Source organism: Eubalaena glacialis, chromosome 14 (assembly GCF_028564815.1).
Source record: "Eubalaena glacialis isolate mEubGla1 chromosome 14, mEubGla1.1.hap2.+ XY, whole genome shotgun sequence".
NCBI lineage: Eukaryota > Metazoa > Chordata > Mammalia > Artiodactyla > Balaenidae > Eubalaena > Eubalaena glacialis.
This window is the reverse complement of record NC_083729.1, coordinates 65,087,401-65,375,758: the sequence shown is the minus strand read 5'-3', so window position 1 is coordinate 65,375,758 and position 288,358 is coordinate 65,087,401. Positions and strand designations below refer to the sequence as shown.

Genomic DNA, 288,358 nt, shown 5'->3' with positions numbered 1-288,358 from the left:
ATAAGTGACCTGGAAGACAGAATGGTGGAATTCACTGCCACAGAACAGAATAAAGAAAAAACAGTGAAAAGAAATGAAGGCAGCCTAAGAGACCTCTGAGACACCATTAAACACAACAATAATCACATTATAGGGGTCCCAGAAGGAGAAGAGAGAGAGAAAGGACCCGAGAAAATATTTGAAGAGATTATAGTTGAAAATTTCCCTAACATGGGAAAGGAAATAGCCACCCAAGTCCGGGAAGTGCAGAGAGTCCCAGGCAGGATAAACCCAAGGAGAAACACGTCAAGACACATAGTAATCAAATTGACAAAAATTAAAGACAAAGAAAAATTATTGTAAGCAACAAGGGAAAAATGACAAATAACATACAAGGGAACTCCCATAAGGTTAACAGCTGATTTCTCAGCAGAAACTCTACAAGCCAGAAGGGAGTGGCATGATATACTTAAAGTGATGAAAGGGAAGAACCTACAACCAAGATTACTCTACCCAGCAAGGATCTCATGCAGATCCGATGGAGAAATCAAAAGTTTTACAGACAAGCAAAAGCTAAGAGAATTCAGCACCACCAAACCGGCTCTACAACAAGTGCTAAAGGAACTTCTCTAAGTGGAAAACACTAAAGAAGAAAAGGACCTCCAAAAACAAACCCATAACAATTAAGAAAATGGTAATAGGAACATACACATCGATAATTACCTTAAATGTGAATGGATTAAATGTTCCAACCAAAAGACACAGGTTCGCTGAATGGATACAAACACAAGACCCATATATATGCTGTCTACAAGAGACCCACTTCAGACCTAAGGAAACATACAGATAGAAAGTGAGGGGATGGAAAAAGATATTCCATGCAAATGGAAATCAAAAGAAAGCTGGAGTAACAATACTCATATTGGATGAAATAGACTTTAAAATAAAGAATGTTACAAGAGACAAGGAAGGACACTACATAATGATCAAGGGATCAATCCAAGAAGAAGGTATAACAATTATAAATATATATGCACCCAACATAGGAGCACCTCAATACATAAGGCAACTGCTAACAGCTGTAAAAGAGGAAATCGACAATAACACAATAACAGTGGGGGACTTTAACACCTCACTTCCACCAATGGAGAGATCATCCAGACAGAAACTCAATAAGGAAACACAAGCTTTAAATGATGCAATAGACCAGATAGATTTAATTGATATTTATAGGACATTCCATCCAAAAGCAGCAGATTACACTTTCTTCTCAACTGTGCACAGAACATTATCCAGGATAGATCACATCTGGGGTCACAAATCAAGCCTCAGTAAATTTAAGAAAATTGTAATCATATCAAGCATCTTTTCTGATCACAACACTATGACGTTAGAAATCAATTAAAGGGAAAAAAACGTAAAAAACACAAACACATGGAGGCTAAACAATACGTTACTAAATAACCAAGAGATCACTGAAGAAATCAAAGAGGAAATCAAAAAATACCTAGAGACAAATGACAATGAAAACACGACAACCCAAAACCTATGGGATGCAGCAAAAGCAGTTTTAAGTGGGAAGTTTATAGCAATACAAGCCTACCTCAAGAAACAAGAAAAATCTCAAATAAACAATCTAACCTTACACCTAAATAAACTAGAGAAAGAAGAACAAACAAAACCCAAAGTTAGTAGAAGGAAGGAAATCATAAACATCAGAGCAGAAATGAATGAAATAGAAACAAAGAAAACAATAGCAAAGATCAATAAAACTGAAAGCTGGTTCTTTGAGAAGATAACCAAAATTGATAAACTTTTAGCCAGACTCATCAAGAAAAAGAGTGAGAGGACTCAAATCAATAAAATTAGAAATGAAAAAGGAGAAGTTACAATGGACACCGCAGAAATACATCATGAGAGACTACAACAAACAACTCTATGCCAATAAAATGGACAACCTGGAAGAAATGGACAAATTCTTAGAAAGCTATAACCTTCCAAGACTGAACCAGGAAGAAACAGAAAATATGAGCAGACCAATCCCAAGTAATGAAATTGAAACTGTGATTAAAAATCTTCCAACAAACAAAAGTCCAGGATCAGATGGCTTCACAGGCGAATTCTATCAAACATTTAGAGAACAGCTAACACCCATCCTTCTCAAACTCTTCCAAAGAATTGCAGAGGAAGGAACACTCCCAAACTCATTCTATGAGGCCACCATCACCCTGACACCAAAACCAGACAAAGATACTACAAAATAGAAAATTACAGACCAATATCACTGATGAATATAGATTCAAAAATCCTCAACAAAATACTAGCAAACAGAATCCAATAACACATTAAAAGGATCATACACAGTGATCAAGTGTGATTTATCCCAGGGATGCAAGGATTCTTCAGTATATGCAAATCAATCAATGTCATAAACCATATTAACAAACTGAAGAATAAAAACCATATGATCATCTCAATAGATGCAGAAAAAGCTTTTGACAAAATTCAACACCCATTTATGATAAAAACTCTCCAGAAAGTGAGCATAGAGGGAACCTACCTCAACATAATAAAGGCCATATATGACAAACCCACAGCAAACATCATTCTCAATGGTGAAAAACTGAAACCATTTCCTCTAAGATCAGGGACAATACAAGGATGTCCACTCTTGCCACTATTATTCAACATAGTTTTGGAAGTCCTAACCATGGCAATCAGAGAAGAAAAAGAAATAAAAGGAATACAAATCAGAAAAGAAAACGTAAAACTGTCACTGTTGGAAGATAACATGATACTATACATAGAGAATCCTAAAGATGCTACCAGAAAACTACTAGAGCTAATCAATGAATTGGGTAAAGTTGCAGGATACAAAATTAATGCACAGAAATCTCTTGCATTCCTATACACTAATGATGAAAAATCTGAAAGAGAAATTTAGGAAACACTCTCATTTACCATTGCAACAAAAAGAATAAAATACCTAGGAATAAACCTACCTAAGGAGGTAAAAGACCTGTACTCAGCAAACTATAAGACACTGATGAAAGAAATCAAAGATGACATAAACAGATGGAGAGATATACCATGTTCTTGAATTGGAAGAATCAACATTGAGAAAATGACTATACTACCCAAAGCAATCTACAGATTCAATGCAATCCCTATCAAATTACCAGTGGCATTTTTTACAGAACTAGAACAAAATATCTTAAAATTTGTATGGAGACACAAAAGACCCCGAATAGCCAAAGCAGTCTTGAGGGGAAAAAATGGAGCTGGAGGAATCAGGCTCCCTGACTTCAGACTATACTACAAAGCTACAGTAATCAAGAAAGAAATATAGATCAATGGAACAGGATTGAAAGCCCAGAGATAAACCCACGCATCTATGGTCAACTAATCTATGACAAAGGAGGCAAGGATATACAATGGAGAAAAGACAGTCTCTTCAATAAGTGGTGTTGGGAAAACTGGACAGCTACATGTAAAAGAATGAAATTAGAACACTCCCTAACACCATACACAAAAATAAACTCAAAATGGATTAGAGACCTAAACGTAAGACCAGACACTATAAAACTCTTAGAGGAAAACATAGGAAGAACACTCTTTGACATAAATCACAGCAAGATCTTTTTTGACCCACCTCCTAGAGTAATGGGAAAAAACCAAAATAAACAAATGTAACCTAATGAAATTTAAAAGCTTTTGCAAAACAAAGGAAACTACAAACAAGACGAGAAGACAACCTTCAGAATGGGAGAAAATATTTGCAAATGAATCAACGGAAAAGGATTAATCTCCAAAATATATAAATAGCTCATGCAGCTCAATATTTAAAAAGCAAACAACCCAATCAAAAAATGGGCAGAAGACCTAAATAGACATTTCTCCAAAGAAGACATACAGTTGGCCAAGAAGCACATGAAAAGCTGCTGAACATCACTAATTATTAGAGAAATGCAAAACAAAACTCCAATGAAGTATCATCTCACACCAGTTAGAATGGGCATCATCAGAAAATCTACAAACAATAAATGCTGGAGAGGGTGTGGAGAAAAGGGAACCCTCTTGCACTGCTGGTGGGAATGTAAATTGATAGAGCCACTCTGGAGAACAGTATGGAGGTTCCTTTAAAAACTAAAAACAGAATTACCGTATGACCCAGCAACCCCACTACTGGGCATATACCCAAAGAAAACCATAACTCCAAAGACACATGCACCCCAGTGTTCATTGCAGCACTATTTACAATAGCCAGGTCATGGAAGCAACCTAAATGCCCATCGACAGAGGAATGGATAAAGTTGAGGTGGTACGTATATACAATGGAATATTACTCAGCCATAAAAAGGAACGAAATTGGGTAATTTGTAGAGACGTGGATGGACCTAGAGACTGTCATACAGAGTGAAGTAAGTGAGAAAGAGAAAAACAAATATTGTATATTAACGCATGTATGTGGAACCTAGAAAAATAGTACAGATGAACCGGTTTGCAGGGCAGAAATAGAGACACAGATGTAGAGAACAAACACATGGACACCAAGGGGGGAAAATGGCAGGGGGATGGTGGTGGTGGGATGAATTGGGAGATTGGGATTGACATATATACACTAATATGTATAAAATAGATAACTAATAAGAGCCTGCTGTATAAAAAAGGAAATAAAATTAAATTTAAAAATTAAAAAAAAGATTACCTTGGGGTCAACTCCCTTGCTGAACTGGATTTGATAAATTTGTTTCAAGCAAGTAGAAATAAATGTATACTCTGTAAAGTGTAAATCAGGTACAAGGTGACTTCCTGCAGAAGTTACCTCAGTTGCCCTGGTGAGCCAGCATCCTGGCCTGATGGCTGAACCCTTAGCCCACAGGTGATTTCAGCCAATCAGAACATGGAAGTACCCACTGAGTGATGTGTGTTCTCACTTCACAGGATGTAGCTTGTCATCCTCCTTTTCAACTCTACAAATCCTACCCTTTCTTCACACTCCAAATCCAGTCTCATCTCCTTCTAAAAGAAAGCCTTCCCAGACTACTCTATTTGTGTAGACTGGGCTTACTACCTAGTACAGCCTCTATGGTTGCTTTTATGCCTGTGTTTCCAAGTCCCTTCAACCCAATTCCTTCCTCGCTGTGCCTCATCAGACTCCCTTTTGACCCATTGCTTGCCTGAACCTTGCCCCAATAGGGTGCCATTCTAGTTTTCCAGGCAACCTGATGCCCTGCTATAGCCTCTCTGGCTGGAAGAGCTCTCCCAAGGCCTGTTCCTCCCCACTGGATAGCTCTGGGGTCAGTATCACACCCCCTCCCAACCTGTTCTTCCAAAAATGCCTATTCCTATGTCTACCCGAAGATACTGAAACCAGTGAGAGGGTGAGAAAATGAAAAGAGCGAAAACAACAGATTCTTGGGAGGCAGGCAAAGAAATGACCAGAGGAAACTCCAGCCAAGAGCTGGCTGAAATGGACACTGGTGTCTTTTTACTTGGAATTGAAAATAAACCACTGAAGACATGTGGTTACATGAGTGGTCACCACTTGTCCATACCTGTTTTTCTGTTCAGATTGTATTTTTGGATTTGAGAAGAAGAGCTTTCCTGAGGGAAGAGGTCAACCTGAGAAGGGGGACAGTTCGGAGAAGCAAGTAGGGGAAGAACCACCATTAGCAATAAAGAGAAAAGCAAGAGGACAGTGAGGTCTCAGAACTGTTTATGAAAGGGAATCAAAAGCAGTAGAGGGGGTTGGCGGCATGAACACAGCCCGAAGGGGTTAGCATACCACAGCTAGCCAGGAGGGAGTCCGGGAAAAGGTCTGGAGCTGCCGAACAGGCAAGAGACTTTTTCCTGCCTCCTTGTTTCCTGGTGCGCGAGGAGAGGGGATTCAGAGCACCGCCTAAACGAGCTCCAGAGACGGGCGCGAGCCACGGCTATTAGCGCGGACCCCAGAGACGGGCATGAAACGCTAAGGCTGCTGCTGCCACCACCAAGAAGCCTGTGTGCGAGCACAGGTCACTATCCACACCGCCCCTCCCGGGAGCCCGTGCAGCCCGCCACTGCCAGGGTCCCGTGATCCAGGGACAACTTCCCTGGGAGAACGCACGGCGCTCCTCGGGCTGCTACAACGTCACGCAGGCCTCTGCCACCACAGGCTCGCCCCGCATCCGTACCCTTCCCTCCCCCCAGCCTGAGTGAGCCAGAGCCACCGAATCAGCTGCTCCTTTAACCCCATCTTGTCTGAGCGAAGGACAGACGCCCTCAGGAGACCTACACCCAGAGGCGGGTCCAAATCCAAAGCTGAAACCCGGGAGCTGTGCGAACAAAGAAGAGAAAGGGAAATTTCTCCCAGCAGCCTCAGAAGCAGCGGATTAAAGCTCCACAAACAACTTGATGTACCTGCACCTGTGGAATACCTGAACAGACAACGAATCATCCCAAATTGAGGAGGTGGACTTTGGGAGCAAGATATATTATTTTTTTCCCCTATTCTTCTTTTTGTGAGTGTGTATGTGTATGCATCTGTGTGAGATTTTCACTGTATAGCTTTGCTTTCACCATTTGTCCTAGTGTTCTGTCCGTCCGTTTTTGTTGTTTTTTGTTTGTTTGTTTGTTTGTTTTACTTAAAAAATTTTTTCTTTTTTTCTTAATAATTATTTTTTATTTTAATAACTTTATTTTATCTTACTTTATTTTATTTTATCCACTTTCTTTTTTTTCTTTCTATTTTTTCTCCCTTTTATTCTGAGCCATGTGGATGAAAGGCTCTTGGTGCTCCAGCCAGGCATCAGGGCTGTGCCTCTGAGGTGGGAGAGCCAACTTCAGGACACTGGTCCACAAGAGACCTCCCAGCTCCACATAAAACCAAACAGCGAAAATCTCCCAGAGATCTCCATCTCAACACCAAGACCCAGCTTCACTCAACGACCAGCAAACTATAGTGCTGGACACCCTATGCCAAACAACTAGCAAGACAGGAACACAGCCCCATCCATTAGCAGAGAGGCTGCCTAAAATCATAGTAAGGCCACAGACACCCCAAAACACACCACCAGATGTGGACCTGCCCAGCAGAAAAACAAGATCCAGCCTCATCCACCAGAACACAGGCACTAGTCTCCTCCACCAGGAAACCTACACAACCCACTGAACCAACCTTAGCCACATGGGACAAACAACAAAAACAACAGGAACTACGAACCTGCAGCCTGTGAAAAGGAGACCCCAAACACAGTAAGATAAGCAAAATGAGAAGACAGAAAAACACACAGCAGATGAAGGAGCAAGATCAAAACACACCAGACCTAACAAATGAAGAGGAAATAGGCAGTCTACCCGAAAAAGAATTCAGAATAATGATAGTAAAGATGATCCAAAATCTTGGAAATAGAATAGAAAAAAATGCAAGAAACATTTAACAAGGACCTAGAAGAACTAAAGAGGAACCAAGCAACGATGAAAAACACAATAAATGAAATTAAAAATACTCTAGAAGGGATCAACAGCACAATAACTGAGGCAGAAGAACGGGTAAGTGACCTGGAAGATAAAATAGTGGAAATAACGACTGCAGAGCAGAATAAAGAAAAAAGAATGAAAAGAACTGAGGACAGTCTCAGAGACCTCTGGGACAACATTAAACGCACCAACATTCGAATTATAGGGGTCCCAAAAGAAGAAGAGAAAAAGAAAGGGACTGAGAAAATATTTGAAGAGATTCTAGTTGAAAACTTCCCTAATATAGGAAAGGAAATAGTTAATTAAGTCCTGGAAGCACAGAGAGTCCCATACAGGATAAATCCAAGGAGAAACAAGCCAAGACACATATTAATCAAATTATCAAAAATTAAATATAAAGAAAACATATTAAAAGCAGGAAGGGAGGGCTTCCCTGGTGGTGCAGTGGTTGAGAATCTGCCTGCTAATGCAGGGGACATGGGTTGAAGCCCTGCTCTGGGAAGATCCCACATGCCACGGAGCAACTAGGCCCGTGAGCCACAACTACTGAGCCTGCGCGTCTGGAGCCTGTGCTCCGCAACAGGAGAGGCCACTATAGTGAGAGGCCCGCGCACTGCGATGAAGAGTGGCCCCCACTTGCCACAACTAGAGAAAGCCCTCACACAGAAACGAAGACCCAACACACAGCCAAAAATTAATTAATTAATTAATTAATTTAAAAAAAAAAAACCACACTCAAAGGTTTTATAAAAAAAAGCAGCAAGGGAAAAACAACAAACAACACACAAGGGGATCCCCATAAGGTTAACAGCTGATCTTTCAGCAGAAACTCTGCATGCCAGAAGGGAGTGGCACGATATACTTAAAGTGATGAAGGAGAAAAACCTACAACCAAGATTACTCTACCCAGCAAGGATCTCATTCAGATTTGATGGAGAAATTAAAACCTTTACAGACAAGCAAAAGCTGAGAGAGTTCAGCACCACCAAACCAGCTTTACAACAAATGCTAAAGGAACTTCTCTAGGCAAGAAACACCAGAGAAGGAAAACACCTACAATAACAAACCCAAAACATTTAAGAAAATGGGAATAGGAACATACATATCAATAATTACCTTAAATGTAAATGGATTAAATGCTCCCACGAAAAGACACAGACTGGCTGAATGGATACAAAAACAGGACCCATATATATGCTGTCTACAAGAGACCCACTTCAGACCTACGGACACATACAGACTGAAAGTGAGGGGATGGAAAAAGATATTCCATGCAAATGGAAATCAAAAGAAAGCTGGAGTAGCAATTCTCATATCAGACAAAATAGACTTTAAAATAAAGACTATTACAAGAGACAAAGGAGGACACTATATAATGATCAAGGGATCGATCCAAGAAGAAGATATAACAATTGTAAATATTTATGCACCCAACATAGGAGCATCTCAATACATAAGGCAAATACTAACAGCCATAAAAGGGGAAATAGACAGTAACACAATCATAGTAGGGGCCTTTAACACCCCACTTTCACCGATGAACAGACCATCCAAAATGAAAATAAATAAGGAAACACAAGCTTTAAATGATACATTAAACAAGAGGGACTTAATTGATATTTATAGGACATTCCACCCAAAAACAACAGAATACACATTTTTCTCAAGTGCTCATGGAACCTTCTCCAGGATAGATCATATCTTGGGTCACAAATCAAGCCGTGGTAAATTTAAGAAAATTGAAGTCGTATCAAGTATCTTTTCCGACCACAATGCTATGAGACTAGATATCAATTACAGGAAAAGATCTGTAAAACATACAAACACATGGAGGCTACACAATACACTACTTAATAACGAAGTGATCACTGAAGAAATCAAAGGGGAAATCAAAAAATACCTAGAAACAAATGACAATGGAGACACGACGACCCAAAACCTATGGGATGCAGCAAAAGCAGTTCTAAGAGGGAAGTTTATAGCAATACAAGCCTACATCAAGAAACAGGAAACATCTCGAACAAACAACCTAACCTTGCACCTAAAGCAATTAGAGAAAGAAGAACAAAAAAACCCCAAAATTAGCAGAAGGAAAGAAATCATAAAGATCAGATCAGAAAATAAATGAAAAAGAAATGAAGGAAACAATAGCAAAGATCAACAAAACTAAAAGCTGGTTCTTTGAGAAGATAAACAAAATTGATAGACCATTAGCCAGAATCATCAAGAAAAACAGGGAGAAGACTCAAATCAATAGAATTAGAAATGAAAAAGGAGAAGTCACAACTGACACTGCAGAAATACAAACGATCATGAGAGATTACTACAAGCAACTCTATGCCAATAAAATGGACAACCTGGAAGAAATGGAAAAATTCTTAGAAATGCACAACCTGCCTGAGACTGAACCAGGAAGAAATAGAAAATAAGAACAGACCAATCACAAGCACTGAAATTGAAACTGTGATTAAAAATCTTCCAACACACAAAAGCCCAGGACCAGATGGCTTCACAGGCGAATTCTATCAAACATTTAGAGAAGAGCTAACACCTATCCTTCTCAAACTCTCCCAAAATATTGCAGAGGGAGGAACACTCCCCAACTCATTCTATGAGGCCACCATCACCCTGATACCAAAACCAGACAAAGATGTCACAAAGAAAGAAAACTACAGGCCAATATCACTGATGAACATAGATGCAAAAATCCTCAACAAAATACTAGCAAACAGAATCCAACAGCACATTAAAAGGATCATACAGCATGATCAAGTGGGGTTTATTCCAGGAATGCAAGGATTCTTCAATATATGCAAATGAATCAACGTGATATACCATATTAACAAATTGAAGGAGAAAAACCATATGATCATCTCAATAGATGCAGAGAAAGCTTTCGACAAAATTCAACACCGATTTATGATAAAAACCCTGCAGAAAGTAGGCATAGAGGGAACTTTCCTCAACATAATAAGGGCAATATATGACAAACCCACAGCCAACATCGTCCTCAATGGTGAAAAACTGAAACCATTTCCACTAAGATCAGAAACAAGGCAAGGTTGCCCACTCTCACCACTATTATTCAACATAGTTTTGGAAACTTTAGCCACAGCAATCAGAGAAGAAAAAGAAATAAAAGGAATCCAAATCAGAGAAGAAGAAATAAAGCTGTCACTGTTTGCAGATGACATGATACTATACATAGAGAATCCTAAAGATGCTACCAGAAAACTACTAGAGCTAATCAATGAATTTGGTAAAGTAGCAGGATACAAAATTAATGCACAGAAATCTCTTGCATTCCTATACACTAATGATGAAAAATCTGAAAGTGAAATTAAGAAAACATTCCCGTTTACCATTGCAACAAAAAGAATAAAATATCTAGGAATAAACCTACCTAAGGAAACAAAAGACCCGTATGCAGAAAATTACAAGACACTGATGAAGGAAATTAAAGATGATACAAATAGATGGAGAGATATACCATGTTCTTGGATTGGAAGAGTCAACGTTGTGAAAATGACTCTACTACCCAAAGCAATCTACAGATTCAATGCAATCTCTATCAAACTACCACTGGCATTTTTCACAGAAGTAGAACAAAAAATTTCACAATTTGTATGGAAACACAGAAGACCTCAAATCGCCAAAGCAATCTTGAGAACGAAAAATGGAGCTGGAGGAATCAGGCTCCTGGACTTCAGACTATACTACAAAGCTACAGTAATCAAGAGAGTATGGTACAGGCACAAAAACAGAAACATCGATCAATGGAACAGGATAGAAAGCCCAGAGATAAACCCACACACATATGGTCACCTTATCTTTGATAAAGGAGGCAAGCATATACAGTGGAGAAAAGACAGCCTCTTCAATAAATGGTGCTGGGAAAACTGAACAGGTACATGTAAAAGTATGAAATTAGAACACTCCCTGACACCATACCCAAAAATACACTCAAAATGGATTAAAGACCTAAATGTGAGGCCAGACACTATCAAACTGTTAGAGGAAAACATAGGCAGAACACTGTATGACATAAATCACAGCAAGATCCTTTTTGACCCAGCTCCTAGAGAAATGGAGATAAAAACAAAAGTAAACAAATGGGACCTAATGAAACTTAAAAGCTTTTGCACAGCAAAGGAAACCATAAACAAGACCAAAAGACAACCCTCAGAATGGGAGAAAATATTTGCAAATGAAGCAACTTACAAAGGATTAATCTCCAAGATTTACAAGCAGCTCATGCAGCTCAATAACAAAAAAACAAACAACCCAATCCAAAAATGGGCAGAAGACCTAAATAGACATTTCTCCAAAGAAGATATACAGATTGCCAACAAACACATGAAAGAATGCTCAACATCATTAATCATTAGAGAAATGCAAATCAAAACTACAATGAGATATCATCTCACACCGGTCAGAATGGCCATCATCAAAAAATCTGGAAACAATAAATGCTGGAGAGGGTGTGGAGAAAAGGGAACACTCTTGCACTGTTGGTGGGAATGTAAATTGATACAGCCACTATGGAGAACAGTATGGACGTTCCTTAAAAAACTAAAAATAAGGGCTTCCCTGGTGGCGCAGTGGTTGAGAATCTGCCTGCTAATGCAGGGGACACGGGTTCGAGCCCTGGTCTGGGAAGATCCCAAATGCCGCGGAGCAACTAGGCCCGTGAGCCACAACTACTGAGCCTGCACGTCTGGAGCCTGTGCTCTGCAACAGGAGAGGCCACGATAGTGAGAGGCCCGCACACACCACAATGAAGAGTGGCCCCCGCTTGCCGCAACTAGATGAAGCCCTCGCACAGAAACGGAGATCCAACACAGCCAAATAAATGAATAAATAATAATTTTTAAAAAAAAGAAATGAAAGAAAAGGGAACTTCCCTAGGGCTTTCTTTAAAAAAAAACAAGAACAAAAACAAAAAACTAAAAATAGAACTACCATACGACCCAGCAATCCCACTACTGGGCATATACCCTGAGAAAACCATAATTCAAAAAGTCATGTACCAAAATGTTCATTGCAGCTCTATTTACAATAGCCAGGACATGGAAGCAACCTAAGTGTCCATCATCGGATGAATGGATAAAGAAGATGTGGCACATATATACAATGGAATATTACTCAGCCATAAAAATAAACGAAATGGAGGTATTTGTAGTGAGGTGGATGGAGTTAGAGTCTGTCATACAGAGTGAAGTAAGTCAGAAAGAGAAAAACAAATACAGTATGCTAACCCATATATATGGAATCTAAGGAAAAAAAAAAAGGTCATGAAGAACCTAGTGGCAAGACGGGAATAAAGACACAGACCTACTAGAGAATGGACTTGAGGATATGGGGAGGGAGAAGGGTAAGATGTGACAAAGTGAGAGAGTGGCATGGACATATATACACTACCAAACGTAAAATAGATAGCTAGTGGGAAGCAACCGCATAGCACAGGGAGATCAGCTCTGTGCTTTGTGACCACCTAGAGGGGTGGGAGGGAGGGAGATGCAAGAGGGAAGAGATATGGGAACATATGTATATGTATAACTGATTCACTTTGTTATAAAGCAGAAACTAACACACCATTGTAAAGCTATTATACTCCAATAAAGATGTTAAAAAAAAAAAAAAAAAAAGCAGCAGAGGGTGAGAGAGACTGGATTATTTTTGTTGCTTGATAACTATCAATAGGCAGTATTGTATAATGTGGCCTGACCCAAATATTTAAAAAATGAAACAGTATTGTAATTTAAGGTATATGGCTGAAGCAACAAGAAGAACACACAAGATAGAAAACTTCACACTTGGATTAAAGTAGTCAGATGATTTAATTGCTGCAAGAAATGATCAAGATTTGATTCATATATCTCATATATAATAAACATTAAATAATATCATAGGCATGCTGAGATTATATAGACCAGATATCCACCGAGATCAGATTAGATAACATCCTACATTATGGCTAAATGCTGCCCATCTATTAATCAGCACACATTTATGCATTAGGTGACTTCCTGATGTCTACTAAAGGCCTACAATGAGCCAGATGCTAGGGATGCAATGATGAGTAAAAAGACACAGACCCTGACTTCATGGTAATTATAGCCTAGGATTAGTTATCGTCTACTGGAGGCAGTAACATTCATATTCCCAGGGAACACTTGGATATAGGGGAGCCTCTTAGTTGCAAATTGACTAAGGACCCCTCTGACATTTAGCTGGCAGGGTCCAGGGATACAAAAACGTCATACAGTTTCTAACTCTAGGTCAACAGCATCCCCATCAGGAAATACTAGTAGTGTAAGATATGACACTATTTTTAGAGGCAGATTTTTTTTTTCCTGATAACAAGACAAAGTACATGGTGGTGTGATGAATTGGGAGGTTGGGATTGACATGTATACACTGATGTGTATAAAATGGATGACTAATAAGAACCTGTTGTATAACAAAATAAATAAAATAAAATTCAAAAATTCAAACAAAGTACACAATGTTTATTTTCAAAGCATAAAATTTTCAAATTCCTTTACAGCATTCCTATTTAAATCTCACTAGATACTTATCTTCTAAATGACATACTTCAGAAAACACAAGAAAGAGGTTAAGAGCAGACACTCCTAGGTTTGAATGCCAACTCTTATCACCTATTGGTTTGGACCATGAGAAAGTTAAACATCTCTGAGCTTCCTAACATGAGGTAAATAATAGCTAGCTCATTGAGGTGTTGTTGGATTTTTGGGAGGACTAAATGCAGTGATGTCTATAAATTGCCTTGTACAGTGTCTGGAAATCTGGATGTTAAAAAGAGGTGGTCAGTGTAGACAATGTGGCCCAAGCAGTTTGGGTGTGGAAAAAGATGATGTGATGAATGTAGGGTGAATTGGGGACAGAAAATTGCTTCTGGAAGAATAAGGACACCTGAAGTAATAAAGGGCACAGAGGAATGAGAAGTGGAGAAGAAGGCCCAGAAGATGAGGGCGGAGGACAAGTGGAAAATGATTCAGGCAAGAAGACACACCTGGAAATTGTTATTCCTAGTCCATTACACACCCAAGGTGTGATTCATTTCCCACATGGATTCCCCTGAGCAAACAGATCCCTCGTGATATCTCACCCTACTTCTACCTTCATCTCTTTAGTGAATCCAGTGCCACTCCAGAAGAGACATACAAAGCTATTCTCCTGGTGGTCCTGCCTCAGATGATTCACCCACAGAGAGGCCCACTGGAGGGAGAGGGCAGAGTCTCAGGAGGGTCTAACCGAGCCCTTTGCCTAGCCTCTCTTGGAAGGTCATTTCAGGGCCCCATCACTGTATCGTGAGGCCAAGAGCAGGAACAAGAGGAGGGAATTAAGCAAATGGAGAGTTTGCTTCTATTCTCTATAATTTTGCTTGTTTGTTTGCTTGACATGTTAACTATCTTGAAAAGATTTCTGCAGTGTTCCTTCAGACCACTTCTGTTGGGCAGAATTCTGTCTCTTGGCCAAAGTGTTCCCCCCCACCCCCACTGGCCACGAGCAATGTTCTGTTCTGGAGGCATTCCTGTGCCAATTGCGTAATATAGGGCAGTGCTTTGGGTATGTGGTGGGGGAGGAGACAGAACCATGGGAGGGACTCTCTGCTCCTTGACATTTACCCCCATGCAGGCCACTGAAGGCTTTAAATACTTGTTGGCGCTTTTTTGTTGTAGGAAGTCCCAGATTTACAATTTAAGTGTTGGGTCCACCCACACTTTAATGAAAGGCAACAGCCCAGCTGCTGTCCCTACCCCATTTGCCTCCTTCCCCAAACAAAAACATTCAGAAACTGGCTAAGAGCTGTCCATTCTGAGTCTCACCCATGCTTTCCTTTCATTCTTACTGTTCTATCCAGGCACTTCGCTGGAGTCAGCAGCTCTTCAAGTAGGTGAGTTACAGCTGCCAGTCATAGCCAGTGGGGTCTACCTCTGTCCAGTGCTTTTGGATGTCACCAGGCAGGTTTTCTTGGCTTGGTTTTGGCATCTGCCCCTGGCTAAATGTTGAGCTCCCTAATTGGTCCCCTTGATTAGTGTATATGGTGTGATTGAACTGTGATGTCACTTTGTTTGTTTAGGAGGGAAAAAAGCAAAGTCATGCAACTATTTCTTTCTTTTCCTTATTCGCATTCTAGAGTTGATAATCAGGCAGCATTATTTATAGAAGGATTTTGGTCTTCCATATTAATAAGGTCTTCCCTCAACCCTGTTTTTCTAGGTGAAAATCTCATCCTTCCATTTGAACTATGGATTCATTAATCAGAGAGGCAGTAGACACTTATGTAAGAAAAAGAACTGTGATAGGTTAATGATGTCTATCTTGAAATCAGACGGGGGAAGTGGCAAAATGTACACCACGTGTTTGCCATACTTGTTCTACAGCCAACTAGATTATGGAATTGCCTTTCTTATTATTCCTAGGGTTACAGTTCAGCCCATTGTCTCTGTCCTTGGAAACTATTTTACCCTTGAAAGAAATCTATATTTACATTGGAAATTATATCCCATATTTTCATGCCACTCAACTTCTTGTAGTCAGTCAATAAGCATTTATTGAGCCCTAACTATGTGCCAAATACTATTATTCTAGGACTCTGATGAAAAAACAGTGAACAAAAAAGACAGGATCCTTCCCTTCATGGAGCTTATTTCCTAGATTAGGAAGGCAAATAATAAAAACACAAATACATACATAAGAACATTCAGGTAATAAGCACTTTAAAGAAACTGAACATACCAATGTGATAAAGAGTGACTGGAAGAGGATTTTGTTTTTGTTTTTGTTTTTGTTTTTGTTTTTAACATGAAATATACACTATGGCATGCTTGTATGACATTGGGAGAATTGCTGTATAGAAAGAGAAACTGACGGTGAAGGAGAGAGAATGAATAATTATAAGAACTATGTGGATGTTCCTTTCCCTTCTATATACACTTTGTTCACCAGAGCAGATCAATTTTTCTCTCTCCAATTGATCACTTTATAGCCTGTGATCATCAGCTTCTCTGTGCTTTCAGGGTTGTTTTCCATCATATATGCCATTACCATCAGCTTCCCAAAAAAGTCATACATGAGAGCCTGAAGATGCCCATGTATCAAGTATCTTCATATAGATTTACGTATTTTTTTTACTATCTGGACTCACTTGTGTGTGTGTTTTTTTTAACATCTTTATTGGAGTATAATTGCTTTACAATGGTGTGTTAGTTTCTGCTTTATAACAAAGTGAATCAGTTATACATATACATATGTTTCCATATCTCTTCCCTCTTGCATCTCCCTCCCTCCTACGCTCCCTATCCCACCCTTCTAGATGGTCACAAAGCACAGAGCTGATCTCCCTGTGCTATGCGGCTGCTTCCCAGTAGCTATCTATTTTACATTTGATAGTGTATATATGGCCATGCCACTCTCTCACTTTGTCACATCTTACCCCTCCCCCTCCCCATATCCTCAAGTCCATTCTCTAGTAGGTCTGTGTCTTTATTCCCGTCTTGCCACTAGGTTCTTCATGACCTTTTTTTTTTTTTCCTTAGATTCCATATATATGGGTTAGCATACTGTATTTGTTTTTCTCTTTCTGACTTACTTCACTCTGTATGACAGACTCTAACTCCATCCACCTCACTACAAATACCTCCATTTCGTTTCTTTTTACGGCTGAGTAATATTCCATTGTATATATGTGCCACATCTTCTTTATCCATTCATCCGATGATGGACACTTAGGTTGCTTCCATGTCCTGGCTATTGTAAATAGAGCTGCAATGAACATTTTGGTACATGACTCTTTTTGAATTATGGTTTTCTCAGGGTATATGCCCAGTAGTGGGATTGCTGGGTCGTATGGTAGTTCTATTTTTAGTTTTTTAAGGAACCTCCATACTGTTCTCCATAGTGGCAGTATCAATTTATAATCCCACCAACAGTGCAAGAGTGTTCCCTTTTCTCCACATGCTCTCCAGCATTTATTGTTTCTAGATTTTTTGATGATGGACATTCTGACCGGTGTGAGATGATATCTCATTGTAGTTTTGATCTGCATTTCTCTAATGATTAATGATGTTGAGCATTCTTTCATGTGTTTGTTGGCAATCTGTATATCTTCTTTGGAGAAATGTCTATTTAGGTCTTCTGCCCAATTTTGGATTGGGTTGTTTGTTTTTTTGTTATTGAGCTGCATGAGCTGCTTGTAAATCTTGGAGATTAATCCTTTGTCAGTTGCTTCATTTGCAAATATTTTCTCCCATTCTGAGGGTTGTCTTTTGGTCTTGTTTATGGATTCCTTTGCTGTGTAAAAGCTTTTAAGTTTCATTAGGTCCCTTTTGTTTACTTTTGTTTTTATCTCCATTTCTCTAGGAGCTGCGTCAAAAAGGATCTTGCTGTGATTTATGTCATACAGTGTTCTGCCTATATTTCCTCTAAGAGTTTGATAGTGTCTGGCCTTACATTTAGGTCTTTAATCCATTTTGAGTTTATTTTTGTGTATGGTGTTAGGGAGTGTTCTAATTTCATACTTTTACATGTACCCGTCCAGTTTTCCCAGCACCATTTATTGAAGAGGCTGTCTTTTCTCCACTGTATATGCTTGCCTCCTTTATCAAAGATAAGGTGACCATAGGTGGGTGGGTTTATCTCTGGGCTTTCTATCCTGTTCCATTGATCTATTTTTCTGTTTTTGTGCCAGTACCAAACTGTCTTGATTACTGTAGCTTTGTAATATAGTCTGAAGTAAGGGAGCCTGATTCCTCCAGCTCCATTTTTCATTCTCAAGATTGCTTTGGCTATACGGGGTCTTTTGTGTTTCCATACAAATTGTGAAATTTTTTGTTCTAGTTCTGTGAAAAATGCCAGTGGTAGTTTGATAAGGATTGCATTGAATCTGTAGATTGCTTTGGGTAGTAGAGTCATTTTCACAATGTTGATTCTTCCAATCCAAGAACATGGTATATCTCTCCATCTATTTGTATCATCTTTAATTTCCTTCATCAGTGTCTTATAATTTTCCACATACGGGTCTTTTTCTCCTTCGGTAGATTTATTCCTAGGTATTTTATTCTTTTTGTTGCAATGGTAAATGGGAGTGTTTTCTTAATTTCACTTTCAGATTTTTCATCATCAGTGTATAGGAATGCAAGCGATTTCTGTGCATTAATTTTGTATCCTGCTACCTTACCAAATTCATTGATTACCTCTAGTAGTTTTCTGGTAGCATCTTTAGGATTCTCTATTTATAGTATCATGTCATCTGCAAACAGTGACAGCTTTACTTCTTCTTTTCCAATTTGGATTCCTTTTATTTCTTTTTCTTCTCTGATTGCTGTGGCTAACACTTCCAAAACTATGTTGAATAATAGTGGTGAGAGTGGGCAACCTTGTCTTGTTCCTGATATTAGTGGAAATGGTTTCAGTTTTTCACCATTGAGGACAATGTTGGCTGTGGGTTTGTCATGTATGGCCTTTATTATGTTGAGGAAAGTTCCCTCTATGCCTACTTTCTGCAGGACTTTTATCATAATGGGCTTTGAATTTTGTCGAAAGCTTTCTCTGCATCTATTGAGATGATCATATGGTTTTTCTCCTTCAATTTGTTAATATGATGTATCACGTTGATTGATTTGCATATATTGAAGAATCCTTGCATTCCTGGAATAAACCCCACTTGATCGTGCTGTATGATCCTTTTAATGTGCTGTTGGATTCTGTTTGCTAGTATTTTGTTGAGGATTTTTGCATCTATGTTCATCAGTGATATTGGCCTGTAGTTTTCTTTCTTTGTGACATCTTTGTCTGGTTTTGGTATCAGGGTGATGGTGGCCTCATAGAATGAGTTGGGGAGTGTTCCTCCCTCTGCAATATTTTGGAAGAGTTTGAGAAGGATAGGTGTTAGCTCTTCTCTACATGTTTGATAGAATTTGCCTGTGAAGCCATCTGGTCCTGGGCTTTTGTTTGTTGGAAGATTTTTAATCACAGTTTCAATTTCAGTGCTTGTGATTGGTCTGTTCTTATTTTCTATTTCTTCCTGGTTCAGTCTCGGCAGGTTGTGCATTTCTAAGAATCTGTCCATTTCTTCCAGGTTGTCCATTTTATTGGTATAGAGTTGCTTGTAGTAATCTCTCATGATCGTTTGTATTTCTGCAGTGTCAGTTGTTACTTCTCCTTTTTCATTTCTAATTCTATTGATTTGAGTCTTCTCCCTTTTTCTCTTGATGAGTCTGGCTAATGGTTTATCAATTCTGTTTATCTTCTCAAAGAACCAGCTTTTAGTTTTGTTGATCTTTGCTATCGTTTCCTTCATTTCTTTTTCATTTCCTTCTGATCTGATCTTTATGATTTCTTTCTTTCTGCTAGCTTTGGGGGTTTTTTGTTCTTCTTTCTCTAATTGCTTTAGGTGCAAGGTTAGGTTGTTTGTTCGAGATGTTTCCTGTTTCTTGATGTAGGCTTGTATTGCTATAAACTTCCCTCTTAGAACTGCTTTTGCTGCATCCCATAGGTTTTGGGTCATCGTGTCTCCATTGTCATTTGTTTCTAGGTATTTCTTGATTTCCCCTTTGATTTCTTCAGTGATCGCTTCATTATTAAGTAGTATATTGTGTAGCCTCCATGTGTTTGTATTTTTTACATATCTTTTCCTGTAATTGATATCTAGTCTCATAGCATCGTGGTCAGAAAAGATACTTGATACAGCTTCAATTTTCTTAAATTTACCAAGGCTTGATTTGTGACCCAAGATATGATCTATCCTGGAGAAGGTTCCATGAGCACTTGAGAAAAATGTGTGTTCTGTTGTTTTTGGGTGGAATGTCCTATAAATATCAATTAAGTCCATCTTGTTTAATGTATCATTTAAAGCTTGTGTTTCCTTATTTATTTTCATTTTGGATGATCTGTCCATTGGTGAAAGTGGGGTGTTAAAGTCCCCTACTATGATTGTGTTGCTGTCGATTTCCCCTTTTATGGCTGTTAGTATTTGCCTTATGTATTGAGGTGCTCCTATATTGGGTGCATAAATATTTACCATTGTTACACCTTTTTCTTGGATCGATCCCTTGATCATTATATAGTGTCCTCCTTTGTCTCTTGTAATAGTCTTTATTTTAAAGTCTATTTTGTCTGATATGAGAATTGCTACTCCAGCTTTCTTTTGATTTCCATTTGCATGGAATATCTTTTTCCATCCCCTCACTTTCAGTCTGTATGTGTCTCTAGGTCTGAAGTGGATCTCTTGTAGACAGCATATATATGGGTCCTGTTTTTGTATCCATTCAGCCAGTCTGTGTCTTTTGGTGGGAACATTTAATCCATTTACATTTAAGGTAATTATCGATATGTATGTTCCTATTCCCATTTTCTTAAATGTTTTGGGTTTGTTATTGTAGGTGTTTTCCTTCTCTTGTGTTTCTTGCCTAGAGAAGTTCCTTTAGCATTTGTTGTAAAGCTGGTTTGGTGGTGCTGAACTCTCTCAGCTTTTGCTTGTCTGTAAAGGTTTTAATTTCTCCATCAAATCTGAATGAGATCCTTGCTGGGTAGAGTAATCTTGGTTGTAGGTTTTTCTCCTTCATCACTTTAAGTATATCGTGCCACTTCCTTCTGGCTTGCAGAGTTTCTGCTGAAAGATCAGCTGTTAACCTTAAGGGGATTCCCTTGTGTGTTATTTGTTGTTTTTCCCTTGCTGCTTTTAATATGTTTTCTTTATATTTAATTTTTGATAGTTTGATTAATATGTGTCTTGGCGTGTTTCTCCTTGTATTTATCCTGTATGGGACTCTCTGCCCTTCCTGAACTTGATTGAATATTTCCTTTCCCATATTAAGGAAGTTTTCAACTAGAATCTCTTCAAATATTTTCTCAGTCCCTTTCTTTTTCTCTTCTTCTTCTGGGACCCCTATAATTCGAATGTTGTTGTGTTTAATGTTGTCCCAGAGGTCTCTGAGACTGTCCTCAGTTTTTTTCATTCTTTTTTCTTTATTCTGCTCTGCAGTCGTTATTTCCACTATTTTATCTTCCAGGTCACTTACCCATTCTTCTGCCTCAGTTATTGTGCTGTTGATCCCTTCTAGAGTATTTTTAATTTCATTTATTGTGTTTTTCATCGTTGCTTGTTTCCTCTTTAGTTCTTCTAGGTCCTTGTTAAATGTTTCTTGCATTTTTTCTCTTCTATTTCCAAGATTTTGGATCATCTTTACTATCATTATTCTGAATTCTTTTTCGGGTAGACTGCCTATTTCCTCTTCATTTGTTAGGTCTGGTGTGTTTTGACCCTGCTCCTTCATCTGCTGTGTGTTTTTCTGTCTTCTCATTTTGCTTATCTTACTGTGTTTGGGGTCTCCTTTTCACAGGCTGCAGGTTTGTAGTTCCCGTTGTTTTTGGTATCTGTTCCCAGTGGCTAAGGTTGGTTCAGTGGGCTGTGTAGGCTTCTCTGGTGGAGGGGACTAGTGCCTGTGTTCTGGTGGATGAGATTGGATCTTGTCTTTCTGCTGGGCAGGTCCACGTCTGGTGGTGTGTCTTGGGGTGTCTGTGGCCTTACTATGATTTTAGGCAGCCTCTCTGCTAATAGATGGGGCTGTGTTCCTGTCTTGCTAGTTGTTTGGCATAGGGTGTCCAGCACTATAGTTTGCTTGTCGTTGAGTGAAGCTGGGTCTTGATGTTGAGATGGAGATCTCTGAGAGATTTTCGCCATTTGGTATTACGTGTAGCTGGGAGGTCTCTTGTGGAACAGTGTCCTGAAGTTGGCTCTCCCACCTCAGAGGCACAGCCCTGATGCCTGGCTGGAGCACCACGAGCCTTTCATCCGCATGGCTCAGAATAAAAGGGAGAAAACATAGAAAGAAAGAAAGAAAGAGGAGAATATAAAATAAAATAAAATAATGCTATTATAATAAAAAATAAGAAAATATATTATTAAGAAAAATTTATTAAGAAAAAAATTTTTTTTAATTTTTAAAAATAAATTTATTAATTTTTTATAATAAAAAATAAGAAAAATATTATTAAGAAAAAAATTTATTAAGAAAAAATTTTTTTAAATAAAAAATAAGAAAAAAATTTTTAAGTTAAAAAAAAAAAACGGACAGACTGAACCCTAGGACAAATGGTGAAAGCAAAGCTATACAGACAAAATCTCACCCAGAAGCATACAGATATACACTCACAAAAAAAGGAAAATGGGAAAAATTAATATATCCTGCTCCCAAAGTCTACCTCCTGAATTTGGGATGATTCGTTGTCTATTCAGGAATTCAACAGATGCAGGTACATCAAGTTGTTTGTGGAGCTCTAATCCGCTGCTTCTGAGGCTGCTGGGAGAAATTTCCCTTTCTCTTCTTTGTTCGCACAGCTCCCGGGGTTCAGCTTTGAATTTGGACCCGCCTCTGCGTGTAGGTCGCCTGAGGGCGTCTGTTATTCGCTCAGACTGGACAGGGTTAAAGGAGCAGCTGATTCAGGGGCTCTGGCTCACTCAGGCAGGGGGGAGGGAGGGGTACAGATGCGGGGCGAGCCTGCGGCGGCAGAGGCCTGCGTGACGTTGTAGCAGCCTGAGGAGCGCCGTGCGTTCTCCTGGGGAAGTTGTCCCTGGATCACGGGACCCTGGCAGTGGCGGGTTGCACAGGCTCCCGGGAGGGGCGGTGTGGATAGTGACCTGTGCTCGCACACAGGCTTCTTGGTGGTGGCAGCAGCAGCCTTAGCGTCTCACGCCCGTCTCTGGGGTCCGCGCTGATAGCCGCGGCTTGCGCCCGTCTCTGGAGCTCGTTTAGGCGGCGCTCTGAATCCCCTCTCCTTGCGCACCGCGAAACAAAGAGGCAAGAAAATGTCTCTTGCCTGTTCGGCAGCTGCAGACTTTTTCCTGGACTCCCTCCCGGCTAGCTGTGGTGCGCTAACCCCTTCAGGCTGTGTTCACGCAGCCAACCCCAGTCCTCTCCCTGCGATCCGACCAAAGCCAGAGCCTCAGCTCCCAGCTCCCGCCCGCCCCAGCGGGTGAGCAGACAAGCCTCTCGGGCTGGTGAGTGCTGCTCGGCGCCGAGCCTTTGTGCGGGAATCTCTCCGTTTTTCCCTCCGCACCCCTGTGGCTGCGCTCTCCTCCGTGGCTCCGAAGCTTCCCCCCTCTGCCACCCACAGTCTCTGCCCGCGAAGGGGCTTCCTAGTGTGTGGAAACCTTTCCTCCTTCACGGCTCCCTCCCACTGGTGCAGGTCCCATCCCTATTCTTTTGTCTCTGTTATTTCTTTTTTCTTTTGCCCTACCCAGGTACGGGGGGAGTTTCTTGCCTTTTGGGAGGTCTGACGTCTTCTGCCAGCGTTTAGTGGGTGTTCTGTAGGAGCAGTTCCACGTGTAGATGTATTTCTAATGTATCTGTGGGAAGGAAGGTGATCTCCGCGTCTTACTCTTCCGCCATCTTGCCCAGAGCCATCCACTTTTGTGTTCTTAAAGTCAATTCAGCTGTCTAGTACGCTGTCACCAAGGATTGGTTTCCCTCTGTCATATTTCTTCAAGAGGATCAATTTCTTGATCCTTTCCCTCAAGTAATCCTACCTTTTTTCTTTTAACATCTTTATTGGAGTATAATTGCTTTACAAGGATGTGTTAGTTTCTGCTTTATAACAAAGTGAATCAGTTATACATATACATATATCCCCATATCTCTTCCCTCTTGCATCTCCCTGCCTCCCACCCTCCCTATCCCACCCCTCTACAAAATGAAAAGAGAACCTACTGAATGGGAGAAGATATTTGCAAATGATATGTCTGATAAGGGTAATATCCAAAATATATGAAAAACTCATGTAGCTCAATATCAAAAAAAAAACAACCCTATTAAAAAACAGGCAGAAGACCTGAAGACACTTTTCCCAAGAAGACATACAGATGACCACCAGACACATGAAAAGATGCTCAACATCACTAATCATCAGAGAAAGGCAAATCAAAACCACAGTGAGATATCACCTCACTCCTGTCAGATGGCTATCATCAAAAAGACAACAAATATGATTTCCCTGGCAGTCCAGTGGTTAAGACTCCGTGCTTCCAATGCAGGGAGTGCGGGTTCAATCCCTGGTCAGGGAACTAAGATCCCACATGCTGCATGGCATGGCCAAAAAATAAAATTAAAAAAAAAAAAGACAACAAATAAGTGTTGGTGAGGATATGGAGAAGAGGAAAATTTAGGTACACAATTGTTGGAAATGCAAATTGGTACAGCCACTATGGAAACAGTATGGAGGGTCCCCAATAAACTAAAAACAGAACTACCATATTAACCAGCAATTCTATCCTGGGTATATATCCAAAGACAACAAAAACACTAATTCAAAAAGACATATGCACCCCAATGTTCATAGTAACATTATTTACAATAGCCGAGATATGGATGCACCCTAAGTGTCCATCAACAGATGAATGAATAAAGAAGATGTGGTAGATATATACAATGGAATATTACTCAGCCATAAAAAAGAATGAAATTTTTTCATTTGTACAACATGGATGGACTTGGAAGTTATTATGCTTACTGAAGTAAGACAGAGAAAGACAAATACTATAATGTATTCATTTATTTTTGCAATCTGAAAAATAAAGCAAAGAATGAATATAACAAAACAGAAACAGACTCAGGGGTACAGAGAACAAACTAGTGGTTACCAGTGGGGAGAGCATGGGTGAGGAGCAAAATGGAGGAGGATTAAGAGGTACAAACTACTAGGTATAATATAGATAAGTTACAAGGGTGCACTGTACAACACAGGGAATATAAGCAATGTTTTAAAATAACTTTAAATGGAGTATAATCTATGAGAATATCAAATTACTATGTTGCACACCCAAAACTAATATTGCAAGTCAACTATACTTCAATTTAACAAAACACATACACACACATTATAGGCTGTCTTTGTTCTACTAATCTGCTGGACTATTTCTACAACAGTATCATACTTTTTTTAAAAAACTGTAGTTTTAAAATAAGTTTAAAATGCTAATAGTGAAAGTTCTTTCATTATCACTTTGAAAATCATATTATCTTTAAATCTATTCTTTTGAATGAAATATGGAATTATTTTGTCAAATTCCTATATCTGTTATGAGCATTCATATATAAGTCTTTATGTGGGCATATGTTTTCATTTATTCTGGTAAATACCTAGGAGTGGATGGAATTGCTGTGTCATATGGTAAGTGTATATTTAACTGCATCAGAAACCACCTGTTTGACATAGAGAGCAAACTAGTGGTTACCAGTGGGGAGAGAGAAGGCGGAGGGGTAATATAAGAGGTACAAACTATTATGTATAAAATAAGCTACAAGGATGTATTGTACAGCACAGAGAATATAGCCAATATTTAAAATAACTATAAATGGAGTATAATCTTTAAAAATTGTGAATCACCATATTTTACACCTGAAACTTGTATAATATTGTACATCAACTATACTTCAATTTAAAAAAAGAAAATAGGGACTTCCCTGGTGGTCCAGTGGGTAAGACTCTGCACTCCCAATGCAGGAGGCTTAGGTTCGATCCCTGGTCAGGGAACTAGATTCTACATACCGCAACTAAGAGCCCACATGCTGCAGCTAAAAGATCCCACATACCACAACTAAAGATTAGCATGCTGCAACAAAGATCCGGCATGCGGCAACAAAGATCCCGAGTGCCGCAACTAAGACCTGGTGCAGCCAAATAAATAAGTAAATATTTTTTTAAAATCCCATCTGATTAAAGTTCATTCTGTAACCCTGATTTTAAAAAAAAGAAAGAAATCACCTGTTTTTCTTCTATTATATTTTAAATATTTTTTCTTTACCTTGTTTTGATTTTCTTTTTCAGGGAAACCAATTATGCCTATGTTGGATCTCCTTTGACTGTTTTCTACATCTACTATTTTCTCTTTACTTCTTTTTAACCTTTATTTCCATTTCACTGTATTAAATCTCCTCATTCCTATCTCATGCTCTGCCACTGTCATCTCCTCTTCATTGTTTTCCAGGTCTTCTCTAGTTGCTTTCCTCTAATCTCAGGATTTCTAACTAAGCTTGGTTTGCAATGTAGCCCTGTTCCTAGTAACTTTTTCTCCAGCTACTGCACTTTAGTGTATAACTGAGTACTTATTTTGGAAAACTTTTGTCATTATTTACCAAAGTTGAAGATATACCTACCCTATGATCCTATGAACCCAGGATCTTTATATGTATTGTTACATATCCTATATAGATTCAAAGCGATATAAGCCCTTTTTCAGTCATATGTGTTGCATATTCTCCTTCTCTGGATTTCTTTTTTACTTTCTTAATGTCATTTTTGATGAACAGAAGTTTTTTATTTTAATGTATTCGTATATATGAATCTTCTTCTTTATGATTAGTGTTTTTTTTAATGTTCTTCTTAAGAAGTCTTTCCTTATCCTAAGATCATGAAGATATTCTTTTATACTGTCTTTTTATTGTTTTGCCTTTCTTTAAAATGATAGTTTACCTGAATTTTATTTTTGTGTATGTGAGGCAGAAATTAATTTTCACCTTTTTCCTAATGGGTATTCCAATATCCCAGAACATTCACTGAAAAAACTTTCCTTTTCCTACTGCTCTACAGTGCCACCTTTGACATAATCAAGGGTCCATATATCTAATCCATTGATACATTTGTTCATCCTTGAGTCAATACCACAAAGTCTTAATTACTGTAGTTTTTAATCTTGATACTGCTAGCTAGAGTAGTTTCTCCCATATTATTCTTGTTTACATATACATATATGTAAGTTTATATGTTAAATTAATCAATTTTATATTAATTATGTATATGTTTATTGTATTTATTTACATTAAAATATAAATTTACATAAATATAATGTTATATTATAAATATCTGTATTTATATTATACATATTATCTATTATTTTAATATATTTATATATAAATTTCCCTCTAGGCACAGCTTTATCTGCATTGCACAACATTGGATGTTCATATAGTATTTTTATTATTATTCAGCTCAAAATATTTTAAAATATTATTAGGTGCATACATATTTAACATTGTTACATCTTCCTAGTGAATTGAACCTTTATATCTTTTCCTAGATTGAGTTTATGTTATTTTTGCCATGTGCCTAGAAGCACTAGCAACCTGGGATCACCTTAACCCAATTTCAGAGACTGAATACTTAAAGCTGAGTTGCAATCCTGCTGAAGGCCTATTTATGCCTAGTTCAACCTTACTCATAGGGTGCAGACACCCCTTCGAGGTCTCAGGGAGGAGAGTTCATCAGGCTTCCCTTTTGGTGGGTCCTGGACTTCAGGCCTTGTGCTGTAGTCCCACAAGACTGTGAAAGATGTCACTCAGCCTCCTAGCCACCCCCTCCATGACAGGCAAGCACTCCAGAAAACTGCTTATTGTTGGAAAATATTAAAATTGTTACTTTTGCATAGTAGCTTAAAAACTGATCATGGTGCTGAACTTGGTTATTATTTCTGGAAAATTTTTTCTGTGGCTTCTGTTAACATTTTCCAGATAGAAAATGACATCATTGGCAAACTGTCATGCTTTTGTCTTTCTTGGTGTTTAGTACTACAGAGGTGATGTGTATAGCCAATCTAATTTTTAAGCATGGCTCCTTGGCCTGGATGCTTTACATATTTTGCCTGTGTGTGCCTAAATGTGAGTCTCTTTTCATTGATTTGGTATGGAAGGAGCACATCATTTTAATCAACATAGAAAGCTCTGGCAGTCAGAAGATATTCTTTTATTTCATAGTGAAGTATTCTGTCCATTTGTTCTGTTCTCTTCTTCAGAGTCAATTTTTTATGTCATGTCTCAATTTTCTGTTCTCTATACCCATCATATTCTCCCACATGATTTTTTTTCTCTTTTCCTCTGCATTCTGGAAGAATTTCTCATGCTTGTTCTCCACAGATTCCTGCTTTCATCTTCTGTGTTATCAGTTCTGTTCTTTATTGGCTCAACATACATTTTTATATTTTGTTGTCTCTCTCTTTGCATGTTTCTGTCCTGTTTTATAAAGACCACATCTTCTTTTACTCTACTGAGCATACAAAAGATCTTCCTGAAATTTTCTTTTGAAGCCTGCAGTACATTATTTCTGAAGATGTATTTGACCTCTGACTCTCCAGCCAGCTATTTCCTTTCCCTGGTTTCTGTAATTTACTTACAGGTTCTATATTAAATTATTTTTCTCTTTAATCATAATCTTCATCATTATAATATACGTCACATTTATTGAGTGCTTACTATGTACTGTCCTAAACATTTCTCATATATTGACTCATGCAATCCTCACAACAACAATGAAGAAGCATTATTAACCTCATTTTATAGATGTGGATGCTGAGACACCAAGGTTAGGTAACTTGCCCAAGGTCACAGAACTAGAAATGATGGAGTCAGGATTTGAACACAGACCATCTGGCTCCAAAGTATTGATGCTATCCTGTCTCTCAGTCATATTTAAATCATTTTTTAAAGGGAAATGCTATTTAAACTTGATATTTAACAACAGATAATGTGTGTAGATTTCCCCTGGATGCATTTCTATTTGTGTGAAGGTCGAACTCCATTCTCAGTTCCGTGGCTGAGGGACAGGTTGGAGTATTAACATCCAGCCCAGTTCTGATTTCCAGTGGATGCTCATTCATTTAAACCCTACACATGATACTCTAACCACTGTGAGTCTTGAAAAGCTACAGTTCTGATTGGTTCCAACAGAGCTCTTTCTCTCAATGCCAATTCTAATAGCTCTTTACTTGTAGGGATTATATCCCTCCAGAATGTAGGCACTGCAGCCAGCCCTCCACCCCAGTGTGTCCACACACACACACACACACACACACCATCCCACTACTTGCTGCCTAGTTAACTTCTGGGGAATTGCTGTCTTTAAATATATGCAGAAAGTTAACAAGGAGAGAGGATGAGAATCAACCTTTATTACCTCACAGGACCCCACAGTGGAGAGTCAGCTGGGTCTCTGAGTCAAGAAGTAAAGAGTGTGGAGGTCTGAAGAGTTTTATGTTCTTCAGGTATGCTCTGTTTCATGATCCAAATGACATGAAGGTTTGTCTTAACCTTCATTTGTCTATGTTAAAGATTCCTTTGAAATTTTGGGTTTCTGCTCAGCCCATTAGATTTCATTTCTGGGGTGGGTATAAGCTTTCTCCAATATTACTCCCTGCCATGGCTTCATAGATACTGTATTGAAAAGGTGAGAGATGCTGTACTAGGGCTGTTAATCCAAAACTCCCCTCAGCGATTGTTTTTAATGCTTACCAAACAGATCAGATCAGTTGTCAAAAGAATTCATAAAAGTATTAAAAAGCCATATTAATTTCTGCACCTGATTACACATTCATCAGTGGCCTTCATGTATCTATAGACACTTTTCACCTCACTTAGCATTTTCCAAATTCTCAACATATAAAAATAACCAATCAAGACCATCTAAAAGTACAACCTTCTTGTGTTGGATATAACTAAGCAACAACTACTGCTTGTCTACCCAACCAGTACTACTCTCCTCTTCTTGCTGAGTAACACAACCCTACTTTTATTTAGAGTGACTACATTTTTGAGCCCCTTTAAAACCATATGATGGGACTTCCCTGGTGATCCTGGTGGTAAAGAATCCACCTTCCAATGCAGGGAACGTGGGTTTGATCCCTGGTTGCAGAACTAAGATCCCACATGCCATGGGGCAACTAAGCCTGTCCGCCACAACTACTGAGCTCGTGCGCCTCAATGAGAGAGCCCATGTGCCCGCAAACTACAGAGCCCATGTGCTCTGGAGCCCACCTGCCACAACTACAGAGCTCACATGCCTTGGAGCCCACACGTCACAACTAGAGAGAAGCCCGTGCCCTGCAATGAAGATGCAACGCAGCCAAAAAAAAAAGAAAATAAAGAAAATAAATAAATATTTTTTAAAAACCTTATGACCACATTATTTTACCTAAGGAAATGGGAGTAGAAGCTGTTGTGGGGGCAGTTCACAGGAAAAAACTGCCTAAAGGGGGAGAGGCAACTGGAGATTACTCCTCTCTTTTTGTTCTTCCACACTTCTTCCTGTTTCCTACCTGGAACACTTATGTGATAGCTGGATCTTCAGCAGCTCCATTTGACCATGAATAACCTAGAGATGGAAGCCATGCACTATGGATGGTAGAGCAGATGGATAGAGTGACTGGTATGGGTTCTTCATACTAATTTTGGACTTCATAACTCCAGACTTCTTTCACCAAATAATAATAATAACAATAAAGCTCATATTATCATATCACAATTACTTACAGTCTTTTACTAGCAGTCCAATGCAATTTCTGAGACCTTTCTCTAAATAGTAAAAGTAATAAAAAACTAATGCTTGTTAAGTGGCTACTATGTGCTGGGCACTCTTCTAAGTGATATTAATTCCTTTATTCCTCATAGCAACATTATTATCTCACTGCAGGGGTAAGGAAATCCAGATTGGAATGCTTAAGTAAGTTGCCCAAGTTCACACAGCTAGCAAGTAGTAGACCTAAAATCTTATTCCGAGCAAAGCTCCAGAATCTGCACTCTTATCCATATACCGACTGTCTCTAACATTCCACCCCAAACATCAAAAATTACCCAGAAAGTATACTGGGCCCTGCAATTGGGCAACTGCCGGCCCAACAGCCTGGGTAGTGTCCAGGCTCCTATGTGTCTTTCATGATAGTCTCTGACTTTTCTAAGCATCAAATCACAAATGTCGACAAATATCCAAACTGACAGGCTGCTGCACAGGCTGAGCTGAACTCCTGGGTGGGATGAACAGGCACTATTGCATCCAGGTGCTGGGCCTCCCACCACCTTCAGGCATCCCAGCTGTAGTTCCTCGTTCACATCCCATTCAGGAATCTTGCAGTATAAGTCATCTTTTGGCAAAATCTCAATTTTTTCCCAAGTAAAACAGAAGCAGAACAGTAGTAAAAATTACATATTAGCAATCCTTTACTGTTTCTATCATAACACGGTTAGGTACATGTGTTCAGATCATTTGTGTATATCAAACATTCCAGAGCAACATTCCCAGTTTTTCTGTCTGTAGCTGTATTACGTTTACAGTTCATGACAGAGTAATAATCTAATTCATTTATAAGAATTTGCCAGATTCTCTGGGACATTTATGTATACATACATATAAGGTGTTTTATAGCCCTTTCTTAGTCAACTTCATGTTAAAACATTATTAAGCTTACAGAAAAGTGTTGCTTTTCCCTTCTTTATTTTTTTTTTTAATTAATTATTTATTTTTGGCTGTGTTGGGTCTTCGTTACTGTGTGCAGGCTTTATCTAGCTGCGGTGAGCGGGGGCTACTCTTCGTTGCAGTGCGCAGGCTTCTGTTGTCGTGGCTTCTCTTGTTGCGGAGCACGGGCTCTAGGAGTGCAGGCTTCAGTATTTGGGCCACGCGGGCTCAGTAGTTGTGGCTTGCAGGTTCTAGAGCTCAGGCTCAGTAGTTGTGGCACATGGGCTTAGTTCCTCCGTGGCATGTGGGATCTTCCCAGGCCAGGGCTCGAACCCATGTCCCTTGCATTGGCAGGCAGAATGCTTAACCACTGCACCACTAGGGAAGCCCTTCCCTTCTTTTTTCTTTCTCACCCACAATCTGTTAAACAGTCAGATTGAGAGCATCTGACTGAAAAGGTAGAGTTGGAGATACACCAATTTCAACAAATGGGGGAATATACTGAAAATTTTACCAGACCTCAAACACACATTAGCCAAAATTGCAATAGGACCCTGTTTGAACACACACATTGCTGTGCTCAGGGTTTTAGAAGCCTGGAGAGATGGGACCAAGTGAAGGGAACAAAAGGCCACTCTTAGGCAATTTGGGTAATTCCCTTGCTGCAAAGCACGATTTGATAGTGAATAGGAAGACTCCTCTAACTGCGAATTTTTCCCCCCACTGACCTATTGCTAATGAAGGAGATCCTACCAGTGTAGAGCTTTTTCGATTTTTACAGTTAGGGGATGCAGATGCTGCTGGGAATGATAACAGTATACAACAGCGATTTTCTTCCTTAGGTAGAGTGAGCTACTTTATCAATGTCTTTCCAACCCAGCAGCTACCTGAGAGGAAATAAATCAGGACACCAAAAAAGATGTCCACGCATGCACGCCCGTGTGTGTGTATGTATGTGTGTGCGCACGCGTGGGTGTGCAAGGGACACATGGAAGGGTAAGGGCATGGAAAGGAGGGTCTCAGGAAGAGGTGAGATGCTCAGAGTAAGGAGGTTCGCGGAAGGGTGGGGGTCTAGTGAGGGAGCGGAGGAGAGGAGAATTGGACATACCGTCTTCAGTACCAAGCACTTCCCTGGATAGAAGATCTGACCACTGGGGAGAAAGGGGCGGCAGCATGTGGGCCCTGGGTTCCAGAGGGTGGGGGAGGGGGTTGGATCAGGGGAGTAAGAGGAAAAAGACAGCATAATCTATAGTCTCTTATTTCATGCAAACACCGACCTGGGTGAGCACCTGTGGATGCTATTCCCAGTCAGCCCTGAGGCATGCTCACCCCTCTTCTTGCCAAGGTCAGTCTCCAAAAACTGGTTGCCCAATCACATGGCCATGAGTCAGGGCCCTGCCAGGCTGAGCAGGACATGGGTATGGGCGGGAGCGGGGAGACTTGCACAACCTTGAACCACTGAGGTCACCAGAGAAAGCCCAGCTGCGAGAGAAGACCCAGAGTGACCCCTCTAAAGCCTTGGAGAGGGGGGACACTGGGCAACAGGATTTCTGGCTTCTCATCTGGGTTGGACCTCTTATGTGCCCTGTCACTTCCCAGACCAGAGCATTAACAGGGATAATGGGTCTTGTTTCTGTCTGCCCCTGTGGGTAAGGGGAAGGCCTAGGAGGTGTTAGAGCCAACACCCCTGACATCCCCAAGCTTGACTTTCTGTTCCAGTGACTGGCACTGGGCCCTCCTGAGTTGGAGACTGGGGCCATCACATCTCAGGGGGGTTTCCCCAAGTCTCTGGCAGGGTGGAATGGGGCACCCTTCTGAAGACCACTGTTCTTGGGTTCCTCGGCCAGCTTGGGTCTGAGGGGAGGAAGATGAGGATTGTTGGGTCTCCAATTCAGTCCTGCTGAATGTTGGGGGCTTAAGAGCCAGCCCAAGCTTGTGACAAGTTTGGGGTACAAACACCTCAGTCCCCCATAACCATCTGATGAGCGAAGGCAGGGAGCCAAGCTAATAGGAATAAAAACATATACTACTGGAGATGGTACAGAAAGCAGAAAGTTGGAAACAGAGGAAGCTACCCCTTCTCATATCTAGAGCTTGTCACATCTGAGCTAAAGTCCACGAAGAAACTGCAGTGCAGTGATTCCAAGAGGACATGGCTTTAAGAGGGTATGGGGGGGGGGCATTTGTGATTCTCAGTAGGAGTAGGGGAGAATTTTTACATTCCCTCCAACCACCACCACACCCACCTGCAGAAATTCTGAAACATCTTCCAGGTAAGAATGGCTACAGTATTGGCAGCCAAAAAGGTTCAGTAACTATTTACTGAGCACCTCCTGTGTGTTGATGCCATGTGTGGATTCCTCAGGGCACTGGGCAGACACAGGTAAAGAACCACTGCTCCACTGGATCATCACTCTGGACTTGTCTGAGCGTGACACTTTATTTACTCATAGGACAGCCCAGGAGGGAAGGTCTGAACCAGCGCAACTTCACCATTGGGGTGGGATGGGTGCTGCGGGAAGTGACCCTCTGACCCAACCTGATCTCACATGCTCAGCCAGGCAGGCGAGGTTGGGTGTCACTGTCTTGAGTAGTCTTCAGCTCTGGTGGAAGCAGACTGTGAATCATGTGGGACAAAGCAGGGGTTAGCCTCACAGGTGGGCGGATGCAGGCAATATCAACAGAGCCACATTTGGAAGTCTGGTCAGACAGGTTATACACAGTCAGGAATCTGTAGCTGAGCTTCAGATTTAGGAGAGTTCTCCAGTCTTGGGGCTGGGTAACTGGAAGGTATAGGCAGGGAGGCAGGAGTCCTAGGAGGTTACCAGAAAAGGAACCCAGGAACAGAGGACAAAGGTGAGGCAAATGGGGTTATGACCTTGATCTTGGGAGCTGGCCCTGGATCTCCTTGTCTTGGATCAGATGGGGGAGGGCAGGAGATGGGGAGTCATAAGAGAATATGCATGGGGTGAGCCTGTCAGGGAGGGAACCCATGGGCCCAGAGGAGGAGGAGAATTGGAAGCTGGAGATAGGGGTTGAGCTCCTGGGCAGCAAAGGAATCTGTCATCTGTCTTTTTAGGGTACACAACCAGGGTCCCCTCTAGACCACATGGGATCCTCATATGAACTGAAAATGATGCCTCTCTGGGAAGACCAGTTGGGTAGACCCACCAGAGGCATTCAGATGGCACCTTTGCATGAAGAGAAAGACACAGCTCCCTCTTGCAGGTGCAGCCCACAACAGGACTCACAACTTGTGAACAAAACATGAGTTGGATTTCAGTGCCCACTTACTCCCTTGGTCGGCATCTGTGTGCAGTCCACCAGCTGCATGCCTTGTACGTGGATGCCTTGGGAACTGCTTAGGGAGAGGGTAGCGAACCCTCCAGTTCTCCCTGGCACTGGTCGAGCTTGGACCTCCCAACAGAGCAGTGTCTGTGGGTGGGCTTACCTCCATGGTGGGAGGAGGGAATGTTGAAATTAACTAGTCTGTGCCTTTGAAAACTGGCTCCACACCTCAGCTACAACCCTGCCGGGTCTCCTCTAATTGATTCCTTGTACACACCATGTTGGAATGTCAAGAATCAGGGCTAATGACACTCCCTCCCCATCTAGAGGCCACAGAGTCATAGCTGGAGAGAGACTGACAAGCTGGTAGCCTCAGTCACAGGCTGATGGCTTGACTCCTGACCTGCAAGTTATAGTAATTACTAGTAACAACTAACATTTATAGAGCATGTTGCAATTTACCAAGTGCTTTCTCACACATGATCTCATTTTCTCCCTGTGAGACCGGGATGACTGGCAGGCCTCTCACGAATGAGAAGACAGACATGGAAAAGTCTGAGGTGGCTGGGGCGGGTGGGGAACAGGATGGGTGGGAGGATGCTCTCTGGGGTCTGACTGCCAGGGTTCCCATCCCAGCTCTGCTATTTTCTGGACACAGAGCAAGTTGCTTCACCTTTCTGTGCCTCAGTTTCTCCATGCGTGAGAGGGGGATATTAGTAGCTACCTCATGCAGGAGGTGGTTGTGGCAGTTAAAATACTTAGAGCAGTGCCTGGCATGGAACAAGTGATCCCAGCATAGAGGGCCTGCATTCATAGTCAGCTCTGGAAAATAAGATCCACCAATATGTACAAAATCTCACATCTTTCGGCAGCTCATTTGTGGTACAACTAATATTGGGTCGGATTGCTGTCACATTTGGGAAATTTAATTGCCCATAAGTTTGTTGATCATGACTTAGCTCCCATACAGATGGACACAGTAGGCTGAATACTTGGGTAAGGTGCCCACAGATGCAGGTGACAGGGAAGAGGGAAGCACATGGAGCAGCCCCTGGGCTGGACTGGACAGTGTGGTCCCCTTTTGCATCGGGCAAAAGGTGGCCAAGTAGGAATACAGGGTTAATGCCCCTTCCCATCTTTCAACAGAAGCCCAGAACACTGACTTTTAATGTGAAATATCCCAATTTTCAATTTTAGCAACTATTTTGAATTTCTTTAAAACACTGTGTGGGCCAGACCAGACCCAGCTTCAGGCCACCCACTTGTGCTGGCTCTCCAGGCTGTTCTCTCTGACTGCGACCCCCTGGAGCCTTCTGTGCCTGCTGACCACACATTTCTCTCCAGGCCTGCCCTTGCCTGTCCCCTTGATGGACACCGCCTACGTGTTTTGCTCCTTGAGGACTGTAGGTGGGTAAAATGTCTGCCGTGAAAGCAATAGGGGTTCTGCCTCAAGTTGCCATAAAAATTCATTACTCCATTATCATGTAATATGAAAAAAACTGTGCTATGTAAAATAAGCTGAAATGCACTTCCAAATTCAAAAGAGCAATGGAAAATATTAATGAAGCTCCACACACATGTAAGATACTGTGTGCTTACAGTAATTTTTTAATAATCCTCATCTCAGGGGAGAGGTTCAACACCACATGAAAACCCCTCATTAAAGAAAGGAACCACAAAGTCATCTCCACCAACCTCTCATATAAGATGGAGAAACTGGGAGAAACCTGCCTAAGATCCCAGAGCTGGCTCCCAGCCTCTCAGCACCAACATGCCGCTCCCTGTGTGCTTACTAAGCCTACTCTTCCAAATGTAATGCTCAATTCCTGCTTTCCAGGGCCTGTGATCCCCCTCCTCAGGGTACATCCACATACAGGTCACCCCAAGAATGTTTACTGGGAGCCTTCTGCATGTGCAGGGTAGCCCTTGTAGGGTGCCTTATGTGGTTATCCAAGGACCTTCATGTGTTCCTCTACTTTTCTGAAAGGGGCATAAAGCATGCAAGAAACAACTTGGGCTCAAGGTGAGGTAGATCGCATATGACCACTTATGAGCCAAGTGACTGTGTGAAGCATTTGGCCTCGCTGAACCTCCTATTTCCTCTCTCTGGATATGCATGGATACCACTTTCACTTAGTATTGGTATAATTATTATGAGATTCCCCCAGGGGAACCACAAGGTCCCTGAATACAAGAGAGAGTTACACACAGAGAGACACACCGAGCACACACAAGCACAAATGTGCATGCACTGCCGAGTGCCCACAGTCAGAGGGCTGCTGAGGAGGTGGCCCTTGAGAACCCACCCCTGGCCGCCAAGCCAGACGTTAGGTCACCCAGGATTTCCTGGCACCAAGGGCCAGCAAATGCCTCGCGTGGCTGGGTCTGGTGGCCCCTGTACCTGGCTGACCACTGGCACTGGGATGCCTTCTCCTTGACTTCTGAATCCATTCGGCAATCCCAGGGCACACTGAGACCCGACTGTTTTAGCAGTGAATTACAGAGACAGTGTTCTCAGCAAGACTAAGGCAACAGGATTAGAACTGAACAGCGCCCATACTCACACTTGTGCAGATAAAGTCACTTGGGCTAGTAGTGTCTAAATTTGAAGAGACTGACATTCAGGGTAGAAAAGATTTTCCAGAGAAGAACAGCCAGGTACTGATGAAGAGCAACGTTTGAGAGACTATATGGGCAAGGATAGAATAGCCTGTGGCCCAGGCAAGAGGAATCAGGGGCTTATTCTAAATTCTATCATTGGGATCCTAATTAGCTTAAGAAAATAGCTTAGTCTTCTTGGCTATTGTCTTCTCCACCTATAAAAGGGGTAAAATACCTAGTTGTCAACATCTAGTAAATGCACACATGCCAAGCGCTGCTTTAAGTACTTTTCATGTGTGTCTCATTTAATCCTCACAATAAAGTAGGTTCCATTATCATTCCCATTGTCCAGATGCAGAAACTGAAGCTTATGGAAGTTTATTTGCTACCAAAAAGGAGTGATAAATTATCACAGGAGTAGCAGGGAGAGGCTTCACAGAAGAGGTGATGTTGGAATTGTCTTAAATAATGAGTAGATGTTTGTTGAGTGGGCAACGTGAGGAAGAGGAGAGCACAGTATATTCTATTTTTTATGGAATAAAGTTTTATTCCATAAAAAAAGAATCTTTACAGAGATTTATTAATTTGTTAAAATGTTTTCCCCAAAATCTTTCACTTTGTAATACGTGATTAAGAAAACATAAAATCTCTTTTTAAATAATTCACCATTTGAAGTAAATGGAAATAAAGCAGAGAGTTGAAATTTACTTCACAGTGTAGTTTCCAGGAAGTTATTTGTCAAGTTTCATTCTACTATGTTGTATTTGTTTTGTGATTTTAAACAGCAGATGGTCCAGGGAGAATTTGAGCCCTGGTAAGGAAAGATACGCACATACTCTGTGTTATGGTCCATACATAGAAATGCTTATCCTCAGAGACAGCTTTATTTTTTGTATGCATATGTTCAGCTTTATTAGATACTTACAAACAATTTACCAAAATAATTGAACCAATTTACACTTCTATCAGCAGTTTAGGAGAATTCACTTTGCTCCATATTCTCACTAGGCTTGATTTAGAACTTTCCATCTTCTTCTTTTTAGCCATTTTCGTGGGTGTGCAGAGGTACATTGTGGCTATAATTTACATTTCCTTGATGATTAATGAAGTTTAGTATGGTTGGTTTAGGGTTGCTTTTTGTTTTCTGTTTGTTGAGCACAGTATATTCTAAGCAGAGGAATCAGCTTGGACCAAGGCCCAGAGATAGTAAATAAGCTGGAAAAGCAAACTGGGGTCCAAGTATGAAAGGCTAAGCTAAGGAGTTGGGCAGTAATGGGTCATCAAGGACTTTTTGATGGGACAGTAACATGATCAGATTTGTTGGGTGGACTAATTATCTTATAGTGCCTTTTGATTAAAGTTTTGCATTCTTCTTTTATTATGGCTACAATTTACCCTTCCCCACCACTTCCATCTCATTCCCTTTTTTGTTACTCTAGTGGAGTGTATATTTCTGTAACCTGTTTAAATCCTTTTTGGAAGAAGACAGGCACTCAGTACCTGCCTACTTACAAATATATGTGTAGGTACACATATAGGTGGTGTCCATGCCAGGGAAGAGAGGGTGGCAAGAGAGACTGAGAAGGAGGTGATTGTTTCTGAGGCATAGATGGAGCAGTAAAGAGACTGGTCTCAGAAGACAAGAGGAGAGAGAGTTGGAAGAAGGAGCAGCTGGCTGGCATGTTGCCAAGAGTTTAAATTGGATGAGGCTAAAAAAAGGTCTTGGGATTGAGCAATGAGAAGGTCACAGGGGACCATGAGGGCAGTTCACTGTACTGTAGAGTCAGACACAAATGGGAGATGAAGAAGTGAAGGCAGCAAGGACAGACTCATGCATTCGAGAAATTTGCAAAAGGAAAGGCAGAGAACAGTGATGGTTAAGTGAGGGAGGAGATTCCTATTTGTTTTTTTGTTTGTTTTCTTGTAGTTTGTAGGGAGTGGGTGAAGAAGGTGAGCTTCAGACAGGTGAAGGGACACAGGGAGAAACAAACCCAGAGGTAAAATGAATCTTTGACCATAAAGATGTCCGGCAATGGAGATGGGGAGAAAGCTAAAATCCAAGCTACAGCCTTCCCTTGAAATGACAGCTGAGGTTGAAGTGTGCAATCTGATTGGAAGAATCTAAGAAGAAATACTGTTGATGTCATTGCCCCAGCTGCACCATTCTGGCCCCTACTCCTCTTCATCCACACACACATACTTACTCACTTTTTGTCCCCAGGGACAGTCACTTCTTGGGGCCTCCTGAGGCTCCTGGTGGGATTGGAGCTACCTTGGGCGGTCTGGGAGGGAAGGTGGACCACACAGGTGAAAGGGAGGGAGGGAGGCGAGGAGAGCAGCAGAGCAGCAAGCCAGGGCTAGGCGACGCAGGCTCAAGGCTCAGGGATTTCACTTTCTAGTTCCAGCTTTGCTTTGAGGGCTGGGTTCCATCCAATTGATGGTCAATTCCTGTTCTGCCTGTTCCACAGTAATTCTTTCATTTCCATTGCAAAGATGAACTCAAAGAAGCTTGTATCCAAAAGAAGGATAAAAAAAATTAGTGTTGAATCTGATGGGAGAGATCTGGGGCTGCCAGCATACATGTAAGGCCACCTGTTCCCGGGTACTTATATAATCATAGTGCAACACTGAGTCACAGCCACCAGCAGAGCTGAAACACGTGTCAGTCTGTACAACCCCTCAGCCTGAAGCATAGTAAGGTGTATTTCTTTTTTGTTTTAAGACTTTTACAAATTTCATGTAATGTCTGAAATATTTATATTAACATATTTCCATACAAATAACCCAAAAAAAGTTTAGTATTAGTTGTTTTTTGTGTGTGTTTGTTTGTTTGTTTATATTGCAGGTTCTTATTAGTCATCAATTTTATACACATCAGTGTATACATGTCAATCCCAATCGCCCAATTCAGCACACCACCATCCCCAACCCATGGCGGTTTTCCCCCCTTGGTGTCCATACGTTTGTTCTCTACATCTGTGTCTCAACTTCTGCCCTGCAAACTGGTTCATCTGTACCATATTTCTAGGTTCCACATACATGCGTTAATATACGATATTTGTTTTTCTCTTTCTGACTTACTTCACTCTGTATGACAGTCTCTAGATCCATCCACGTCTCAACAAATGACACAATTTCGTTCCTTTTTATGGCTGAGTAATATTCCATGGTATATATGTACTACATCTTCTTTATCCATTTGTCTGTTGATGGGCATTTAGGTTGCTTCCATGACCTGCCTATTGTAAATAGTGCTGCAATGAACATTGGGGTGCATGTGTCTTTTTGAATTATGGTTTTCTCTGGGTATATGCTCAGTAGTGGGATTGCTGGATCATATGGTAATTCTATTTTTAGTTTTATAAGGAACCTCCATACTGTTCTCCAGAGTGGCTGTATCAATTTACATTCCTACCAACAGTGCAAGAGGGTACCCTTTTCTCCACACCCTCTCCAGCATTTGTTGTTTGTAGATTTTCTGATGATGCCCATTCTAACTGGTGTGAGGTGATACCTCATGGTAGTTTTGATTTGCATTTCTCTAATAATTAGTGATGTTGAGCAGCTTTTCATGTGCTTCTTGGCCATCTGTATGTCTTCTTTGGAGAAATGTCTATTTAGGTCTTCTGCCCATTTTTGGATTGGGTTGTTTGTTTCTTCAATATTGGGCTGCATGAGCTGTTTATATATTTTGGAGATTAATCCTTTGTCCATTGATTCGTTTGCAAATAGTTTCTCCCATTCTGAGGGTTGTCTTTTCGTCTTGTTTATGGTTTCCTTTGCTGTGCAAAAGCTTTGAAGTTTCATTAGGTCCCAATTGTTTATTTTTGTTTTTATTTCCATTACTCTAGGACGTGGATCAAAAAAGATCTTGTGGTGATTTATGTCAAAGAGTGTTCTTCCTATGTTTTCCTCTAAGAGTTTTATAGTGTCCGGTCTTCCATTTAGGTCTCAAATCCATTTTGAGTTTATTTTTGTGTATGGTGTTAGGGAGGGTTCTAATTTCATTCTTTTACATGTAGCTGTCCAGTTTTCCCAGGAACACTTATTAAAGAGACTGTCTTTTCTCCATTGTATATCCTTGCCTCCTTTGTCATAGATTAGTTGACCATAGGTGCGTGGGTTTATCTCTGGGCTTTCTATCCTGTTCCATTGATCTATGTTTCTGTTTTTGTGCCAGTAACATACTGTCTTGATTACTGTAGCTTTGTAGTATAGCCTGAAGTCAGGGAGTCTGATTCCTCTAGCTCCGTTTTTTTCCCTCAAGACTGCTTTGGCTATTCGGGGTCTTTTTTGTCTCCATACAAATTTTAAGATGTTTTGTTCTAGTTCTGTACAACATGCCATTGGTAATTTGATAGGGATTGCATTGAATCTGTAGATTGCTTTGGTTAGTAGAGTCATTTTCACAATGTTGATTCTTCCAATCCAAGAACATGGCATATCTCTCCAACTGTTTATGTCATCTTTGATTTCTTTCATCAGTGTCTTATAGTTTTCTGCATACAGGTCTTTTGTCTCCCTAGGTAGGTTTATTCCTAGATATTTTATTCTTTTTGTTGCAATGGTAAATGGGAGTGTTTCCATAATTTCTCTTTCAGATTTTTCATCATTAGTGTATAGGAATGCAAGAGATTTCTGTGCATTAATTTTGTATCCTGCAACTTTACCAAATTCATTGATTAGCTCTAGTAGTTTTCTGGTGGCATTTTGAGGACTCTCTATATATACTATCATGTCATCTGCAAACAGTGACAGCTTTACTTCTTCTTTTCCAATTTGTACTCCTTTTATTTCTTTTTCTTCTCGGATTGCCATGGCTAGGACTTCCAAAACTAAGTTGAATAATAGTGGTGAGAGTGGACATCCTTGTCTCGTTCCTGATCTTAGAGGAAACACTTTCAGTTTTTCACCATTGAGAATGATGTTTGCTGTGGGTTTGTCGTTTATGGCCTTTATTATGTTGAGGTATGTTCCCTCTATGCCCACTTTCTGGAGAGTTTTTATCATAAATGGGTGTTGACTTTTGTCAAAAGCTTTTTCTGCATCTATTGAGATGATCATGTGGTTTTTAGTCTTCAATTTGTTAATATGGTGTATCACATTGATTGATTTGCTTTTTTTGAAGAATCCTTGCATCCCTGGGGAAAACCCCACTTGATCGTGGTGTATGACCCTTTTAATGTGTTGTTGAATTCTGTTTGCTAGTATTTTGTTGAGGATTTTTGCATCTATATTCATCAGTGATATTGGTCTGTAATTTTCTTTTTTTGTAGTATCTTTGTCTGGTTTTGGTATCAGGGTGATGGTGGCCTCATAGAATGAGTTTGGGAGTGTTCCTCCCTCTGCAATATTTTAGAAGAGTTTGAGAAGGATGGGTGTTACCTCTTCTCTAAACGTTTGATAGAATTCACCTGTGAAGCCAACTGGTCCTGGACTTTTGTTTGTTGGAAGATTTTTAATCACAGTTTCAATTTCATTACTTGGAATTGGTCTGCTCATATTTTCTGTTTCTTCCTGGTTCAGTCTTGGAAGGTTATAGCTTTCTAAGAATTTGTCCATTTCTTCCAGATTTTCTATTTTATTGGCATAGAGTTGTTTGTAGTAGTCTTTTAGGATGCTTTGTATTTCTGCAGTGTCTGTTGTAACTTCTCCTTTTTCATTTCTAAATTTATTAATTTGAGTCCTCTCACTCTTTTTCTTGATGAGTCTGGCTAATGGCTTATCAATTTTGTTTATCTTCTCAAAGAACCAGCTTTTAGTTTTATTGATCTTTGCTATTGTTTTCTTTGTTTCTATTTCATTTATTTCTGCTCTGATCTTTATGATTTCTTTCCTTCTGCTAACTTTGGGTTTTGTTTGTTCTTCTTTCTCTAGTTCCATTAGGTGTAAGGTTAGATTGTTTATTTGAGATTTTTCTTGTTTCTTTAGGTAGGCTTGTATTGCTATAAGCTTCCCTCTTAGAACTGCTTTTGCTGCATCCCATAGGTTTTGGGTTGTCGTGTTTTCATTGTCATTTGTTTCTAGGTATTTTTTGATTTCCTCCTGATTTCTTCAGTGATCTCTTGGTTATTTAGTAACGTATTGTTTAGCCTCCATGTGTTTGTGTTTTTTACCTTTTTTCCCCTGTAATTCATTTCTAATCTCATAGCGTTGTGGTCAGAAAAGATGCTTGACATGATTTCAATTTTCTTAAATTTACTGAGGCTTGATTTGTGACCCAAGATGTGATCTATCCTGGAGAATGTTCCGTGCGCACTTGAGAAGAACGTGTAATCTGCTGTTTTTGGATGGAATGTCCTATAAATATCAATTAAATCTATCTGGTCTATTGTGTCATTTAAAGCTTCTGTTTCCTTATTTATTTTCATTTTGGATGATCTGTCCATTGGTGTGAGGTGTTAAAGTCCCCCACTATTATTGTGTTACTGTCAATTTCCTCTTTTATAGCTGTTAGCAGTTGCCTTATGTAATGAGGTCCTCCTATGTTGGGTGCATATATATTTATAATTGTTATATCTTCTTCTTGGATTGATCCCTTGATCATTATGTAGTGTCCTTCCTTGTCTCTTGTAACATTCTTTATTTTAAAGTCTATTTTATCTGATATGAGTATAGCTACTCCAGCTTTCTTTTGATTTCCATTTGCATGGAATATCTTTTTCCATCCCCTCACTTTCAGTCTGTATGTGTCCCTAGGTCTAAAGTGGGTCTCTTGTAGACAGCATATATATGGGTCTTGTTTTTGTATCCATTCAGCAAGCCTGTGTCTTTTGGCTGGAGCATTTAATCCATTCACGTTTAAGGTAATTATCGATATGTATGTTCCTATGACCATTTTCTTAATTGTTTTGGGTTTGTTTTTGTAGGTCCTTTTCTTCTCTTGTGTTTCCCACTTAGAGAAGTTCCTTTAACATTTGTTGTAGAGCTGGTTTGGTGGTGCTGAATTCTCTTAGCTTTTGCTTGTCTGTAAAGCTTTTGATTTCTCCATCAAATCTAAATGAGATCCTTGCCGGGTAGAGTAATCTTGGTTGTAGGTTCTTCCCTTTCATCACTTTAAGTATATCATGCCACTCCCTTCTGGCTTGTAGAGTTTCTGCTGAGAAATCAGCTGTTAACCTTATGGGAGTTCGCTTGTATGCTATTTGTCGTTTTTCCCTTGCTGCTTTCAATAATTTTTCTTTGTCTTTAATTTTTGCCAGTTTGATTACTATGTGTCTCGGTGTGCTTCTCCTTGGGTTTATCCTGTATGGGACTCTCTGCACTTCCTGGACTTGGGTGGCTATTTCCTTTCCCATGTTAGGGAAGTTTTCAGCTATTATCTCTTCAAATATTTTCTCAGGTCCTTTCTCTCTCTCTTCTCCTTCTGGGACCCCTATAATGCGAATGTTGTTGCGTTTAATGTTGTCCCAGAGGTCTCTTAGGCTGTCTTCATTTCTTTTCATTCTTTTTTCTTTAGTCTGTTCCACAGCAGTGAATTCCACCATTCTGTCTTCCAGGTCACTTATCCGTTCTTCTGCCTCAGTTATTCTACTATTGATTCCTTCTAGTGTAGTTTTCATTTCAGTTATTGTATTGGTCATCTCTGTTTGTTTGTTCTTTAATTCTTCTAGGTCTTTGTTAATCATTTCTTGCATCTTCTCAATCTTTGCCTCCATTCTTATTCCAAGGTCTTGGATCATCTTCACTATCATTATTCTGAATTCTTTTTCTGGAAGGTTGCCTATCTCCACTTCCTTTAGTTGTTTTTCTGGGGTTTTTTCTTGTTCCTTCATCTGGTATATAGCCCTCTGCCTTTTCATCTTGTCTATCTTTCTGTAAATGTGGTTTCTGTTCCATAGGCTGCAGGACTGTAGTTTTTCTTGCTTCTGCTGTCTGCCCTCTGGTGGTTGAGGTTATCTAAGAGGCTTGATGGGAGGCTCTGGAGGTGGGTAGAGCTGACTGTTGCTGTGGCGGTCAGAGCTCCATAAAACTTTAATCCACTTGACTGTTGATGGGTGGGGCTGGGTTTCCTTCCTGTTGGTTGTTTTGCCTGAGGCAACCCAACACTGGAGCCTACCCGGGCTCTTTGGTGGGGCTAATGGCAGACTCTGGGAGGGCTCACGCCAAGGAGTACTTCCCAGAACCTCCGCTGCCAGTGTCCTTGTCCCCACGGTGAAACAGAGCCAGCCCCCGCCTCTGCAGGAGACCCCCAACACCAGCAGTTATGTCTGGTTCAGTCTCCCCCAGGGTCACTGCTCCTTCCCCTGGCTCCCGATGCACACACTATTTTGTGTGCGCCCTCCAAGAGTGGGGTCTCTGTTTCCCCCAGTCCTGTCGAAGTCCTGCAATCAATTCCCACTAGGCTTCAAAGTCTGATTCTCTATGAATTCCTCCTCCCGTTGCCGGACCCCCAGGTGGGGCTCAGAACGTTCACTCCAGTGGGTGGACTTCTGTGGTATAAGTGCTCGCCAGTCTGTGAGTCACCCACCCAGCAGTTACGGGATTTGATTTTACTCTGATTGCACCCCTCCTACCGTCTCACTGTGGCTTCTCCTCTGTCCTTGGACGTGGGGTATCCTCCTTGGTGAAGTCCAGTGTCTTCCTGTCGATGATTGTCCAGCAGCCAGTTGTAATTCTCTGTCTTTTTCTTGAATTTAAGAATTGTCTTCTTTTTCTATGTCTCAATTTTATCCCCAAAATTCTCACATAGAACTATATAAACCTTTTCTCAATACAAACACATCAAGAGTCTATCAGGTCAATTCTTTCCTTGGCTACATCCTTCCTTGTCCTCCTACTTTGTGTTTTCATCTGTTTAGTTTCTTTATTTCTATAGTTAAGTCTTCCCATATTCTGTAAGAGCCTTTTAATACAATTGTCCACATAGTCAAATGCATCAGATGATCCATCAGTACTTTAAATTTCTTTCCTCCCAGAGCCCTATACCCTCTTGCTTCAGACTGGCTGTTTCTTCTTGAGGTCTGTCGCTTAGTTGTTGTGCTGAAACTTCCCTTCCCCGTCATCCTGGATGTCTTCTCATTTATATTGAATCTTCTATTGCCTGAACCCTAGGCTTCTTCTTTCTTGGTTTAATTGTTTTTGAGGCTCACATTCTACAGTATCTTCCTGAGAAAATATGCATGGGAGAGAAGCATTGTGCATGTCTGAATTGGCCTACCCTCAGTCTCAAGAGATAGTTTGTCTGGGTAAGAAAATATAAGTTGAAAACTATTTTCCTCAGAATACTGAAGGTAATGTGCCATTGTCTTCTAATTTCCAAGTTGCAATTGAAAAAAGTCCTATGTTATTCTGCCACCCAGTCCTTTATATGTAACCTATTTTTCCTTTTTATACTCCTCTCCAGAGGAGTTTTGTTTGTTTGTTTGTTTGGGTCTCTGGTGATCATGACCATTTACTCATATGTGAAAGTGAGAAACCAAAAGGCCGACTGACAGTGCAGTGTGCATGTGTGGAGTGTGTTGAAAATTAGCCATTTTTTTGATAAATCCATTCTGTCAGTATTTCCTCTTAGACTGGTCAGTTTCTGCAGATAGAAATGATTGAAGGAGGAGGAGCTTCAAGATGGTGGAAGAGTAAGACGCGGAGATCACCTTCCTCCCCACAAATACATCAGAAATACATCTACATGTGGAACAACTCCTACAGAGCACCTACTGAACGCTGGCAGAAGACCTCAGACTTCCCAAAAGGCAAGAAACTCCCCACGTACCTGGGTAGGGCAAAAGAAAAAAGAAAAAACAGTGACAAAAGATTAGGGATGGGACTTGCACCTCTGGGAGGGAGCTGTGAAGGAGGAAAGGTTTTCATACATTAGGAAGCCCCTTCGTGGGTGGAGACTGCGGGTGGCGGAGGGGGAAACTTCAGAGCCACGGAGGAGAGCACAGCAACAGGGGTGTGGAGGGCAAAGCAGAGAGATTCCCGCACAGAGGATCAGTGCCAACCAGCACTCACCAGCCCAAGAGGCTTGTCTACTCACCCGCTGGGGCGGGTTGGGGCTGGGAGCTGAGGCTTAGGCTTCGGAGGTCGGATACCAGGGAGAGGACTGGGGTCGGCTGTGTGAACACAGCCTGAAGGGGGTTAGTGCGCCACAGCTAGCCAGGAGGGAGTCCGGGAAAAAGTCTGGAACTGCCTAAGAGTCAAGAGACCATTGTTTCGGGGTGCGCGAGGAGAGGGGATTCAGAATACCTCCTAAAGGAGCTCCAGAGATGGGCGCAAGCTGCCGCTATCAGCTTGGACCCCAGAGACGGGCATGAGACGCTAAGGCTGCTGCTGCCACCACCAAGAAGCCTGTGTGCAAGCACAGGTCACTATCCACACCTCCCCTCCCGGGAGCCTGTGCAGCCCGCCACTGCCAGGTTCCCGTGATCCAGGGACAACTTCTCCGGGAGAACACACGGCGCGCCTCAGGCTGGTGCAACGTCACACCAGCCTCTGCCGCCGCAGGCTCGGCCCGCATCTGTACCCCTCCCTCCCCCCATCCTGAGTGAGCCAGAGCCCCCGAAGCAGCTGCTCCTTTAATCCCGTCCTGTCTGAGTGAAGAACAGACACCCTCAGGCGACCTACACACAGAGGCGGGTCCAAATCCAAAGCTGAACCCTAGGAGCTGTGCGAACAAAGAAGAGAAAGGGAAATTTCTCCCAGCAGCCTCAGGAGCAGTGGATTAAATCTCCACAATCAACTTGATGTACGCTGCATCTGTGGAATACCTGAATAGACAACGAATCATCCCAAATTGAGGAGGTGGACTTTGGGAGCACCCATATATTTTTTTTTCCCTTTTTCTCTTTTTGTGAGTGTGTATGTATATGCTTCTGTGTGTGATTTTGTCTGTATAGCTTTGCTTTTACCGTTTGTCCTAGGGTTCTGTCTGTCCATTTTTTGTTTGTTTGTTTGTTTTGTTTTTTATTACTTAAAATTTTTTTCTTAATAATTATTTTTTATTATTTATATTAATGACTATTTTATTTTACTTTACTTTATTTTATTTTATCTTCTTCTCCCTTTTATTCTGAGCCGTGTGGAAGACAGGCTATTGGTGCTCCAGCCAGGCATCAGGGCTATGCCACTGAGGTGGGAGAGCCAAGTACAGGACACTGGTCCACAAGAGACCTTCCAGTTCCACGTAATATCAAATGGCAAAAATCTCCCAGAGATCTCCATCTCAATGTCAAGACCCACCTCCACTCAACGACCAGCAAGCTGCAGTGCAGGACACCCTATGTCAAACAACTAGCAAGACAGGAACACAGCCCCATCCATTAGCAGACAGGCTGCCTAAAATCATAATAAGGCCACAGACACCCCAAAACACACCACCAGACATAGACCTGCCCACCAGAAAGACAAGATCCAGCCTCATCCACCAGAAAACAGGCACTAGTCCCCTCCAACAGGAAACCTACACAACCCACTGAACCAATCTTAGCCACTGGGAGAGACACCAAAAACAATGGAAACTACAAACCTGCAGCCTGTGAAAAGGAGACCCCAAACACAGTAAGTTAAGCAAAATGAGAAGACAGAGAAACACACAGCACATGAAGGAGCAAGGCAAAAACCCACCAGACCTAACAAATGAAGAGGAAATAGGCAGTCTACCTGAAAAAGAATTCAGAATAATGATAGTAAAGATGATCCAAAAATCTTGGAAATAGAATGGAGAAAATACAAGAAACATTTAACAAGGACCTAGAAGAACTAAAGAGCAAACAACCAATGATGAACAACATAATAAATGAAATTTAAAATTCTCTAGAAAGGATCAGTAGCAGAATAACTGAGGCAGAAGAACAGATATGTGACCTGGAAGATAAAAGAGTGGAAATAAGTACTGCAGAGCAGAATAAAGAAAAAAGAATGAAAAGAATTGAGGACAGTCTGAGACCTCTGGGACAAGATTGAATGCACCAACATTCGAATTATAGGGGTCCCAGAAGAAGAGAAAAAGAAATGGACTGAGAAAATATTTGAAGAGATTATAGTTGAAAACTTCCCTAATATGGGAAAGGAAATAGTTAATCAAGTCCAGGAACACAGAGAGTCCCATACAGGATAAATCCAAAGAGAAACACGCCAAGACACATATTAATCAAACTATCAAAAATTAAATAGAACAAATATTAAAAGTAGCAAGGGAAAAACAACAAATAACATATAAGAGAATCCCCATAAGGTTAAAAGCTGATCTTTCAGCAGAAACTCTGCAAACCAGAAGGGAGTGGCAGGACATATTTAAAGTGATGAAGGAGAAAAACCTACAACCAAGATTACTCTACCCAGCAAGGATCTCATTCAGATCTGATGGAGAAATTAAAAGCTTTACAGACAAGCAAAAGCTAAGAGAGTTCAGCACCATCAATCCAGCTTTACAACAAAGGCTAAAGGAACTTCTCTAGGCAGGAAACACAAGAGAAGGAAAAGACCTACAATATAAACCCAAAACAATTAAGAAAATGGGAATAGGAACATACATATCGATAATTACCTTAAATGTAACTGGATTAAATGCTCCAACCAAAAGACGTAGATTGGCTGAATGAATACCAAATCAAGACCCATAAATATGCTATCTACAGGAGACCTACTTCAGACCTAGAGACACATACAGACTGTAAGTGAGGGGATGGAAAATGATATTCCATGCAAATGGAAATCAAAAGAAAGCTGGAGTAGCAATTCTCATATCAGACAAAATAGACTTTAAAACAAAGACAAAGAAGAGACACTACAAGAGACACTATTACAAGAGACAAAGAAGGACACTACATAATGATCACGGGATCAATCGAAGAAGAAGATATAACAATTGTAAATATTTATCCATCCAACATAGCAGCACCTCAATACATAAGGCAAATACTAACAGCCATAAAAGGGGAAATTGACAGTAACACAATCATAGTAGGGGACTTTAACACCCCACTTTCACCAATGGACAGATCATCCAAAATGAAAATAAATAAGGAAACACAAGCTTTAAATGATACATTAAACAAGATGGACTTAATTGATATTTATAGGACATTCCATCCAAAAACAACAGAATACACATTCTACTCAAGTGCTCATGGAACATTCTCCAGGATAGATCATATCTTGGGTCACAAATCAAGCCTTGGTAAATTTAAGAAAATTGAAATCGTATCAAGTATTTTTTCTGACCACAAAGCTATGAGACTAGATATCAATTACAGGAAAAAATCTGTAAGAAATACAAACACATGGAGACTAAACAACACACTACTTAATAACCAAGTGATCACCGAAGAAATCAAAGAGGAAATCAAAAACTACCTAGAAACAAATGACAATGAAAACACAACAACCCAAAACCTATGGGATGCAGCAAAAGCAGTTCTATGAGGGAGGCTTATACCAATACAATCCTACCTTAAGAAACAAGAAACATCTCAAATAAACAACCTAACCTTACACCTAAAGCAATTAGAGAAAGAAGAACAAAAAAACCCCAAAGTTAGCAGAAAGAAAGAAATCATAAAGATGAGATCAGAAATAAATGAAAAAGAAATGAAGGAAACGATAGCAAAGATCAATGAAACTAAAAGCTGGTTCTTTGAGAACATAAACAAAATTGATAAACCATTAGTCAGACCTATCAATAAAAAAAGGGAGAAGACTCAAATCAATAGAATTAGAAATGAAAAAGTAGAAGTAACAACTGACACTGCAGAAATACAAAGGATCATGAGAGATTACTACAAGCAACTCTATGCCAATAAAATGGACAACCTGGAAGAAATGGACAAATTCTTAGAAATGCACAACCTGCCAAGACTGAACCAGGAAGAAATAGAAAATATAAACAGACCAATCACAAGCACTGAAATTGAAACTGTGATAAAAAATCTTTCAACAAACAAAAGCCCAGGACCAGATGGCTTCACAGGCGAATTCTATCAAACATTTAGAGAAGAGCTAACACCTATCCTTCTCATACTCTTCCAAAATATAGTAGAGGGAGGAACACTCCCAAACTCATTCTACGAGGCCACCATCACGCTGATATCAAAACCAGACAAAGATGTCGCAAAGAAAGAAAACTACAGGCCAATATCACTGATGAATATAGATGCAAAAATCCTCAACAAAATACTAGCAAACAGAATCCAACAGCACATTAAAAGGATCATACAGGGAATAGGGCAAGATGGCAGAAGAGTAAGACGTGGAGATCACCTTCCTTCCCACAGATACATTAGAAATACATCTACACGTGGAACTGCTCCTACAGAACACCCACTGAACGCTGGCAGAAGACGTCAGACCTCCCAAAAGGCAAGAAACTCCCCACGTACTTGGGTAGGGCAAAAGAAAAAAGAAATAACAGAGACAAAAGAATAGGGATGGGACCTGCAGAAGTGGGAGGGAGTCGTGAAGGAGGAAAGGTTTCCACCCACTAGGAAGCCCCTTCGCGGGTGGAGACTGCGGGTGGCAGAGGGGGGAAGCTTCGGAGCCACGGAGGAGAGCACAGACACAGGAGTGCGAAGGGCAAAGCGGAGAGATTCCAGCACAGGGGCTCGGCGCCGAGCAGCACTCACCAGCCCGAGAGGCTTGTCTGCTCACCCGCCGGGGCGGGTGGGGGCTAGGAGCTGAGGCTCGGGCTTCAGTCGGATCGCAGGGAGAGCACTGGGGTTGGCGGCATGAACACAGCCTGAAGGGGTTAGCACACCACAGCTAGCCGGGAGGGAGTCCGGGAAAAAGTCTGCAGCTGCCGAAGAGGCAAGAGACTTTTTCTTCCCTCTTTGTTTCCTGGTGCGCGAGGAGAGGGGATTCAGAGCGCCGCCTAAACGAACTCCAGAGACGGGCGCGAGCCGCGGCTATCAGCGCGGACCCCAGAGACGGGCATGAAACGTTAAGGCTGCTGCTGCCGCCACCAAAAAGCCTGTGTGCGAGCTCAGGTCACTCTCCACACCGCCCCTCCCGGGAGCCTGTGCAACCCGCCACGGCCAGGCTCCCGTGATCCGGGGACAACTTCCCCGGGAGAACGCACCGCGCGCCTCGGGCTGGTGCAAAGTCACGCCGGCCTCTGCCACCGCAGGCTCGCCACGCATCCGTACCCTTCCCTCCCCCACCCCCCGCCCGAGTGAGCCAGAGCCCCCGAAGCAGCTGCTCCTTTAACCTCGTCCTGTGTGAGCGAAGAACAGACGCCCTCAGGCGACCTACACGAATAGGCAGGTCCAAATCCAAAGCTGAACCCCGGGAGCTGTGCGAACAAAGAAGAGAAAGGGAACTCTCTCCCAGCAGCCTCAGAAGCAGCAGATTAAAACTCCACAAACAACTGGATGTGCCTGCATCTGTTGAATACCTGAATAGACAACGAATCATCCCAAATTCAGGAGGTGGACTTTGGGAGCAGGATATATTAATGTTTCCCCTTTTCCTTATTTTGTGAGTGTATATCTGTATGCTTCTGGGTGAGATTTTGTCTGTATAGCTTTGCTTTATAATACCTTTATTTTATTTCATTTTATTTTATCCTCTTTCTTTCTTTCTTTCTATTTTTTCTCCCTTTTACTCTGAGCCGTGTGGATGAAAGGCTCTTGATGCTCCAGGCAGGCATCAGGGCTGTGCCTCTGAGGTGGGAGAGCCAACTTCAGGACACTGGTCCACAAGAGACCTCCCAGCTCCACATAATACCAAACAGCGAAAATCTCTCAGAGATCTCCATCTCAACATCAAGACCCAGCTTCACTCAATGACCAGCAAGCTACAGTGCTGGACACCCTAAGCCAAACAACTAGCAAGACAGGAACACAGCCCCATCCATTAGCAGACAGGCTGTCTAAAATCATAATAAGGACACAGACACGCCAAGACACACCACCAGACGTGGACCTGCCCAGCAGAAAGACAATATCCAGCCTCATCCACCAGAACACAGGCACTAGTTCCCTCCACCAGGAAGCCTACACAGCCCACTGAACCAACCTTAGCCACTGGGGACAGATACCAAAAACAACGGGAACTACGAACCTGCAGCCTGTGAAAAGGAGACCCCAAACACAGTAAGATAAGCAAAATGAGAAGACAGAAGAACACACAGCAGATGAAGGAGCAGGGTCAAAACACACCAGACCTAACAAATGAAGAGGAAATAGGCAGTCTACCTGAAAAAGAATTCAGAATAATGATAGTAAGAATGATCCAAAATCTTGGAAATAGAATAGACAAAATGCAAGAAACATTTAACAAGGACCTAGAAGAACTAAAGAGGAACCAAGCAATGATGAAAAACACAATAAATGAAATTTAAAATATTCTAGATGGGATCAATAGCAGAATAACTGAGGCAGAAGAACGGATAAGTGACCTGGAAGATAAAATGGTGGAAATAACGACTGCAGAGCAGAATAAAGAAAAAAGAATGAAAAGAACTGAGGACAGTCTCAGAGACCTCTGGGACAACATTAAACACAACAACATTCGAATTATAAGGGTCCCAGAAGAAGAAGAGAAAAAGAAAGGGACTGAGAAAATATTTGAAGAGATTCTAGTTGAAAACTTCCCTAATATGGGAAAGGAAATAGTTAATCAAGTCCTGGAAGCACAGAGAGTCCCATACAGGATAAATCCAAGGAGAAACATGCCAAGACACATATTAATCAAACTATCAAAAATTAAATATAAAGAAAACATATTAAAAGCAGCAAGGGAAAAACAACAAATAACACACAAGGGAATCCCCATAAGGTTAACAGCTGATCTTTCAGCAGAAACTCTGCAAGCCAGAAGGGAGTGGCACGATATACCTAAAGTGATGAAGGAGAAAAACCTACAACCAAGATTACTCTACCCAGCAAGGATCTCATTCAGATTTGATGGAGAAATTAAAACCTTTACAGACAAGCAAAAGCTGAGAGAGTTCAGCACCACCAAACCAGCTTTACAACAAATGCTAAAGGAACTTCTCTAGGCAAGAAACACAAGAGAAGGAAAACACCTACAATAACAAACCCAAAACATTTAAGAAAATGGGAATAGGAACATACATATTGATAATTACCTTAAATGTAAATGGATTAAATGTTCCCACCAAAAGACACAGACTGGCTGAATGGTTACAAAAACAGGACCCATATATATGCTGTCTACAAGAGACCCACTTCAGACCTAGAGACACATACAGACTGAAAGTGAGGGGATGGAAAAAGATATTCCATGCAAATGGAAATCAAAAGAAAGCTGGAGTAGCAATTCTCATATCAGACAAAATAGACTTTAAAATAAAGACTATTACAAGAGACAAAGAAGGACACTATATAATGATCAAGGGATCAATCCAAGAGGAAGGTATAACAATTGTAAATATTTATGCACCCAACATAGGAGCACCTCAATACATAAGGCAAATACTAACAGCCATAAAAGGGGAAATCGACAGCAACACAATCATAGTAGGGGACTTTAACACCCCACTTTCACCAATGGACAGATCATCCAAAATGAAAATAAATAAGGAAACACAAGCTTTAAATGATACATTAAACAAGATGGACTTAATTGATATTTATAGGACATTCCACCCAAAAACAACAGAATACACATTTTTCTCAAGTGCTCATGGAACCTTCTCCAGGATAGATCATATCTTGGGTCACAAATCAAGCCTTGGTAAATTTAAGAAAATTGAAATAGTATCAAGTGTCTTTTCCGACCACAACGCTATGAGACTAGATATCAATTACAGGAAAAGATCTGTAAAAAATACAGACACATGGAGGCTACACAATACACTACTTAATAACGAAGTGATCACTGAAGAAATCAAAGGGGAAATCAAAAAATACCTAGAAACAAATGACAATGGAGACATGATGACCCAAAACCTATGGGATGCAGCAAAAGCAGTTCTAAGAGGGAAGTTTATAGCAATAAAAGCCTACCTCAAGAAACAGGAAACATCTCGAACAAACAACCTAACCTTGCACCTAAAGCAAATAGAGAAAGAAGAACAAAAAAACCCCAAAATTAGCAGAAGGAAAGAAATCATAAAGATCAGATCAGAAAATAAATGAAAAAGAAATGAAGGAAACAATAGCAAAGATCAACAAAACTAAAAGCTGGTTCTTTGAGAAGATAAACAAAATTGATAGACCATTAGCCAGAATCATCAAGAAAAACAGGGAGAAGACTCAAATCAATAGAATTAGAAATGAAAAAGGAGAAGTAACAACTGACACTGCAGAAATACAAACGATCATGAGAGATTACTACAAGCAACTCTATGCCAATAAAATGGACAATCTGGAAGAAATGGACAGATTCTTAGAAATGCACAACCTGCCAAGACTGAACCAGGAAGAAATAGAAAATATGAATAGACCAATCACAAGCACTGAAATTGAGACTGTGATTAAAAATCTTCCAACAAACAAAAGCCCAGGACCAGATGGCTTCACAGGCGAATTCTATCAAACATTTAGAGAAGAGCTAACACCTATCCTTCTCAAACTCTTCCAAAATATTGCAGAGGGAGGAACACTCCCCAACTCATTCTACGAGGCCACCATCATGCTGATACCAAAACCAGACAAAGATGTCACAAAGAAAGAAAACTACAGGCCAATATCACTGATGAACATAGATGCAAAAATTCTCAACAAAATACTAGCAAACAGAATCCAACAGCACATTAAAAGGATCATACAGCATGATCAAGTGGGGTTTACAAGTAGCTCATGCAGCTCAATAACAAAAAAACAAACAACCCAATCCAAACTTGGGCAGAAGACCTAAATAGACATTTCTCCAAAGAAGATATACAGATTGCCAACAGACACATGAAAGAATGCTCAACATCATTAATCATTAGAGAAATGCAGATCAAAACTACAATGAGGTATCATCTCACACTGGTCAGAATGGTCATCATCAAAAAATCTACAAACAATAAATGCTGGAGAGGGTGTGGAGAAAAGGGAACACTCTTGCACTGTTGGTGGGAATGTAAATTGATACAGCCACTATGGAGAACAGTATGGAGGTTCCTTAAAAAACTAAAAATAGAACTACCATACGACCCAGCAATCCCACTACTGGGCATTATACCCTGAGAAAACCATAATTCAAAAAGAGTCATGTACCAAAATATTCGTTGCAGCTCTATTTACAATAGCCAGGACATGGAAGCAACCTAAATGTCCATCACTGGATGAATGGATAAAGAAGATGTGGCCCATATATACACTGGAATATTACTCAGCCATAAAAAGAAATGAAATGGAGGTATTTGTAGTGAGGTGGATGGAGTTAGAGTCTGTCATACAGAGTGAAGTAAGTCAGAAAGAGAAAAACAAATACAGTATGCTAACATATATATATGGAATCTAAGGGAAAATAAAGGTCATGAAGAACCTAGTGGCAAGACGGGAATAAAGACACAGACTACTAGAGAATGGACTTGAGGATATGGGGAGTGGGAGGGGTAAGATGTGACAGGGTGAGAGAGTGGCATAGACATATATACACTACCAAATGTAAAATAGATAGCTAGTGGGAAGCAACCGCATAACACAGGGAGATCAGCTCAGTGCTTTGTGACCACTTAGAGACGGATGGGATAGGGAGGGTGGGAGGGAGGGAGATGCAAGAGGGAAGAGATATGGGAACATATGTATATGTATAACTGATTCACTTTGTTATAAAGCAGAAACTAACACACCATTGTAAAGCTATTATACTCCAATAAAGATGTTTAAAAAAAAAAAAAGGATCATACAGTATGATCAAGTGGGGTTCATCCCAGGAATGCAAGGGTTCTTCAATATACACAAATCAATCAACTTGATACACCATATTATCAAATTGAAGGAGAAAAACCATATGATCATCTCAATAGATGCAGAGAAAGCTTTTGACAAAATTCAACAGCCATTTATGATAAAAACCCTCCAGAAAGTAGGCATAGAGGGAACTTTCCTCAACATAATAAAGGCTATATATGACAAGTCCACAGCCGACTTCGTCCTCAATGGTGAAAAACTGAAACCATTTCCACTAAGATCAGAATCAAGGCAAGGTTGCCCACTCTCACCACTATTATTCAACATAGTTTTGGAAGTTTTCGCCACAACAATCAGAGAAGAAATAAAAGGAATCCAAATAGGAACAGAAGAAGTAAAGCTGTCACTGTTTGCAGATAACATGATACTATACATAGAGAATCCTAAAGATGCTACCGGAAAACTACTAGAGCTAATCAATGAATTTGGTAAAGTTGCAGGATACAAAATTAATGCACAGAAATCTCTTGCATTCCTATACACTAATGATGAAAAATCTGAAAGTGAAATTAAGAAAACACTCCCATTTATCATTGCAACAAAAAGAATAAAATGTCTAGGAATAAACCTACCTAAGGAGACAAAAGACCTGTATGCAGAAAATTATAAGACACTGATGAAAGAAATTAAAGATGATACAAATAGATGGAGAGATATACCATGTTCTTGGATTGGAAGAATCAACATTGTGAAAATGACTCTACTACCCAAAGCAATCTACAGATTCAATGCAATCCCTATCAAACTACCACTGCATTTTTCACAGAACTAGAACAAAAAGTTTCACAATTTGTATGGAAACAGAAAAGATCCCAAATAGCCAAAGCAATCTTGAGAAAGAAAAACAGAGCTGGAGGAATCAGGCTCCCTGACTTCAGACGATACTACAAAGCTACAGTAATCAAGACAGTATGGGGCTTCCCTGGTGGTGCAGTGGTTGAGAATCTCCCGCCAATGCAGGGGACATGGGTTCGAGCCCTGGTCTGGGCAGATCCCACATGCCGCGGAGCAACTAGGCCCGTGAGCCACAACTACTGAGCCTGCGCGTCCGGAGCTTGTGCTCCGCAACGAGAGGCTGCGACAGTGAGAGGCCCGCACACCACGATGAAGAGTGGCCCCCTCTCGCCGCAACTAGAGAAAGCCCACGCACAGAAACGAAGACCCAACACAGCCAATAAATAAATAAATAAGTAAATAAAATAAATAACATAAAATAAATAAAATTTTTTAAAAAAGAGACAGTATGGTACTGGCACAAAAACAGAAATATAGATCAATGGAACAGGATAGAAAGCCCACAGATAAACCCACACACATATGGTCACCTTATCTTTGATAAAGGAGGCAGGAATATACAGTGGAGAAAAGACAGCCTCTTCAGTAAGTGGTGCTGGGAAAACTGGAAAGCTACATGTCAAAGAATGAAATTAGAACACTCCCTAACACCGTACACAAAAATAAACTCAAAATGGATTAAAGACCTAAATGTAAGGCCAGACACCATCAAACTCTTAGAGGAAAACATAGGCAGAACACTCTATGACATAAATCACAGCAAGATCCTTTCTGACCCACCTGCTAGAGAAATGGAAATAAAAACAAAAATAAACAAATGGGACCTAATGAAACTTAAAAGCTTTTGCACAGCAAAGGAAACCATGAACAAGACCAAAAGACAACCCTCAGAATGGGAGAAAATATTTGCAAATGAAGCAACTGACAAAGGATTAATCTCCAAAACATAAAAGCAACTCATGCAGCTCAATATCAAAAAAAGAAACAACCCAATCCAGAAATGGGCAGAAGACCTAAACAGACATTTCTCCAAAGAAGATATACAGATTGCCAACAAACACATGAAAGAATGCTCAACATCATTAATCATTAGAGAAATGCAAGTCAAAACTACAATGAGATATCATCTCACACTGGTCAGAATGGCCATCATCAAAAAATCTACAAACAATAAATGTTAGAGAGGGTGTGGAGAAAAGGGAACCCTCTTGCACTGTTGGTGGGAATGTAAATTGATACAGCCACTCTGGAGAACAGTATGGAGGTTCCTTAAAAAACTAAAAATAGAACTACCATACGACCCAGCAATCCCACTACTGGGCATATACCCTGAGAAAACCATAATTCAGAAAGAGTCATGTACCAAAATGTTCACTGCAGTTCTATTTACAATAGCCAGGACATGGAATCAACCTAAGTGTCCATCAACAGATGAATGGATAAAGAAGATGTGGCACATATATACAATGGAATATTACTCAGCCATAAAAAGGAATGAAACTGAGTTATTTGTAGTGAGGTGGATGGACCTAGAGACTGTCATACAGAGTGAAGTAAGTCAGAAAGAGAAAAACAAATACCATATGCTAACACATATATATGGAATCTAAAAGAAAAAAGAAAAAAAAATGGTCAGAAGAACCTAGGGGCAAGACGTGAATCAAGATGCAGACCTACTAGAGAATGGACTTGAGGATACGGGGAGGGGGAAGGATAAGCTGGAACAAAGTGAGAGAGTGGCATGGACATATATACACTACCAAACGTAAAATAGATAGCTAGTGGGAAGCAGCCGCATAGCACAGGGAGATCAGCTCAGTGCTTTGTGACCACCTAGAGCGGTGGGATAGGGAGGGTGGGAGGGAGGGATATGCAACAGGGAAGAGATATGGGGACATATGTATATGTATAACTGATTCATTTTGTTATAAAGCAGAAACTAACACACCATTGTAAAGCTATTATACTCCAATAAAGATGTTAAAAAAAAAAAAGAAATGATTCAGTTTTTTGTTTTAGGTATTTCTGTTGATGGGGGATCCTGCTGAGTATGCAGATTCTCACTCAGTGGGACTCTTCTCAGTATGGTATTCTGCTCTGCCCTCTGCCATGCCCTAAGTTCTCGACTCCAGAACTTCTTTGCCTCAGTCTCTGCAGAGAATATATTTGCTCCAGTTCCCTATCAGAGTCAATAATTGCCTGGTTGTGTGTAGTACGGAAAAGGATATGAAGTCTAAGGGTTTTATTCAGTCCTCTTGTTTGGAGTCACTCCCTGAAACATTTCTTGTTTCTACCACTGTGTCCCTGAGCATATCATAGTAGGGGTCTCCATTTCTTCCTCTGAACTCTGAGGACCTTTAAGACATGTGTTCTCTAGGGCCCTCTCAGCCCTGGCTTTCTGTGATCTATGAACCTTCACATGCTAGAGCTCTCTGCCTAGTGAGTAACACAGACAAGAAGATATAGGAGGTCAAGGAAGGGGAGGTAACAGTAAGAGTCATAGGGAGATGTTAAAGAAAAGGTGGGACTTGGGAAGGACTAGAGCAGGTTGGAGAAGTAGGCTGGGAGGGAGAACCTCCTCAGGTGGTACAGCATGAAGATATATTAGGGCAGGATTGTGAGCACTTTTGGAGCCCGGTAAATAGACAGAGGATTCTAGAGGATTGTGAAGTTGGAGAGTAAACTTCAGTCAGATTGTGAAGAATTTGAATCTCTCCTCTAAATCAGTTAATCTGATGATTAAAATTATCTGGAGATCTTTTAAAAATGCCATATCTTATAAATCAGAATGTTAGAGAGTCGAGCCCAAGAGCTTATATTTCTTTAAACTTGCCACATGACTCTGCCAAACTGGAAAGTTTTGGAACCACTTTCTTAGGCAATGGACCATGGATGGTCTCTAATCAGGAATCATGATAAAAGTGAGAATTCTAGAAAGATGAATTTGACAACCATATGCAAGGTGGGCTGGAGTTGAGGGACAGGAGACAAGGAATCATGGGAAACAATTTCAGTACCCCAGGCAGTGGGTCATGAGGGCCTACAGGAGGGAGGTGGCTAGGGAGAGAGAAAAAAGGGAGTGTTCCAATCCATCTATTATGGTTTGAATTGTGCCCCCCACCCAATTCACAAGTTGATGTCCTAACCCCTGGTACCTCAGAATGTGACCTCATTTGGAATAGCGTCATTGCAGATGTAATTAGTTAAGTTAGGACAAGGTTATTAGGATGGGCCCTAATCTGATGTGACTGGTGTCTTTATAAAAAGGGGAAATTTGGTCACTGGCACAGACACACATATAGGGAAGACGGCGTGAAGAGAAATAGGGAAAAGATGGCCATCGACAGACCACGGAGAGAGGCCTAGAACAGATTCTTCCCGCACAGCCCTCGGAAGGAACCAATCCTGTCAACACCTTGATCTTGGGCTTTTAGCCTCCAAAACTGTGAGACAATAAATTTCTGTTTAAGTCACCCAACTTGTTGTACTTGGTTATGGCAACTCTAGCAAAGTAAAATACACCACCTTTTTGGAACCATGTTCCTGAATTCAAGTTACTTCTTCACTTTTTCATGAGGAATGATTCCCCAAAGCCACCTCCTGAGAGGACTAGAAGCAGTGGTCGCATGTGTAGAATGCTCTTCTACCTGAGGAGTGAGAAGGGGTGGCTTTTCTGGGTCATTGGTCAGTTTTCCCAGAACCGACCTGAAAAGTCAAAGAACCAACCTTAGTGACTGAAAATTGCTGGGCAGAAATGCCCATTCTCCCCACCTGAGGAAGTAATCAGTGCCAAGAATCTCAGACAGTGGGTAAAGCCACAGAGGAGATGGGAGACTCATCTTTGTGGAGCCATTAACACTCACTGGTGGCTCATCCAGAAAGAACAGAGATGCAAAGGTGGAACAACATACAAAAAAAGATAAACCCTGGCTCTGTAATTTTATGACTTGGCCTTTCCTGAAATAACTATCCCCCTTGGCTAGATGAAGAATTTCCAAGTACTCTATATAGGAAGGTCAGTGGCATGATGACCAGGGACAGGCAAGTCTAACACAGAGATCTTGGCCTCCAGCCATTCAGTGCTGCTCTTGATAACATCGTTGGCCCCCACGGCCCTTTTACCTGCCAATGCTCCCAACACCAACCCATACCCTGCTGCTCACTCTAGAGCTGCCAAGTTTTGCTAGAGAAAGTATCACAACTATTCCACAGGATCTGCTAAGTATTACCACTCCCCAACCACATCTGCGTCCTCCCTACTTTCACAGTTATCCACCTGAAATTGACTTCCTGTTGCTTCTTTCTCAGCCCTTGCAAAGAATTTTCTAGGTTCCACAAGTCTCCAGTTTATCCCCATGTCTCTCACTTTCATCTGAGAATGTCATTTTCATTCTCCTGTGAAGTAAAAATCTTCAGGTATATGCTATCTCAATTCTGTTTCTCTCCTAGAATTTCTCTCTGTCCACAACCATCTTCTCCTAGATTTCTCCTATTTCAGAGGAAGAGATGATTTTATTTCCTTGTCCAGGCAAACCCTTCTCTGCTCTAGATCCTATCCCTCATTTGAACATCAATTATCTGATTTATTAAAAAATACTTTTATTACAGAAAAGTTAGACAAATACAAATGATCTTATTTACTTTTTGTGTCTTCAAACCCTTCAGGCTTTCTTGCCTGCAAGCTCAGGTCTCCTCAAGCCTGAAAAACAAAATTTTAAAATTTTGTTTCATAATCTTGCTACTCCCTTGAGCTACTTCCTAATTTCTTTACATTTTTTAATGGCCAGATGTTGCCAATGAGCTCTTTCCTTTCTTCCATTTATTTAACTCCCTATAATCTAGCTTCAATTTCTATTACTCTACTGAAAACGCCTCTTTCGATGTTTTAACTTTGTTATTTTGAAAGAAATTCAGGCTTAAGAAAAAGTTGCAAAAATTGTGAAAAATGTTTCCATACACGCTTTACCCATCTTCTCCAAATGTTAACTTTTTTTTTAATTTTATTTATTTATTTATTTATTTATTTATGGCTGTGTTGGGTCTTCGTTTCTGTGCGAGGGCTTTCTCTAGTTGCGGCAAGTGGGGGCCACTCTTCATCGCGGTGCACGGGCCTCTCACTGTCGCGACCTCTCTTGTTGCGGAGCACAGGCTCCAGACGTGCAGGCTCAGTAGTTGTGGCTCACGGGCCTAGTTGCTCCGCGGCATGTGGGATCCTCCCCCCCAGGGCTCGAACCCGTGTCCCCTGCATTGGCAGGCAGATTCTCAACCACTGCGCCACCAGGGAAGCCCCAAATGTTAACATTTTATATAAACATAGTACCCTTATCAAAACCAAGAAATTAGTGTTGATGTAATTAACAAACAACAGACTTTAATTAAAATTTCACCATTGTTTCACCAACATCTAATTCCATCCTTTTAAGAAAGCTTTTTACTAAAGCCACCTTAAAGAACATTTTTTTAACTTCCTAAGTTTCTGAATATAAAAGTAAGGAGTGATGAGTAGAAAACTTGGAAAAATGTGGAAAGATATAAAGAAGAAAATAAACCCACCCAGATAAAACTATTAATTTACATGATATACAAGGGACAGAAGGACACAGTAAATTATACCACCATGGGGAGATCATCAGCAAAATCCATACTGTAGATGTCTTCAAGAAAAAAAAATTCAAGGAACAATAGAAGAAGTGAAGGAGGAACCTGTAGTTTAAAAAAGATTTATGAGCTAGAGTAAGCAATTGCAATGTGTGAACTATGGATCCCAATGTAAATAAACTTAAAAAAATTATTATAAGACAATTGAGAAACTGTGAACTCTGAATATTTGGTAATCTAAGGAATTATTGGTGGTTTCTAAGTATGATAATGTTTTTGTTTATGTTTGAAGAACATGTATTTTAGAGATACCTGTTGAAATATTTATAGATGATATGACTGCTTCAAAGTAATGGAGTGGGAGGAGCATGTGGGGGTACAGGTGAAACAGATTGGCCATGTACTAATAATTGTTGAAGCTGAGTGATGGGTGAATCAGGTTCATTAAAGTATTTTCTCTACTTTTGTGAATGTTTGGAAATTTTCCATCATTAAATGCTTTTTTTAGAAAAGAAGATTAATCTATACAACATCCAAAAAGTCATTAAAAATGAATTTCGGGACTTCCCCGGAGGTCCAGTGGTTAAGACTCTGCCTTCCAATGCAGGAGGCACAGGTTCAATCACTGGTCAGGGAACTAAGATCTCACATGCCGTGGGGTGCAGCCAAAAACTTAAAAAAAAAAATTAAAGCAATTATACTCCAATAAAGATGTTAATAAAAAATAAATTAAAATATCAGCAACTGGCAAAAAAAATGAATTTCAATTTTTGCTTCAGTTTTTCAAATAAACTACACAAGGAATCACATTGTTTGAGACATGGCAAACATCAGCACAAAAATCTGAAGACCTCTATGTCTCCTCCAAGTCTCACTAACTCAAGCCATGTCTCTCTTCGCTGACTCACTCTCAAGCTCTTTGCCCTACCTGGGCTCATCTGCCTTCTTCACCACCCTTTCACTCTTGCCTCTTCCTGCCCTCTTCCTGATCTTCACTGATCCTTCATGCAAGTAGCTCCAAGCCCTTTCCAATATCAAGCAATCCAGTCTTTTGAACTCCTTCCAATTCTCAGCTCTGCCTACAACCCTGCTTAGCTCAACAAGAGCAGAAGAGCCTGGCAGAAAACATAGGAAAACACTCCAGTATATGTTAATATTCTATTCATGTAAAAAAGGTATAAAGACTAAATGAATTTAGGATCATGTTATATATAGTTTGTGGCCTTTCTCTCAATCTTATTTTATTTATTTATTTATTGTTTAACATTATATTATAAGCACTTTGCCAAATCCTTTAATATTCTTAGAAAACCTGGGTTTTTTCATGTCCACAGAATATTCCACCATATGCATGTGCCATAATGTATTTATCTCATTCTCTAGTGTTAGAGCCAGTGACCCATTTAGTTGCCAAAGCACTCTCTTTGGCAGAGGACTCTCTCTTTGATTTTCCACAGTACATGACACTATTGACCATCCTTCTGCCTTGAAAATTTCCTCCATTGGCTTTTGTAATGTCCCCCCAGTCTCCCTTCTCACTGATGCCCTACTTCTGTGACTTGTTTTCCTCCAGTTTCTCCCAAAGGTTCTATCTAGGTACCCTCTTGTCCCCCTCTCTTCCTCTCCTTCCTCTCTCTCCATGAGTGGGCTCTTTCTTGGCTTTACTGTGAAGGATTCCCAAATCTATACCCTCAGCCCTAACCTCATTCCAGTGTTCCAGACCAGCATCTCCCCTGTCTATTGTGCATGACCACCAAAATATAGTCCAGTATAGTCTCACCAACTCCATTGGCCAACCTAAGGAAGCCATCTTTAACTAGCTCTTCTTGCCTCCTTGTGCTTGCCCATGTTGCTGCCACCTCCTCAGGATTCAGCTTGATGCCTTGGAGTCACTGTCCACTCTTTCCTTCACTCTCCACTTCACCAAGTGACCAAGCCCTACAGAGGTCTACTTCTGAAATGTCTCCCACAACAATTACTTATGTCCCATTCTCACTGCTCCACTCAATGTTTGAATTTTCATCCCCCAATTGCATTCACCCCCCTACTTGGTCTTTCTTCTTCTGTTTCTGTTCTCTCCAATCTCTCTCACCTCCAACCACCATATTAATCTTCCTAAAGGTTGGCTTTAATTGGATGGCTTACCTGTTCAATAATCACCAGCAGCTCCACATTACTTACCAAATTGAGTTTTGACATTTAAGGCCCAATTTAACATGACCTGCCAAATAACATCCCCAATCTTATTTCTCACTTCCTCCCACATACATCTTGGAGGGGGAATAGTATGGCTCCAGAGTCAGAGCCCAACCTAGTAGTGCTTTGGCCTTGGGTAAATTATCTGAGCCTCTGCTTTCCCACCCATAAAATGAGAGTATTAGCAGTACCTACCTCATGTGTTGTTGGGAGGATAGGATGAGATAAAATACATAAAGCATAAAACCAGGCATAAATAAATGTCAGATATTGTTACTATTATGACATCACTACAATCAAACTGAATCTCTTGGTTTCCCCATGCAAGTTTTAGGATTTATTTCCCATCCCCCTACTTTTGCTCATAATGTTCCTTCTGCCTGCAGCTTTTACCCACCATCTTCACCTTCTGAAATCCTATACTCAAAGGCCCTGCTCAGATGCTCTTTCTCTGAACTTTTCCTCAACCACCAGCCACAAAAGCTCTCTCCTTGCCCCTCTCGACTTTGCTTCCAACACTTCTAAGGCATTTACACTGCCTTCTGGTGAGCTCTGTGAATGCTTCATCTTCCTACAAATCAAGACAGGACCATGTCTTCCTAATATTTAATACCCTCTACACAGCCCAGCACAGAGTCTGGCACAGAGCTGAAACTCAGGAAATTTTAATCAAAAGATTAAGTGGATGATAGTTCCTGTTTCTCAACATTAAAGTCTCATCTTGATACCTGTCTATTAAACAAATATTTATTAAGCATCCTATTAATCTTATTAATGCATCTTATTAAGACTAGGATTAATGAATATGGTTCTTGCCCTCTCAAAACTTACAACCTACTTCAGAAGATAATGCTTTCAGAAGGAAAACTGAGAACGAGTCGGGCAATATTCAACAATGTGCTTAATCAACTATAATCAAATTTCATAACGCATAATCCAGACAGACAGTTTCCTGGGTGGTGAAGCTAGGGAGGAGTTTTTGGAGGAGTTAGAAGGTGAGGAGGCGAGGGACAAAGAAATCTTCACTAGAAGGTTGAACTCACTAAAAGGCAGACGAATTTAGGTAGGGAAAGTAGAAGGAGGAGTAATTTTACAGCAGAATAATTATTATACCTGCTTTCATGGGGGGAAGGGGGAGATAAGCTAATTAGAATGTGCTACCTACTAAGTTAATGATTCTTTGCACTGGACTATATCAGTAGATGACAATGGATGCCAGCTACACTGTTCACAGAATTATCACATAATTATCATAACTATAAACACCAGAGATTAACATTTACCTGTTAGAAGTCCATGTGAGTAATGGGTATCTCCCAAACCTGTAGTTGAATAAAAGCAACTGCAATTTCTGGAGAGTCAGCTTTGATTAAGGAAGTTTCTTAGTTTTATGCCTTTTCTATTTTGAAGCTCTAAGTTGCTATTCAGATGAATAAGGTCACCCATACTTCATCGAAGAGAAGGTTTGCCAGGAAGTCAGACTTCCCTCTTGGCCACATACATATGGCCATAAGGAAGGCTTGAGCCGATTTTGAGTTAGGAGAGGCAACGTGAGGAATCCTAGAAAGAAAACTACTGCCCTAAAAGATCTCCCCCAAAAGCCTGTCCACACGCCTGAAATGACACCATTATATATCATGCAGTTGTATCCAGTTCCTTCCTTACAAATATAAGTATTCCTGAGGAAGGCCACATTTAATCTCCAGTCTTTTGGGTTTGAATGTGATTAGCATTCATTTGAGGGGAGGAGAGAAGGCATAGAAAGAGACGGAGGATGAGTCCCTGCCAGGAAAAGTGGGGGACAAAATAACTGGTCTGGTCTAAAGGGAAAAGCCTCCTGTCCCGAGACTGCTGAGCGAGGACCAATCCCTCCGCTTCTGCGGGCTCCTGCAGTAAGCGGGAAGGCAGCGCGGTGGAGCCCGCAGCCGCCCAGCCCTCGGACGTGCGGAGCTGCAGGCCTCGCCCGTGCCCTGGGGGGAGAGCACGTGGGAGGGCGGCTGACCCGCCCCATCCGCGGTGGCAGAGGATGCATTTCTGTCAGGTCTTGGGAAATGCGAGTGGCCGTCCCTGGCGCTGCAGTTTGGCCGCGAAGGGACTAATATCCATGCAGGATATTGCTCAGGGGACCGCCCCACACTGGGTCCACAAGGCCTGCTCATGGGGAGCTTCAAGTTCAGCTAGACTGGAGGGGTTTGAATGAATGACATGTTTTATCCGAAGTCGGAGTTCATGGGTCTCATTTCTGTATCTAACCCGGTTCTCATCTTCTATTCCCAATTTTCTCTCTCATGGACTCAACAGCCCCGAGAGCGTCCTCACCAGACAGCGATCGGTGCTCGTGCTGTCACCTTCAGGTGAAAGGAGAAACTGAGCGCACTGTAGTTGGGTGACCCGTGACTGGAAGGAGGATTTCAGGACAGGATAGAGTATATTCCAGATTACTGGAACTTCTGGAATTACTGACGTTTAAATATGTTAATTCCAAAGAGCACAACAATTGACAAAAGACTTGATCTAGCCTCCACAGGTCCTCTGGAGGTTTCCCCTTGGTTTGTCTTTCCATTTTGTGGATTTGGAAGGGGATTGATGATATATATTTGCACAAATGCAGTTTAGTGCTATAAAACAAATGTTCACCACCAAAGCATGTAATTGATCCACACTGGTCAGAGCTGGTGTGTTACCAGTGCCACCTCCATGATGTCACTGTGATTTCCATCACGGTTGGTTCTGCCCTCTGCCTAAATTGCTCAGGGTGGCCGCTGTGACATACCAGTGGTCATCATCTGGGTCGCTCACAGCCCAGTGGGTTACTTCATTACCCTGTATTCTGTGCCACAGTGACTCTTTCTTCAGGCATTCCAATACCATGATTTTGAAAGTGAATGATTATTTTAAAAATAATTTTAGAACAATTCCATTAGAGTGATGGTAAAGAGTATAGACCCTGAGGTTGAGCTGCCTGGTTTAAATCATGACTCAAACTTTTTAACTTTGTGGCCTTGAGAAAGTCACTTATTCTCTCTATGCCTTACTTTCCTCGTCTACTAAATGGAAGTGATAATACAGTTCTCATGGGACTGTTGTGCATTTTAGGTGAGATAATGCACATGAGTGCATGCAGTGTAAAAAAGAGCATGTGCTCTGAGCTCAAAGCACCCATGTGTGTATTCAGGCTTTGATACTTGCTAATTTGGAGGATATGGGATGAGTTGCTTCACTCCTCTCTGCCTTGGGTTTATCATCTATAAAATGGATATAAGAGCATTATCTCACAGGTTATTTATGAGAATTAAATGAAATAGGTCTACTATGCTTAGACACAGTAAGTACTCAAATATTAGTCTTTTAAACCTGAACTAGATTTTGCTATATTCAGCATTTTGTTGCTTGGAAGATTCTGGTTTTTAAACTCCCAGATAAACAATTTCCTGTTTGTTCATCATTTTACAGTTATCTTGAGTACAGTTGTATGTAATCCTTCCATTGCCTTGGGAGGTAGATGTCCTCATCCCCATTTTATAGATGAATAAACTGAGGCTCAGGGTGGTTTAGTGACTTACCCTATGTCATACAGCAAGTAGACCAGAATGCACACTCACCTCTTCTCTCCCCAAGACCAGGGCTCTTCTTACAATATCGCTGTTGCCTTTATAATTCTTCTAAATGTGATGAGTACACATTTTACAACCTTTTGTCAAAAATCTATGCAGCGCCTGCAATTTTTCAAGTTTTAGCAACTTCCTAAAACCAGACCTCCAAATTTCAAGGAAATTGAGAGAAATACACTTAGAGCCTTTTCTTCTTCATAACAAAACTTTTCTTCATGACTTATTAATAATTGAGCCCAAGCCCCTCACACTCCCCTTTTGAAATGCTCCCCCACAGAACTGAAATTACTTCTTTCTTCCTCTTTCTTCCCTGCAGATGGAGAGTTCTGTGAAGCTCAAGACTGAACATGTCAGTTCTCTAAAAGTTCTTTCAATTTCCTTTCTGTAGAAAAGAAATTCAGAGAAGAAACACTTTTCACTGAAAGGAGTCAGGAAACAAGATGACATTTCTTTAAACTCTTGATAGCAGGTCCATCCCAATCTATAGGGAAAGAGATTAAGGATAGATTTGATAATTTGGGGCCAAATATCTCATTGAAGATCTTTCTTTCCTGATTAGTAATAGTAATAATAACAACTAACATTTATCAAATGTCAACCATGAGCAGACACTAAACTAAGCATGTTACACACATGACCTCCATTCAAGTTCTGCAGTAACCCTACATACGGGTACTTTAGTCATCCTCGTTTTACTGATAAAGAAGCAATCTGAGAAAGAACTTGGGTCTGCCAGCATCACACAACTAGTAAGTAAAGTAGCAGAATTGGGACTTGAACCCAGGTCTGTCTAACACTGAGAGAGGAGGCTCTCCCCTCTGCCTGGCCTGCCCCCCAAGAGTGGCAGGGCAGCTGCTGCTGGCCTTGCACAGGGAGGGTGCCTGATGCAGAGCAACAGATGGGGTGAGTGAGTGCACACTTCCTACCCTAACCATCTTGATTCCTTCTCTTTGCTTTATTTTCCACCCCAAGCCGCCAGGGTTTATACAAGGATCATCTTCTTTGGCTCCTTCCCTGACTGTGCCTGGCATTCCTGGCCCTGTCTCAGGCCCCAGATAGCTCTCTCCCCTGGTTCCTGGCAGCAGGGGAAGGGGGAATATCCAGTGTCAGAGATCAGCAAAACCCTTCATGTGACAAACGGCCACTCGCCTTCCCAATGAACTGCACCCACGCCTCCAGCGAGCGGTTTCGATGACGTCAGCTAGCTGAGACCTTGTCTCTCCCTCTGCAAGTCCCAAGTGCCCAGTTCCCAGGGAGCAGCTGCTCCTCGCCTGCTGGCCAAACATTTCTACTCAGTTCATGCAGTCCTGAACCTCCCCCATTCTCTTCCCATGTCCCTGTTTGTCCCTACCCATCAGAACCTCCCAGGGCTAGATATTTTTATGACTGAGGGGCACAGCCAATTTGTTTCTGGGATTTGATTTCCGAATATTCAACAGCTCCAGTAATTTCAACAATAACTGCACATGTAGCCCCAGACAATTTGTGGCTTCTGTTCCCAAGATTTTTTTTTAACTTTTCAAAGGTTGTTTAGAGGTCCAAGCTCATTTTCCTGTCATATCTGGTTCTAGTCATTAGGTCTTGTGGCAGACTCTAGAAACCAACTATCACATACTGAACCTCTGTAGTGGAAGACAATGGAAAACCAAACACCTCTACGCCACTTGAGGAAGGAGAGAAAGTAGGTGAAGATTCTGAAAGGCCATTCTGAGCAACTTCAGTCGCCATAGAACAAGAGCTTCCCAACTCCCAGATGCAGAGGGACACGGAGAGACCTTGTTAAAAGGCAGATTCCAGGGTCCCTCCCCCAGAGATTCTGATTCCTCAGGTCTGATATGGGGCCCAGAACTTTCAGGGTCAACAGGAGCTCTTCCAATGCAGGAGGTCCATGGATAACACTCAGAGAAAGGCTGACTGAGGGACAAAGAACACCTGAGAGAGGGAGCTTTCATCCTGCAGGGAGGAGGACTCACGGAGCAAGGAGAGAGAGAAGGATTTCCTGAGGAAAGTGTTCAGAAGGGAGGACAAGCAGGAAGGAGGAGAGGGGGGGAGTGTGCTACAGATGAGAATGAGGTCAGATACCCCCAGAGGCCACATCCTGAAGGGACCTAAAATTTAGGTTCTTTATACAGCTCATAAATCCCACATTTCTAGAGAGCAAGCTCTCTTAAACATGCACAATATTGGAAATGCACTTTTAATTCTTCTTAGAATTATTTTTATTCTGTTGAACCAAGATCTATCTATTTCCGTTCTAATTTTCCATTTGGTTGTTTTTAATATCTTTTTTTTTTTTTTTTTTTCCTTTGGTCATGCCATGCGGCATGCGGGATCTTAGTTCCCCAACCAGGGATCAAACCTGTGCCCCCTGCAGTGGAAGCATGGAGTCCTAACCACTGGACTGCCAGGGAATTCCCAGGTTCTTTTTTATATCTTCTGTTTCTTTGCTGAGACATTCTATTTTTCATTTGTTTTACGCATGTTTATAACTACTTATTGAAGAATTTTTATAACAACTTCTTCAAAATCTCGATGTTGGCATCTGCTGATTGTCATTTCTCATTCAAGTTGAGATTTTCCTAGTCTCTTGACATGGTGAGTGATTTCCTATTATATCCTGGATATTTGGGGACTTATAAGACTCTAGATCTTATTTAAATGTTCTGTTTAGCAGGCTACTTCTGACACTAGGCCATCAGGGAAAGAGAGTTGCTGCCTCATTATGGACAGGTGGGAAGGAAGTCCACGTTCCCCACTTGGTCTTCACTGACACTCCAGTGTGGGAGGGGCATCTTGTTACTGTTGGGGGTGGGGGCGATGAGAATTAAATCTCCCTACATGGCCTTCACAGACATCATGGCGGGGGTCATTATGGGGGACACCACCCCTGCCGGGAAGTGATGGGATTCCTCACTGCAGCTAGATGAGGGTAGAAGTTTAGGTTCTTCCTACTTGGCCTTTGTTGACAGGCATGGGGCCACAGTTTTTTATATGTCATAGTTTTCTGTTTCTTTGCATACTTGGTAATTTTTGATTGGATACTAGACATTATAAGCTTCACCTTGTTGGTTGTTAGATATTTTTGTATTCCTATAAATATTCTTGAGCTTAGTTCCAGGATACATTTATTTGGAAATAGTTTCATCCTTTTGGGTTGTGATATTTTAGGGGAGTCCTGCAAAGTGCTCAGTCTAAGACAACTTGCTCCCCACGACTGAAGCAAGGCCGTTCCGTGTCCACTACCTAGTGCTCTGTGTACACCACTCAGTTCTCTATGAATCATTCCCAATCTGGCTGGGAATGGGCACCGTTCCCCGCCCTGCATGAGCACTAAATGATGTTACTTGTAATTCTCTCAGGTATTTTCTTCACACACATATGCTGATCACTACTCAGCTGAATTCTTGAGAAGAACCCTCTGCAGATCTCCAGAGTTCTCTCTTTGCAGCTCTCTCCTCTCCAGTACTCTGTTCTGCAAACTCTAGTCGCTTTGGTCTCTGTTTCTTCAACTCAAAGAGTTTGCCAGGCTCCACTTGGGTCCCCCTCCCTGTGCTGTAGCCTGGAAACTCCTTCAAGGCAGTGAGCTGGAACAATTGTAGGCCTCACCTCATTTGTTTCTCACATTCTCCCTGTCCTTCATTGCCTGATGTCCATGTCCTGAAAACCATTGTTTCACGTATTTTTTACTTTTCTTTTGTTTGTTTTTTTACTTTTGTTGTTGTTGTTGTTTCAGGCAGGGGGGTAAATCTGGACCTGTTATTCCCTCTTGGCCAGATGAGAAGTCTCCTAGAGAAATTTTCAACTTTTTATTTCAAAAAAATTCAGACTTTCATAAAAGTTGTGAGAATAGTACAATGAGTGCTTACGTACACTTTTACCTAGATCCATCAATTGCTAATATTTTGCCTCATTTATTTTATTTCTCTCTGGATAGATAGCTATATACATGCATGTATACATCATTATTTTTTTTTTCCTGAACTCTTTGAGAGTAGGTTGCAGATATCATGCCCCTTAACCCCTAATATTTCAGCATCTATCGTCTAAGAACAAGGACATTCGCTTATATACCACTACAATTTTTTAAATAGGAAAGTTTAACACTGATAACAAACTATTATAAAATATATAGTCTGCATTTAAGTTTGCCCAGTCCTTTGTAACAACTTTTTTCCAATCCAGAATTCAATCCAGGATCATGAATTGCATTTATTTTTCAAAGACATATTTAAAAATATAACCCAAATGAATGCCCAGTTGACCCAATGCCTGGTAGTAGAAAAGGTGAGATGCCAGACTTGCCCTGCTAGGCCTGGCCTAGGATTCTGCCCCCAAAGTCCAGCCCCTTTCCCCAGTCTCTACCTCTGCCTTCTGCTCCTCTCCTTTTCTTCCTATCTAGTGCTTCCAGTCCTGGGGGTTTCCAGGTGGTAGAAAAGAGGGAGTGATACACCAGGGACCATGACTGGCCACTGCCTCTAGGAACTTCTACCTGGTCCCTGCAGACAAGATGTCTTCCCTCCTCATCTGGCTCTTTGATGAGTGTGAAGTGGAAACCCTCAAAGTACTCAATGGGCATAAAGGCTAATCAAAGGGAAATGAAGAGATTTCAAACAAATAGACAAACCCAGGAGTGAAAATCAATGCGACAAAAACTGCCCTGCTAGAAAATAAATGAGGTACAAAGGGATCAACCATGAAATATGAGTCAGCAAACCTCATCCAGACAACCTTAGACCAGTACTGCTTGTGCCAGAAGCCTCCCCTTGTCTACTCCAGACTCTCCATCTGCTCCTACCTGACCCTCGTTGCCATTGCACCCATATGCTTTGGCCTTGTGGAAAGGCCTTCGCCCCAGTTGTTGATTACTGAAATCTGACATCAAGTCCACACCAGATCTTCCTCCCTGATTATAGCAGTCAGAAGGACTCCTCTCTCTGCATCTTCACGGCCCTCTGTTGTGTCACTCTTGTGCCACTGATCTGGGTCTGCCTAGAACTTGGGTTCTAAGCCCCTTCCAGACTTCAAGCTTCTATGGTGTCATGGAAAAATTTTAAATGTATGTATATAACAATATGTACTTTGGAGTCAGACTTGTTTCAAATCCCAACAAATGTATGATCTTGGGCTAGTTTCTAACTTTCTGTGAACCTCAGTTATAAGCTAAGACCATCATATCTCATGAAATTATGGTGAAAAGTAAATGAAATAAATTATGCAAAGGCCTTAGTTCAGTGTCTGGCACATTTAACATTTTCATCAAATGTGAGTTTTCTTCCTTTTACTCACTTTTGAATCCCCAAAGCCTAAAGTGTGTTGCCAGTAATTTTTATGCAAATTATAATGGCTTATAATTATATGACACTCATTCACACTCATTCAGAAAATATAGAAAACATAGGTCAATCAGAAAATATAAGGAAGCAAAAAGAAAATAGAAAATTTTCTGTAATTTTCAAACCCAAAGATACTAGTATATTAATTGGTATATGTCTTTTGAAGCTTTAAAAAGATATAAGTAGTCATCATAACACACTGTACACGTTGCTTTCTAATCTGCTTTTTAATATGATAACATGTGACAAACATCTTTCATTGTCCATAAATAGATTTATACAACATTATCCATAATGACTACAGAGTGATCTCGTACAAGGATGTCTCAACTTAGCTAATCCCCTACTCTTGAACATTTAGGTCATTTGCATTTTTTTCACTATATCTAAGCACTTGCTGTAATGAACAAGCTTGTAAATCTTTGCTCTCATTCTCAATTAAATTCCTTGGAGTGGAATTGCTAAGATCAAGAGTATGTGAAAATATTAATACTTTCAATACGCATTGCCAAATTACTCTCCAGAAAGATTATATCAATTTATATTCCTCACCTACTCAAGGTATATAGTCATTCTTTCCTTGTCCTTGACAAAGAGAAAATGGCACCTAATTGATATTTTAATTTTCGTTAAAAAATATGTCATTGTGATTGAAGGTTGAACTGAATGAATGTACTTCTCCTTTCATCCTGACCCTCAAACTAAATTCACCCACACATTTGCAAGCTTTGCTCATCTAGGCTGAGTGGTTATGAAGAGAAAATGATCATAATTTGAATGAAGCTAATTGAAGAACCAAAGGATAAAAGAACAAGGAAATCCAGGGACTTTCTTGGTGGTCCAGTGGGTAAGACTCCATGCTCCCAATGCAGGCGGCCTGGGTTTGATCCCTGGTCTGAGAACTAGATCCCACATGCATGCCGCAACTAAAAGTCCGCATGCCACAACTAAAGATCCCATGTGCTGTGGCTGAGGATCCCACGTGCCACAACTGAGACCTGGAGCAGCCAAAATAAATGGATAAATAAATATTTTTTTTTAAAAAAAAGAAGAACAAGGACATCTGCAGTGTTGGGAGGAACTGAAGAGAAGAGAATCCTGACCTTCAGGAATGAAGGTAAGGCTTGTGGGCTGGGTTTGAAGGAGAGAGGATGGGATGGGACAAACCTGGCGACCACTGTAAAGGCAGTTGGGACTCTGCTACTTGGGAGCATTGTTGGCGATGTCTGGTTAAGTGTGAATCCAGCCCACATTAGTAGACAAGTTATACTTTTTATTCACTTATGTCAGCTCATTATATAATATTTGTCCCTTAATAATCATTTTCCCTCATTCTCAATTGGCTAAGTAATAATAATAAAATAACTAACATTTGTTGAGCATTTTCTACATGCCAGGTGCTATACTCTACTTTCATTATCTAATTTGACCCTTACAATGATCCCATGAAGTTTGTGCTATCATGATACCCATTTTACAGATGAGGAAACTGAGGTTCAGAGAGATGGAGAGACTTGCTCAAGGCTACAGAGCTAGTAATAGAGGGGGCCAGGATGAGAACCCAGGCATGTCTTTCTTTAAAGCTTAAGTTTTTAACCACGACATTTTACAAGGGCCCCCCAGCAAATGAGTTGTACTAGATATTGGTTCAAGGTGAAGGTCAAACGGCCATGAAAAAATAAAGGTTAAGACTACAATGGCAGAGAGACCTTCAAGATGGCAGAGGAGTAAGACGTGGAGATCACCTTCCTCCCCACAAATACATCTGAAATACAACTACATGTGGAACAACTCCTACAGAACACCTACTGAATGCTGGCAGAAGACCTCAGACTTCCCAAAAGGCAAGAAACTCCCCACATACCTGGGTAGGGCAAAAGAAAAGAGAAAAAACAGAGACAAAAGAATAGGGACGGGACCTGCACCTCTGGGAGAGAGCTGTGAAGGAGGAAAAGTTTCCACACACTAGGAAGCCCCTTCACTGGCAGAGACGGGGGGTGGCGGGGGGGAAGCTTCAGAGCCACGGAAGAGAGCACAGCAACAGGGGTGCAGAGGGCAAAGCGGAGAGATTCCCGCACAGAGGATCGGTGCCAACCAGCACTCACTAGGCTGAGAGGCTTGTCTGCTCACCCACCAGGACAGGTGGGGGCTGGGAGCTGAGGCTCAGGCTTCGGAGGTCAGATCCCAGGGAGAGGACTGGGGTTGACTCCATGAACACAGCCTGAAGGGGGCTAGTGTGCCACAGCTAGCCAGGATGGAGTCCGGGAAAAAGTCTGGAACTGCCTAAGAGGCAAGAGACCATTGTTTCAGGGTGCGTGAGGAGAGGGGATTCAGAGCACCGACTAAATGAGCTCCAGAGATGGCTGCAAGCCACGGCTATCAGCGCGGACACCAGAGACAGGCATGAAATGCTAAGGCTGCTGCTGCAGCCACCAAGAAGCCTGTGTGCAAGCACGGGTCACTATCCACACCTCCTCTCCTGGGAGCCTGTGCAGCCCACCACTGCCAGGGTCCTGCGATCCAGGGACAACTTCCCTGGGAGAACACACAGCTCGCCTCAGACTGTTGCATTGTCACACTGGCCTCTGCCTCTGTAGGCTCCCCCACATTCCATAGCCTGCCACCCCCTCGGCCTGAGTGAGCCGCAGCCCCCTAATCAGCTTCTCCTTTAACCCCGTCCTGTCTTGGAGGGGAACAGATGGCCTCAGGCAACCTACACACAGAGGCGGGGCCAAATCCAAAGCTGAACCCCAGGAGCTGTGCAAACAAAGAAGAGAAAGGGAAATTTCTCCCAGCAGCCTCAGGAGCAGCGGATTAAATCTCCACAATCAACTTGATGTACCCTACATCTCTGGAATACCTGAATAGACAACAAATCATCCCAAAATTCAGGCGGTGGACTTTGGGATCAACTGTAGACTTGGGGTTTGCTTTCTGCATCTAATTTGTTTCTGGTTTTATGTTTATCTTAGTTTAGTATTTAGAGTTTATTATCACTGGTAGATTTGTTTATTGATTTGGTTGCTCTCTTCCTTTTTCTTAATATATATATATTTTTTTTCCTTTTTCTCTTTTTTGTGAATGTGTATGTGTATGCTTCTCTGTGCAATTTTGTCTGTATAGCTTTGCTTTTACCATTTGCCCTAGGGTTCTGTCTATCCATTTTCTTTTTGGGCTTTTTTTTTTTTTTGGATTTTTTTTTAGTACAGTTTTTAGTGCTTGTTATCATTGGTGGATTTCTTTTTGGCTTGGTTCCTCTCTTCTTTCTTTCTTTTTTTTTATTACTTTTTAATTATTTTATTTTATTTTTAGTAATTTTTTCTTGTTTATTTTAGTAATTTTTTTTTCTTTCCTTCTTTTGTCTCCCTTTCATTCTGAGCTGTGTGGCTGACAGGGTCTTCATGCTCTGGCCAGCTGTCAGGCCTGTGCCTCTGAGGTGAAAGAGCCAAGTTCAAGACACTGGTCCATCAGAGACCTTCTAGCACCATGCAGTATCAAACAGCAAAAGCTCTCCCAGAGATCTCCATCCCAACGTTAAGACCCAGTTCCACTCAAAGACCAGCAAGCTACAGTGCTGGACACCCTATGCCAAACAACTAACAAGACAGGAACACAACCCCACCCATTAGCAGAGGGGCTGCTAAAATCATAATAAGGTCACAGACACCCCAAAACACACCACCAGACATGGTCCCGCCCACCAAAAAGACAAGATCCAGCCTCATCCACAAGAACACAGGCACCAGTCCCCTCCACCACGAAGCCTACACAACCCACTGAACCAACCTTACCCACTGGGGGCAGACACCAAAAACAACAGGATCTATGAACCACCAGCCTGCAAAAAGGAGACCCTAAACACAGTTAGCTAAGCAAAATGAGAAGACAGAGAAACACAGAGCAGATGAAGGAGCAAGCCAAAAACCCACCAGACCCAACAAATGAAGAGGAAATAGGCAGTGTACCTGAAAAAGAATTCAGAGTAATGATAGTAAAGATGATCCAAAATCTTGGAAATGGAAAGGAGAAAATACAAGAAACGTTTAACAAGGACCTAGAAGAACTAAAGAGCAAACAACCAATGATGAACAACACAATAAATGAAATTTAAAATTCTCTAGAAGGAATCAATAGCAGAATAACTGAGGCAGAAGAACGGATAAGTGACATGGAAGATAAAATAGTGGAAATAACTACTGCAAGAGCAGAATAAAGAAAAAAGAATGAAAAGAACTGAGGACAGTCTCAGAGACCTCTGGGACAACATTAAATGCACCAACATTCGAATTATAGGGGTCCCAGAAGAAGAAGAGAAAAAGAAAGGGACTGAGAAAATATTTGAAGAGATTATAGTTGAAAACTTCCCCAATATGGGAAAAGAAATAGTCAATCACATCCAGGAAGTGCAAAGAGTCCCACACAGGATAAATCCAAGGAGAAACACGCCAAGACACATATTAATCAAACTATCAAAAATTAAATACAAAGAAAAAATATTAAAAGTAGCAAGGGAAAAACAACAAATAACATATAAGAGAATCCCCATAAGGTTAACAGCTGATCTTTCAGCAGAAACTCTGCAAGCCAGAAAGGAGTGGCAGGACATATTTAAAGTGATGAAGGAGAAAAACCTACAACCAAGATTACTCTACCCAGCAAGGATCTCATTCAGATTTGATGGAGAAATTAAAAGTTTTACAGACAAGCAAAAGCTAAGAGAATTCAGCACCACCAAACCAGCTTTACAACAAATGCTAAAGGAACTTCTCTAGGCAGGAAACACGAGATGGAAAAGGCCTACAATAATAAACCCAAAACAATTAACAAAATGGTAATAGGAACATACATATCGATAATTACCTTAAATGTAAATGGATTATATGCTCCAACCAAAAGACATAGATTGGCTGAATGGATACAAAAACAAGACCTGTATATATGCTGTCTACAAGAGACCCACTTCAGACCTAGGGACACGTACAGACTGAAAGTGAGGGGATGGAAAAAGATATTCCATGCAAATGGAAATCAAAAGAAAGCTCAGCAGCAATTCTCATAGCAGACAAAATCGACTTTAAAACAAAGACTATTGCAAGAGACAAAGAAGGACACTACATAATGATCAAGGGATCAATCCAAGAAGAAGATATAACAATTGTAAATATTTATGCACCCAGCATAGGAGCACTCCAATACATAAGGCAAATGCTAACAGCCAGAAAAGGGGAAATCGACAGTAACACAATCATAGTAGGGGACTTTAACACCCCCACTTTCACCAATGGACAGATCATCCAAAATGAAAATAAATAAGGAAACACAAGCTTTAAATGACACATTAAAGAAGATGGACTTAATTGATATTTATAGGACATTCCTTCCAAAAACAAAAGAATATGCTTTCTTCTCAAGTGCTCATGGAACATTCTCCAGGATAGATCATATCGTGGGCCACAAATCAAGCCTTGGTAAATTTAAGAAAATTAAAATCGTATCAAGTATATTTCTGACAAAAACGCTATGAGACCAGATATCAATTACAGGGAAAAGTCTGTAAAAAATACAGACACATGGAGGCTAAACAATACACTACTAAATAACCAAGAGCTCACTGAAGAAATCAAAGAGGAAATCAAAAAATACCTAGAAACAAATGAGAATGAAAACACGATGACCCAAAACCTATGGGATGCAGCAAAAGCAGTTCTAAGAGGGAAGTTTATAGCAATACAATCCTACCTCAAGAAACAAGAAACATCTCAAGTAAACAACCTAATCTTACACCTAAAGCAATCAGAGAAAGAAGAACAACAACAAAAAAAAAAAACATAAAGTTAGCAAAGGAAAGAAATCATAAAGATCAGATCAGAAATAAACAAAAATGAACTGAAGGAAACAATAGCAAAGATCAAAACAACTAAAAGCTGGTTCTTTAAGAAGATAAACAAAATTGATAAACCATTAGCCAGACTCATCAAGAAAAAAAGAGGGAAGACTCAAACCAATAGAATTAGAAATGAAAAAGGAGAACTAAAAACTGACACTGCAGAAATACAAAGGATCATGAGAGATTACTACAAGCAACTCTCTGCCAATAAAATGGACAACCTGGAAGAAATGGACAAATTCTTAGAAAAGAACAACCTTCCGAGACTGAAACAGGAAGAAATAGAAAATATAAACAGACCAATCACAAGCACTGAAATTGAGACTGTGATTAAAACTCTTCCAACAAACAAAAGCCCAGGACCAGATGGCTTCACAGGCAAATTCTATCAAACATTTAGAGAAGAGCTAACACCTATCCTTCTCAAACTCTTCCAAAATATAGCAGAGGAAGGAACACTCCCCAACTCATTCTATGAGGCCACCATCACCCTGATACCAAAACCAGACAAAGATGTCACAAGGAAAGAAAACTACAGGCCAATATCACTGATGAACATAGATGCAAAAATCCTCAACAAAATACTAGCAAACAGAATCCAACAGCACATTAAAAGTATCATACACCATGATCAAGTGGGGTTTATCCCAGGGATGCAAGGATTCTTCAATATACGCAAAACAATCAATGTCATAAACCATATTAACAAATTGAAGGATAAAAACCATATGATCACCTCAATAGATGCAGAAAAAGCTTTCAACAAAATTCAACACCCACTTATGATAAAAACCCTCCAGAAAGTAGGCATAGAGGGAACTTACCTCAACAAAATAAAGGCCATATATGACAAACCCACAGCCAACATCATTCTCAATAGTGAAAAACTGAAACCATTTCCTCTAAGATCAGGAACAAGACAAGGTTGTCCACTCTCACCACTATTATTCAACATAGTTTTGCAAGTTTTAGCCGCAGCAATCAGAGAAGAAAAAGAAATAAAAGGAATACAAATCAGAAAGGAAGAAGTAAAACAGTCACTGTTTGCAGATGACATGATACTATACATAGAGAATCCTAAAGATACTACCAGAAAACTACTAGAGGTAATCAATGAATTTGGTAAAGTAGCAGGATACAAAATTAATGCACAGAAGTCTCTTGCATTCCTATACATTAATGATGAAAAATCTGACAGAGGAATTAAGGAAACACTCCCATTTACCATTGCAACAAAAAGAATAAAATACCTAGGAATAAACCTACCTAAAGAGACAAAAGACCTGTATGCAGAAAACTATAAGACACTGATGAAAGACATTAAAGATGATACAAACAGATGGAGAGATATACCATGTTCTTGGATTGGAAGAATCAACATTGTGAAAATGACTATACTACCCAAAGCAATCTACAGATTCAGTGCAATCCCTATCAAACTACCAATGGCATTTTTCGCAGAACTAGAACAAAATATTTCACAATTTGTATGGAAACAGAAAAGACCCTGAATAGCCAAAGCAATCTTGAGAAAGAAAAACGGAGGTAGAAGAATCAGGCTCCTGGACTTCAGACTATACTACAAAGCTACAGTAATCAAGACAGCATGGTACTGGCACAAAAACAGAAATATAGATCAATGGAACAGGATAGAAAGCTCAGAGATAAACCCACCCACCTATGGTCACCTTATTTTTGATAAAGGAGGCAAAAAGATACAATGGAGAAAACACAGCCTCTTCAGTAAGTGGTGCTGGGAAAACTGGACAGCTACATGTCAAAGAATGAAATTAGAACACTCCCTAACACCATACACAAAAATAAACTCAAAATGGATTAAAAACCTAAATGTAAGGCCAGACACTATAAAACTCTTAGAGGAAACCATAGGCAGAATACTCTATGACATAAATCACAGCAAGATCCTTTTTGATCTACCTCCAAAGAAATGGAGATAAAAACAAAAATAAACAAATGGGACCTAATGACCCTTAAAAGCTTTTGTACAGCAAAGGAAAACATAAACAAATGAAAAGACAACCCTCAGAATGGGAGAAAATATTTGCAAATGAAGCAACTGACAAAGGATTAATCTCCAAAATTTATAAGCAGCTCAATATCAAAAAAGCAAACAACCCAATCCAAAAATGGGAAGAAGACCTAAACAGACATTTCTCCAAAGAAGATATACAGATTGCCAACAAACACATGAAAGGATGCTCAACATCACCAATCATTAGAGAAATGCAAATCAAAACTTCAATGAGGTATCACCTCACACCAGTCAGAATGGCCATCATCAAAAAATCTACAAACAATAAATGCTGGAGAGGGTGTGGAGAAAAGGGAACCCTTTTGCACTGTTGGTGGGAATGTAAATTGATACAGCCACTCTGGAGAACAGTATGGAGGTTCCTTAAAAAACTAAAAATAGAACTACCATATGACCCAGCAATCCCACTACTGGGCATATACCCTGAGAAAACCATAATTCAAAAAGAGTCATGTACCACAATGTTCATTGCAGGTCTATTTACAATAGCTAGGACATGGAAGCAACCTAAGTGTCCATCAACAGATGAATGGATAAAGATGTGGCACATATATACAATGGAATATTACTCAGCTATATAAAGAAATGAAATTGCGTTATTTGTAGTGAGGTGGATGGACCTAGAGACTGTCATACAGAGTGAAGTCAGAAAGAGAAAAACAAATACCATATGCTAACACATATATATGGAATCTAAAAAAAAAAAAAAAAAAAAAAAAAAAGGTTCTGAAGAACCTAGGGGCAGGACAGGAATAAAGACACAGATGTAGAGAATGAACTTGGGGACACGGGGAGGGGGAAAGGTAAGCTGGGACAAAGTGAGAGAGTGGCATGGACATATATACACTACCAAATGTAAAATAGATAGCTAGTGGGAAGCAGCCACATAGCACAGGGAGATCAGCTCAGTGCTTTGTGACCACCTAGAGGGGTGGGATAGGGAGGGTGGGAGGGAGATGCAAAAGGGAGGGAGACGCATATATGGGGATATATGTATATGTATAGCTGATTCACTTTGTTATACAGCAGAAACTAACACACAATTGTAAAGCAATTATACTCCAATAAAGTTGTTAAAATAAAATAAAATGAGCCTTTTATCCCCTTAAAAAAAAAAAAAAGACTCCAATGGCAATTCTACACGGAGAATGGGGAGAAGGAGGTCAAGAATTCTCCTTCCCTCCATCCTCAGTCCACTCTGATGGCTCATCTAAGACCCCAATTATCCAAGTGTCTGATTTGTTTTTTCCCCTGTCTACTTCATTAGAGCAACTCAGTGTCTGCCTCACCAAGCAGGGGTGAATTTAATGTACTTGACTCCTTGGAGATTTGACACTCTCCTTAGGCCTTAGAGAACCAGTCTCTGTCCTGACTCACACATCCTGTCCTCTTTCTCCCTTCGCAATCCAATCTAAAGTGGGTACCAGGAACTCACACTTCTCAAGCCTCATTTTGCACCTGCCTACCACCCCCAAGGCTTGTGTCTGTACTTGTTGGGGCCTCTAACACAAACCCATAAGTGGGACCTGGACACATCTGTAGAGAACAGGTGCAAGCTCAAAGACTTAGAAAAGAGATGCAGAAGAACCCTTTTGCTGGCAGCTCCTGATGTTAACCCAGGGCAGCCTGTGGCCCCCTTGGCTTCTCATGCTACAAAGGTTTGGAACCACTTCAAGACAGAGGAGTTTGGTTCCTACTGAGTCCAAAGCCTGGCCTTAACATAAATGTTATGTTCTCCCTCCAGCCGATTCTGACCAGCCACATGGGGATCCACTGAAGCCACTGTGATGGTTTTCTGTTCCTGTTAGTGTCTTCTCATCACAGCATCTTCCTGGAAAAGGCCAAGATTAGCATTTCATTTCAACGCATTGCACACAAGCTGCTTCCTAGCAACTAATGGGAGGGTTGAGAGGGTGAAAGGAAAACTTGTTTCACTATTTCCCAGCTAAATTCCACTTCTTTCATGAGACTTTTCCAGACCACTCCTGCCAACAAGTCCTTGGGCTGCATCCCTCCCCTGCTCTCCAGCTCTCTAGGCTTCTAGAACATTGCTTGTCTCCATTAGCCATTTATATAATGCCTTGTTTGTTTCATCACCAATTGACATGTGAATGCTGCCTGGTTTTCTTAACCAGATTGGGAGGGCTGGAACTATATTTTAAGATATTTTTATACCTTCCACCAGCTCAGAACATGGTGCTATGTGCCTTCCCTGATCACCCTATTTAAAACTTCAAATGAATCACGCCTCCCTTCCAACCTGGAATATAACTTATTTATTTTGTTTAATATCTGACCCCAATTCGAAGGTAAACTCCAGAAAGACAGGGATTTTTGTCTGTTTTGTTCACTGATATTTTCCCCCAGCATTTAGAACAGTGCCCCATAGTAAACATTCAATAAATGTGTGTTGGATTAATAGATGAATTAAGGGATAAATAATGCAAAAAACTATGAAGTGAAATACCAATATTTATGGGAAGATGATCTTTTTTCCATTTCAGCTCTTCAGTGAGTATTTTATGTGTTGCTCTTTATGAATTTCAGGGGGAGGCTCTCTTATATATTTCATTTATTTCTAGCTCAGGAAATCCTAAGAATAACCACCAGTACTTAACTGAGTTTTCACTATGCACCAGTAACTATATATATTCTAATTTAATCAACACTTCTCTCCCTTAGGTTGATATTGTTAAAATTAATCACTTTACTGATGAGAATCTGAATCTTCTAGAAGGCAAATAGCTTGCCTGGTCTCACAGCTAGTAAGTGGTGAAGCCAGGACTTGAACCCAGCCCATTGTGGTTGATCACTGTTCTGCTTTCCTGCCTTAACAGAATTCAAACTTCCAGGATGACCCTTGAGCTTCCTTCCCTAAGATGTTCAGGTCCTGGCCAGCCCAGCCCAGTCTTCTCATCCAGGATGAGAGACCAAATTTGGGGGATGCTCAGGAAGGGTTGAAAGCCAGCTACCACCCAAGAGAACTAAAGTAGGGTAAGTTTTTGATAGGAAACACAACTGAAGAAAAAAAAAAAAACAGTTCATGATCACCAAGATTTCTTCATTAGATGTTGATGAGAAATTTTAGCTGCTCCATAAACATTAACTGAGGTGGAGATGACTATAGATAAAGTGGGTTTCAGGCAGAGGAAGGAGTTAAGTTTTGGTCATCTTGAACTTGAGATACCTTTTCAATACTCAAGAGCAGATGTTGCATAAACAGTTACATACACAAGTTTGAAGTTCAAGCATTAGAGATATGAATTAGGGAGCCAACTATATCATGGACCTTTGTCTAAAGCAAATGCCTCAGGGCTGCCAAACTTGCTTCTTAACTGTCAGAGCCCCAGTCCTGAAGATTCTTTGCTCCCTGCTGCTGCATTACAAAGTTCAAGTTTGCCATATTTCACTTCTCATTAGAGTCCCACTGGGATTCAATGAGTGTGTGTGTGTGTTCAATTGCAATTGTTCAAGGACTGAAATGGTTAACCCTTAGAGATTGCCTCTGAGACTCCCTTTTCCCTGGGCTTCCATGGCTGACCAAGGCACTTGTAAATGGACCCATGTGGTTAAAATCATAATCCAGGCCTGGGATCCAACTTGTCTCTTTTCAGTGACTTTGCATACCTCTGATATGAAGCACAGGTGCCATAGTGTGATTTGAGGACCTTCTAATTTCCTTTCTTCTCATATTCTGGTCATAACCTGTACCACCCCCACTAACTACTCAGTCAAAATGCATCCCACCCCTTCCCCCGCCATGAAGATGGAGATTACAGAGAATGAGGGGCGAGGGAGCTCAAGAAGCATGGCCAGAGCTCAGAGCTGTTGGCTTGAGGTATCTGAAAAGTACTGACAGAGGGAGGAATAAAAAGATTTTTTAGCAACATTGAGAACGCAGCTGAAGTTGGAAATCATAAATTTGTTCTGGAACCAGTCAGCCTGGTTGTGGAATTTTCTGTAGCTGAACTCCAGCAGAGAAAACAAATAGTAGGATGCCTTCAGGGTTGGGAAATGACCTGACAGGTGAATAGGGAAAGCAAGCGGTGGGTTGTTGATGAGAATGTAGCTGAAACAATTGCCACTGGGTCCCAGGCTAGAGAAAGGAGGAAGGTAAAGCTGGGAGGAACGGATGCTCAGAGTGTCCCAGCTAGACAGGCTGTGGGTGAACCTGTGAAGAGCTCAAAGGGATGAAGCATGGGGGGACCAGGAAAGACAAGTTGAGGACAGAGGAAACTAATGCAACTGACACTCCATTGCCCAGTCTGGCTCAGTAACCTCCGTAGCCCCATCTCCTCTCACAAGCAAGGCAGCAGAAATCCTACACAATCCCCTGTGGCCATGCCATACCCTCCCCATCAGAGATCTCCAGATATCAGGGCTAAGTGAAGCCTTAGCCTCCCAGGAACAACTCAGCCCCTCCAGCTGAATCTCTCCAGTTTCACCTTTTATTATGACACTGGGGTATCTCACAGCATCAAAAGCATAGCTGAAGAATTAAGTCTTAAGAAAACAGCAACCAGGAAAGCCTGGACCTCAAGGACTAGAACCAGGGACTCAAAACTATTTAGACCCTTCTCTCTTTAGATTCTTTCTCTCCTTTGCTCTGCAAGGTATCTTCATTCTCTCTCACTGAAGAAACTTAAGAGCTTGGGCTCTGCAACCAGCTACCTGATATTCTAACCCTAATGCTGTTCGTCCATTTCCCAGCTGAATGACCTTAAGCAAGTTACTTGCCCTCAATGTGCCTCAGTTTCCTCATGGAGATAATAATAGTGCTTACCTCATAGTGTTGCTTGAGGAGTAAATAATTTAATACTCTTAAAGCACTTGGAAGAGTCCCTGACCCTCCAGGTTCTTTCTCATCCAAGAGAAGAGTTTGGACACCAAGGAGTTAATCAGGTATTTGCCTTCAAGATTGAAGGTAATAAACTGGGGTCCCATTCAAGCCAATAGTGGGATCCACAGGGATCCAATCTTGTGGATGGGGTGGAGGGGCAGCAGGAGCTGTGGTGCTACTCAGAGCCAGGCAGGAGACATACCGTTTTGTTAGGAGCAGGGCAATATATTCCAAACCTTGGTAATTACTCTCAGATCCCTACTCTACCATTGCTCCCTTTGATCATCAGTAGAGGACCATACCTACTATGTCAAGTCCCCTATATTCAGATTTATCTGCTTTGAAACCCAACCACATTGTCTTTCCTCCATCTCTGTGAATGAGGTGCCCATTCCTATCCAAGAAGAATCCCTCCTAATGTCTTTTAATATCCCCCCAGTCTTATTTCTCACTCTCTCCCGGCCCCTTCCCATTAGCATTGAAACAAGCTCAGGTCTCTCCCACTCTAAAGATAAATAGATTTCCCTAGACTCCCCCTTCCTTAGATCTCCACTTCCCCTCCCAGCCTAGCATCTCAAAAAGTCATCTCCACTCACTTGACTCTACTTCCTCCCCTCCCATTCTCAATTCTCTGTTTTCTAGCTCTCACTTCTCCTAAGAAACTGACATCTCCCCCAACTACCAAAAGCCTGGGCCTCTGCTACATTAGGCATCATTGTTACCCCTACTTTAAACTTTCTCCTCCCTGGGTTTCTACCGTAACACTCTCCCTGGTCATTCCCTGCCTCTCCAACCACTCTTTCTCCATGTCCTTCATGTGTTCTTCCCTCCTTGTCCACCCATCCTTGAACAATCCATTCTCTCTTCACCTCACAGCCTCCCTGGATGAGCTTATCTACTCTCAAAGTTTCAATCACCCCCTACACAAGCTAATGATTCTCAAATCTATATCCATTAACTTAGTTCTTTTTCCTGAATGTCAGATTATCCATCCAACAGCCACTGCAGCATCTTCACTTGGGGGTCCCCTGAAACATTACATACTCAGCATGTGGGTTTAGGGGACAGTTCCTAAAACTACATCATATGGAAAATAGTTGTAGACACTAGAGGTGTCTAATCCACAGAGGTGACTCAGATAGATTACAGTGGTAAACTGGGCCATGGTGGTCAACTGGGAAAGGAACTGGAGATATTCTGTATGGACCCCAAGGGGTAAGATTCAGACTAGTGATTGGAAAATTGGAGAAGATAGATTTCAGCTAAACCTAAAGAAGACCTTTGGAAGTCAGTGACTCAAATGTGGACTTCGCTACCTTACAAGGTTGTGGGAACTTGGTTACTAAGAGCATTCAAGCACCAGGCTTTAAATTCCTTCCAACTCCAGGAATCTATAATTTTGTGAGAAAGCAAAACAGCTTATGAAGATTTGACCAAATGCAGTAAAACCTGGTAATAATGGTGCTGGTGCCAATTGGGCATTGGCTTGCTGGCTGGATTCTCTAATTGCCTGAAATGGAAATAACAGTAGGGACGTTTTAGGATAGCTGAAGGGACAAAAGAATTTGGATAAACTCTCAAGGGCGGAAGGACTGATAGTCAAAGAAAACTCACCATGGCGTGATTTTCTTGGAGGTTTTTTTGCTTAGTTATATTTTTATGGAACCACTCAGTTGATTGAGATTTTGCATTACCCATATTGCAGAGGGACCTTTGAGTTAAAGTTCTGTTTCAACAAACCTAACCACACATTGCTTGAAGCAGAAGCCTTTGAATCTGGGTGGAACACGACGGCCTGACAACCAGGCTGGAGAGGACTTTTGTCCCTGAGCCTACAGACGTCTCTGCCTCCTGAGTAGAGGACAGAAGGCTTGAATTACTGTCTCAAAAAGAATGGTTCTTACTTACAGCCAGTTCCATGTACCTTCATGTGACAAGATACCCCAGCTCGAAGACAGTTCCCTCCCTGCCCATCCCTGGGCCATCCTATTCCATAACATGTGTTGTACTTGTGCTTTCCTGTTTCCTGGGCTTCTACAACCTCTGCCTCCCTTCTGCCTCTTTAGACCCTTTTACTATGAATAGATTTCACTGACTTCCATCTGGCTTTTTCATACCTGGATTGTCCAGCTCTACCTGATGCCTTCGGATTGATAATTTGACTGGACTCTTTCCCATAGTACCTCCCATAGGCCCTATATTTTAGAGGGTTCTGCTCTGGCAAGGAACCTATGGGCCCAAAGGAATGTGCTCACCTAGAGTCTTAACCTCCCTCTAGGCCATCCTCCAGGTAACTGAGACGATGGAATTCCCTGTCCATACAGCCCCAAGCCTGCTTCTAGGGCCTGCACAGGCCTCCTCCTTGGGTCTGGAGGGTGGATCTTACTGCCTGTGTTTGAACTTCTAGGCCTGAGGGGGTGGCTGAGGCCAGTGCACAGGGCTCCTTGGGAATCAGTGGTGGAGCCAGGGCAAGGATGAGAAGGGGCAGCTGGAGGCTGACATCTTCCTTTTGTACTCTTGCCCTGGGCCCTGCAAATCCTAGAGGTGCCAGGTATGAAGGTGGAGTAGGCCCAGTCCCTGGTCCCAAGGAACACCAAGGATGCAAGCAAACCAGGTTTCAGTGTAGTACTTGAACTAAAGAGTGTTTCTTTCTTCTCTCTTAAGCCTGGAGCCTAGAGCCATCCTTCAATGTGCTACTCTCTGCTCTCTCTGCATGACCTGCATCTCCTCGGCAGGAGGCAGCCCCAGCTCAAAATGCCCCCATCTCAAATCGAAGACCTCAATCTTACATCTGAGCCCCACCCTAGGAGAGGAGCAGGCAGTAAGAGAGTGCTATCTCACCCCTCTGTCCCTCAGTTTCTTCATCTGACAAGTAGAAATTATAATAACTACTCCTCACATCCCACAAGATCACTTTAAGGATAAAATTAGAATTGCCCATATGATTGCCCAACATCCAAGGTTATTCTGAGCAAGGGCCTCTCAAAGAGAAGTGCAGTGAAGAGCTTATTTGGGGCAAGAAACACTGACACTCACGAGACTACATATTATGTATTAGCTATGCCAAGTTTTTAAGTCTAAGCTGGTTCCAACTTAGGAACTTAGGTTATCCAACATGCCTCAGGACTAATGCCCCTCAATTGATGTCAACTGGTATTTACTCAAAAGATGAAACAAAATTCTATATTAGTTCAAGCAGAATATAACTTGGGAAGACAGATCTCCAGCAAGGACCAACTCTGGCTGTGGGGAAACAGGCATATTTCTACTCTGCTAATTGGAATGCAAAATGGTACAGGCCCCGTGGAAGGCAGTTTGGCAATCTATCAAAACTACACATGCAGTTATCCTTTGTCCTCGTAAACCCACTTCTGGGAATTATTCTACAGATACACCTACATTCCTACAAGATGACATATGTACAAAATTATTTATGGCAGCACAGGTTGTAAAAGCAAAAGATTAGAAATAACCTAAGGGTCCATAAATAGAGACTAGTTAAATATACTATGGTACATCCTTACAGTGCAATATCTTAAACAAGGGAGCTTTCTATGCATTGCTGTGGAAAGATCTCCTTGATACATTGTGTTAGAAAGAGTGGGAAATAAGAAAGCATTTTAATATTTTTAGATTTGCTTATATTTTCACAAAGAGACACTAGAAGGATGTATAAGAAATTAATAAAAGAGGTGGGAGGGAGGCTTTTCAATGTACATCTTTTGATAATTTTTCATTTCTAAATCATGTGAATATTTTAACTTTGCAAAACAGAAATTAATAAGGGGAAAAAAAACCATCTAGAAAGCAAAGGACAAAGAGTACTGGACTAAGCAGCAGAAGATCAGATTTGATTCTGGCTGGGCCTCTGGCCACCCTGAATTTCCTCAGCTGAAAGACAAGACAGGGTGGCCCTGTCTGCTCTCTGTCCTTCCAGCCCCACTCTTCTATAAATAAGATCCTTTCCTGGATCATGCCCTGTTTTTTATGATGGCTACCTTCTGTGCCCTTCCACTTGTATAGACAATTGCAAGTTAACTGAGTATGTTTAGCACCATTTTCCAGAGAATTCCAGAATCTTACAATCCATATTTGGTTATTCCTCATTCTTGGATTATATTTGTCAGTTGTCCATGCCCCTCTGCTTCTCTCTTAAGCTTTATTCAGAGGCTTTTAAATTTGCACTTTAACTTGGATTAATCCTTCTAGAAAGCAAGTTGGTCATATAAAAGATGAATCATAAAAGTTTAATATAGCATCCTGTTTCTCGGGTAATTACCCTCTATATCAGGTGTCCCCAACCCCAGGGCCGTGGACCAGTACTGGTCCACGGCCTGTTAGGAACCGGGCCGCACAGCAGGAGGTGAGCAGTGGGCTGGCGGGCAGTTTTACCTGCCGCTCCATCTCTCCCCCTTCACTCACATTACCACCTGAACCATCCCCCCTACACCCCCACCCCCAGTCCATGGAAAAACTGTCTTCCATGAAACCAGTCCCTGGTGCCAAAAAGGTTGGGGACCACTGCTCTATATGACAAAGTCCAGTTCTGTTTTGTTCATTCATTTGGAGCTACTTCTGTTAAGGGTTATGGGAATGAAGGAGCAGGAGCTGGACAGGGGAGTGCGGTGTACCCAGGGGCTTTCGGAGCTGCATGCAGGACAGAGCACTGATGCGAGCTGAGGGCTGTGCTACGGAGATGCCCTGCACGAGGTCAGGGAGAGGGGCTAGGCTATAGGCTGATGGAGGAGCAGCACTCTGTGAATGTAAGGCATCAGCTCCAAAGTTGGTTCTGGGCCCAGCTACAGAGGAGGCGGCTCCACTGTCCCAGCTGGACAACTGCCTAATGCTGGTGTAGACAGTGTTGGTATAACCCACTGAGATGCCCAGAGAGCCCAGCACCACAATTTTCTTTGTTTTTTTCCTTTAAAAATCATTTTTGACCAGAAACTTTAAATTTTTAAATTAAAAAAAATCCTGATTACCTTCATGCAAACACAATTCTTTTGATTTCTCCATGTTTGCTTCCCAACCCTGATCATAAGAACTTACTTTTCCAGAAGTGGAATAATTGTGTATGTAAATTTCTGCTGTTTTTGTTTAACTTTACTCTATTAGCCTGTGGCCTCAAAGTCTTCACAATGTGATTATTTTAATGACTAAATGATATCCCACTGCATAGATACACTATGGTTTGGTTAACCACTTCCCTATTATGGTGGAGCTCCTTGTACATTTAGATTCCCCATCCATAGAACATTTTCCTTAGAATAAATTCTCAGGAAGAGGAAACTAGGTTAAAGGATATGAACATGTTGGACATTTTCACTACTTTCTTACTTTTTTTTCCTTTCTTGACTTTATCCTATCTCCAGCCATGGAGTTTACTAATACAATCAGGCAGATTATCTGTTTATGTTTGTTGCCAGTATTTGAAGGTGAGGTATTGTTTTTTATGTATTTGAATAAGCTTTTTTAAACCTGGGTTTAAGTTACTGAAACCATTATTTTTATTTTAAAAGTAATGCTTGCTCATTGTAAAACTTTGAATGTCTTTTATAAATTTTTGTATAATCTATCATATTGACCCATATAATCCTTTTTTTTAAATTTGTATTGGAGTATAGTTGATTTACAATGTTGTATTAGTTTCAGGTGTACAGCAAAGTGAATCAGTTATACATACAGATATAGCCACTCTTTTTTAGATTCTTTTCCCATATAGGTCATTACAGAGTATTGAGAAGAGTTCCCTGTGTTATACAGTAGGTGCTTATTAGTTACCTATTTGATATATAGTAGTGCGTATATGACCCATATAATCTTATTTTATTCTTATTTAAACTCTTTCTGAAATTCTCCATTGTTATCTATCATTCTTTCATTTTTTTCTGTAGCATCAATTCTTATAAGGCTATTCCTCCGCAATAGAAATGAATACTCTAGTCTTTGCTAGCTTTTCCATGACTTGAGTTAGATTTTTTAATAAGCTAATAGACCTGGAGTTGACATTGGTGTGTGGTGTGAGGGCCCCAAAAAGGAGATCAGTCTGATTGCATATATTTTCTAACATACACAGTCCCACTCCTAGAAAGTCAGTTTGGCAATATTACCTGGTGGAGTAGTTTAAGGTTACAGTCAACCTACTTACATATTGCTTTGCAAGACTGGACTTCAATTTGTCCAGATATGAGTCTTGATTTACACTTCAATATTTCCTACAGCACCTAGCCTTATGCCTTCCCACATGGTAAACAGTCCATAAACATTTGTTAATTTGACTTGATTCAACAAAAAAAATAGAGCTAGCAGCACAGAGCTGTTATCTAAAAGAATAATCCAGGGACTTCCCTGGTGGTCCAGTGGCTAAGACTCCGTGCTCCTGATGCAGGGGGCCCGGGTTCGATCCCTAGTCAGGGAACTAGATCCCACATGCCACAACTAAGAAGTCTGCATGACAAAACTAAGACCCAATGCAGCCAAATAAATAAAAAATAAATAATTTTTTAAAATAAATTAAATAATAATCCAGAAGCTGAAGGGTACTGTTTTTAATTACCAGGACATATCCCCACCAGTCAGCCTTTCCCAGCAGAATGTGGGCGTGGGCAAGGTTAACTGGGCATGACTGAGGAGCAGACACACTTGGCTTCAAATCCTGCCTCTACAACTTCCCAGCTGGAGGCCTTGAGCAAACTGAGCTCTGCTTTCCTCATTGGTAAAAAAGGCACAGAAGACCTCCTGGTATGGCTGAAAGAAGGATTAGAAATAAGCCTGGCTCTGGAAAGGTGCTCAATGAGTGTTAATGATTACCATCTTCCTTGCCTCCATCGTGTCTTAGAAAATCTAAGCGCAGAAGGATGTGCACAGCTATGGGAAAGCTTGAGTATCAAGCAAGAAATGTGAAAGGTATCCAACAACCACTTCCCCTCACCTCCCCCTCCTCCCCCCCCCACACATACACATGCGAGAGTTCCAGCCCCAACTGTCTTTGCTAGGACTGTTTTATCAAACCTAGAATAGACTGTTGCCAAGTTATCTAAATTCTGTTTAACTGAGTCAGATTTTATCCATCTAGTTATCTATCACTAAAAGGCTGAATGCTTCCCAATTCATTCTAACACACACACAGCAGTCCGTGAAAAGAGTGGGTTTTGCACAGGGCTTGAAGCATGCTGCCTTTTTGTGAGATTTCCAAGAGCAGCAACTTCCCCTTCCCAGGTTGCAAAATCACTAACACAGGATTCATTCCAAGAAACCAAGGCAGACTCAGCACCAGGACATTAGCAGGCTAAAGGGGAAATCCATCATCTTAATGGATGCTAGAAAGGTGTTTGATCCAATTCAACATCCATCCTGATTCCCTTAAAAGAAAAATACAAAGCCCTGTTAGTGTTTGAGATATAGAAGGAGACTCCCTTAATACTATAAGTGTATTAGAAACCAACAGGAAGCATGAAAAACAGCGGTGAAATCGTAAAGGCACTGCTATTAAAATTAGGTTCAGGTCAAGAATGAGCTGTATCTGAGCTTGTTCTGGAAGTTCTAGTCAATATGCTGAAATAAGAAAAAGAAAAACAAACTTATCATTATCCTCAGATGATATGATGTTAATCAATAGAGGACTCATTAAAACAAGAAATATCAGGCAAAAGAATCTTATGCAGCTATCAAAAATAATGGTGTAGAACTACATATGTTATTGTGGAAAAGTGTCCCAGATATAGTATCTAGTGGAAGAAACAGGCTACAAAAGACTATTATGATTTAATTTAAATATATATTTATATACTTATGTTGAATATGTGTGTGTGTGTGTGTGTGTGTGTATATATATATATATATATATATATATATATATATATATATATACACACACACACATATATATAGAATATATATATAAAGAGAAGTCTGGAAGGAAATTCACCAAAATATATTTAGAGATTATATCTCTGGCCTGTGGGGTTCCAGGTGATTCTTCTTTTCTACACTTTTCTGTATTTTCTGAATGTTTTATAATAAGCATATTTATATAATGGGGAAAAAACCAATAAATCTCCTTTCCTCCTTTTCCCCACAAACATGTACACATTGGGCGTGCATGTAAAACTCATTTCAAGATCATTAGGGTGAGCTGTTTTTCTCCTAAAGTGATTAGTGTTTGTGACCTAAGGCCACTTCCCAGCTCACCCTCACCTCCCTGAAAGACTAGATTGGTCTGTTCTGTCTGGTCTCTTCCCCTCTGAAGGAGAGCCCCAGATCCATGAGTTCCAGAAAGGCCTAGTCCTGGGTCTGATTCCCCAGGTGACTATGGCCCCTGGTATCAGCACCGACACATAGTCCTAGCCCCATCCTAGCTGTTTGCAAAGAATTCCCAACCCTCTAAGTCTGCTCACCTTGCCCAAAGTTGAGAGGGCTCTTCCTTGCAGTCATCCAGCACAAGTCTTTGCCTCCTCAGTAGGTGGATTTGGAAATCATTCTGGCAATCTCAAGCCTCCATATACCAGGCTTCTTTGCCCCACTTCTGGGCTGAAGGTCATTGGCAGAGCATGCCAGGTCCAGTAACTTCATCCCAGGTTTATTGGGGACCTTAAATGTTCCTCAACTGTGCCCCAGCCTTGTACCTCAGATAGCTGGTTGGGTCCATTCTGCTACCTCATTCCTACTGGTCACAATTTTGTGTCTGAACCCTGCATCTGCCATTGGTCACCTCATCATACATAGACACATTGCCTGACATAGGTTGCTGCTATATGTGGTGCATCTGGTCCTCTTCCCGAGTCTCCACTCTGTGCCCTGGAGGTTGTAAGAAGGCCCCTACTGGGTCTCAATGCCTGCTAGAAAGAGGACTGGATTTGCCAACTCCCTGTTTCAACCCGAGTCGTAATCTAGCAGCCCCTCCCTTGAGCCTCTTCTTTTACCTCATACTCACCCCACACTCCACCAGCTTTCCTCTTGGTCCAGAACCCACCATGCCATCAGAGGTGGTCAGGCCAGCTCTATAAGGCTGGACATCCTCACCCCAGTCTGGAGCATACCCTTCAAATTGTTACAACACTGGAGTGAATGACCAAGTCCCAGGGTGCCTCAGTAGACTGACATCAAGACTGGTGTTGATTATCTTGGGATTTTAAAAAAGATTGGCATAGTCAATCCTCATCTCTCCAGAACCAGCTCCCTATAAGTCTGAACCAGGAAGTAACATACAAATGCCTTCAAATAGATTTGCTTTGAACCTGGTTAACTTTACTTTATAGTCATTTCTACCTAGCTTGGTTATTTGGTTTCTAACTCCATAACATTGAGCAAAAGCAGACTAGAAAAGGGGAAAGCAGCAACTACAAGGCATCAGGAAGTGATAACCGGATAATGATCACATGTAAGGGTTGGAAAAATGTGAAACCTCAGAAGGAAGAAGCAAAAAACCCTATGCATCTGGTATTACCACAAAGCACAATAATGGATGTTTATAACATAACTCCTAGTCACACACAAACATGAGTCACATTCAGCATGCTCCCCAAGGATGCCTAGGTGTTTGCAAAGAACTCTCAGACTTCTGAAGGCTGCCTACCTGCCCAAATTTCAGGGCTCCTCTTTGCAGTGCATCCATCAGGAGCTTTTGCACAACCACACTGCACAAGCAACATGGGCCAATTTTCATCATTCGGATGGCAGTTCTCAGAAACTGACTCAAATCTATTTTTTATTGTTGATACATTTATATACTGATACATTTAAGGCAAATATAGTGTTGTTTTGCTGTATATGTGCAAGTTTCTAGAACTAGCCAATGGAGGGGAAAGAAAGCTGAACCAATGAACTGTTAATGACTTAAGTTTTCTGGTTAACTTTACTTTCCTCATCTGTACAATGGAGTATGTAATACCTGCCTGAAGTACTTCACAAGATTACTGTGAAGATAGGATGTGTACGTGAAAATTCTATCTATGGAAAGGAATAAGGAGTGTGCTTTACTGTAGTAATTTATCTTATCGAGATTGAGTCATGGATTAAAATGACAAGAGGAAGGAAAATTACAAGTACATAATACTCAAAGTTAGAGATTAGGTATATCTGGCAGACAGATAATTGGTTTAGAATTGGGCACTGCTCCGAGAGGACTTCATTAGCAATATGCAGTTCTCTGGGCAATAGCGACACCTACTGTACCCTCCCTGGTACTGCAACTGACCTGGAATACCGGAAGCCTTCAAACTTTAATCATGACTTGTGTATAATTTTAGTCAGGCACAAGATATCATTGCAAAAATAAACATTTTTCATAACAGCACTATTTACAATAGCCAAGACAGGGAAGCAACCCAAGTGTCCATCAACAAATGAATGGATAAAGATGTGGTGTACACACACACACACACACACACACACACAGAATATTACTCAGCCATAAAAAAAGAACGAAATAATGCCATTTGCAGCAACATGGATGGACCTAGAGATTATCATACTAAGTGAAGCAAGTCATACCGATAGAGACAAATATCATATGATATCACTTATATGTGGAATCTAAAAAAAGATATAAATGAACTTATTGCAAAACAGAAATAGACTCACAGACATAGAAAACAAACTTACGGTTACCAAAGGGGATAGCGGGTAGGGAGGGATAAATTAGGAATTTGGGATTAACATATACATACTACTATATATAAAATAAACAACAAGGACCATAAACAACAAGGGACCCATATTCAATATCTTGTAATAAACTATAATGGAAAAGAATCCAAAAATATATATACATGTATGTATATGTATAACTGAATCACTTTGCTGTACACCTGAAACTAACACAACATTGTAAATTAACTATACTTCAATTTTTTTTAATTATTTAAAATTTTTTAAATGACCATATAGTATTTTCTGCAGAAAAATCACAATTTTCTTCCATTTAAAAGTAACTTCTATAATTTATCATTCAAATGTAATGTATATTAATTGTAGAAAATTTAAAGAATAAAGATAGTCCAATAACATCATTATCAACACTTAATACTTCATTTAGAGCCACTGCCATCACGTCATCGTCATCATTCTCTCCTCATTCTTCTCCTTCTTCTTTCCTTTCTTCTCTTCCCCCCCTCCAAAAAAAATAGTAAATCAAAAGTAAAATCCCTCATCAGGTTACCATTGCCAACAGTTTGGTGTGTATTATTCCACACATTTTTGTGACAATGGAAGTAAGTATCTATTACAAACAATAATGGACTGAACTGATTGTCATTGATCTCCAGCCAAAGACCATCAGGAACACAGCTGTATCTAGGTTTATCACTCTGCAGTGAGGGAGAATGCACAGCACAGGGAACTGTGGGGTGTTTCAGTAAGAGGCTGTTAGGAAGAACTTAACAGCATTCACGCTTGTGCTAAGTGGCTTGCAGGAGGGTTTAAGGAAGCAGAGCTTTGCTCTAGATTGGGTGTTGCCAGGAAGCAGCATAATTCTATGCTTGGGTACCTTTTATAAATCTCACCCAGAAGGAGAGATGACTGGAACTAGACTAAAGCTGGTGAAGAACAGGTAAAGAAGTAGCAGTCACTTCTATTAGCAGGGACAGGTAGATGTTTGGTCATATTTGTGATTTGCACAATATTCCAGTTTTGTCTGTGTGCAGACACGATTACAGAGTGGTCTTGTTTTTGTCCCATCCATCACATTGCTGACTGGCCTTACTTGATGTTGGTGTTCTATGAAACAGGAGAACTCCAGGTCCCCACAGTGATGTCAGGCCAGATCCTGGTCAGGGGCTGCTCCTCTCTTTCTTATAGTTTTCTCTTTGTTTTAACTTAACAATGTTGTGGACCTTTTTTCAAGTCAATATTGGGTCTAATTTAACCAAATTTCTCTTATTGAATAATTGGATTTTTCTAATATTTTAGGCATATAAAATACTAAAATGAAAACCTTTAGAAATACATCTTTGCACACTTATGCCATTAGTTCCTAAAAATAATAAATATCCAGAAGTGTAATTATTAGGTCAAATGATACATACATTTTTATGTTTTTAATAGATATTGCCAGAATGCCTTCCACAGAATTTGTACTAATTTCACATCCAACAATAGGATAGGAGAATACCCAATTCCCCACAAACCCTTGTCAGCACAAAGTATCATCCACCTTTTTTAAATCTTTGCTAGTTTCACAGACAGAAAAACATCTTGTTTTTTTTTAAGTTTTATTATGTAAAACTGGATACACAAAAAAGACCATATAAGGCATATATATGTCTAGACTGTCTCAGTATCTTCAGGGGAGTCCACTTAGAGGTACAAAGTTTTTGCTGGTGTCTCAAGTCTGTTTGTCTAGCTGCCAGTTAAGAAGAGATGTAAGAGGAGATTAGCTCAAGATGGTGGAGTAGAAGGACATGAGTTCACCCCCTTCTTACGAAAACACCAAAATCACAACTAACTGCTGAACAACCACTGACAAAAATATGCTGGAACGTACCAAAAAAGATACCCTACATCCAAAGACAAAGAAGAAGACACAACCAGCCGGTAGGCAGGGCACAATCATGATAAGATCAAATCCCATACCCACCAGGTGCACAACACATAAACTGGAAAACAATTATACCACAGAAGTTCTCCCATAGGAGTGAAAGTTCTGAGCCCGACGTCATGCTTCCCAGCCTGGGGATCTGGCAACAGAAGGAGTCACCAGAGAATCTGGCTTTGAAGGCCAACAGGGTTTGATTGCAGGACTTCCACAGGACTGGGAGAAAGAGAAACTCCACTCTTGGAGGGCACACAAAGTCTCATGCACACCAGGACCCAGGGGTAAAAAGCAGTGACCTCATAAGAGACAGGGCCAGACCTACCTGCTAGTATGGGAGGGTCTTCTGCAGCGGTGGGGAGCAGCTGTGGCTCACTGCGGGGACAAAGACACAGGCAGCAGCAGTTCTGGGAAGTACTCATTGGTGTGAGTCCTCCCAGAGACTGCCATTAGCCCCACCAAACAGCCTGTAGGCTCCAACGCTGGGATGCCTCAGGCCAAACACCCAACAGGGCAGGAACACAGCCCCACCCATCAGTAGAAAAGTGGCTTAAAATCTCCCTGAGAACAGTCCTGCCCACCAGAGGAACAAGACCCAGCTCCACCCACTACTGAGAAGGAACCAGACCCTCCCATCAGGAAGCCTGCACAAACCTCTTAGACAGCCTCATCCATCAGAGGGCAGACAGCAGAAGCAAGAATGACAATCCTGCAGAACAGAAACCACAATCACAGAAAGTTAGTCAAAATGAGAAGGCAGAGGAATTTGTCCCAGATGAAGGAACAAGATGAAACCCCAGAAGAACAACTAAGTGAAGCGGAGCTAGCCAACCTACCAGAAAGAGTTCAGAATAATGATAGTGAACATGATCCAAGATCTCAGAAAAAGAATGGAGGCAAGTATCAAGAAGATGCAAGAAATGTTTAACAAAGATCTAGAAGAACTAAAGAACAAACAAACAGAGATGAACAATACAATAACTGAAAGGAAAAATACACTAGAAGGAATCAATAGCAGAAGAAGTGAGGCAGAAGAACGGATAAGTGAGCTGGAAGACAGAATGGTAGAAATCACCACTACAGAACAGAATAAAGAAAAAAAAAGAAATGAAGACAGTCTAAGAGACTTCTGGGGCAACATTAAATGCACCAACATTTGCCTTATAGGGGTCCCAGAAGAAGAAGAGAGAGAGAAAGGACCTGAGAAAATATTTGAAGAGATAATAGCTGAAAACTTCCCCAATGTGGGAAAGAAAAGTCGAGGAAGTGCAGAGAGTCCCAGGCAGGAGAAATCCAAGGAGGAACACACCAAGACACATAGTAATCAAATTGACAAAAATTAAAGACAAAGAAAAAATATTAAAAGCAACAATGGAAAAACGACAAATAACATACAAGGGAACTCCCAAAATGTTATCAGCTTATTTCTCAGCAGAATCTCTGCAGGCCAGAAGGGAGTGGCACAATATATTTAAAGTGATGAAAGGGAAGAACCTACAACCAAGAATACTCTACACAGCAAGGATCTCATTCAGATTTGACAGAGAAATCAAAAGCTTTACAGACAAGCAAAAGCTAAGAGAATTCAGCACCACCAGAGCAGCTTTGCAACAAACGCTAAAGGAACTTCTCTAGGCAGGAAAGAGACCAGCAACTTAAAACAACCTTGTACATATATAGACTGCTATAACAAAACCTCATGGGAACAGCAAACCCCAAAACTACAATAGATACAGACACAAAAAGGAAAAAGAAACCCAAACACAACACTAAAGATGGTCATCAGACTACAAGAGAAGAGAACAAGAGAGGAAGGGAGGAAAAAAGACCTACAAAAACAAACCCAAAACAATTAACAAAATGGCAATAGGAACATACATATCAATAATTACCTTAAAAGTAAATGGATTAAATGCTCCAACCAAAAGACATAGACTGACTGAATGGATACAAAAACAAGACCCGTATATATGCTGTCTACAAGAGACCCACTTCAGACCTAGGGATACATACAGACTGAAAGTGAGGGGATGGAAAAAGGTATTCCACACAAATGGAAATCAAAAGAAAGCTGGAGTAGCAATACTCATATCAGACAAAATAGACTTTAAAATAAAGACTGTTATAAGAGACAAAGAAGGACACTATATAATGATCAAGGGATCGATCCAAGAAGATATAACAATTGTAAATATATATGCACCCAACATAGGAGCACCTCAATATATAAGGCAAATACTAAGAGCCATAAAGGGAGAAATCGACAGCTACACAATAATAATGGGGGACTTTAACACCCCACTTTCATCAATGGACAGATCATCCAGAAGGAAAATCAATAAGGAAACACAGGTCTTAAATGACACATTAGACCAGATGTAATTTTCTTTTTTTGCATTATCTCTGTCTGGTTTTGCTATCAGGGTAATTGTGGCCTCATAGAATGAGTTTGGGAGTTTTCCTTCCTCTGCAATTTTTTGGAACAGTTTCAGAAGGATAGGTGTTAACTCTTCTCTAAATGTTTGATAGAATTCGCCTGTGAAGCCATCTGGTCCTGGACTTTTGTTTGTTGGGGGTTTTTAAATCACAGTTACAATTTCAGGCCAACATCACTGGTGGACATACACACAAAAATCCTCAACAAAATACTAGCAATCCAAATCCAACAAAACATTAAAAGGATCATATACTATGATCAAGTGGGATTTATCCCAGGGATGCAAGGATTTTTCAATATCCGTAAATCAATCAGTGTGATACACTACATCAACAAATTGAAGAATAAAAACCATATGATCACCTCAATAGATGCAGGAAAAGCTTTTGACAAAATTCAACACCACTTATGATAAAAACTCCGCAGAAAGTGGGCATAAAGGGAACATACCTCAACATAATAAAGGCCACATATGACAAACCTACAGCTAACATTATACTCAACAGTGAAAAGCTGAAAGCATTTCCTCTAAGACCAGGATCAAGACAAGGATGTCTACTCTTGCCACTTTTATTCAACATAGTTTTGAAAGTCCTAGCTATGGCAATCAGAGAAGAGAATGAAATAAAAGGAATCCAAATTGGAAAATAAGAAGTTAAACTGTCACTGTTTGCAGATGACATGATACTATACATAGAAAATCCTAAAGACGCTACCAGAAAACTACTAGAGCTCATCAGTGAATTCGGTAAAGTTGCAGGTCACAAAATTAATACACCGAAATCTGTTGCATTTCTATACACTAAAAACGAAAGATCAGAAAGAGAAATTCAAGAAACAATCTCATTTACCATTGCATCAAAAAGAATAAAATACCTAGGAATAAACCTACCTAAGGAGACAAAAGACCTGCCTGTACTCCAAAAACTATAAGACGCTGATGAAAGAAATCAAAGACGACACACACAGATGGAAAGATACACCATGTTCTTGCATTGGAAGAATCAATAATGTCAAAATGATTATACTACCCAAGGCAATCTACAGATTCAATGCAATCTCTATCAAATTACCAATGGCATTTTTCATAGAACTAGAACAAAATATCTTAAAATTTGTATGGAGACACAAAAGACCCCAAATAGCCAAAGAAATCTTGAGAAAGCAAAATCGAGCTAGAGGAATTAGGCTCCCTGACCAGACTATACTACAAAGCTATACTCATCAAAAGAGTATGGTACTGGCACAAAGACAGAAATATAGCTCAATGGAACAGGATAGAAAGCCCAGAAATAAGCCCACGCACCTACGGTCAATTAATCTATGACAAAGGAGGCAAGACTATACAATGGAGGAAAGACAGCCTCTTCAATAAGTGGTGCTGGGAAAACTGGACAGCTACATGTAAAAAATGAAATTAGAACACTCTTTAACACCACACACAAAAATAAACTCAAAATGGATTTAAGACCTAAATGTAAGACCGGACACTATAAAACTCTTAGAGGAAAACACAGGCAGAACAGTCTCTGACATAAATCGCAGCAAGATCTTTTTTGATCCACCTCCTAGAGTAATGGAAATAAAAACAAAAATAAATAAATGGGGCCTAATTAAACTCAAAAGCTTTTGCACAGCAAAGGAAACCATAAACAAAACAAAAAGACAACCCACAGAATGGGAGAAAACGTTTGCAAACGATGTGACAGATAAGGGATTAGTCTCCAAAATTTACAAACAGCTCATGCAGCTCAATATCAAAAAAACAAACAACACAATCAAAAAATGGGCAGAAGACCTAATGAGACATTTCTCCAAAGAAGACATACAGATGGCCAAGAGGCACATGAAAAGATGCTCAATATAGCTAATTAGAGAAATGCAACTCAAAACTACAATGAGGTATCACCTCACACCAGTCAGAATGGCCATCATCAAAAAAACCTAGAAACAATAAATGCTGGAGAGGGTGTAGAGAAAAGGGAACTCTCCTACACTGTTGGTGGGAATGTAAATTGGTATAGCCACTGTGGAGAACAGTACGGAGGTTCCTTAAAAAACCAAAAATAGAGCTACCATTTGATCCTGCAATCCCACTCCTGGGCATATATCCAGAGAAAACCATGCTCCAAAAGGATACATGCACCCAATGTTCATTGCAGCACTGTTTACAATAGCGAAGACATGGAAGCAACCTAAACGTCCATCAACAGATGAATGGATAAAGAAGATGTGGTACATATATACAATGGAATAGTACTTAGCCATTAAAAAGAATGAAATAATGCCATTTGCAGCAACAGGGATGGACCTAGAGATTGTCATACTAAGTGAAGTAAGTCAGACAAAGACAAATATCGTATGATATCACTTATACGTGGAATCTAAAAAAAAATGATACAAATGAACTTATTTACAAAACAGAAACAGACTCACAGACGTAGAGAACAAACTTATGGTTAGTAGGGGTGATTGGTGGGGGGAGGGATAGTTAGGGAGTTTGGGATTGACATACACACTGCTATGTTTAAAACGGATAACCAACAAGGACCTACTGTATAGCACAGGGAACTCTGCTCAACATTGTGTAACAACTTAAATGGGAAAAGAATTTGAAAAAGAATAGATACATGTATATGTATAACTGAATCACTTTGCTGTACACCTGAAACTAACACAACATTGTTAATCAACTATACTCCGATATAAAATAAAAAGTTAAAAAAAAAAGAGAGATGTAAGACGAATGAGATGTCTATGGGTTGCTTGGGATTGGGACATACCTTCACAATAGTGCTTTTCATAGTGTATATCTGCCTCCCCACTGAATTAAGAGCTTCAAAGGGGCAAAGACTGTGTCTTACTCATTTTTTCCAATTTTTTAAATTGTGGTAAAATCACATAAAACTTACCATCCTAACCATTTTTAAGTGTACAGTTCAGAGGTATTAAATACTTTCATAATATTGTGCAACCATCACCACCATCCATCTCCAGACCTCTTTCCACCTTGTAAAACTGAAGCCCTATATGCATTAAACAATAACCCCCATTCCTCTGAGCCCCAGCCCATGGCCACCACCATTCTACTTGCTGTCTCTGTGAATCTGATTACTCTAAGTACCTCATATAAGTGGAATCATACAGTATTTTTGTGACTGGTTTATTTCACTTATCATAATGTCCTCAAGATTCATCCATGTTGTAGTATATGTCAGAACTTCCTTCCTTTCTAAGTAGTATAAGAAACATGTTGCTTTAAACCACTAAGAATATGGGGTTGTATGTTATTGTGTCATAACAAAGCCTGTCCTGACTAGTACAGCAATAAATACCTAAAAGAATAAGAACTTATCTAGCAACTCTTCCAAGGACAGCTTTGTCATAAACCTTTGTAGTGGTAGCATGTGGACACCTTGGTTTGTCAACTAGGAGCAGGTTCACGTTCCCTTCTTTCTAAGGATGTTTACCTGGGAATTACAAGGTGATCACAATACAATGAGCTATAGTATTACGACGAGACCACAGACAAATTGCCAAAATCCAGTAAATCTGAGAGGTGATGGGTTTTGAGTCTGATAAAAAATTAATTTAGTGGATATGTATGTAGACAAGCTACACTAGGGGGAATGGCTCCTGCAAAGGGTTGGAAGAAGGCCCTCATCCTCATTTCAGACAACTAGTGGTCATTCAGCTCTAATCTATCTACAGTCAGTTCTGCTCTCTCAATCTATAGGACAGTTCATAATGCAGGCACTCTGGACTCAGCTAGTTTTAGAAATGCTGGTATTAGTTATAGTGTTCATGGATTTTTCTCCACAAACTTATAGGTACAAAAATATTACTTTATTTCTATAAATCAAATTAACCTGGTTCTGAACTCCCAGTCACTTCAGGGGGAAAATATTCTATCTCAGCCATCTTGGGGATGGTCACCCTTCTCCCTAGAACTGAACAAGAATTCAGGGGACTTGTGTGGCTCCCAGCAAAGGGAAGAAGAGCCTCTGGTTCCTATGATTGCTGCTGAGAAGCTCATCATCCGACCTCACACAAAGGATAGGCAGATCCATCCTTCCACACCAAAGCATGGGGACACCTCCCCATAACCCTCAAGGCCATGACTGTCTCCAGCATCCACACCTTCTATCCCACCAGAGTGCTGGAGAAGCTGCATGGAAGCAGGACACGGTTCTACATCACTTAAAGGACAAAACATCCATCTCCATCCTCACCTCAGAGAAGGGCCACTTCTGCTTCCTCACTTCTTATAAAGGAAGGAATAGCTTACCTACCACACACAATTTGGTGTATCTTGAAAGGAGAGTGTCGAGAGCGTGTGCCAAGTCTGTGCACTCTTGGGCTTGCAGGAGAGAATTCCAGTGAATCCACCTGAGGCTGATTAGAACCCCTTACCTGACAGATATGAAGTATGCCTACAAAGGCCCGAAGCCTGAGCTTTTCCCATGAGTTCTCTTCCTCAGCCTCTGATCAGAGAGGTCTGATCAGCCTCCTTGACACATAACCTTCAGAGAGTCCCTGGAGTGAACCGCAGCCCTGGGAGGACTGTATTCCCAGCCTCCTCAACCCAAAGGACTTGCTTGAAGCTGAGGGCGTGATGTTGGTCTTTGGATCCAGCGTCAGTTGCTGACTCCTCCTGCCTCAACCATGGCTCCAGCTGCAGGTGGTGAAAGCCTTTAGCCTGTGGTTCAGCACTGCCAAGCCCTGGAGTCCATGAGATGGATGCCATATCCACCAGCAGGCAGCAGATTCATCTATAGCCCTAAACCCTAGGCCCAGTGTGTCTAGGGAAAAGCTAGTCCCATGGGCTGGGAACCCTTGGAAAAAAGAGAGGAAGACAGTTCCTGGCTTGCATTTATTTCTCCACAGGACCTGAAGCAGCCCTCTAAAACTGACCCCTCATCTTGGCTCTTTCAAACACCCCTGACTCCACCTAACATCCTCAGGGAGCTAGGTCATTCTCTCTGTTGCTTGCCCCTCCCTACCTCAACCAGGACCGGTATTTTACATCACTCCAGATGGACCTCTCTGGGACCACACCTTCTCTCTACTGGTCATACAAATTGCCATGTCACAGCAAGGTCTGTCCCTGGGACCCATCAGACAGAATTTTAAAATTGCAGAAATATTTCTTACTGCTTTGATTGCTAGTTTTTCCTCCAATTGGTGAAAATGATCTTTAAAAATTCCAACCTTGGCTCTACTACAACCAAAAAGGCAAGTTCAATCCCCACACCTGTGAGATAGGATCTCTGTGCAGTTGACCAAGAACAGTCTGTTGTAGCCATGACCGCCCCCCTCTGACAGGGGCAGAGTAGCCAGGAGGGACAAGGCCCAGCCAATACCTAAAGGAGCCCTCTCCTGCCATCACTTGTGGGGCTACTGGGGAAAGGTAGGGAGCCAGGAGACTCCTGGGAAAAGATGTGAGTCTGCCTCCTGTTGGGTTAGGGCCAGTGGTATGCTGGAATTCACTTGGTTCATGAGAGTGAACAGGGAGCATCTCTTTCTGGCTCTACTTTCAGTAAGGTCACGTGGGTAGCAGCAGACCACTGGTTAGGGGTGACAAGCTGAGAGTCACAATTTATGGACCAGGGGCCAGAACCAAAAACAGAGGGGAATTTCAGAGTGAAGACCAGAAAGTGGGCAATCTTTAGAGTTTGGAGGTAAACACAAACACAAGCCCCATCCCCAACCCTCTCCCTGGCTGCTTTTATGCGCAAAAGCCAGTCAGGTCTCTGGTTGCCAGAATCCTCACAATTCTACCTGCAGGAACCCTGCACCCTTCTTCACCTCCCTTATCATTGGATCCTCTCCCATCCCACACCCCCACAGTCCAAAGATAATGCAATCAGTTATTCACACTATCTCTTTGGGAGCTGGTTTCACATTTCCATGCTATCACTCACTCTTGGGGCTTGAACTTTCCACAGCCTAAGACGTGGCTCTCCTCCCTTCATGCCTATTTCCATCCTTCCTCAGTTTTCCTACATTCCTCATCCCATCTTCCTCCAACCAGAGCCACTACCCAAGGATCAAATGCCCCAAATCCACTGTGATCTGGTTCCCCCTCCTTGGGAAACTCTTCTCCCCTTTTCACAGAGACCCCAGATCCTACTGAAATCTCCCATTTACCTTCATCCCTCGAAATGAAACTAACCCATAACCTCAAGAGAGCAGAGTGAGTGAGGATAAACCAAAGAATACAGAGCCCCCCTCCATTCCCATATAGAAAGACCAATAAGGTCTCCAAGACATCTGAAGATTATGAAAATGACAGGCCCTGCCTCCCAAAACCTAGACACTGGCAGCTAAGATCTCACCAGAGATGACCCAGGACAGGATGTCTGTGTGAGGCAATGACTCTCCTCCCACCAAATGAGGCTTAAAGTGACTGCATGTGTCATGCTTATCAGATGGTTAAGCTATATGATTATGGCAGAATAGGCCAATTTTTATAATAACAACCTCTACTGGTATAGAGAGTGCTTTATTGTTTACATGTTCTCTCATTTAATCCTTGCAGCAACCCTGAGGTAGGTATTATTATCCCCACTTTACAGATGAGTAAGCCATAGTTCCAAGGTTAGATTACTTGCTGAGGAACATACACTTATTAATGGCAAAACCATTGATAATTCAAAACCCAAGGGGAGTCTTGAGTAGTTCACAGGCTGCTGCCAAGGAAAGTAGAGCTGAAAACTTCAACTGGGAAAGGCTGGACCATTCACTGGAGCTCAAGGGAGTCCCTCAGCAGGGATGAATGAGGCACATTCACAGGCCAAGACAGGAACTGAGCAGGAGAAGCCTAGAGCATCTGAGAGTTGTGAAGCAGGAAGAGGTCTTTAAATTTGGTGAGAGCTGACAGTGTCTTCAAATATGCACAGAGCCCACCTTCCAGGAAACGGAGCAACAAGAAGGTATCCAGCGGCTGCCAGTCCAGGGGCTGGCCAAAGGGCAGGAAGAGCTGCCCCTGCCTGGCACCACCTCAGCTTGGCCAACATGTGGTGACCTTGGGGCAGTGGTCCTTTAACTTTGTTAAGGCTTGAGAATCTAATGAGAGTCACAAACCAAGCCCCACCACCACCAGAAAAATACAGACACATATACAGACAGCATCTTGCATGCGATTTCAGGGAGGCCATGGACCCCAGGTGAACTCCTGCTTTAGAGCAAGGGTATCAACCTGAGTAAAGTCATAAAGTCACTGATACAAACCTATCTTTGTGCAGCTTGTATTTCCCATGATTCTTCCACTTTTTTCATCCCCTGATATTTAGAATGTTGTGAAGTTTTAATAGAAGTCAAGGAAAGGGTTCTAGCCAGAGAAAGAGCAGCTGTGCATGGCAGTGGTGGCAGCCAGGAGGCAAAAACAAAGAGAAAGATGGGTTCAGATGTACCATTGCCTTTCCCACCCAGAAGGTCACTTCGGGAGTTTTTCTCTACTCAACAGAAGGGCTGTGAGAGGTGATGGAGACAGGGAAGTGGTTTTCTCCTTTTAGAAAGGAGAGCCATTCCCTCACTGGCTACAGGGTCTAAAGTCCTGTAGGTATTGCCCTCATTCCAACCTGACCCTCTCAACCTCCCATGAATACACCAGAGCATCGGCCTAGTCATCCATGCACATGTGTCCAGGTCACCTATGAACATCCGTGTATTTACACATGCTCTTTCATGGAAGAAGGGAAACTGGGATGGGGTAGATCTCAGGGCAGAGATTGCATGTTGCAGTTTGGGAATCATGCACTCTCCACAGAGAATGAGATAAACTGGGAGAACCAGCAAAAGGAGTCAGTGCACATTAGGCCCCTAGCACTTCCACAGCTCCTCCTTCTGGCCAGGGCCCAGCCGGAAAGCAAAGTCACAGCAATGTCCTGGGGCCTAGCCCCAAACTAATGGGCCCAAGATAGTGGGCTGAAGGGGTCATAGGGGTTGAGAGGGCAGGGGCAGGAAAAGTCCTGATTCACTGCAAGAGCAATTCTGATCTCTTATGGGAATCAGGCAAAGCCCTGGCCCTGAGCCCATCCAGGCCCAGAAAAGGCAGACAGGGAATTCAAAGTGATCATTCAAAAGCCAAAGAAAACTCAGAGGCCATGACGATCTTCCATGACCATCGACCCCCAGCGTCCCAATGGTCATTCCATCCAGTGGTCACTCATGCACTAGTGGTTATTTGCCCAGCCCTAGATGGATGTTTCATCACACGTGGCTAGAGGAGCCCCAGTTAACCGAATGTGGGCTGGGCTCGGGCAAGGATCAAGCAGAAAGGGTGAAGGGAAGCCACCAAAGCCACTGCTCCTCTTGGCCAGGGCCAGGGGCAGCCGCTCATCTTCAGGAGAGGGAGAGGGAGGGTCCTGGCTGTAGCTTGTGGTCCCAGATGGTAGGACCCCCAGGTCCAAGCCCACCTTGTCTCTAGCCAAAAGTTCCCTCTGTCGTTGTCGCTGCTGACGCCGACCAATCAGGAGGAGAGTCAGGGATGCTGCAAAAACTCCCAGGAAGAAGCCTGCCAGTCCAGCCCCCACTATGTGAGCCCGGCTTGGAGCGCCCCGCTGGCTGCCCCATACCAAGCTGTAAGCAGCTACCACACGAGCTGCCCCACCTTCCTGACATTCACAGGCATAAGCACCCATGGCCCCTGGGGATATCACCACTTCTAGCCCATCCCGCCGGGGGGTGAGTGCAGTCACTCCGCTGGGCTGGTGCCACACACAGGATGCCCAGGCTGAGCTCGGGGAACATGGCAAGACCACATGTGCAGCTGTAGCCACAGGAACTTCAAACACCACTGGGTGTTCTGCAGAGACAGCAAAAGCACAAAAGGTGGTGAGGCTGTAGGTTGGAGGTGTTAGAGAGAAATGTGGGGTGATACGAGATATGAGAAGGGGCCATGGTACACAAAGCTAAAAAGGGGATTCCCAAAGAGAGTAAGGCTGCCATAACTTCCAGGATACAAGTTTTAAACTAGGTCCAAAAACATAACTTTCTAGGCCCTTTATATCCACTCTACCCACATTCCCTAAACCATACAGACCTCCAGGCTCTTTAGGACACAAAGAAGAGACATCCGCTGACTCTATGTCTTGAACCAGCCTATAAAGAAGAGAATACTTGATAAATCCAGTGTCAACACCCCCTTACCCTCCTCAGTACTGAATATTCACTCGCCAATTGCACCTCCCATCATCTCATAAATCACCTCTAGAATTATCAGTCAACATTCTCTTCATCACTAAATTTTTCCCCAATACCTCTTATACTCATGACATTTGCCATGTCAAATTCTACAAATATTTCTAGCAGACTACAGAGAATTAAATTTGCACTAGGTCTGTCAGAAAGATGTTTGGTGGGGTACTTTGAAAGAAACACAGGAACCTTCCAAGAAGTATAGCTGGTGGTCCACAACCACAAGATTTCTCTGGAAATCTCTGTTAAAAGATTTCTCTGTTAAGAGAAAGAGAAAACTTCTTTTCTATCAAAGCTAATCAAATTTCTGTGAGGGTCAGTGAGATGACTTTCTGTTTCACAAAATAGCTCAGCTAAAGATACATCTGTGGTTGTCACCAGCACTCAGTTGGTACTGAATACAATGAGAATGAAATCACCTAGAAAGTGCATGAAAGTGTAAAGAGAAGGACTGAACCCTGAGGAATATCAACATTCAGAAGCTGGATGGAAAAGGAACCAGTAAGGGAGACAGACTGGAGAGTGAGGTAGGGAGAAAAACCAGGAGAATGCAGAGTCATAGAAGGCAACAGGATAGTTTTTCAAGGAAGGAAGGAGGGGAGTTGTCAACTGTGAAAACACTTCTAAGAGCACTTGTAAAATGAAAACTGAGGGACTTCCCTGGCAGTCCAGTGGTTAAGACTCCACGCTTCCAATGCAGGGGGTGCGGGTTCGATCCCTGGTCGGGGAACTAAGATCCCACATGCCGTGCGGTGCGGCCAAAAAAAAAAAAAATGAAAACTGAGAAGCGTATGGCAACATGGAAATCAACCACACAGTAAGGGCAGGTCCAGCAGGGAGGCAGGGACATTGATGAGGACAGAGAGATGGTTAGTATGGACTGACAGACGGACACACAAGTGACACTAAGAAACACACACACACAGAGAGAGAGAGAGAGAGGGCAGCATTAACCCATGAGAAACAGACACAGACAAACGGATAGGCCAGAGCCTGGGGACATCAGGCAAGGAACCAGTGCAGCCACCCTCACCCTTCATGCTCTCCAGTGTGGGCCACACACGCAGCTAGCCGAACGCTCCAGGCACAGACAGGGTCTCGGGCCAGAACGCACTCTGAGCAGCTCTGTAGACGTCCACAGTTGGTTGTGTTCACTTGTGTCACCTCAGTACGGGAGCCAACCAGGAGCCAGCTCTACAGAAAGGGAGTGAGGAAGAGAAACACGCTGGATCTTCCAGACTTCAATGTCACAGATTGGCTCTGGACTCAGATGTCTCCCCACCAGACTCGCCAAAATCTACAACTCACTTGATACAATTTCATATTCTCAACTGGCTGTGGCTCTGGGAATAAGGCCAGATCCTCAAGAACACTGAGCTGGGCTCCAATTTGCACTGCTCGGTGGAGGTGTCCATCCTCTAGGAAGCAAGCAAGGGGCAAGACATAATAACATAACTGTACCTGTGCCTGAGACTCTGACACCTGTATGCATGGGACCCTCTCTATGGCGACAACCTGTGTGCACTGGATGGGCAACTTGCTTGGCTATTAAACATACCTGTCCCCAGATAGAGCACATCATACTCTTTCCCTGAGAGGCTGGGCACCCTGTGGGCTACGACTCTGAGGTAGGCTGTATCTGTAGTGACCAGCAGGGGGTGGCCATCAGCTGGAAACACTGGCCTGTCCATGAGTGGGTGGTCCCGGATGAAGGTGAGCACACGGTCAGGCAGGAAGAGCGACGAGCCAAACTGTTGGAGCTTCATGTTGTTGGTGATGCACTAAAGGAAACACAGGATGAGTGACAAAGCTTCCCAGGGGCCAGGAAGCATCTGCGATGCTTAGTTGGGCCCTTGTCCTAATGGGGCAATTCGGGCGTGAGGTGAAGAACTGCCGCAGCCCCCTCACCTCTCCAGGTCTGGGCTGGGGTACATCATTGTCCATGACAGGCAGTCCCCTGTTGCAGTCATGTTTAAGCTCTCTGAAGGGACCATTCAGCACTGTCCGAATGTCTTGTGGTAGGAAGGAACAGACAGCAGAGATGGCAGCCCCTTCCCTGGAAGAGTCACAGGTTGGAGGTGGATATTTAGAGGGAACTAGGGGAGGCAACTCATCCCCTGTCAAATGAGATGATCCATGAGAAACGCACAGGGAGCTATGCAGCCTGCTTCACGGCAGAAGGAGGAGGGCTCCATGGAGAGTCCACCCCCTCTGGAGGAGACCGCACTGACCTGCACCAACCCCAGGTATCTCCCACCCTGTAACTCTCCACATCAGGACCCCCTCACCACTGGGAGGAAAAGATGCCATAAAAGATGGGCGTCCCCGATCCATGCTCAGGTCGAAGAATGACCATGTCCTGCAGGACACTGGAGGCCCGGCCATGCTCAGGCCCTGGACACAGCAGGTCAGCCTTCAGAAAGGTCGTCCACCTCTGCTGGAGGGTCTTCCGGCCCCCAAGGTCCCCCTGGGGTGACAAGCACATAGGAAGTTCTCTTTAGAAGACCAACATTAGGGGAGGACTGTGGAGACCAATACAAGTTTCCCCCAGACACAGACAGATAGGGAGACAGATGCATAGAAATGCAAGGACAGAGATACAGAGTAACTGAGAAGGACAATGAGGTATGGGGTGGGCAGGATCACAACAATGATGTTTATTGTGTTTATTGTGTACTTATAAAGTTCTGCACTACATGCTTTACATAAGTTACCTCATTTAGTCCTCAAATCGACACTACCAGAGTCACACAGGCAGTAAGCAGTGTAGCAGGGACTTGAACCCAGGTCTGTCAACAGTTCCTGCCTTTAACCTCTACACTACAGTGTCACACGGGATAATAAGCGGGTAAAAGAGGCCAGAGCCCTTTCGCCACATTCCTCAAGCTCCCAGAAAAGTAGTCACTGCCCATCAAAAAAGGAGACAGAGGAGAAATACAGAGACCAGAGGAAAAGACAGGAGGACAGGCAGAGCAGAAAACAAGACAGACAGCTGGGATCAAGGTCTCACCGCACACACACGGGCCACCCTCGGGACCTTAACGCGTTCGTATGAATCAAAAGCTCGGGAAATCTCCGTAAAGAAGAAGTAGATTTCATCGTCTCCGTCTTCATCCCCCCACTCGGCTGGGCTCAAGGCCACTGCTGCAACAAAGGCTGGGGCTGGGGAGACCCGTGGCCTCAGATCCCACAGACATAGCCTGGGGCTACCACCCAGCCTCCACCCACTCTGTCCCCAGAGCAGCACCACCCCCCCCGCCCTCTCCCCACCGTTAAGCCAGGATGGCAAGGTCTCTGTCCGAATCCAGTCCTCAGCACGACCCACAGCCCGGGAGATAATCGGCTCCGTCCCCAGGTAGTTTTTCACAGTGGCAACGTAGAGGACGCCCCCTGCAGGGTGACAGGGAGAAGGTGGACTGTCAGACGCACTGAGGAAGCTTTCAGAAAAGGTCACAGGCAGAGCAGGGAGCAAAGCAGGGGCCAGAACCCTCAGGGGCTGAGCACCCATTAAGTGCCAGGCAATGCTAAGCACGACAGGCATTACCTCACTTAAAATAAACAGAAATAAAGTGCTCCGGGGCAGTAACGGGAACCAGTGTTAAGGAAAAACTGCTGGAATTGTTCATGTATATGAAGGAAGAATAGAAGCTATCCCTGTGGAAAGCAAGATTTTTTTCGTTGGTCTGTTTCTTGCTGTTGTCGTTTTTAAGGACTTTTCTACCCTATAATTACATGGTAACTTTCCAGGAAGAGGTTTCCTTTGCAGCATGTTCCCATCTTACTTAAGTTCTCCCACTACGGTAAATGTCTGAGGGAACTACTGTTCTTTCTGAGCATTAGGGGGTGTATACTGCCCTGGAACAAGTCACAACTTTAGGGTATACTAGCATCATTTAGGGAATTGATCAAAATGCAGATTCCTGGGCCTTGGGCCCAGCAATTCTCACTCAGTAGGGTTGGGGGTTGGCCCAAGAACTACGTTTCAAACAAGCAGTCAGAGTTACTCTGATGTGGGTGATTCAAGACCTCACTTTGAGAAACACCAACCTAGGGGATTTCTGGATATTTCACAGCCAGCCGGAGGAAACAACAAGGAATCAGATCCTCCCTCCTGGTTCAGTGGAGGTGCAGAGGTGCTCTAGGGATGGTGGGGATTGGAAAAGAGAGAAATCACAGGCATTCTGGGAAGGAAGGGGAGGTGCAGTTCTGTGGGCTGAATGTGAAAGAACTATAGCCACTCTGAGCAACACTGCCAAGGGCTCGGACATGAGTGGAGACAATGACTCAGGGAACAAGAAGGTCACAAACCCCTGGTGGAGTTTTGAGTATCACAGGGACTCTGGAGAGAACAGAGAAGCATTCCTTCACCACCTACTACGTAAGAGGCACTGCGCTGGGTGCTAAGCACGTCACTGTGCCCCCCAAGAATTCCCATTTGAGTCCAGAAGACAAACGTAATCAGATACCAAGAGGTGTGGACTCACAGATGTGTGTAAGAGCACAGAGGAGGACCCAGCCACATCTAACTGGGGGAGCAGCATCTCAGAGGTCACATCTGAGCTGGCTCTGAAGAATGAGCCATTTGCCAGGTAGAAGGACTTCAGGGGGAAGACAGGCAAGTGGGGAAGAGGGGAGCCATGTTCAGGGATATGGGGGCACTCCCCATGGCTGGAGCTCCAGCGGGGCACAGGGGCTGCTGGGCAAGTGAGCAGAGATGAGCTAGAGGTGCAGAGATAGGCACCCAATTGTGATGAATCTGCTCTTCCATGCCAGGAAAATGTGGACTTTATCCTAAAGGTGAGGGCAAAACTGCAGAGATTTTCTTGAGGAGACATGACATAATTAGTTTTGTTTTTTAGGAAGAAAATGCTAGTTAAAAGGGCCTTCACACAGTCCTGGCAAGAACAGAGAAGGACTAAGGCACTGGCAGAGGAAAGAAAGGGGCTGGATTTGGGAGATATTTCTGAGGTAGAGCCCATTAACAAGATTTGAACATCAGCTGAGTATGAGATGTGAAAGAATGGAGTAAAATAATGTCTCTAAGGTTTCCGTTTATAAGATGGATAATAGTAGATTATGATATTATGAACCAAGCAAAGAAATGACATAAGGCTCATAAAGGAGGTGGCTGGAGAGGAGGTGAGTTCACTTGTTGGACCCACTAAGGTTGAAGCGCCTTTGGGACACCTGGTTGGAGTCGCTGGAAGGCAATCGAACAGAAGGGTGTGGACAATAGGGCCAGAGTCAGGCAACCTGGGAGTCATGCTTAAGTTACGACAGGAACGTGAAAGCCAGGGAGAAAAGGAAAGTGAGAGAGAGCCCTGGGGCACCATCATTTGAAGGAAACTCAGAAGAGCACTGACTCAGAAGAGTCAGAGAGGCTGGAGAAGCAAGCAAGGCTGGAGTGCTGGAGGCTGGTGCCCAGAAACCCCAGCAAGAGCCGCGGGGTCATGTGCACCGAGGGAGGCAGCAGAGGGCAGAGCCACCTTGAAGGAAGCACTACGTCCTGGACTCATAGATGCTCCTGTGAAGCTGCATGTCTCAGGCATTGAAACGATAACCACTAACACTTAAAAACACTTAATGCAGAGCAAAAAAAGGGTCAGGAGCCCTCTGAGGGCAATAGTAGAGAATTAGAAACCCCCTTCCTTACTGGGTGGGAGGGAAGACTATACTATCACTCGAGTTTGTGAAAAGAATCCAAGCACTTTGGAGTCAGGAAGGCTTGGGTTTGAACACTGAATACTTATTAGTAGTATGATCTTAGGCAATTACCCTTCCTCAGCCTCAGGTTTCTCAAATGTAGAATGGGGATAATACCACCTTCCACCCAGAGCAGTGCTGAGGGTTAAATGAGATAAAAAGAGAGCCCCAGGTAGGGCCTGGTGCACGGCTGGCATTCAATATGTGTTAGGTGCAGCTCCTTAGGAACCTCAGGGGGCCATATGCTTGATTTGTTGCCATAAGGTAGGGGGGCCACAATTATAAAATGGCATCCCATTCCCTTCCAGAGTATTTCATGAGGGAGAAAATCAGATTTTGGGCAAAGGTTCTGGCAGCTAATGGAGCAGCAAATAAGCCAATCCTCAGTAGTTCCAGGGAGAAAAACATGACACAGAAGCCAGAATTGGAATGAAAATTTTCCTAAAAGCATTATACACAAAACACTCTAAAACCAAGACTCTTGACAGAAGCTGTGTCATGGATACCCTGAGAATGGGGGAGATGTGGTGGAAGAGACAGTTATGAATATTTTGGAAGCATGACTTGATGTGTTTGAGGGGGAACACTCATAAATATTCTGGAAACGGTAAAGGACCACAGACAACAATGCAAGGACCCAGTGGTGGACGGAGGTAAAGTCTCAAAACTTTCTAAGGGGTTAAATGGGGGCAGTCAGCAAATCTGGAGCCTAGGATTGCTGAAGAGCACACTCACTCAGCGGAGAGAGCAGAGGGTCACAAAGGGACAACAGGAGGGATCAGACACTTCGGGAGGGAGTAGCAGGGCTTCAGGTGTTCCACGAGTACTAAGGGGCTTACAACACAATCTTCACACACACACAGAGGAAAAGGAACAACAGCCATCACAGTCACGAGGGCAGAAGTCCACAGGAGGACACAAGATCACCACATGCCCTGAATTTTCCAGAACAGTCAATTTCAAATATTCTGTTGCACTGTTCATACAATAAAATATCCCTGTATGTGCAGTTGTTTGGCAAGTTATTACTGACTAGATCAAGCTAGCAAACATGAAAACATACATCTGCTATTGGCAAAAGATGATATGCCAAAGAGACCAATGCCCACGTTGTTGAGTTTAGTGAGCAAGGTGGTTAGAAAAAAACACACGGTATAATTCAACCCTATTTTTAAAAAATATGTATATATGTCTGTAGGCGCAGGCAAGATTGAAGGAGCTACAACTGGACAGTGTTACTGATGTTTGTTTCTGACTAATGAAATTACAAGTAATTTTTATTTTCTCCTCTCTACTTTTCTGTATTCACTGAATGTTTTTTGTAGTTAGCACCTTTTACTTTTATAACCCCAAAAATTAAGATACTGTCATTTTGGAAATACGAGGAAAAACAAGATTGAAAGCCACAAAGATGAAGAATCACAGCCAAAGAAAAATGACAATTATGTGCAGAAATAGATCTCTACTTGCTCAGATGTAAAGCCTGTGAACATAGACCTCCCAGATATGTTAGCAACCCAACACTGACAGACTAGGATATAAGCCATGGCAGTGAATATTTCACTACACCCTGGAGGTGGAGGGGTTCAAATTTTCACTCTGGTATCAAAATGCTCACTTTTAAAGAAGGTTTATAATAGGAATTATCACTCATTATCTTTAAAAAGAGGGTTTTAAACATGCCCTGGCCTGCCTTCTTCCACTCTCTTTTCTTCTCATGGTCAGAGCTTTGCAGGATAGACAGCTCCTGACCTAATATTCTCTATTTCCTTATCTAAGGTTTATGCCAGCTGGATACCTTTTTTTTTTCTTTTTTTTTTTAAACAGCCTATTATCAGGACATAATTACAGATCATTGGAGATGCAGTGTTTACTCTACCTTTTCCTCTCCTGGCATATAGGATTTCTATAACTGTCTTGTTTCGATGTGTGAATGCTAGTCTTGGGGTACACACTCACGGATTTAAGCGATAAGCTTGACTCCAAAATGCGGGCAGCACCCAATGAACCTGGAACACATACAGGGCTCCTTGGCAGATGCAGTAATCACAAGATGCAATGAGACCAAAAGGAGACAAGAAAAACACAAGGTGGGTTCCCAAAGAGAAAGCAAAAGCTCCCTTCTTCTGCTCGTCTTTATAAGAGCCCTATTTATTATTGAATGTAATAGGGAGGACCAAAGATGACAAATCACTGCCTCTAGCTTGGGTACCTTGGTGGGTAATGGCACTATGCACTCAGAGAAGGGGACACTGGTCGAGGAGAAGGTTTGGGGGAGGTGAGTGAAGATAATGAGCTCAGTTTGGGACATGCTGACTTTGAGATTCCTGTGGGACATCTAAGTGGAGATGTCTGGAAGGCAGCTGGATATGTGGTCTGTAGCTCCAGATAATGTATGGGAGGCATCAGAATCTGGTAGAAACAGAATCCATGGGGCTAGTTTTGGGAGATCTGGAAGGCGTCAGATTTGGGAGACATCAGAATGCAGTGGAAACAGAATCCATGGGGCTGGCTGAGATCACAATTACAAAGAAGAGGATCTTAGGTGGAAGTCTAAGTCTAAGGAATATTTAAAGGATGAGCAGAAGACAAAGATGCTGCAAAGAAGACTGAGAAGGAATTGCGGATGTTCTTAGGCTAATGTGAACATTACTGTCAAAATATTTGCATTTTTCTGAATTGGAATAGTGCAAATAGAGACACTGAGATCATTTTTGTTAATTTTATCTCAGTGGAGTACAGATAAATGTCAAATTTGAAGACAAGATATCTGAGACCTTTTCCTAAAGAAATACAAGTGCCAGTAAACACATGAAAAGCTGTTCGACCTCACTAATAGAAATGCAAATCAAAAACATCAAATTGGACTCTGGAGAAAGTCACTGTTTTATGTTTATTAACTATATTTTTGGGGCTAACTGGCTGTAATGAAACAGGCCTTCTCATCACTGCTGGTAGGACTCACTGGAGAGAAATTTGGCCAAATCCATCAAGTACTATAAAAATCTTTTATATCCTTTGGCCCAGCAATCCTACTTTTTGGATTGACTCATGCGATTAATTAGATTCATGTAAAGGATTTACATAAAAATTTATGTAAAAGGATTCCTTATGCAGCATTATTTATAAAAGCAATAATTTATTTTAAAATCTGAATGTATAATTATATAGGAATAATTAAATAAGTGTGCTACATTCATATGATAAAAAAGTATACAATCACTAAAAATCAAGTTTTGAATAATTAAACAAATTCTATGATGAGAAAATGTTCAGTATACAATAAGTGAAATATGCATGACAATTCCAATTTATTATAAATATGCACACATGCACGCACACGCACACACACACAGAGTATGAGAAAATACTCCAAAATAATAATAGTGGTTACTTGGTGATGACTGAATTACAATAAACTTTCACTTTCTTCTTTATACATTTCTATATTTTCTCAATTTTCCACAATGCACATTGCAATTTTTATAATTTAAAATAAGAAATACTCCTGCCATTATATTCTAATATTTTCATTACTAAAACTCTTTTCTTTCAAAATATGTCTATTATCCTTAAGGACATTTGTATAGCTCCTAACTGGGAATTCTGGTTCTAATTCTTTAATAATATTGCCACTATCTTCTATACTGCTATTTTCAAAACAAGGGGCAGTAGGACACAATGGATCAACATTAAAAGTTCCAACTAAATATTGGTGTTATGTCAGACCAAGAAAAAATTTAAATTATAGCCCTATAAAGAACTTCAGAGGAAAACTTATAATATTGATATTGACTATGACTTGGATCTGAGACAGAAAAAGCCATGGAGGTTCTATGTCTTGAGCTAGCCATTCTAAACTGTTAGAAAGTGATTTCTGACACCTCCATCAATTATCAGCTGAAAGGCAACACTGAATTTCATTACCTGGGGGAAAAAAAGACTTAACCTGCTTGAAAATGTTCTTTGTTATACAATTATCTTATCTATGAAATTTGTATTCTTAAACTACATGCTGTGTTCCACTTGCTGAGTAGAACACAGAGAAATTACACACAGATGGTTAAATGTACTTAAAGATACTGCTTGAAACAAAGTATTTTAATTATTTCAGATTGTTGCAATTGAGAAGTCATTTTGTTGATAAACAATTATGTAGAATCAAGAGACATTCATAACTGCTAAACCTGTGAAATCTTTCTTAATGATCTTAATGACTGGCTCAGCGTTTTGCCAAAGATGCTTGATATAAAGCTAAGAAAAATAAACTATTGACTAAACTTTTATTCAAGTATGTATGCATATAAACAATGTCTCACTGATTTCAACTGTAGATGAATGATAAAAATGACAACTCAGGGGCTTCCCTGGTGGCGCAGTGGTTGAGAATCTGCCTGCCAATGCAGGGGACAAGGGTTCGAGCCCTGGTCTGAGAAGATCCCACATGCCGCGGAGCAACTAGGCCCGTGAGCCACAATTACCGAGCCTGCGCGTCTGGAGCCTGTGCTCCGCAACAAGAGAGGCCGCGATAGTGAGAGGCCCGCGCACCGCGATGAAGAGTGGCCCCCACTTGCCGCAACTAGAGAAAGCCCTCGCACAGAAACGAAGACCCAACACAGCCATAAATAAATAAATAAATAAATAATTCGTAAATCTTATTTTAAAAAAAAAAATGACAACTCAAATATCATATTTACTGGATATATACTTTATGTTCATTTTCAAAAACTTTTGTTATTTCATTACGTTTCAGAAAAGGTAAATCATTAACTGAATGACTAAGACTGACTTTTTTATATATAAATTTATTTTATTTATATTTATTTTTGGCTGCGTTGGGTCTTCGTTGCTGCATGCGGGCTTTCCCTAATTGCAGCGAGCGGGGGCTGCTCTTCGTTGTGGTGTGCGGGCTTCTCATTGCGGTGGCTTCTCTTGTTGAGGAGCACAGGTTCTAAGTGCACGGGCTTCAGCAGTTGTGGCTCGTGGGCTCTAGGGCTCAGTAGTTGTGGTGCACAGGCTTAGTTGCTCCGCAGCATGTGGGATCTTCCCGGACCAGGACCCGAACCCACGTCCCCTGCATTGGCAGGCAGATTCTTGACCACTGCGCCACCAGGGAAGCCCAAGAGTGATTTAATTTGCACAGCTTTTAAGACTTTTCCTACAAATAAAGTCATGCATAAGAAAAGAGTTTAGCGTCCAGTGGTTGAGGCTTTGTCTTCCAATGCAGGGGGTGCAGTTCGATCCCTGGTCGGGGAGCTAGGATCCCACATGCCTCGCGGCCAAAAGGCCAAAGCATAAAACTGAAAGCAATACTGTAACAAATTCAATAAAGACTTTAAAAATGGTCCATAACAACGACAACAAAAAAAGTTTAATGTTAGATCTTATATCCCAATTTTTGTTTTTCATAAAATATTGTGCAATATTTAAATTAAAATTTATATTGTCCAATATTTTATAATAAGGTTCTCAGCAACTTTAGTGAAGGAAGAAAAAAACAGTGTGATAAATGATGCTAAGTCAACTGAATAGTTTGTTGGGAAAAATCAATTTTGATTCCCTTCTCATGCCATTTGTCAAAATAAGTTTCAAATAAATCAGAGTTAAAATGTTTGGGAAAAAAATTTAAGAAGAAAATTTTTATCTGCTCTCTAACTGAAGAAGGATTTAGCTTAAAAAATATAATCACAAAGGAAAAGGTGTAGATTGGAATACTAATATCCTACCTGATAATTGGCCCAAGAACATAAGCAGAGGATTGACCAAAGCAGAAATAAAAATAAGTACTAAAACATGAAAAATGTTCAACTTCACTAATATTCAAAAAAATACAAATTAAAACAAGGTGCTGGGTCTTCCCTGGTGATCCAGTGGTTAAGAATCCACCTTCCAATGCAGGGGAAGCGGGTTCGATCCCTGGTCAGGGAACTAAGATCTCACGTGCGACGGAGCAACTAAGCCCGCGCGCTGCAACTACTGAGTCCATGCGCTCTAGAGCCTGCGCATCACAAGTAGAGAGAAGCCTGCAGCCACAACGAAGAGCCTGCATGTCACAACTAAGACCTGACACAGCCAAATAAATAAATATTTTTTTTTAAAAAGGTGCCATTTTTAGCCTTGAATTAGCACACACACAAAAAAAAAAGTTTAATGACAACAAAACAGTGTGGTGAAATTTATGTGAGAAAAACTCTCATTTACTGCTGATTTAGGGTGTAAATTGGTATACCCTTTCTAAAAACTCAATTAGCAACAGATAATGAGCTGTAAAATATTCACATCCTTTAATATAGTAATCCATTTCCAGGAGTCTTAAGGAGACAATCTAAAATGAGGATAAAAATTTATGTACAAAAATGTTCACTACAGTATTAGAGACAATAGCAAAAACTTTGAAGTGAACTAAATAAACTTGAAAATAAATTTACATAAATAATTTGGAATTCTTTAATTAAATTATGGTATGCTCACAGGTTGAGTAGCATAATGTCATTAAAATTTTTCTTCACAAAGAATTTTTAAATTATATAGAAATGCCTATGATATAAAGTCACATGACAATATTCAAAATTATATCCATGTAGCATGACATTTAGAAGTTTCATAAAACACACACTCATAAAATTTCTGTTCACCTGCTTGTTTTACACTCTCATGAGAAAAATCGCTGGGTTCTCACTGAATTTGGAGAGTGTATGTGGAGTAGTCTAACCTAAAATACAGGCTATGTGGCACACAAACAGTTCACTTTGTGGCTACCAAAGAATTAGTCAGTGGCTACCAAAGAATTAGTCAATCATTCTCCAGAAAAGATTTAGGCATAATCTGTGATAGAACCATTGAACACTTGAGCAGCTCTATATGTATATATAGTTTGTTCGAAGGAAGTAACAGAAAGAATTTCTTTAATAGTCATTACTGATTTTTCTGAGCAACAAAGGACTGGCCAGCCAAATATATGTGCATGAGTATATATGCATGTGGACACACACATTAAAAAGGCTAGAAGGAAATATTCTAAAATACTAGCAGTGGTTTTCAGAGTAGGAATACTCTAAAACTGTGCTAATATGGTAGTCACTAGGCATGAATGGCTATTTATATTTAAATTAAAATTACATGAAATTTAATATTCTTCCCTTCAGTCGCACTAGTCACATTTCAAGGGCTCAATAGCCACATGTAACCAGTGGTTACCGTATTAGACAGTGAAGATACAGAACAATTCCATCATCACACAAAGTTCTTTTGGACTGTGCTGTTCTAAAAGATTTCTTATGTTCTTCTTTATACTTTTTGCAAAGTTATTATAATATGCATTGTAGTAGATTCCTCTTACAAACAGGAAAAAATGACTAAAAGAGATGAGGTTAACAAAGGAAACATTCACAGTCTACTGTGAACAGTGACATATTCTCTAGAGAAAAGCAAGAGAAATGATATTCTCTGGGTAAAAGCAGGAGAACACAAGCACTCTGGGAAGAATAGGAAAGGTCAGAAAGAGATGTGGGAATAATAGACATTCTGATGAAAGAAAAGAAAGGACACAGAAATTCCAACAGCAGGGCGGGGAAGGAGGCAATTACAGCAAGAAGTCACAGGTTCTTATCTCTCCCCACTCACCAGCCATTACAGCTGCTGACCGCTGAGCTGGCTCAAAAGGACATTTCCCCCGGCCACTCTCAGGTCTTTCAACCTGCTGGAAACTGGACACATCCTACAGACCAGAAGGGGGCAATTGGTTTAGAGGTCATGGGGAAGTTCATGGTGAGAATTACAAAGATGGTCAGATGAAGAAAAAACCCAATTCCCATTCATCTCCCATTCCCCCACTACCATCCCCATATTCCCAGTCTGCTATTCCTGATTCCACCACCCATTCCTGCATTTCCCACCTCTGCCATCCCTCTTTTCATCAGTTTATTCCTCTTCCCTCAATTCCCCTAGTACCCAACACCCACATGCTCTGATGAAGGAACACCTAGAATGGCACTAGAAGACACCGAGAGGCTGAAAGGCAGATCTTTCCTCTGAAATGCTGCTGAACTGCCAGCTTTGTAACTGGCTGGAGAATGTGCTACAGGATAAGGAGGACCAGGGAAGAAAGCAGGCCTCCTGAGGGCTGGAGCACTTAGGAAGGGTAAAGAAAAGTACAGGCTGATATAGGACCATCTGAAGCCCAGGGGTCTAGAGAGAAGGGCCATCCTTCACCTAATCCCACCCCACGAATAAAAGACTGAACCAGAGTCAAGGATACACAGAAGGAGGGAAGGGAATCTACAAAGTCAGTGAAGACCTGAAGCTGAGGTCAGAATCTGAGAATTTGGTAAGTGTCTTCCTCATCCAGGGACTCCAGAGGGACTAACCTGGGGTGCGGGGGTGGGCAAGTGGTGTAAGAGTTCCACAGAGCCAGCCAGACATTACCTTAGCTGAGCATCCAGCACTAAGAGAGCCTTCAAGATAACATCTAAAAATGAAAATCAGGGATGATTTCAACCTGGACTGACAGGGAAGTTAACTATGGCCAGTTAGGAATCAGTTATGACACGAAGTACCAGGCATGATATCTCTAGTTCACAAACTAGGATGGACATATGGTGTTGCTGGAGCCTTATTGCTGTGACGGTAATTGGAGAACCAACATAGGTCTATGTCCCCTGAGCATAAGTGTACCACTGGCCCATTCTGACTGCTCACTTATTTGCTGTAGTTGGCAAACAGGGTTTTATTTTACTGAGAGAGCCTTGAAGAAGGCCTGTTAAAATGAGATGTGATCTGATGTCCCCTCAAAGGGAATACTGGGTCAAGAATCTTCCAGAATGGAGGACCCCATGGAAACACAATCATCTGCCCTGTGTGGTGGTGGGCACACCGTAGCCAGGGGAGAAAGATGACAGTTCAGTGAGAGATTACCAAGATGTTTGGGCACTCTGAACATGGGGTTATTACCTGCTGCTGTGGCCTGTCTTATCGCCTCCTTTTCTCCACACTGCCTCGCCTTGCCCCCAATTAACTCTCTACACCCACCGCAGATTTATATTCCTAGACTATTAGTCACTGACTTAATAAATGTTTGAGCCACAGAATGACAAAAATGGCTCACCATTGCCTCTTTATCCCAAACTACTACTTCTTCTAACCAAACCTGGATCACCTGTTATTCCTAGAAAACAAATTATGCCTGAAACTATTCCGTTACATTTCATCAAGGACTTATAAAGGATGAGCCTTTTCTCAGTTCTCATTCTCTTTGATCTTTTCGCACCATTGGATACTTTTGATTCACTCCCCTCCTTGAAATAGTCTACTTCTTGACTCTTGAAATTCTACCCTCCTGGAGCCCCTCCTCCTATCTGTTGCTTCTCTATCTCCTTTGGTTGTTTCTCTTCTCCTTTCCAGCCTCTAACCATGTATCCTTAGTCTTTTTCACATATAAAGATCTCATCAATTTTCACATTTCTGCCCAGACTTTCTATGCAAATCATTCCCCAAACTCTCTAAAGCTTGATATCTTCCAAACTCTAATCCATGTTTGCACTTGACTGCTGGACTTCCTTTCCTCACAGAGACGATCTATTAAAACTGAACATGTTGAAACTCGTCCTCTTCCAGTTTCCCCAAATGGCATCATCACGTTATCTAGGTTTATAGCCTTTGAGCAAGGGAGCCGATTAACTACATAGGTTATGATTACTGTACGGTCAAAGTGACATTTAATTAGGGTCTGAAAGGATAAGACCACACCACCACATTATCTGAATGTTGAGATTCTTCATTATATCATCATTGTGTCCGCACAGTCCTATCAGCATGAGTTGTAGTGAAGGCAAGTCCCTCAAGTTGAAAGCCAGAGCTATGTAGGCAGGCTCTCACTGAGCTGTGGGGTTAGAAGCCATCCTTTGACTTTGGCCAAGAAGAGTGCAAGGCATATAAAGGACCTTTCCTAAGAGGTTGGGGGTGAGGGGTAGGGGGAGATGGTCCTTGTTAACATGAAACAAATCAAATGTCACAAGAAATTGAAGCCAGCTAAGGTCTTCTTCTAGGGTGCAGGCTGGACTAGAGGGACAAGGTAGTAGAGCAGAGCCAGACAAACCTGGGTTTGAATCTTGGCTCTGCCTCGGCCAGCTATATATCTCAGATTTTTACCTAACTTTTCAGAACTTCTGTTTCATTCATGTAAATTGGAAATAAATACTATCATGATGTGTCATCATTATCATAATAAATAAATATCATGATATGGTGATAAGAATTAAACTCAATTGTGAATGTAAAGTATCAAGCACCAAGCCTGCGACAGAGGAGACACTCAATTGAATGGGAAGTCTTCTCATTGTTGTCGTTGCTGTTGTTATAAGTCTAACATTTTTTCTGTTAACTGCTGGAGCTCCCTCAAAATAACAAATTAAAATATTTTCCCCCAGTGTCTGATGAGCTGTCACTGAAGGGCAACACTCCACATTGTTGCAACTGGTAGGTCCTATGCTTAAACTTCCTTTTGTGAGAACCTTCATTTCTCTGAGCAATCGACTCTGAGCAAGTTGTTATATCTGGATCAGCTAGTCAAAGCTCTCAGATTGTCACACACAGTCTCAAAGTCATCAGTCTGGGACATGAGAAGTTCAGCACTAAGGATAAGGCAAGGACTTGCTCAAGCAGATGGGGATTGCCAGGTAGCAGGATAAGACAAAGGTAGAAAAGAACATTCAGGAAGTCTAGAGAGCAGTCTCAGGATGCTTAAAGGGTTAACACAGTTGTTAGCTGTACCTTATATTCCCCTACAAACAAGCCTTGATCAAAGGATGGTCCTTCATTTCATGAGCCTGTTGGATAGGAGGGTTCAGAAAAAGAGCTGAAAGCCGTAGGAGTGCAGTACACAGGCCCCTGGCTTCGTTCTTGTTTGCTGATATTCCTCAAAAATGGATAGGGGTCCAAGTCACACCACTCCTGACAGGTATGTCCAGAACATTTTCTGTCCAGATACTTATCTAACAACCATTAGGGTCCCACCTCAGAGAACCAAAGAAGAATAGAAGGCCCTGGGGAACTAACTTGGAGTAATCACATCGTCTGTAAACCATGGCTCTGGTATTCACACCCATGGGCTCCCTGATCCTATGTATACTAGGAAAGGACAAATATGTCAATGGCAGTTCCACTGCTACTTCTGTGAGCTTTGTGAGAACGCCCTCAGCGTTACCTGAAGGGATATAGAGATTTTCAACACCACCCTGAACTGGGAAACCTTCCCAGGATGAGGGAGATATTCACACCTCAAAAGGGAGTCTATCACCAGCATTATGAAAATAACTCAACATAGACGCAACTAACTCCAAGGAGAGCCCAGAGGGACTGACTAAGGCAATCAAGCATATACAATTATAGCATTCTTAAGTAAGAAGTATAAGGATGATGTTTAACAAAGAGGTTTGGAGCTACACACTGACTAGATCCATGTGGCAAGGACTACTGCAGGCTGCAGAAGGATCAAGTCAAGATCTACCATTAAGGATCAGGGTCAGGAAAGGGAGTTGTTGCACTCCCCCCTACCCCTAGCAGAAAGGGATAAAAAGTGTCCAGTGATATGAAGGACATGTGAGGCTTTTGACTCATCCCAGGGCCTGGTCACAAATGTGTGCAGCCAGAGGAACAGTAATTGACTACTGGATAACTGATGAGAAAAGGTGAGGAGTCAAAACATTAACACCCTTCCTAAGATGTCACCAATCCTAGGGACTTTTGAGGTCATGACCAACCTAGATGTGATTAGGAGTATCCATGTCCCAAGCCTGCCTGGGTGTGAGGTTGTAGATGTCCAGGGCTTTAGCAGCAATGAACAGGACCAAGAAGAAAACATGGTTGACAGAGTGCCCACCTTGAAGGCAAGATCCAGAGTATGGGGCCAACAGGTGCTACGTTAGTGCACAGTGACCTCAGAAGCTGTGAGAGCAAAGGGTCACAGCCCACACAGAATGAGGTTGACAGAGGAGGTAGGAGAAGGTGGTAAAAGACAATCACGTGCCATGGGAGGAAGAAACAGGTATGGACAGTGCTGATTAAGAAATGGACCCAGACTCCCTGGACAAAGCATATACAGGACAAGGAAAACATGAGCTACCGGCCTCTGAAGTTCCTCCCCACAGCCCAGCTAGCATCTTCACTTCCTTCACCATCCCACTACGTCCCTCTTTTCACTTTGTATTTCTTACCTTCTACAGACAACCTCCCTCCCCCTCCCTTTCATACCCTCCTTCAGTAGACAAAGCCTCTACCCTATGAGGACATCCCTCACCCCCAATGCTTATCATGCACAAGGGTTCCCTTAAGCATGACGCCTGTCATAGTCGCTCACAGAAGACCCCTCCCGTCCTTCCACCCCTGTCACTCACAATAACCCCGCACTTCGGATCAAAAGCGAAGGTGCCACAAATGAGGAGGTGAGAGGCATTGGCAATGGCGAGAATCTGGACAAAATTGTGACATTCTTCCTAAGGGTCAGAGATGGTTAGAGAGAATCAGAAGCAGCAGGTACAAGGAAAAGTAGTGTTAGGACAGTTATATGCAGCTCTGGGTATGGTGTTAGAGTCCCTGCCTGGGCCCATTGGGATGGGAGCATTGCAGGGGACTGACACAGAGTCAGGGCTGGGCCAAGGCCTCAACTGACATTCAGGCCAGGGCCCGGATTTATACCTACCTCCTTCTTGCCTTTCTTCCTACAGTTCTGTCTGTGGGCCTCAGGCACCATCCAGTCAATCTAAGAAAGGAAGAGTGACCATTTCTCCCAGATTCTCACCCAAATTCCTCCCAAGTCAGGCTAGGTGACACAGTTCTACAACCTCCGTCAATTTGGAAACTTCAGAGACAACCTCCCGACCACAGAGCACTGTTTTTCATACTGGAGGTCGCTACCCATTAATGAGTAATGAAATCAATTGTGAAATCTCAACCAACATTATTTTTAATGAAATAGAATATATGAGAATGTATCACATATAGGAGAGTAGATATTGTTTCAAGAAAGTTTTCTTTCAGTACATACTTTGCGTACTATGTCAAAATGTACCATATATTTCTTACTAAGGGGTGGTCAAAAAAGTTTGAAAGCTATTGCCCTAGACTAATGTGATTTTAATGATTCCTCTGCCCACTGCCACCTGAACCCTGGTCACTGTGGCCTCCTCCCCATCATCATGAACCTCCCTCATAGCCTCCCCAGTCACCATGATCCACCCCCATCACCCTCAGCTGAGACAATGAGGTTGACGATCTACCCTTATTCCTTTTTACCAACATTCCCCCTCCTACCACAACACCCCCCCTCATATGCCATAAAACCAAGGATCTAATCACATGCTCTAGAATCTGAGCTCCTCCCCACTCTCATCTCTCACCCTGCGAGGTCTCTCCCCTGAAAAGGGCAAGGATAAAGCGAAGATGGTGTCCCGGGCGCCGACATAAAGCATATGGGAAGCAGGATCCACAAGGAGAATGGAGTAATTGTATGTCTGAGGGATGGTGAACCGGGTGAGATAGGAGTCAGCCTCTGGCAGGAAGAGAGGGTGAAAGTGAAGAGTGATATCAGCCATCATTTCATAAGAGTTGGGTCCACAAGGGCAAAGCCAAAGGGGCCAATTTTTGTTTTCTTCCAAGTATCATTTATTTAGCAGCCTTAAGGGCAAACACAAAGCCTTGACAGGCCAACCATTTAACTTCCCCAGGGAAAGATAACTGATGAGGCCAGAGTATTTAGCACACAATAAAGTATGCTTTTTCTATAAAAATAGAACACTTCATTAAAATAGCATAAATATTAAGTCTATTTAATATTTATTTCTATTCATAGCAACATGATACATAATTTGAAAATACCTGTAAAAGGTACAAGTACTTTTCTCTCTAAATTTCCTTTTTTTTTAAATCACTACTTAATAGTAACTCCTTTTTACTTAGAAGGGAAATGTCTCACTCTTTTCACCAACACATTAGGAGATCATCTCCTCTCTCTCCCACCACCCTTGATCTCACCCTAATTCTACCCAGAGGTAAGAGAGTAGAGGGGGCAAGAAGAGTACGTGCTTTGGAAATGGATCGGCCCAAGTTCAAAGGTGGACCTTTCACTTACCAGATGTATGATCTTGAGTTAGTTACTTGCCCTCACTGAGCATCACTTTCCTCATCTGTAAACACCACCATCCAGGGTTGTTGAGAATTAAATGAGATAACACATGTGGAAGCATCTGACACATACTACGTATTTCACAAATGGTTCCTTTCTTCCATCTTTAAGCATGTGCTCTGTTTGGGCCAAATCTAAACCCATATCAGCATTCAAAACTCTGATCTATTTAAAGATTGTAACAAATAAGTTAGGATGAATTTACCTTCTTAGCTCAGTCTCTGGCTCTGGGGACCTGAATTAATACAGTTCTGCTCTACCTGCTTCATCTGCTCAGCTACCTTCAAGACTAGTAGAATGGCCATGCATTCTTAGATGTGCTGATGTATGGAGCCCCACCCACCCAATCCTCCCACACCCATACTCATGTCTGTGCTGTATCCTGACTACTATCCCATGCTTAGTATAAACCCCGGATCACCCAACCACCCTTCATATCCCCACCTCTGCCTCGCCTTGTCATATAGACCTCTCTGGATTCCTGGATATGAAGCCAGACTGGCAACCTCAGCTCCATGTTGTGGCTATTGCTCCAACACAAACTGAAACCCAGGCTCTGACCACAACTTTGTCTTCTGGATTCAGAGCATCCCTATATGTCACTGGTCTGAAATGACAGAAGTAATTTAGAAGACTCTAAATTACTATTACCCAGTTGTGAGTTTTTCCCAACAGGATGTACTCTTGGCTTCACTGGGTCTGTTTGCCCAAGGTGCTAACACTCACTGCCCACTGAGAAAAACACAAGGTTCATAGCTACACTCATGCCCGCCTCAACAAAGAGCCTTTAAAGTGTGAATCACTCCAATGATCACTTTTAACCTTGTGGCATCCCCTGGCTTCTTTCACGTCTTTTAAAAGGACATCTCTCTCCTCCTTTTTTCCTTCTGAAGACTTTGAAAATCATTTAAACAGAATCTTAAATCAACTCATTGAATCGTTTCCCAGCTACTCAATATAGGGAATGGGTAGAGGGAGTAGGGAACGTTGAGGAAGTTAGGAGGGTTATGGTGGATCGGAAAATGGGAGTTGGTGTCAGAGATGAGAGGCCTGGTAAGTGGGTTAGGGAAATCAGGGTTGTGAGAGGGGCAAAAGGCTCGGAGGAGATTAGAACTGATGATAACCAAATGAATTTGTGAAGAGGGCAGATGGAAATGCTGAGCTGGTAATCAGAAGGATGGGTGTTTGGAGTAGTATGAAAGACCGATGGGTTTGAGAGCAGGATGGGCGTCAGGCTGGCGTGACAGACACAGGTGCATGTGAGGGAAGAGGGGAATAAGGGAGAGGAAACTTCGAAATAGAGGGTTTCCGGCAACCCCCATTCCCCTCCCTGGGCCTCAGGGTCCGCGTCCGCACGGTGAGGGGCGGTTGCCTTAATAAGGGGCCGCGGGAGCCTCCTGGGCTGGTAGTAGGAGCCAAGTCGCCCGGCCCGCTGGAGCAGCACGAAGTGGGGGTCCCGCCCGCAACCGGGCGGGGCTTGGGCGGCGCGGGACGCAGTGGGCTGAGCTGTGGGGCCTCGGGTGCGGCTTCCCGGGTGGGGAGGGCAAGTGGGTTCGGGTACCTGCAGGCGGGGTCTGGGCGCGGCGCGAAGGAATAAGGGCCAGGGCGCACGCGCCTTACCGGAGATAGGAAGCGAGATCCTGGGCACCGAAGGCGAGACGCGGCCACACACCGGGCCGCTTAGCACCTCCAGCAGCAGCAGCAACAGCAGCAGCGGTAACGGCGAGGCCGGGGACGGCCCCGGGCACGGGCGGGGCCGCGCAACAGAGGTCGGCATTTTTGCCACCGCCTGGCCGCCGGGGTGTGGCGCGCCCCGCAGCCTCCTCAGAGCCTCGGCGCCACCAGCTTCGGCCCCACTCTGCTCTCCTCGGGGCGGCTGGGCTTGCGGCGGCGGGTTAGAGCGCAACCTGGCTCCACCCCTTCAAGAAGGGACCAATGATGGGGCTGGTTTTCTCCTCAGTCGTAGGGGTTGCGTGGAGGTCGGACTAAGGAGAGAAAAAGCCCAGGCCAGAGAGAGAGAGGGAGCTAGACCCAGGGGAAGGTGGGGCGTTCTACCTCGAAAATGGGCTGGACGTGTCACTCCAGGACCCCGAGTGACAGGTTTGGAAAGGTCGCTCCAAAAACTCCAATTTGTATGTCTTGGCTATTGTAAACAGTGCTATGAACATTGGGGTGCATTATCTTTTCAAATTAGAGTTTTTTTCTGGATATATACCCAAGAGTGTGATTGCAGGATCATATGGTAGGTGTATTTTTAGTTTTTTAAGGAACCTCCATACTATTCTCTGTAGTGGCTGCACCAACTTACATTCTAACCAACAGTGCAAGAGGGTTCCCTTTTCTCCAAACTCTCTCCAGCATTTATTGTTTGTAGATTTTTTGATGATGGCCATTCTGACTGGTGTGAGGTGATGCCTCATTGTAGTTATTTGCATTTCTCTAATAATTAGTGGTGTTGAGCATCTTGTCACGTGCCTGTTGGCCATCTGTATGTCTTCTTTGGAGAAATGTCTGTTTAGGTCTTCTGCCCATTTTTTGATTGGGTGTTTGTTTTCTTGATGTTGAACTGTTTGTATATTTGGGAAATTAAGCCCTTGTCGCTTGCATTGTTAGCAAACATTTTCTCCTATTCCGTAGGTTGTCTCTTCATTTTGTTTATGGTTTCCTTCACTGTGCAAAAGCTTATAAGTATGATTAGACTTTAGTGGGGTCTTCAAGGAATCAAGTCATACTCCCCCATGTATGGAAGAGTCCTTGGCACATTTTCCAATGAATGCTACTTCAGATAGATAAAACAACTATAGAGAGACATAGAGAAATTTATTGTAGCTAGGAGCAATGGATGGTGTGGAGTTAGCAAGCATATTGTTGGAGGTGGTGTCAGTTATAATAGACCTTGTAACCAAAAAGGAAACACAAACAGTTTTTAAGTCAAAGGATGGCATGACCAAATATATTTTTTCAAAGATATTTCCAACATAAGTGTCTAATCTGGAGATTAGAGACAAGAATATAAATTTGGTCTATGTATGAAAGAAGACCTGTTGAGAAGCTATCCTTTGTATTGAAACACAGGAAGTCTGTTGGACATTAGATTACAATACCTGGGACACCTGGGTTAAATATTTCTGGTTTTACAATGAGGAGCAGTTGAGGGGAGAAAAGTGGTTATGAGACTAGAACATAAGCAAGTAACTCTTTTCCTATTGGTTCTAACCTATCCTGAACCACTCATTGGTAAGCTGACCTCCTCTTCCCCAGCCTGCAACTCAAACAAATAACTTGAGAGGAGTAAAGAAACAATAATCAAGACAGAAACAGGAGAAAGTGCTTGCCCATTTCTGGTTTGGTACTAGCATTATCTTTTCCTCTCCTGTGGGCTAATTCAGAGAAGAATTCTCATTCAACCAGATAGAGTTGAAGACCCAGACCAGACAACTGATGAGGACCATGAGGCTTCTATCCCTACTGGATTTTGTCAGAGGTACTATAGGAATCAACAGCAAGTAAATGAAAATGAGTATGAGTAGAGAAGGGGCAGATCCTCTTGGAATGTAGAAGTTTGAAAAGACTTAAAAGAGCTTTCTGAGGGCAGACTCTAACTTCCATGAAGGCAAGGACCATTGTTTGTGTGTCCACTATATCCCAGTCCTAGCACAGTGCCTGACACACAGTTTGCCCTCAACAGATATTTATTGAATAAAAGAGTGACTGACTTATACTAGGGGAGTGGCAAAGATGGTGGAGTAGGAAGACTCTGAGCTCACCTTCTCCCCTGGGCACACCAAGATTACATCTATTTACAGAGCAACTATTGATGAGAAAAACCAGAAGACTAGTGGAAAAGATCTTCTACAACTAAAGATATAAAGAAAGAACCACAACAAGACATGTAGAAGGGGCGGAGATGCAGTATAGTCAAGACCCATATTGCTGGGTGGGTGACCCACAAACAGGAGGATAATTACAATAGCAGAGGTTCTCAGGTCCTGCCCAAGTAGCAAGTGGTCCAAGCCCCACATCAGGCTCACCAGCCCAGGGGTCCTGCACTGGGAAGATGAACCCCCAAAACATTTGGCTTTGAAGGCTAGCAGGGCTTACTTTCAGGAGAGCCAGAGGGCTGTGGGAAATAGAGACTCTATTCTTAAAGGATGCACACAAAATCTCACGTGCTCTGGGACCCAGGGCAGAAGTAGTAATTTGAAAGTATGCTGGGACTTCCCTGGTGGCACAGTGGTTAAGAATCCGCCTGCCAATGCAGGGGACACAGGTTCGAGCCCTGGTCTGGGAAGATCCCACATGCCATGGAACAACTAAGCCCGTGCACTGCAACTACTGAGCCTGTGCTCTAGAGCCCGCGTGCCACAACTACTGAAGTGCTCACGCCTAGAACCCGTGCTCCGCAACAAAGAGTAGTCCCTGCTCGCTGCAACTAAAGAAAACCCACACACAGCAATGAAGACCCAATGCAGCCAAAAATAAATTAATAAATTAATTTTTTTTAAAAAGAAAGTATCCTGAGTCAGACCCACCTGCTGATCTTGGAGAGCCTCCCTGAGATGCTGGAGGCAACTAGAGACATAGACACTGGCAGCAGCCATTTTGTGGAGCTCATTCTACCATGTGGACACTGGTGCTGGCAAGTGCCATTTTGGAATCTGCCCTCTAATTTATTAGCACCAAGACCCTGCCCCACCCACCAGCCTTTTGGCACCAGTACTAGGATGTGTCAGGCCAAGCAATTAGCCAGGTGGAGACACAGCCCCATCCACCAGCAGGCCTGCTGCCTTAAGACCCTTTGAGCCTGCAGCCACCCCTGGACACGGTTCTGTCCACTAGAGGGTCCAGGACCAGGCCCTGAACACGAGTGTGCAGTCACCAGCCCCAGAACCCCCCAAGGCCCTGCAGCCAGAGACCCTGGGACATGGCTCTGTCTATCAGTGGGCTGGCACTAGCCCAGTGGCCAGCCTCACCCACCAGTGGGTAGGCACCAAACCCAGGACCCCTTGGCCTTGGCCCTGCCCACCAGCAGGCTGATACCAATTCCAGGACCCAAAGCCCTGAACCCAGAGACCCCAGGACCTGGCTCCACCCACCACAGTGCAGGAACTCAGCCTCTCAGCCTGCCATATCAGGACCCAGCCCATGCACCAGTAGGCAGGCACCAGCCCCAGGACTCTGGACTCGAGCCCTGCCCATCAGCAGGCCAACACAAGCACTGGGACATCATGGGCTCTTTTGTCAGCCACTCCAGGATCCAGCCCCACCCATGAGCAGCCCAACACCAGCTCTGGGACCCACCCCAAGGGCCCTGCAGTCAGAGACCCAGGAACCTGGTTCCACCAACCAGTGACCCAGCACTAGACCTGGGACCCCCTGAGGCCCAGCCCCACCCACCAGCAGGCTGACACTAGATCCAGGACCCACCCCCAGCCCTGCAACGACCCACTCCAGAAACTGGCCTCACCCACCAGTGGGCAGCAGCCTCTGCACAATGCAAGCCTGGCAACCAACCAGAGTGGGGGCCAGCCACACCTACCAGAATGCCCACAGTAGTCTGCCCAACAGAAGGACCCATGCAGCACAAATAGAGGGCACCCCAGAGCATAACTCTGGTGACCAGAGGGCAGTTGCTGCTGGGATGCATAGGATGTCTCTACAAAAAGTCACTTCTCCAAGGTTGGGAAATATAACCAACCTACCACATACACAGAAATAAAAACAGCAAACTAGGCAAAATGAGATGACAGAGGAATATGTTCCAAACAAAGGAACAAGATAAAACCCCAGAAGAAGAACTAAGTGAAGTGAAGAGAGACAATCTACCCAATAAAGAGTTCAAGGTAATGATCATAAATATGTTCAAAGAACTCAGGAAAGGATTGGATGAACAGAATGAGAAGTTAAAAGTTTTAAACAAAGAGTTAGCAAATATAAAGAACAACCAAATATACATGAAGAATACAATAACTGAAATGAAAAATACACTAGAAGTAATCAACAGTAAATAGGTGATACAGAAAAATGGATCAGTGAGCTGGAAGATAGAGTAGTAGAAATCACTGAGGCTGAACAGAAAAAAAGAATAAAAATAAGTCAGGACAGTTTAAGAGACCTCTAAGACAACATCAAGGATAGTAACATTCACATTTTAGGGGTCCCAGAAGGAGAAGAGAGGGAGAAAAGGGCAGATAACATATCCGAAGACCTAATAGCTGAAAATTTCCCTTCCTGGGAAAGGAAACAGACATCTAGGTCCAGGAAGCACAAAGACTCCCAAACAGGATCAGCTCAAAGAGGATCACACCAAGAAACATTGTAATTAAAATGGCAAAAATTAAAGATAAAGAGAGAATATTAAAAGCAGCAAGGGAGGGACTTACCTTGTGGTCCAGTCGTTAAGACTTCACCTTCCAATGCAGGGGGTGTGGGTTCAATCCCCGGTTGGGGAGCTAGATCCCAAGTGCCTTGGGGCCAAAAAACCAAAACATAGAAGCGAGGTTGTAACAAATTCAATAAAGACTTTAAAAATGGTCCACATCAACAATAATCTTTAAAAAAAAAAAAGCAGCAAGGGAAAAGCACCAAGTTCCATCTGAGGGAACTCCCATAAGGGTATCAGCTGATGTCACTGTTTGCAGATGACATGATACTATACATAGAGAATCCTAAAGATACTAGCAGAAAACTACTAGAGCTAATCAATGAATTTGGTAATAGCAGGATACAAAATTAATGCACAGAAATCTCTTGCATTCCTTTATACTAATGATGAAAAATCTGAAAGAGAAATTCAGGAAACACTCCCATTTACCATTGCAACAAAAAGAATAAAATACCTAGAAATAAACCTACCTAAGGAGACAAAAGACCTGTATGCAGAAAACGATAAGACACTGATGAAAGAAATAAAGATGATACAAACAGATGGAGAGATATACCATGTTCTTAGATTGGAAGAATCAACATTGTGAAAATGACTCTACTACCCAAAGCAATCTACAGATTCAATGCAATCCCTATCAAACTACCAAGGGCATTTTTCACAGAACTAGAACAAAAAATTTCACAATTTGTATGGAAACACAAAAGACCCCGAATAGCCAAAGCAATCTTGAGAAAGAAAAACAGAGCTGGAGGAATCATGCTCCCAGACTTCAGACTATACTACAAAGCTACAGTAATCAAGACACTATGGTACTGGCACAAAAACAGAAATACAGATCAATGGTACAACAGGATAGAAAGCCCAGAGATAAACCCACGCACATATGGTCACCTTATTTTTGATAAAAGAGGCAAGAATATATAGTGGAGAAAAGACAGCCTCTTCAATAAGTGGTGCTGGGAAAACTGGACAGGTACATTTAAAAGTATGAAATTAGAACACTCCCTAACACCCTACACAAAAATAAACTCAAAATGGATTAAAGACCTAAATGTAAGGCCAGACACTATCAAACTCTTAGAGGAAAACATAGGCAGAATACTCTATGACATACATCACAGCAAGATCCTTTTTGACCCAGCTCCTAGAGAAATGGCAATAAAAACACAAATAAACAAATGGGACCTAATGAAACTTAAAAGCTTTTGCACAGCAAAGGAAACCATAAACAAGACGAAAAGACAACCCTCAGAATGGGAGAAAATATTTGCAAACGAAGCAACTGACAAAGGATCACTCTCCAAAATTTACAAGCAGCTCATGCAGCTCAATATCAAAAAAACAAACAACCCAATCCAAAAATGGACAGAAGACTTAAATAGACATTTCCCCAAAGAAGATATACAGATTGCCAACAAACACATGAAAGGATGCTCAACATCGCTAATCATTAGAAAAATGCAAATCAAAACTACAATGAGGTATCACCTCACACCAGTCAGAATGGCCATCATCAAAAAAACCTACAACAATAAATGCTGGAGAGGGTATGGAGAAAAGGGAAATCTTTTGCACTGTTGGTGGGAAAGTAAATTGATACAGCCACTCTGGAGAACAGTATGGAGGTTCCTTAAAAAACTAAAAATAGAACTACCATACAACCCAGCAATCCCACTACTGGGCATATACCCTGAGAAAACCATAATTCAAAAAGAGTCATGTACCACAGTGTTCATTGCAGCTCTATTTACAATAGCCAGGACATGGAAGCAACCTAAGTGTCCATTGACAGATGAATGGATAAAGAAGATGTGGCACATATATACAATGGAATATTACTCAGCCATATAAAGAAACGAAATTGAGTTATTTGTAATGAGGTGGATGGACCTAGAGTCTGTTATACAGAGTGAAGTAAGTCAGAAAGAGAAAAACAAATACCGTATGCTAACACATATATATGGAATCGAAAAGAAAAAAAAAAATGGTCATGAAGAACCTAGGGGCAGGATGGGAATAAAGACTCAGACCTACTAGAGAATGGACTTGAGGACATGGGGAAGGGAAAGGGTAAGCTGAGACAAAGTGAGAGAGTGGCATGGACATATATACACTACCAAATGTAAAATAGATAGCTAGTGGGAAGCAGCCACATAGCACAGGGAGATCAGCTCGGTGCTTTGTGACCACCTAGAGGGGTGGGATAAGGAGGGTGGGAGGGAAATGCAAGAGGGAGGAGATATGGGGATATATGTGTATGTATTGTTAATTCACTTTGTTATAAAGCAGAAACTAACACACAATTGTAAAGCAATTATACTCCAATAAAGATGTTAAAAAATAACTAAAAATGTGTTAGACAATTTATATACATCTTTAATAGTAAAACATTTGGAAAAATATTTTAAATGAGTTTGTATTATATGAAGAGGGGAAATGGCAATTTTCAAATGCCTTTTCCATTTGAAAGTACTATTTCTTCATTTTCTTCTTTTTGGCCTATTTTTTAAAAATAATTTTCATCTACAGAATTCTTAAATTTTGGTCTCCTAAGTGAAAATTTTCAAAGAAGCAAGTTGTTTGGCCTCTACCTTAATAAAATTCTTTATTGGTCAAAAAAAAGGGGGGTTATCAGCTGATTTTTCAACAGAAACTCTGCAGGCCAAAAGGGAGTGCCATGATATATTTAAAGTGATAAAAGGAGGAAACCTACAACCAAGAATACTCTACCCAAAAAGGCTTTCATTTAGATTCAATGGAGAGATCAAAAGTTTTACAGACAAGCAAAAGCTAAAGAGTTCAGCACCACGAAACCAGCTTTATAAGAAATGTTAAAGGGACTCCTCTAAGAGAAAAAGAAAAGGCCACAAATAGAAACTTGAAAATTATGAAAGGAAAAATCTCATTGATAAAGGCAAATATACAGTAAAGGTAGTAAATCAATCACATATAGAGCTAGTAGGAAGGTTAAATGACAAAAATAGTAAAGTCATCTATATCCACAATAAGTAGTTAAGGGATACACAAAACAAAAAGATGTAAAATATGATATCAAAAACTGTAAAACATAGAGGGGGATGTAAAAATGCAGAGTTGTTAAAATGTGTTTGAACTTAAGAGATCAGCAACTTAAAATGATTATATGTATATATGTGTGTGTGTGTGTGTGTATACACACACACACACACAGTAACCACAAACCAAAACCCTATAATAGATGCACACCTGGAAAGAAAAAATCCAAACACAACACTAAAGATAGTTATCAAATCACAAGAGGACAAAAGAAGAAAGGAACAAATAAGAACTACAAAAACAATGAACAAAATGGCAATAAATACATACTCATAAATAATTACCTTAAATGTAAATGGACTAAATGCTCCAATCAACAAACACAGTGCCTGAATGGATACAAAAACAAGACCCATATATATGCTGCCTACAGAACACTCACTTTAGATCTAAAGACACACAGAGACTGAAAGTAAGGGGATGGGAAAATGTATTCCATGAAAATGGAAATTAAAGGAAAGCCAGGGTAGTGCTCACTTCGGCAACACATATACTAAAATTAGAACAATACAGAGAAGACTAGCATGGCCCCTGTGCAAGGATGACACACAAATTCATGAAGCGTTCCATATTTTTCTGGGAATTGGGGGTTGGTAGATGCAAACTATTACATTTAGAATGGATAAACAACAAGGTCCTACTGTATAGCACAGGGAACTATATCCAATCTCCTGGGTAAACCATAATGGAAAAGAATATTTTAAAAAGAATGTATATATGTCTATAACTGAGTCACTTTGCTGTACAGCAGAGATTGGCATAACATTGTAAATCAAATATACTTCAATAAAAAAAAAAAGAAAGAAAACCAGGGTAGCAATACTTATTTCAGACAAAACAGACTTTAAAACAGATTGTAACAAGAGACAAGAAAGACATTACATAATGATCAAGGGATCAATCTAAGAAGATATAAAAATTGTAAATATATATCCACCCAACATAGAAGCACCTAAATCCATAAAGCAAACACTAACAGACATAAAGGGAGAAACTGACAGTAACACAATAATAGTAGGGGACTTTAACACCTCAGTTACATCAATGGACAGATCATCCAGACCCCTCCCCCCAAAAAAAATCAATAAGGAAACACTGGCCTTAAGTGACACATTATATCAGATGCACTTAATTGATATATATAGAGAGCATTCCATCCAAAAGCAGCAAAATACACATTCTTTTCAAGTACACAGGGAACATTCTCCAGGGCATAGCACATGCTAGGACACAAAACAAGCCTCAGTAAATTTAAGAAAATTGAAATCATATCAAGCATCTTTTCTGACCACAACGCTATGAGACAAGAAAAATATGCAAACACATGGAAGCTAAACAATATGCTACAAAACAATCAATGGATCACTGAAGAAATTTTTTAAAAACTTGGAGACAAATGTAAATAAAAGCACAACAATACAAAATCTATGAGATGCAGCAAAAGCAGTTCCAAGAGGGAAGTTTACAGTGATACAAACCTACCTCAGGAAACAAAAAAAGCTCAAATAAACAACCTAACCTAACACCTAAAGAAGCTAGAAAAAGAAGTATAAACAAAGACCAAAGTTAATAGAAGGAAATCATAAAGATAGGGCAGAAATAAATGCAATAGAAACTAAAAAAAAAATAGAAAAAAATTAGTGAAACTAAGATCTGGTTCTTTGAAAAGATAAACAAAATTGGTAAACATTTAGTCAGACTTGTCAAGAAAAAAGAGAGAAGGCCCAAATCAATAAAATCCGAAATGAAAAAGGAGAAGGTACAACTGACACCACATAAACACAAAGAATCATAAGCGATTACAACAAACAATTATACACCAATAAAATGGACAACCTAGAAGAATTGGACAAATTCCTAGAAATGTACAATCTCCCAAGAGTAAACCAGGAAGAAATAGAAAATATGAACAGGCTAATTACCAGTAATGAAATTGAATCAGTAACAAAACAACTCCCCCCCGAAAAAAGTCCAGGACCAAATGGCTTCACAGAAGAATTATACCAAACATTTAGAGAAGAGTTAACACCTATCCTTCTCAAACTAGTCGAAAAAATTGCAGAGGAAGAAATGCTTCCAAACTCATTCTACAAATCAGGCATCACCCTGATACCAAAACTAGACAAAGATATCACCAAAAAAAGAGAAAAATTACAGGCCAATATCACTGATGAACATAGATGCAAAAATCTTCAACGAAATAATAGGAAACTGAATTCAGCAATACATTAAAAGGATCATACGCCATGATCAAGTGGGATTTTCCCAGGGATGCAAGGATAACTCAATATTCACAACTTAATCAATGTGATACACCAAATTCATAAATTGAAGAATAAAAATCATATGATCACCTCAATAGATGCAGAAAAAGTTTGACAAAACTAAACATCTATTCATGATAAAAAACTCTCATTGAAAAATAATAAGTTAATTAAGAAAATAAATAAAATAAACTGAAAAAAGAAATTATTAAAAAAACTCTCATCAAAGTGCATATAAAGGGAACATATCTCAACATAATAAAGGCCATACATGATAAGCCCACAACTAACATCATTCTCAATGGTGAAAAGATGAAAGCGTTTCCTCTAAGATCAGGAACAAGACAAGGATGTCCGCTTTTGCCACTTTTATTCAACATAGTATTGGAAACCCTAGCAATAGCAATCAGGCAAGAAGAGGAAATTAAAGTAATCTAAATAGGAAAGGAAAAAGTAAAACTGTCACTGTTTGCAGATAACATGCTGCTATATATAGAACATCCACAAGATGCCACCAAAAAACTACTAGAGCTCATCACTGTTGCAGTAAAGTTTCAGGATACAAGATTAATATACAGGGCTTCCCTGGTGGCGCAGTGGTTGAGAATCTGCCTGCCAATGCAGGGGACACGGGTTCGAGCCCTGGTCTGGGAAGATCCCACATGCCACGGAGCAACTAGGCCCGTGAGCCACAACTGCTGAGCCTGCGTGTCTGGAGCCTGTGCTCCGCAACAAGAGAGGCCACGATAGTGAGAGGCCCGCGCACCGCGATGAAGAGTGGCCCCTCCTTGCCGCAACTAGAGAAAGCCCTAGCACAGAAACGAAGACCCAACATAGCAATCAATCAATCAATCAATCAATAAAATAAATCTTTAAAAAAAAAAAATTAATATACAGAAATCAGCTGCATGTCCATACACTAAGAACAAACTACTGTATCAGAAAGAGAGATTAAGAAAAAAAATCCCATTTACAACTACATCAAAAAGAATAAAATACCTAGGAATAAATCTAACTAAGGAAGTAAAAGACCTGTACTTGGAAAACTATTAGACAGTGATGAAAGAAATTGAAGACTACACAAACAGATGGAAAGATATACCATCTTTCATAGTATATGAAAGATACCATGGATCTTTCATATATTGGAAAAATTAATTGGATTGGAAGAATTAATATTCATGGATTGGAAGAATTAATATTGTTAAAATGACCACACTACCCAAGGCAAGCTATGGATTCAATGCAATTCCTACCAATATAATTCTATAATTTGTATGGAAGCACAAAAGACCCTGAAGAGCCAAAACAATCTTGAGAAAAAAGAGCAAAGCTGGAGATATCATGATCCCTCATTTCAAACTATACTACAAAGCTACAGTCATCAAAACAGTATGGTACTGGCAGAAAAACAATCTCATAGATCAATGGAACAGAATAGAGAGCCCAGAAATGAAGTCACACTTATATGGGCAATTAATCTATGACAAAGAAAGCAAGAATATACGATGGGGAAAAGACAGTCTCTTCAACAAATGGTGCTGGGAAAACTGGATAGCTACATGCAAAAGAATCAAACTGGATTACTCTCTTACACCATGCACAAAAATAATTTCAAAATAGATTAAAGACTTAAATGTAATATATGAAACCATAAAAATTCTAGAAGACAACACAGGCAGTATGCTCTTTGACATCAATCTCAGCAATTTTTTTGTATACGTCTCCTCAGGCAAGGGAAACAAAAGCAAAAATAAACAAATGGGACTACAGCAAACTGTAAAGCTTTTACAGTAAACTGACAGCTTTTGCAGAGCAAAGAAAAGTATTAACAAAACAGAAAGGGCACCTACTAAATGGGAGATATTTGGAAATGATATATCTGATAAGGGATTAATATTCAAAATATACAAATCAATATCAAAAAAACAGTCCAACTAAAAAATGGGCAGAGAAAAAAAATAGCAGAGGACCTAAATAGACATTTTTCCAAAGAAGACATACAGATGGGCAACAGGCACATGAAAAGATGCTCAAGATTATTAATATTGGGCTTCCCTGGTGGTGCAGTGGTTAAGAATCTGCCTGCCAATGCAGGAGACACGGGTTCAAGCCCTGCTCCAGGAAGATCCCACACGCCGCAGAGCAACTAAGCCCGTGCGCCACAACTATTGAGCCTGTGCTCTACAGCCTTCAAGCCACAACTACTGAAGCCCATGCACCTAGAGCCCATGCTCCGCAACTAGAGAAGCCACCACAATGAGAAGCCCGCGCACCACAACAAAGAGTAGGCCCCGCTCGCCACAACTAGAGAAAGCCCGTGCACAGCAACGAAGACCCAATGCAGCCAAAAATAAATAAATAAATTTTTTTTTTTTAAAAGATTATTAATATCAGGGAAATGCAAATAGAAATCACAACGAGATGTCACCTGATACCTATCAATACGGCTATTATCAAAAAGACAACAAATAACAAGTGTTGGCAAGGATGTGGAGAAAAGGGAACCCTTATACACTGTTGGTGGGAATGTAAATTGGGGCAGGCACTATGGAAAACAGTATAGAGATTCCTCAACAAATAAAAAATAGAACTACCATACAATCCAGCAATTCCACTCCTGAGTATTTGTCTGAAGAAAATGAAAACACTAAGTAGAAAAGATATATGCATCTCTATGTTCATTGTAGCATTATTTACAATAGCCAAGATATGGCAGCAACCCAAGAGCCCATCAATAGCTGAATGGATAAAGAAGATGCCATGTATAGATATATATCTATATATATATCTATATATATATATAGATATATATAGATAGATAGATATACACACACATATATACAATGGAATATTACTCAGCCATAAAAAGGAATGAAATCTTGCCACTTGCAACAACATGGATGCACCTAGAGGGTATTAGGCTAAGTGAAATATTGTCAGACAGAAAATTACAAATATTTTATGATTTCACTTACATGTGGAACCTAAAAAGCAAAACAAATGAACAACCACCCATAACAGAACAGAAACAGAGTTATAGATACAGAGAACAAACAGGTGGTTGCCAGAGGTGAGGGGGGTGGGGGGGGGCATGGAAAGAAATTGGTGAGGGTGAGTAACAGGTACAAACTTCCAGTTGCAAAATAAATGAGTTACAGGTATGAAATGCACAGTGTGGGGAATAGTCAATAACTATGTAATATCTTTCTACAGTGAGAGATGGTAACTAGATATATTGTGGTGTTCAGTTTGAAATGTATAGAAATACCAAATCACTATGTTGTGTAACAGGAACTAACATAGTGTTGAAGGTCAATTATACTTCAAAAACACAGAAACACACTCATAGAGAAGAGCTCAGATTAGTGGTTACCAGAGCTGGAGGCGGGTGGGGGTGGGTGGTGGTGGATGAAGGCAGTCAAAAGGTACAAACTTCCAGTTATAAGATAAATAAGTGCTAGGGATGTAATGTACAATATAAATAACACTGCTGTATGTTATATATGAAAGTTGTTAAGAGAGTAAATCCTAAGAGCTCTCATCACAAGAAAAAAAATGTTTTTTATTTCTTTAATTTCACATCTATGTGAGATGATGGACGTTCAGTAAACTTACTGTGGTAAAACTTTCATGATGTATATAAGTCAAAGCATTATGCTGTACACCTTAAACGTATACAGTACTGTATGTCAATTATATCTCAATAAAGTTGGAAGAAAAAAAGAGTGACTGACTGAATGAGTGAATGAATGATGTGGAAGAGAAAGGTTAAGCCCAGGAACATGATGGGGGTACCACTGGAATGCTTCATGGGGCAGGGGTAGCTTGACGAAATGTCAGGTTTAGCATAATATTCTCAACAGAAATCCAAAACTCTACCTTAGCACCAAAGAAGGGTTGTTCCCCTGGCACCCAGGCCTTGAAGAAGGCGGGCCTGAGGTGCAGTCTGAGGTGGACCCTGAGGCGGCGCCCGCAATGAGCCGCCCGGCCTGAGGGGGGCGCCCTCGCAGCGCAGGCGGACGTGGAGAGCCGGAAGGGCCAGGTAGCCGCGTCTTTGCCTTCGCGAAGAAAGGGGTAGGAGCAGGGTTGAGGGCCGCAGGCAGGGAGGACGGCCACGGGCAGCGCCTCGCAGGAAGGACTTGGGCCGATCTCGGGCCGGCCCTCAAGCGGGTGTTGGCGGGGAGGGTGTTGGCGAGCAGACACGGGCAGCTGCCGGGGAGGCCTGACGCCCGGAGGCCCAGGTCCGCCGCGTCCGAGCCCGCCCTCCGCAAGCGGTTCTGAGGACAGGAGCGGCAGAGCCGAGTCTCCTCCGCCGACTCTCCCGGGCCTGGGGGCTGGGTGGCCAATCCGTCAGGCAGCGTAGGCGTCGTGCTGAGGGCCCACGACACTTTGGGGGGGCCCATGAAATATATTAACTTGTAAAGACAAAAGAAAACAGTGAAACCTTAGGGCCGAAGAAAAGGGGTTTTGTTTTATGTTTTTCCTTACGTGAGGGGGGCGGAAATGAAATTGGAGGGCCCACGAAAATCTTTTTTGCTCTTCCACAGCAAGAGGCCAACCGCCTTTGTGGAGCTGAAGGGCGCGCCAGGGGCTAGGAGGGTGGAGGATGGGAGGGGGGTTGGCCGGGTAGGGCATGGCATGAGAATGGAGAGTTGAGAAGGAGACACTGCAGAATTTCGGAGCCAGGGTAGGGATTTCAGATTTTGTTCCAAGTGTAATTGGAGGCCATTGAAGGGTTTTTGGTAAGGGAGTAAATTGATGGCTTTTGGTGGTTCAAGGCCGAGATTTAACCAGTTTGCAGGGGGACACCAATAAGTGGGCGTTCTTGTCAAAAGTGGAGAGCATAGGATCACAAATAGTCAGGTGCTGCTTAAGACTATGCCCAGACACATCAGGTGCATTAATTGATCATGTTTGACAATATAAGGAAGAGAGCTGCCTTTTACCTCATTTAAAGAACAGTGTTGGAATTGCACACAAGTGTGGGATCTAAAAATGACTGTGGAAGCTGAAACCATTCAAAGCGATCCTAATAATCAATGGGAACAATTACATCTGTTCCGGGATCTCTCAAAATTGTTGTCAAAACATTAGAAATTCTCTTACTGTCAGCTATAAATGTACAGAGAATTGAAAAATAATAAAACTAGAATCTGTTTAGCACACTGTCATTGAAAACATTAGAAACATTGAGAAAGTATTTTTTTCTTTGTAAAAAAACTTACCAAGAATAGTTTGAATAGTGCTTGTGCTTGTCTTCTTCTCAAGCATCTCAAGCAAGCATCTCTTCTATGCCTTACCAAAATGTTATATTCCTTGCTAAGTTTGGATGAGCTTCCAACATTTTATCCTTTGCACTTTCAATTTTGTAAAATATCTCCAAGAGTTCCTTTTATATGAAGTTTTTTGCCAATGGCACTTTTTCTGATACATCTTCGTACTTTTTGTCATAACCACTTTTCTCATTTAGGTTGATAAGTTCACCTCACTAAATTCCTCTCTCTGCCTGTCTAGAGTCTATTTCTTCTAGCTCTTCTGTTCATTTATGTTCAATTCAACTCTCACTTTCAGCCTTACCACTTATTGTTTCTTGGCTACACTTTCCTCTTTTTTAGCCAATTCCCTCTTTCAATTATCTATTTTTGTAAGATGTCAATGTGGGTTTATCACTAGGAAACAAGGAAGTAAAACTACACTCTGCTGTCTGTACTTAACCTGAATAAGAGATCTGCAGTGACCAGTCACCAACAGAATTTGAAAGAAGTGACATAATTGATCACTGATCATGATGTGTATCTGTTATTTATGTAGTGATTTGTGGGCTAAAGAGCTAGCTGTGGTTTGTACTTTTATGTAATTATAGTTAATATTCCATGGTAACTGAAATTAGAACCATGTTGATGGGGGATTGACTTTAATTAACTAAATTGTAGTAACTGAGATTTGTGTATATTGGAACCATGCAAAATAAGAAGTGCCTATACTCTAAAATGACAAGAGTTTCAGATGTGAGGGAAGGTGGACCGGGGACATAGAAGCTCATTCTACATCAAATAGGCCTTTGTCTGGGTGCTTGTTTGTCTGTGAATCTGTCTGTGTGTCAGCCTGAAATTCAGCATTGCATTGGTCTCAGGTACTTAATTTAAAAGTATAGTTAAGAGATACTTATGATATGTGCTTTCTTGGTAAATATATTACTCATTGATTTGAATTTCTAGTTCAAGGTTACTCTCAGTAGATTAGCATATTCATTTATTTATTTGTTCAGCAGTACACAGCACACAACTGGAGCTCAATAAAAAATTGTTGAATGAACAAATGCTGACTTCCACTATCCAAAAAGGAAAGTTTGAAGGGGAATAAATTCACAGATTCATTTTGAGAAACACATCTATCTATGCACTCTTGGATCACTTATAAAAATCCTAAATTCCAAAGTGTTGCTGAAAATTGTTATAAATATTGATATCTTTCTCTTAGACCCAGGGGAAATCAAAGACGCTTTTATTTTCCCTGCATTCTTTAGCTAAAACACAATAGTACAGAATCATTTCAGTTCCCAGAGGTGGAGACATATTTTTTTAATCTAAAAAATATATTCTTTTATGATTGTCCTAATGTTCTTTTTGAAATATTTTTATTATTAAATATAACATATTTAGAGAAAATTTCATAAGATATGAATATATACTTTAATAATTATAAAGTGAACACCCATGTAACCACAATAAAGGTCAAGAAATAGAACATTGCCAACACTCCAGAACCTCCCCTTTTGTCCCTTCTAATAATGCCCTCCTTCCTTTCTAGAGAAAATCACTACCTAAATTTTTGTGATAATCATTTCCTTGTTCTTTAAAAATAGTTTTAGCATAATGTACACATTCCTAAACAATATATTTTTGCTTGTCTTTAAAAGCTATGTAGATGGAATCATACTATATGTATTCTTTGTGTCTTGCTCTTTTATTCAGTATTATGTTTCTTAGAGCCATCCATGTCGTTGCACATAACTCTAGTTCATTCATTTTCATCATTGTGTGAATATAGCAGAATTTATCCATTCTAATGTTGATTGAAATTTGTGTTGTTTGCAATGTGGGGTAATTGTGAATAAGACTATTATGAATAGTCTTTTTGCTGCTATGATCTGACTTTGTTCATGTATCCTGATGCATGTCGTTATTCACAGATGAATGATTGTGAACAAAAAGGATCTACAGATAAATTATTATAACTAGTAAGAGAGTGCAGCAGTGTTGTGAAATACAACATCATTATACAAAAATCAATTTTATTTCTATACATTAGCAACAAAACAAAAAATGGAATTTAAGAAGATGTCATTATAAATTAACATTAGAAAAAACAGATCTCTAAGAATAAAATTTAATAAAAGATGAGACCTTTGGGGAAAAGAATGAAATTATAAAGTCTGTAGATTCTTTTAGATTTTCTATATAAACAATCAGTCATATCATCTGCAAACAATGACAGTTTTATTTCTTCCATTGCAATGCCTTTTATTTATTTGTCTTGCCTTATTGCTACCTTCACTACTGTGTTGAATAGAAGAGATGATAACAGTCTCCTTGTCTTGGATGGAAAACTTTCAGCCTCACCATTAAGAATGATATTTGCTCTAGATTTTTGTAAACATATTTTATCAGATTATTCCTATCATCTATTCCTAGTTTACTAAGACTGATTCTTTATCATGTATGAATTGTTTTTCTGCATCTATTGAGATGATCATATAATTTTTCTCATTTAATATTTTAACGTGATGAATTACAGTGACTTTTTCTAATGCTATGTCAACCTTATGTTCTTGAGATAAACCCAACTTGGTCATGATGTGTTATTCCTTTTATATATTGCTGTTTTTCAATTTGCTTATATTTTGCTTAGGATTTTTACATCTAAGTTCATGGATGAGATTGTCCTATAATTTTTTTTCTTATAAAAAATTATCTGATTTTAGTATCAAAGGTTATGCTAACCTCGTAAAATTAAATGAGTGGTGTTCCTCTCCTATTCTCTGCAAGAATTTGTTTAAGATTGAAATTCTTGGTCTTTGAGAGTAATATGGAACTCATCAGTGGAATCATGTGGCCCTGTAGTTTACTTGTGGGAACATATTTGACTACCAATTAAATTTTTTCAGTAGTTATAGACTATTTAGGTTTTTAAATTTTCTTTTTGATTTAGTATTGGTTAAATATGGTTTTCTAGGAATTTGTCCATTTTATTAAACTTACTGGTATAAAGTTGTTCATTATATCCTCTTGTAATCTTTTCCATGTTTGAGGATTTATAATGATGTTCCCTTCTCATTCCTGATGTTTGTTCCAAGTTCTCATTTGTTCTTCTTTCCAAATCTGAGCCCTGGGGATAAGTGTAAGTAGTAAGTAAAGAAAGAAAGCAAAGATGTTGGAGATAGAGGAAACAGCAAGAGCAAATGCACTGAAGTGAATGGTATATTTGGTTTTATTTCAGTAAAAAACTTGAGGTAAACAAAGCCTCTAATAAGGCTGAAGGTCAAGTCATAAAGGGTCTTGAGTGGGTTTTGAAGGGGAAAATGTGGTTATATTTTCATTTTTAAGAATTACTATGTACCAAATAAACACTTTGCTAAGCTTTGATAAATAGAGTTGACAAGACAGGTTCTCTGTCCTTGGGAAGCTCACAATACATTATGAGAGGCAGTCATAGAAACAAATTATAATATAGTACAATGCCAATAAAGAAACAAAGTCATGAGGGCAAATAGCTTACTTTGAGACTGAAGTTTGACTTTTTGATTAGTTCCACTCAACATCTCTAAGCATTCTCAGCCTTACATTATAGGCAAACATCTAGATCCCTTGGCAGCTGTTAAGATGGGATAGCCTAGAGAAGCTTGAGTTAGTACCTAGTTTGACTCCTTTCTGGACTTAGTCCCCTAGACCTGTGTTCATTGTTTCAACTTTCAGTTTTATGAAAGCCAGTGATTTCTCTTTTCTTCCCTATAGGTGTAGAGAATATCTAAGTGGTGGCTACAGTTCCACCCCTGGTCTGGCTGCCATGTATCATGGGCAAACTACTAGTAAAGGGCCGTCTAATTCCACGCAGATTTACCAGCAACCTCCAAGGCTTCTCATTGTGCATATCGCTCTACCATCCTGGGCTGACCTCTGCTCCAACCTCTGTGAGGCTCTGCAGAACTTTTTCTCTCTAGCCTGCAGCTTGATGGGCCCCAGCCGCATGTCCCTCTTCAGCTTATACATTGTACAAAATCAGCATGAGTGCATCCTCCCCTTTGTGGTGAGTATATCTATATTTGTTCATTTTATCCTGAGAGCAGATATGAGGTTTCTGGAGCAGAGATCACAGTTTTTATTCTTACAGTAATAACTGTGCCCATTCCCCATACCCAATACCCCACAGGCAACAGAAAGAGCCCGATGTCATCCTACACATGGGGGATTTGTACTGCAGAAGAGGAACCCCAAAATTATTAATATGGGAGTGTATATAGGCCACATCTTACCCCCCACCTCCACTCCTGAGAGAGGGAGAGAAACTTTGGCATTTACAGTCCTTTGGAATGTAAGCAACTGACCTCTTTCATCCCTCTTTGAAATGTAAACACAGGGAAGTAAATCTCTAAATTTCTTTAGAGGTCTCTAGCTACTCTATCACCCTTTAAGTTTCTAAGACTTGTCCTTTAACCCAGGTTCCAGGTTTTTTTGCTCAGAAAGCCCCAACTGTGCAGAAATATGAAAATATTTTTTCTCTATACTTCCACATAGGACTCAGGTGAAACTCCCCCTAGGGTTTCAGAAGGCAAAGGCTGGGCTAAGGGCAATGCTTTTACAAAGCTCTCTCACACATAGACAACTATCTCTTTTCCTCCTCAAACAAATTCAGATCTTCACTTTCTCCCCTTTACAAAGTTCAGAAGCTCAGGGGTGGGAAAGACTTCAGAGGTTCTAGTAAATCCTCTTCCTGAGGCAGCCATGCTGCTGGGATAGTCAGAAAAGACCTCATGGAGAGCCAGGACTTTGATTCCTACCTGGTGTGAATAAGACCTCCTCCCACATAGTGTCCATGGAAGCCATGTGGGAGCCTGGACTCCCTCCAACCCATCCAACATTAACAAGGTTTCTATCTCTCCCCCTCCCTATTGAGGTGGTGTCAGAGGAGGCCATGTGGGAAGTGGCAGTGAGGCATCTTTTTATCTCCAAGGCAGGATGGTGTCAGTGAAGGCCTAGTGGGAAGCCAAGACTTTTAGGACATTTTTCCTAGTGGAAAGCTTAATGGTAATGAAGCTTACCTACCCCCAGGGTGTCAGTGGGGGGGCCTTTGAGGAACCTGAACTTCTACCCCCACCCAGAGGTAACAAGGCACCCTCCCTTCTGGGATGTAATTAGAGGCCAAATAGAGTCACACCCCAACCTGACAGTAATTACATCCCAGTAGTCCGGGATGTAATTAGAGGCCAAATAGAGTCACACCCCAACCTGACAGAGAAGTGACAGGAAACCTCACTTCTCCCATTGGTGCAGTGTCAAAATAGGCAGGCCTACTAAAGCAGAAGATTTAAACAAGATCCAGAGTCTTACAGCATAATACCCAAAATGTCCAGAATACACACACACACACACAAAAATCACTCATGATTATCAAGAACCAGGAAAATCCCAACTTGAATGAGAAGACAACAGACACCAACACTGAGATGACACAGGTGTTAGAATTATCTGAAAACGCTTTTGAAGCAGCCATCATAAAAATATTCCAACAAGCAGTTATGAATGTGCTTGCACAAATGGAAAAATAGAAAGTCTCACCAAAGAAATAGAAGTATAAAGAAAAACCAAATAGAAATTTTAGGCTGAAAAATGCAATACCCATAATTTTAAAAACAAAAATCTACTATGGATGGGCAAAATGGAGAGGACAGAGGAACTTGAAAACAGAATAGAAATTACCCAATCTGAGCAACAGAGAGAAAAGAGACTTTAAAAAAAAATTAGCAAAGCCACAGGGATCTGTGAGACTATAACAAAGAGCTAACATTTATGTCATCACGGTCCAAGAGGAAAGGGACAGGAGGGTGGAGCTGGACAAATACTTAAAGAAATAATCACTGAAAGTTTCCCAAATTTGGCAAAAGTTATAAACCTAAAGATTCAAGAGGCTGGTGGAGCCCCAAACAGAATAAACACAAAGAAATCCATTCTAAGACACATCATAATCAAAATTCTAAAAACTAAAGACAAAGAAAGACTCTTGAGAGCGGGACACTGACACCTTACCTATAAGGGAGAAACAATCAAGTAATGATAGATTCTTTTCATTAGAAACCATGAAGGCCAGAGGAAGTGTCACATTTTTCAAATGCTGAAAGAAAAGAACTGTTAACCTAGAACTCTGTATCCGGTGAAAATATCCTTAAGGAATGAATCAGAAATCAAGATATTCTCAGATGAAGGAAAACTAAGAGAATTTGTCACCAACAGACCTACCTTAACAGAATGGCTAAAGGAAGTTCTTGAATCAGAAAGGAAATTATAAAAGAAAGACTCTTGGAATATCCAGAAGGAAGAAAGAAGAATGGAAAGAATAAAATATGAATAAAGATAATAGACTTTCTATAGAGTCTTCTAAATTATATTTGACAATTGAAGCAAAAATTATAACATTGTCTGATATGGTTGTTAGTGCTAGTGTATATAGAGGAACTATTTAGGATAATTACATTATAAACAGGGGAGGATAAAAGGACTTAAAGGAAATTAAGGTTTTTACACTTCATTCAAAATGGTAAAATATTGACACCAGTATACTGTGATAAGGATGTATATGTATAATGCAATACTTAAAACAACCACTTAAAAAATCTATATAAAGAGATACACTCAGAAACACTATAGATAAATCAAAATGGAATTCTAAGAAAATATTCAATTAACCCACAGGAAGATAGGTAAAAGAAAACAGAGAAATGAAAAACTGAGGGAACAAACAGAAAGCAACAAGTAAATCAACAGGCTGACATACAAATAATTACATTAAATGTAAATGGTTTTATGGGCTTCCCTGGTGGCGCCTATCCCTGGTCCGGGAAGATCCCACATGCCACGGAGCAACTAAGCCCATGCACCACAATACTGAGCCTGTGCTCTAGAGCCCACGAGCCACAACTACTGAGCCTGCATGCTGCAACTACTGAAGCCCATGCACCTGGAGCCCATGCTCCGCAACAAGAGAAGCCACCACAGTAAGAAGCCCATGCACTGCAACGAAGAGTAGGCCCCGCTCGCCGCAACTAGAGAAAGCCCGCATGCAACAACGAAGACCCAAAGCAGCTAAAAATAAATAAATAAAATAAATAAATTTATTTTTTAAAATGTAAATGGTTTTAATACACCAGTTAAAAGAAAGAGGGAATTCCCTGGTGGTCCAGTGGTTAGGACTCTGTGCTTCCACTGACAGGGGCCCAGGTTCGATCCCTGGTTGGGGAAATAAGGTCCCACAAGCTGCACGGCATGGCAATAAATAAATAAATAAAAGAGATTGGCAGAGGTAGGGGCATGACCCAACTATATCCTATCTACAGGAAACTAACTTCAAACACAATAAAAGTAGGTTGAAAGCAAAAGGATGGAAAAAGATATACCATGATAACAATCAAAATGTTATTAATATATCAAATTAAGTAGACATAATGATAAAAAGAGTCACAGAACAAGAACAAATAGTCCTAAAATTTATATGGAACCCCAAAGACCTAGAATTGCCGAAGCAATCCTAAAGAAAAAGAACAAAGCTGGAGGCATAACCACCGCCCCCCTCCCGCCAGACTTCAGACAATACTACAAAGCTACAGTAATCAAAACAGCCTGGGAACTTCCCTGGTGGTCCAGTGGTTAAGACTCCACACTCCCACTGTAGGGGGCACTGGTTCAATCCCTGGTCAGGGAACTAAGATCCTGCATGCCATGTGGTGCAGCCACAAAAAAAAAAAAAAAAAAAAAAAACAACTGTGATATTGGCACAAAAACAGACATACGGGTCAATGGAACAGAATAGAGAGCCGAGGAATAAGCCCACACACCTACAGTCAATTAATCTTCAACAAAGGAAGCAAGAATATACAATGGAGAAGACAGTCTCTTCAGCAAGTGGTATTGGAAAAGCTGGACAGCAACATGTAAATCAGTGAAGTTAGAGCACTCCCTTATGCCATACATAAAAATAAACTCAAAATGGCTTAAAGACTTAAATATAAAGCATGACAGCATAAAACTCCTAGAAAAGAACATAGGCAAAATATCTGACATAAATTGTAGCCATGTTTTCTTAGGTCAGTCTCCCAAGGCAAAAGAAATAAAAGCAAAAATAAACAAATGGGACCTAATCAAACTAGGAAACCATAAACAAAATGAAAAGACAGCCTACAGAATGGGAGAAACTATTTGCAAATGATGTGACCAACAAGGGCTTAATTTCCAAAATATACAAACAGCTCATACAGTTCAATATTGAAAATAAATAAATAAATTTTAAAAATGGGCAGAAGACCTAAATAGACATTTCTCCAAAGAAGGCATACAGATGGCCAACAGGCACATGAAAAGATGCTCAACACTGCTAATTATTAGAGAAATGCAAATAACTGCAATGAGGTATCACCTCACACCAGTCAGAATGGCCATCAAAAAAAGTCTACAAATAATAAATGCTGGAGAGGTTGTGGAGAAAAGGGAACCTCCTGCACTGTTGGTGGGAATGTAAATTGGTGCAGCCACTACAGAGAATAGTATGGGGGTTCCTTAAAAAACTAAAGATAGAGTTACCATATGATCCAGCTATCCCATTCCTGGGCATATATATCTGGAGGAAACCCTAATTTGAAAAGATACATGCACTCCAGTGTTCATAGCAGCACTGTTTACAATAGCCAAGACATGGAAGCAACCTAAGTGTCCATTGACAGATGAATGGATAAAGAAGATGTGGTATATATATACAATTTTACTCAGCCATAAAAAAGAATGAAATAGTGCCATTTGCAGCAACATGGATGGACCTAGAGATTATCATTCTAAGTGAAGTAAGTCAGACAAAGACAAATACCATATGATACCACTTACATGTGGAATCTAAAAAAAATGATACAAAATGAATTTGCAAAACAGAAACAGACCCACAGACAGAGAACACAAACTTATGGTTACCAAAGGGGGAAAGGGAGGAGGGATAAATTAGGAGTTTTGGATTAGCAGATACACACTACTATATATACAATAGATAAACAACAAGGGCCTACTGTATAGCACAGGGAACTATATTCAATATCTTGTAATAACCTATAATGGAAAAGAATCTGAAAAAATATATATATATATGTGTGTATACATATATATGTATCGGAATCACTTTGCTGTACACCTGAAACTAACACAACTGTATCTGAATCACTTTGCTGTACACCTGAAACTAACACAACGTTGTATATCAAGTATAATTTTAAAAAAAAATTTTTCCAAAAGAAAAAAAAAGAGTCAATCCAACAAAAGACAGCAATCTTAAATGTGTACCCACTAAACAACAGAGCTACAAATGTCTGTTAACTGGTCAATGGATAAACAAAATGTACAACTCTCACTCCATAAAACTGGAGTTTCCTACAAGTACACTGAGGACAGAGTGAAAGTGATAGTGATGTTTATGACCATACGGCAAGTATGTTCCTCTATTGTGCCATTTTCCTTGTGCATGTCTGTCCCATGACCACATTTGGCTGTGATATCTATCTTCTGTCAGGCAATAGGGATAAAGAAAAGTTGAGAGTGATCTGGAAGGGCAAATGAAGATATTCAGCATAGGAGGCTTTTTGGGACATGAGCTCATGTCCCAAACAAAGGTAAAAGGATTTCATTTCCTTCTTCAATTGACTATGTTCTATGCCTCTGGTACTCCTCAGTACGTTTGGCCTTAGATGAATCCCCTGACCCCATTAGGAAAGACAGATGGTTCTAGACTAAAAACAACCTCTGGTAACTCAGGGAAAATTGCAAGCCAAAATTTCCATCCAAAAGAACAGTAAGTTCAACCATGGTCAACAGCTCAAGAAAATCACTGAAACAATGCCATTACCTTATGTATGGAACAGTCCAATCTTTGTTTAAAGAAAAAAATATTACCTTAAATCCATTTTCTCTGACCTATATAAGTATCTGACGTTTTCTATCTGCAGACTTAGCTCAAAATGTAAGTGGAGGAAGACAGCAGGTAGGAAATCTTGCCTAAGTTGAACACCTCAATTTATCTCCTCATATTTAATTTATGAGTATAATAAAATAATTCTGAACTTTTTATGAGAAATCTTGACAAAGGAATTATAATTAAAATATTAGAATTCCTTTTATATCCATTGTGCCCTTAATATAAATAAATTTGACCAAAATGATTAATCTCTCAAATCAGAGTTTCAGAAGAATTCCGTTACTGTGAAGATTTTACCAATTCTTTTACCTTTTCATGAGAACAAAGAAGTTATTTAAATCATATATGATCTACAATGGTATTTGAGGACCAGTAGTGGTCTAATTTGCCTATTACATTTATTTTCTTATCCTTACTAGCTGATCTTGAATAGAATCATTTAAAAGTGGCAAATAATAAGAATATATTATATTAAATAGTGTTCAGGTAAACTCCAATAAAGATAATAAACTGTAATTGAGTGCTGCAGGAGGGTGGGGAGAGTAAGAAAAGGAAATATACAATTTTTATCATTGTATAGTGGAGATTTTCATCACTCATTAATGGATATTGCTAAAGAAATAACTTAGGGGAATTATATAAACATGGAATTATAAAGATAACCCCTAAAACAAATACAAACCTTTCTAATTATGACAAGGAAAACATATATAGAGCAAACAAATTTACACAGTATAGTGATTTTTCAAAAGCTATGAAAACAGTGTATACCTTAAAATAATATAACTAAAAATAACTAAACTTACCTATTAAAGTACTTTAAAAACAGATTTGATTGCAAAACAAAATTCTGCTGTATTCAAGAGACTACAACAAAGTGATTCAGAAAGGTTGAAAATAAAAGGAAGGGCAAAGGTATACTAGGCAAGTGCAGCCCCGTAATAAAAAAACAAAAAGCATGATTTTAATATCAGACATCATTGAATTTAGAGCAAAAAGCACTAAACACGACTAAGAATGGCACTTTAATGCTAGGACACAAAGCAGAGAAGAGTAGAGAATTATCAAGAGGAGCATAAGAAATATATTCAGTAAGAGAGCTTGTTGGAGGGAGAGTCTATTGAAAATATATCAGTTTTGAATACCAGTGTACCAAATAACATAGTATCAACATTTTTTAAAGAAATATAATTATATGTATGAAAGAAATCTGCACCTTCCTGAAGTGCTCATGGAATAGTCACAAAAGTTGACCATATGTTAAGCCACAAATAAACCCCAAAACTTTGATGAATTCCAAAAAGTACAAGTAGATCAGTCAACATTCTCTGAATACAGTGCAATAAAACTAGAAATAAATAGCAAATACAGAACAAAAAGTCACTACCACCTGGAAATTTTTAAGCTGTTTAATAGCTTTTGAATCAAAGAGGAAATCAGGCAAAAATTGCAGTATATCTAGGAAATAATAATAATGAAACACTACATATCAGAACCTATGTGATACAAAAAAAGTTAATGCTGAGAAAAATTCATATCTTTAAACTATATAAATTTCATTATTTTATATTAGTAAACCAGAAAAACTGAAAATAAATGAAGCAAGCAACTCAAGAAGAAAAGAAAAAACAAGCTTAAGGAAAGCTAAAGGAAGGAAATAATAAAGGTAAAAACAAACAGTAATGAATATGAAAATAGAAAATGGTAGAACAAATGAATAAATCCAAATTTGTTCTTTGGGGAAAAAATAGGAAATAGATCAACCATTAGTTAACTTAGTTTTAGGAAAAGGGCAGGGGGAAAAGGCACATATACACAAAATAAGATAAGGAGAAAGTAACCACACTTGTGTGAAATGCATAATTCTCCATGAAAATATAATTACCGAAAGTGAATTCAGAAGAGACAGAAACCTGCCATTTCCCATAAAAGGAATAGGGAAAGTTATCAAAGAACTACCCTCCCCCAAAATAAAGTACTGGAACCAAATGGTTTTGCAGGGGAATAATACCAGACTTTTAAAGAACAGATTGTTAAGTTTTTTAATCATTTTATACCACAGAAAGAAAAAAAAATCCTTCCAAATTCTTTTTGTGAAGATAATGTAATATTGATCCTAAAATCCAGCAAAGAAAAACTACAGACCAGTCTCACTTATGACTATCTATTAAACATCCCAAATAAAGTATTAACAATAGGATCCAGCTCATATTAAAAAAATCATCTACAGGAATGCAGAAATGGTGCAGTACTGAAATCTATTAATATAGTTTACTATGTTAATATATCTAAGAAAAATATGATCGTGTTTATTTCCATACATACTGAAAAAATGGTGTTTAATAAAGTGCAACATCCAATCTTTTTTTAAAAAACCTTAAAAAATTAGGAACAGGTGGCTATTCCCATAGTGTATGTCTATGACAACTCAAAAACCAGATCTTACTTAGTGAAAAGACACTGAATATATTCCTGTGTAAGACAAGTAAGTTTGCTATCATCACTGTTATCTAACAGTATTTTAGAGATTTTCACTGATATAATTGCACACATAAAAAAGAAGTTAGAATATAGAAACAAGGAAAGGAGGGACTTCCCTGGCGGTCCAGTGGTTAAAAACACTCTGCGCTTCTGCTGCAGGGGGGCGCGGGTTTGATCCGGGGAACTAAGATCCCACATGCCGCGCGGCATGACCAAAAAAAAAAAAGAGAAAATGATCGTTATTTGCAGATTAATGGTAATATATCTAGAAAACCCAAAAGAATCAACTAGAAAATTACTTCAAACAACAAAAGAATTCATGGCAATGATCAGGTACAAATATTAATACAGATATAAGTACCCTTTAGGGCTTCCCTGGTGGCGCAGTGGTTAAGAATCCGCCTGCCAATGCAGGGGACAAGGGTTCGAGCCCCGGTCCGGGAAGACCCCACATGCCACAGAGCAACTAAGCCCGTGCGCCACAACTACTGAGCCTGCGCTCTGGAGCCCGTGAGCCACAACTACTGAGCCCATGTGCCACAACTACTGAAGCTCGTGTGCCTAGAGCACATGCTCTGCAACAAGAGAAGCCACTGCAATAAGGCCATGCACCACAATGAAGAGTAGCCCCCACACACCGCAACTAGAGAAAGACCGCACAGCTATGAAGACCCAGCACAGCCAAAAATAAATAAAATAAATAAATTTATTTTTTAAAAAATAATAATAATAAGTACCCTTTATATTATTCCAGAACAACAAACCAGAAGTTAAAATGGCAGAAAAGTTCTCATCACAATAACCAAAATGATCAAATAAATGCTTATGAATGAAAATAATAATAAATGTGCAAGATTTATATGAATTAAAATGCTATTGAGAAACACAAAAGAAGACTTGAACAAATGAAAAGTCATTAGTTCTTGGGAGGACTCAGACCAGAAAGATGTCAGTTATCTCTAAATTAATCTATAAATGTAATGCAATTCCCAGTAAAATTTCTAACAGAAGAACTAGACATCTTGATAATAAAGTTAAAATTAGAAACAAAAAACAAACAAGAATAGCTAGAGACTCTTCCTCTCAAATATTAAACAGATATTCACAGTGTGATACTGGAAATTGAAAAAACAGCAATAGAATACAATTTAAAGTCCAGAAATAGACCCAAATAACATGGGGGGATTTAGTGTATAATAATGATGCTATTTAACATTAGTTGAAAAAAGTATTCAACAAACTAGATAGCCATGTGGGAAGAAATTAAGTTAGAGTCATACGCACAGCTTACACCAGTATAAATTCCAAAAAAAAAATTTTTTTTTTTTATAAATTTATTTATTTATTTATTTTTGGCTGCATTGGGTCTTTGTTGCTGTGCACTGGCTTTCTCTAGTTGCAGAGAGTGGGGGCTACTCTTCGTTGCGGTGCACGGTCTTCTCATTGTGGTGGCTTCTCTTGTTGCGGAGCATGGGCTCTAGGTGTGCAGGCTTCAGTAGTTGTGGCTCGCGGGCCCTAGAGCGCAGGCTCAGTAGTTGCTGATGGATCAAAGATTTAAATGTAAAGATTGAAAATATCTAAGTACTAGAACAGACTGTATCAGTCTGGGTCCAATCAGGAAACAGAAACCACACAGTGATTTAAACAAGGAAAAAGTATATAGAGTATTTAAACATAGTTTAACATATTAAACTATGATAATATAGCAATTATAAGATATAGGAGAGCTTTTTGTGGTACCCTAGGGCTGAGGGAGAGATCTCAAAGAAGGACAAACTTGGAAAGGGGACCCCTTTCCCAAGGCTGGGGTTTAGACCCAGTTGGAGAATATATGGTTGCAGCTCACTGGATGCAAAGAAGTTCACTGGTTTGCTCAAGCCAGAGCTGGTTCATGGCTACTGGGAAAGCAGGAAGCAACCCTCCAGGTGTAGGCACAGTGGCTGATGCATAGGCATGCAGAGAGTGGAGAAGCCAATGTGGGCAGGAGGCCTGGAGTAAGCAGTGTCCGTGTTGGAAGAACAGCAGCATTCGGAGGACCACAGGAGACAAAACTTCTGAGGGGAGGGACAGGTGAGCAAAGGGAATCAGGCATCAGTGCAAGCAGGAGGCCTGAAGCATGCAGTGTCCATGCTGAGTGGACAGCTGACAGGTGATCAGGTTAGGGCTGAGAAGTTCCTAGTGTCTTAGTCAGCTCAGGCTGTGACTGGCTGGTTTAAACAATAGACATTTATTTTCTCAAGGTTTAGAAGGCTGGAAGTCCAAGATGAGGGTGCCAGCCTGGTCAGGCTCTGGTGAGAGTCCTCTTCCATCTTGCAGACAGCGGCTTTCTTGCTATGTGCTCACATGGCCTTTCCTCAGTGCATGTACATGAAGAGAGAGCTCTGGTGTCTGTTCTTCTTCTAAGAGCATCAATCCCATCATGGAGGCCCCACTCTCATGACCTCATCTAAACCTAATTACATCCCAGAGGCCTTTCCTCTAAATACCATCACATTGGGAGTTAGGGCTTCAATTTATGAATTTTAAGGGGACACAAACATTCAGTCCATAACACCAAGGGCCTACAAGTTCTGGGCATGTGGGTGGAGCACTACCAGGTAACTTCATACCCCACTGGTTTCAGCAGGAGTGCACCTTCCTCCTGCAATGTCCCTCCAGTACAGTCTACTCAGAAAACTTAACATCATGATTACTGTAAAGGAGAAAGACTTAAAGTAGAATTCTGCCCATTATTGCAGAGATATACTGAAGGGTGAATTTTGAGCTGAGAGGCAATAAATCAACAATTAACATACAGACCATGGGGGAAAATGTAACAGTAAGAAAGGCCTTTCTAATCATAACACAAAAGCCAAAATTCCAAAAATAAAAGATTAATAAATTCAGCTGAATAAATATAGAAAATAGAAAATAGAAAAAATAGAAAATATACACTTGGCCAAAAAAAAAAAATACTGTGTGTAAAATCTAAAGACAACTAACAATATGAGGAAAAATATTTGCTTCTATATCACATAGGGTTAATTTCCCTAACCGCATAAAGATTTCCTTAAAATCAATAAAGATAATGACCAACAATCAATAGAAAGTGAGAAATTATATACAGTTTTCATTAAAGGAAATACACATGATGCTGAAACATTGAATATGTTCAGTCTCACTTATAAAAGAAATGCAAGTTAAAACTACATTGAGATGCTATTATTTTTCACCTATTTGGCTGGCAAAGATTTTTTTTTAAGTTTAATGACATACTGTTTATGAGGATATAAAGAAGCAGACACCCTTATATGCCATTTATGGGCATATATTTTAACACAATTTCTATAGTGGGCAATTTGGTATCACAATTTACATACCCTTTAACCTGGCAAGTCTGTTTTTAATAGGTTTTGTTTTGTTTTGTTTTGGCTGCACTGGGTCTTCGTTGCTGCACGTGTGCTTCTCAAGTTGTGGCGCATGGGCTCTAGAGTGCATGGGCTTAGTTGCAGTATGTGGGATCTTAGTTCCCCAACCAGGGATCAAACCCAGGCCCCCTGCATTGGGAGCACAGAGTCTTAACCACTGGACCACCAGGGAAGTCTCACAAGTCTGTTTTTAGAAACTTATCCTACAGATATGTTTTCATATGTGCAAAAATGATTTGAGTATAAGATTATTCATTTCAGCATTGTTTGCAGTAGCAAAGGATTGGAAACAACCTAATGTTAATTAATAGGGAATTGGTTAAATAAAGTTATGGTCCATCCATTAATGGAATACTATGTAGCCATAAAAATTGACACTTTTTATATATTGAATGTAATGATTACCCAAATTTACTCTGCAACAAAATCAAGATACGAAAGAGTATCATAATCTCTTCTATTTTGGTAAGAAGAAAGATCAAGTTTATCATTTATATTTTCTTCCATGTAAAGAAATATCTCTGGAAAGATACCCAATAAGCTAGTAATATTGATTGCCTCCAGTAAAGTACTGGTTAGCTGAAGAACAAGTGTAGGAAGGTGACTTTTTCTACATATTCTTTTGTAACCTTTGAATCTTGAATGCTTGTTGAATGAGAGAAGAAAAATCGCAACAAAATTTTGGAAACTATAATACAGGTGAAAAGTGATAATTGACTTAGCAGTCCCAAGAGAGCTAAATCTTAAGCCAGTAGTGGGAAACCCAAGGAAGAAAGCATTTTAAACCACCAAGTTCTCAAAAACCTTAGGAATTGGTAAAATCAAGTACTTCTGGAGGTAAGAATGAAGGTAGAGCTAAAAGTAGAAAGATGTTGAACATCTGTTTAAAAAGCAGTTTGACCTTTAGATGCTCTCTTCTACTCCAAAAGCAACAAACTTACTCGTCACCTTAGATGGGGCATCGCAACATGCCCCATACCAATGGACCCCTAGGAATTTCACTGAGGTAGAAGGCCCCTGAATTTTAGTCGAATTTATTTCCTACCCTCTGGCGTACAAATGTCTTACCAATAAGTTAGAGTAGGTGCTACTTCTTGCTCACTAGGTCCACTCAGCATAATGTCATTAATGTAATGGGCCAGTGTGATAGCTTGTGGAAGGGAATGGCAGTCAAAAATCCCTGTGAACTAAATTATGACATAGGGCTGGAGAATTGATATACCCCTGAGGTAGGACAGTGAAGGTGTATTGCTGGCCTTGACAGCTGAAAGCAAACTGCTTCTGTGGGACCTTATAGACAGGAGTGGAGAAAAGGCATTTGCCAGATCAATAGCTGCATACCAGGTACCAGGAGATGTGTTAATTTGCTCAAGCAATGAAACCACATCTAGTACAGCAACTGCCGTTGGAGTCACCACCTGGTTAAGTTTATGATAATCCACTATCATTCTCCAAGACCCGTCTGTCTTCTGTACAGGCCAAATTGGCAAGTTGAATGGGGATATGGTAGAAATCACCACCCCGGCATCTTTCAAGTCCTTGATGGTGGCACTAATTTCTGCAATTCCTCCAGAAATTCAGTATTACTTTTATTATTTTCCTAAGTAGAGGCAGTTCTAGAGGCTTCCACTTGGCCTTTCCCACCATAATTGCCCTCACTCCACAAGTCAGGGAACTAATGTGGGGATTCTGCCAGATGTTAGGTATGTCTATTCCAATTATGCTTTCTAAAGCTGAGGAAATAGCCACAGGATGCGTTTGGGGACCCACTGGACCTGATATAAAATTTCGTTGATCACCTGACCTCCACAAGCCCCTACTCTGACTAGTGGGCAACAATGATGTTTGGGATCTCCTAGAATTAGTGTCAGTTCATAGCCAGTGTCCAGTAGACCCTGAAACGTCTGATTATCCCCTTTACTTCAGTGTACAGTTACCCTGGTAATGTTCAAATCTTTCTGGTCCTTTTTTCTTTTTTTTTTTTAATTTATTTATTATTTAGTTTTGGCTGTGTTGGGTCTTCGTTTCTGTGCGAGGGCTTTCTCTAGTTGCGGCAAGTGGGGGCCATTCTTCATCGCGATGCGCGGGCCTCTTACTATCGCGGCCTCTCTTGTTGCGGATCACAGGCTCCAGACACACAGGCTCAGTAGTTGTGGCTCACGGGCCTAGTTGCTCCGCGGCATGTGGGATCTTCCCAGACCAGGGCTCGAACCCGTGTCCCCTGCATTGGCAGGCAGATTCTCGAACACTGCGCCACCAGGGAAGCCCTTTCTCGTCCTTTTTTGGTAGTTTTTTAATTCTTTGTTCACGGTGTTGAATCCCTCTTTTATTTCTTTAAACATCTTAAAGGTACTTAAATATATGTGATAATTCTAATATCTGAAGTGGTTGGTATTCTAATTCTCCTGTTTGTTGTTTCTGCAGACTCTCTCTCATAATGTTTGTTTCCTCACTGATTTTGTAATTTTGGATTATGAGCTTACCTTAAGCTGATCTTAATGTGTGAGAATTCTGTGAGGACTGAGTTTAGGGTGTATACCTGAGGTGCTATCAACCCAGGACCACTTTAAGTTATGTTTTAAACTTAGGGTTTCCTAGACCCTGCAGATAAAGACAAATCCCAAACCCACATGAGGGGAGATATGTGGTTTCTAGGTCCCAGCAGTGATTTCTTTCTCATTTCTACTCAGAGCTCACATAAGCCAACAAGTTTCATTGTCACCTCCCTTGACCAGCGAGTAGATTCTTTCTAGCCCACCTTTTCACTGAGAAAATAACCTTTTGAATGGTCTTAACTTTGAGCCAGGATGGCAGTTCCAACTCTTCTCCTTATGAGGGCCTAAGGCCTTGTCTCCTTCTCCTTTACAACACAAAGCCCTAGGTTCCCAAGATCAACAAGTAAAGCCAAGGCTTTTATACCTATCTCACACTGTAGTTTCCGGTTGTCCCCACTTTGGTACCTGGGGATTTCCCTTAATTTCTTATGAATTCAACTATGCATATAAAAGATATTTGTGTTTTATCTAGTATGTATATTGTTAGGTGGTGGAAGAGTGTGTTTCAGATATCTATTTATTTGTAGGTGCTTTTTACATATTAAGAATATTAATGTCGGGGCTTCCCTGGTGGCGCAGTGGTTGAGAATCTGCCTGCCAATGCAGGGGACATGGGTTCGAGCCCGGTTCTGGGAAGATCCCACATGCCGCGGAGCAACTAGGCCCGTGAGCCACAATTACTGACCCTGCGCGTCTGGAGCCTGTGCTCCGCAATAAGAGAGGCCGCGATAGTGAGAGGCCCGCGCACCACGATGAAGAGTGGCCCCCACTTGCCGCAACTCGAGTAAGCCCTCGCACGGAAACGAAGACCCAACACAGCCATAAATAAATAAATAAATAAATAAAAGAATATTAATGTCATGCTAATCATATACATTGCAAGTATTTACCCAGTTTGTTTTTTGTCTTTAACTTTATTCATATTCTCCTTTACTTAACAGAAAATTTTAATTTTTATGTGGTCAGATCTCTTCATTTTTCCCTTTATGGTTTCCTACCTTTGTTGTCATGTTTCCAAAGGCCTTCCCTACCAGAAGATAGTATCCTTTTTTTCCTACTATTTTCCTAGTTTATTTTTTCAATAAATTTCTCATTATTGAATAATTTTAGATTCATCAAAAAGTTGCAAAGGCAGTACAGAGAATGCCTATATTTTCTAACTTATATTTTTCCTCCCCCTGAAATTTATTATATGTGCATCCATTTACCATTTATTCAAAAATAATTTGTTTAATAAAACTGTGTTCCAGGTACTGTTCTAGGCCCTGCAGACCTGGCAATGAAGAGATAGATCAGATTCCTCCTTTAGTATATTATTATATTGAGCTTATATTCTAGTGAGATAGACAGACAATAACTTGTCAACATACTTTGGAAAATGTCATTCTAGTGTGACTCTTATCCCTTTCTATTCTGAGGCTATTTATCTCACTTGTTTGTAAAGTTAGTAGAAAGTGGGAATTATGTCTTTTTTTAGGTACCTAGTACATCATAAGCACATAATAATAAATGTTTTTTAAAATGGATGACTGAATGGACCTATGTCATTTACATAGATACTATTTTTTTTCCACTTATTTTTGTCAGTTGTAGAATAGGGCCATTAAGTCAATACAAACCCCTTCTGTTTAATCAGCAATGTCTTAAGTGCTTTTAGAGTTTGATAGTGATAAAAAATAATAACCACAGCTAACACTGAGTACATACTGTGTGACATGAACTAAGTCATTTAATAGTCTGTAAGATAAGTATTTCCATTGTCCCCAATTTCTAACTGAAGACATTTTAGCTTAAGGACTCATAGTCAATAAGAGGAAGAGATAGGTTTGGAACTCAAGTCTATTTGGATCTAAAACCTGAACAAAGACTAGTACTTCTTTAACTAAAATGCCCACTACTCTTCAACAAGCATCCTCTACTCTTGTCAGGCACATTTCCTCTTTCTCTCTGACACATTATATTCACTTTCAACCTCCATAGATGCTTGTATTGAACTTTCAGCCTCTCTACCAATCCCCCAACACACACACATAAACACATAAAATATTGTATTCTTTTTACAAATCTTACCCTTTCAATTCTCAGCCCAATCTCACCCCCTTTCCAACAACACTTACCTTTCTTTTTCTAAATCTCTAAAGTATCAATAGTCTATAACAGTCTCTTTCAACTGGGATACACATACCACTAGGGCTATAAGACTTCCCAGAGTACACAGGAATATATAATTTTAAAGAATTGATATATAGATCCTCAATTTCCACTAGTATTCTTTTCTAAAATTTCTCTGACTAATTATGCCTATGATGAGGGTGTCAGGCTACTTTGTCATTCCCACCATCCCTTTCACAATTACCCTTCTTCCACTTCACAAAGAAAATCCAAAATAAAAAGGAAGAGGTGAGAGGTACAAATCTTTCACCCACTATGAATTTTACTGTGATGAATTGCCATGTGGTTTTAAAACTTGCAGGGACACCTAACAAGGAATAATTCAAAATATTGGCATCAATGTAAGAAAGTAAATGACTTATGATTGGGTTAAGAATCTTTTGCAACCAGGTGATTTCCAATTTTAACAAAATTGAAGGAAGACTAAATTGAGGGACTTCCCTGGCGGTCCAGTGGTTAAGACTTCGCCTTCCAGTGCAGGGGGTGCGGGTTCGATCCCTGGTCGGGGAGCTAAGATACCACATGCCTCGTGGCCAAAAAGCAAAACAAAAAAACAGAACCAATATTGTAACAAATGCAATAAAGACTTTAAAAAATGGTCCACATCAAAAAAAAATCTTAAAAAACAAAGACTAAACTGAGTAGCAGCTGATAGATCATTTAAATAATTTTTATTAGTATTTATATCCCTATATAATTTTTGGCATATGGCTCAGAATGAATTTGACAATTTGATTGACATCTATATTTATCAGGACGATGGTTCTCAGCACTAGAAACCTCCTAGAAAATAAGAATAGGATTAATACTGAATGTTGGTGCCATTCAATCAGTAATTTATTTATTCACACATACCTTAACTAATTGAAAAAAGAACGCAACATGCTCATGCCATTAAGAGATGCATTTCTAATTAAAGTTTATGCTTAATGCCAATAATTATCAAAATAGGTAATATATATGTTGTTTTGATCAATTGTATATGACAATAATTTTAATAATAGCTCAATCTAGATTATTAATTAGAGCCTATAGTCATAGGAAATTTTAAAATCTTACAACATGTAAATATTTTTGACACAGAGAAGTATGATAAGATGATCAATAAAAAACTGCCAACCAAAAAATTCTATTACATTATGATAAAACTCTATGAGAAAAGTGAAATGGAAATATGAATTCAAGGAGAAAAATGAATAATATTAATTTCCATCTGTTAAAAAGAAAAAAGAGCTTGCTCATGTACTTTTTAAATTGAATAATGCAAGTATCAAATCCCTATGATATTTAGATTCTATTGGATTATGTTTTAAAGAGTAGTGGTATAGTTTTATTTTGAAATATTGATATTTAAATATGCTGGAAGTTATATCCTTAACAACTACGTACTTACTTAAAATCTAAATGTCAACTTAAAAACGTATAAAGGAGTGTATCATTTTTCATATTCTTTTAGGGAGTACATGAAAAGAAATGCTCAAAGGCTACTAGTCTGTACTTGAGTAGGTTTCTTATCTTCCTATCTAGATTACAAGTTCTCTTTGTGTAAGAATTATATACTATTTATTGTGTTTTTCCCAGAGATTCATGGAGAGGAGCATGTAAGCAAAGTAACATGCTCATGAATTTTATGTGCATTTTGCAAATATTGCTCAATTCTGCTCTTTGATTAGGAAAGTTTCCTTATCCCAAATATAATTCCTCCCCACCCCACCCCCACCTGCTATTGATGCTTGGAATTCCTTCAAATAGTGTCACAAATTTTAATTACACATTTATTCAAAATGCATATATTCTTAGGAGACGTAACATCGATCTAGAGTCAGATTAGATTAGATTACTTCCTGAGAACAAGTTTTTGTGAAGGAAAGTGAGGAGAGCCAGGAGATTTACATGTTGATTCCTTGACCTGACTGCAGACTAAGCCAAGCATCTCTGCTTAAAGTGATCCTGAGGGGCAGATTAGGTAGGACCTTATCAGTTCTAAAATGATCAAAATCCTCATTTCTGATAAAACATCGCTCTTGAATAGAGAAGCTTTCTGTGCCTAGACTGACTGAGAAATGAAGATAATGTCTAAGAGTGACACTGCTAGGCCTCCAATTTGCAGACCACCCCAAAGTAAAACTAAGCAGTCACAACTGAACCTTCCTTTGGGTGAGTGAATGAGTTAAAACACGTTCTTTCCTGTTTCTAGTAATTCCACATAATCAAAGTCCTTTGGCTGCAAATTTTCCTTCCTCTGGTCTAGGGAAGATTTTAGTGCAGTGCCTAGAACATAATAGGCATTCCGTAGATCTTGGTCAAATAAACAGATTTTCAGGAAGGGAAAAGTACTCTTGAGGAGTAATTGATAATGAAATTAGACTGCCAGTTAATCTGAAACCTGAGTCACTAAAGATTTGCATCTTTGATTCATTTTTCTCTGCAGCAAGTGAAAGGGAACTTTGCTAGGCTGCAGGCCTGCATCTCAGAACTCCGCATATTGCAAAGAGAAGGTTGTTTCAGACCACAAGCCACTTCTCTGCAGCTGGCAATAAAGGATGGGCTCCAGCAGTTCAAACAGTACAGTGGACACATGACCACAAGTGCAGCTCTGACCTACACTTCCCTGGAGGTAAAAGATAGCTTAGGACACTAAGCCACCTTCCCATTTCAGTCCATCTAGATCCTTCATTGTTTGTCATCCTTCTGTTGTTCTCTGTTTCATTCACATTGAAAGTCATGACTAGATACTCCATTGGGTACATGAGTGACTGTGAGTTAAAACACATTCAGTCTCTAGTAACATCAGGCATCAGACAAATGAGTTTAAAAATAATTATGCTTTCATCTGCATGCTTATTCATCAATTAAAAATGTCTAAGTACAAAAGAGAATTGAATGTATTTAATACTTGCCTTCCAGAGTGTCAAGTTCAACCCAGATTCAGATTGAGCAAGGAGAGAAATCTACATGGAAGTACCGCTGTGAGAAAAGAGCATATACGCTCTCTGATCTTTAGTACACATTTAATGAGTGGAATTTAAGGATCCTATTTCCTTTGTATCCTCAAGAAATCAAAGCACTTTGAGCAAGAGGGATACTGCCAATGATTCAAGCAATCTTAAAAACTGAAACACAGTGGGGGACTTCCCTGGCGGTCCAGTGGTTGAGACTCCGTGCTCCCAATGCAGGGTGTGCGGATTCAATCCCTAATCGGGGAACCCTAGTTGAGGAACTAAGATCCCACATGCTGCACGTGGTACGACCAAAAGAAAAACTAAAACTAAAACACAGGGATGGCTTCTCATTGGTCACTTTCTGGGGTAGGTTCAGCCTGTTTGGAAGGGTCCTGTGATGATCTGACCCACCAGACCTCTCCCACCAGAATCTGTCAAATGAAATTTGATTTGCAAATTACATATAAATCTTTTTCTTTGCCCTAAAGACAATAGCCACTACCACAGATTTCTGTGGTGTTTAATCTTCCAGATCTAACCTGTTACATTCTAACCTCCGTACATCAGGGAAAGTAGACACGTTGATTCTTCTATTTATTTCCAGATTACTGTTCTGACTTCACAGCCTGGAAAAGAGGTGGTCAAACAATTGGAGGAAGGATTGAAAGATACAGACATAGTCAGAGTCAGGAGGCTTCAGGTGGTTGAGATCACAAAGGGAGTCCTAGAATGTATGGACTCAGCATCCCCTGTTGAAGAGGCCAGCAACGACGGTAAGAATTAAAAGAAAAGGTAAAAAGAATGGTAAGAATTTTAATGAGTAGTCTTTTACAGATCAGGAAGATTATTTTCCATGGTCTTTTTTTTAAAAAAGAGATTTTTTTTGATGTGGACCATTTTTAAAGTCTTTATTGAATTTGTTACAATATTGCTTCTGTTTTATGTTTCGGTCTTTTGGCTGCGAGGCATGTGGAATCTTAGCTCCCCGACCAGGGATCAAACCCTCACCCCCTGCTTTGCAAAGGGAAGTCTTAACTACTGGACCACCAGGGAAGTCTCTTCCATGGTCTTTTTATGTTCTTAAATGAAATGAAGCCAACAGATTCCACTGTGGTTCAGACAGGTGTTTCTAGGTGTTAGAGTTTAATATTTTAATCATATTTTTAATTTTAGAAACAATATATGTTAATGTAAAACCTGAAATATAGGTATAAAAAGTAAAAATTCCTTCCTCCTCAAGAGATTGGGGTATCCCTCTTAATGCTCCATTAGATAGATAGGTAGATAGATAGATAGATAATAGGAAGAAATATTTTATATTTTAATGGGATCATGACATACATAATATTCTGTAATCCTCTTTGCATGTTGTACAGCTATCTATGTTAGTATCTATAGACATGCCTCGTTTTTTACTGGATACATGATTTTTTTTTTACTTTGTGGTTGGACCATAGTTTGTTTAATCGCTTATTAATGAATAATTTGGTTTATTACATTTTGCTATTATAACCAATGCTGTATGAAGAGACTTATATGTACGGCTGGCTTCATTGGCCTATGACCAGTGCGGTCACACAAGGCCCTGCATTCAGAAAGCCCCTATGCTTAGGATTTAATGCTTTTGGGTTGCAGTCTTGAAATTCTTAATCAGTGTTTTGTAAGTGAAGTTTGATGGAACAATGGAACATGTGCCACGGGATTATAGTCTCGGTTCATATGTGCCCTGCCTACCTCCTACCTCCCCAGAATGGGTTTTGAGTCACCAGCTTCCCAGCCCTGATGTCCCCAGCCCACCTACCCCAACCCAGTGACTACTGGGACTCAGATCCCTGCTAATAAATCCCACATAAGTCACCAGCAATCGTACACTTCCTAGAAGAGAAAATATTCAAACTGAGTCTTAAAGGACAAATAGGAATTAACCAAGCAGAGGAAGAGGAAAGGGGGACTCAAAAAGGAGACCCAGGGACATGAGAAAGCAAGATAAATCAACTTTCAGAGATGAGCCCATGGTTCCTTATGTCAGGAGCCTATCAGGCAGAGGCAGGAGTAAGGCTCTAAAGGAAGGCAAAGGTTAGATCAAGAAAGGCCATATATGCCCTAAACCCATTCTAAGACATTTGGATTTCATGCTAAAGCAATGGAAATTTATGAGAAGATTTTTGTCAGGAGATCAAGTAGAGATTCTCAAATTACAGCATTTAAAAGGTTTTTAACTGGTTTTAATTTATCCAACACTCAAGTTACAGTTCACCCTCTGTCAGTTCTTTCTGGTTATATTGGTCTTCTCCAAGGTTATACACACCTGGAGGTGTCCACTGTTCTGATACCATTGATCTCGTCCTGGTTCCACATAAATAACCTCACTCTTCCCTTCACGCCCTAATTAGGTTAGGGGGTTGGTAACTAAGGATGTGTTTCCCATCAAATTCTGACACATGTGGATCCTTCCAGCATCATGGACCACTGACATTGTTCTGGTTGGGGAGGGAGGGTAACTAGCCTTGCTGTGTGGTGTATGAGCTCTCAGCTACTACACACCCTCTGCTTTTCTCAAGCCAGTCTCCTCACTGACTGTCCTTCTATCTCCATCCCTCCACTTGTAGTAATCTTTTCCTCTGAATTCCCCCTTCTTTCCTCTGAATTCCTCCCCTTATCCTCTTCCAACCAAATCCTCCCCATCCTTTAAGGCCTAATTCAGGTTCATGACTACTGAATTGATTTTCCTCTCCTTAGAACAACCACATAGCCTGTGGTCTACACAACAAAATTTAGCACTTAATTATATACCACATAGAATTGTTTACCATTGCTTTATTTGTTTTTGACGTCTTTATTGGAGTATAATTGCTTTACAATGGTGTGTTAGTTTCTGCTGTATAACAAAGTGAATCAGCTATACGTATACATATATCCCCATATCCCCTCTCTCTTGCATGTCCCTCCCACCCTCCCTATTCCACCCCTCTAGGTGGTCACAAAGCACCGAGCTGATCTCTCCATGCAATGCAGCTGCTTCCCACTATCTATTTTACATTTGGTGATGTATATATGTCAGTGCTACTCTCTCACTTCGTCCCAGCTTACCCCTCCCCCTCCCTGTGTCCTCAAGTCCACTCTCTACGTCTGCGTCTTTATTCCTGTCCTACCCCTAAGTTCATCAGAACCATTTTTTTTTAGATTCCACGTATATGTGTTAGCATACAGTATTTGTTTTTCTCTTTCTGACTTACTTCACTCTGTATGACAGTCTCTAGGTTCATCCACCTCACTACAAGTAATTCAGTTTCGTTTCTTTTTATGGCTGAGCAATATTCCATTGTTTATATGTGCCACATCTTCTTTATCCATTCACCTGTCGATGGACACTTAGGTTGCTTCCACTTCCTGACTATTGTAAATAGTGCTGCAGTGAACATGGTGGTACATGACTCTTTTTGAATTATGGTTTTCTCAGGGTATATGCCCAGTGGTGGGATTGCTGGGTCATATGGTAATTCTATTTTTAGTTTTTTAAGGAACCTCCATACTGTTCTCCATAGTGGCTGTATCAATTTACATTCTCACCAACAGTGTAAGAGGGTTCCCTTTTCTCCACACCCTCTCCAGCGTTTATTGTTTGTAGATTTTTTGATGATACCATTGCTTTATTATGTGATAATTTTGTCTTCTCACCTAAACTGTAAACTACTTGATATCTTTTCTATCTGTATTAACTCTTAAGCATTAAGCCTTGGCATTACAAATTTGTCTTACTCATTTCTGCGCCCCACTCTGTAGTATATCCTAGATTATCAGTATATATTTGTTGAATGAATTGATGACAGTGATACCTGTGGAGTCTGTTCTTGGTCTTCCCAGCATCCCCTGCATCCCCCTTCTTTGGTAACACCTCTACTTTCATGGTCACAGGGTGGGCCATGACCCAGGTGAGGCAATCATAGTTCTCCAGGCGACTAATCAGAGTCTTTCCCAGTGGGTTCTCAAACTGAATCTGTGAGAGAGAAGCTCTTTTTATTTCTCTTTGATCATGGACAGATCAGGCATGGACCATGTCCTTTTCTCCCTTCAGTGACTGTACCCAGAAAGTACTGAATCTCTAATGGCACAAAGCTCAGAGTACTCTGAGGGTACCTGATGGCTTTATTTAAAATAGTTAGAGGCTAGCGCTGTAGAGAAGAGCTTTTAAATGCAGGAAGGCAGCTTTCTACCTTGTGTCACTGCTAACGATTCTTCCAGTAACTTCCTATTTGCTTATAAATAATACATTATCCCATAAATTGCTTGTAATTCCTCTTTGTGAGTTAAGTGTACATATGGTTCATAGCTTGAAATCTTCCCAGTTTGCCTGTACTTTCCTCAAAGTTAATTCCTTTATTCCATTAATGTTTTGCTTTATCTGATGTTCTTGTCAAGAGATTAACAACAGCAACTAGTCTTATTCTCAGAAGGATAAGTGCTCTAGAATTAGGTTGCCTGAGTCTAAATCCCAGTTCTATTATTTACTAGCTGTGTGGCTTTGGAGAAGGTACTTAGCCTGTGTAAGCCTTTAATTCCTGCCCCATCCAGTAGTTGTGGGGATTAAATGAGATCATGCATGTTAATTACTTAGTATATAGTAAATGCTAAATGAAATTAGCTATTCTTAGTATTTTTGAAAATTTTTGTATATGGATGGTTTAATATTTCTGAGATTTGTTTTTAATGGCCAGGCCTCAAGTGGACTGTGAGTTACCTGAGGATAAGAGTGTGTCTTATACATCTTTGTATCACCAGCATATATCATTCTGCCTGGCACATAGTAGATTCTCAATAAATGTTTCTTGAATAAATAAATGAATGATTGGAAAAAATCAAATAATTTGTGAGAGGTGGTGGTCACACTCTCTGACATCAACTCAAATATTTAGGGACATATGCCAAACACCTGTAGCTTCCCTTCGTAGCCCATGAATATCATGAATTGATTCAAACACTTTTTGAATCTATTTATAATTTTTTTAACTGTGGTAACCATGATCATCAATTAAATAAAAATTGTCTATACGCTATTTTTTGAAGAAAGAAACAGGTTACAAGGAAATGATATTACAGATCAGTTTTAAAAGGAACTATGAGATTATGTCCTTCGATTGGTCTAATTTCTGCCTTCTTTAGTGCAGCCCTGCATAGTGAGATCTAATTATTACAAAGATGACTTGGAGACTGCAAGATCCAGAATTGTTGAAGAAAAAGTGAACTTAGAAATTAAGAAGGTAGACTCACCTTTTAGAAAATTATTTAGCAAGATAATTTCATTTTAATGAAAAGGTTAACTTTATTTTTTTTTAACATCTTTATTGGAGTATAATTGCTTTACAATGGTGTGTTAATTTCTGCTTTACAACAAAGTGAACGTTATACATATACGTATGTTCCCATATCGCTTCCCTCTTGCATCTCCCTCCCACCCTCCCTATCCCACCCCTCTAAGTGGTCACAAAGCACAGAGCTGATCTCCCTGTGCTATGCGGTTGCTTCCCACTAGCTATCTATTTTACATTTGGTAGTGTATATATGTCCATGCCACTCTCTCACTTTGTCACATCTTACCCTTCCTCCTCCCCATATCCTCAAGTCCATTCTCTAGTAGGTCTGTGTCTTCATTCCCGTCTTGCCACTAGGTTCTTCATGACCTTTTTTTTTTCCCTTAGATTCCATATATATGTGTTAGCATACTGTATTTGTTTTTCTCTTTCTGACTTACTTCACTCTGTATGACAGACTCTAACTCCATCCACCTCACTACAAATGACTCCATTTCGTTTCTTTTTATGGCTGAGTAATATTCCATTGTATATATGTGCCACATCTTCTTTATCCATTCATCCAGTGATGGACATTTAGGTTGCTTCCATGTCCTGGCTATTGTAAATAGAGCTGCAATGAACATTTTGGTACATGACTCTTTTTGACTTATGGTTTTCTCAGGGTATATGCCCAGTAGTGGGATTGCTGGGTCGTATGGTAGTTCTATTTTTAGTTTTTTAAGGAACCTCCATACTGTTCTCCATAGTGGCTGTATCAATTTACATTCCCACCAACAGTGCAAGAGTGTTCCCTTTTCTCCACACCCTCTCCAGCATTTATTGTTTCTAGATTTTTTGATGATGGCCATTCTGACCAGTGTGAGATGATATCTCATTGTAGTTTTGATTTGCATTTCTCTAATGATTAATGATGTTGAGCATTCTTTCATGTGTTGTTGGCAATCTGTATATCTTCTTTGGAGAAATGTCTATTTAGGTCCTCTGCCCATTTTTGGATTGGGTTGTTTGTTTTTTTCTTATTGAGCTGCATGAGCTGCTTGTAAATCTTAGAGATTAATCCTTTGTCAGTTGCTTCATTTGCAAATATTTTCTCCCATTCTGAAGGTTGTCTTTTGGTCTTGTTTATGGTTTCCTTTGCTGGGCAAAAGCTTTTAAGTTTCATTAGGTCCCATTTGTTTATTTGTGTTTTTATTGCCATTTCTCTAGGAGCTGGGTCAAAAAGGATCTTGCTGTGATTTATGTCATAGCGTGTTCTGCCTATGTTTTCCTCTAAGAGTTTGATAGTGTCTGGCCTTACATTTAGGTCTTTAATCCATTTTGAGTTTATTTTTGTGTATGGTGTTAGGGAGTGTTCTAATTTCATACTTTTAAATGTACCTGTCCAGTTTTCCCAGCACCACTTATTGAAGAGGCTGTCTTTTCTCCACTGTATATGCTTGCCTCCTTTATCAAAGATAAGGTGACCATATGTGCGTGGGTTTATCTCTGGGCTTTCTATCCTATTCCATTGATCTGTATTTCTGTTTTTGTGCCAGTACCATACTGTCTTGATTACTGTAGCTTTGTAGTATAGTCTGAAGTCAGGGAGCCTGATTCCTCCAGCTCCATTTCTCGTTCTCCAGATTGCTTTGGCTATTCAGAGTCTTTTGTGTTTCCATACAAATTGTGAAATTTTTTGTTCTAGTTCTGTGAAAAATGCCAGTGGTAGTTTGATAGGGATTGCACTGAATCTGTAGATTGCTTTGGGTAGTAGAGTCATTTTCACAATGTTGATTCTACCAATCCAAGAACATGGTATATCTCTCCATCTATTTGTATCATCTTTAAATTCTTTCATCAGTGTCTTATAATTTTCTGCATACAGGTCTTTTGTCTCCTTTGGTAGGTTTATTCCTAGGTATTTTATTCTTTTTGTTGCAATGGTAAATGGGAGTGTTTCCTGAATTTCTCTTTCAGATTTTTCATCATTAGTGTATAGGAATGCAAGAGATTTCTGTGCATTAATTTTGTATCCTGCTACTTTACCAAATTCATTGATTAGCTCTAGTAGTTTTCTGGTAGCATCTTTAGGATTCTCTATGTATAGTATCATGTCATCTGCAAACAGTGACAGCTTTACTTCTTCTTTTCCAATTTGGATTCCTTTTATTTCTTTTTCTTCTCTGATTGCTGTGGCTAAAACTTCCAAAACTATGTTGAATAATAGTGGTGAGAGTGAGCAACCTTGTCTTGTTCCTGATCTTAGTGGAAATGGTTTCAGTTTTTCACCATTGAGGACGATGTTGGCTGTGGGTTTGTCATATATAGCTTTTATTATGTTGAGGAAAGTTCCCTCTATGCCTACTTTCTGCAGGGCTTTTATCATAAATGGGTGTTGAATTTTGTCGAAAGCTTTCTCTGCATCTATTGAGATGATCATATGGTTTTTCTCCTTCAATTTGTTAATATGGTGTATCACGTTGATTGATTTGCGTATATTGAAGAATTCTTGCATTCCTGGAATAAACCCCACTTGATCATGGTGTATGATCCTTTTAATGTGCTGTTGGATTCTGTTTGCTAGTATTTTGTTGAGGATTTTTGCATCTATGTTCATCAGTGATATTGGCCTGTAGTTTTCTTTGTTTGTGACATCTTTGTCTGGTTTTGGTATCAGGGTGATGGTGGCCTCATAGAATGAGTCGGGGAGTGTTCCTCCCTCTGCAATATTTTGGAAGAGTTTGAGAAGGATAGGTGCCAGCTCTTCTCTAAATGTTTGATAGAATTCGCCTGTGAAGCCATCTGGTCCTGGGCTTTTGTTTGTTGGAAAATTTTTAGTCACAGTCACAATTTCAGTGCTTGTGATTGGTCTGTTTATATTTTCTATTTCTTCCTGTTTCAGTCTCGGCAGGTTGTGCATTTCTAAGAATTTGTCCATTTCTTCCAGGTTGTCCATTTTATTGGCATAGAGTTGCTTGTAGTAATCTCTCATGATCGTTTGTATTTCTGCAGTGTCAGTTGTTACTTCTCCTTTTTCATTTCTAATTCTATTGATTTGAGTCTTCTCCACGACGACCCAAAACCTATGGGATGCAGCAAAAGCAGTTCTAAGAGGGAAGTTTATAGCAATACAAGCCTACCTCAAGAAACAGGAAACATCTCGAATAAACAACCTAACCTTGCACCTAAAGCAATTAGAGAAAGAAGAACAAAAAACCCCAAAGTTAGCAGAAGGAAAGAAATCATAAAGATCAGATCAGAAATAAATGAAAAAGAAATGAAGGAAACAATAGCAAAGATCAACAAAACTAAAAGCTGGTTCTTTGAGAAGATAAACAAAACTGATAAACCATTAGCCAGATTCATCAAGAAAAAAGGTTAACTTTAAATCACATTCATATCAGTTAAGGTTTTCTATAAATTTTCAGGCTTATGGCTTATTATATGGTTTCTTTCAAGTGTATAAATGACACTTTCTTCCATCTGTTCTTGATTAGCCTAACTTGTTCATTTTTTCTTTATTTAAAATTTAGCTGATATTAAGAACGTCAGAAGTTCACCAGATGTATTTGACAGAGATATGTTTACAAAGTTTTATGGAGATGAAAATGAATTTGACTGATCTTAAAATTTTTTAGGTGGTCATCCAATAGGAAATACAATAATTAAATTGAATTAAATCCACCCCTATTCTTAGATGAATGAAAAGACAGTATAAAATCTATGAAGTTATCATCAGTGTTATTATTATTATATGTGTGGTCATTATAATAAAAGCCTCAAATAAATCCCCAGTTTAAATACACATTCTTTACACACATTCATTACACTCGGAGTTGTAAGCAATGTTGAATCTTTAATAAAATGTTTTTCTTTACTTTAGAAAAGCTTATTTAGTTATGTTAAGGCTTGTAAGAATGGTCTTAGATTGTATTCTCCATCCTGTAACCCCATAGGAGTTGTTTTAAAATTTGCTCAAGTAAATGCTTGCTTTGAAGAACCATTTCTTACCCTTGCAAGTGTGGAAATAAGTCATTTGTATAAACTTGAAAAAAAATTTAGCTGAAATATCCTGCCTAGCTGTCTCTGTGGTAGCTTTTGTCCAGTTATTTTTTAATTTTTTATTACAAGTAAACATTCCCTATACAGAAGTATAATATAAACAGTTCAAAATGATCCAAAATTCTACCCTCCAGAGATAATTGCTATCAGCAGTGTAGGACACATTCTACTGAATTGCTTTCCTTACACAAATATGGACATGAACATACATGTGATGTTATTAGGGTTTTTGATATCATCCACTTTTACAAAAATGGAACTATATAATACCCACTGATCTGCATTTTTTTATTTAGCTATTTATCCAATAATTTTTTTCATATTGGCATATAGAGATCTAACCCATTCCTTTTAGTAGCTGTGAGGTATTCTAGTGTATAAATTCATCACCATTTATTTAACCATCCAACTGAATTTTTATTTGAACTCTGTGGCCTTGAACAAGTTACTTAAACTCTTTGTCCCACAATTTTCTCATTTATAAAATAAGGCTAATAATAGTAGCTATCCTATAGGGTTTTTACAAGGATTAAATATAACTTGCATGTAAAGTACTTAAAACAGTACCTGGCACATGTGAGCAATGCATAAATGTTTTCTGTTGATAATAATAGTAGTAGTAAGAGTTTGTGAGAGGTGGTGTCCTTGCACAAACTTTTTACTGAGAAAATTTATATATGCCTTTTTACTGAGAAAATTTCAGGCTCTAATCATTTTTTATTGAAAAGAAGATGTGACTATAAAATAATTTTTAATTCAAAATCATTCACAATTCCACTACCCCATTACACTGATTTTGTTTTTGCACATTACCTCTCAGTTTTCCACAATCATTTTTAGGTTTCAGAGTTATAATTTATGTATGTAATTTTTTTGTTTTCATGTAACATAATATTATCAAACTTTTTCCATAGTTTTTTAGCCTTTCTTTTCTGTTATTTATCCATTTTGTTCCTGTTTTGCTCTTAAAAGAGGACTAGAAATGTTGCTCTGTGAAATAGAGATGTGAAGAGATATACAGGGGAAGATGGAATACTTCTTTATCTTTATATGCCCTCTTTATACGTAAGCCAACCTGACACCTTTAGAGCAGATCTCTAATACTGGATTTTGATCATAAATTTAAGATCTGGGAGAGCCTGCCAATTCCAGCAGCCAAAATTAAGCACATAGGAGAGCCATCAATGGAGAGAATAATGCTGCTCGTTGGTTTTATTTTTAAGTAAGTTCTGAGCCTCAAGGAAAAGATACGTGAGCTAAAAGCCATAGTCTCTTACATACTCTAACAGTTGTCTATAGATTATAATAACAGCAACCTTTTATTGAACACCTTCTGTCCAAATACTTTCTGTTTTAAATAGTTTCCACTATTATTTAATCTCATATATCTAGATGAAGAAACTAGGGCATAGTTTCTTGTCCAAATTAGCTTTCCCAAAGTTTCTAAGTTAAGATACAGAACAGGGATTCTAAGCAGTCTGACTCTAAAGCTCACATACTTAACCATTCTCTATACTTCCTCAGTTGAAAAGAGCAATAAAGATAATCAAAAATTCAAAAATTGGTTCTTTGAAAAAAACTGATAAAATAGAGAATCTTTTGGTGAAATCAATGAAGAAAAGACAAAGAAAGAGGGCACAATAAACTATGTTAGGCTTGTGAAAAAGGAGCATAACTGCAGATAGAAGTATGGAATCAAACATTTAGACAAAAACCAATATATTACTTAAAAGATACAAATTTTGACTCAGAAATAAAAATCTAAATGGTTCCCCTAACCAATTATCAATCCTAGATGGTTTTATAGTCAAATTCCATCAAACTTTCAAGGGACAGATCACCCCAATCTTATACAAACTCTTCTAGAAATTAAAAAAGAAAGAAAGAAAAAGAAAATATGCCCCCCCCCACCGCCAAGTCATGATAGAAAACCAGACAAGAACAATGTGAGAAAAGAAAATTGCAGGCCAATCCACTCATGAAAATAGATAAAACCATCTTAAATTATCTTATCATGTATAAAAAGAGACTATAGAACTGATCAAGTTGGATTTATCCCTGTAATACAAGGTGATTTTGCATTAGAAATATATAAATATAAATTTAACCAAGGAGGAAAAGACCTATACTCTGAAAACTATAAGACATTGATGAAGGAGATTAAAGATTGTACAAATAAATGGAAAGATATCCTGTGTTCATGGATTGCAAGAATTAATATTGTTAAAATGTCCATATTACCCAAAGCAATCTACAGATTTAATGCAATCTGTATGAAAATACCCATGACATTTTTCACAGAACTAGAACAAATAATCCTAAAATTTGTATGGGACCACAAAAGACACTAAAGAGCCAAAGCAATCTTGAGAAAAAAGAAAAAAGTTGGGGGTATCATGCCCCCTTACTTCAGACTAAGCTACAAAGCTACAGTAATCAAAAAAGTATGGTACTGGCACAAAAACAGACACATAGATCAATGGAACAGAATAGAGATCCCAGAAATAAACCCACGTACTTATGGTCAATTAATCTACGACAAAGGAGGCAAAAATACACAATGGAGAAAAGACAGTCTCTTCAATAAAGTGGTGTTGGGAAAACAGCACAGCTATGTATAAAAGAATTAAATTAGAACATTTTCTCACACCATATACAAAAATAAACTCAAAATGGATTAAAGACCTAACTGTAAGACTAGAAACCATAAAACTCCTAGAAGAAAATATAGGGAAAACACTCTTTGACATAAATCATAGCAATATTTTTTTAGATCTGTCTCTTAAGGCAATGGAAACAAAAGCAAAAATAAATAAATGGGGCTTAATTAAACTTAAAAGCTTTTGCACAGTGAAAAAAATCATTGACAATATGAAAAGACAACCTAGTGAATGGGAGAAGATATTTGCAAGGGATATCATTTGATAAGGGATTAATATCCAAAATATATAAAGAGCTCATACAACTGAATATCAAAAAAACAAACAACCCAATTAAAATGGGCAGAAGACCTGAATAGACATTTTTTCCAAAGAAGACATATAGATGACCAACAGGCACATGAAAGGATGCTCAACATCACTAATCATCAGAGAACTGCAAATCAAAACCACGATGAGCTGTCACCTCACACCTGTCAGAATAGCTATCGTCAAAAAGACAACAAATAATAAATGTTGGCAAGGATGTGGAGAAAGGGGAAACCTAGTACACTGTTAGTAGGAATGTAAATTGGTGTAGCCACTATGGAAAACAGTGTGGAGGTTCCTCAAAAAATTAAAAATAGAATTACCATATGATCCAGCAATTCCACTCCTGTGTGTATACCTGAAGAAAACAAAAACACTAATTTGAAAAGATACATGCACCCCAATGTTCATAGCAGCATTATTTACAAAACCACGATATGGAAGCAACTTATGTCCATCACCAGATGCGTGGATAAAGGAGATGTGGTATATATATACATAATGGAATATTACTCAGCCATAAAAAAGATTGAAATTTTGCCATTTGCACAACATGGATGGATCCAGAAGGTATTATACTTAGTGAAGTAAGTCAGACAGAGAAAGATAAATACTGTACATTATCATTATATGTGGAATCTAAAAAATAAATGAATGAATATAATAAAACAGAAACAGACTTATAGATACAGAGAACAAATTATTGGTTACCAGTGGGGAGAGGGCTTAGAGGGAGGGGCAAGATAGGGGAAAGCAATTAAGAGGTACAAACTACTATGTATAAAGGTACAAGGATGTAATGTACAGCACAGGGAAATAGCCAATATTTTATAATAACTTTAAATGGAGTATAATCTGTAAAAATATTGAATTACTATATTGTACACCTGAAACTAATATAACATTGTAAATCAACTATACTTCAATAAAAAAGAAAGAAATGTATAAATATAATTTACCACATCAACAGATAAAGGTAAAAATTATGTTATCTTAATAGATACAGAAAAACATATGATAAAATTAACATCCATTCATTATTTAAGAAAAAAATCTTGGTAAACTGGGGATAGAAAATAACTTCTGTAACTTGGCAAAATGTTTCTATCAAAAATCTACAATACGGTTCTAACTGGTGAAAGATTACCTTCAGGCCTTTACATGCAGCACCATATGAGCAAGTGAAACTAGACTAAGCACAAAGGACAAGAAAAAGAAAAAAAAAAGGAGAGTGGCCAAGATGGCAGAGTAGAAAGACCCTGAGCTCACCTCCTCTTGCAAGCACACCAGAATCACAACTATCTGTAGAATAGCCATCAATGAAAAAGACCAGAACCTACCAGAAAAGATCTTCTACGACTAAAGACATAAAGAAGGGACCACAACAAGATTGGTAGGAGGAGCAGACTCATAATCAAGTTCCATACGCCCTGGGTGGGCAACCCTCAAAACAGAGAATAATTATATTGCAGAGGTTCTCCCACAGGAGTGAGAGTTCTGAGTCCCATATCGGGCTCCCCAGCCCAGGGTCCTGCACCAGAAAGATGAGCCCCAGAGCATTTGGCTTTGCAGGCTTAATTTCAGGAATCCCAAAGGTCTGGGGGAAATAGAGACTTCATTCTTAAAGGACACACACAAAATTTCACACACACTGGGACCCAGGGCAAAAGCAGTAATTTGATAGGAGCCTGGGCCAGAACTAGCTGCTTGTCTTGGAGAGTCTCCCAGAGAGATGGAGGGCAGCTGCAGCTCACCCTGGGGACTTAGGCACTGGCAGCAGCCATATTTGGGAGCTTTCTACCATATGGACACTGGTGCAGGCAGGCACCATCATGGGATCTTCCCTCTAGCTCATTAGCACCAAGACCTGGCCCCACCCAGCAACATGTAGGCACCAATGCTGGGACACCTCAGACCAAACAACTAACTGAGCAGAGACATAGCCCCACCCATCAGCAGACAGGCTGCCTAAAGACTACCTGAGCCCACAGCCACCTCCAGATATGACTGTAGACACAACCCTGCCCACCAGAGGGCCAAGACCCAGCTCCCGCCCTGCCCTCTGAGAAGCTTGCAGTAACCTCTAGACCAGCCTCACCCACCAGGGGGCAGACACTAAATGCAAGAAAATCACAATCCTGCAGCCTGCAGACCCAGCCCACCCACAACAGGCCAGACCCTACCCTAGGATCAGCTGGGCCCCAGCCCTGCCTACTAGCAGGCCAACACAAGCTTTGTGACACCCCAGACCCTATACCCAACTGTGACAGGAATCGCCCTCCCCCCACCCCAGCAATCTGATACCAGCTCTGGGATCCCTGGGCCCTGCAGCTAGACTCCAGGACCCGGATCTGCCTGCCAATAGACTGGCACTAACCCCAGGACCTGGCTTCACCCACCAGTGGGCAGGCAACAGACCTAGAGTCTTCTGGACCCTGACTCTGTCCACCAGTGAGCCAGCACTAGCCCTGGGGCCACCTGGGGTTCTATAATTAGCCACCTTGTGACCAGGACCCACTAACCAGCAGCTAGTAACATCCACACAAGGCAGGGCCTGGCAACCAACCTGGCTAGGAGCCAACAAAGCCTACCAGACTGCCCACATAGTCAGCCCACCACAACAGAAGCACCCACACAGCCCTCGTGGGGGGAACCCCTAGAGCACATAACTTGGGTGACAAGAGGAATGTGTGTTGAGGGGATGTATAGGACATCTCCTACAGAAGGCCACTTCTCCAAGGTCAAGAAAAGTAACCTAACACATACATAAAAATACAAATAGAAACTTAGACAAAATGAGGCAACAGAGGAACATGTTCCAGACAGAGGGACAAGATAAAACCCCAGAAGAACTAAGTGAAGTGAAGATAGGCAATCTACCCAAGAGAGTTCAGAGTAATGATTGTAAAGATGATCAGAGAACTTGGGAGAAGAATGGATGTACAAGTGAGAAGTTAGAAGTTTTTAACAAAGAGTTAGAAAATATAAAGAACAACCAAACAGAGATGAAGAATACAATAACTGAAATGAAAAATACACTAGAAGGAATCAACAGTAAACTGAATGCTACAGAGAAATGAACCAGTGATCTGGAAGACAGGGTAGTGGAAATCACTGCCGCTGAACAGAAAAAAGAAAAAAGAATGAAAAGAAATGAGGACAGTTTGAGAGACCTCTGGGACAACATCAAGTGCACTAATAGTCGCATTATAGGGGTCCCAGAAGGAGAAGAGAAAGAAAGGGGCTGAGAACATATTTGAAAACATAATAGCTGAAAAATTCCCTAACCTGGGAAAGGAACAGTCACCCAAGTCCAGGAAGTGCAGAGAATCCCATACAGGATTAACCCAAAGAGGAACACACCAAGACACATTGTAATTAAAATGACAAAAATTAAAGATAAAGAGAGAATATTAAAAAGCAGCAAGGGAAAACCAACAAATACCATAGAAGGAAACTCCCATAAGGCTATCAGCTGATTTTTCAGCAGAAACTTTTCAGGCCAGAAGGGAGTGGCACAATATATTTAAAGTGGTGAAAGGGAATAACCTATAACCAAGAATACCCGGAAAGATTGCCTTCAAAACTCAGGAATAATACATGGATGCCCCATCACCACTTTGATTCAACATAGTTGTCCTAGCCTAGTAAGATAAGAAAAATACTAAAGGGTGTGAAGATTGAAAAGAAAGAAACAATACTGTTTTTATTTGAAACATATTTAATTGACTACATTAATAACCAAATTAGTAAGAGTTTAACAAGTTGGCTGGATATAAGATAAACATACAAAAGTCAATAGCATTTCCTCAAAATTGAGTTATTTGTAGTGAGGTGGATTGACCTAGAGTCTGTCATACAGAGTGAAGTAAGTCAGAAAGAGAAAAACAAATACTGTATGCTAACACATATATACGGAATCTAAAAAACAAACCAAAAAAAATGGTTCTGAAGAACCTAAGGGCAGGACAGGAATAAAGACACAGATGTAGAGAATGGACTTGAGGACGTGGGGAGGGGGAAGGGTAAGCTGGGACGAAGTGAGAGAGTGGCATGGACATATATACACTACCAAATGTAAAATATATAACTAGTGGGAAGCAGCCACATAGCACAGGGAGATCAGCTCCGTGCTTTGTGACCACCTTGAGGGATGGGATAGGGAGTGTGGGAGGGAGACACAAGAAGGAGGGGATATATGTATACGTATAGCTGATTCACTTTGTTATACAGCAGAAACTAACACAACATTGTAAAGCAATTATACTCCAATAAAAATGTTAAAAAGTCAATAGCACTTCTATAATTAGAAACAAAATCTTAGAAACCTCAATTTTTAAAGAAATACCTTTTACAATGATAAAAAAGTAAAGTATTTAGAAATAAATTTTAACAAAAGATGCATAGAATAGTTATTGGGAATAGTTTAAAGCTTTACTGATGCACCTTAAAGAAGATATAATTAAGTGGAGCATGTTAATGGATAGAAACATTCAATATCATAAGGATTCAGTTCTCCCCAAATTGATCTATCAATGCAATTCAAATCAAAATGCTATCAGAGTTTTTTAATGAACCTGACAAGCTGATCCTAATATATATATTAGATGCTAAGATATATATTAAGGCTAAAGGTTTACCTTGCCTGATATTAAGATGATTAAAAGGCTATTCTAATTAAGATAGTGTTGTATTGACACAGGGAAAGGCAAATTGTCCAGTCTAGAACAGATGAGAGAGCCCAGAAACAGACAGCCACATTATATGAAAACTTGATATGTGGCTGAGTTGACATGGCAAAGCAGTAGGAAAGGATGGATCTAGTCATTAAATCATACTGGAACTATCAGTATTCCGTATGGGAAAAATGAAATTTGATCCCTTCTGCATGCCATTTACAATACTATATTTTAAATGTATTAAAGATTTAAATATGAAAGTTAAAACTTTAAAACTTTTGCAGGAAAATATAGGTGAAATTTTTATCACCAAAGGTAGGAAGGAGGAGGAATAAAGTTTGCTAACCATAAAGTAAAAGATTGATAAGTATGGTTACTTCAAAATTAAGAATGTCTGTCCATCAGAGACACCATGAAGAAAGTGAGGACAAATCATAACTATATTTACAACTCATATGACCAATAATAAGTTGGTATCCAGAATAAGGAATGCCTGAAACTCAATTTTTTTTTAAAAGACAATCTAATTTTTAAATAAACAAAAAATCTGAACAGGTATTTCATAGAAGAGGACATCTCAAAATAAACATAAGAAAAATTCTCACCCTCATTAGTAATCAGGGAAACACAAAACAATGATATCCCATTTTATGCCCACTAGTTTGCAAAAAATTAAGAAGTCTCACCATAGTGTTGGCAATAGCAGAGCATGGAAACTCTTATAGACTGACAGAAAGAATGTAATTGGTTCACAACTTGTCATTTTGTTGTAAAGTAACAGTCACAATACCCTACAACCTAGCAGTTCCATTCCTAGGAGAATGTCTCCAGAAAAACTTTTACAAATGTGCACTTGGAGACATGTACAAGAATGTGAATATTGACATTATTTAAAAGGCCAGAAATTAGACTACTCAAATGTCCATTGAATGAGGCATGAATAAGTATTACAAGGTATATTCACAAAGTGGAAATGAATGAACCACAGCTACCTACAACAATGTAGATAAATCTTTTCAATATTGAGGAAAAAAAGCAGATAACCAAGGATATAGACAATAAAATCTCTTTATAAAGCTAAAGCAAAACTAAAATACTAAAGTGTTTGTTTAAAATAATAAAACTAGTTTTAAAAAGAAAAAAATGATTGTTTAAAATTCAGTGTAGGGCTTCCCTGGTGGCGCAGTGGTTGAGAGTCTGCCTGCCAATGCAGGGGACGCGGGTTCGAGCCCTGGTCTGGGAGGATCCCACGTGCCGCGGAGCGACTGGGCCCGTGAGCCACGATTACTGAGCCTGCGCGTCTGGAGCCTGTGCTCCGCAGCGGGAGGGGCCGCAATAGTGAGAGGCCCGCGCGCCGCGATGGGGGGTGGCCCCCGCTTGCCGCAACTGGAGGAAGCCCTCGCACAGAAACGAAGACCAACACAGCCATAAATAAATAAATAAAAACAAATACTTAAAAAAAAAAATTCAGTGTAGCAAGGTTTCCCTTAGAGAAGATCAGGGCAAAGCATATAGATATCTTAGTAGCGTTGATGATCCACATCTTAAGTTGAATAAAGGCTTCATGAGTGTTCATTTTGCTGTTATGCTTCATAGCTTAAATATATGTTGCATGTATTCATTTGCATATAAAAAATTTTATAATGGCTTTCCAAAGAATGACTAAGTAATACATATGACAAAACTAAAACGGCCATTGTGATCAATGCATTTTGGCATCCAGAGGGCATCTGTCCAGGTTGACAGCAGTCTGCACTCATTGGGTATGTAAGTCTTTCAACCATTCACAAATCATCTTAATGATGCTGTCAACCAGCCTCCATTTCTCAGCCTTGGTACACAAGGATATCAGGTTCCCTTTCTAAGTGCTCACAAACCATCTGTTTAATATTTCCTCCTAGTCTTTGCTAGGGATCGATGTCAAGCTCTTTTGGAAAGGTATTTTATCCATATGTGTTCTCAGGAAACACCAAATGTTAACAACCCAAACATAGAAGATAAAGATTCATTGCTTCCTAAAGGGTTCCAGAAAAAAAAAAAAAAACTTTTCTATGATTCATGCTTCAGTACAGTTGTCAGACTCCACTAATTGATTTGTTTTCCTTTCAGTATCTTCAAAAATAGACCAGAAAATGCAGCTATTTATTGAGTCTGTCTTTGAAAACTACATTAAAGTCATTGCCCTGTGGCTTTAAGACTAAATTAGAACCACTGTTTTATTTACTACCTAAATATTTTTAACACAGAGAGACGTTTATTAACAGAAACCATGGTCTCAGAAAAATGGCAAAAATTGAATTGAAGAATTTTTTTAGAGTTCCATAGAAAATCTTAAGTTATTTGAAAATTTGGTCTTTTAAATTTTTTCCTCACCTCTTTTGAGGAATAATTTGCATACTGTAAGTTGCATCCAAAGTGTACAATTCAATGAGTTTTGACAGTTGTATATGCCCATCACCACAATCAGGATACAGAACACTTCCATCAACCCCAAAAGATTCCTCTTGCCCCTTTACTCTCAATCCCTCTCTCCATCCTTGGCATACACCACTGATCTGTTTTTTGTCTGTAGATTAGTTTGTATTTTATATAAATGGGATCATATAAATGGTATATACTTCTTTTGTGTCTGACTTTTTTCATTTAGATTTTGAGATTCATCCATGTTGTTTATATCAACAAGTAGTTGTTAGCTTCTTTTTATTTCTGAGTAGTAGTATATTGTATGACTCTGCCACATATTGTTTAACCATTCTTCTGTTAATGGATGTTTCAGTTGTTTCTAGTTTTTGACTGTAGTGTCTAAAGTTCCTACAAATATCTGTACACAAATCTCTGTATGGACATATGTTTTTATTTTTCATGGGTCTTAACTGTGTTTATGGTTAATCTTCTTCCATCCACTTACTTTCAATGCATTTGTGTCTTTATACTTAAAGTGTATCTCTTATAGACAGCATAAAATTGGGTCTTGCTTTTTATCCATTATGCTATTCTCTGCTTTTTTTTGGAGTGTATACTCCATTAACATTTACCATAAGTATTGATATGGTTGGATTTAGGTCAGTCATTTTATTTTTTGTTTGTCCTCTCTGATTTTTCTTCATCTTTTCCCTGCTTTCTTGCTTTCTTTGGATTATTAAACATTTTCAGAATTCTATTTTATCTATTGTCATTAGCTATATTTCCTTGCATTATTTTTAGTGGTTTCTATAGGGATTACATTATACATTCTTAACTTTTCAAAGTCTACTTAGAGTCAATATAGTAAACTTCACATAAAATGTAGAAACCTGAAGATTACAGTACTTCACATAAAATATAGAAACCTTGTAGGGATTAAAATATATTTTTAAACTTGTTTATAGCCTACTTAGAATTAACGTAGTACCATGTCATGGAAAATATACAAACTTTGCAACTATGTAGGTCCATTTATCCCCTACACACACACACACACACACACACACACACACACACATTATCTTTTTGTTGTAGTTGTTGTGTGTATTACATCCACATTATAAACTTCACAAGGCAATATTATAAATTTTTGCTTTAAACAATCATATGTATTTTAAAGAAACTAAGAGAAAAATAGTTATTATATTTACTGTTTCCAGTGTTCTTCATTCATTCCTAAAGATCCAGCTTTCCCTTGGGTATCATTTCCTTCAGCTCAAAGAACTTTAGTATTTCTTGTAGTTTGGTTCTGGTAACGACAAATTCTCTTAGCTGGTATTTATCTGAAAATGTATATTTCACTTTCATTCTTGAAGGAGGTTTTTCTTATATATAGACTTATGGGTTGACAGGATTCTCTTTTCTTTCAGCACATTAAAGATGTTGCTCCTCTGTCTTCTGGCCTTCCATGGTTGCTCAATAAAAGTCACAGTCCTTAAATCACTTTCCCCTTTATGTAAAGGATCGTTTTTCTGGCTGCTTTCAAGAATTTTCTCTTTATGTTTGTTTTTAAGCAGGTTTACAATGCTGTGACTAGGCACAGATTTCTTGTTTGGGTTCACTGAGCTTCTTTAATCTGTAAATTTATATCCTTAACCCAATTTGGGAAATTTGCTGCCATTATTTCTTCAAATTTTTTTTCTGTCTCATTCCCTCTCTTCACTCCTCTGGGACTCCAATTACCACATGTTAAACCTTTTAAAATTGTTCCACAGTTCCCCAAGGCTCTGTGGTATTCTGCTTGTTTGTTTTGTCCAAACTTTTTTCTCTCTCTTCTTCAGATCAGATGATCTCTGTTGATCTACCTTTAAATTCACTGACTCTCATCTCTCATCTCCAGTCTGCTATTAAGCTCACGTGGTGAATTTTTTGTTCAGATATTGTACTTTACAGTTCTAAAATTTCCATTGGGTACTTTTTTATATTTTCTATTTCTCTGTTGATATTTCCTATCTTTTCATTCATTATGAACATATTTTCCATTCCTTATGACCATAATTTTAATTATGCTGCTTTAAAGTCCTTGTCTGTTAACTCTAACATCTTTGTCATCTTGGGGTTTGCATCTGTGGACTGTATTTTTCCTCTGAAATTGGGCCATATTTTCTGACTCTTTATGCCAAAAACATTTGGATTGTATTTTCTGAATATTATGTTGTATAGACTCTGGAATCTATTGTATTACTCTGAAAGTATTTGTTTTAGCAGACAATTAACTTTGTTAGACACAAACTGCAACATTTCATGGCCTGCAGTAGGCCCCTCACTCAAATCTCAGTTCCATTCTTTAAGCCTAAACTATGAACTGCTTTCAGTTTGTCCCACCTAAGTTCAGCTAAGTGCCTGGACTAGTTTAAATACATAATTTAAGGCTCTCTGCTCTGGCTTTCTCCTTCCTTGGATTTCTTCCTTGCTCTCCAGGGGCTCTGGTTGCCCCAGGCTGCTTCCCCTGGTAATGCCAGTGAAAGACAGAGGGCTTTCTGTTGAAGCTTTTGTTGCCCCCACACTGCTGTGATGGAGGCTACCCTCAGGGCAAAGGTGCAAAAAATGGGGAACTCATTCCTTGCTGGTCACTTACTCCAAGTTTCAACTCCCCTCACAAACCTATCTTTGTTCAGTCTCAAGAGTCCTCGGGTAATTATTTTGTTTTGTTTTGTTTTTTAATACTATCCAGAGTTTGTCTATTATTTACAGAAAGATCAGTTTGTTAGGTACTGGAACCTAACCAGATTGGAAGGCCCTTATTCACTCTTGATCAGTTTGGTTCTTTCTTTTTACCTCCTCTTCCATCTTCTGTTCAGGTTAATAAGGTCAAGTTTTTCATCATTTCTCTCTGTGTCTTTAGGAGATTATGACTTAAAAGAAGTTCTTCTGATTAAATCCCAACTCTTCATTTCTCCTCTTCTTTCCCCCTCATCCCCTGACACTCAGAAACAAACACACCCCTGCTTTACTTGGCAGATGACTTATATTGCTCCCCACCCAACCTTAGGACAATCTGGCTGCTTCTCTATCTGAAATCATGCCTATCATATACCTAGCACTAGCGCACTAGTTAGCACAGTACAAAGATTGATTGTGGCTAAAAATAGACACAAGTACATATATAAATTTAGTGTGGAATGAAGGTGACAAATCACTAGAGCAAAGATGGTTCAAAAATGGTCTGGGTCAAGTGGTTAGCCATCTAGAAAATATTCTAAATGGATCAGGGACATAAATGTAAAGAATGATATTTTTAAAGTAGTTAAAGAAAACCTTGGTGAATTTTTTTATAATCTCAGCATAGGGAAAGGTTTTCTACCTATGACTCAAAATCCAGGTGCAATAATTTATTTAACTACAAAAAATTCATTATGTAAACATAAAAATCTTAGGCATGGCAAAGATCACCATAAACAAAGTCAAAAGACAACTGAAAAACTAGGAGAAAGTGTTTGCAATTTATATCTCACGGGGAAAAAAGACAAATATCTCTAATATATAAAGAATACTTAAAAATCAAGGGGAGAGATGGGAGGAACCCCCAAGCAAACCGGTAGGACGTGGGGGGACTGAGCGGGAAGGAGAAGTGGAGGCCGGACAGGATCGGCACCCCTGAGGTCGGGGAGATCAGGAGAGGCAGGCGGGAGGGGCCCTCGGCGAGGAGCAGGAGAAGAGCGGAGGGCGTTTGCCCCGCCCACTTGGGCCTGGGCAGCCTGCTGAGCTCCCAGACCAGTCCCCTGCCCTCCAAGGCTCCCCCCTCCCCCCAGCCACATTGGTCCTGGGGGCATAGGAAGGAGGCCCAGGAGAGAACAGGAGAGGCAGGTGGAAGGAGCAGGAGAGGAGAGGAGGGCATTTGCCCCGCCCACTCGAGCCCACGAAGCCTGCTGGGCTCCCAGCCTGCTGGGCTCCCAGGTGAGGTCCCCTGTCCTCTGAGACCAGGCGTCCCAGGGGGACATGCCTGGGGCCCTTCTGTTCAGCTGAGCCTAAGCCCCACCCCTCACAACCCCCAGGGCCTTTTCCAGCCCTATGGGTCCTAAGCATAGGCCCTGGCTGCTGCCCAAACCTCGCCCTTGCTTAGGCCCCGCCCTCCACAGCCAAGGCCTTTCCCCCCCTTTTTTTTTCTTTTCCCTCCTCCTCTTTTTTTACTATTGCAGTACTGTTGTACCTTCCAGTTGTTGCTTCATCTATATTTTTATTTTTATATTCTTTCTAACATCTGTTAGTTTCCCAGTCTAATTTTATTTTTTACTTTGTTATTGTTCTTTTTTTTCTTTTTGCCACCCCACGTGGCTTGTGGGATCTTGGTTCACAAGCCAGGGGTCAGGCCGAAGCTCCTGCAGTGGGAGCTCCAAGTCCAAACCACTGGACTAACAGAGAACCTCAGACCCCAGGGAATATTCATCAGAGTGAGATCTCACGGAGGTCCTCATCTCACCAGCCTACAAACTCCAGTTTTGGAAGTCTCAGGCCAAACAACCAGTAAGACAGGAACACAATCCCACTTATAAAAAAAAAAATATGTCACAGATGAAGGAGCAAGGTAAAAACCTACAAGACCAAATAAATGAAGAGAAAATAGGCAATCTCCCTGAAAAAGAATTCAGAGTAATGATAGTAAAGATGATCCAGAATCTTGACAATAGAATGGAGGCATGGATTGAGAAAATACAAGAGATGTTTAACAAAGATCTAGAAGAACTAAAGAACAAACGAACAGAGATGAATAACACAATAACTGAAATGAAAAATACACTAGAAGGAATCAATAACAGAATAACTGAGGCAGAAGAACGAATAAGTGAGCTGGAAAACAAAATGGTTGAAATAATTGCCTAGGAGCAGAATAAAGAAAAAAGAATGAAAAGAATTGAAGACAATCTCAGAGACCTCTGGGACAACACTAAACGCACCAACATTAGAATTACAGGGGTCCCAGAAGAAGAAGAGAAAAAGAAAGGGTCTGAGAAAATATTTGAAGAGATTATAGTCAAAGATTTCCCTAACATGGGAAAAGAAATAGTCACCCAAGTCCAGGAAGCACAGAGAGTCCCATACAGGATAAACCCTAGGAAAAACACAACAAGACACATATTAATCAAACTAACAAAAATTAAATTCAAGGAAAAAATATTAAAAGCAGCAAGGGAAAAACAAACAATAACATACAAAGGAATCCCCATAAGGTTATCAGCTGATTTCTCAGCAGAAACTCTGTAGGCCAGAAGAGAGTGGCAGGATATACTTAAAGCGATGAAAGAGAAAAACCTACAACCAAGATTACTCTACCCAGCAAGGATCTCATTCAGATCTGACGGAGAAATCAAAAGCTTTTCAGAAAAGCAAAAGCTAAGAGAATTCAGCACCACCAAACCAGCTTTACAACAAATGCTAAAGGAACTTCTCTAGGTGCGAAACACAAGAGAAGAAAAAGACCCACAAAAACAAACCCAAAACAATTAAGAAAATGGTAGTAGAAACATACATATCAATAATAACCTTGAATGTAAATGGATTAAATGCCCCAACCAAAAGACACAGACTGGCTGAATGGGTCCAAAAACAAGACCCATATATATGTGGTCTACAAGAGACCCACTTCAGACCAAGGGACACATACAGACTGAAAGTCAAGGGATGGAAAAAGATATTCCATGCAAATGGAAATCAAAAGAAAGCTGGAGTAGCAATACTCGTGTCAGATAAAATAGACTTTAAAATAAAGACTGTTAAAAGAGATAAGGAGGGACACTACATAATGATCAAGGGATCAATCCAAGAAGAAGATATAACATTGTAAATGTTTATGCACCCAACATAGGAGCACCTCAATACATAAGGGAAATGCTAACAACCATGAAAGGAGAAATTGACAGTAACACAATAATAGTAGGGGACTTTAACACCCCACTTACACCAATGGACAGATCACCCAAACAGAAAATTAATAAGGAAACACAAGCTTTAAATGACACAATAGACCAGATAGATTTAATTGATATTTATATAACATTCCACCTGAATGTGGCAAAATATACTTTCTTCTCAAGTGCACACGGAACATTCTCCAGGATAGATCACATCTTGGGTCACAAATCAAGCCTTGGAAAATTTTTAAAAATTGAAATCATATCAAGCATTTTTTCTGACCACAACGCTATAAGATTGGAAATCAATTACAGGAAAAAAACTGTAAAAACCACAAATACATGGAAGCTAAACAGTGAACTACTAAATAACAAAGAGATCACTGAAGAAATCAAGGAAGAAATTTAAAAATACATAGAAACAAATGACAATGAAAACACGATGACCCAAAACCTATGGGACACAGCAAAAGCAGTTCTAAGAGGGAATTTTATAGCAATTCAATCTCACCCCAAGAAAAATCTCAAACAATCTCACCCTACACTCAAAACAAATAGAGAAAGAAGAACAAAGAAAACCCAAAGTCGGTAGAAGGAAAGAAATCATAAAGATCAGAGCAGAAATAAATGAAATAGAAATGAAGAAAACAATAGCAAAGATCAATAAAACTAAAAGCTTGTTCTTTGAGAAGATAAACAAAATTGATAAACCCTTAGCCAGACTCATCAAGAAAAAAAGTGAGAGGACTCAAATCAGTAAAATTAGAAATGAAAAAGGAGAAATCACAACTGACACCACAGAAATACAAAGGATTATAAGTGACTACTGCAAACAACTATATGCCAATAAAATGGACAACTACAAAGAAATGGACAAATTCTTGGAAAGGTACAATTTTCCAAGACTGAACCAGGAAGAATTAGAAAATATAAACAGACCTATCACAAATAATGAAATTGAAACTGTGATTAAAAATCTTCCAACAAACAAAAGTCCAGGACCAGATGGCTTCACAGGTGGATTCTATCAAACATTTAGAGAAGAGCTAACACTGATCCTTCTCAAACTCTTCCAAAAAATTGCAGGGGAGAAACACTCCCAAATTCATTCTACAAAGCCACCATTACCCTGATACCAAAACCAGAAAAAGACATCACAAAAAAAGAAAATTATAGACCAATATCACTGATGAACATAGATACAAAAATCCTGAACAAAATACTAGCAGACAGAATCCAACAACACATTAAAAGGATCATACACCATGATCAAGTGGGATTTATCCCAGGGATGCAAGGATTCTTCAGTATACGCAAATCAATCAATGTGATACACCACATTAACAAATTAAGGAATAAAAACCATATGATCATCTCAATAGACGTAGAAAAAACTTTTGACAAAATTCAACACCCATTTATGATAAAAACTCTCCAGAAAATGGGCATAGAGGGAACCTACCTCAACATAATAAAGGCCATATATGACAAACCCACAGCAAACATCATACTCAATGGTAAAAAACTGAAAGCATTTTCACTAAGGTCAGGAACAAGACAAGGATGTCCATTCTCACCACTCTTATTCAACATAGTTTTGGAAGTCCTAGCATGGCAATCAGAGAAGAAAAAGGAATACAAATTGGAAAAGAAGAAGTAAAACTGTCACTGTTTGCAGATGACATGATACTATACATAGAAAATCCTAAAGATGCCACCAGAAAACTACTAGAACTAATCAATGAATTTGGTAAAGTTTCAGGATACAAAATTAATGCACAGAAATCTCTTGCATTCCTATACACTAACAATGAAAAATCAGAAAGAGAAATTAAGGAAACAATCCCATTTACCATTGCAACTAAAAGAATAAAATACGTAGGAATAAACCTGTCTAAAGAGGTGAAAGACTTGTACTCAGAAAACTATAAAACACTGATGAAAGAAATCAAAGATGACATAAACAGATGGAGAGATATACCATGTTCTTGGATTGGAAGAATAAATATTGTGAAAAAGACTATACTACCCAAAGCAATCTACAGATTCAATGCAATCCCTATCAAACTACCAATGGCATTCTTCACAGAATTAGAACAAAAAATTTTACAATTCGTATGGAAACACAAAAGACCCCGAATAGCCAAACAATCTTGAGAAAGAAAAACAGAGCTGGAGGAATCAGGCTCCCGACTTCAAACTATACCACAAAGCTACAGTAATCAAGAGAGTATGGTACTGGCACAAAAACAGAAATATAGATCAATGGTACAGGATAGAATGCCCAGAGATAAACCCACGCACATATCACCTAATTTACAACAAAGGAGGCAAGAACATACAATGGAGAAAAGACAGCCTCTTCAATAAGTGGTGCTGGGAAAACTGGACAGCTACATGTAAATGAATGAAATTAGAACACTACCTAACACCATACACAAAAATAAACTCCAAATGGATTAAAGTCCTAAATATAAGACCAGACACTATAAAACTCTTAGAGGAAAACATAGGAAAAACACTCTTTGACATAAACCACAGCAAGATCTTTTTTCACCCACCTCCTAGAGTAATGAAAATTAAAAGAAAAATAATCAAAATGGGACTTAATTAAACTTAAAAGCTTTTGCACAGCAAAGGAAACCATAAACAAGACCAAAAGACAACCCTCAGAATGGGAGAAAATATTTGCAAATGAAACAACGAACAAAGGATTAATCTCCAAAATATACAAACATCACATGGAGCTCAATATCAAAAAAACAAACAATCCAATTAAAAATTGGGTGGAAGACCTAAATAGACATTTCACCAAGGAAGACATACAGATGGCCAATAGGCACATGAAAATATGCTCAACATTACTAATTATTAGAGAAATGCAAATCAAAACTACAATGAGATATCACCTCACACAGGTCAGAGTGGCCATTATCAAAAAATCTAGAAACAGTAAATGCTGGAAAGGGTGTGGTGAAAAGGGAACCCTCCTGCTAACGCATATATATGGAATCTAAAAAAAAAAAAGAAAAAAAAATGGTACTGATGAACTTAGTTCCAGGGCAGGAATAAAGACATAGGCATAGAGAATGGACTTGAGGACACGGGGTGGGAGGGGGAAGCTGGGGCAAAGTGAGAGTAGCATCGACATATATACACTACCAAATGTAAAATAGTTAACTAGTGGGAAGCAGCAGCATAGCACAGGGAGATCAGCTCCGTGCTTTGCAATGACGTAGAGGGGTGGGATAGGGAGGATGGGAGGGAGGCTCAAGAGGGAGGGGATGTTGGGACATATGTATGCATATGGCTGATTCACTTTGATGTACAACAGAAACTAACACAGTATTGTGAAGCAGTTATACCCCAATAAAGATCTATTTTTTAAAAAAATCAAGGGGGAAAAAAAGACCAAAAACCCTATAGAAAAATGGACAAAAGACATAAACAGATAATTCAAAAAATATTTTTAAATGGTCCTTAAATATATAAAAATATGCTCAACTTCACTCATAATTAGAAAAATGAAAACTAAGACTACACCAACATACCATCTCCCACCTTTAGATCAACAAAAGCTAAAAAGTATGACAACACATTCTGTTGGTGAGGCTACATTTCCATTCATTGCCGGTAGAACGCACAGTGGTACAACACATTTGGAGGGGAATTTGGCAGTATCTAACAAAACTACTTAGGCATTTACTTTTGACTCACCATTCCCACTTCTAAGAATCCAATACCCTGAAGATATACCTCTAACAATATAAAAATGCATACATATATACAGGATTACAAAGCTGTTATACAGTCTGTCTAGATTTTTATTTTTGATGTTTAGGATATGTTTTAGGACTTTCTTCAGTTTCTGTGCCTTTTTTTTTTTTTTTTAACATTTCCTTACTCTACCTAACTCCCCAGTAAGTCTTATATTCTTTCTTGGTTCCTCCTACTTTTGTTTTCACCTCAGAGTAGATCTCTCAGCTCGCTTGGGCATTAAAGAGACAAAATTCCTTGGTCTAGTTCTCAGGGCCTCACCAACAGATTTAATGCCTTCCTAGCCCCACTTCCTCCTTTTCCTAAATAACCATTTCCCTACTCTCCTTCCCCACCTCAGTGCCTATGAAAACACTTCTTCCCAGTCCACTTTTCTAATTTGCATTGCAATTTACATTAAATGCTTTTTGTTTATAGAACATGTAAATTAGTTTGTGCAGGAAAAGAAGGCTTTTAAAATACCTTCTATGTCTAGTGTTTCCCAGGTCAAACTATGCTTTAGATGTTGGTAAATCTCAATCAGTAGTGATCAACCCCTTTTGCAGGTGGGTTGCATTTTTTCCTCAGTAAAATGAAAATAGAGCTAATTGAGACCCATAGATAAAATATTTTTTCTTACACCTTGAATCATATACTTTATTTAAGAGAAAAATGTCACCAGAAAAAGAAGAAAGAAATGGCACTGGCATTTAGTAACTAAAATGTTCGTGTGTAGACAGCTGGGAGTCAGCTTTCTAATCTTTCATCCATTATAGTTGCATGATGCTTTAAAGTCTACAAAGTGCTTTCAGGTGTCATCATTTCATACTCAAATGAACACTAAGCCTAGGTATTATTATCATTCCCACTTTACAGATGAAGAAATTGAGCTTAGAGAGATGAAGTGACTGGTCTAAGGTCACAGAGCAAGTTAGGAGCAGAAGGGCTAAGATTAGTTTATTCTGTGCAGTGCAGCACTTACTGAGCTCCTGTTGTATTCCAGACACTGTGCTAGTGCTGAGGGTGCAGAGGTGGATAAGGTGCTACATCTGGTATCCACAGGCATAGAGACACCCTTCATAACCAGGACCCTCTTTACTGCACCTGCAGGATCTCCTTTCTATTTGGGCTAGCCAGGGAAGGGCAAGTCAGGCATCTCAAAGCAGGATTGGATGGGAATTCCCTGGTGGTCCAGTGGTTAAGACTCTGCACTTCCACTGCAGGGGGCCCGGGTTGAATCACTGGTCAGGAACTAAGAAGCCATGCAGCTCGGCCAAAAAAAAAAAACAAAGCAAGATTGAATGGCAAGGAATATTGTCAACTCCTTGTCACAGGGTGTTGCTCCCACGGCTCCAGATGTGTGGGGATGCAGTGCAGCTTCTCCCTTAGAGAAGTCCCTACCACCAATCACAGGCTTCTTCACCCTTAGAAACACACAGGCCTGAGAAAAAGCAATTCTGAGAAGATTACTTTCCCAGCCAAAGTAATTGCTCTGGAAACATTTTCTTTCCTAATTCAACTTCTTACTAAGGGCTGAAATATTTGGAATTAGGTTAGGACATGTCTCAGAGCTAGAGGTTCCACAGGTCCCTATTTTGTCTCTAATAATGTAAATCATCCATCGTGAATCATTAGTATTTCATTCTTTAGTTAACAGTCAAGCCTTTTTTTTTTTAGCCCACCTTAGGCTGCACCAGCTTGACCCTCCATCATAAAACTCTCTGGGTAGCTGACTAGGGCTGGAAAAGAGGCATGTCCACTACAAGCTGAGGGATCTCTGCTTGTGTTCTGCTCATGGGACTCCCAGATTCCTCTCCCGTCTTTCCACCACTGCCCACTACCACCACAGAACAGGAAAGCATGTGTGGGAGGCCTGGGCTGAGACGTGGGCATCCCACACAAGCTAATAGTTCAGCACACCTTCAAACAAATATTTTTAAAATACTAATTCAACAATTGTTTAGGAGCCAAAGGCTACAAAGAGGAAGAGAAAGGAAAGGAGTACTGGTTCTGTTCTGCCCAGTCTTGCACACTTCCCTAAGCAGAGCCAAAGCCTTGCAGTAATGGAACCCACCCTTCTTAGAAATAGGTGTAGTGACTACCTGTTGTTACATGAGTGTGTTCCTTTGTGGGGGTCTCATCCTTCACCCCAGCAGTTTGTGCCAGTCCTCCCTTCCTCCCTTCTGCTTTAGCCTTCTTGCTATTCCTCCAATATACCAAGCTCATGCTCACTTCAAGACCTTTGACCTTGCTGATTCCTTTATAAGGAACAATCTTCCCACAGATGTTTTCATGAATCAGTCCTTCACTTGGTTCAAGTCTCTGCTCAACTATTACCTTCTTAGAGCATACTTCTTCCCTGGCCAGCCAAGATAAAGGTTCACACACACACACACACACACACACACACACACACACACACACACTTATCCTGATTTATTTTTCTTCATAGTTACCTATTATTATCTGTAATTGTTTTCTGTTTTATTTGTTTATTTTCTCTTCTCCCACTAGAATGGTAAACCATGAAAGCAGAGAATTTGTCTTTTTCTTTGTTGACACCAAGCAGTGCCTAGCTCATAGAAGGCACTAAATAAATAATTATTTGAATGACAAATTAAATGAATGAATAAGTGAATGAATGGCAACAGTACTCTCCTGGGAGAGTATAGTTCTGGGAAATAAATTTTCTCTATCTCATTACACTTCTACTGATGTTTTAACCCCTCTTATAGACTGGGGCCCTAGGAAGATGATCACCACTTGGTCAGTCCTGTGCTCACTTCTCTGCAGAGGACACGCTGCCTTAACCCCCACTACCCCTGCCACCTCCTTTCAAGGGGCTTCTCCTTTTTCCCAGGGTCCAATCATTACCACCACAAATGAGGCATATGAGCTCAGAAAGACAAGCTAGACTGCCCCTAACATTTTGAGCTGTCAGAGACTATCCCCTTGCAGTTATTGATTTAAAGACAGTGGTTGAATGACCTGCACAGTTGTTCCTGAGCAAACTTTGTCTGCTCTGATTTCTTATCCTAGTTGTTAACATCCTGAAGCCACTCCTGTATTCACAGAGTAGACAGCACTGATTGTAAACTGACCCAGGAAGGCTAAGGTACCATGATTATATAGTTTCTGTAGTGGTTCTTGACATTTTTGCGGTCACAGAGCTCTTCTGAGAATCTGATAAAAGCTAAGTTCCTATCCCCCTCCTCCACCCCTCCAAAATACACCTATACACATATAGACAAAATTGTATACAATTTCAGGGGTTCCCGAACCCCTGAAGCCCATCCATAACACCCAAGGACGGGTGACATTATGGTCATTTAGAAAGAAATAGGTTTGGCCTATAGGTCAAGAGCTTTGTGGGACTGGGGAGGATGTGCAGGACTGGCCAGGAACATTGTTATCCTGGGCTTCTACTTTAGACATTCTATGTCAAGAGAGAAATATAGCCATTATACACATAAGTATGTGTTAAAGTGTTAAATTCTCCCATTTTAAACACATTTCAATTTTGTCACCCTATTTTAGGGTTGACTTCTGAGAAGGATTGCTTTAGGCATTACCTTACTACCTTTAGGCTTTCTTAGTCTTTCCCATTATTGTGCCTCTTCCAGAAAAGCTTAGCTCAGTGAAGGATGTCACTGCTTATGGCCACAGGGAGGCAGGGTAAGTCCAAAAACTGAATGTGAATGCCGGCTGCAGCTAGACTGCAACAGACTAGGCCTTCCTCGCTTGTCAGGAGCACCCAGACACTCAGAGCCACGACCTTCACTCCAGTAACCTTTCTAATTCATAACAGTGTGACCAGTCCCTGCTAGCCAGTCAATATGGAAGCTGTTCTTCAACGTCTGAGAAGTCTCCTTCCCATTCCCCAGGTTTAGTACATTTAGTTATATTTGTGAGGAACACAGGACCAGGTATTGATGTTCTTACGTATGTTGGTGGCAGGGAGAAAGTCACCGAGATAAGTGATTGGAAAAAAAAGAATTTTAAAAAAGGAAAGCACATTCTTTTCCTATAAGAGCAAATCATTTTGTTGATGAGAGAGAAGGAAGAAAATGCCATTTGTTAGACCTACTGCATGCCATTCATGCAGGTAATCATCTCACTTCTTATGCCTCCTATAACTATGAAATAGGTTGTGCTATCCACACTTTGCCCAAAGTCACATAGCTAACAACTTTCAAGCCACAATTCAAACCCTTGTCTTTCCACTACATTCCACCACCTTTCATTAACTCAAAAAAAGTTAAGAAAACCCTTCAAGAGAAATAAAGTAACAAGTATAATTAGTATTGCCCGTATGGAGTCCACAGACACCCAGGAGGTACTGATTAAAGCCAATAGGGAGGATATAATTAAGCATAACTTCTTGGACAAAGTCAGTTCTGAGTTGGAATCTGGAGGAGCTGCAGGCCATGGATTGACAAGAGTAATAAAAGCACTAAGGAAGGAAATCACGTGACGGGGAGACTAGCTCAGTTGAAGCAGAAGAGTTACAGGAAAAAGTAATGAGAGCTGAGGAGGAGGGAGCAATTGTTTAACTCAACAGGCATTTGCTAATCTTCAGCTCTCTGCAAGCTGCTGAGCTGGGGGATGGAGGGGTGGGGGTGTTGATAGGTTCTCAACAGGTAGAGAAGAGGAGGAATGTATTGATATGAGCCATACAGAGTAAGGGAAGAATGGGGGTATTTGAGGAATAATGAGTAGTAACAAGTGGTACAGAATGAGTGAAGGGGGGCTTCCCTGGTGGCGCAGTGGTTGAGAGTCTGCCTGCCAGTGCAGGGGACACGGGTTCGAGCCCTGGTCTGGGAAGATCCCACATGCCGCGGAGCAACTGGGCCCGTGAGGCATAATTACTGAGCCTGCACGTCTGGAGCCTGTGCTCCGCAACAGGAGAGGCCGCGACAGTGAGAGGCCCGCACACCGCGATGAAGAGGGGCCCCTGCTTGCGGCAACTAGAGAAAGCCCTCGCACAGAAACGAAAACCCAACACAGCCATAAATAAATAAATAAATAATTTTTTTAAAAAAAGAATGAGTGAAGGGAATAAAGATGACAGCAGGAAGGCAGTATGTGCTCTTTAGGAAAGGAAGGATCTGATGAAACTATGTTTTAGAAAAATTAACTGGTAGTAAGAAGTACCAGAGGGGAAAGAATGGAGTTTGACGGGACAGCTAAGAGGCTACTGCCATAATCCAGGCACAAGGAAATGACTGCCTGGACCAGTGACAGAGAATACGGAAAAGAAGTTCTCTCTCTAAAGTGTTCTGGTTTACACATTAGTCTTTAGCTTGGATAATGTGACTGTTTCTGAGAAGGTCCCCTCAAATCTGAAGCATAGCACCTCTATGGCGATTACCTGAGAACTTTTTCAAAGGAAGAAGCTCTGCTCTGTGGCTCTTCCAAGAACCTGTAGGTTAAGAAGTTGGAAAGAACTCTCATACCATATACAAAAATAAACTCAAAATGGATTAAAGGCTTAAATGTAAGACCTGAGGCCGTAAAACTTCCAGAAGAAAATATAGGCAGTAAGCTCTTTGACATCAATCTTAGCAATATTTTTTTGAATATGTCTCCTCAGGCAAGGGAAACAAAGCAAAAATAAACAAACGGCGCTACGACAAACTGAAAAGCTTTTGCACAGTGAAGGGAACTATCGACAAAATGAAAAGGCAGCCCACTGAATGGGCGAAGATATTTGCAAACGATATATCTGAAAAAGGGTTAATATCCAAAATATACAATGAACCTATACAACTCAACATCAAAAAACGAACAACCCGGGGCTTCCCTGGTGGCACAGTGGTTAAGAATCCGTCTGCCAATGCAGGGGACACGAGCTCGAGCCCTGGTCCGGGAAGATCCCACATGCCATGGAGCAACTAACCACGTGCACCAAAACTGAGCCTGCACTCTAGAGCCCGCGAGCCACAACTACTGAAGCGCATGTGCCTAGAACCCCTGTGCCACAACAAGAGAAGCCACCTAGGTGAGAAGCCCATGCACCGCAACGAAGAGTAGCCCCCGCTCACCACAACTAGAGAAAGCCCATGCACAGCAATGAAGACCCAACACAGCCAAAAATAAATAAATTAAATAAATAAATTTTTTTAAAAAACAAAAAAATGAACAACCCAATTTAAAAATGGGTAAGGGACCTAGATAGACATTTTTCCAAAGAAGACATACAGAAGGTCAACAGGCACATGAAAAGATGCTCAGCATCACTAATCATCAGGGAAATGCAAATCAACATCACAATCACTTCACACCTGTCAGAATGGCTATTATCAAAAAGACAGCAAATAATAAATGTTGACAAGGTTGTGGCGAAAACGGAACCCTCATGCACTGTTAGTGGGAATGTAAATTGGTGCAGCTACTATGGAAAACAGTATGGAGTTTCCTCAAAAAATTAAAAAAAGAACTACCATATGATCCATCAGTTCCACTCCTGTGTGCTTATTCAAAGAAAAAACACTAATTTGAAAAGATATATGCACCCCTATGTTCATTGTAGCACTATTTACAGTAGCCTAGATATGGAAGAAACCTAAGTGCCCATCAATAGATGAATGGATAAAGAAGATGTGGTATATATACACAATGGAATATTACTCAGCCATAGAAAAAAAAAGAATGAAATCTTGCCATTTGCAACAACATGGATGGACCTAGAGGGTATTATTCTAAGTGAAATAAGTCAGACAGAGAAAGACAAATACTGTCAGATTTCACTTATATGTGGAATCTAAAAAACAAAACAAATGAACAAACATAACTAAACAGAAACAGAGTCATAGATATAGAGAACAAACAGGTGGTTGCTATAGGGGAGAAGAGTAGGGAGAGCAGAGAAATAGCTGAGGGAGGGTAAGAGGTACAAACTTTCAATTACAAAATAAATGAGTCACAGGTATGAAATGTACAGTGTGGGGAATATAGTCAATAATTATGTAATGTCTTTGTATGATGACAGATGGTAACTAGACTTACTGTGATGTTCATTTGGGGATGTATAGAAATATCAAATAACTATGTTGTGTACCAGGACCTAACATAGTATTGTAAGTCAATTACACTTCAAAAACCAACAAACTCATAGAAAAAGAGATCAGATTTGTGGTTACCAGAGGCAGGGGGTGGGGGAGGGTGAATTGAATTAAGGTGGTCAAAAGGTACAAAATTCCAATTATAAGATAAATAAGTAAGGTACAACATAATAAATATAATTAACACTGCTGTATATCATATATGGAAGTTGTTATAGAGTAAATCCTAAGAGTTCTCATTACAAGGAAAAATTTTTTTGTATTTCTTTAATTTTGTATCTATGAGATGATAGATGTTCACTAAACTTATTGTGGTAATCATTTCATGATGTGCATAAGCCAAGTCATTATACTGTACACGTTAAACTTACACAGTGCTATATGTCGATTATATCTCAATAAAACTGGAAGAGAAAAAAGAAGTTGGAACGAACTTTAGCAACATTGATGGAGTGTCTGCAGGGTAGATTGGCATTTTCCTTCACAGAGGCAACATGTTTCAGGCCTGGTTCTTCAGCTTTACAGAATCAGAAAGTTGATTTTATCAACATCCTCTCAGAGATAGAGTCACCTTATCAAGCTCAAGACTAAAGTATTAGCCAGAATATTTTAGAGGAAGAACCATAACCACTATAATCACCAAGAAGAGCAGAAACTTGACAAACACATCCTGCCATCGGGATGCCTCACTGAGCCAGCACGCCCTCTCCTCTGAGCCACGCTTGGATGATGGCTGCCAGCATCTGCCGCTGTTGCTCCCTTCCTCTGTGCTCCATTTCTGGCCAACCCTCTCCCCTTCTAATGGACACATTCATTCTTTGGATAAGCCAGTACCATCCATAGGCTCTAGCCAAATCTTGCTCTGGTCTGTAAGCCATTCTCCTTTTTTTTTATTTATTTATTCTTTTTATGGTTTTTATTTATTTATTTAATTTATTTTTGGCTGCGTTGGGTCTTCGTTGCTGTGCTCGGGCTTTCTCTCCAGTTGTGGCGAGCGGGGACTACTTCTCCTTGCAGTATGTGGGCTTTAGGCACGTGGGCTTCAGTAGTTGCACACGGGCTTCAGTAGTTGTGGCATGCGGGCTCAGTAGTTATGGCGCACGGGCTTAGTTGCTCCACGACATGTAGGATCTTCCCAGACCAGGGTTCGAACCCATGTCCCCTGCATTGGCAGGCAGATTCTTAACCACTGTGCCACCAGGGAAATCCCCATTCTCCTTTTTAAGGTGACTGTTTTTCATCGACCTCGTCACTCTGTATTGATTTTATTGTTTAATTATTTGAGGAAACGCCTATTGTTCTTATTTCCAGATTCTCAACTTTGCTATTGTCCCTATGTACTGCCCATGGTAGGAATTTCTAATCTTCAACCCTTTCCCTGGGGAGAAAAAAACACTTATTTGTCTTATCCAAAATTCTGTTGTTTGAACTTGAAGCAATATTATCCTCTCTACTTTTTGAAATCCTTTGTTCAATTTCATTTATTTAGTTCTATATCTGCCTCCTTATGCTTTAATAACCATTTTGCCTCTCTGAAGAGAAGCTGTTCAGTCATTTCCATACTTCTTACTCAAGTTGAAGTCCAGGCTCAGAAAAATTACTTCTTGTTTTGCCTATGACACAATAAGTTCCACATTATTAAAAAGAACGTTTCTCTTCACTCATGAGGAATGTTTCTTTGACAATGACTTCATATTTATCACTGTAGTACCTGAAAACATAGTAGAGCAGATGAGATTTTAAGGAGAAATGGTCAAGAATAATGTTGCTTTATAAACTCCTTAAGGCAAAGAATATCATATACCTTTGTATATTATTTCATCTTCTATGTAGTACATAATTAGTATTATTGCTTGATGCAATGAATGAAATAGCTAGTAAGCTAATGAACCCTCATAACAATCCACAGAAGATGGTAGAGGTTTTTTTTTTTTTTAAGTGAAAGCGACTTTATTTAGAGAGGTACACATTCCATAGGCAGAATGTGGTCCATCACAGAGGGCGAGAGCAGCCGATGGTACAGTTTTAATTATACTGGTCAAAGAGAAATGCATTTGGTGCCCCTTTTCAGCCACAGAATAAGTCGATAAATATAACATGAAGTCACTTAAGTCTCACCACACTTTCCCTGCGTGGGTGCCAATACGTTGGACTGAAGCCCTTTGTTTCCTGTGGAGAGTCTGCCACCTCTGCAGACTTGTCCTCAGGAATGTCGTTCTAGAAATAAACCAGCTTTCTCCTTGGGGTCCATGAGTCATACATAGAAGTTAATTCATTGGAGCAACTGGCTTTTCTTAGGCCCTTTGTAAAAGTATTTCAGAGAGTCCCTCATGGTGAGGCAAAAAAAAGTCAGGTTCCTCTTCAGTTTCTTTCCAGCTCTTGTCTCATTTCCTCTCTCAGTGCTTCCTCCATCACCTTATACTTGGCTTTTACTGACAAACTTTACCTCCAGACCTAGATCCCAATTCCTGAGCTAGTGTTGCCTAAAGAAGGAAGTAGACCATCAAAGTCTCATTACCCCACCTACCTAGTCTCATTCATTCAGATTTGGAATCAAATCACACTCCACCAGACCATCCCTGTCTTCTTGGCTGCTAATCACACTTGTGAGATATAGTATGTCAATGGCAAACTTGTATAATCCGTGTCAGAAGGTGGAGCTCAGGAATTCATCTTTTTTTCTTTTAGTCTTTTTTAAATTTATTTTTTTATAACAGAGGTAATAACTGAATACATTTTCACTGTGAAACAACAACATAAAACTGAAGTCCCCCTTGTTAACTAAGTATTTAACTTGCATTGCTATATTATTTTTGGCTGTTCTTGTATTCTAGACTTTTCAAAAATATTCAATACAAGAAATACATGAATACAATAAAATACAAACAGTATAGAAGTGTGAATAATAAAAAGTGAATGTATCTCAGAACTCTACCCCATTTCCTGTCCGCTATTAACAGTTTGATAATAGCCTTCCAGAGCTTTGTAAGAGGCATTTCCATACATATGTATGCACTTAGGCTAACAGTTTTATTTTTATATAAATGGGTCCATACCATACATCTGTTCTAGAACTTTCTTTATTCACTTACTATCTCCTAGCTTTCCATGTCAGTACATTTAGCTTTACTTTGTTAACAGCTGTATAATACTCCACAGTCTGTGCCATAATTTATTTAAACATTCCCCTATTGGTGGGCATTTGAATTGCTTCCTGTTTGGGGTTTTGATTATTTGTTATCGCAACAGTGCTGTACTGAACATCTTTGCATATGTTTCTTTGTGTACTGTCCAAGAATGTCTCTAGGCTAGATATCTAGAGGTGGAATTGATGGATCCAAAAATGGGTGCATTTAATATTTTATATTTTTCAAAATTTGTAATTAAAGAATTAAACACTTTAACCACTGTTTCCCTTTCTTCTGCAGAGAGTTCTATCCTGGGAACTGATATTGACCTTCAGACTATAGACAATGATGTTGTCAGCATGGAGATTTTCTTCAAAGCCTGGCTGCATAACAATGGAACAGACCAGGAACATGTCCACCTTCTTCTTCCTTCACGGAGTTTCAGCAACATTTCCAGAGCCAGAGATAATCCAAGTACACACCCCCCAAAAGACATATTATATAGATAATAATTATCCTAGTCTAGGATTAGGACTCTAGATTGGAAAGTCATCAGAATACAGAGTAGCTGAGGTTTAGGGATTGGAGGAGGATTGGATGATGCTCTCCATGTAAGCATGAGGAGTAAGAAAAGAATTTCTAAAAAGTAACCATCACAGTTAGAAAATTGAGCCTGATTAAGCCCAGACAGCAAGAGCCAGTTAGTTTCAGTGTAAAGACTTAAACACCTCAATAATAGGGCATCAGCTACACTACATAAGAGCACAATGAATCATATGTTTTCTCAAGTTTTCATTTTTGATGCAGCAGATATTATTGACATCATAATTTCAGGTAAGCTGGTACCTTGACAATATCAATAGGGCCTGTGAGGAGAGGAAAAGAACCAAAATTAAATGATTAAATAGAGGTCTTCTCAATAGGGAGACACCAAACTGAGGGGAACTAAAGCAACTACAGAGGCAAGCCCCAGGGAATACAACTAGTGGCCCTAGACCATGTTCACAAAGTATGTTCTGGCAATTGTGGAAACCAAGAGGTCAAACCAGTGTTCCAGGCATGTCAGCAAGGTCCTGGATATTGTTCTGGCTGGCAGTGTTACTTAATTCAGGTCCCACTAGATTGTAGGGATAAAGCCATCTCTAGTCTCCATCCCCTTTGAAACTTGGCCTAGGACCTGAGTGACAGGGCCTGCAAATGGACCCATCAGTATAGTCAGCCACAGCTCCAAAGGGAACAGACTAAATTTTGTCTTCCCCTTTAGGGGTGGGAGCTCAATGAGAAAAATGGGTACAGACTTCCATCCCCAAAGGGGAGGACACACGTTGGTCCTTTCTTTCTGGGGATAGCCACTGGGTTCTTAATCTCCCTACCCCTCCCCCACATTTCAGTCTAGGGCCTGGGATGCCTTTAACAACTTACCTTGATTTTACTGTCTTTCTTTTGTGTGTAAAATCTTCTTCCCAGGACCTCCATTCCACGAACTTTGTCCGAGACTAACAGTACCAATTGCTCACTTCTTATCTATTTTCCCCAAGCACTATGTTAACTCCTTTCATTGCATTATCCCCTTTCACCTTCATAACAACAACATGGTGCAGGTACTATTACCATATGTCATTGAATCTAAGATGCTGTCCATTATAAGATACACCATTATTTTATATACCACGGAGAAAGAAAACCAATGCCAATTAAATGTGACACATTGCTTTTTTATCACTTAGAAATATTATTTTATTCTTACTGAGAGAGTTCTTTTAGATTGGAGTAGTAAGTAAGGGTTAAGAGTGCCTGTCTCGATGGTTAAGACACCATCTCGATGGTGATTGCAAGACATATATAGAGCTGTTAGTAAGTGAAAAAAAATGTGTCTTAAAATGAATAAATATAATGTTATCCCTGTTTTACAGATGAGAAAACTGAGACAGAGAAATTAAACATTTCTGCACAGAAAATTAATAGTCAAGCCAGAATTTGAAGCCAGGCAACTCCAGATCCCATTCTTAACCCTTAGGATTAGAAATCTATATTTTATACATTTGACTACTCTCAGCCTAGAGGACGTTCATCAAACTCAAGTCTATCACTTCCGGAGCCTGGGCCCTTACCTACTATGCAACCTGCCTCATGCTGGGCAATTTTGAGCAAAGGGGCTGCCTCGTGCTGGGCACATCTCTCATTAGGAGGGCTGGGGCCATCCAAAGCCAGGAGCTCCTACAACCAGCCTTTCTTCTACTGTTGCATGGCATTTGCCCATGGTAGTGTTGAGAATTTCTCTGCTTTGCCCTCCCTTGTTCCATGGCTTTCAGCACCAGGGTCAGAGCCAGAATGTTTATCTCCATCTGCAATTATTTTTTGGAAACCACAGGTCTTCATGATGGGTGGTAGAACTTAGATCCAGACTCTTCTGCTGAGGAGGTCTTCACTGGAATCCAGATGCTCAGGCATAAGTTGGAATGAGGTCCAGAGAAAGTAGGCCTCCTCTGGGGTGGGTGTGACCCACATGAGAGTTTAAACAAGCACAATAAATACCATGTCATAGTTATCCATTGTTTACAAAACTGATGCATTGCTCCATATGTAGATTTCTGGAAATGTGGTTCCCTACAAAAAAATAAAACAAAACAAAACAAAAACACTGAGCTCTCCTACTATAGAATCTTTTGAGGACTGCTCCTCAGATGTTCACTTTGACTCCTCCTTACAAGGTTCTCCACCCAACACCACCTGCTTCTGTAGCTGCCTCGGGCCCTTCACCCACTCTCTAAGTGTTTCCCTCAGAGGCCTCTTTCTCACAGTGCATAGTCTACCTCAGCTGAGTGTCTTTTCCCATATCTTGGGTTTGGGGGTCTGCCTCCTCTGCACCTGAGTCTGAGTGGTGAGAAGCATACCTGGTTCTAGACTCTAGCCCTGGTAAAACATTTTTTCCAGCTTTGGAACATTGCTGAGACTACAATTCCAGTAGTTATCATCCCTGGCTACAATAAGAATCACATGAGGAACTTTTTAAAATACCAATATCAGCTCCATCCCCAGAGATCCCAATTTCATTGGTGTGAGGTAGGGGCCAGACATCAGTACCATTTGCAAGTTCACTAGGTGATTCTTACTGCAACCAGAGTTGAGAACCTAAGCCAGATGAGCACAGCCATCTAGTCCTAAAGCCCAGGGGCCCAACAATGGAGCAGTCAGGCACAGAGGAAACGAGGGGAAGCTGGAGTCCTAGGCAAAGTCCCTTCTACACTTCCTGGGCTCTAGGACACACCTGGCCAAGAGCTGTCTCACCCAGAACTGATGTCTAGGTCTGATTGCTAGGCCCAGGAGGGCCAGCTAGATCTGACATCTATTCTGGCATCCTATTTTTTCTACATTATTTCTACTTTCATTTTTACCTCATGTTGCAGTTACTACAGTCATTTCATAAATCACTGACATCAACTACTAGCCTTCTCACAAGTACGCAGCACTCATATATTCATAGTTTGTTAACAGTATTTAAACCCGATATACGTTTTATTTAAAACCTTCATAATATCAAGGATTCAAATCTAGTGCAACAGAACATTGTACACTGTGACATGTGAATGTACCTGCTGGAGCAAAAGCTTAATACAGAAGCAGATGAATAACCCATACACAGTTAGTTGAAGCCCCCTCAGAACTGTTGTCTGGTGCCACAATCATGTTCCAAGGCCCAGAAGATTCTATTCACTTGGGGAATTAAAAAATAAACTATTTCAGGAACTTATTCCTCTCCCTCCCTCGAATGTCCCTAGAAGAGCTCACAGAGAAGCCGTAGCTGTCAGCTGACTGCCTGACTTCTGCTTTCCTGTTCTTCCTTCATCTGACCTGCAGTCTTGCCAAAGCTTAGCCACAGGGAAGCAGGAGGGGCAAAATTTCCTTCTGTGATTGCCAAAAGGCCCTGCATATTTCAGTGTTAGCCGCCTCCTCCGCAGAGGACACACGTTCCTCTCAGACTCAATCACAAGCCAGATCTCTTACTACGAGGCAACTGCTCAGCCAGCCCAGAAGTAAAATAAGAAAAAAATCATGCCTCACCCAGAAAATAAGTTACCTGTTGTGTAGAGCAATACTGTTCCAGACTTGCTCTGCCTTCCCAAACCAACTGTACTTTCCTCTGTCCACACCCTGGCCTCCTCCCAACCCTTACTTGCCGGGTGGAGGTGGAATTGGGTGGCAGATGTTCTCTCTTAATTGTATAGCCTGAAGTAACTTGTGACAAACAATCCCTCCCCCAATGCCGTTTTTATTGTAGTGTGCCTGAAATGTGATCTCCAAGAGCGACTTCTCAGCCCATCCCTGCTCCCTGGAACAGCTGATGGCTCCTTGAGAATGGATGACCCCAAAGGAGACTTCAGCACCCTCTACCAGATGGTTTCCCAGTCATCAGCCTCTCGTTACAAGCTCCGGGTGATCAAGTATGGCCCAAGAGAACCTCTCCCGTCCATGCAAATATTTATTCTTATTGGTTCCACAGCTAGGAAGAACAGAGATAAAGGGCATCCCCAAGTGTCAGGCAGCAGGGAGTCAGTTCCAAAGCAGCAACTACAGGTATGGGCATGAAAGAGTAAGGTCAGGCTGCTTAGTATGTGGAGATGAATGAGGAGATTGTGGAAGATGTGCCTCAGTAGGATATTCTGAAGTCTGGATGAGGACTGGAAATCCAGATAGTCTCTGAGAATGCAGAGGAAAAAAAAAAAGATCAGCAGAATGATGTTTATCCATTCAGTAAATGTTTATTGAATACCATCGTGACAGAGATCTGACCTTCAAGGAGCAAGTGACACATAGGATCTACCCCACCTTCCCATTTCTTTAAGTACTAGAATTCCTGTTTCCAGAAGAATCAGTTCCAGGGTGGAATTAGCAATGATGGCAAAGACCACTTTTACTGCTTCCTAGTTCCTATCACAGTACCCATGTACAGTTATCTGAGTAAGCTTGTCCATGGATTTGTGACCATGGATGCTGCTGGGGAACCTTCTTAAACGCACCCTCTTCTTAAATGTGTCTTCTGTCAGCACCTTGCCACGGAAAAACTAGGCCTGGGATGCAGATGTTTAGCATAGTTTTGTGTAATGTGGTCGCTGCAGCAGGAATGGGACAGAATGAGCTCAGGAGAGGAAATATCCATCAGAGTCTTGAGGCCTCATGATGGCTGCTGCATTCATTGATTAACAGGCTTTGAGACTCTGCTGTGTGCCACATACCCTGATAGGTGCTAGCCATACTAAGGTGAATAATTCACAGGCCCTAACCTAAAGGATTTCACAATAGGGTCTTATACTTAAGCTAAATTTAAGTGGATCTGCGTCGAGGCTCTGGATATCTCTGAGGAGACCTTCACTGCCATTCTCTCTTCCCAGGGCTCTAAAATCCAGTGGGGTCTGCGAATCATTGACATATGGACTCCCCTTCATCCTCAGACCCACAAGCTGTTGGCAGCTGGAATGGGATGAGCTGGAAACAAATCAGCAGCATTTCCATGCTTTGTGTCACAGCCTACTGGTGAGTACCCATGTCACCCAGTGAAGAAGAGGAAGAGTGTTAAAGTACCCAACACAAAGAAGCAGCTAATTAATCCTGCCCTGTTCCCAAACCTGTCCCAGTCTTCCAGAGGACAGGGAAAAACTGGACATACTCTGAAATGTGGGTTAAATATGACTTGCCTTTGTTGGTTTCACGCTATAGAGAATAATTCCTGAATTCGGTTATATGACACCAAACTTGCAAATCCCTGATTTTGTACATTTAAATGGCAACAGGGGATTTTCCTTAAGTAACTATATTTTAAACCTTATTTTCTTCCTGTCACTGTGCTGGACATTATGGTTTATTTCAATGAAGAGCACTTAGTCTGTGCCAGACATTGTGCTAAGCCCTAGATATTCAGTCTATTATGATAGACATTATCTATGGTCTCAAGAAACTTTCTAATGAAAGAGACAGAATTAAATATGTATATTCTTAATTGTGAGAAGTTTATGAGGGAAAATAAGAGGTTGCTGTAAGAGAGCCTCTCTGTGAAAGTGACAATTAAACTGAGATCTGCCAGATGAATGGGAATTAGCTAGGTGAAGGGTGGCAGGAAGAGCATTCCAGGTGCAGGGAAAGGCATGTGCAAAGACCCAAAGGCCGGAAAGAGCTGATCCTCAAATCAAGAGCGGAATGACCATTGTGACTGAAACAAAAAGAGCAAGGACCAAGAGAGCCAAAAGGTGAGGAGCCAAACGTGAGCAGGGGTCAAATCATACAAAGATTTGTAGTCCAAAAACGACTTGGGGCTTTACGTACAAAAAGAAATCATTAGAAATGACATCATCTATTTAAGTTTTTAAACAATTAATTGTGCAAAAATTTGGAAATGAACTTTCAGAAGAAAAATGAAAACAAGAAAATGAGGTAGGAGGGCACTGTAGTAGTCTAGGCAAGAGATGATTGTGGCTTGGACTTGGATGTTGGAAGTCAAGAGGAGAAAACTAAACCAATTAAAGTATTTTAGAGAAAGAGAGCATGTGAAGGATTGGATGTAGGGGGTGAGGAATAGCGAAGTATCAAATAACTGCCTGGTTTCTGATTTACCATTTCCTGAAATGAAAAAACTAAAAGAGCATATACATGAAACAGTAATACAACACCTAGAAAGCAAAATAAAACAATTGCAAATACAATTCAAGGACGTGTATGACTGCTAAGTGGATATAGAATAACAGTTTGACCCAGTAGGATATGAGAGATCAAGACAGCACAGTAATGTGTCTCTTTCACTATCAGAAGCAGACTTCTTTTTTCCTGTTTCAAAGCCCACACTCCCTTTTAGGTCCACCCACTGAGTTCCTGTTTCCTATCTGAAGAACACCCGTCTCCTGTCTTTGCAGAGCAGAGACAACGGATACCTCCTAACTGTTAAAGCCCAAGAGCTCCATTTACTATACTCTACCCAATTCCTCAGGATCTTGGAGGTCTACTCGGGAGAAATTGCTCTCATGGGGCTTCAGTACATTCTTATAGTACATGATATTTTATTTTATTTTATTTTTTTAATTGATTATTTATTTATTTATGTATGTATGTATGTATGTATGTATGTATGTATGTATGTATGTATGGCTTTGTTGGGTCTCCGTTTCTGTGCGAGGGCTTTCTCTAGTTGCGGCAAGCGGGGGCCACTCTTCATCGCGGTGCGCGGGCCTCTCACTATCGCGGCCTCTCCTGTTGCGGAGCACAGGCTCCAGACGCGCAGGCTCAGCAATTGTGGCTCACAGGCCTAGTCGCTCCACGGCACGTGGGATCCTCCCAGACCAGGGCTCGAACCCGTGTCCCCTGCATTGGCAGGCAGACTCTCAACCACTGCGCCACCAGGGAAGCCCAGTACATGATATTTTAAACAGACAGTTGCATTTTAATACACTGCTAGAGGGAGTGTAAATTTTCTGGAAAGTGGTACCCTTCAACACTTCAATTCCACTACTGGGAATATAGCCCAAGAAAACAATGAGAAAAAGGAGCAAAGATATAGGTACCAGCATGTTTATCTCAGTGGTATTTACAATGGTAAGAAACTGGAAACAACTTAAATGTCCTAAATAGAGGAATGGTTAAATTGAAATAGGGGAAAAGTTAGAGGAACAATAATTCAGCCAAACAATGAACCATAATAGTTTACAGTATGTACTATAAACTATTATGGCTATATATTATGTAGCCATAATAATTTATAGTAAGGATGGGAAAGAATATTGTCTTCCATCCTGGCTTATATTATATGAGATCAGAGTCTCTCTGCCTCTGAACTTAGGGTTTGAGAATCTGTATTTATTTATTTATTCAACAAAAATTTATTGAGCACTACATGCCAGGTACAGCTGTAGGGGCCAAAGAGACCTCTTCTTTATCACTCCTCTCTCATGGAAACTCACAAGTATGTGGTTGACCCATGTCTAATAAGATACCCATTTTCAGTAGCACTTACTAAGAGCTAGTCACTTAACCAAGTGCTTTTCATACTTTACCTCATTTAATTCTCACAATAATTCTGTGAGATAGATTGTTGTCCCCATTTTTACAGAAGGAGAAGACTGAAGTCTAAAGAGATCAAGTGACTTAACAAAGGTCACACAGCCACTGAAGTGGCCAAGTCAGAATGTAGTTGAATGTAGTTCTGTTGACTATATATCTCATACTTTTAAGTCCTTGGCTAAATTCCTACTCCAGGTATAGCCAGATAAACACAGATCACAACACTGAGGCTAATTCTTCTCCCTTCACTTAGCACCCCAAGCTTCTGTACATCACTGGACTTGAATTCACTTAAACTAGTACTAGGTACTTGTAGTAGCTCCTTACCCATCTTGTGCTTCTTGTGTTTCACCTCATCCAGATCAAAGACCACTCTCCTTTCCTAGAAAAGGAAGAAGCAAAATCGTGTTTGAATGGCTCTTCCTTCTTGCTTCTCACTTGACATCTCCAAGCAGCAAAAAGCCTGAAAGGTGGTGTGTTATGGAGGGAAGAATTCTTCACAAGCTTCAGCTCATTCATTCAACAACAAATATTTTTCTAGTCCCTACTATGTGACAAGACTTATTTAGCGTTTTAACCTTCCAGATCCTATTTTTACAAGTTTTCAACACTTCTTTAAGTCCATCCTTGGTTTTATATTCTTTCTTACACCTCTTTCACATGTTCTTTGAAAATCTGATGTAATCAGTTCCCCGCGTAAATCTCTTGACTTCTGTTTCTCGTTGTCCTGTTTCCCCTCCAGCTAACTTCTCATTCTAACTTCTGTCTTTCTGTTAATAGCAGCACCACCATTGTCTACTCACCCAGGCTTGTAACCTCAGTCACTTTCAGCCTTCTCTCCCTTTACACCCACTTCATTACTAAGTCATATCAATTTTTTTCTCATAACATAAGTTGTAACTGTCCTTTCCTTCCCATTCCTGCTGCTTGTTCTCACTAAGACTTCTTCAGTAAACTCCTAATTAGCTTCCCTACCTCCAATCTCTCCCTCTTCTAATTTGCCCTGTTCATTAGACCAGATTAATCTTCTTGAAGCATTCCCCTAACTGTCACATGTTGTTCACCCAATGACTTAAGTCTTGCCTGCTCTAACTCCATAGCATCTTTTTCTCTCTTTCCTTTAATTTATATTTCCCTCATTTTCCCTCTTTCCTTTAATATTGCAATAATCTCTTAACTTGTCTCAATGCTTTTAGTGTTTCCCCTTCCCAATCCATTTTCCAATCTGCCACCAGATTAATATTCTTGAAACACAGCAATGGTCCTGCCACTCTTCAGCTTAAAGCTATTTTGTGGCTTACTATTAATCATACTTAAAGTGTGTATTCCTCAGCCAGGTATTCAAACTCCATTCTTGTCTCCCATTATTCCCCTTCCTGTATCATACAGTCCAACCAAATTAATATACAAACTTTAAATTGCCCTACCTTTGAACTTTTTTTCATGTTGTCCCTTCTATCTCCATCTGTTCAAATTCTATCTCATTCTGAAGGACCCAGCTCAAATGGTGCTTCTGCAATGAGGCCTTTCTGGATGGCTATATTTATCACTAGACCTTTGTGTGTTCTATTTCTTTTTGGAGACAAGCATATTTCAATTAGTTTTTAAATATATGATCCTATGATTTTGGTTAAAGTCTATGATATAAATTTGCCTACCCAGAATCCAGGAAAACGTGGTTGCCTTTTCCTGAAATTTCTACCACTTCCCCATTTTACCAACTAATTCCTCAGCCTTAGTCAAATTTAGGTTCAGAGTAGAAATTCTCCCTTTGTTATCTCTCTTTGTTGGGAGTCAAGGCCAGGCAGTTTTCTAATCTGTTGTGGTAAAGTGTAATTCGTATTGTCTGTGAAAAGCATGGGCTTTGGGCTCGGATGGTCCTAGGTTCCTGACAGCTTCATATTTTCCCAATTGTGTGAAGTCAGGCCATATACTTAACCTCTCTAAGCCTCAGTGTATTTATCTATTTGTAACCCTAACAAATCTAGTTGGTCCCATGTGGTTTTGTCTCTATATAAATGGCATGTAAAGAAGCACCACTCAGAGGACAAAAAGTAATTTTAAAATTAACTTATGTGTGCTTTCAAAGAACGCCAAAGAGGAAATAGTTCATTACCCACAATGACATTTTTCAAATTTTCTTCCTCTACTCCTCAATCACATCTAACCTGGAGATGTTCCAAGAGCCTTTCACACACACACACACCCAAAAACTAAAACTCTGTCTGTATCCCCAGTCCCTGTTCCTCTATCTTCTTCCTCTCTCAGCCATATATATATATATTCTATAGATTGACTTAGTCTCTCTGACATAATCCCCTCCCTCTTAGGTCCTGTCTCTCTCCACCTATTTAAAATATCCAGGAATAGGGCTTCCCTGGTGGCGCAGTGGTTGAGAATCTGCCTGCCGATGCAGGGGACACGGGTTCGAGCCCTGGTCTGGGAAGATCCCACATGCCGCAGAGCAGCTGGGCCCGTGAGCCACAATTACTGAGCTTGCGCGTCTGGAGCCTGTGCTCTGCAACAGGAGAGGCTGCGATAGTGAGAGGCCCGCGCACCGCGATGAAGAGTGGCCCCCGCTTGCCACAACTAGAGAAAGCCCTCGCACAGAAACGAAGACCCAACACAGCCATAAGTAAATTAATTAATTAATTAATTAATTAAATAAAATAAAATATCCAGGAATAGAACCTACACAGCTTCTCCTTTCATGAGTAGAAGTGGAGTGGGAGAGAAGGAAAAAAAGGGAGAAGGTGCATGACAAACATATTAGTAACCCTTGTCCCTTTCACATGTAAAACAGATATACCTCACGTAAAATGTACCTCACGTGGTCTTTAAGATGATTAAGTAATATTACATGTGTAAAGCATGTAGCATACATCTGGCATATGATTTGTACATAATGGCTGGTTAGTAGTTCTACAAATTCCATTTGTTTATTTTTTATGGATTCTAATTCTCTGGAGAAATTCTCCATATTTTCACCTATTTTCATGAACAAACTAATCATAGTTATTTTAAGGTACTTTGCTAACCTCAGCACTTGGATCACCTGTGGCCTTGTTTCTATTGTCTCTTTCTTCATTTGGTTTTCAGACATGTGGTCCTGTCTTTTGGTGAACCTGGTAATATTTTGGTGAAAAATACTCATTGTGTCTAAATAAATCGTAGAGGCTCCAGTTGGTGTTGGCCTCTTCTGAGAGGGTTCATCCTGCCCTGCACTAAGCAGATAGAGTGTTGGCAAATCATCCTTTTCCACTCAGGAGCTATGCTGAGTCAAGGTTGGACTGCAGTCCTGCTAAGGCTCAATCTACCCCTGGTTTGCTCCTTGCCCTCTAGGATTTTCCACTGAAAACCTGGTCTATAATGTGTATCCCCTCCCCTTGGACGATCCCAACTCTAATCACTCTTTCCCAAGTCTGCTAAAATGCTCTACTTCTAGAGGCTTTCTCCTTGGGTGTTTTTGTCCTCTGCTCCATGCAGCCCCAGTATTTGGCAAATGTGCTGAGTGAGAAGTTGGCTTGAGCACCCATCTTACCCCTTTCAAGTCTCCACCAGAAAGTTCTGGTAGTTTCTCTGTTCCCTTACAAGTGCCTCAGGAGGTGCAAATCCTAGATTCTCAGCTCCCACCCCCACTCCCTCCAACTCAGAATAAACATATGCCCTCAGGATAAAAGCAATTGCAATACCTCCCTCACCTCTGAATTCTTCCTTCTCCAGAGACTGAGCCACCTCTCACTTTTATTGTCTCAGCACCTTCTCACTGCCTTCAGACAAATGGTTTCTGTATATTTTTCAGCTTTGCTAGTTATTCTAGGCAGGAAAACCAGTCTGCCTCTGGCCATTCCAACCCACTCAAATGTAGAGGTTGATGGTTATTAAATGTTCATTTATTCCCTTTTGCATCCTTTATCTAGCTAGACAGCCTATAATACATTTTTCTGGTTTACTCTCAGTTAGTTGGCTGGTTCCACCATGTTCTCATTTTCAGATTCCTGGGTTTTCTTACAAGTATGTATAAGCATAGCTTCTGGCAAAAATGGGTGGTTTGCATTTTTATGATCTTATCTAATCTTGGCTCTATTATCACCCTACCCTTATTTTTCCTTTGCTTAATCCCCCTAATTGTTTATTTTATATTTTTTGTTGTTACCTTTTCCTAAACTTGGATAACTACTTTGTGGAATGTGGTAGGGAATTATATATATAATTTTTCCAAGTATTTATTAGACGTATTTATTCATCACCAGGAAAACATCATTTCAATTACCAAATCCTACTACATAGTCCCAGTTATGTAGCTAGTGACTCACTTTTCACATCCTCATTTCTCTTACAAAGTCATGTCTGTCTGAACTAGGAAAAGAAATGAAAATACCACCTAGATCTTTCAGTTTCATACTTAAAATGTCAGAGTTTCTGGAGACACGTTCCAGAGTTTTACGGGCCATGTCTGCCCTAATTGGCCACAGAAGTGACAGGATTCAAGCCAAGATATGCCCAGCAGGAGTCTAAGTACATAGGCAAAGATCTGGTTGGGCTGTAAATGGGTGGGGAAATGGAAATTCCTTGGTTATATTAGGCGAAGAGTCAAGAGCAAGAATCCAAGCTGAGAGTGGGGTGATGGCAGGTCAGGAGCCATTCTTTTTTTAATAAATTTATTTATTTATTTATGGCTGCGTTGGGTCTTAGTTGCTGCATGCGGGCTTTCTCTAGTTGCGGCGAGCAGGGGCTACTCTTCGTTGTGGTGCGCAGGCTTCTCATTGCAGTTGCTTCTCTTTGCAGTTGCTTCTCTTGTTGCGGAGCACGGGCTCTAGGCGCGCGGGCTTCAGTAGTTGCAGCATGCAGGCTCAGTAGTTGTGGCTCACAGGCTCTAGAGCACAGGCTCAGTAGTTGTGGAGCACAGGCTTAGTTGCTCTGCAGCATGTGAGATCTTCCTGGACCAGGGGTTGAACACGTGTCCCCTGCATTGGCAGGCAGATTCTTTACCACTGCGCCACCAGGGAAGTCCCAGGAGCTATTTTTAAAAATGATCAGAATGAAGTTAGTGTATACAGCCTCCAGGGGATACAGACAGGGGCTAGAATAGCAGGATAGCACGACATCAGTGGGCTTCTTGTGACCCAGCCTTGTCTGTTTCTCTTGCTTCTTCTTTCACCATGCCCCTTCTATCCTCCACTCGAGCCACACTAATAAATTACTAAATGTTCCCCAAAGATGCTAAACTGCTTCACACAGCCACACCCTTTTTCATGCTGAGCCCTTCCCCTTGCCTCTATGAACCTGACAAATTTTTATTTTTTTTCCAGATTCTGCTTAAATACTTTCACTCTGAAGCTTTTCCTGCCCCCCACCATAGCCTGCCCCCACTCATCCTTTTTGACCCTTCCCCACCCATGTACCTATTGCCACATCTATTTTGAACTTCACAGAACTGATAAACAGTAGGAATATGCACCTTTGCTCTCTGATGTGAGAAATGTCACATTATTATATTTTTCTAAATCAAATTTTAAAAATATTAGTCCCCAAGTGCTAGGATGCTGACACACTCAATATCTTTATGAGTGCCTCTCCCCCTCCCTACGGTCATACTCATAATCCTAGGGGGGCTAACAGTCCAGAAAATGTGGAAAATGGCCCTTTGGTCTTCAATACACCTCCAGTATTGTTGAACAGAAGTGACAAGGGCAGACATCTTTGTCTTGCTTCTAATCTTAGGGGCAAGGCACCCAGTCTTTCACCACTACTTATGATGTTAGCTGTAGGTTTTTTGTAGAGGCCTTTGTTAGGGTGAAGAAGTTCCATCCTGTTGAATGTTTTTATCATGAATTTTATCAAATGCTTTTTCTGCATCTATTGAGATGATTATGTAGTTTTGTCCATTAGTCTATTAACATGATATATTATTACATTGTTTGATTTTTGGATATGAAGCCAACCTTGTGTTCCTAGAATAAATCCCTCTTGTTATGTATAATCCTTTTCATATATTACTGGATTTGGTTGGCTGGTATGTTGTTGAGGATTTTTGCATCTATATTCATAAGGGATATTTGTCTGTAATTTTCTTGTGATGTCTTTTTCTAGTTTTAGTATCAGGGTAATACTAGCCTCACAGATGAGTTGCAAAGTGTTCCTTCATCTTCTGTTTTTCTGGGAGAATTTCTGAAGGATTAATGTTATTTCTTTAAAGGTTTGGTACAATTCACCAGTGAAGCCATCTGGGCCTTGACTTTTTTTGTGGAAAATTTTCTGATTGCTAATTCTATATCTTTACTTGTTATAGGTTGTACAAAAAAGTTAATATAGCAGACCTGAAATTCCTTTCCTTAGAAAGTCCTGCTTGCAAGATTGACCCTTGGCTGGCATCTGGGAACTTGGATTTAGGGAGTGTTTCCACCATCCCCTAAATAATAAGAGTGGCTTACTGTGCCTAAACTGTGCAAAAGTATATGCTGACATCTGCTTTTCTTCTAAGAGTCTAGAATTTTGGTATGTGCTAGGTACAGGGAGCCTATGTGACCAGCCTCCAAAAAAATGTTGGACACTGACTCTCTCATGACTTCTCCTGGTAGGCAACATTTTACACATGTTGTCACAATTCAACACTAGAGGAATTAAGTACATTCTGTGTGACTCCATAGGTAGAGGACTCTTAAAAGCTTGCTCCTTGTTTCCTCTGGACTTCACCCCATGAGATTTTCTCCATGCTGATTTTCCTTTGTATTCTCTGGATGTAATAAGTCATATTTATGAGTATGACTATACGCTAAGTCCTGTGAGTCTTCTTAGTGAATCACTGAACCTGGGAGTGGTCTTGGGGACCCCTGACACAAATTTATTCAGATTTTCTATTTCCTTTTGAGTCAATCTCAGCAGTTTGTGTCTTTCTAGGAATCTGTCCTTTTCATCTAGGTTATCTAATTTGTTGTAATATAGTTGTTTGCAATATTCTCTTATAATCCTTTTCATTTCTGTAAGGTCAGTAGTGATGCCACCTCTTTTTTTTTTATTTTAGTAACTTAGATATTTTCTCTTTTTTCCATTGATCAACCTAGCTAACAGGTTTTTTTTGTTTGTTTTTTGTTTTGTTTTGTTTTGATCTTTTCAAAGAATCAACTTTAGTTCCATGATTTTCTCTATTATTTTTATATTCTCTATTTCATTTCTTTCTACTCCCGTATTTTTTAATTTCCTTCCTTCTACTTGCTTTAGGTTTGGTTTGGTCTTCTCTTTCTAGTTTCTTAAGGTGGAAGGTTAAGTTATTGATTTGAGATCTTTCTTCTTTTTATTTTAATAGAGGAGTTTTCAGCTATAAATGTCCCTCTAAGCACTGCTTTAGCTGTATTTCATAAGTTTTGGTATGTTGTGTTTTTACTAAAACTCATCTCAAATTATTTTCTAATTCCCCTGGTGATTTCTTCTTTGATCCACTGATTACTTAGGAGTATGTTATTTAATTTTCACATACTTATGAATTTCCCAAATTTCTTTTCATTATTGATTTCTAATTGCATTCCACTGTGGTCAGAGAAGATACTTTGGATGATATGGGTTTTTTTTTTAAGTTCTTCAGATACAATCCAGTATCTTTTTTTTTTTTTAATTTTATTTAGTTAGTTAGTTTTGGCTGTGTTGGGTCTTCGTTGTGGTATGCGGGCTTCTCATTGAGGTGGCTTCTCTTGGTGCGGAACTCCGGCTCTAGGCGCGCAAGCTCAATTAGTTGTGGCACATGGGCTCAGTAGTTGTGTCTCAGGGGCTCTAGAGCTCAGGTTCAGTAGTTGTGGCACACGGGCTTAGTTGATACACGGCATGTGGGATCTACCCAGACCAGGGCTCGAACCCATGTCCCCTGCATTGGCAGGCAGATTCCCAACCACTGCACCACCAGGGAAGCCCTGGATGATTTTAATCTTTTAAAATGTATTGTAGTTTATTTTATGGCCTATCACATGGCCTATTCTGGAGAATGTTCCATGTTCACTTGAGAAGAATGTATAATCTGCTGTTTGGGGGTTTGAAATCTCTTTTACCATCTTCCCCTGGTCTCCTTTGTGGAAGCCAGTGTGAGAGTAGCAGAGTAGTGGATATTGTAGCTTCTTTTTCTTCCCCTCCTGGGTCCTGCCTTCTGGAGTGAGAGAATAAGCAAATAATGCCAAATTAACAACTTCTTCCTGATGTCCTTCCAGATTCCAGAAACCCCCAGGTATGCATGGCTTTTCCGTAACTAGCTGTGATTTCTCTTCCTAGATACATTATGACAATGAAATGTGTCTCTTCCCACAAGCAATGCAAAATGAGTGCTCTTGCTCTTCCCTACTCTCAGCGACTGCCTCAGGAACACTCCCACTCAGGAGTTGGTCCGCGCTTCTTTAATGGATGGATTTGGTCCCACATCATCATATTGATGGCAAACCAAGGGAGTGCTGGTTTGATGAGATTAGAGCTTTTACCTGATATAATAAACTCCCATCTGCCCTTCTGACAGTGCCATTAAAATTGTCCCTTCTACTCCTGTTTCCCCATATACCCGGAAGTGAGTAACCACATCCTCTTCCTTTTCTTTGAAATCTGTAAAGGATCCATTTGTCTGTAACTAACAGAAAACCAACGCAACTCTACTTTGAGTAATTAAGAGTTTATTTTTCTCATGTAACAAGAAGTGCCGGGACAGACAATTCTGGGGCTGACGCAGTTGATCAACACCATCAAGGACCCAGACTCTTTCCATTTTCTCACTACAGCATCCACAGCAGGTGTACTTTTCATCCTTATGCCTGCTGCCTCATGGCCACAAGATGGCTGCTGCACCTTAAGACCAAGTCTTGTCCTAGGGAGAAAGAAGGGGTAGGGTGCAGAGGCAAAAAGCCTGCCAGCGTACTACAAAGCTTTCCAGAAGCCCCACCCAGCAACTTCTGCTGATGTCTCATTATTTAAGTATAGGTCACATATCACCCCACACCAATCACTGAAAGACTGAAAAATGGGTAAAGAGAAGGGAGAGGGCAAGGGAGAGAGGAGCAGTGGCCAGGAAGCCAACAGTGGCTGCCACACCTTCCTTCACAGCTTTAGTAGTTAGAAGTGGGGGAGGATGACTTTAATCAGGCTGAGCTTGGAGTATGACATTGCATTCAATTCTGTCCCTGTCACACCTGTTCTAATAAGAATCTATCCCCACTTCCTAAAATCTAAACTTCCTGGCACCTTCTGTAGCAAAGTCCCTAAGCACAACATAAATATAGACACCTTTTCACCTGCCTTCTGGTAAATTCAGCATCCAACTCATGCTCCTTTTTTTAGAATTAGCAAAAACATATTCTAAAGTACTCAGCAGTCATCCACAGTCATTAAGCATTGTTCAATTTGAGGACCCCAAAAGTTAGTCTTCTGGGACATCACCATGCCACTGCCTTTTCTCAGCCTCAGATACCTGGTTTGTCAGTTAATCATTTCCATCACAGGTACAATGCCTGTACAAACAAGTCAACCCATGACCTGGTTCAAGCTTGGGTCCTGGACTTCAAGTAATCACTGTCCAGGAAGAGGTTAGAAATTCAGAGTCAAAATAGGAGCCTTAAAGTTCAATTTCCCTATCTCTCACTTTCTCAGAATGCTCCTGGAAAATGCAGATAAATTAATATCTTTATCAAACTCTAATAAGTACATTTGCCTGTCTTCCTTCCAGAGCCTTCCGTCAACCTCTCTGTAAATCAGCCCAGAAGTTTTAAAGCATTCTGTAAAATCCTTTCAAATCAGCCTCTTCCCAGTCCTCTGATAGTTCCCACATCAGGAGTTACTTTTGAGAGACCTCACGTATTTCTGCATACCAGTTCTCTAACAGAATCTTAGCTATTGTCTCAAAGTCAATAGACTCAAATTCTAAAGATCATAATTTTTTTGTGTGCCACATTCAAAGTTTCTTAGTAATTCCAGGGTGTAGTGGTTTTGAATTTGTTCCATAACTCTGAGGTGCAAGAAATGTCATATTGCCATAGTTTTAGCCCCCAGGGACTTGCCACAGTGGCAAGATATTCTATTCTCCATGGAGTCTTGGAAAGGTAACCAACTGCCCCAGTTTGCCCAGGACTGAAGTGTTTTCTGGGACACAGGACTTTCAGTGCTAAAGATGGGCAAACTGAAACAGTTGGTCATCCTAAATCTTGGGCAAACATTAGTTTACAAACCTTCTGCTTACTATATTACAAGCTCTAAGAGGGCAAGGAACATGTCTAATGAATTTCTATATACCCATGCCTAGTGCTTGGGACATAATAGGCATTCAATAAATTCTTAATAAATAAACAAACTAATCTACAAACAAATGCATGAACCAGCATGAAAAAAAGAAGATTAAAATAATGATAATCAAAGCCTGAGCCACACTGGAAGTTACTTGAGCCAAATGAAATGGAGTGCCCTGCAATTTCCTAATATCCCTTCCAGAGAACATCCCTTGCAGGCTTAAAAAGGCCATGTCCATATACCCTGAGAAAACCATAATTCAAAAAGAGTCATGTACCACAATGTTCATTGCAGCTCTATTTACGATAGCCAGGACAAGGAAGCAACCTAAGTGTCCATCAACAGATGGATGGCTAAAGAAGATGTGGCACATATATACAATGGAATATTACTCAACCTTAAAAAGAAATGAAATTGAGTTATTAGTAGTGAGGTGGATGGACCTAGAGACTGTCATACAGAGTGAAGTAAGTCAGAAAGAGAAAAACAAATACTGTATGCTAACACATATATATGGAATCTAAAAAAAAAAAAAAAAAAAAATGGTTCTGAAGAACCTAAGGGCAGGACAGGAATAAAGACACAGATGTAGAGAATGGACTTGAGGACACGGGGAGGGGGAAGGGTAAGCTGGGACAAAGTGAGAGAGTGGCGTGCACATATATATACTACCAAATGTAAAATAGGTAGCTAGTGGGAAGCAGCCGTATAGCACAGGGAGATCAGCTTGGTGCTTTGTGACCACCTAGAGGGGTGGGATGGAGACGCAAGAGGGAGGAGATATGGGGATATATGTATATGTGTAGCTGATTCACTTTGTTATAAAGCAGAAACTAACACACCATTGTAAAGCAATTATACTCCAATAAAGATGTTAAAAAAAAAAAAAAAGGCCATGTCCTCAGAGCAGGAGCAAATTCTCCCCATGCACACATACACCATGATTTCTATATCATTTATTTCCAATCTGATGGACTTGAGAAGCATCAGGTAGACTTTCCATACATTTTGTATCTGTTCTTCAGGAAGACAGCACATCTCCAGATACAAGCAAAATGTTAAGAAAGCATGAACTTCTGAAGGCACCTACCACCTGCCTGGCTTACCAGACCCCCTCAGAGTTCTGTGCTGTACAAAATGATGACACTGCTTTAAAGTGTCTAGAACTGGGTGAGGGGAGGGCGAGCAAGCGGGCCAGCGACCGACTGGCCGGCAGGGCGGGGTTGCGGAAAATAATGTGATGCAGCCTCGACCACCAGAAGGGGCCCAGCAGGGTTGATGTGTTGTTCTAGAGAAGGAACTGGAAGCAATCAAAGCTTGAGCCGGGAGATGGAAGAAGAAGCTGAGAAGCTAAAGGAGCTGCAGAATGAAGTACAGAAGCAAATGAATATGAGTCCACCTCCAGCAATGCTGGCCCACTGATCATGTCCATTGAGGAGAAGATGGAGGCCGATGCCCATTGCACCTATGTTGGCAAAGTGGACTCTGGTGCAACAGCGGAAGAGCTGGAAGCACACTTTCATGGCTGTGGTTCAGTCAACCACGTTACCATACTCTGTGACAAATTTAGTGGCCATCCCAAAGAGTTTGCATATATAGAGTTCTCAGACAAACAGTCAATGAGGGCTTCCCTGGCCTTAGATGACTTCCTATTTAGAGGAAGACAAATCAAGGTGATCCCAAAGCGAACCAACAGACCAGGCATCAGCACAGCAGACCAGGGTTTCCCACAAGCCCGATTCCGAGCCCGAACCCCCGACTACAACAGTTCCCCCTCTCAATTCTACAGTGGTTTTAACAGCAGGCCCTGGAGTCACATCTACAGGGGCTGGGCTAGAGAGACATCATGGTATTCCCCTTACTTAAAAAAAGTGTGTATTAGGAGGAGGGGGGGTGAAAAGAGGAAAGAAGGGGGACAAAAGAATTTAAAAAAAAAAAAGAAAAACAGGAAAAAAGAAGTTTCTAGAACTCCAGCCCCACCCCCACCCCAGCACATTTGCTCTGGGGTATAATTCTAATGCCACAGCAGGTTTTTTCTGCTTCACTGTGTCACTTTCCACTTGTCTTCCACAAGACACTGATAATTCCTCTATCTCCTTAAAATCTTTTTTCTCCTTTTTGCCTTTCCTCCTGTATTATTTCTTCCAACTTTTCATATATGTTAGAGTGGGTAGAGTTAGTGTGCTTTCTTTCATCTTATGTAGCAAGGAGACTGTTATGTACCTGTTATGATGATCACCTCAAGGAAAAGAACACAATTTAAAGATTTAAAGATGATTATAACAGTCCTGACTCCATGGTTCCTGGAGTTGTGGTTTTCCTTGAAAAACTACCACAGAAAATTGTCTCATTTCCATGCCTGGTTTAAAAGGGTACATGCAGAAAATCTGCTAATATGTCTGCTTGTCTCTTCTTCTTACCCATATGCTAACTTATTTAATCTCCATGGCAGACGACAAAGTGTCACCCCTCTGTTCTGCAGTACCGTTCACTCAGAGAGTTGCCACCCCCAGAACTTTGACCCGTCTTTTTGTCCTGTGATGGGCTGAGTTGATCTCAAGGGCCCTGTCCCCACCCACCTCCTTGTACCAAAGCTTTCCTCTCCCTGATCTCTCCTCCTCCTCTCTCTTCCCAGGTGGTCTTCTTGACCACCTTCTATTTAAGCCCTCTCTGGACATTCCAGGGACATTCCCCAATCAGCCCACTCTAACCCCAGTTGTGCAACACAAGCAAAATTTATACCCTCAGAATGATACCTGAATTTTCACAGCATCCCACAGAAGTCTCTGTTTTAAGACTCTGTTTTTAAGGATTTCAGTTCTTTTTTTTTTTTTTTTTTTTAATAAATTTATTTATTTATTTTTGGCTGTGTTGGGTCTTCGTTTCTGTGCGAGGGCTCTCTCTAGTTGCGGCGAGCGGGGGCCGCTCTTCATCACGGTGCGCGGGCCTCTCACTGTCGTGGCTTCTCTTGTTGCGGAGTACAGGCTCCAGATGCGCAGGCTCAGTAGTTGTGGCTCACGGGCCCAGTTGCTCCGCGGCACGTGGGATCTTCCCAGACCAGGGCTCGAACCCGTGTCCCCTGCATTGGCAGGTGGATTCTCAACCACTGCACCACCAGGGAAGCCCAGGATTTCAGTTCTTGAAACTCCACATTTATCATTGGGTAATATATTAGCCCCCTCTAAGGTGAACACCTACTTCATCTCTGAACTTGTCTCTGCATTGATAACCCTTTGTGTATGTCCCTAATCAGGGAAAAAGAATAGTACCTTGGGGCACTGGTGATTCAGGCAGAAAGTCCCTCCCTCCCCAGGGCCAGGGTGAAATGGCTCAGCCCTCCCTGACACCCCCAGAGGAACTTGGGGAAGCCTCATTTGGGACTAATCCTCCAAACACGCCAAAGACTGAAGATGAACCAGCGTTTATGTATGTCTTTGTTTCAGAAAAGAGAATGGCTGCTATTGGCCAAAGGGGAGCCCCTGAGCCAAGGACACAGCCTGAGAGAGCCCGCCAGCACCTTCTACGTGATCCTGCCATCTCGCTCTCCCAGTCTGCTGGTGAAGGCAGTGGCCACTCGGGAACTGATGCTGCCCAGCCCTTTCCCCCTGCTACCTGAGGACATGCCTGATGACAGCCGTAAGACTGTGGAGGTAAGTGAGCCCAGATCTCATGGAATAGATAGAGGGGAGAAAAGATAATGGAGTTCAAGAAAGGGATGAGGGAAAGGAGTGAGCCCCTGAAGGAAAGGACAGGGGAGCAGAGGCAGAAGTGGTTCCAAGGGTGTGGTAAGAGGAGCAGAGAAGAAAGCAAGGAACTGAGGCCAGACAGAAGGAAGTAAGCAAGCATCTGCATGATGGTGTATTCTCATGGGTCTTTCTCTGCAATATGTGTATGCATGTGTGTGTACCTGTGTTTGTGTGCATCTATTTCTGAGAAAAAGAGGAAAAGGCAGCCAATGTAGGCACCGAGAATAGGAAGAGCTTTAAAATAAGACTCTGATGCAAAGGAGGGAACAGCTCTGAAGGCCATTTTCTCCTCCCCCTCCTCTCATCTTGGATCTGGATTCTGGATTTCCTCTGCCAGCCTCCCCAGGCTGAGGCGGGGCGGTGGGGGGGGGCGGGCTCTGGGTACAGAGAACTGGAACCACATCGTTGCTGCTAGGTTGCTGGCTTACGTGCAGAGAGGACAGAGCCTGGGATTGTACTCTTGGCTTGGCAGCCACGGGGATGCAAAGAGAGGTGGGCACAAGTGGCCATGGCTCACTCAGTGTCTCACTTCAGGGCCAGTGGTTCCTGGCACAGGATGTTGTGGCCGGAAAACCTGACTGCTCAGGAATGCTCTGCCGGCATGTCCTCTGGTTATACTCACCTCAAAGGCCGCCGAGAACTCAGTGTACTTGCTTTGCAGACTGAGCACCCTGGCCGGGACACACCCTCCCTCACAGCTTCGCACACTGGGTCCCTTGTAACCTTCATGGTGCTCTGGCCCCTCTCAGAATCCTGTGACATTGTTCTCAGGGCCAGAGTGTTCAGTGTCCCTAACCACTCAGTTGCTGCTACTTCTTGTACCCTTGCCTGACACTTACCTCACAAGCACTCAGACCTGGGGCAGAACACCCAGCAGGACACGCATCAATTTCACATCCTTCAGTGAAGCCCTGGGTCATCATACCTCCTCCAGCTTCTCACACTCAGGTCTCTGCCTGACATCTTGGGTTCTATGACCTCAAGTCCCCCAGGTGAGGCTCCTCCTCTCTCTTCCTCAGAGCATGCTGGATGACCTGGAGCTAGAACCCACCTACAACCCCTTGCAGGTTTGGAGCCACCTGTACTCACACCTGAGCAGCACCTTTGCCAAGCCTCAGGGCCGGCTCCACCCAAGGTGGGAGAGCCGGGCTCTGAGAAAGGTACTTCCCTCCCTCCCCTTTGTGCCCAGAATCCCAGAGAGTCCTCTTCCCCTGTCCCCAACTCGCCCCCATCCAAGGGAGTATCCACCCTGGATCTCCTCTGGCAGAAAGAGGGCCTACAGGGGAGGAAGAAAAAGAGCAGCCTTTTGCCCTAGACAAAGAAAATTACAACCCCTACCCGGTAAGGGGGCTTTTTTTTGCTTGGGCATTTACATATAATGTTTAGGTATCTTAATTGCAGTGTTTGTGATAAATCATTAGTCATTTAACAGACCATTGTCCCACTAAGCAAACTGGCTGCACTGGAACTACAACCACAAGCCTCTGTTGAAAGAAAAGGCTTAAGGGAAGGTGGAAAAAGAAATGCCCAAGGGAAGGGAAATTAGCATTTGCTGAGCAGCAGTCATTTGCCAGGTTCTGTGACATGTGCTCTCACATATATTTTTCTCATTTAATCCTCACAGCATCCCCGCAAGGTAAGTGTTACGCTTATTTTACAGATGAGTAAAGGGAGGCTGACCAAGGTTAGTAGCTTAGAGACAGGGCTCTAGTGACAAGGGTTGAGAGAGAAGAGTAATTGAAGGGGGGATTTATTTTTTTAATTTATTTTTTTAAGATTTATTTTATTATTTATTTATTTTTGGCTGTGTTGGGTCTTAGTTGCGGCATGCGGGATCTTCACTGAGGCACGTGGGATCTTTCATTGTGGCGGGCGGGCTTCTCTCTAGTTGTGGCGTGTGGGTTTTCTCTCTCTAGTTGTGGCGCGTGGGCTCCGGAGAATGTGGGCTCTGTAGTTTGCAGCACACAGGCTCTCTGGTTGAGGCGTGCGAGCTCAGTAATTGTGGCATGCGGGCTTAGTTGCCCTGCGGCATGTGGGATCTTAGTTCCCTGACCAGGGATTGAACCCGCGTCCCCTGCATTGTAAGGCGGATTCTTTACCGCTGGACCACCAGGGAAGTCCCAGGGGGTATTTGTTTTTATGAAATCCATGTTCTATAGTATTTGGGCTTCCTTTTGTGCCCTTATTAATCTTTTCCTTGTTTCTCAATAACAGAGCCTATAGGAAAACCCCCACTTTGTCTTAGCTGAAGTTACAAGAGAAAGATGTTTCCAAACTACAGTCTAGAGGTGGGAACAGAACCGACCACAAGTTAGCTGGTGGACGAGCAAACAGAGGAGGACACTTAGCCAGGAGACAGGCACTGTGGAGGCTGGAGCCTAGGGGACTCCACTGCCCTGGGCCTTGAGGCTGTCACTCACAGGACACATGAAGGAGTTAGGACAGAAGGCCCAGCAGGGAATGGGACAGAAGATTGGGAACCGTCTGGTCTTCACAGAAAGCTCTTCTTGCTTTCTTTGCAGGCCGGGCCACTGCAAATAAATCGAGTTCGAGCCACAGTGGCCCCTTTGCCTATGACTCCAGCCCCTGGCAGAGCCCCCAAGATGCCAGCAGCCAGCAAAGCTTCCTCGGATGTCTTCTTCCAGCCTTCCATGGAGGAGGAGGAGGAGATGGAGGAGGAGGCAGACGAGGAGTATCCCTCAGGGCCCTAAGTCACCAGCACCATAGCCCAGCTGCCCTGTGCAAGCACATCCATGCCAAGGCTCACACAATGGCTTTCTGTGGACAGACTTGCCTCCTATCCACCTGAGCCTCTGTGAGCTCCAGGTGGCTGGGAAACAGAGCCTTCCCCTCCTCTGTCCTCAGTGCTGCCACTGCCCCACTCTTCAGGCTGGGAAGAGACACACCGACCCTTTTCCTTCTGCAAGCAGGGACTCATTTTTCTTTTGGATCATTTGATACTGTTAACACAAATGAAGATTAAATAACCAGTAAGTCTCCACCATTGTTAGGAGCATTCCCAGGCCCGATTTTCTCCTTGTAGCTCTGTGTAAGTAGGTGGATGAAGTCAGGTCACTATCAGGAAACTGAACCTCAGGAGACAAGGATGAGGTTTTCAGAGTTCATGAAAAACAAGGATTGAAATCGAAACCGCATTCCAAAGCCCGTGCCCCTCCCACTACACCCACCACACTGCAATTCCCTTCAGCCTCCAAACAGATAAGTGGTTGATACTTGGTACCTACATGCAAAGTGTGCGCACGCGCGTGCGTGTGTGCATGCGTGTCGCTGTGTGAGACAAGGGGGAGGGGAGGCATCCTAGAGCTGAGAACAGGGGAGAGGGTGGTGTGAAAAAGACCTATTCCCTTCCTAGTCCCCTCTCCTCATACCTGCCCATCAGCTTTCTCCATCCACAGAATAATAACTACCATTTATACAATGCTTACTCTGCACTTCAAATCGTATTAAGTACTTGAGAAATTTAACTCCTTTCATAAAAACCCTGTGAGGTTGTACGTGTAATTAAGCTTTCCCATTTTGCACAGGGGCAGTGGGGGAAACTGAGGGTTACAGATGTTATACACAGGGTCACAGAGATAGGGTCAAGCCCAGGTGGGCCTGACTGGACCACCCAGGCTCTGAACGACCACACTGCTTGACCCCCCTGCCTGAGGCCCTTTCCTCCTTCAGCGGCCCCCAACACCTTCCTGGTTCTTCTCCTGATCCCCTCCACATCTACCCAGCACATCCTGCCACTCTGTCCCCTCTGTGACTATTCACACACATAGACCTCTTAAACCCAAACTGACTTTAATGAGGATAAAACTTTAAAAAAATATATCTCTCTGGCAAAGAACAATGCAGGGGGAAGGATCAAGACACAGCCCAGTGTCTCCCTATAGCCTCCATACAGGCCCCTCAAACTGTACCTACTCTGACCAAACACCCCTTTCTATAGTACTGCTCCAGCAGCTATCCCTTCCTTTGGTGGGGATGACTTAGAGGTGCTGGCCTCCCCCAGATCCAATCCCTGAGCCCCTGTCAACTGTCCCACTTCCATGACTTCTTGGGACAGATCATCCTTCCCTTGACTCCCCTTGTACCCTGGTCTCTACACACAGACCCCTCTGGTTCCTGCTGGTTCTAACAGGTTTCTTTGATCCCCAGTGCCACCTCCCCATGGTCCTCCTATCAGCAACCCCAGCCTTGCCCTTCTTCTCATGTGGAGCCCTCTGACTTGGCCCCAGTCCTGTCAGTCCCTGCTCCAGAGAGCCCACAGTCCCAGCTACCTGAGGCCCCACTCTTCTGGACCTGGCTGTACAGGGCAGTGTCTGAGCTATGGCCTTTGCTGCCACTGCCAGCTGCAGCACCGGATTCAGAGAAGGCCAGGCCCTGGGGCTTGGGAGCTGGGAAGGGCTTTGTGCTCCGCGGGGGTGGCACGGCGTAGTCATCAGTAGCAGGGTTGTAGGGGAGCTCATAGCCCTCCTCCTTCACCCGAGCCTGGCACCACCAGGCATCCTTGGGCTCCTGAGGCAGATCATAAAGGCCCCGGAGAGCAGCTGGGGCCAGGCCCTCAGGTTCATCATAGATGGGGTCTTCTTTGGGGTCTGTCAACTTGGCCTTTATCAGCTGCTGCTGCACATGCTCACACAAGTCCCAATAGAGAGGTTTCTTTAACTGTAACCCCTCCCCTGCCTGAGCAGGGGTGCTGTCCAGGGGGTCTGAGTATACGGAATCTTGGGAAAGGCCTGGAAGAATGCGCAGGGAGTCTAAGGGTTCAGCGTACAGGGCTGGAGGGCTGCCTGCGAGCTCCTGGGGGCCCCGGGGGGGAGCCAACTTCCCTTCTGCCACTTCTCCTTCATGGGAATCAGCTCTGAGAACATCCTGCCCCTGGCTGGCCTTTCCCTGGGCCTTCTGTCGGTGGATAGCAGTCTCAACTGCCTGAAAGATGTCATTTCCCTGTGCCGTCTGGAAGGTGAAGGTTCCAGGGCCAGAGGGGCAGCGGCGGCCAGCCTCAAAAGAGAACATGACCTGAAGAGGGTGTGGAGGGAAACACATAATCAGGAGCCATCAGAGGAGGTGAGTCACAGGGCTGGAACTAGTTAGGGGACCTACAAAGAAGAGACCACCTGAAAAGGGAGGTGGGGTCATGCGCTAGGCAAGAAAGGGTTATCCAAAAGGCAGAGTTTCCCACCTCCGGGTCCTGCCCCACCCCTCCCACAGCTGCCCAACCCAGGGAGCCAGTCCTTCCTAACAGCACCTCACCTTGTCTCGGCCATAGCGACGCAACAGAGTGTAAGGCCAGGAAAGGAGTGGCTCCTGTATCTGACTCTGGGCCCCCACGCCCAGGAGAGTCAGCCTCTCACCCTCCACTCTCAGCATATAGGAGCCATGCAGGCCACAACGCTCAGCGGCTTCAGTCCTTTGCACGGTTACCCAAAACTGGGATCCTGGAAGGAATACACAGTTAGACTGGCACCTGGCCAGGACTGGGGTCGGGGGAGGGAGCAGGTTGTCCAAGCATACACTTTAAAGCCAGCTCTCAGCATCATTCTACTTCCCCTTGTAGGACACCCTTTCTTTCCACGCCATCCCTGCTGGGGCTTTTCACGCATCTACCTTCCCAGGCGGGGCTATACAGTGAATTCTCCAGCATCTCCAGGGCAGAAAGCTTGGGTGGGTTCTCGGCAGGCGCCAGGGCCCAGCTGCCTTTCTGGGGTAAAGAGAAAGAGTATGAAGCAGACTGTAATTCCCTCACCGCGGTTCCCAGGGTCTGAGCCAGCCCAGTTCCTCTGCCGCTGTAACTGCTCCCACCCCGCATGGACTCTTGGGCCCAGTGCAGCTCGCCCCAGCCCCTCACCGGCAGCCCCGGCCCCCTCACCGGAAAGGCGTTTCGGCACAGCGTTTGCACCCAGGCGGCGCTGGACGGCGCGTCGGCCGCCAGCAGGTGGGAACGCTGTGCGGTGTCCAGGCGGAAAGCTGCGGCGCCAGGCTCAGGGGGGCTCTCCACGGCCACGGGGGCCACGCTCACACACTCAGCCAGACGGATCACCTTGCAGTCCAGGCGGCGCGAGCTCCCTCGGCCCCCTCCAGAGCTCGACCCCTTGTGGTCAAAGAACTCGAGCCGCGCGACACCGTGGGGGCTGGCCGGGTAGAGCACCGCCCAGGTCTTCCTCCACCTCTGGGGAAAGAGCGGAGAGACACTGGGGAGGGAGCGGGCAAACACCGGCGGCCCGGGCCCCGACGGGGAGGGAAGGACCTGCGCGGGCCGATTTCAGGTCTGAGGCTTCCCGACGGCAGGCGAAGTTTCCCAAGGAGGATGCCGCTCCGTCTCCCCCAGGGCCAGAGAGGCGAACCCGGAGGCCGGCAGACGCTTCTTCGGAGTGTGTGCAAAGCAATTTAGCCGGAAATTCACAAGGCTCTCCGGCTCCGGGCGCCACGCTCCAACCCGCTGCCTGTCCCCTCCCTCCATCTAGGCTCAGCTGCCCACCCCTAGCTCTGATGGGGTTCGGCAACCCCTACCCACACTACCTTGGTACCGAAACGCTGGCTCTGCAAAAACAGCGGCCCTTCCATCACGGCCCCGTCCATGGCCCCCGGAGGTCCCTTCCGCCCTTCCTGGCCCCGTGGGCCGGAGGCGGGGCGAGGCGGGGAGGAGGGCGGGGCGGGGCTCGCGCGGGAGGCGTTCCCGCCCCACCCCCCACCTCCCCGGACCGCGAAAGGGGAGGAAGGAGACAAGCCAGAAGGAAGGGGAGGGGGTACCCAGATAAGCTGGCTGGTGCACCACCTCCGGCCCCCACCCCCAACCCTGGGTCGCGCACAAGTGGCTCCACCGAAGGAAACCTCGTGGTTTCGGTCAGAGGACTCCGGCGCCTAGGCTTGGGGGCTGCGTACGACGTCAGATGCTCAACGTGACATCAGAGTGAAGGCCGTGACATCATCTCGGAAATGCTGACGGGCACCCTGGGGCACTGGGGGGAACATACGTGCCCTCGTGGCTTCAGTTCCCCAGACCCGACCCGCCCCCTGCTCGGCCGGAGTTGGGCTGTTTAAGATCCGCGGAGCAGGGGACGTGGGGGAAGGGCTAGGGACTGAAGACTTTCCGGAGCTCGGAGCCGAGTCGCTGCACGGGACGCAGCCCGGGACGGTCTGCGGCCCCGTGGCCTCTTCTGTGTCCAGCTCTCTGGCCGCAGCTACCCTGCACCCAACCCGCGGGAAAAGAAAGTTTTATTAAGCAGGCTGGGAGGCGGGGAGGGGGGCGGGAGGGAGGTGGAGCGGTGACTGCGGCCTGCTCCAAAGAGGAGGGGAGGAGAAGAGGAGGGAACTGGCCTGGGAGGGATGGTGGGAGAAGGCGGAATGTGGGAGGGCTCAAGGGGACGTGGGAGGAACGAAAGGGGTGGGGGAGAAAGGGGGGGCAGTCTCCCCTGGACAAGCACTATTTTTGTAAGTCCTAGGACTGAACTCCAGGACCAGGACTCTTCTCCCAGCCGCTACGGCCCCCGCTTAGCCACAGGTAGGGGGAGTCACGCTGCCCGTGGGAGGAAGGAGAGTTGTGGATGAAGGATGGTGGAGGGACCTGGGAAAAGGGGTGATGTGGGATAACGTCAAAGGGAAGTCAAGCTACTGAGGGTTTTATTATTGTCAAAGAAGAGTGAGACACAAGAAGAGTGGAGAAATGAAGCAGATATTGGGGGGTGGGGGCTGCAGGGTGTTCCAAACAGGGCAGCCGGGAGGGCCCTAAGGCTGGGGGCTCCTCTGTGAGGCCCTCTCCCTGGGTCCCCAAGCCAAAATGTCCCCAAACAAAGCTGCCCTGTTGGGTTGTTTGAGTTGGGGGAAGCATGTAGGGGGGGTGAGGGGGGGAGCTCGCTGTAGAGGGGCTGTTCTCCGCCCCAGACAGAGGGAAGGCCTTGGCGGAGAAGCCGATTGGTGCTCTCGCCTCCGCTTGCCCGTGACAGAGATGGCGGTGTTGGCAGGAGGCTTGGAAAACCCCACCCCATCCCCCCCCACCTTGAGGCCTGGCCCTCCTGGGCCCCTTGACCCTGCAGGGCATGTAGGATGTGCAGAGTTCTCCAGTGCATTCTGGTTCTCTGCCTTCTCTGCCTGGAATCTGCCCAGAGAGGACTCTCGGCTTGGCTCCCATTCAGGGGACCTGAGATCCGAGGGTCTCCTAAGCCCCTCCTTGCCTGCCTCTCTCCACAATCAGTAGCTATCTGTCCTCTGTCTGACTGGCTGAATAGGATCATCTGGGTCCCTCCTGCCTCTGCTCCTTGGCTCTTGTCAGTTCCCCTCCTCCTTACCTATTGCCTGCCTTTCTCAGTTGCCCCCCAATTCTGTGTGCCAGGCTCTCTCCTGATCCCTCTCTATCCATCTTCAACATTATCTCTTCCTCTACTGTCTCTGTTTGGTCCCCTTTCATTCCCACAGTTTCCCTTCCTCTCACATTCTGTCTGTCTGGGTCTCCCTCTCCGTGTCTCTTGCTCAGTCTCTTCCTCTTTATCTGGACCATTCTCTGATCTTGGTCTCTAATCTCTGTCTTTTGATCACTGGGTCTCCTTGACCTGCGAGTCGGGGTATGGAGGTGATGATAGCAGAACTAAGGAAAGGACATTGTGAGACATAACAACTAATAGTGAGAGTTTTATTCTTCACAAAAGGGAGGGAGAGCCTCTCTCTCTCCCTCCCCCGCCCCCCAATCTGGGTCTCTCAGTCTGTGTGCCTCTTTGACTGTGTTTCTGCTCTTATTTAGTATGTGTTTCTTTCTCACTGTCTCTCTTAGTCCGTGGGTCCCTCTCTTTCTCTCGCACTGTCTCTCTGTCTCTGGTCTTAACCAGTGTCTCTTTTCCTCTCATGACCTCTCTCTCAGACCGGGGCCTGGCTCAATTTCAGCTTCTCTCACATACTCTCTCTCTGGGGCACCCAGGCCTTCCTTGCCATGCGACCTGTCAGTGTCTGGCAGTGGAGCCTGTGGGGGCTGCTGCTGTGCCTGCTGTGCAGCTCGTGCCTGGGATCTCCATCCCCATCCACGGCCCCTGAGAAGAGGGCTGGGAGCCAGGGGCTACGGTTCCGGCTGGCCGGCTTCCCCAGGAAGCCCTTTGAGGGCCGCGTGGAGATCCAGCGGGCTGGCGAATGGGGCACCATCTGCGATGACGACTTCACACTGCAGGCTGCCCATGTCCTATGCCGAGAGCTGGGCTTCACAGAGGCCACAGGCTGGACCCACAGTGCCAAATACGGCCCTGGAACAGGTGAGCAATGCTCCAGGCACAGCCTAGGTATTGCCAAAGTGCAACCTAAATGTAGGGAGAGGGAACACCAGGATGGCACAGCCATAGGGACACAGAACACCAAGAAAAGCCAGTGTCAAGTACACCCATGGGGGACAAACCAACCAGCAGTCACTTCTCAGAGCTGTGTGAACTTAGGCTGGTCAGTGCCTTCTCTGAGCCTCAGATGCCCCATGTGCAAAATGACTAGGTGAACTCTAAGTTCCTTTCTGCTGCAAAAGTATGATTCTACAAAGCCACGTGCAAAGACAGCCCTGACACAGGTGAGCCCTGTATGATTAAAGTACAAGTGGTTTCATGGGAAGCTGAAAGCAGGTAGATGATGTCTGGATGTCCCAAAGCCAGAAGGAATCACAGATACTGCAGCCAACAAAATCAGATTATAGACCAGAGCCGAAACCAACAAGCTGGAACTTACCAAAGACAAGTATAAACTCTAGGACAAGTATGAACGTGGGTAGTAGGGGATTAGGAACAATTTTGAGACCTGGGGGCGCTTACAGTGTATGAGCTCGCAGTGAGATTGATAGACAGAAACTGGTGCAGTCTGCAGCTAATCCCCCAGATCACTTCTGGAATGAAGTGTCACTTTAGATGCCACATTGCCAGAGAGACAGTAGAAAATGGAAGTACTGGGAATTCCCTGGTGGTCCAGGATTAGGACTCCGCGCTTTCACTGCCAAGGGTGCAGGTTCAATCCCTCGTCAGGGAACTAAGATCCTAAAACTGGAAGTACATTCAGAGGAGAGCTGGCCAGATGTGAAAGACTGGAAGCCAAGTTTCAAGGAATAGCTGAAGAAACCAGAGATATTTGGTATGAAAGGAAAAAGCTTTGGATAACAATTACATGATGGTTATCTTCAAATGTGAGGACAGTCATTTGGCTGAGGGATTTTTCTGGAAGGCATCAAAGGACTGAATCAGACCTGGAGGGGGGGAAGTCATAAAAGAGTCTCAAGGACTTTGTGATGGTTCCAACAACCTGGTGGGGCAGGAGGTAGGTATCCCAGCATAAGCTGGGTAAGTCCTGTCAGGATATGCATGAGGGGTCCCTGCACATTAGCTGGGACCAACCTTTGAGGGGCCACCCAATTCTGAGAGAAAGTCGGTGATATTCATTTCAGTTTGGTCCAGGCAGAGAGAAGAACGCAGGGCAACGTGGCAACGCAGATGGGGGGCACATGGGAAAATGTAAGGCTGAGGTGAAAGGATTTTACATTTCCAAATCTCACAAATGGCTCAAATCCCTAAGCCCCCATGTATTGGCTGTGGTCTTAGTCAAGTTACTTAACTTCTCTGAACTCCAATTTCTTTATACAAAATGGTGGTAATACCTTCTGGCAGCTCTGTTCTAAGGATGCTCACATATGTACATACCTTGGCAGATTGCCTCACATACAATAGGTACTTGATTAATTGTAGCTATCATTGAATGGGTAAGGACTGATCAGAACTTCAGTGTTGACTCTTGTTTTTTTTAATTCACCCTACCAAATTTCTGGGTATCCCCAGATCACTATCAACCCTCCATCAATCCTATGCTCCCTTTCCTATTCCTTTCCAGGGTCCCCTGTCCCTTCCCCACTCATTACCTTACCAGGTATGGGGCTTCCATGCTCATTCTCACCAACATCCCCATACTACCTCTCCAAGCCCCTCTGTCTCCTTATCTCCCGCTCCTCCACAGGCCGCATCTGGCTGGACAACCTGAGCTGCAGTGGGACTGAGCGGAGTGTGACTGAATGTGCCTCCCGGGGCTGGGGGAACAGTGACTGTACCCACGATGAGGATGCCGGGGTCATCTGCAAGGACGAGCGCCTCCCCGGCTTCTCGGATTCCAATGTCATTGAGGTCTGTAGTTCATAAACACACACACACACACACACACACCACCCAGGGTGGCGAGACAGAGAGGGCTGTGGGGTGGTTATATGTGGAGATACTAGAAGGTAGAGGATCCCATATGCCCAAGGGGATGATTTGGGTTGGTGGGGGACTTGGGGGGGCACAAAATGATAGGGCTCTGAGACACTATATAGTCCAGGTTTGTTTTAGCATTAGCATTCAAGTTACTAAGCTTGGCATGAGCCTCTCCAACTTCATCCCTGGTCCTCAGGGCACTGTGCTCTCCCTCACCTCAGATGTTCCTCCTCTCCTGGGACATCCCCCTTCTTACTTTCTCCTCGTCCTTCAATGCCACTTCCTCTGTGAAGTGCTCCCTCAGGCTCCAGGCAGAGTTAGATGCTCCTTCCCCAGCTTCTTCTGGACCCTTAGTCATTTCTCAGAGCATAGCATGTCCTTGCACTCTCATGGCTGCAGGAGAGTCAACACACCCACACACCCCAGTCAGTACCTCATGGAGAGCAGGCCTGCCTCTCAGCCCCGTCTCGCCATTGGGTATACAGCAAGCACACTCAATCAGGGTTCCTTGAGGGTGGCCGGACATATGAAGGGTGTCACTGGGATTCCTTCCTCTACTTGTGGTCCCATCCCCAGGTAGAGCATCACCTGCAAGTGGAGGAGGTACGACTTCGACCAGCCGTTGGGCGGGGCAGGCGGCCCCTGCCCGTGACTGAGGGACTGGTCGAAGTCAGGCTTCCCGACGGCTGGTCGCAAGTGTGTGACAAAGGATGGAGCGCCCACAACAGCCACGTGGTCTGCGGGATGCTGGGCTTCCCTAGCGAAAAGAGGGTCAACGTGGCCTTCTACAGGTGAAGGGACGAGGGCGCTGGTGCAGCGGACTGGAGTTGGGGGTGCTTGTTAAGGAATGGTGTTGAGAGACCTCCGAGGGGGCTGGGGCACTGGGGGAACCTGGGCTCCGGAAGAGTGGGGAAATGTGGAGGCCTCTGCTAAACTGGAGAGTTGAGAAATCTTGCGGGACCATGAAGCGGTCCCCGAGGCGAGTCTGCCGCGGGACCGGCGAGGCTCGAGCTCTCTAGCGGCCCGAGCCGGCGCGGGGTGAGCGGCGGCTGTGGCGTCGCTGCCCGTGACGCCATCGGTCGGCAGGCGGCGTCTCCGCGACCCGGGGCGAGCGCCGGGTCTCGCGAGGCCATGACCAGCGGCCCGCAGGCCCGCGGGCGGTTGCGGTTACGGTGCCGGCGCTGGCGCGGCCCAGGAGCCCGCGGGTCCGAGTTAGGGGGGGTGGGGGCGCGGCCATGCCCTGCAGAGGCGGAACTGGGGCGGGGCCGGACGCCGGGAGTCTGACAGTGACAGGCCCGGAGCATCCCCGGGGCGGCGGGTCCCCGCCAGAGCGCCAATCCCTGAAGGCCGGAGGGCGCCGGGAGAGGCTGGGCCCCTCCCTGGGTCCAGGCGGCCCACGAGGCGTCTGTGAGCGCGCGAGCCCTCAGGACTCCTAGGGAAGTTTTCCAGAATATGCTTCGGCCCAGAAGCCCGGCCCTCTTCACCTGCTCTGGAGCCCTGGTGTACGCGCCGGCCTCCGGGAAACGGATCACACTGGTGACCGGCTCTGTGCTTACAGCGCCTCGCTTCCCTGGAGCATCTAATTTGGCATTTTGAGAAATTTAGAAATCTCTCTGTAATTTAAGTGATTGTTTTCTTCATCTCTTCCTTAGATCAGTTTTGCAGGAAGACCTCTTAACATCTGGGTGACCTTCCACTGGGCACACTACTTCAGATGTGGTCTGATCAGGGCAGGGTACAGCAGAAATGCTCACTTTTAATTAAAGCATATTTAGATTTTGCATGCCTTTCTGTTGAGGCAGCATCCCACTGCTCATATTGACCCTGTAATCACCTAAATTGGGTCTTCCCTCATCCTTGATACTGACAGAGCAGCCTAAATCTGTTGAGTTTACCCTATTAGTTTATACATCATTTAAAAACCATTAAAAAGCCATGATGATCCCATGAGATTATCTTGAATCTTGACATTATTTTCGACTTGTCATCTCTCCCTGCCTCCTCTGTTCAATAGATATGATAGCTATGCTTCCTGACTTCATCAAAGTGACTGTTAAAATTGTTGAAATCTTTAAAACCAAAGTCTAACTCTTCTTATGAATCCTCCAGATTTACATCAAACCTTTAATCATTAGTTGTAAAATGTTTTTTCAGCCAATTGGGAACAAACTGAACACTACAATGATGTAGCCAACATTATACCATCTTACCTATAATGAAATCATGGGAGATTTTATTAGTCTTTGCTAAAATCCAGCTATACTATGTTCACAGCCATTCTGCAGCCTTCCGATTTAGTAATCTTACCAAGAAGGGAAATCATGGTGGTTTGACTGAGCTAATTTTTACTGAAATCCTTTTAGATTTCTAAGGATCACCATATTTTTTCCTCAATGCTCACAAACTTTCTATTTAATAACTTATTCTAGAATATTAATTATCTGTAGATTGAGGAATCCTCTTCCTGCTTTTCAAAAATCAGTACATTATCCAACCTCCAGTCTTTTCCGTACTTGCTCAAATTTTCTTTGCCTTGGCTCTGAGACACATCTTTCAGCCCCAAGGAATATACTTTATCTGGCATAGAGACTCATACGGTTTAAAACATCTATGTGCTGTGCTCCTTTGTTATTATCTACCTTGGGGCTATATTTCTTTCCCTGTGCTTGTTCTTTACCTTTCCTAATCCAAACACCAGGTTCTGAAAGATTAGTACGATTTAAATAGCAGGCATTTCAGGTGAAGAAGGTAGCATGAACAAAAGTGTAGAGAGTCATTCATTCAACATTTATTTACTGAGTGCCTACTGTGTGCCAGGGACTGTTGTAGATACTAGGGATTCAATAATGAACAAAACAGACAAAAATCCCTGATCTCATGGACTAGGGAAGAACCAGATAAAAAGTAAAATTACAAAATGTAAGGATGGCAAAGGGCATAATACATAAAAATAAAGCAGGGAAAGGGTTAGGAAGTGGGACTGGGATTGCAGTTTTAAATAGGTCAGAGGAGGCATCATTTGAGAAAATATTTAAAGGAGGCGAAGGCACAAGCTATGCAAAAATCTAGATGAGCATCTCCAGGAAGAGGCATCATAAATGAGAAGATCCTGGGGAGTGTGGTGGTGTGTATCACGATGTGGGGGATGGGGGATTCTTGTCATGCTCCAGGAGACCACTGGGGCTGGAACTGAGTGAACAAGGGAGAAAATGATAGGACATGTGATGCAGGAGGAGATAGGGAAAGAATGGGGAGCCAGATCATGTAGGGCCATTTGAGAGTCTTTGGTTTTTACTCTGTGTGAGATAAGGTTTTGGGCAGAGGTGTGACATCTGACTTCCACTTTTTGTGTATTATTTGGGCTGCTTTGTTAAGAATAGACTGTAAGGGATGTGGCAGAATCAAGCGTCAGGAAGATAAGGCAAAGATAAGGCAAAATGCAAACAGGGGACTACCCTGGCAGTCCAGTGGTTAAGACTCCATGCCCCCAATGCAGGGGGTATGGGTTCGATCCCTGGTCAGGAAACTAAGATCCAGCGTGCTGCATGGCATGGTGCGGCGTGGCCAAAAAAACAAAAAAATGCAAACAGGGAGGTGAGGTAGAAAGAAAAGCAGGTGAGTGTGGAGGCCTAGAAGCCAAGTAAAGTGCTTCAAGGAAGAGTGATCAAGTGTGTCAGTGCCGCTGATGGGTCTAAAAATATGAGGACTGAGAAATGAATACTGGATTTAGCAACATGGAAGTTATTGCTGACCCTGACAAAGATGAAAATGAATAGGATATTTTGAAAGACAGTTGACAAGAGTAGAAGATTTATACTGAGAAATAGTGGAAGAAAGATCTGAATGGATAAAGTAAGGCTAGAAAATGGAACACTTTTAATGCCAGATTGGAGAGTTTTACCTTTATCTTATGGAAAATTAAAAAATTAAAGTACTTGTATGGGACAGTGATAAAATAAGGCCAATGTTTTTAAAAGTTTGATAGCAGTGAATTGGAAGAGGAAGTTCTAGATGCAGTAAGATTAGTCAGGAGTTATAAAACTGAAGCTGATTAGGAGGATGACAACGAGGAGAGAGGGGAATGAATAGATGTAGGATGACTGATAGAATATAGAAAATAAGAGAAGAAATAACTAAAATGATACTGAAGCTGCTCAAGAGAAGGATGGTATCCATCAGGCATCTCTGGGCTTCAAGTTAATATGAACTAACTTTAGACGTGGGCCCTCCTGGGGAATTTTGAGGCCCACGTATATACAGCCTCAAGTAAGTTTTGGAAATCAGGAATATTTGTGTACATATTGGGATCTCTTACTGAGTCTGGGATATGAAGCCTGGAGAAGGAAATATACTTAGTACAGTGTTCATTCTTAGTGGGGAAAGAGATTACAGGGGTCCTGGGAGATTCTGTGATGAGGATATGGTATAGATACTCCTTCACAGGTCAAGTCAGACAGAGGGAGAATCCTCGTAGGTAATACAATTATAAAGGCTAGGCAAGATAGTTATGAACAACTCTACCTTCCTTAGAGAAAGAAGATGCATCTGCTAGCTTTTAGAGGAAGTCAGTAAGATTTAGAGAATAAGAAAATCAGAATGTGATATATTTATCATTTTTAAACTTGGTTTGGTAGTTCTACCCTAGAACATGTGAAAGTTGTAGAATTTTAGAAGAGAAAAACAATGTACAGATAATTGAACCATTTACTGCCCTTTTTCAGGCAAAGAAGTTGAGGTTCTAAGAGCTTAAGTGCTGTTTAAGAAGTCACTCTTCTAGTTCATTTCAGTTTGATAGATATTTATTGAACTCCTACTATTTGCCAAGCACTGTGCAAGGTGCTCAGAATACAGAGGTGATGAGAGAGTTAGTTAGGCACCAAATCATAGAAGACCTTATAGGCTATGTTAAGGATTTGGATCTTTATGATAAAAGTAATGGGAACTCATTGAAGTTTTTTAATGAGGAGGGCTGTGAGAGGACATGATCAGGTTTGTGGCTCCGAGAGATTACTTTGACTGCACTTCTGAGAATGGTTTAGAGCAAGAGCAAATGGATTAGAGTTGTTTAGGACAGAACATTGACAGGACTTGGTGATGGATTGACTTTGGGAGCCAAAGAAGAGAGAAGAGTCAAGGTTGACTCCTAGGTTTCCAGCGTAGACTTTGCTGGAAGAATTATGTTTATTTTTTAGACCCACATTAAATTTTAGATAACTTTGAGATATCTAAGTAGGAACACCAAGAAGGCAATGGAATATACAAGGTTAGGTGTGAACGAGAACATATAAAGAGAGGATGTGGAGTGAGAAGAGAAGAATGCCTTAGAGCTCTAAAAATTTAAATGACTATATAGAGGAGGAGCCTGCGAAGAAGACCAAGAAAGAGCAACCAGAATTAGGACTCAAACAAGGCCAGTAGTGTTGTGACAGCCAAGGAGGGAAAGAGAGAACAGCAGTGTCAGATGCTACCAAGAGTCAAAGGGATGAAGACTAAAAAAGAAGAAAAAAAATCTTCTGGATTTATTATCGCAGAGTGATGGGTGGGGAAAACCAGAAAGGGGGGGGTGGTTAAGGAGTGAGTTGGAGGAAAGATGGTGAGTGTTGACAACCACCGAAAAGTTTTTCTATGAAGAGGGAGAAAGATGTGGGGTGGAAGGTGTGTGTGTGTGTGTGTGCGCGTACGTGAGAGAGAGAGAGAGAGCTGAACATGTTTAAAAGGATTCAATTGAGAAGGAGAGGTTATGTGCAACTTCTCAATTGAGAAGGAGAGAAAGGAACATAGGGGAAGGAATTCAGAAATGTTTGGGGGCAGTGGCCTTAGAGAAGAGAGACAGTTGGAATGAGAAAAGGATATGCAGATGCAGGTAGCTTTTTATGTTTGATGGTTGAAGGAACAAATGATAGGGAAAACGAGCACATTTGTGAAGAAATATCAATCAAGACAAATATCAGTACTGGTCCTAAACAAGTACCAGGTCCTTAATGTAACCTGTATTTGCCTTATAATGTATATTATTATATATATCATATAATATATAATATAAAGACCTTATATAGTCCTTAAATAACTTAGAGAAGAAGTACTTCTAAATTTCTAGGTAATACTATATTTTTCTGAATACAACGCTGGAGATCAGAATGATCTCTCTGGGTTACTGGTGAAAGAAAAGTGCCAAGTATATTTCATTTCAGACATGTTTGAGAAAACACATCTGGAGAAAAAGTTTCACACTATACATATATGATGAAAGGTTCTAAACTCTTAGTAGCGTCTCAGGAAAGGGACCCGAGAGTTATTGTAGACTCTTTGCTAGGAATGTTGGACATATCGAATGTTTTGGCAAAAAGACCAACTAAGTACATCCTCAGTAAGAAGCCAGGGCAGGAGGTACCAAGCAGATTCAGCCCTGTTAAAATCTATTTATTAAAATCCTAGCACATCTGCACATAGTATACCACATCCAAAGATGACTCCTCAAGAGAAACAGCAGAGCAGGAACATGTTCAAAGAGATGATAACTAAGAGGATAACAGGGAATTCCATACATTTTGTAAGGACAGACAAGACCTGCATTCATTATACATAGTTGGACAGGACAAAGGGGGCAAAGTGAAAGTCTTTGAAATCAAAGGGAGAATGAGAGGAGAAACAGACCTAGTTTCCATGCATTAGACTTAAGGCAACTTCTTGAAGAATAAAATAGTTCAAATATTTAGGCCAATTAAGAAGAAATAAGGTTTTAGAACTTAATCCCTGGAAGTAAGTTTGGGAAATGAGCTCGGTTTGTGAATGACTAAAGCAAATGGGATTTAACTAAAGCAGGAAGGATTCTGTCATCCTAAGCAGCCTGGCCTCATGCTCCCCAGTCAGACCAAGTTAATGTCCCTTACTATCCAGCCTTGGTCCTTGGTCCTGGTTCACTGGCCTCAGGCCTGGACATGCCAGAAGCCAGAGAGCATCCAAGAAAAAAATACATAGTCAGCCTATCTAGGTGTGACCAGGCCAGTTCTCTCTCCTTGCCTAGTCAGTCTGGCAATCGTAACAATCCTAACACCCTTCTACTTACACCTGTTCCCCTAGCCCTCCCCCCAGGTTTAGATCAGCCCTAATATCAACCCAAGAGTCCTTATTCCCTATCTGCCTTAACCTAATTTCTGTGGGTCCTGGTATAGGGTCTTTATCAGCCCCGAGTCCATGTCCTTCACTGCTGCTCACCTGTCTGGTTATGTGCCTATGAGGCCAAACAGCTGTGAAGGGTTGAACTTTGGAGGTATCTGATGTTATAAGATCCTGCCACCAGGAACCCTCTAACTGTTGGAAAAGAAATCTTGCCCCTGGTCCCAGTTGCACTAGCTTTTCCCACTTAGTTCTAGACTGATCCTGACTCTGCTGTTGTCTTATCCTCACAGAAAGTTGAGGAAGCGAGCGGCCAAAGCCTCGGCCCGACGCTCCAAGCCCCTTGGAAGGTAATGGGGCAAGAGCCCTGTGACCCCAGGAGGTGGATGGATGGAAGGCAGCCTATCCATGTCCATCCCAGAACCCAAGCTGATGAATCAGGGATATGACTGGAAAATGGCCATTCCAGGGGGAGGGGAGGGGAGGCAGGCATGGGGATGGGTAAGCTTTGATCTTAGGAAGCACAAGGAGGAAATAATGCAGGAATGGCTGAGGAAAAGCCTCTGCATCTTTATACTTCCCCCAAATAGCTTGGACTCCAGCCTCAGCCACTTGCATGCTTCCTCCCCTGCCCCAACTCCTAACCTCCCTTAATTCATCTGCATTCCCATTCTCTCTTCTCCCTTTACCATTCCTCTTATCTCCTCTCCCCTCACCACCTGGATTGACATAACTAGATTTCTCATAACTGTTGCTGAATCCAGAGAGCAGCATGTATTCCAAAAATAGTTAAGTGGTATGCAGCAGTATATGTGGAAAATCTGACTGCCTTTGCTTTGCCCCTCCCCATGCTCTGCATGAAGGGTCCTTCCTAGAAACAGAAAATAATAATAATAATCCTTTACTTTTCCCTGGCAACGTACCTGACCACTACCTCCACTAACTTCTTTCTCCTTTTTTCAGACCAATCACCAAGCTTAAAGCCAAACCCAAACCCCGAGTGGGCAGGGGGCCAATCAAGAGGTAAATAAAGTTCAGGCTAAGTGGAGAGGAGAGGGAGTGCCGAGTGACGAGTCAGGGGCGTCGGGCTGTGGTCAGGAAGGGGTCCAAGAGAAGCCTCCACCAAGAGGTGGAAGAGCAGCAGCAACTGTTACAAGCCACCTTCCAGATGAGTCACCGAAATGTAAAGTAAGACTGGCCCTTATGTGGTTCTCTGAGGAATTATGCTTGTCACAGGATTTTTGAAAATCTCAGTAGAAGTTCATCCACTGACTACCCTTGTTCCACATGCTTATTTATCTTCCCCCAGCAGATTTTAGTAGATACTCTGGCACTCTTGTCCTTCAGATGCCATGCTTGCCTCTCCCCCAAGAAGTTAAGTTTGCCTAAGGGATCAGTGTTCCCATCCTACGTTTATTTAATTGTTAAAAATAAGTGCTACCAGCTTGGAAGTGAGACTGAGGATCCCCTCTGGAAACTTTATCAGGGATGGAGTCACATGAAAGTCCTGATCTCTGGCCCAGTTTACACAATTAGGCTCCCAGTTCCATCATTTTCCTCCTGGGTTCCTTCAGAACCCCAGGGAATGGAAAGCTTCCAATCCCAATGATTGTGTCTCACTTGGTTTCTAAAGGCAGTTTGTGCATGAAAAGTCTCTGATAGCGTCTTCAGCAGTAGTTGAGGTATAGAGAATTCATCCCTTTCTATTGTCTCCTCCTCTCTTCACAGCATTCCGAGATCACTCAGTGGCCCCTGGTACCCCTCATTCCCCAGCTCCTCCCTCTGGTGCCTTCAAAGGGGCTTGGAATTTGGGGGTGTTCTCGTAGTGCCCTTCCAGCTTAGGGTCATCTTGCCCAACATGGCCATACTGTGGCCTTCCCTGACCCCCACATTAAAATGCACACTGTTGTTTTTATTTTGTTAGTTATGGGGAAAAAAGGAGGAGAGAGTTTAGAAGAGAGATGTCTTTTTCCTCTGATGGCCTCTTTGACTTTTATTTTCAGCCAGACAGGACTTTGGGAGAATACCTGGTCTCTTTGAATCCACTTATCTTGAGCTCGCAAAGGTATTCTGTAAAGTCTCCAGGCTTCCTTTGTCTGATTTGTTTATAACTTGTCCATCTCTCTGTGTCTTCCCAGCCAATGGCTTCAAATCATCATATTCCTTCCTTCCTCTGACATCAAGTAATGGAGCACATTACTGCAATAATTCACTGCCAAACCAGCCTCACAGGCCCACTCCACCAACACCAGGCCTCATCTGGTTCCTTTCCTCTCTGGGTTCAAACCAGCTGTTCTGGGAAGAAAGTACTTCTGTCATCACATGGCTCACTGCAGTATCTCATTCCGTTGGTGTCAATAAGCAAGTCTCCTCATTCTCTCTAGCATCTCTCTGCTGTGTTTCCAAGTTTTAACATCTCTAATTTAGTCCCATTTTCCCACTTGAGTGGCTATGGAACATTCTTTCTGTTACATTTAAACTGCAGAAGCATGGACTACCTCATTAAAGACTCATACAGTTCAGCTCAGGTCTGGGGATATCTCCACCCTTCTGTTGTTCATATTCACTCTCCTTCTCTGGTCACGTGGCCCCTCTTTGTCTGTCTTGCATTTGTACATCTTCGTTCCTGTATATACCAGCTCCAGTCTTTCCTGTGTTCACCATCTGGTCTGTTCTTCCATAACTGCCCATCATCCTCTGGCCTGGAAACCCCTCTGGCCTCTAAGAAGCCATGTAGACCCAAGACTTACTCACTCCTTTGCATCCTGACTCACTTAGTTATTTCAGTCACAATGTAATAGAAGGATCTGCTCACTCTGGCTATTCAGGCTTCCTGTTTGTGTCAGCTACTCCCTCCTGCCCATCTCTTCCAGCTGGGCAGTCCTGGCTTCCTATTCTCTTTGCACAGTAGCGTCAGCCTCAGCCTCCATTAGGGCCAGCACCCTGAAACCGTACAGAACAAGGTTTCTGTCAGGCAAGTCAAGACGAGCCTTCCTTCCCATAGGGTTCTTCTGCTGCAGAAGGTCCCCAAGGACCAGCCCCCATCCGGGTATCTAGGCTCTTTCAGCCTAGAAACTCGCCATTACCTTTGTCTCTTTGTCTCTGTGTTTTTGTGGAGAAGAGGGAAAGAAGAAGGGCTAAAGTGGTCATGGGTGGAGGCATGGAGTGGGAGGAGGGATGTGGGCAAAGAGGCAGGAGCATTGTTTTACCCTACTGCTCCCACTCCTGTCCCCCCAGGCTGCTGGCCCAGCGGCAGCAACACTCCTTTGGTCTGCATGGGGTGGCGTGCGTGGGCACGGAGGCCCACCTCTCTCTCTGCTCCTTGGAGTTCTATCGTGCCAATGACACCACCAGGTGCCCTGGGGGGGCCCCCGCGGTGGTGAGCTGTGTGCCAAGCCCTCTCTACGCAGCGTCCAGTGGCCAGAAGAAGCAACAGTCAAAGCCTCAGGGGGAGGTGTGTGAGACAGTGACTATGACCTTCCTCACCCCAAGCAGAGAACCCCCTAGCCTGGCCACCCCCTGATTAAGCACAGCCTTGACCTTTGAGGACAGAGGGGAACTTCCTACCTCCCATGCTCCCTCCCACCAGAATCTCATTCATCTCCCAGGTCTACTCAGCCCTCTCTGTGCTGATGTTCCCATTCACTGCTGGGCACCCCTCTCTCCTTTACAGGCCAGAGTGCGATTAAAGGGTGGAGCCCACCCAGGAGAGGGCCGGGTAGAAGTCCTGAAGGCTGGCACGTGGGGCACAGTCTGTGACCGCAAGTGGGACCTGCAGGCAGCCAGCGTGGTGTGTCGGGAGCTGGGCTTCGGGAGTGCTCGAGAGGCTCTCAGCGGTGCCCGCATGGGGCAGGGTGAGGGGGGTGCAGGTGGGAGGGAGAGGGAAGGAGGAGGTACACACTCCTGGGGGGAGTACATTCCTTAGGAAGGAGACCCCTGGACAGATAATGAAGTTAGAACCTCCTGATCTTTGACCTCTGACCTTAGGCATGGGTGCCATCCATTTGAGTGAAGTTCGATGCTCTGGCCAGGAACCCTCCCTCTGGAAGTGCCCCCACAGGAACATCACAGCTGAGGACTGTTCCCATAGCCAAGATGCTGGAGTCCGATGCAACCTGCCCTACACTGGGGTAGAGACCAAGGTCAGTCATTCTTTCCACCTTGATTCAGGTATCTCACATCCTATCCAGTTCTGGTCATGATCTGCAGTCTGATGCCCACTGCCCCATGTCCCTGCCATCCTGCAGCTCCCACCTGATGCCACCACTTGCTAGCCCTTTAAGTGCCTCTGAATCACCATTCAGCCATAGGCCTGCTACAGACTCCCACTACTCCACCCCCAAAAGCTTCCCCAGTACTTCCATTGTGTCACTACAGATCCGACTCAGCGGGGGCCGCAGCCGACATGAAGGGCGAGTCGAGGTGCAAACAGGAGGACCTGGGTCCCTTCGCTGGGGCCTCATCTGTGGGGATGACTGGGGCACACTGGAGGCCATGGTTGCCTGCAGGCAACTCGGACTGGGCTATGCCAACCATGGCCTGCAGGTGAGTGGGAAGGAGGAGAGGGGAACCAAGGCTATTGCCTCCAAAGGCTGTGTTTGGGGCAGAGGACTGTCAAAATGAGTCCCTTGGCCTGGGAGGCTGGATGGTGGCCTCACAAAAACACCTCTGTATGTCCCCAGGAGACCTGGTACTGGGACTCAGGGAATATAACAGAGGTGGTGATGAGTGGAGTGCACTGCACAGGGACTGAGCTGTCCCTGGACCAATGTGCTCATCATGGCACCCATGTCGCCTGCAAGAGGACAGGAAGCCATTTCACTGCTGGAGTCATTTGTTCTGAGAGTGAGTGAAGGGTCGGGTGACTCAAGCCAGGGAAGGGAGGCTCTGGGCCACCCCTTTGCTGGGAGAGAGAGAGCTGCAATCTGGAGGGGTCCGCCTTCCCTGCGGAAAACCAGTCTCACCCAACTTTCTGGGGGTGGGGGGAAGGGGATGCGGGGCGGGGGGTGGGGGTGAGAATGGACGCACTCCTGTCTGTCCCTGCCCCTCAGCAGTGAGTTCTTACCCTCTCCTTCCTTCCTTGGTGCAGCCGCGTCAGATCTGCTGCTGCACTCAGCACTGGTGCAGGAGACCGCGTACATTGAGGACAGGCCCCTGCACATGTTGTACTGTGCTGCTGAAGAGAACTGCCTGGCCAGCTCGGCCCGCTCAGCCAACTGGCCTTACGGCCACCGGCGTCTGCTCCGATTCTCCTCCCAGATCCACAACCTGGGACGCGCTGACTTCAGGCCCAAGGCTGGGCGCCACTCCTGGGTGTGGCATGAGTGTCATGGGTGAGAAGGTCAAGTAGAAGGGCAAGGCCATTGGGGATGGGGCAAGCCTGCTGTGGGCAGGGAAGGAAACAGGGGTTCCCTTGTCCCCACAGGCATTATCACAGTATGGACATCTTCACTCACTATGATATCCTGACCCCCAACGGCACCAAGGTGGCTGAGGGCCACAAAGCTAGTTTCTGTCTAGAAGACACCGAGTGTCAGGAGGGTGAGTTGGGGCCTAGAGTAGACTACAGTTTCCTCATCCCCACAGCCTTGCCTCACACTGACATATGCTTATCTCTTCAGATGTCTCCAAGAGGTATGAGTGTGCCAACTTTGGAGAGCAGGGAATTACTGTGGGTTGCTGGGATCTCTACCGGCATGACATAGACTGTCAATGGATTGACATCACAGATGTGAAGCCAGGAAACTACATTCTGCAGGTGCCTGGGATCTAAGATTTCCAGCTATTGAGTGGGAGGAGTGTTTATTAAAGACACATTTGGATTTGAGGACTGCAGCTGGTTAAGTTGGCTTTCTCCCACTCATAGGTGGTCATCAACCCCAATTTTGAAGTAGCAGAAAGTGACTTCACCAACAATGCAATGAAATGTAACTGCAAATATGATGGACATCGCATCTGGGTGCACAACTGCCACATTGGTATTTGGTGGGAAGAGAAGCCAGAAAGACTGGGGGATGGGAGGGAAAGGTCTTCATTCTCTTCTCCCTAGGTTGTTTCTATGTCTTCCCACCCACTTCCGTATTTTCCAGTCTCTCCACTTCTACCCACCCTTCCCCACAACGGGTCTATCTTCCTGCCCAAACCACCTGTTCACCTTGCAGGTGATGCCTTCAGTGAAGAGGCCAACAGGAGGTTCGAACGCTACCCTGGCCAGACCAGCAACCAGATCATCTAAGGTGCCACCACCCTCCTCTGCAGACCACAACTGGCCCCTAATGGCAGGGGTCTGAGGCTGCCATTACCTCAGGAGCTTACCAAGGAATCCTTGACGTCAGCAGGCCCACAGCACTCATCCACTGTGCACTGTGGGTGTAGAACTGTCAAGCAGAAGTTACTGCCCTCCTTCTTAGGCCAGCTGTCTGGATCTGTGGCCAGGCATGGGGAATTTTGCTCCCAGGCCCAGCACCAAACCAAGCATGCCACAAAGAGGCGCACCTGATTGACTGCCCAGAAAAACAGACAGCAGCAGCTCGTTTTCTTGAATAGGGAGGTCAGAATGGTCAACTCCAGTATCTCCTCTCAGTTCAGGGAGATACGGCTTTACCTCTAGCCTTTTTGTGGAGGGGAAAGAGCAGTGCGCCACCCTTCCCCTCATTTTTGAGTATAACATGTTGCTAGGTATAATTTTATTTTATATAAAAAGTGTTTTTGTGATTCCTCAGGGCCCAGGGATTGGTGCTGGTAGTTGGAGGGACCTGCCCCCAACTGGTTCATTTAATCCTCCATCCAGGTGCCATGAGAACCCAAGCCAGGAAAGCAAGGTAGAAATCAGAGCAGGAGCCTCCTACTCTTGCTGATCCGTTCATTCTGTGACTTCAGGGGTCACATATAAGGTCAATGTTTCCGGTCCCCGCCGGATCCGCACTGCCAGCTGGGATTGGGTTCGAACGGCTTCATAAATATCTTCAGCATTTTGTACCAGCCGCTCCCCAATGGCCAAGATCACATCACCAGGCCGTAGACCAGCCCTATGGCAAAAAATGGACAGAGAGAGAAAGGAGGGAATAGATGGCCCAGTTCAAGGGCACATAAACACCTCACCCGTCTCCACCTCCCAGTGCAGTCTCTCCCTCACCGGTGTGCAGGGGAGTCCAGGATGACTTTATGGATGAGCACACCATGCTGAACATCAGGAAAGCTTGGTTCTCGAAGCTGTAGTTCAGCAAGGATGCTGAAAGGACACAGATCACTTTGTTAACCACACCACGGCACTCTCCCCATTTTGGGTTCGCCTCAAATCTCTCATCAACACACTGATAAGTGTATGGATAGGGCATGCACTAGATCCTCTCGAGACAAAAACAATTCACTTTCTGCCTTCTAGCAGTTAGGAAGTGGGACATGCATATAAAAGGTAACTAATTCCAAATGACACACAGTATTAAATCAATAGCACTGTCATTCTAAAATCCTAAGAGAAGCTATAAGGAGGTGGTATAACTTTAGCTGAACCTAGAAGGATCGGTCTGATATTTATATAAAACGAGAACAACATAAACAAAAACATGGGATTAGGAAATCAGTTTGGACGGAACAGAATATACTCATAGGGAAGCCATGTCTGGAAGGTTGAGTTGAAGACAAATGGAAAATGGCCCCTAAACACCAGGCTAATGGATTGGAGGTTGTAAATCAAAGCAATAACAGGATGAAATCAATCAGGTGGGAGGTATGCAAAATGGAGTGGGGTGAGAAAATCAAGATAATGAGAGAGCACAGCTCTTCTGATTGTTCCAAGTATGAGGCAACTCATCTTAAACAAAGAATTGAGAATGAAGCTCAACAGAAGTGCCAGGTGCCCACCACTGGTTACACTGATGGCCCTACCCCTAAAGCTCATACCTGGGAGTCAGGGTTAGCATCATCACTCCAATGTAGCGGCGCTGGGACCCACTGGTTCCAAACCAGGAATCTGTGATAGAGGGACAAATGAGCCCCACCCAGCTACATCCTTCCTTCCCCCTCCTGCTCCTCCCAACAGACCCCTCTCCAACAAGCCCCCACCTCCACCCCCCACTACTTAAAGGAAACCCTTTACCCCCAAGCCAGGCTTACTCTTCTTTTCTCCACGATGCAGAAACTCTCGAAGGCGATCAGCAGGGATGGCAAAGGAGATTCCAGCTGTGACCTTCATGGTATTCACCCCGATCACCTCCCCATCCTGTTGGGACAGAGCCCACTATTCTCTAGCCCAAACAAATAGTAGGAGATGGGGGTACCTGAGCAAGAGTAGCAGGGAGTGTTGGGGAGTCGGGGAAATCTGGTTGGATTCCAGGAGACAGCCAACAAGAAACTGCTCAGAAACTTGACCAAACATCATTGAATTAGGGAAAACCCACCCCTTCCCACACTGACCTGGGGCAGGGATTCTTGGAAAGGACGTCCCACTCACCAGGTTAACCAGGGGACCGCCAGAGTTTCCAAACTGCAGGACAAGGAGAAAATATGGAAGAGATCCAGGGACTCTATGCCTGGGGGCAAAACCAGGATGGAGGCACTTTCTCCAAATTCTCTCCTTTACCAGCGCATGAAGGAGTGGGCACGGTTTTTGCCACCCAACCTCTGTATACAGGCTAATCCACCATCTATCACAGTTGGTTCTTGCACCACACACCTCTACCCCCTCCCCCAACCTAGTCTGTCATTTCTCTCATATCAGGACGCACATCAATAGCTGCATCAGTCTGGATGTATTCCACATTGGTTTGGGGAAGGCCCAGGTCTCTGGCTGGACGCTGAGCAGAGCTGACAATGCCGGATGTGATCGTGTTCTGCAGTGCAAAGGGACTTCCCATGGCAACAACAAACTCCCCTTGCCGGACATCGGCTGAACGTCCCAGGGGCAGCGTGGGGAGAGGCTCCTAAGGGAGAATGGGTACAAGAGACCTGTCATCTGGAGATGTAAGCAAATTCAGAGCCCCAACCAGACATGGCCTGCCCAGACCCCCACCTTGGTCTGAATCCTCAGCGTGGCGATATCTGCCACGGGATCCACAGCTGTGACCACGGCCTCATACGTATCGCCGCTAGGCAGCCTTACACGGACTCGGCGCCGATCAGCCACCACATGAGCGTTGGTAACGATGAGCCCGTCGGCAGCCACCACGAATCCTGAGCCATTCGAGATAGGGACTTCGCGGCCCGAAAAAGGGTGCCTGGGATGGGGGGGCGGGGTTGGGGAAGCACGGATGTGAGGAGGCTCGGACCCCTCCTTCTCGCCCGCCCTCTACCCGCGGCTTCGGTTCCTCCGGGTCTACCCCACCGTTACCGGCCCAAGATCTCGATATAAACCACGGCAGGGGCCGTCTTCTCCACCACGTCCGCGATGAAGTTGTACTGGCTCCGGGGAGAGGGAGGCGGCGAGCCAGAGACCGAGGCGAGGACGGCCGGGGGACCCCGACCCCCGCCCCACAACAACAAGAGCACTGCCCCCCCAGCGCCCAGCGCCACCGCCAGCCACACGCGCGGGCGGGTTCCAGGGGTCCCTGAGTCTTCCCGGATCCGGGGATCTGGGGTCCCCTCGATCAGCCGTGCTCGGGGATCCGAAGTCCCCGACGTCAGACATGTTCGTGGTTCAGGGACTCCCACAGACAACCGGGCCCCGAAACTGGGGGTCCCATAAGTCACTCGGGCCCGAGGGTCAGGAGTTCCTGACGTCAGCAAGGCCCGGAGGTCAGGGGTCAACAGGGGTCCCTTTCCCCAGCGACCCCCCCCCAAAGCCCGCCATCCCCGGAGGCTCCAGACTGCACCCCGCCCCGCCCTCAGTGCAGCCATCAGCTCCGCCTCGGAAGCCTCGTCGCCCGCCCTGCACAGAGGAGGCGCCCTGGACGCGAGCGGGCGGACAGCGGTACGCGGAGCACGCCGGTACCTGAAGTCTCCAGAAGTGCACGCCGGAACCAAGGATTCCGGGAGGCCGACTCCGCCCCCGCCCCGCGAATGCCGGGAATTGTGGTCCCAGTGGGACGCGAGTTATGAGGTGGCCCAAGGGCCCGCGAGGCATGCTGGGCTCGCTAGCCCTTCCGGGGCGCCTCAGGATTTCGGGTCCCGGCACCCTGGGCGGATGCCCGAAGACTCCGCCTTCCCAAGAGCCCCTGCGGCGGGGTGCGAAGATGGCGGCGGCGGCGGCCCGGCACCCCTAAAGCGGCGGCAATGGAGCCTCCCCCGTCGCCGGGGCCGGAGCGGCTCTTTGATTCGCACCGGTAAGAGCCCCGGTGGGAAGAGACCGGCTCCCGCGTCCACTTGGCCTTCGGCACCCGATCACCCCGCCTCTCGCCCCCAGGCTCCCGGGTGACGGCTTCCTGCTTCTCGCGCTGCTGCTCTACGCTCCAGTCGGGTTCTGCCTCCTCGTCCTGCGCGTCTTTCTTGGGATCCACGTCTTCCTGGTCAGCTGCGCGCTACCAGACAGCGTCCTTCGCAGGTTCCGACCCGGGCGCTCGGGGAGGGTCGGGGCTGGGCCTGGCCGGAGGCCGCGCAGTCACCACTGCCTGCGTTCCCAGGTTCGTGGTGCGGACCATGTGTGCAGTGCTGGGGCTCGTGGCCCGGCAGGAGGACTCCGGACTCCGAGATCACCGCGTCAGGGTCCTCATTTCCAACCACGTCACACCTTTCGACCACAACATAGTCAACCTGCTCACCAGCTGTAGCACCGTGAGTTAGGGACGAAGCCGGGAGTGCCACGGGGCGGTTCCCTGGGGCCCAGCTCAAGGCTCCCCTCTCCGTGTCCGGGTTTCCTTTGGGAACCACAAGATACTGACCCTTACCTCTGACCCCGCTTTTCTACCCATTTGTCAGTTTTTCTCATTTCCCAACATTCTTCTCTTCTTGCTTTCTCTCCTTCCCATTCCCAGCCTCTACTCAATAGTCCCCCCAGCTTTGTGTGCTGGTCTCGGGGCTTCATGGAGATGGATGGGCGGGGGGAGTTGGTGGAGTCACTCAAGAGATTCTGTGCTTCAACGAGGCTTCCCCCCACCCCTCTGCTGCTATTCCCCGAGGAAGAGGCCACCAATGGCCGGGAGGGGCTCCTGCGCTTCAGGTGGGTGAGCACAGGTATCTGTCTCCAACTGTGTAGGTGGTCAGGCCGTGGAGCCCTTGGGTTTTCACAGCCTTTTTCAGCCCTACCCCCTCCCTTCCTAGTTCATTTACTTTCTGTCCACTTTTAGTTCTTTCCCCTGAATCCCTTTATTCCCCATATTTCTACTTGTACAGTTTGACAGTTACCCGTTTTTAAGTCGGGTATGAGCTGCTGACTGGGTTGGCTGGAATCCCATCCTACTATCTCTTCCCTCTTCTAGTTCCTGGCCATTTTCTATCCAGGATGTGGTACAGCCTCTTACCCTGCGAGTCCAGAGACCCCTAGTTTCTGTGGTGAGTGTGTTCAACAGGGAAGCTCTGGGTTTGGAGGGGAAGTTTCCCACTCCTGGCCCTGGCTTAGACCTCACTCATGCCCTCCCCTCAGACGGTGTCAGATGCCTCCTGGGTCTCAGAACTGCTGTGGTCACTTTTCGTCCCTTTCACGGTGTATCAAGTAAGGTATTAACTGTCCTCGCTTTTTGGTGGCTGGGAGAAACTCGTCTCAAGGTCAAGGAAGTAGCTGCCTCTGCCCTGTCCATTTGCAGATCTTTTAATATCAAGGTCCTACCACAGAGGCAATATAAAGTATTTACTATCTCCCCTATCCTCACCACCACTGTTCCAAGAAAAGAGGTATCAGAGTGGAGAGTGGGTGCCCCCAACATGGTCCTGGGTTGTTTTTTGCAGGTGGCTTCGTCCTGTTCATCGACAGCTGGGGGAGGGGAGTGAGGAGTTCTCCCTCCGTGTACAACAGGTGGTAGGGGACACAGGCAGGGTGGAGGTGGGTTCTTTCCGTATGGGGAAGGAGAGGAAGGCTTAAGAAACTTCCAATCTTCCAATTCTCCCTAGCTGGTGGCCAAAGAGTTGGGCCAGACAGGGACACAACTCACTCCAGCAGACAAAGCAGAGCACATGAAGCGACAGAGACACCCCAGATTGCGCCCCCAGTCAGGTGTGTGGTCTCTGGACACAAAGCTTTTTAGCTTTTTTTCAGCCTGTTGTGATTTGTTCCTTATGCCTGTACTAGTCAGTCTCTCCCTCCTCCTAGTTCTCCACTCACCTTATTTTGGATTTCTTTTTTGCAGCCCAGTCTTCTTTCCCTCCCTCCCCTGGCCCTTCTTCTGATGTGCAGTTGGCAACTCTGGCTCAGAGAGTGAAGGAGGTTTTACCCCATGTGCCACTGGGTGTCATCCAGAGAGACCTGGGTATGAGAAAGGGTAGACTCACGTAAGGAGACAGACATAGAGAGGGAAAGTGGGTGGTGAAGGGAGAAGGTGAACAGGGAAACAGACTCTCCTGTCCTCTCTTCCCTTCTGCCCAGCCAGGACTGGCTGTGTAGACTTGACTATCACTAATCTGCTTGAGGGAGCTGTAACTTTCATGCCTGAAGACATCACTGAGAGGACCCAGGCCCTTCCCACAGCCTCCACCCCCAAGGTGAGACCCAGGAAATGAGCAGGTCCAAGACTTGGGGTGGGATGGGACAGTCTGCATATCCCCTGTCCCTGACGTCTGTTTTTTTGATCCTGAGACCCTAGCACAGTGCCTCTCTTGCAAAGTAGGCATTCGATGCGTGTTTAATGATGATGACTTCGCAAGCCCTCTGACATTGTGATCACCTCAGTTCCCCAGCTCTGGCCCGGCGACCCCTCAGCCCACAGCCCTAACATTTGCTAAGTCTTCCTGGGCCCGGCAGGAGAGTCTACAGGAGCGCAAGCAGGCGCTGTATGAATACGCAAGAAGGTGAGGGGCTTAGAGAACAGCGGGTAGGAAGGGGCAGATTGTATACGGCAAAACCCATACAATGTCTTCTCCTTATGTCCCACAGGAGATTCACAGAGAGGCAGGCCCAGGAGGCTGACTGAGTACAGGATGGCACCCAGAGCCGCAGGACGGAGACTGGGGGCAGCCCTCACCCAACTCACAACAGGCCGGATGGGTGGGTGGTAAAAAGGGAGGGATGGGGCTCCCCCCAGTATCACATTAAATTCAGGGTTTTCACTCAAGGTCTCTGTTGCCTCTCTGGGTCTCAAAAGCCCCATAGCAAGTTCCTTTTCCCTTGGTTGTAGGGATCAGGGATGAGGGCCTCCTTGTGGGTTTGTGGGGGTGGTCAGAATGGAACTGTCTGCAATCACCTCCTCATGTCAAGAGATGCGTGATATTAAGGAAACGTAACTGAGCTGAAGGCCCAGAAGCAACTGGACCCTAGCTTGGGTGTTCAGCCCAGGTATGTGAGGAAAAAGCTGCAAAACTGCAAGTCCCAGGATGCCTTTCACTAATGAGCACAGTACACAAAGTCTGCAGAGTTCACACATGCTCAGTGTGGTGGCTTGAGCCTATTTTCCATAGGCCGCTGACCAGATTAAATAAGGTGGAGCTCATGGCCCCACCCCAAAACAGTCTTTAGGACTGTTGAGGCACACCCCAGGGTGGAGCCGGAATTTACCTTTGTACTTCACAGCAGGTCAGGGTTATTGGTGACTTGCTGTGTGGGTCTGGAACTGGCTGCCATCCTGACACGTCTCAGAGCTGCAAGCAGGTTTGAATCCAGGATCCTTGTGGCCCTGCTCCCTGATTCCTACCCCGCTCCTCCTCTGATTCTTCATTCTTTTCCCTTGGGGACCTTCCCATAGATTACCATGTCTCATAGAATTCCTGCTGCCCCTGAGGACCCCTGTGTTAGTCAAAGGATTTTTACTATCTGACTACAGGGTAATAGTCCACTTTTGATAGTCCCTTACTTGGAGACTCAACTCTCCACTGTTTCCTGGCAGGCAAGAAATACTGGGAAGGATGGACCCCGGTGCATTATCACTTGAGGGTACAGGTTAGGGATCAGGGCTGAGGTGGGCAGATGGTGTCAGTCACCAAATACGAGGCCTTGATGTCTGCCCTGCCTTCTGTAGGTCCTGATAGACAGCCGCCATGGCCTCTCAGGTTCTCGGGCTGGAAGAAGAGACTGGCCCAAACCCTGGGGAGTCTGAACTGGCTGTGAACCCCTTTGACGGGCTCCCCTTCTCTTCCCGCTACTACGAGCTGCTTGAGCAGCGCCGATCCTTGCCTATCTGGGCTGCTCGCTTTATCTTCTTGGAGCAGTTGGAGAGTAGCCCCAGTGGAGTGGTGCTGGTGTCTGGAGAGCCTGGCTCTGGCAAGAGCACCCAGGTTGGGGAAGATTCTGGGAGTGGACAAACGGAGGGGCTAGGGAACTGGCTCTTCCTGGGACAAGGGGGGCAGGGGGGCAGGGCGGAGCTGTGTGGAGTAATAAGGGAGGTGGGTAAAAGGAGACAGGCTGGCCCCAGGGTAGCTGGTGAAGGACCAGGGGACTCCCCAAATAAGGAGAGATTAAACTGGCCACAGCTCCCCCAGCACTTTTGACTGGAGTTCTATATCTCGCTGACTGGTTGTCCTTCCCTACCCTTACCCCAGATCCCACAGTGGTGTGCAGAGTTTGTGCTGGCCAGGGGTTTCCAGAAGGGCCGGGTAACTGTGACTCAGCCCTACCCTCTGGCAGCCCTGAGCTTGGCCCTGCAAGTTGCTGATGAAATGGACCTGACCCTGGGTCATGAGGTTGGATACAGCATCCCCCAAGAGGACTGCACTGGGCCTGACACCCTGCTCAGGTGTGGCCCCCTGCAGGCCTGACCCAGATCTCCTTCCCCTCATCCAGTAGAAACAAGCCCAGTCTTCTGATATCTCACCATTCCCTCCCTCAGCCTAGCTCACCCTTTAAATCATGCATGATGCAACTGCTGAATTCAGCCCTTTAACCCCAGCCAGGGACCTCAGACATTCAACCTCACCCTCATCATGAAAGTCTCACTTTCCTAACTGGAGTACAGCTTGTGAACAGTGTCACCAGTGGGGTTGTGGGTCACAGGTAAAGGTCCATGGGCTCAGGAAGTCAGTCACAGGGTCTTTTTCTGATCTTTACTATCAGAATCTAGGCCCCCTGGGGAGAAGCTCCTCTGGACTTCTGGGGCTGGTCAGTGTCTACACTGACTCCTCTGCCCACTGCCAATGTCAACAGGTTCTGCTGGGACAGGCTGCTTCTGCAGGAGGTGGCCTCGACCCGGGGCACTGGAGCGTGGGGTGTGCTGGTGCTGGATGAGGCTCAGGAGCGGTCAGTGGCCTCAGATTTGCTCCAGGGGCTCCTGCGAGATGCCAGGCTGGGAAACCTTCCAGGGAACCCCAGAGTGGTTGTAGTTACTGACCCAGCCCTCGAACCTAAGCTCCAGGCCTTCTGGGGCAATCCTCCTATTGTACATGTACTTGGAGAGACTGGCAGGTGTCCCACTCCCGTCTACAGGGACACTGTCCCTACTGATAGAGTGGAAGCTGCCTGCCAAGCTGTGCTTGAATTGTGTCGGAAGGAGGCTCCAGGAGATGTGCTAGTGTACCTGCCCAGTGAGGAGGTAAAAAATGGGATGCAAAAGGAGGTACTCATGTCTCATGTCTGTCCCTTCCTGTCCCAGGGGGAATGTGAGCAATGCTTGTTAGGAACATTGGAGTTCTAGTACTTACTCTCCATTGGAGTCCTGAGGAAAAACTCTGGGGTTTCAGGGTAAAAAGGTCTACCACCCTCTTTTTGATTCCATACAATGCAGGGATTTGTGGTTCAGTGAGCTCCTGAAATTATAACACCCCAACTTTATATGAGTATGTGCATTTTTTCAGAGTGAAGGACCATAGTGTTTCATCAGTTTTTCAAAGGGGTCTGTGACCCACAAAGGTGAGAACTACCCTAATACCCCGCCCCTTTCCTCAGGAAATTTCCCTGTGCTGTGAGTCCTTGTCCAGGGATGGGGGGTCCTTGGAGGACCAAGGGCCTCCACCACGGGTGCTGCCCCTTCACCCAGGCTGTGGACAAGCTGTTCAGGCTGTGTATGAGGACATAGAATCGGGTGCCCGAAAGGTTGTGGTCACTCACTGGCTGGCCGACTTCTCCTTCTCCCTCCCTTCCATCCGACATGTCATTGACTCAGGACTGGAGCTTCGAAGTGTAAGTGAAAGAGAGGTGAGGGGACGCGGGGGCTAAAGATAGAAATAGCCCTCTCTCATCTGTCTTGGCCTTGGTTGGGGGGCGGTGACAGGTTTACAATCCTCAGATCCGAGCAGAATCCCAAGTGTTGAGACCAATCAGCAAGTGTCAGGCAGAGGCAAGACGACTGCGGGCAACAGGGATCCTACCAGGTAAGAGCCTTTGCCCTCAATGAGATCAAACACGAAAAGAGTCACCAACCCATGAGCCCTGAGAAATCTACAGTGGTCTTCTTTCCCAGGTCTTTCTCCCCTCAGGATCCTGCCTCTGCCTGTATCCTAAGTCCTTCCTAGAACTAGAGGCTCCCCCGCTGCCCAAACCCAGGGTGTGTGAGGAGAATCTGAGCCCCCTGATATTACTACTAAAGAGGAGACAGATTGTAGAGCCAGGAGAGTGTCACTTCCTGGACCGGCCTGGTGAGCACCCCTCCTGCCCAAGTCCTGTTGTCCAGGCTCTGAGACCCCCTGCCCTGTAAGCCTTGTTCCCTCTCCAGCTCCAGAAGCACTGATGCAGGCCCTGGAAGATTTAGACTATCTGGCAGCCCTGGATGATAATGGGGACCTGTCAGACCTGGGAGTCATCCTATCAGAATTTCCCCTGGCCCCTGATCTGGCCAAAGCCCTGCTGGCCTCGTGCGAGTTTGACTGTGTGGATGAGATGCTCACCCTGGCCGCCATGCTCACTGGTATAAATCGCTTCTCTCTCTGGCTCTTATGGCCACTTCAGCCTTCCCTTTGGTGTTCCGGTGCTCCTAAAGCTAGCCCATTCCCCTTTGCTCTAGCCCCCAGCGCTCACAGTGCCTAAGGAACTAGGCTTCATCACTTATCCCTCTCCGATCTCTTTGTTGGTTCTTGCCCCTCAACATGCTTAAATCTCTCCTACCTGTTATTACTAAAACTGCACCCCTCTTCCTCAGCCCTACACTCCCCTTCGGCTATACAGAATAATCTCTATCCTGTTCAGTCTAGGGTATTCCTCGCCCACTGCATTCCAACTTCAGGCCCACCACAACACTGACACAGCCTTCAGCTCACCAGTGGCCTCCTAGAGACCTAATCCAATGAACACTTTTGAGCCCCTGTTCATGACTTTCTTTTGACACTTGAGAACACCAACCATTCCCACCTTAAAATTGCCCCCTCCCTAAGCCTCTGTGACCCGCTCCTTGTGGTTTTCACCCTACCCCTCTGGCCACTCCCTAGTCTCTTACTTGAGCTCTTCCTCCTCTGCTTCATCCTCTGCTCCTCCACTGTTAAGTTGGACCTCAGGGTTCTGTCCTTGCCCCTTTTGTCTTCCCATTCCCTGAACTCTCTGAGCAAGTTCATTCACACCCATGGTCTGAAATGCCACAATATCATTCTTCTGAATCTTGGATTTATATATCTAACTCCTGATGGACGTTTCTATCAGAATTGTCCATAATACTTCAACCCAGAACTGAACTCAAGCACTTTTGTTGTCGTTGTTTTTGTTGAGCCTGAGTACTTTTTTTAAAAACTAAAATGTGTTTTACTTATTTATTTATTGGCTGTGTCAGGTCTTCGTTGCTGTGCGCGGGCTTCATTGCGGTGTGCGGGCTTCTCATTGCGGTGGCTTCTCTCGTTGCGGAGCATGGGCTCTAGGCACGCGGGCTTCAGTAGTTGTGGTGCACGGGCTCAGTAGTTGTGGCACGCGGGCTCTAGAGCGCAGGCTTAGTAGCTGTGGCGCACGGGCTTAGCTGCTCCGCGGCATGTGGGATCTTCCCGGACCAGGGCTTGAACCCATGTCCCCTGCATTGGCAGGCGGATTCTTAACCACTGCACCACCAGGGAAGCCCAAGCCTGAGCGCTTTTTTAAACTACCCCCTCACCACCACCACCACCACCGCAAAATCATACAATCATCTCTGCAGCTCCACTATCATCATTCTAGACTAACCTTTCTCCAGGTTTTTTCATTTTTATTTTTCACTTTTCCTAATTTTTAAAAAATTTACCTGTTCGTCTCCATACTCACAGTCAGTGCCAGTGTTACTTCATCACTACTCAGCTGGATTCCTTTAGTAGCCTCCTAACTAATCATGTGAGCTTCTTCCGAACACGTGGACTCTTAAAAACTCTTCTTCATCAGCTATTCTCTACCTTCCAAACAGAATGTAAACTCATTTGCACAGCACATCCAGCCTCTCTTAACCTAGCCCATACCTACCTCTCCGGCTTAATCTCCTGCCACGCTGCCACACATGCCATTCCCTCCACTCATATACTAGGTGCTTGCAGTTCTCCAAACATGCTATTCCCATGGTCTAGAATACTCCCTCTGCCCCTTCTCCACTGAACTAATTCCTACTCAAACTTCAAATACTGGCCTGCACACCTATTGGGCTTATCAAGTTCGCTTACTTGTTGATCTCTCCCAAGCTTCTTGAGGGCAGAGACTGTTTTTCATTTATTTATCGTCAATGTCTAATAAACTGCATAGCCTCTAGAAGTCTTTTGAATAAAGTTCCCAAAGTGACACTTCTACCTCTTCAGTGCACTGCTGTCCTTTCTCATTCCCCAAAATGAACTTCCTCTCTTCTGCCTCCAGCTGCCCCTGGGTTTACTCGTCCTCCACTCTGTGCAGAAGAAGCTGCCCTGCGTCGGGCACTAGAACACGTGGATGGTGATCACAGCTCTCTGATCCAGGTGTATGAAGCCTTTATACAGAGTGAGTGGTCCAATCTGCATCCTCTTACAGAATCCAGATTTTCCAAAGAGAGGAAGTGGTGTGCAACCAGCTGACAGATCTCTATTCCCAGGAAAAGGAAGCCCTTTGGCCAAGGGTTGGGTTCTTTTGGGGGTCTCAAGGGCTTTAGCTATAGCTGGTCCCTTTCTATTCCTAGGTGGAGCAGACAAGGCTTGGTGCCAGGCTCGGGGTCTAAATTGGGCAGCATTGTGCCAAGCCCATAAACTTCGGGGAGAACTCCTAGAACTCATGCAACGGATTGAACTTCCCTTGTCTCAACCAGCCTTTGGCTCTGAGCAGAATCGCAGAGACCTTCAGAAAGCACTGGTGTCAGGATACTTCCTTAAGGTTAGGGGAAAGAGTTGGGGTGAGGGTCATAAAAGGAGCAGAAAGTAGAGGAAGCAAAGATTGGTGTATGTCACCTCTGAAATTGGGGTCCAGGTGGCCCTACAAAGGATTCTTTAGAACCAGGAGAAACTTTTCCTTTGAGGTTTTGGATACAAGGGGCTATGGAGATGCCATACAGTATGGTAGTATGGTAGGGCTATAACACCTAGAGGTATGCTTTACTTTTAATACTCTCACCACCCTTGCTAATAATTCTTTCTCAACCCCCTTTTCTTCTTCTACTGACTGACACTTCACTCTCACTTATTCCTTCAATATCTTTGTCTTTCAACGAGGTGGCCCGAGACACAGATGGAACTGGAAATTACCTGCTCCTAACCCATAAGCATGTGGCCCAGCTCTCCCCATACTGCTGCTACCGAAGCCGCAGGGCTCCTGCCAGACCCCCGCCCTGGGTGCTTTACCACAATTTCTTCATTTCCAAAGACAACTGCCTTTCCATTGTTTCTGAGATTCAACCACAGATGTGAGTTCCCTGACAACCCTCTTACACTGCCCATTCCTCTTCCTGGGGCCAAAATTAAAGCTAGGGATTTAGAGACCCTAAGAAGAGGAGGGGGTCTTAGTGGTTTGTGGTAACATATGATTTGAGGAGACAGGGTTTGTGGAAAGGGTAGTAAGAAGTTTAACAACATGCATTATAAAAGAGGATACAGAAATCATCTAATTATGACTGTCTCTGTCAGGCTGGTGGAATTGGCCCCTCCATACTTCCTGAGTAACTTGCCCCCTAGTGAGAGCAGAGACTTCCTGAACCAGCTGAGGGAAGAAATGGCAGATTCTTCAACAGGGAGTGAATCTCCCTCCACCCAAGAGCTTGGAGATGCCTGTGTCCTGCAGTGACCTGCCTGCGGAGTGAAGCTGGGCTCATCTCATCACATTTGATCTTCCCTCAGGCTAGCACCTAGGCAGCCAGCCAGATTTAGAAGCCCAAAGTTAAGGGTCAAATACTGGAACCTGAGTCCCAAGAAATGGTGGGCTGGGAGTGGAGCAAATTGGGTAAGCCACAGTCTAAACAGAGTAGGACCCTTTCCTTAGCTTTCTTCTATTTATTGGAGACGAACTAACATGCCTTTCATATCCCCAACTTATACCAAACCCATCCTTGTGTTCCCTTTTGGTCTATAAAAGTTCTTTTTATATGGTGTCAAATTTGAGTTTGGTTCTGCGGCAGCATTTGCAATATCCATGAGTTAGAGATGAGTTAGTACGAAAGAATCAGAGTCAACTCCAACAGTGATATCCTCTTGCCTGGTTCCCACCTCTGGTCAAGACTTGTACTATGACTAACCTAGCTGTCACTAACATGGAACATGAGTAGTTTGACTACAGTTGGCCTCTAACCCTGCCTAAAGCTTACCTCCCTCTATCACACTGCTCTTGCCTCCAGGGGAGAAAGAAAGGGGGTGCTATAAGAATCAGACAACGTCTTCCCTTTTGTTCTCATACAACTTAAATCCTGCTTCTTCTTAAACCTCAAGGCTACTGCAGCCATACCCAAACTCTTAGCTTTCCATCAACAAGCTTCCCAGCAGCCCCTGGCCCACTCACCAGTTTTTCTAACAACTTCAGGGACATCATGCTTTTCTCTTTCCAGCTGGGTACTATGTTCCCTTTTCTCCCTTTGGACTATTAATTTTGATATCCTCAATCATCTTGCACATTGTAAATGTATTTATAGAAATTGATGGAAAGGAACATTTAATCTTTAGAACTTTGCTTTTCTTCTCAGAGTTTCCTCCCTTGGAGATTCTGTCTGTTCTCATCATTCCATCTATTTCCTACCTCTATGTGGATGTCTACTGACCTCCCCCAAAAGGCATTTTTCCAGAATTTATTCTCTCTAGGTCTAGCATTTAGTTTTGCCTGCAGAGTTAATCTTGGTTCTGTCTTCCCAATTTCCCTTTCATCATCCACAACACGATTGATTTCTTGATCCTTTACATTTCCAACCTGGGAATTATCTTTGATTATTTTTAGGCCTATCACTTCCTAATTATTTGCCAAATTCTGCTCACCCTAACTCCATTGGGCCCATTAACTTTGTCCATTGCTTCCTCCTCTTCCCTGTCTGTCCCCGAGGGACACCAGAGCCAGATTAGTGTTCCCAGATTTTCTCTTCCATCGAGTGTGTAAGTATCCGTGTCGCCTGCCACCCACTTGTGAGGCTCAAGTGAGAGGACATAGTCAGCAGGTTAAACACACAGACAACATGGGGCTCAAAGTCCTTAGCGATTATTTTACAGTTGAAGGATGAGACGCCCAGCGTAGATAACACTCTGGTTCCTGTCGCCGTCAGTCAGACTCGCTTTCCAGCACCTCCTCCATTACTCCTCTGTCGTTGACGTCTTCCTTCCTTCCTTCACACCTTTGCTACAGACCCAGCCCGTGCGGGCTGCAGCCTCCTGATTCCAGCCGGGCCTGTAAACCTACTCCAGCCACACAGAACCCCAGCTCCAACACACCCACGGAAGAATCCGGAGTCCCTCAAGAGAGCAGCCATTGGCCAGCCCGCCCCCCTCCCCGCACCTCATTGGCTATCATACTGCAGGTCCCGCCCCCTCAGCGCCTCGGGTTCCAGCCGCGGTGCAACAGTCTAATAAGTGAAAAATGGCGGGAAAGGTCACGATTAAGCGCGCAGGGCAACAGCGCAACGCTGGCCTGGGAGCCGGCAGTGGCCGAGGAGCCCTCGACGATAGCCTCAAGGCCACCTCCTCCTCACACGCTCCACTGCTACGGAACCACGGGGTGGGCGGCCGTGCGCTCCAAGGCCCCGGGCCCGGGGCTCCACGCGGCGCCTCGGTCCGGAAAAGAGCGCTCGGCCGGTCGGGCAGGCGTCGCTCACACCACTGAGGCGAGCCCGGACACGGAAGCCACCTTGTTGTCCTCGGCCCAGGGCTGCAGGTTCTGCAGCGCGAAGAGCGACGAGTTGTGCAGGCAGAGCGGGTCCGGGGGCAGCGGCGGCCGTAGCGGCCGCGGTAGTGCGTCCTGCTGGAGGTGCAGAAGCAGTCGGCCCGCACGGTGCCGCTCTGCCTCGCGCTCCTCGGCCGTCTGGCGCCTGGGCGGGCGGAGACGCGGGGTCAGCGAGGCCGGCCCTCGCCCTACCCACGCCTCACCGCCACTTGGCCCGGCCCGGCCCCTCGCCCGCCCCGCGCCTCACCGCCACTTGGTGCGCCGGTTCTGGAACCACGTCTTGACCTGCGCGTCGGTCATGCGCAGGGCCTTGGCCAGCGCCGCCCTCTCGGCCGAGGCCAGGTACTTCTGGCGCAGGAAGCGCCGCTCCAGCTCCAGCACCTGCGAGCGGGAGAAGGATGTGCGCGGCTTCTTCCGCTTTGGGGGGGTCCGGTTTTGGTAGGGGTGACCTATACGGCGCGTCCCGGAGAAGGGCGAGAGCGCCGCTACGGGGAGGAAGAAAGAGCAAGGCAGGGTTTTCGGGGAGGCCCGAGGTGTCACTGAGAAGAGAGCGCGGCTGCCGATGCTGCAGAGCTCCCGCGCCCGGTCCCTACGGTGCCCCAAGCTCGACCCCGCACCAGTAGAGGCTTCTAGACAAGAAAAGGCCTCGGAAATGGCCCTCCCACTTGGGTGAGGGAGAGACGTACCCCGTAACTTCACCCTGCCCTTCCCGCGGTGTGGACAGTGAACTGCAGAGGAGGGCGCGGGCATCGACGGCAGCTACCTCCCCAGCGCCTCTCAGCAGCGGGACCAAGAGATACAAATTGAGGGAGGATCCCCTGGGATTAGGGGCGGAGGGTACGAAAGGGGACCTTGAGTTGGAGCAGAAGGATCAAAGATGAGGAAACCGGGTCAGTGTGGGGCATGAAGCTGGAGGGATCGGGCAACCTCACCAGTGAGCCGGTCCTTGGCATAGCGGCGGCCGCTGTCCATCCAAGGGAAGGTGAGTCCCGCTAGGCCCCCGGCGCCGCCCAAACCCGAGGGTCCAGGAACAGCAGGCGCGCCTCCCGCGGGCGGCTGCACTGGCAGCGGGCGGTGCGCCGGGACGCGGATCACGCCGCCCGGGCCCACACCAGAGCTGCCTGGTAGCGGGGCCAGCGAGCCCGCGGGACCGTAGCTTGAGGCTCCGTGAAATCCACCCGAGAACGCCGCACTCTCCCCATGGCCCTGGCCCGCTCGACCCGGGCCTAGGCCGCTCCCGGGGGGTTCCGGGCAGCTCAGGATCTGATCGATTCCGAAGCTGATTGGCTCGTGGTGCGGGAGGTTGTGCGAGGCCAGCACCGCCGGCTCCATGGGTCCGGGTCAAGGAGGACCGCAGGAGGCTTGGCAGTTGGGGAGGGCGCCCCAAACAGCTCTGGGAGCCCAGCAGCGGAGCGTTTGGGGCGGTGGCCTCAGGGGCCTGCGGGGCTGGCCGTGGAGAGGCGCCGGGGCCCCCAGGACATCTTCATCCCTGTGTACGGGGAGTAACCGCGCCCGTGCCGGCCTCTGCCGGGCGTCGGCTCAGGGACTCGCATCCCGGGGGAGCGCGACCGACTGGGGCCCCAGGAGCGCCCTTGCTGACTCTGAAGAGCAGATAGACGCTGGACTGCCAGGGCCTCTGCCCGAGTCCGGGGTGGAGAGGGTTGGCCGGCTTGGGCTGGGGCAGTGACTGACAGATCAGCCTCGGGTGGGCAGTGGGGGCTGGGGGTAGGGCAGGGGCGGGGCCGGGCCTGTTAAAGGGGAAGAGACGCCTGTTTGCTCTGAGCGCGGGGAAGACTGGCCGGCGGGAATGGTGGGGGTGTTGGAGGGCGGAAGGTGGCGAGGGTGTTATGAACTTGCACGGGAGGGGCCGGTGCTTGGGCCGCTGCTCGCTGAGTCAGCCGAGATGCGCAAGGCAACTCCATCCTCGCTGGCCTCCGCCTTTGGGGTTTCCTCGGCCTCACCGGCTTCCTTGCAGGTGCCTCCTCCCACAGCCCCCACTCTTCGCCTCCCGATGGGTCCTGCCTGACGACTCCCGAATTCGTTGTGGCCCCCGCCTAAATGCTCTCGAAGACCAAATCTCGTTGTGGCTTTCTGGCTGCGATGGGAAGCGGCTGGGGAACGGCGCTGGCGAGTTGGAGGCCCGGGAAGAGGACAGGTGTGGGAAGGCGGTGGCAGGGCGTCCGGTGGGCTGGGGCGGGGAACAACTACTCTGGGCCAGTGATCCTGGTGCTCCTCCCGGCCTCTCCCGTAGGGGCCCTAGCTGCATTCGGGAGCGCCCGTAATGGGTGCCCAGTGTTTCTTAGAATTTCGATTTTCTGAAATCGGTGTAAAGCGGACCCGTGGCTCCACCCGAGCCAACTCAGGTCGGTGGGGACTTGGGGCTGGCGTTCTGCCCCCGACAGGGAACCACCAACGCGGGATTCTGCCCCTCCACTCTGCGCCCAGGAAGTCTATTCTCACACACTCCCGCCCACCCCCGCAAAGGCGGGAGGACGAAATCGCCACAGGCGACACTTTGGACCTCACAGAAGTCTTCGGAGGATCCTAACCGCCTCATTTCGCATAGCTGCTTCACTCCACCCAAGCCCAGGAAACTGTGCCTGGAGCGTGTCAGAGAAGGGAGGTGGGGAAAGACAGAAGCCGCTCGGTGACCTTGTGACCTCTTGCCGAGGACCCAGGAGCTGGGAGCGTGTGAACTCTGCATCCTTCCCCGGGATGGGACCCGGGGCCGGCCGGGCCCCTGTGCCTTAGACCCGCCCCTGCCGCCACCCAGCCCGGTGCAGGCCGCCATAATCGGGTTAGCTGGGTCGGAATTACATTACCTTCCCCGGCCCGCCCCGGACCCCGGGGTTGGGGGGGCTGGTTCCTGGCGCCTCTGAGCCGGTGAGACTGGGCGCCTGGAGGGGGATGTTCTTACCATCCCTTGGAGGGTGGGCACCGATGAGCAGCTTGGCCTGCTTCGGCACGTGGTGGCCAAAGTACCCCGCCCCGCTGTGCCAGCCCTAGCCCCTCCACTGCAGCCCACTCCGGTGCTCCCCTACAGGCTGCCAGTTACCCATGTGAGCCGAAATGCCTTCTAAGTCTGGTAGATGGGTCTCCCTGGGAGCACGGATATTCCAGTTGATTCTCCAGGATCTCTTGGGGAAAACTCTGCCCCTCCTTTCTCCCTAGCAGATGGGCTGGCAGCCTGGCGCCTAGGGCAGGGTAAGGGGTCTTTTCTCTCCAGGGAACCAGGAATGATATTTGGGCATCTGGGCAGGAAGATAAGGAAGAGAAAGAAGGGAGTAGGCTTTCTCCTCACACAAAGCCACCAGCCCCTCAGTGTTCTCAGAAAACCTCAATCTGAAGGGGGTGAACGATGGGGGAGGGAGGCAGTGGGCATCAATAATATGTGACATCCTCCCCCAGTCTTGTCCACCTCCATCATCCATTTCTCCAGCTATTCCCCCACCCTGCCAACAATCCCTTCTGAAAGGGTTGCCGGGGCGGGGGGGGCGGGGGCGGGTATTGCCACTTTGGCAGCTGTTTTTGTCTTGGTGAAGAAGACATATATCACCACCTCCCCTAAGCCTTCACAGAACTCCAAGCATCTTTTCTCAGCAGTAGAGGGGTTGGGGCTACTAGAGAGCATGAAACCTCTACTGTTCAGGCAAACCCTTCAGAGATAGCAATGGGCTGGATTTCCCTGGATGAGAACAGAGAGCCTAGGGAGACAGTAAAGTAAATAAAGTCTCTCAAGGGGACTGGCCTGCAGGTTAGGAGTTTGTCAGTCCCCTTTCCCACTCCAGGGGCGGGCCTCAGGAGACAGTGAGCACTAGTGTGTCTCCAATCAAGCGGAATAAATCCTTCTTGAATGAATCAATGAGTGAATCAATGCAAGTGAAAAAGGCAGCATCATGCAGACCTGTATACCTGCTTACTCTACATTCTTTTTTTTTTTTTTTTTTTTTACATCCTGCCTTTTGAGGTCAGCACAGATGGCACGGCCACCCAGAGATTACCCAACTGATCCTTGGAGGAGAATGGTCACAAACCTGGTAGTGTATACACATCTTCTGGGGATTAAAAAAAAAAAAGATTTCAGTTCTCTGCTTCAAGAACAAAAGGCATCAAATTCTGTCAGCCACAGTCCTAGGAATTTCTCGGCTTGCCTCCACCTTGCTAGTTCCCTGATTCTCTAGCAGGATGGTTCCTGCTAGTTTCTGTTGAAGAGAGGCTCTGGAGTCAGCACCCCCGCCTCTCATACACACTGCCTTGGGTCCATCTCACCATATCTTACATGCGTGTGGCTGCCCAACTCTTCAAGTGTTCAGGCCTTCAAACCTGCAGCTTCAAAGGGAGAGGCCACATTCCCAGCCCATGCTCCTGCATCTTCTCTTCCATCCTCCTGTTGGTGCCATGTCCCCACTCCTGTATCATCATTTTTCTTATCAATTTAGTCCTTCCTACCCCCAACTGTCTTAGGTCTCTACTATCTGGACAAAGTCTTTGCCCAACTCCTGAAGAGAAATTATGTGTTTCTTTTTCCCTTTCACTGCCCATACCCATTGCCTCCATTTCCCCATTATTTATTCTTTTAACCCACCGCAAGCTGGCTTCACTACATGGACCCTTTCTCAGAGAGCTCCCGTGTCCAGTGTCTGTTATCCAGGACTTCTCTGACATGTTTTACTTTGTTGACCATCAACTATTTCTTGAAATGTCCATTCTTTTGGCTTCCATAATATCATATTATTCTACATCTTTGGACATTCACAGTCACTGCTTATGTTTTTCCTCCACTGACTTTTCTTCTTCCACCAAAGACTGTGAGCATTCTTCAGAGCTCAGACTTCAGCTTTACCCATCTCTACATCTGCTCATGTTTCATCCATTCCAATAGTTCCATCTATTACAGCTACCCAGAAAACTCTGAGACCTCAGTCCCTGGTTCTGACACTTGCTGTGTTCCACCCCACCATTCTAGTTTTCTGGCAAGCTCCACCTGCTTTCGCTCTAGCCACCTTAAGTCCAACAGGCTGGAGGAAATTATTCCCCTCAAGCTCTTTATTCACTTCCTCCTATTATTCTTTTCTTTGAAATGTTTCATACACAGTCGTTCCTTTCCATTTCCACAGATAAAAGCCTAGTCTAGGCCATCATCACCACCACCTACATTCATGTGTTCATCCAGAAAATTTTGATCCTGGCACTGGAAATATAGTTGTAAATACAACAAAAATTCCTGCCATTGAGCAGCTTACATTCTAGTGGGGGAGGCAGGTGAAAAAGGAAATATATACAATAAACTTAATAATAACAATGCTAAGAAGAAAAATAAAGCAAGGAAGGGGGAAGAAGAAGTGTAAGAGTGGGGGATTATGATTTATCTAGATTGATCACAGAAGGCCTCATGGAGTAAAGACCTGAAGGAAGAAAAGGGCCATTTGGATATCTGAGCATTTCAAGTTGGGGACATGAGAGTATATCCTGGTGTATCTGTGGAACAAACAGTGAGGGGGTCCAGTGTGTCTGGAGAGACTGAGGGACTGCGAAAGACCATGCAAGGCCTTGAAGGCCATTGTAAGACTTGGACTTTTATTCTAATTGAAAAGAGAAGCTATTGGAAGGTTTTAAACAGAAAAGTAAGACACCTCATTTTTAAATTTTATTTTAAGCAACTTTCTTAAGGCAAAACTGAAATACAATAAACTGTACATATTTAAAGTGTACAATTTGATACACTGACATATGTATACACACATGAAACCATCAACACAATCAAGATAATAAACATCCATCAACTCAAAAAAACTTCCCATGTATCCTTTTTTATTCATGTTTTACCGGAATCACTGTGAGCTGCTATGTTTAGAATAGGCTAAAGAGGGGTAAAGGTAGAAGCAAGGAAAGCAGGCAAAAAGCCATTGCAATCATCCAGATAAGAGATAATGGCATCTTGGAACAGAGAGGTAAGCAGTGGCTGTAGTGAGAAGTAGTTGATTAAAATATCACTAATCTCATAATTCCTTACTGCTAATTCACTCTGAAGATAAATGAACAAGTATGTTTCTTTCATAGGATAACTCCCTCTCTTCAAAAACGTCTTTTAGCTCCCTATTGCCCTCAGGCTAAAGTCCCAACTCCACAAGGTTCTGCTTCTTTTATCACTACTCTCAGATCTACACCTGGGCTTCAGTCCAGTCCCTCTCCGTTCATTCCCCTCCACTTTGCCTTTCTTTTCTATTTCCACCACACTCCTTTCCCCACCCCCACCCCCAATCTCTAAATTGTGCCCACACAAAGACCCAATTCCTCCAGAAAGTCTTTCGGGGTCTCCACTGGTATCTCTCCCTTCTTGAGTCTCCAACTGCACCTGATGTTAATACTCCACAGTAATTTTATCCTTATTTTGTTTTTGTTTTTTTTTAATCCCACTTTTTAAAAAGTACCTAGGGACGTCGGTGTACCAGCTCTAGGGCCCCTGCGTCCTCCCAAAGTACGGGACTGGGCCTATGCTACCGCAGGAGTTCGCTGCCTCAGCGTGTCCGTGTGTGGTAGTGTCCTAGCCGTCCTCCCCTCCTTCCTGGGCATCTGCTCTGCATTAGTCTGTCCCAGGCCTCCGCAGGCGCCGATGATTGAATCATCATCATTAACCAGGGCCTGCTCCCCCATCCTCGGCGGCAGGGGGGAGTGTGGGGGCGGGGGTACGATCACTACCAAGTCCCTGGGGGTCCCTCCTTCCCCTCCACCCTCTACGAGATTCCGCAAAGCTCCGAGAAACCCCCGCTGTGAAGCCGGGACAAGGCCCACCATCGGGATGAAGCTCCGTAATGCGGACGCGTCAGCCGCGGAGGGCGACACAAGTAGAGGGCCCCGGAGGGGCTTCTTTAGCAGGGACATCATCACAGGAGATCGACGACCGTGAGCGGTAGCGGGAGGAGACCGCCGGGCCTTTGGGAGTTGAAGGCGGCAGTCTTTTGGAGGCTCCAAAAGTTAGTCCCGAGGTCGTGTAGGGTCTATTATGATGATTACTACAGGAGCTCAAAGAGATAGGACCCCTTCCCAGGCACCCCCCGACTCCCTAATTACAGATTGAGGAGGGGGAGGGGCCAGTGGGGCTCAGGTGAGCACACGGGGAGAAAGGGACATGGGCGGGGCCTTACAGAGGGTCAGCGAATCCGAAAAGACCTAAGCCTTCGTTGCGAGGCGACAAGTCCCGCCCCGCAGGCGGCACCGGAAGTGGCCGGCCGGGATCAGCCTTTAAGATGGCGTCTCCTCAGGGGGGCCAGATTGCGATCGCGATGAGGCTTCGGAATCAGCTCCAGTCAGTGTACAAGATGGACCCGCTACGGAACGAGGTGCAGGGGCGGCAAGGTTACCACTGTGGTCGGCTAGCGGTGCGAACTGAGGCCGGCTACAGGACGGGCGGTGGCTGGCCGGGCGCCAGTGCGCCTGCGCAGAGACAGGGTGCCCAATGCGCCTGCGCGATTGCGGTCGGGTTGCCAAACTCCAGGCTAGGACGCCTGCGCATTGTGCCGCTCACTCTTTGTAGTCTCCCCTGGGAAAGGAAGGTGGAGCGCGTTGGCTTGGAGGGAGACCCCGCTGTGCGCGGAGCCCTCTGCTGGGCGGAGGGGGAGTGTCAACCACCGGGAGCTAATCGGCTGACGGCGCAGGGTGCGGTGTTGGCCTTGGGGTCTGATGAGAGGCGACTCCCAAGTTGTGACGGCACACGGGTTGGGGTTGGGAGAGTGGGCGTTGACGGAGGGTGTGTCCGCAGGAGGAGGTCCGAGTAAAGATCAAAGACTTGAATGAGCACATCGTCTGTTGCCTGTGCGCAGGGTACTTCGTGGATGCCACCACCATAACAGAGTGTCTTCATACGTGTGAGTGCCCAGGACCCTGGCTGTTTCTTCCAGGCCCCACTTCCCACTAAGCCGGCTGCCAGCCTCTAGGCTGCTTGCCCCAGCCACCCAGGCAACCCACCCAGCCCATGAACCCGATTTCCAGAGGGCCCGAGAGTTTGCTTTTCTCTTCTTGCAGTCTGCAAGAGTTGTATTGTGAAGTACCTCCAAACCAGCAAGTACTGCCCCATGTGCAACATCAAGATCCACGAGACACAGCCACTGCTCAACCTCAAACTGGACCGGGTCATGCAGGACATCGTGTACAAGCTAGTGCCAGGCTTGCAAGACAGTGAGTAACCAACCTGACTTTGAGGGCCCTCTAGAGGACTGATGCTGGGTGGCAGCTTGAGATGACAAGGGCTTTGGTAAAGAGGTTGACAGCTAGAGGGACAAAGAATGAGGGAGGGCTTATATTTTACTTCCTGTACTCCACTCCCTTCTAGGTGAAGAGAAACGGATCCGAGAATTCTACCAGTCCCGAGGCTTGGACCGGGTCACCCAGCCCAGCGGGGAAGGTATGTCTCTTGGTAGCAGGAGGGTAAGGTAAAACCCCCAGCGCATTCCTCCTGCCCAGTTTTGCTCCCCGGGGAAAAAGGTGTGTGGAACATGTGCCATTCTCCTCATTACTCTGTCTTTCTCAGAGCCAGCCCTGAGCAACCTTGGCCTCCCCTTCAGCAGCTTCGACCACTCAAAAGCCCACTACTATCGCTATGATGAGCAGCTGAGCCTATGCCTGGAGCGGCTGAGGTGAAGGACAGGTCATGGGCTATCTGAAGTGACAGTGACAATGACCCAGAGGCAGGGAGGGGCTCAGGGAGAGGGCGAGCAGTAAGGGGAGTGTCTGTTCACTTGGAGAGAGTATATCATGGTTCTGGGCAGGGGACGGGGGAAAGATAGAGCTCCCTAACCTGTGTCTGTTTCCCTCCAGTTCTGGCAAAGACAAGAATAAAAGCGTCCTGCAGGTGAGAGGGACTGAGGGGAGGGCCTCTCTAAGGAGACTCACCTCCCCATGGCCCTTCCCTCACACACCTGTTCTCTTCCTTTCCCTCCCCACCCCCAGAACAAATATGTCCGATGTTCTGTTAGAGCTGAAGTTCGCCATCTCCGGAGGGTGCTATGTCACCGCTTGATGCTAAATCCCCAGCATGTGAGTATCCCATAGTAGTTTTTTTTGGGGGGCGGGGGCTAAGAAAGGAGGAACAGAGTATAGGGTAGACCAGGGTAGTTCTTGACCTGTGCAAGAGGATAGTTCTTAAAACTGTGCCCCTATCTCCCTCCTAGGTGCAGCTCCTTTTTGACAATGAAGTTCTCCCTGATCACATGACCATGAAGCAGATATGGCTCTCCCGCTGGTTCGGCAAGGTGAGCCAGTGCCAAGGCAGTCTCCAGGGCAGGGGCAGGCTGAGGGGGCCGCTTGGGTAAGAATGTTCCCACTGACTACTTCTTCCCTTTGTTCTCTCCTTAGCCATCCCCTTTGCTTTTACAATACAGTGTGAAAGAGAAGAGGAGGTAGGGGCCAAGCCCCCACCCATCCCTCTGCCCTTCCCTCCCCAGATATTTATGTGAAATTAACCTTGGCTTTATTTTTTGAAATAAAAGCTTTAAAAAAAGCATCTTTTTCCTTTTTTTCCTGCCACACACTCATGCTTTGTCCTGTGTCCTGCTTCCCTCTTGAGTTTCATCAAGAAGGAGGGCCTCTCTATGTTGGTGTTCCCTCAGTGAATTGCCAAAGGAGAGAAGTAGAGGACCCTACATATGTAAAACTCTGAAGGTGAGCTAAGTGAAACCAGGTTATTCATACCAGCTCTTTTTGGTGAAGGGAAGGGGAGCTCTCACCGTCCTTGAATGTTGCCATATATAATGCAGGCCTGAGTGGAGGTATCCTAATTCAATAGTGGTGAGAATGGGGCTAGGGTTTGACAGTGGCCACTGCAGGACGAGGAAGAGTGATATTTGAAAGAAAATACAAAGAATTGCACTATGGGAGGAGCCTTAAAAAAATTGGGATGCAAGAACACATGGGGATAGTCACAGTTGGAAACCTGGCTGTCCATGTGAGATTCAGTGGGCCTTCAGGTACCTGGGCTAGGTGAAGCCAGGGTGTGGTGAGGGTAGTTGAAAAGAGGGAACTGGTGCCCAGAAGAGGCACTTTTTAGGAACAAGAGGGAAGCAACAAGGCGAGAACTTCATTGAGTAATTCAGCAAGCATTCCTTGTCTGTTTGAGCCAGACAGTAACAGAGGAGGGGACTGGAGGCCAAAGCAAGGAGTTCCTGAAGGAAGCTAATGGGCTGCTGTGGAATGTGGGACAAACTGGATGGCACAGGCAGCATAAATGTTAAACCTGATTTTAAAGCCTGAATCTGGCGCTGGCCAAGATCTGACTCCATGAATTCAAGGGGGTCATTGGGTATAGCTTGTGAGGGCTGAAGGTGCCTGAGCTTCCCCAGATGGAGATTGGGTGGCAGAGGGCCTAGGGGAGGGCCACAGTGAAGGTGGCCTGAACTGGCTAAAAGAGCCAGAGACTCAGGGGCAAAAACCTGAGCCCTCTCCCAGGGCACGGTAGGCGTGGGCTTCCCTCCCCATGGATGAAGCTTGTAGGCCAAGAGAAAGGCACATGTGGAGAGACTGCAGACAGCAAGGCAGAACCCTTGGTGCACTCTGGGCAGGCAGCAGGGACCAGGGTAGGGACACTGCAGGGCCATTGGCCCAGGCCCAGTTCCTTCCTGGCACCATCTCCAAGATTCCCGAGCCTCACATGTTTCAGGCCTCAGGCCTGGAATGCGCCCACCCTCCACCGCCCCCACCAGCTGTCCTTGAAAGCCTAAGTGTCACCTCCTCCAGAAAACCTTCCCTCAGCCAGAATCAGGGCTTTTTTCAGTGTCTTTGGCCTGCCTCTATACCAGCATATAGCTGGAGGTTTTTGATGAATTATATCTATCCCAGGGTTCCCCATTCTCTTCTCCCTGAATTTAAGCTCTGGGTACTCCCAGGCCTACTCAAGCATGCAGCACTTAGACTGTTCTCAAGGCATTTGTGTGTGAAAGGGCATTTCCGGGGGCGGGGGCGGGAGGGGTGTGTGTGGTAGTGGAGGTAAGGAGAATGGAAACGCCCCTGCAGAGTAGTCAGGTAGGGGCTTGGCGGCAGCTTGACATCTAGCAGGCCCAGTCAGAAGATAAGGCTGCTGGAGACGGGAGACCTGAGAACCAAGCCTCAGGATGAGGCCTTTGATGACACATGGCTTGCGGCCAAGAAGCAGCGGAAGGCGCTCAGGCCTGGATCTGGGTTGGAGCGGCTCCCCGCCTCGCCCCCAGCTCAGAGCCTTTTTTTTTTGTCTGTCAGCCGGGGTGGCAGTGGTGGCGGTAGCTGCCGTGCGTCTCCCGAAGTGGCTGATGCAGACCAGCTGCGGGCACCGCGCCATTCTCCCTCCATCTGTGGGTCCATTACTTCCCTCCCTGGCCTGCCCCATGCAGATCCTGACCCTCGGGGTCACTTGGGTCTCGATCTGCGCCACAGCGGGCAAATCAAGCCCACGGTTCTCTTGGGCTTGGTGACCTAGAACGCCCGCGCTGTGCTCAGAGAAGCGGCCGCAGGGCCTTCCTAGCGCGCAGCCCGCCCTCTCGCAGGCACCCGGGACCTCGCGGGGCGCCCAGGTGGAGGTGTCGGGCCTCACCTGCAGGGCCAACCTCGCCCTTGCCCCTGCTGCCCTTTCTCACCAAACCCCTTTCGTGGTCCACACTCACCTGAGGGAGGGGGCACCAATATTTGCTCTGGCCTTTGGCACAGAGGAGGACCTGTCTCTCTCAGCCTGGCCAGTCTCTCCCAGGACTTGGGGGTGGGCGGGGGTGAGGAGATAGGGAAAAGGGACTTCCCTGGAACAATGAGTCTCAAGGGGTACACCAGTGTAGGGGTGTGGAGGAGTGTCTGAGCATCCCGCCGCTCCCCCACCCCAGCCTGCACACCCCCGGCTTGGCGGCAATTGCGCAGAGCTTTTTGTGAGCCAGCGTAAAGGCCCTAAAAGAACTCACAGACCTGAGGCCCTAGAAGTGAGGAAACAAATTTATGTCTGAATCGGTTATATCTGCATTAACGTTTTCTGAAAGAGAATACCATCCCAGAAGTGTGTGAGATGTATGGACTCCCTGCCCCAGCTCCTCTGCCTGGAGTTTCTTCTCTAAAATGCCCACTTCCCTCTCACTCTGGTTAAGGGATTTCCCCTAAGGGGGGGGGGGGTGGGGGGAGGACAAGCACATCTCTTGGGACTGTCCTCGGCCGTCCACCACCCCAAGGAGGTTATTCTGAGGATTCTGCCCCCCTTTACACTCACAGAATTCAGAGAAATGCGTGGGGTGGGAAATCCAGGGGATTAAAGGTCATTTATTGAGCAGATATGGATGCCAAGAAAAGGGGGTACATCTGGGGCAGGCCTGGGCAGAGGAATCTGCAAGCTGAGAGGCTGAGGAGGGCAAGGCGGGTCAGAGGTGCAGTGTCAGGGAATGAGAAATAAGATGGGGGTGATGAGGAAAGGGAATTCTGAAAGAGGGTGTTGGGGGTGTGTGAGAAGGCACCCTTAAGTGGGAATGGAGGTGCCTTCTGGAGGGAAAGTGAGAAAGAGGGGATCTCTGCTAGAGGAGGGAGCAGAGGACCCCCAAATGTCTGAAGGGACAATGGGGAGAATCTGTTGCAGAATGGGGGGTGGCAGGCAGCAATGTAGGCTCACGTCTTTGGATGGCTCTGGGGAGGACCCAAGGCAGGAGAGGGTTGGACCATGGGGGTGGGAGGTATGGTGGGAAGAGGTGCACTGGAGAGCAGCAGCACTGCCAAGCTGGGGTTGGGGGAAGCCTATGAGACAGCTAAGCGCCCCCCTCCTCAGCCCAGAACCCAGGTTTAATCTCTTAATCTCCCTCATTAATCATTCCCTTCCTCCTACCCCCCTCGGAGGATCTGGTTTCTCCCCAGCTCAGGTTCCAGGGGCTTTGCTAGGAAAAGTCCCCTCCTGTGGCCACACAATTGTCTGGACAAGTCCCTGGCTGCTGAGATGACCTTAGCTGGGCTCTGCTGTAAGTGGCCTCTTCCTTTTACTAGTCTCTCCTTCCCTCTCCTCCCCCAAACCCACATCTGGGGACTGCCCAACCCCATTGTCCAACCCCATTCCTAAGCCCGGTTGCAAGGGGGAAAATGTTGGAGAGACAGAAGGGGAGGAAAGCAAAGGCCCTTCAGGAGAGCCCCACACTGACACACAGGAGTAATTGATAGCAGAAGAGGTGACATAAAAGCTGCATAAGAAGATGCATGAGTGAAGGCTGGAGTGTCTGTTTGGTGACAGGCCTGGGACGTAGGCTAGGCAGTTCCTGCAGCCTCCTGAGACCTTCTTTAATTACAGATTAAGTGAAACCCCCAGGATGGTTCAGAGGGCTGAGGCCTCCAGCTAAGAGGATCTCTCCTGGCCCTCCTCCACCTGCCACCATTAATAACCAATTAACAAGTCCTGGCATCTCAGCTTTCCACTGTCTGCTTTCTGATCCAACAGTGGCCCACTGGGCTGAGTTTATTGCTTAGGTTGCCATGAAGGTACTATGTGAGTGTCTGTGTGAGTCTTAGGGGATGGGGGGGGGTGCCTTGGGAGGGAGTCTTTTACCAAGAAGAGCCTTTGTTGGGTGTGGGCTACGTCACTGCCTCAGGTTACAAGAGGTTCTCTGACCCCCATTATCAAAGTGTTTTCCTGTCCTTGTCAAGGAGTCTTTGACCCAGGTGTCTTGGATCTCTCAAGCTCTGTTCAGGGCACCCCAACTGCAGGCTCCACTTGCCCCAGAGAATAGACAGGTGGACTCAGAGTATCACTGCACAAATGGTGGGAGGTACAGAAGTCTACAGAGAAAGTGACATAATGGACAATCCAGGAGGGACTGGTCCACTTCTTCATGGCACTGTTCGAAAAAAATAGAAGAAATCATAGCAGCGAGTTCCTTAGGAGTGGTGAGTTCCTCAGGAGTGGTGGGGCTTCTCTGCCTCTGGGATGTGATACGTGAACAAAACCCTTGCCCTGTTGGGCCTCCACTGGTGAGCAGTGCTGTCCCAGAGCTGTCTTCTTCTTACAAAGGAGGGCTGTGGTATAAGCCCAGGACTAGCTGTGGGAGAGAAATGAGAAAGACAGAACCCAGATAAAATAGGAATGAATATCCCAGGTCTTAGAATTTGCCCCTGGGTTGGTAGGGGTTCTGTCCCAGGATCTGGTTGGGTAGATGAAGTCTGCCCTTCAAGTCACTCTTCTATAGCGAGTGACCCTGATGCTCCTGGGCAGTGACCAGTGGCCGCCTCCACTGTTGTAGATGCTGGGTGGTTTCTGGGCCTCTCCAGGCTGAAGGACCTCTACTCCAAGTACAGGAGCTTAATAAGAAGACAAAGACAGACAGATCGACTGA

General features: G+C 42.9%; 9 protein-coding genes, 1 non-coding gene and 1 pseudogene across 22 annotated transcripts; 7 read left to right on the top strand and 4 right to left on the bottom strand.

Annotated features, from left to right (window-relative positions):
- Window positions 1-110,851: 110,851 nt before the first annotated feature.
- Window positions 110,852-133,584, bottom strand: SEMA4F (ssemaphorin 4F). Of its 3 annotated transcripts, XM_061211143.1 has the most exons (14): window positions 133,354-133,584; window positions 130,949-131,100; window positions 130,252-130,311; window positions 129,947-130,045; window positions 125,181-125,274; window positions 115,125-115,244; window positions 114,865-115,016; window positions 114,143-114,321; window positions 113,763-113,910; window positions 113,413-113,635; window positions 113,163-113,272; window positions 112,888-113,048; window positions 111,700-111,758; window positions 110,852-111,462 (listed from the first exon to the last, which is right to left on the bottom strand). In XM_061211143.1, the coding sequence occupies exons 1-14, from the start codon at window positions 133,508-133,510 to the stop codon at window positions 110,852-110,854; spliced, it is 2,325 nt and encodes a 774-aa protein (XP_061067126.1). In that variant the 5' UTR covers window positions 133,511-133,584. The 3 variants fall into 3 exon arrangements, with proteins under 3 accessions (XP_061067126.1, XP_061067127.1, XP_061067128.1); XM_061211144.1 differs by lacking the exon at window positions 129,947-130,045; XM_061211145.1 differs by lacking the exons at window positions 114,865-115,016; window positions 115,125-115,244; window positions 125,181-125,274; window positions 129,947-130,045.
- An 8,081-nt stretch (window positions 133,585-141,665) lies between these two features.
- Window positions 141,666-141,772, top strand: LOC133074855 (U6 spliceosomal RNA). Its single transcript, XR_009697261.1, has one exon. It is a non-coding gene; the product is annotated as a U6 spliceosomal RNA (small nuclear RNA).
- A 5,712-nt stretch (window positions 141,773-147,484) lies between these two features.
- On the top strand, window positions 147,485-236,521 carry M1AP (meiosis 1 associated protein). Of its 4 annotated transcripts, XM_061210988.1 has the most exons (11): window positions 147,485-147,505; window positions 152,478-152,769; window positions 171,729-171,914; window positions 172,844-173,012; window positions 211,801-211,974; window positions 215,780-215,942; window positions 216,891-217,032; window positions 233,235-233,441; window positions 234,557-234,697; window positions 235,162-235,173; window positions 236,060-236,521. In XM_061210988.1, the coding sequence occupies exons 2-11, from the start codon at window positions 152,530-152,532 to the stop codon at window positions 236,246-236,248; spliced, it is 1,623 nt and encodes a 540-aa protein (XP_061066971.1). In that variant the 5' UTR covers window positions 147,485-147,505; window positions 152,478-152,529; the 3' UTR covers window positions 236,249-236,521. The 4 variants fall into 4 exon arrangements, with proteins under 4 accessions (XP_061066971.1, XP_061066968.1, XP_061066970.1 ...); XM_061210985.1 differs by lacking the exons at window positions 234,557-234,697; window positions 235,162-235,173 and adding an exon at window positions 212,308-212,334; XM_061210986.1 differs by lacking the exons at window positions 147,485-147,505; window positions 234,557-234,697; window positions 235,162-235,173 and adding exons at window positions 147,508-147,537; window positions 212,308-212,334.
- LOC133074707 (polyadenylate-binding protein 2-like) lies at window positions 231,095-232,501 on the top strand (annotated as a pseudogene).
- Window positions 236,522-237,330: 809 nt separating the features above from the next.
- On the bottom strand, window positions 237,331-240,381 carry DOK1 (docking protein 1). 2 transcript variants are annotated; one of them, XM_061210989.1, is made up of 5 exons: window positions 240,069-240,381; window positions 239,419-239,718; window positions 239,157-239,250; window positions 238,803-238,987; window positions 237,331-238,568 (listed from the first exon to the last, which is right to left on the bottom strand). In XM_061210989.1, exons 1-5 carry the CDS (start codon window positions 240,126-240,128, stop codon window positions 237,756-237,758), a joined length of 1,452 nt encoding a protein of 483 aa, XP_061066972.1. In that variant the 5' UTR covers window positions 240,129-240,381; the 3' UTR covers window positions 237,331-237,755. The 2 variants fall into 2 exon arrangements, with proteins under 2 accessions (XP_061066972.1, XP_061066973.1); XM_061210990.1 differs by lacking the exon at window positions 240,069-240,381 and having other exon boundaries at window positions 239,157-239,246; window positions 239,419-239,479.
- A 569-nt stretch (window positions 240,382-240,950) lies between these two features.
- Window positions 240,951-258,569, top strand: LOXL3 (lysyl oxidase like 3). 3 transcript variants are annotated; one of them, XM_061168569.1, is made up of 16 exons: window positions 240,951-241,050; window positions 242,458-242,782; window positions 244,509-244,672; window positions 245,318-245,532; window positions 252,151-252,207; window positions 252,821-252,880; window positions 255,095-255,311; window positions 255,531-255,711; window positions 255,845-255,999; window positions 256,235-256,402; window positions 256,540-256,702; window positions 256,947-257,190; window positions 257,283-257,398; window positions 257,479-257,615; window positions 257,724-257,835; window positions 258,019-258,569. In XM_061168569.1, the coding sequence occupies exons 2-16, from the start codon at window positions 242,470-242,472 to the stop codon at window positions 258,090-258,092; spliced, it is 2,376 nt and encodes a 791-aa protein (XP_061024552.1). In that variant the 5' UTR covers window positions 240,951-241,050; window positions 242,458-242,469; the 3' UTR covers window positions 258,093-258,569. The 3 variants fall into 3 exon arrangements, with proteins under 3 accessions (XP_061024552.1, XP_061024553.1, XP_061024554.1); XM_061168570.1 differs by lacking the exon at window positions 252,151-252,207; XM_061168571.1 differs by lacking the exons at window positions 252,151-252,207; window positions 252,821-252,880.
- HTRA2 (HtrA serine peptidase 2) lies at window positions 258,527-261,778 on the bottom strand. Its single transcript, XM_061168576.1, has 8 exons — window positions 261,186-261,778; window positions 260,868-261,072; window positions 260,584-260,778; window positions 260,310-260,342; window positions 259,973-260,078; window positions 259,760-259,829; window positions 258,993-259,088; window positions 258,527-258,885 (listed from the first exon to the last, which is right to left on the bottom strand). The coding sequence occupies exons 1-8, from the start codon at window positions 261,689-261,691 to the stop codon at window positions 258,720-258,722; spliced, it is 1,377 nt and encodes a 458-aa protein (XP_061024559.1). The 5' UTR covers window positions 261,692-261,778; the 3' UTR covers window positions 258,527-258,719.
- A 121-nt stretch (window positions 261,779-261,899) lies between these two features.
- Window positions 261,900-264,993, top strand: AUP1 (AUP1 lipid droplet regulating VLDL assembly factor). Of its 4 annotated transcripts, XM_061168575.1 has the most exons (12): window positions 261,963-262,116; window positions 262,197-262,334; window positions 262,414-262,564; window positions 262,765-262,949; window positions 263,209-263,281; window positions 263,373-263,446; window positions 263,675-263,741; window positions 263,837-263,939; window positions 264,073-264,192; window positions 264,309-264,424; window positions 264,612-264,730; window positions 264,816-264,993. In XM_061168575.1, the coding sequence occupies exons 1-12, from the start codon at window positions 262,067-262,069 to the stop codon at window positions 264,850-264,852; spliced, it is 1,233 nt and encodes a 410-aa protein (XP_061024558.1). In that variant the 5' UTR covers window positions 261,963-262,066; the 3' UTR covers window positions 264,853-264,993. The 4 variants fall into 4 exon arrangements, with proteins under 4 accessions (XP_061024556.1, XP_061024555.1, XP_061024558.1 ...); XM_061168572.1 differs by having other exon boundaries at window positions 261,906-262,116; window positions 262,197-262,564; XM_061168574.1 differs by lacking the exon at window positions 264,816-264,993 and having other exon boundaries at window positions 261,982-262,116; window positions 264,550-264,637.
- A 439-nt stretch (window positions 264,994-265,432) lies between these two features.
- On the top strand, window positions 265,433-272,238 carry DQX1 (DEAQ-box RNA dependent ATPase 1). Its single transcript, XM_061211074.1, has 12 exons — window positions 265,433-265,526; window positions 265,894-266,149; window positions 266,414-266,607; window positions 267,015-267,399; window positions 267,753-267,986; window positions 268,078-268,177; window positions 268,283-268,441; window positions 268,519-268,710; window positions 270,594-270,713; window positions 270,889-271,079; window positions 271,415-271,605; window positions 271,826-272,238. The coding sequence occupies exons 2-12, from the start codon at window positions 265,913-265,915 to the stop codon at window positions 271,980-271,982; spliced, it is 2,160 nt and encodes a 719-aa protein (XP_061067057.1). The 5' UTR covers window positions 265,433-265,526; window positions 265,894-265,912; the 3' UTR covers window positions 271,983-272,238.
- Window positions 272,239-273,980: 1,742 nt separating this feature from the next.
- Window positions 273,981-275,384, bottom strand: TLX2 (T cell leukemia homeobox 2). The gene is made up of 3 exons (XM_061168470.1): window positions 274,985-275,384; window positions 274,300-274,537; window positions 273,981-274,197 (listed from the first exon to the last, which is right to left on the bottom strand). The coding sequence occupies exons 1-3, from the start codon at window positions 275,382-275,384 to the stop codon at window positions 273,981-273,983; spliced, it is 855 nt and encodes a 284-aa protein (XP_061024453.1).
- Window positions 275,385-281,258: 5,874 nt separating this feature from the next.
- PCGF1 (polycomb group ring finger 1) lies at window positions 281,259-283,543 on the top strand. Of its 2 annotated transcripts, XM_061211089.1 has the most exons (9): window positions 281,261-281,392; window positions 281,812-281,917; window positions 282,075-282,227; window positions 282,382-282,453; window positions 282,580-282,685; window positions 282,867-282,900; window positions 282,999-283,085; window positions 283,220-283,300; window positions 283,404-283,543. In XM_061211089.1, the coding sequence occupies exons 1-9, from the start codon at window positions 281,300-281,302 to the stop codon at window positions 283,449-283,451; spliced, it is 780 nt and encodes a 259-aa protein (XP_061067072.1). In that variant the 5' UTR covers window positions 281,261-281,299; the 3' UTR covers window positions 283,452-283,543. The 2 variants fall into 2 exon arrangements, with proteins under 2 accessions (XP_061067071.1, XP_061067072.1); XM_061211088.1 differs by lacking the exon at window positions 283,404-283,543 and having other exon boundaries at window positions 281,259-281,392; window positions 283,220-283,397.
- The last annotated feature ends 4,815 nt before the right edge of the window (window positions 283,544-288,358 follow it).

Coding starts and splice junctions, on each gene's coding strand:
- SEMA4F (XM_061211143.1), bottom strand. CDS start 133,510: ATGCCGACCTCTGTTGCGCGGCCCCGCCCGTGCCCGGGGCCGTCCCCG. Junction 115,245..125,180: donor GTCAGCAGCTGTAATGGCTG/GTGAGTGGGGAG, acceptor GTCACCCTGCAG/GGGGCGTCCTCTACGTTGCC. Junction 113,049..113,162: donor AGAATATGAAATTGTATCAA/GTGAGTTGTAGA, acceptor CCCTTTCTGTAG/AGCTGGCTCCTGGTTGGCTC.
- M1AP (XM_061210988.1), top strand. CDS start 152,530: ATGTATCATGGGCAAACTACTAGTAAAGGGCCGTCTAATTCCACGCAG. Junction 152,770..171,728: donor AGTGCATCCTCCCCTTTGTG/GTGAGTATATCT, acceptor TTTTCTCTGCAG/CAAGTGAAAGGGAACTTTGC. Junction 217,033..233,234: donor CTTTGTGTCACAGCCTACTG/GTGAGTACCCAT, acceptor TCTTTGTTTCAG/AAAAGAGAATGGCTGCTATT.
- DOK1 (XM_061210989.1), bottom strand. CDS start 240,128: ATGGACGGGGCCGTGATGGAAGGGCCGCTGTTTTTGCAGAGCCAGCGT. Junction 239,719..240,068: donor GCCAGCGTTTCGGTACCAAG/GTAGTGTGGGTA, acceptor CTCTTTCCCCAG/AGGTGGAGGAAGACCTGGGC. Junction 239,251..239,418: donor TGTGCCGAAACGCCTTTCCG/GTGAGGGGGCCG, acceptor TCTTTACCCCAG/AAAGGCAGCTGGGCCCTGGC.
- LOXL3 (XM_061168569.1), top strand. CDS start 242,470: ATGCGACCTGTCAGTGTCTGGCAGTGGAGCCTGTGGGGGCTGCTGCTG. Junction 242,783..244,508: donor CAAATACGGCCCTGGAACAG/GTGAGCAATGCT, acceptor GCTCCTCCACAG/GCCGCATCTGGCTGGACAAC. Junction 244,673..245,317: donor CGGATTCCAATGTCATTGAG/GTCTGTAGTTCA, acceptor TCCCATCCCCAG/GTAGAGCATCACCTGCAAGT.
- HTRA2 (XM_061168576.1), bottom strand. CDS start 261,691: ATGGCTGCACTGAGGGCGGGGCGGGGTGCAGTCTGGAGCCTCCGGGGA. Junction 259,830..259,972: donor GCATCGTGGAGAAAAGAAGA/GTAAGCCTGGCT, acceptor CCTCTATCACAG/ATTCCTGGTTTGGAACCAGT. Junction 259,089..259,759: donor ATGCTAACCCTGACTCCCAG/GTATGAGCTTTA, acceptor GTGTCCTTTCAG/CATCCTTGCTGAACTACAGC.
- AUP1 (XM_061168572.1), top strand. CDS start 261,978: ATGCCCGAAGACTCCGCCTTCCCAAGAGCCCCTGCGGCGGGGTGCGAA. Junction 262,950..263,208: donor GAGGGGCTCCTGCGCTTCAG/GTGGGTGAGCAC, acceptor TCCCTCTTCTAG/TTCCTGGCCATTTTCTATCC. Junction 263,447..263,674: donor TTCACGGTGTATCAAGTAAG/GTATTAACTGTC, acceptor TGTTTTTTGCAG/GTGGCTTCGTCCTGTTCATC.
- DQX1 (XM_061211074.1), top strand. CDS start 265,913: ATGGCCTCTCAGGTTCTCGGGCTGGAAGAAGAGACTGGCCCAAACCCT. Junction 266,150..266,413: donor GCTCTGGCAAGAGCACCCAG/GTTGGGGAAGAT, acceptor CCCTTACCCCAG/ATCCCACAGTGGTGTGCAGA. Junction 271,080..271,414: donor TGTCAGGATACTTCCTTAAG/GTTAGGGGAAAG, acceptor TCTTTCAACGAG/GTGGCCCGAGACACAGATGG.
- TLX2 (XM_061168470.1), bottom strand. CDS start 275,384: ATGGAGCCGGCGGTGCTGGCCTCGCACAACCTCCCGCACCACGAGCCA. Junction 274,538..274,984: donor TGCCAAGGACCGGCTCACTG/GTGAGGTTGCCC, acceptor TCCTCCCCGTAG/CGGCGCTCTCGCCCTTCTCC. Junction 274,198..274,299: donor AACCGGCGCACCAAGTGGCG/GTGAGGCGCGGG, acceptor CCGCCCGCCCAG/GCGCCAGACGGCCGAGGAGC.
- PCGF1 (XM_061211088.1), top strand. CDS start 281,300: ATGGCGTCTCCTCAGGGGGGCCAGATTGCGATCGCGATGAGGCTTCGG. Junction 282,454..282,579: donor CACCCAGCCCAGCGGGGAAG/GTATGTCTCTTG, acceptor TGTCTTTCTCAG/AGCCAGCCCTGAGCAACCTT. Junction 282,901..282,998: donor AGAATAAAAGCGTCCTGCAG/GTGAGAGGGACT, acceptor CCCCACCCCCAG/AACAAATATGTCCGATGTTC.